This window comes from Equus przewalskii, chromosome 9 (genome assembly GCF_037783145.1).
Source record: "Equus przewalskii isolate Varuska chromosome 9, EquPr2, whole genome shotgun sequence".
Taxonomy (NCBI): Eukaryota; Metazoa; Chordata; class Mammalia; order Perissodactyla; family Equidae; genus Equus; species Equus przewalskii.
This window is the reverse complement of record NC_091839.1, coordinates 16,534,828-16,778,377: the sequence shown is the minus strand read 5'-3', so window position 1 is coordinate 16,778,377 and position 243,550 is coordinate 16,534,828. Positions and strand designations below refer to the sequence as shown.

Genomic DNA, 243,550 nt, shown 5'->3' with positions numbered 1-243,550 from the left:
AATCAAGAAACTGGGTCATGAAATTTTTTTTCCTGAGGAAGATTGGCCCTGAGCTAACATCTGTGCCAACCTTCCTTCACTCTATATGTGAGATGCCGCCACAGCATGGCTGACGAGTGGTGTAGGTCTGTGCCTGGGATCCGAACTCACAAAACCCTGTGAATGTTTTTATTTTATTGAGATATAATTGACATATAGCACTGTATTAGTTTTAGATGTATGCCTGGAAATTTATTTGTTAATTACAGTATGTGACCATTGAGCTTTGAGTCATACAGAATATAAAAATACAGAATATAAAAAATTCAGGATCCTGGGGCCAGCCCCATGGCCGAGTGATTAACTTTGTGTGCTCCGCTTCAGTGGCCCAGGATTCACACATTCAGATCCTGGGTGTGGACCTATACACACTCATCAAGCCGTGCTGTGGCAGCATCCCACATAGAAGAACTAGAATGACCTGCAACTAGGGTATACAACTATGCAGTGGGGCTTTGGGGAGAAGGAAAAAAGAGGAAGATTGGCAACAGATGTTAGCTCACGGCCAATCTTCCTCACCAAAAAAAACAAAAAAAACAAAAAACCAGGATCCTGACCACTAAAGATGCAAGTCAACCCATCCAGAATAAGCACCACTTTACTTAGAATGATTTGAGGCTCTCTTTGAAATGACCATGTGTGGGAAGCATGTGCCTCTTCAAATTTGTAATGTTTCTTCCAAATATTGCTTGGCCCCCTAGGAAATGCCCCTTCCTAGCTGCTTTCCTGACCCCAATCCAGCCTCTAGTCATGACCTTACCCCTTACTGCAGAGGATGAGGTGAGGGTCCAGATGGGTTCAAGTTTAGGGACAGAACGAGTATAACTGACACTATTTGGTAATTTTTAATTTATTTTATGTCAAGATTTTTTTTAAAGATTTTATTTTTTTCCTTTTTCTCCCCAAAGCCCCCCGGTACATAGTTGTATATTCTTCACTGTGGGTCCTTCTAGTTGTGGCATGTGGGACACTGCCTCAGCGTGGTTTGATGAGCAGTGCCATGTCCGCACCCAGGATTCGAACCAACGAAACACTAGGCCGCCTACAGCGGAGTGCACGAGCTTAACCACTCGGCCACGGGGCCAGCCCCAAGATTTTTTTACTTTAACGGTTTTCAAGCCTACAGAAAGAAACAGTCCAATTAATATTCATATAGCCTTTATATAGATTCATTAATTTGAAGTTTTGGCGCATTTAATTCTTTCTCTCACACACACACACACACACACACACACACACACACACATCTTTTTTGGCTAAACCATTTTAGAGTTAGTCATTAGTCCTTAAATCAATACAGGAAAAAGTTTCGAGAACTTTTTTTGAGAACCACATATCTCACCAGGAAACTCAGCAGGCCAGATCCTCTTAAACATCTCCAGCATGTGAAAAAGCCAAATATGCGTAAATTTCTTGAACTGAAACATTAATTCCAGAAGTCTGAGTCACTGGAACATTTCTATATTTAACTCCAAATAGTTCCAGGGTTCGATGATGCCAACTAAGGAAATAATCGTGGCGACAAGCAGATTCACTAAGTTTTGTTTAATATTCTTACTTTTTTTTTTTAAAGCTTGGCATCTGAGCTATCATCTGTTGCCAATCTTCTTCCCCCCCTTTTTTTTTCTTCTTCTTCTTCTCCTCAAATCCCCCCAGTGCATAGTTGTATATTCTAGTTGTAGGTCCTTCTGGCTGCTATGCCGGATGCCGCCTCAGTATTGCCTGATGAGCGGTGCCATGTCGGTGCCCAGGATCCGAACCAGTGAAACGCTGGGCCGCCGAGATGGAACACACGGACTTAATCAATCACTCGGCCACGGGGGCCAGCTCCTCACTAAGTTCTCTTAATCACTGCCTGCCGTGGCCAATTGCATTTTGCAAAGACGGCTACGACAATACCTCCCATCCTACACTCTTCTTGCAACATCCCTTTGACAGTACTCCCATGGATGGGGTGGGGGGATCCATGTTCCCTTCCCGAAACTGGACTGGCTTTGGTGACTGACTGATAGAATGTGGTAGAAGAGACACTGCTTAACTTCTCAGCTAAGTCAGGGCAGGGCAGGCTACTTCCACCCTCTTCGTGGGAAGCCTCAAGTTGGAGCCCCGAGCTACCGGATAAGCTGTCCTACTGCCCTGAGGCCGCCATGATGAGAGGAAGCCCAAGAGCCGATGAGGAGAAACCACGTGCAGAAACTACAGGAAGCCAGAGAGGTGGCTGCCCAGCCCCAGCCCACCAGCCACCCACCATTCCAGTTCTAGCCTTGTGATCTACAACCACACGAGAAGTCCCAGGCCAGGACCAGCCAGCCAAGCCTTCCTGAATTCCTGACCCACAGATACTGTGAAAGATGATAAAATGATTGTTACTGCTCCAAGCTACCAAATTTCAGGGCAGCTTTTTTTTTTAATTGTGGTAAAATACACATAACATAAAATGTACCACCATAGCCATTTCTAAGTGTGTTGTTAATGGTACTGTTAGGTATATTTACATTGTTGTGCAACCAATCTCCAGAACTTTTCATCTTGCAAAACTGAAACTCTATACCCATTAAACAAATCTCCATTCCCTCCCCCCCCCAGCCCCTGGCAACGACTATTCTACTTGTGTTTCTATGAGTTTGACCATTCTAGATACTTCATATAAATGAAATACGGAATTTGGTTTTTTGTGACTGGCTTATTTCACTTAGCATAATGTCTGCAAGGTTCATCCATGTGTAACGTGTGTCAGAATGTCCTTCCTTTTTTTTTTTCTTTTTGAGGAAGATTGGCCCTGAGCTAACATCTGTTGCTAATCTTCCTCTTTTTGCTTGAGGAAGACTGTTGCTGAGCTAACATCTGTACCACACTTCTTCTCTTTTATTTGGGATGCCGCATGGCTTCGTGAGCGGTGCTAGTTCGGTGCCTAGGATCCGAACTTGTGAACCCCTGGCTGCCGAAGCCAAGCATGCGAACTTATCCAATACACCACTGGGTCTGCCCCCAGAATTTCCTTCCTTTTTAAGGCTGAATATATTCCATTGTACGTATACACCACATTTTGTTTATCCATTCATCCATCAATAGACATTTGGGTCACTCCTACCTTTTGACTATTGTGAATAATGCTGCTATGAATACAAGTGTGCAAATGTCTCTTTGAGACCCTGTATTCAGTTTTCTTGGATATATACCCATGGCGCAGCTCGTTTTTCAACAACAACTATTCAGAACAGCTGCCAAAAGTGAGACTTTGTAACATAAAAGGGGTGGAGAGCAGCTATGGAGCAGATCAGGCTCCTGGGTTTAAGGATTCCGTAATTACGGAATTACCAGGCGGCTGCTCACCGTTAACCAGGCAGCCTTTCACTCCCACCTGTACGTTAGAATTATCCTGGGAGCCTTTCAGCAAATCTAAGGCCAGTCCCCGCCTTCAGAGACTCCGATTAATAGGTCCGGGGTGGAGCCGCGACATTGGGATTTGTACAAAACGCTCCCCAGTTGATTCTAAAATGCAGTCAGGGTGGGGAACCACGGAACAGAGATCTGTGTATTGCTTCATTCTAGTCTTAATTTTTCTCCTGTTCTCCCTGTTAGAACCGTGTAACTCTCAGGGCTGTTTAAAGATGTCGGGTTGAGCTCTGGATCTCTCTCCTGGCTCTGGACAACTTTTAATCACACTTTTTATTTTATTTATTTTTTTGAGGAAGATTAGCCCTGAGCTGACATCTGCTGCCAATCCTCCTCTTTTTTGCTGAGGAAGACTGGCCCTGAGCCAACATCCGTGCCCATCTTCCTCTACTTTATACGTGGGACGCCTGCCACAGCATGGCATGCCAAGCGGTGCCATGTCCGCACCCGGGACCTGAACTGGCGAACCCTAGGCCGCCGAGAATCGGAACGTGCGCACTTAACCGCTGTGCCACCGGGCCGGCTCCTATTTCCCCAAATTTTAAGCATTTCCTTGCAATAGGTTAATTCAAAAGCCCATGCACTATGTGAACGATAATGGGAGCCAGGTTGTCTCAGTGTCAGAGGGGGTACAAGTATAGAAAAGGCGAGGGCTGGAATGAGTCCTATGGGATTGGACTGGAGTTACAGGTATCTGTTAGTTTCCCGTGGCCGCCATACCCCAGTTCCACAAGCCACGTGGCTCAAAACAACAGAAAGGTATCGTCTCACAGTCGTGGAGCCTAGAAGTTTGACGTGAACGTCTGAGCTCTCTCTGAAGGCCCGGGGGAACGAACCCTTCCTTGCCTCTTCCGGCTTCTGACAGTTGCCAACTATCCTCGGCATTCCTTGGCTCTTAGATGCATCACTTCTGTCTCCGCCTCTGTTGTCACATGCTGTTTTCCCTGTGTGTCTCTCTCTGTCCCTTCTCGTCTTCTTATAAGGGTACCCATCATATTGGATTAAGGGCCCACCCCACTCCAGTGTGAATTCATCTTAATTTAATTAGTTACAGCTTCAGTGACCCTTCCAAATAAGATCACATCTTGAGGTTCCAGGGGGAACACGAATTCGAGGCGAGGGAAAGACTAACCCAGTACAGGTATGAGTGCATGTTTTTAAATATATAACGACGTACATAGAAATAACTATATATGAATATGTGTGGAGCTAGCTAGCTAGCTAGATCGAATAAGTCTGGGATGTGGTCAAAAATAATCTAGTGGAGTTGGGGGTGGTCAGTGGATGGGAGTCAGGAAGCGAGCTTGGCTCTGAGCTTCTAATCGTTGAAGATGGATGATGGGTAGATGAGGGTTCAGTTTACTCTCCCTTCTGTTTTTGTATATGTTTGAATTTTTCCATAATACAAAGGTTTTTTAAAGCCTCATTTTCAAGTTCTGAATCCACAGCTATCAGACTCCACTGTGCTGCTTCTGGACCTCAGGGAAAGATGCCAATGACAGGATCAAATGACCTCTGCACAGGAAAGACGTTTAGAGGTCACGGAATGGCTGGGCAGCAGAGGGTTATATCAAGTATCTTTTGGACGAACCTTTGGAAATAAACACATGCTGAGTTGCCTTATACTATCGACCTGAAATGTACACGGACCTGAAAAACAAAGGGAGTGGAACTATTTTCTTTTTTTTTAAAGATTTTATTTTTTTATTTTTTCCCCCCAAAGCCCCCCGGTACATAGTTGTATATTCTTCGTTGTGGGTCCTTCTAGTTGTGGCATGTGGGACGCCGCCTCAGCGTGGTTTGATGAGCAGTGCCAGTCCACGCCCAGGATTCGAACCAACGAAACACTGGGCCGCCTGCAGCAGAGCGCGCAAACTTAACCACTCAGCCATGGGGCCAGCCCCAGGAGTGGAACTATTTTGAAGAGCTAAAAGGGAGCCTTAGCATTAAATGATTTCTTAGTTAATATATTGACCTTGAATGTGACCCCTAAGACCCATGGCTTGTAGTCATTTGTAATTGGTTAGGGAGTGACCAGAGCTATTACCTGTGGGTACAGAATAACTCTTGAAAAATGATCACTTTGCGAAAAAACAGCCATGAAAATGAAGCTAAGTGCTCCAGAAATTCTTTTCTTTCTTTCTTTTGAGGAAGATTAGTCCTGAGCTAACATCTGCTGCCAATCTTCCTCTTTTTTGCTGAGGAAGACTGGCCCTGAGCTAACATCCATGTTCATCTTCCTCTACTTTATATGTGGGACGCCTACCACAGCATGGCTTGCCAAGCGGTGCCATGTCCACACCCGGGATCCGAACCAGGGAACCCCGGACCGCCGAAGCGGAACGTGCACACTTAACCGCTGTGCCACTGGGCCAGCCCAACACAAATTATTTTCTCCTGCATTTCTAGACTCAGTAAATGTCTAAAAGGGCCGCTTTTCCCACTACCTCTTTATACTTTTCTAAAGCTTATAGGGAAAATTTAATGTATTTTCCAACGTATATCCTCAAATGTGGGGGAATATGTTTTTAAACTTTTCTTCTTGAAGTGAAATTCACATAACAGAAAATTAAGCACTTGAGAGTGAACAATGCAGTGGCACGCACGCTCACCATGTTGTCCAACCACCACCTCTATCTAGTTCCAAAACCTTTTCATCACCCAAAAAGTGATGATTTATATCTTATAAATCCCCCAGAGTCTACCATGACTTTGCTAGGCACACAGTTCCAAAAGAACTGGAAAAGTTTAGCTTTACAGCTTAATATAACTTAGTATAAACAATTCTTTCCATCATTTAAGAACTATCATAAACTTCGTTCATTAGGTGATCATTCATTACCAACATCACGTTGCAGGACATCCTTTCATTCCTGGTGCCTGTCCTGTGTGCCAGTAATAACTCCCTCATTATTGGGATGCCTAAAAAAGCTCCCACAAATTTCCAAAGCGCCCCTCAAAGGAGCAATACTCTCTCCTTGAGAACCAGTGGACAGCCAAAAAAACTCATTAATTTCCCACAATGATTTCCCACATATCCTCGAGGGGGCGACATCGTCTCCTTGAGAACCAGGTGGACCAATGATCATCTCCTGGCCTGCACTTCACTGTGTCCCATCTCTCCAAGAAATCCAGAGTTGGGTTAGCAAGGAAGAAAGAGGAAACAGCTATTGGGTTGGCGGTCAGCAAGATCCCACACATCATAACGCCTCCCTTTGGCCAATGGTCTCCTCGCTTCTTCCCCAGGTGTTTCCAGAGGCTGGAGCCAGGAGCTGATGGTTCTTTCACACTGTGTAATGTCTTCTCTGGAAAGGCCTCCTCATCCATCGTGCAAAGAACCCGCCCTAGAGCCACCCCAGGAACTAGAGAAATAGAATCCTTTGCTAGAACAATGATGCCCTACGAGAAGAAAGAAACAGGGACCCTGGAAGCATGGGTCGGACTTACGGGCGTTACAGAAAGTTCCATCTCAGAGAAATACACGGACCTGCCAGCTCAAAGACGTTTTAGAGGTCCAGAGGAAGAATTGCGGAATTTGGGGAGTTTCTTTTTTCAGAATAAAAGGGCAAGTTGCTAAGTCTTGAGCCTCCCCCTGGTCCCCACCCCCCCCCCAACACACACACAGAGTAAGAAAAAGCCACAATGTTTGGTGGCTCTCTTGGAATTTTGGACGCAACTTGTATCATGGTTGGGAGATTTGCTCTCACTCATCAGCAAAGAAAGGTCTAAGGCTGCTGGGGCCCTGTGCAAGAGAAAGTTCTCCAGCAGGTCCAAGATGTATTGCCAAGGACTCCGCCAATTGGGTCTTCTAACCTAGCAATCCAGGCATTCTCAAGAGGGGTGAACACACTACAATTCCCTTGTCTGTTCTCCTATTGGTGGGCATTCAGGTGGTTCCCAATTAGAGACCATTTCAAATGGTGCTGCTGTGAATATCCTTGTTCATGCCTTTTGGTATGCACTTGTTGCTCGTATGCTTTTGGGTGGAATTGTTAAGTTGTAGTGCAGGCAAAAGTTCAGCTGAGGGGCTGGCCCCGTGGCCGAGTGGTTAAGTTTGCACACTCTGCTGCAGGCAGCTCAGTGTTTCGTTGGTTCGAATCCTGGGTGCGGACATGGCACTGCTCATCAAACCACGCTGAGGCAGCGTCCCACATGCCACAACTAGAAGGACCCACAACGAAAGAATATACAACTATGTACTGGGGGGCTTTGGGGAGAAAAAGGAAAAAAATAAAATCTTTAAAAAAAAAAAAAGTTCAGCTGAAGTCAATACTGCCAAGCCATTTTCCAAAATGTTCTAAGAGAATTCCTGCGTTTCTCCCGCGCTCTATTATAACTCTCTATACTTGTGTGCTCTGGTCACCAAATGCACGGAGGTTTTCCCACACCAAACAATTCTCCACCTGGGGGACACCAGCTGAGGCCCTACACTTTAGTTCAGTTCTGACACTATCTAGCTGGAATTAGCATGAGATCCCACAGGTTAAGGACTCAGTCCCACAAGACTGCCCACCCCAACTTCAGACTCACATTGCAAGTGCTTCTGGTTGGCTATAAATTGGAGGTTCCCACAATCCCTCTGTTTCCTTTAATTTGCTAGAGGGGCTCACAGAACTTAGGAAAACTGTTTACTTTCTAGATAATCGTTTTATTATAAAGGATACTAAAGGATATGAATGAACAGCTAGATGAAGAGATGCACAGCATGAGGTCCAGAAGGGTCTCAAGCAGAGGAACTTCTGTCCCCGTGGAGTTTGGAGCGGGCCACCCTCCTGGCACATGGATATTTTCTTGTTCATCAACTTGGAGGTTCTTTGAACCCCACAGTCAGGGATCTTTATGGAAGCTTCATTATGCAGGCATGATGGACTAACTCATTGACCATTGGTGATTAAGTTAAGCTCCAGCCACCCCCCCCATCTCCCCCCACACCCTAGAGTTTCCCTCTCCAGAGGTTCAGTTGAAGGTTCCAGCCCTCTGATCACTTAGTTGGTTCCCCTGGCAACCAGCTTCTATCTTCAGTGGCTTTCCAAAAGTCACCTCATTAACATCAACTCTGGAGTCGTTGAAAGGGGCTTGTATGAATAAGAAAATACATCTTTATCTATAGCTCTTACCACTTAGGAAATTCCTAGGGTTTTAGGAGCTCTGTGCCCAATACCGGAATAAAGACCAAATATATATATATTTCTTCATATATATCACAATACAGGGGCCGGCCCAGTGGCGCAGCAGTTAAGTTCGCGCGGTCCGCTTCGGTGGCCCGGGGTTCGCTGGTTCGGATCCCAGGTGTGGACATGGCACCGCAGGGCAAGCCATGCTGTGGCAGGCGTCCCACACATATAGTAGAGGAAGATGGGCACAGATGTTAGCTCAGGGCCAATCTTCCTCAGCAAAAAGAGGAAGATTGGCAGCAGATGTTAGCTCAGCGCTAATCTTCCTTAAAAAAAAAAAATCACAGTACACGTTATACCAATTTATAGTCCCTCCAGCAGTAATAGGAGAGTTCCAGTTGCTTCACCTCATTACAAACACTTGGCTTAGTCACACAATGGAATACTCCACAGACATGACAATGAGTGAACAACCACATGCCACAAATCTAACGCTGAGTGAAAGACGCCAGACACATGAGTACATAGTGCAGATTTCATTTGGACGACAACCTTAAGGCAAATTAAGACAAAATTACTCTACACAGTTAGAAGTCAGCAGGATGATTACCCTGGAGTGGGTGAAGGAGGGTACCTGACGGTTACTGTATATATTCGATCAGAACATAATTACCCTTCCATCTCATTCCCAACACAGGCACAGACGAAAAGCAGTTACTCTGGTTAATTTGCTGGTTTCTTGTCTAACCTGAGCAGTGACTCAAGGGTCACAAGGATTGATAAGCTTGTTGTGCAGAAGAAAAAGAATGCTTTCAAGGAAGATACAACCCCCAGCTGCCACAAGTCTGATTGCCTAAGGGCTGGGCTGGAGTGAAAGAAACTCGGGTTCCGCCTTTGTTTCTCCCCAGACTCCCCTTCTCAAGCCCCTTAGCTCTATAAAACCCCCTGCTTTCTTCTCTTGTTAAGGTGGATTTGAGAGAACCTATCCTCCTGCCTTCTTATGGCCAATTTGAACAACCCTTTCTCCATCTCCAAGCACTGATGTCTCAGCCGTGTGAGCTTATTGCACATCAGGTATATGAACTCAAGATTAAGAGGTTTGGGTCAGGGGTAGTGACTAGATGGGAACAGGAGGGGAACCCCAGATGGTTTCTAATTTTCTCTTTCTTGATCTAGGTGACTACATGCTGTATTCACTTTGTGTAAATGTATCAAGCTAGATACCTATGATTACAAGTTTTTCAGTATGTATGGTATTCTTCAATAAAAAGGAATGAAAGAAAAAAAAGATAGGGCTAGTCCATGGACCTCTGTAAGCCTGGGAGGCATCAACCCTGGGGAATTATAAAAAGTCATTACCGCTTTGATAATTGATTCCTCTTGTTCTGAGAATTAGCCCTTGGCATATTTGTGGGTTCTATGAAGACCAAACGACTGGCCGCAAAGATCTCAGGTAACCGTGCATTATCTGATGCACCAAGTGACGAAGTGGGCAGACCCGGCAACACCTCATCATCACGTGGAAATAGTATGTTGGGGACTGAACTCGAGAGGGTCCTCAAGGCTCAAGTAGTTGTGTGAATAAGGTCTCACGTGTCCAGTGTCCCACTTTCCAGCCACTGTGGGCAGATCGATTACTGTGGATCCTTTCCAATGGGAAGGTGGCCAATTTGCTTTCACTGGAATAATCACTTGCTGGGGAATTAGGGTTATTTCGCGCCGCCCCCCCCTCCCCCCCCCCCCCCCCCCGCTTTGGCCTGTTTCTGCCAACATTACCATCCATGGACTTTACTTTTGTTTTCATAGTGTAATTTTTAAAAATTTAAACACGACCCTCATACAAAACACTGTGAGCGTGTGTCAAAGATGTTATTTAGCTCAATGAGGGAACCAGAGGAAAAATAAAGATGGTTCAAGGAGGACCTGAGAAACTCACACGTGTAGACAGTGGAAAAACGAATGCTGGAATTGGGTTGGAAAATTTGATACAAAACTGGTTAATGTCTTTCAGGGTTCTGTTTTCTTTTTAAAAAAATTTTTTTAATTGTTTATTTTTTTTTTCAGGAAGATTAACCCTGAGTTAATATCTGCCGCCAATCCTCCTCTTTTTGCTGAGGAAGACTGGCCCTGAGTTCACATCTATGCCCACTTCTTCTATTTTATATGTGGGACGCCTGCCACAGCATGGCTTGATAAGCAGTGTGTAGGTCCACACCTGGGATCCGAACCGGTGAACCCCGGGCCACTGAAGTGGAATGTGGGAACTTAAAACCCCTGTGCCACTGGGCCGGCCCCTCAGGGTTGTGTTTTCTACCAGAGGAAAATCATTTTAAACTTGAGAATGTTCCATAACTTTATCGAGTCTGGACCCTAGTTGACAATTAAATGGTAAGTCAGACAGAGTAAAATCTAGAATGCCAGAGGGGTTTGGTAGATAACGTTCCAGTATAACACTGAAAAAGCATGGAGAAATCTTGCCCGATGGGATTCACTGGTCTTTCCATTTTTCTCATGACTTAAAGCAGATGGCCCCCTAGAATTGTGGAACGGCCTGTTGAAGCTTCAGAGATGGTGCCAGCTGGAGACCACAGCTTGAAAGGACAGGGTGCTGTCCTCTAGATGTGGTCTATATTCTCAGCTAGAGTTGTTTCGTCCATAACTAGAACTCATAAGGTTCAGAAATCAAAGCACAGAAGTAGAATGGCATCTTTCACAATTACACATAATGACACACAGTATTTTTCCTTTCCATTCTCACAACCCTGCCCTACTAGCTTTTTTTTTTTTTTGAGGAAGATTAGCCCTGAGCTAACTACTGCCAATCCTCCTCTTTTTGCTGAGGAAGACTGGCCCTGAGCTAACATCCATGCCCATCTTCCTCTCCTTTATATGTGGGACACCTACCACAGCATGGCTTGCCAAGTGGTGCCACATCCGCACCCGGGATCCGAACCGGCAAACCCCAGGCTGCTGAGCAGCAGAATGTGGGCACTTAACTGCTGCGCCACCGGGCCGGCCCCTCTACTAGCTCTTGGTGTGTTAAAGAAACGTTTTTTGAACAACTGAGTTATGAGCACGTGCCAACATTTTATTACAATCACGCCTGCAAGGAATAATGGTCTCTTGTAAGCCAAAGACTTGCTCTTGGTAGGGACATTTTACAGAAAAGAATGGTTAAATAACCATCATTAGACTAGAGACTAGATCCAGAAAGAAAAGATGATCTAGTTCAACATCAGGAGATTCTTGACTAGCAGTTGACTGACAGCTGTCAACTGGCTGGGCCACTAGTTTCCCAGAACGAGTTTCATCCCATCAAAATTCATTAGAAAACGTCTTAAGTATTTTATTAGGAACGCTAATTTCTTCCCCGAAGGACACTGTAAAAGCGTGTGTTCCAGACCAGGTTTGAGACACTTTTTTCTTTTACAGTAGGGTTAATCAATATATCAGGAGGTGATCCGGCGCCTCCGCCTCCAGATTCCTCTCTCACGAGAAAAAACTCACACGGGCTTCTTCTCAGTTCCTGGAATCTAAGTCGTCCTTGCCTTTGTCGGGGCCTGAAATAAGCTATTTCCTCTGCCTGGAACTTTCTCTTCTTCTTCATGTTTTAACTTAAACAACCCTCCCCCCCAATATAACAGGAGCCCCTCTTTCTTCTAATTTCCAGTTTCTTTCCCCTGCGGCATTATCGGTTTTTAAGTTCTATCTAGAAACTACGTTCCGACTGCCCATCACAGGGCTTGGCAACATACAAGGAGCTCATAAAAGCCTGGAACGAAGATCCTCGGACATAGATAGGACTGGATAAATTTTTTGCAGGAGGCAATGGAAGGCCAGCTCTGATTAAAAAAATCTTACGGTGCTCCTTACTGCTAATCCTATGACCTTGACCCAATTAAACCCCGAGATTCAGTCTGCATCCATTAAAAGGGAATAACAGTAGCTCCCCTTAGCATAGCCGTGCGGGTTAAAAGGTTTTACGTTTGTATATTGTTTGAACCAGGTCAACGCTTCCGAGCCGAGCATTTATTGACAGCCTTCCACGGACCACGCTCCAGGTACTCAAAGTGCCCCCAAAGCGCCACCAAGGCCCTCCCCTCTCGCACCGCCCAGGGATGACGTCATCGACCGAGGTCTCTAATGACGTCATCTCCGGACCGCCTTGGCTCCATCCTCCCCTTCTCCGGAAACCTCCGACTCACGGCACCCGGCCTCCGGCTTTCGGTTATTTTTTTTCTCTCCATAGCCCGAATTCCTTCCCTCTCGTTCTCCCACTTACACCTTCCGGCTCTTCCCGCCTTCCTTCAAACTAGCAATTTCCAGCTTTTCCCGCTTGCTCTAGGGTGAATTCCTCAAAGTCTCTTACTCAATTAATCGCCTCCCTAGGCCCGCCCTTCAGCTCCTTCTGTCTAAATCCCGTCACCCCGCCCGGCCTCTTGCCACTGTATCCCCTCCTGCCACCCACCCGACGCCGCCTTCCGTTCTTTCCGGATCATCTCGATCCCTACTTTTTGCCCTCGTCCCGATCCGCTTCGGCTATTTCCGGCTCCCGGGGGCTTCCCACTCTTTCTCTGGCCACACCCCCATTGCCACCTTCGGCTCTTTCCGCCGCTCCCCGTCTCCCGCTCAGCTCCCTTCGGCTCTTTCCGCCTCCCCTCGGCCTCAGTCTCCGCCTTCGGCTCTTTCCGCCGCCCTTCGGGCGCGCGGCCCGGGCCCCCCCTCCTCCACGTGACGCGGCCCCGGCCTCCGCCTCCCGGTTCCCCCTCCCACCTCGCCCTTCCTCCCGCCGCAGCCTCTCGGCTCGTTCAGGCCGGGCCGCCATTTTGTGTGAATTTCTGACTGCGGCGGGGGCCGGGCAGCTGGGGCACCCAGGGCGGCCAGACAGACAGACAGTCGGCCCGTCTCCGCGGCCCGTTTCGTCTCTCCCTCAAATCCTTTTTTTTTGTTTTTTTTTTTTTACCCTCCTCGCTCGCTCTCCTCCTCTCCCCTTCCCCCTCGCTTGCTCCACTGCGCGCGGCCCGCGCTCATTACACCCAACCACCCACCAGTGTCCGTGTCCCCCGGGTCTCCCGCCCCCGGGCCCGCGGGGGGGGGCGGGTGTCGGGGGGCTCTCTCGCCCCGATGAGGGCCCCGCGCCCGTGAGCGTGTGACCCCGGGGGCGGGCTGCGGAGAAAGCAGGCGGCGAGCGGCCCGCCGAGGCCTAGGCCGCGCGCCCTACGCGGAGGTCGGCGCGGAGGTGATTCCGAAACCGATACAAAACAGCCCCCCGCCTGTCAGGGGCCCTCAGAGCCGAAGTGTGCCCCTCCCGCCACGCCCAAGCAGTCCTTTTTCGTGCATTAACATCCCCTCCCCCCCAAGGAACGATGGAGGCCGCGCCCGGGACCCCCCCGCCGCCGCCATCAGCGTCGCCGCCGCCGCCATCGCCTCCGCCGCCATCAGCGCCTTCGCCTCCTCCGTGTTCCCCCGACGCCTGCCCGGCCGCCCCGCACCTCCTCCACCACCGCCTCCCGCTCCCTGACGACAGGTCAGGCCCCCGGCCCGGCCGGGGCAGCGTCCCCGGGGGGAGGAGGAGGAGGAGGAGGAGGAGGAAGGGGGGCGCCGCCATGTTGGGCCGGGCCGCGGCGGCGGCGGAGGAGGAGGAGGAAGGGCGGGGTCGGTGGGTGTCTCTCGCTCGCTCGCTCTTTCTCGCTCGCTTTCTCTCCCGGCCTCATGCGTCTCCCCCCCCTCGCGGCGCTCGCCCGCTCTCCCTCGCTCTCGCTCTGTCTTTTTTGGGCGCCATGCTGAGGGGAAGGTGAGGAGGCGCCCCCCGGACCCCCCGCGCCCGCCCGCCCGCCCTGGGGAGGGGGCGCCGGGGGGCGCTGCGGAGGCCCGCGGGGGTCCTGGTGGCCCCTGCGCCCGGAGCCGGCCGCCACGGGCCCGCCCGCCCGTGTCCTGGCTTCGGGGAAGGGGATGGGGGAGGGGCTCCCGGACCCTTTTGGGGGGATCTCGAGCCACCAGCCGCTCTTAGGGGTTTGGCGTTGGGGGGGTCTCCCAGCCCCCGGCAGTATCCTTTCTCCTGGGGGAGGTGCGCCCTGCCCTACTTGGAGAGGCACCCTGGTTTTCTTAAGCAGAAAGTGGGGGTTCGTCCAGTCCTTTCTCCATCCTTCCCCGGGGAGGGGGGTCCTTAGGGTGGGGGCTCTCGCACTTTTTTTTGGCGGGAGGTGTTTTCTAGTTATTCCCTAGCGGGCAAAATGGGTGGGTGGGGGGATCTTGAGCCCCTGTGATGGAAGCCCCTGCCTGATTTGGGGGGAGAAGACCCTTCCCCATGTTTTTTCCTTAAAGGGAGGGGTCCTCGCTTTTCGTAGGTAGGTGATGCGTTTTTTGGGGGGGGGGCGCGGGGGAGGTTTGGTTTCCCTGCTTTGGAGAGGAGAGGAAGTTGGTCCTGTTTCTCATGGGGTTCCCTCCTCTTTGGGGCTAAAATGGGGCGCCATCCCTTCCGGGCGAGTAAACGAGGTTGTCTCGTGCTTCGGCAGGGACTGAACGGGAGCCCCCCACCCCCACCCCGTATTAAGTGCGGAAGGGGCTCGCCCCACGCCCTTCTCTAGAGGGTGATAAAGGGGCCTGCCCGGCGCGTTTCAGGGCGAGGTCAGGGGCCCCCGCTTCCCCTGCTCCAGCACGAGGCTGGGGTGCTCCGTTCGCCCCCCGATCCTGGTGGGGCAGGGGAAGAGGCGGCTCGAGCGGGGATCTGGACATGGAAGGAGGGTTGCAGCCGGCAGGAAAGCGAGTCTAGGAGGTCGTGGGGGTGGGGAGGGGAAGAGAACGCGCTGGACAGATGGCTGCCGGGTCGCTGCCCGGGCTGGGGAGTCGCTGAGGACCCTCCCGAGACGGGGCTCTGAGCTAGGGCTTCCCCGCCAGGCCGCTCGGCCCCTTCTCCCCGCTCCCACCTCCCCTTTTCCCTTTCTCCTTCACAGACCATACTTTGCCTTTTAAAAGAAATGCCACCCACATTCAGAGACACAAGTGCAGCAGTTTGGTGAGCTTTTACAAAAAAATTTTTTTTTTTTTTGTTTTGTTCTGTTTTGTTCTAATTAAATGTATCGTCCTGGGAATCGCAGCCCATCGCAGCCTGACTCCAGTTCAAGGAAATAAACAGATTAGCAAAGGTCTGTTCGCTCAGCCCACGTTGGGCTTCCGGGCCCCTCTGGGGCAGGTGCATTACTCAGAGGTGCTTACACGCTTTATTCGACCTCTAAGGAGTTCTCTTATGTCAGAAGTGTATGTCTTACAATGGGTTGGGATGGTAAGTAGCCTCTTTTATTGAGTAATTCAATTATCTCCCTCTTTTTGTCCCTTTCCTGCCTGCCTTCCTCGCCTGTAGACCAAAGTGATGCTTGAGACAGTGAATTGATATGTTCGAATCAGGATTCTAACCCTGTTGAGCCCTTTTAGACTTGCACATCCTTTCGATGTTTAATTTTTTTTAATTTGACGTACACAGTTTTCTCAAAAAAAAAAAAAAGTGTGTTACTGTAACATGACAAAAACCTATGTAAAAGGCCCGACTATTTTCAAGCCTCTTTCCATTTCAGTCCATTGTTTTGTCTCCAGCCTTCGTCTTTGAAGAAAGTGGATGCTTCAAGTCCATTTGCAGGAGACAAGGTTACTGAATTTGGTTTATGATACTGGCATTCGAGTTAATGTTCTCCCTCCCCCCCTGCCCCCACTCCCCCCCCAGAAAGGACTGTGGTTCAAGTAGATTGGATTTTCCCATTTGACTCCAATGTCTCGTATGGTGATGGACGTTTAAATTAAGCAAGTCATTTGTAAAGTACTGTTTAAGCACCAAATCTGTAACGTGTCAAGCCCCAGTCTCCTCTCCCTGTCTCCACTGTTCTTTGTTCGAAAGCACATGCCTGACCGTGAAAAGTTGATGCAAACGTGTTACACGCCCAGTCATGGTGGAGGAGCACTCCCTCCAGCCCCCAGCGCCCCCTCCTACACCGACAAGGAGAAAACAGCCACAGAAATGACTTGCAGAACCAAACACTGTACTTCTGATGTGTTTTACAAGCATAAGTGCCGTTTAAAAGACGAAACACGTTGCAGTTCAGTTTTCCCTCTTGCCCACTTTTGGTCCCTGACATACTTTGTTCAGAGAGAACTTTTTAACACACAGCCCTCTTTCCCTCCAAAAGCTCCTGTTTCCTTTTTTTCCACTCTTAAGGGGGGGGAAAAAACGTTCACTCACATTTTGATGAGGATACATGTAAACGGCAGTTCAGTGGGCCACGTTTTGTTCTTCCTCTCGATATGTTCACAACTTAAGTCCGTGAAGTGATCATAGGTGTGTGAAATACAGTTGTGGGAGGAAGAAGTGTCCACGCAGGACAGTATCCTGCAAAAATGTCTGAAGCACCAACTGACACATTATCCAGTGCGCAGGGCCAACCGAAAATGAACTGCATTTATTTGAAGTTTCCCATCCTTTGTGAAATTCCTCCTCCAGGAGCCAAGTGCAAAAACTGAATGCTAACAGATGGCCCTTCCAAGTTTCGAGGGCTCCTAGGTTGCAGAAGGATGGTTATTTAACTTTACTTTTAACATGAGAGGTTGAGGAAATGGGATTTCTCTTGTAGATGAAAATTTTAGCTGTCGCCCCTTGAATTTAAAAATATTTCCCCAAACATTTAAAAAAAGTGCTCAGGCATATCAACACAAGGGTTTATTGTTTTTTGGTTCTCAAAGCAATGTCATCCATGAAATCCAAGAAGCCTCAGTAATTATGTCAAACTGTACTTTAGGAGTCTTTGTTTTTGAAATGTCACAGTACTGCCTTTTTTTTCCCCCCAAACTGATGTACCATTATTAGGTAAAATTGAAATTAATGGATGTTGCAAAAAAAAAAAAAAAAGGGTGTCACTCAGAATCCCTGATTTAACAGCAACTCTCACACACTTGTAATCTTTAAAATTTTTATATTCTCTGGGGAGAGCTTTAATCTGAAAGCAAATAAAAATCTCCCAGTAGACACAGAATCAGATGTGACCAGGAAAACATGGATATTCTGGAAATAAAACCCCTTTATTTTTCACTCCCCTCAAATTTGCTCTTCAAAAGAAAGCACAAAAAATGGTTCCCCGAAAGGGCTTTCTAATTCGTAGTCTGTCCTGCCTCCCAGATAGGGTTTCACTTTGCTCTGAAAGTTTAACTTTTTGCCTCTTGACAAGCTACAGTTTTTTTTAAGTAGAGCTGGCTCTTTTAGAAAGCCACTTCTATGGCTTTTCCTTAGCCAGGAGGGCTGATCCCAAGGGGAAATTGTTCTGCACCTGTGCAAGTGAAGGCTTTCCCGGCTGTTGACTACCTGGCAAGTTAGAGGTGAATAATTGAATTTGTATGTTCCATCCGCTTCAATGTAGACAATTTCATATTAGGCTGATTCAGTCATTTATCATTTAATAATACCTCCACCTCTGCTCGTTTCTCTTAGATCTTTTTGCTTCCCTGGTAGGGGAGAAAGGGATGTCTCAGCATTGCGTTATTTGTTGCTCACTTTTGTTACGTTTTTGTAGCTCGAGTTCCTAGAACCATCTCGTTGTGTAGGCCAGATCCAGTTACAGTAAATACCTGTGGTGGAAATTGCTAGTGAAACCATTTCCATTCCTCCGTGGATAGCTTTAGGTCAAACCATATTCCGGAGAACCTAATTTTGGTCCCCACGGACAATTAATTATCTTCTAGTCGCAGAGCGACTGGTTCTCACTCAGGTTAGCAGCTTGAGTGACAGAAGACAATAATTCAGAACAAATAGACGTGTAATGGCTGAGTTTCTAAATTAGCAAGGCGCTCGCCTCTACCTTGGCAACATGACTACTGACAATAGGAGAAAAAAAGATGGTTTCTGAGATTTCTGGCAGTTGGTATTTAATAAGCTGATTCAAGGAACCGGAGGAGCAGTGTGCTCATTGGTGGAGGGAATCTTGTCAGAATAAACGGTTTGAGGCCGGTTTCATAATTAAAACCTAATGGAAAGAGTAGAAAAGCTGCCCGTTTGGGTGGCATGTAAAGTTCATTGGGGTAAGTTAAAGTCGAACTCATTGTTTGAGGGGAGCCAGACCTGGAGGATTTCACTTTCCAGTCTCTGCTGTAGGCCTCTGCTTTTGGTCGCCCGTGAAGATGCTGTCTTGAAGACATGGTGCGAGGCTTTCTGGGTCAATTTAGTAACGATAGGCGATTACGTGGGCAGTTTGTAAGATTTCTGACCGTTAATCAGTTGATGACAAAAATGAAGACTTGGCCTCTTGGTTGCTGTGGATGTAGTTGCCTCCTGCTGTTAGAATCATTTTTTTTTTAGCAGAACATAGGATATTTGCTCAAAGCATAGTTGGCTTCTCCTGGCCGAATTGCTCTGGCTAGAGGATCTTTCTCGTGTGTATTTTCTTGTCATTTCGTATCTGTGTGAATTGGTGACTCAGCTCCCTGTTTGTGAGGCAAGTGGTGACATCTTTTGAACGTCGGAGGTGGCAACAGGATATGAAGGAACACTGTGGGCTTCGGGGGGCAGATAAGATGGTGCCAGGCCCGGCTGGCCCTCCCCGCCATGTGCAGTGGGCCCTGAGGATAGCTGCCAGTCCTCAGGGTCATTGCGGTCAAAGGGGCATGTGTAGGACTCCCACACAGTGCCCGGCGCTCAGGGAATCTTTGGCATCTGTTGCCCCTGCCAGAGAAAAATTCCAAATAGGACAGACAGTCTGGTGTGTAAACACAAGTAAGAGTGATGACTGTGTTTTTGGAGGAAGTCGATCTATCTTTCATTTTTTAGGTTTCTGGTCAGCCTATTTAATTGCAAGGAGCCAGCTGGGGTTGAAACTAAATGGAAGCCATCTGAAGGCATTTCTTGCTGGCTCGATGTCCTCGTTATAGCTGCTGGAACGGTCCTACAGTCTTGAGCTCAGGCTGCCTGCTTTCCCGTGTTCGTCTTTTGCAGTTGGGATCTGAGTCGGCGCTCCGGTCTTGGTAGGCCTCCCGAGAACTGGGAAAGCAGGGCCTCAGCTCCTCGCCTGCTGCGAACTAGTCACAGCACCTCAGCCAAGTCCTTTACCCTCACTGGAGCCTCTGAGAGGAGTGAGCAAGGTCTGTCCCAGCTCCAGGCTTCGCCCCCGGTCGGAGACTGGGCAAGTCAGTTCAGGCTTTGTTCGTCCAGCCGCCAGGCTTGTCTCGTGCTTTTCTCGGAGCAGAAAGGTTTGCAGGGTGTGCAAGGAGCCCTTCTCTCCTGAGGCCTTTATTTAGAGCCGGGCAAGGGTTGGTCCCCCCTCTCTGGGCCTTGTGTTTCCTGCGGTGCCTCACCCGCCTTCTGCAGCTTCAGGGGGCTGTGGCTGCTGCTGCAGCTCCCGAGACCTGGTTGCAGAGAGGCCTTCAGTGGATTGTAGGGTTAGGCTGAGTGGCTGGAGTGCAGGCAGCTCCATCAGAAACCTTGGCTCCGCAGCCAGCTGGGCACTGGGCCCTGGTCCCACTCGCCCTTGTCGAGTGGTCCCAGAAACCGTGAGCTCCAGAGCCGTCGAGCTGAATATAGCATGGATGCTGCCTGTTGCCTCCACATCGGGCTTGGCCCTCCTCTGGTGGAGCAATGATATCGGCTGGGGACATGGGAGTCAGGCTGACCGGGCGTGACTCAGGAATGATTCGGCTCCTGAGGCAGTCTCCTGGCCTTCCCAAAGGTGTGACAGTGCCTCTTGTGCACTGTCATGTGAAGGTCACAGATGACCTTGGGGGAGGGGTCCTTCAGAGTGATTCTCACACAGTGGCTCACCTCAGCCCTATGTGCTGGGAAACTAAGGCAGGTGAGCTCACTGGTCTGAGGTCAGCTAGTGGGTGTAGAGGCCGAGACAGAACCAGGCAGGCTGTGGCCCCGCCCCAGCTCTCCACCCCTCTGCTGTCCTGGCTCTGGTGCCCTACTTGTCAGCCCGCAGCCTGCAGCCCTTAGTGGGCTGCGAAGTCCATTGATTGATTTGTCTCCTGCATTTGAAAAACCAAGGCATGGAAGAGGATAGAAAAAGCAGAGTACAGCAAAGGTTAAATGTGGCTTCGGGAAACTTCTGTTTGGGAGATATGTAAAGGAGGAGGTATGGGGTCAAGGTCCAGGTTTGAAAGCCACCGCACGTGGGACAGAGGTGGGCAGACTGGCTGTTGGGCCAAAGCCAGCCCCTCCAGCCTGTGTTTCTAAGTAAGCTTTTGTTGGAACATGGCCACACCCATTCGTTTATGTAGTCTGTGGCTACTTTTGTGCTGAAGAGCCAAGTTGAGTAGTTGAGATAGTGACTGTGTGGCTTGCAAAACCTAGAATGTTTATTCTTTGGCCTTTTAAAGAAAAAGTTTGCGGCCCCTGTGCCAGTATGTGCCCAGTGCCTGGTGTGCCTGCCCGGCAGCTGTGGTCTTCTTTGTTGTGTTGGCGGAAGTGGTGGGAGAGAACAGGAGGGCATACAGCAGGGGTGTGCTCCTGCCCCTCACTGAGCGGCGGGGCTCCGTCTTCCCCGTGGTCCTCTCCTTCCAGTGGGTGTAGAGGCCCAAGCCCAGGCTTTGGAACCTTTCAATCAAAGGGATTTTCATTCATTAGTAACCAGAGACTTCTTCAAGCCCAGTGCGGAAGTGGATTGCAGCTAACACGTCCCCGCTATGGCCTGACCCTAGGGAGCCGGGCCCAGGCACGAGTGTCACTTTGGCTAAATGTCCGTTGCAGGTGGCTTGGATTATTGCCCTCCTCATTTTCCTAACAGACACCGGGGCTTAGATTTCCTCGGGATTCCAGGCCCTGCCGTTGCACAGGGCACCAGAACAGTCCTGGGAACCACAGCCTCTTGGCGACAGAGGCGGGCCGCATCCCTGGGGGGGGTGGGCTGGCGCCTTGTCCATCTGCTTGCTGGATGCCCTGATCCCATATGGGCTCTTGTGACTCGCCCTTTGGCCTATCAGGAAGTCCTCAATAAACACTCCCTGAAGGAGTTTTCAGCGAAAGAGAACCCCTCAGTAACCTCGTTAGAGTCTTAAGCGATCTGGGTTACTGCCTGGGAAATGGTCCAATGGCTGTGTTGGTGAAATTGACAGGGAGGGTGTGGGGAGCTGAGATTGATGCTGTGTTTATGTAGAATGCATCCCAAGCACCCATCTGGTCCAGACGGCCCTGTGCTGGGCCCTTGGAAACTCAGGCTCGGCTGCCAGCCTCTTTCCTCTCCACCCTCCGGGAGCCCACATTTGACGGGAAGTTAACAAATGGTCGTAAACAGATAATTGCAGTGCTTCTCAAGGAATTCTGCAGTGGTACATGAGCAAGATCTGAGGGTCCTAGGCTCAGGTCTCTTTTAAGAGGGAAGTATTAATACTTTGTCTTGGTTGAATGTGCATTGAATAGAACCAGATTGATTCCTCTGAAAAAATTATAAACAAAGAAAAGTCTTAGTTCACAAGTTAAGTGATTAGATTCTCTTTCTGGAATAATAGAAATCGGCCCTCCTTGGATGAAAACCAGCATCTTTCCAGCTTTAGGCAATCCAAAGCATCGTTGGCGTGAGAAGGTGGTTAGGAAGCTCTCTGTTGCTGAGAAGCAGATTTCAGAGTTCATCTGACAGGAGAAACTTGGACCAGAGAGGGACCTTTATTAAGAACATGAGCCGTTTTCAGAGCGAGTGGGAGTGGAAGAGTGGCTGCTGGGGTGAAGAAAACGACACTTCTGACTCAGGGAGCTGCTTCTCGCAGGCCAGGTTTTTCTTGGTCGGCTTGTTTGAAGCCCTGTAGAAATGTTCTGCCTGAGAGATTTGCGTGCTTGCACGGGCCGCAGTGTGGACGCTGCGCACGCGGGCTGAGGCAGTCCTTCAGCTGTTAGCTGCCCTGGATTTCCTTCCCTTGGGTTGGCGTTGCTCTCTGCCCATCTTGGGCTAAGTCCTGTTTGGTTTTTCGCTAGGATTCCTTGGACCTTTCTGTGCACCTCCTAATTCCCTTAACCATCCAGACGTCTTTGGTCAGATCTTTGAATGTCCCAATTCCCTTTGGTCGATGTCAGAAGGACCGAACTGGCCTCGTGTCTTTGCACAGCGAAAGCTTTCACTCCTGAGCGTCTGTTCTGGGCCAGGTTGGTGCTAAACACTTGATTGAAATGGTCTCAGGAAATTCTTCCCGTGAGCACTCCGTCCATCCGAGTTCCATCTCTGCCTTCACTTCACAGTTGAAACTGGGGCGCACAGTGTTCAGGGAGCTGGCCCAGTGTCTTAGGACCTCCCTGTGTCGTCTCTCGAAGAACTGTTTCATTTAATCTGTTTTCTGTACGTATGTCTTATTTTTTTCAACTTGATTATAAATTTCAGGGCAGGAGTTGTTTTTATCAGTTGGACTGTTTAGTAAGTTCTTCTTGTTCAGGTAATTTCTCGTTGTTTCGAGGGTAGAGGTTAAGAGCTGGGCCTGGAGTCAGAAAGTCCTGGGCTTGCGTTCTGGTTCTGCTGCTTCCTGCTGTGACCCTACAGGCAGATTTCTTCCCGTTGCTGAGCCTCAGTTTGTCTGTAAAATGGGGCTGCTCATGGGTCACTGCCGCATGGGTTTTGGTGGGGAGCCTAGCAGCCCGGTGCCTGGCATGGAATATTAGTAATGAGTACTTCCTGCCGCTCTCGGACTTGCTGAGACCCTGAGGTACTCAGGCAGGTTTTGCAGTGGAGGAAACCAGGGCTGGAGAGGTGAGGGGTCGGGGAGGGCCCCCGCCTCAGACCCCAGCACTCTGCTGGGGAGATGAACTTCTTGAAGACCTTGACAGCGCGTCCTCACCTTGCTGGGGTGGTCCCCACTTGGGGCATCTTTTTGCTTTTTTACTTTTTAGTATGGGAATTTTCCAACATTCAGGAGAAGAGAAAATAGTATCATGGGCCTCGATATACCCATCACCCGGTTTCAACACTTAGATACATTTTGCCAGTTTTGGTCCATCTCACTACCTCCTCCATCTCCCTTGTGTATTTTATGTATTTATTTTTTGAGGAAGATTAGCCCTGAGCTAACATCCACCACCAATCTTCCTCTTTTTTCCTGAGGAAGATTGGCCGTGGGCTCACATCTGTGCCCATCCTTGTCTATTTTATATGTGGGATGCCTGCCACAGCGTGGCTGGATAAGCCGTGCGTAGGTCAGCACCAGGGATCCGAACTGGTGAACCCCAGGCCACCGCACTTAACTGCTACACCACCAGGCCGCCCCCTCCCTGGTGTATTTTAAAGCAGATCCCAGATCTCATCTCATTTGACCTGTAAATTCTTCCCTGTGAACTTAAAGGTTCTTTTAAACAAAACCACAAAACCATAATCATGCCTAACAAATTTAACAATAATTACTTAGTGTCTCGAGTATCCCGTCCGAGTTTGGGTTTCTCCAGTGTCCTGTGTTGACTTCTGCCGGTGGGGTGTTTGTAGCCGGGTTCCGGCCCCAGGCAGCTGTCCTGCTCGCACTGAAGAGGGTCTGGGGGCGCTGGTGTCAGGCCTGGCTTCTCCCATGGTCGGTTTGTGTTTGCTCTTCCGGCGCCGTCCGTGATGTGGGCACGTTACCGTGGAAGTGTGTGATGTCACAGAGCCGATTGTGACCACCCCTGAGAATGTTGAGGGGAAGGGAGCCACAGAGCCCATTTGCTCTTGATTTCTGGTCGATGAACCTAGGTAGTAAGGACACTGAAAAACACGTGTGAGACCCAGAGGTTTATTTCAAGAATTTCCTGCCTCTGAAAACCTCTCAGTGAGGTCCCCTCCCCTGCCCCCCATGGCTGCTTCCCCCCGTCCTAAGTCGAGGGAAGATGTCGGGGGGCCTTCCTCAGGCGCAGGCCCCGAGCCGATTTTCTAGAGGAAAGGCCCTGGGCCTTAGCTCCCAGTGAACGGCAGTCTGCAGGGTCGGCTTTGGGGATCCTGGACTTCTGCGTTTAGACCTGTCGTTGAACATTTGAAGAGGCTGGGCCTCCTTGTAATTTTTGTAATTTTGTCCCTAGTTAATGGGTCATTCAGAGCCTACCCAGGCCATTTGTTGAGAGTTTGGGCAGTTAATGATCATAACCCTGACCTTCACCTTAACCTAGCCGCCTCTTGTCAAGGGCTCCCATGATCTTCAGGTAATAGCCACTGCTCCCATCAGTTGCCATCTTTTTTGTTATTCTTTTACCTCTTTCTCTCTCTCTTTGTTTTTTTGTATGTGTGACCAGGTATATCCTTAAACCCAGGCCCTTTTCAACTTCCATCCAACTCCCTCGTCTAGAGAATTCCCGTGTTGCCAAGCTTTTCTTTGGTAAGGGGCCTCTGTCCCTTCTTCCCGGGGCTCGGCTCTGCCTGTGCCTGTCCGTCCTGGTCAGCCGCTTGGCAGCTTTCTGTTCCCGTCTAGGTGAGGGCTGAGGAAGGGGAGACGTCGGTGTGTCACTCTCGTCAGCGGCATTTGTTGGCAGAGGACAGCGCGTGCACGGTTGGGCCAAGAGAAGCAGGCGCTGGTGGGCCACAGTTAGCGGTGGCCCCCACGGGAAGGTGGCGGTAGCTGCTCCATAAAGAAATCGCTTCCCAGGGAGCCTTCCAGCCAGTTCAGGGCTTCCACGGAGAGGCGGGCTCATGCCAGCTGGTTCTTAAAACCAGAAACCACTATTCGTCTGGTACTTACTTCCTGCCTGCGCCCCATGTCAGAGGCCTTATCCATCTCTCTCCTTTATCTGTCTCCTCCCAATCCCTCGAGGCAGGTGCTGACAGCCATCCCGCTCTGCAGATGAGAAAACCAAGGCTTCGGGTGCGTCTCCCGAGAGCACTGGCGAGGGCAAGGCGGAGTACTTGGTCTGCAGAAGGAAGCCCGGTGCCCAAGCCTCTAGGCTGGTGGTGGGGCCGGCCGACTTTGAAAGATGGGGTTTCTTGACTAAGTTCTGTTTTTGCCAAGCCCATGGTCTATGGTGAACTCAGTACGCGTCTGTGCCCTGTGGAGTTGGCCTGGTGGGCATTCCTCAGGACGGGCACCTAGATCTGAGAGGAGCTGGCCCTCCCCAGCTCTGCGATTGGATACTTAAGTGCGCTGAAAGCTCCATCCAGGAGGCACAGGGCGGGTCCGAGCCTCTGCAAGATGTTGGCTTCTCCCATTTCCTCCCAGGCGCCAGTTCCGAGCCCGTCTCCCAGCGGGTTGGTTTCCTGTCCCTGATGACTGGCGCAGCCATCTCAGGGCGCTGCCAGGCTGGGCTCTGCGAGGACAGCAGTCTCTGCCCAGGCCGATGTGCACGGCGTCTCCTGCGTGCTTGTCTCAAGAGGCTTTGGCAGGCCTTGATTGAAATGATTAGCGCCGTGGGGCTTCCCCCACTTTTCTTGGGGGATTATGTCACAGTCTATTAGGCGTGCTCCCTCGGTGTTTAATCCCACTCTGACACGGATTTTGCCGGCGGTCTGTGAAGTGGCACCGCTTACCCCTGGTTCCTTTTTGTGGAGAGTGCCTGTGTGCAGGTCGATCTGTGGCCCACAGGATTTCTACCTCTGTCCCCACTGCTTTGATCTTCTTGCTTGTTTTTTCTGTTGAGGAGAGTGTGACGGAAATAGACCCTGTATGCCTGCAGGACCTTTAGCTGCGAGTCGCCAGTGTTAGCAGAGGGGACCCCCTCAGGAGACCGGAGGTTAGCCCAGGGCCCCGAAGGATTTGAGAGCACGTGGCCAGAGGGCACGGGGAGTGCACTGGTCAGTCCAACGTCACTGTCCTATTGTCCCCTCCAGTATCCCATTAGTCACCAGCAGGTTTTTGTTGTTTTTTTTTCCTTTTTCTCCCCAAAGCCCCCAAGTACCTGGTTGTACATTCTTAGCTGTGGGTCCTTCTAGTTGTGGCATGTGGGATGCCGCCTCAGTGTGGTTTGATGAGCAGCCCCATGTCCACGCCCAGGATTTGAACCAATGAAACCCTGGGCCGCCTGCAGCGGAGTGTGCGAACCTAACCACTAGGCCACAGGGCCAGCCCCACCAGCAGGTTTTTTTATCCTGTTTATTTTTCAGCTTTTCCCAACTCTAGGGAAAGAAAGTTTCAAGTATTCGCTCTGTTTTGTTTTGTAAAAAGTCCTACACTAGGTTCTCACTGAGCCAGGTGTGCCTGGGGCTGTGAATAAGGTAATGCAGAGAATGCCTCTTGGGCTAGAAGTCTCTAGAGTGGATTTGAATGCCTTGGATAAGTCCTTTGGAATGAAAACGCTTTCTTCTAGAATCATCCTTGGTAATAGTTAAAGCCCTGGGAGTTTCTCAGATGCTCCTTTGTGCCCCTGCCCCGGGGTATGAGATGTGGAGTGGCCACCTTCGTCCAGGCCTGCGTGTGGCCGCAGGACGGGGATGGAGGGGAGGCCTCAGCTGACCCTGGGCGAGACCTCTGCCTCCTGTGCCATGGCTAATTTGCCCTTTGAGCGGGCGGAGGTGAGGGAGTGTCTGGGGATGCCAGCCGGCTCTGGCTCAGCCACCCAGCCCTGTGTCCCAGGGCTTGTCTTGTGATCTGTATCTTTCTACGAGGACAATGCGGAACAGAAGGTGCTCAGACATGTCTGTGACGTCAAGGAGGCGGTCGATGAGGGGTCGCCCCATCCCTTCCCGTCCCCCCTAGTCAGGAAGAGGGTTGGGCTGAGAGTCAGGGCAAGGAGTCAGCTTCTGGCTTTTTCTCTGTCACCTTCAGCTACTCTCCCTTTAAATTCCTCTTGTCTGAAATGAGAGGGCTCATGTTGCCCACTGTCCCTTTGGCTCTGACAGGCTTCTCCTGGGTCCAGGAGGGTCTGTGGCTATTGGGCTTTGTTCTCTTCCGTCTGGGCCTCTGGGAGCCCAGGCGGTTCTTGTCTCCCCGCCTTCCCTCCCTCCCCGCCTGGACTCCGGGTGCTTTACGCCATGTCCTTCTCAGCTTTTTCCTTTCCAGGCTAAAGTGTGCAGAGTGGTGCTGTTTTTTCTTTTTTCTTTTTTTTTTTTTTTTAAGATTTTATTTTTTCCTTTTTCTCCCCAAAGCCCCCCAATACATAGTTGTATATTCTTCGTTGTGGGTCCTTCTAATTGTAGCATGTGGGACGCTGCCTCAGCGTGGTTTGATGAGCAGTGCCATGTCCGTGCCCAGGATTCGAACCGACGAAACACTGGGCCGCCTGCAGCGGAGTGCACGAACTTAACCACTCGGCCACGGGGCCAGCCCCAGAGTGGTGCTGTTTTTAGCTTTTCTTCATGGAGTACCAGCCTCCACCTCTCCCGTCTGTCTGTGTGCCTTCCCCAGCTCCCTTGTGTCTGTCTGTCTTGTCTGTCTGTGTCTCCTGAGGTGTGGCGGCCTCGCTGCCCACAGTGTTCCCATCAGGGAGGCCCTTGTGTTGATCCAGGAGCCACCCTCCCGGCGTCTCACACGAAGGCAGGCAGCAGCTGAGTGACAGCCCCTCCCTGGGGTTGGCAAGCTCGCCAGAACCAGTTTCCCCAGTCAGGTGGCGCTTTTTCTGTGGGTGAGGCCATCCCTGGGCTGGTTCTGTGGGCCGCACCCAAGCCCCAGGGTGCCCCCCTTGCCAGGAAAGCTGCCGCCTCTGAAGTGTGCTGGGTGTTCCCGTGGCCGGCCTAGGACAGCCTGGCGCTTTACGAGGAAACAGCCCGAGGTGCATGTGGGCCACCTCCGTGTTGTTCCCTTGGAAACGCCACAAAGAGTTTTGTGTCCTGCCTTCTGTGTGTGAGAGCCGCCCTTGACCTCTGCCAGGGTGTCCGCGGGACTGGCCCACTTGGGTTTGAAGCCTGCCTGACCCCTTTGAATCCAGAACGAGAGTTAAGAGAAAGGGTCGTCTGGAACGTCTGCTTGACCTTGGGGAGCAGCCTTGGGGGACAAAGGGAGTGCGAGTGAGCGGGCTGGGCAGCATCCTCGGAGAAGTCATCAGTTTGCTGTTTCCCCACAAAGCCCGGGAGAATCTTCGGGGCTCCAGGCCGGGCGCCTGATGGCTTGTGCCGCGCGACCCCAGGCCCAGCCCAGCCGCCGAGGCCGTTCCCGCGTCAAGCGCTTCCCTCTGCGGTCGCCCCTTTGGGTCCTGGGATCCTTGTGTTGCTCTCCGCATTACCTTCGTTCTGGTTTTGGGTCCTCGTTAATCGAGAAGGAAAGGATTTTTTATGCTCTCACACATACTTTCCCCTGGTCATTCCTGAGGAACTTGGGGAGCTTTTTTAAAGCTTAAAATTTTTATTGATTTTTTAAACCAGCTCCTGTGCTCGTGAGAACTGTGTCTGTGGGTTCGGCTCAAAAACTGGATGCTTTTTCCACCTGCTACCTTCCTAACCCTTTTTATCCCCTCACCCCCACCCCATCCTGTAGATATTTAGCTGTTTAGAATGTCCTCTTGGCAGCATCTGTCACATTTTGCGAGTGCTTTTATTTTTAAAGTACTGGGAACTGTGTGACATGTGGGGGAGTTGACAAGTTCAGGAAATCTGTAGGATGGGGAGCCAGAAGGGCCACCTGGAGGTGAGGGAGTCAGGTGGGAAACAAGGGGTCAGTGGCAGGTGGCGGGGTGACCCCGCCCGTGGGCCCTCTGACAGCCGTCACGTGAGGACCTCAGGAGTGTCTGGGTTGGATCCTGGGGACCGGAGCCTCTTCACAGGTGGTTCTCACAGGGCTTTTGTGAAATACATGCGGCATCCTCGGGCCACAGTCCAGGCCTGCCTGTGAGTCGGGCCCCGGAATCCGCCGGCTGCCCTGGTTTGGAACCACTGCCCTCTCTCCACCGTCCACAGCCACCCCCTCAGCTCACAGGGCACATCCACAGGGCTGGGGCTTAGCGGGTGACCCCAGGCCACTGTGCGCCACCGTGCTCTGGGAGGGATGCTGGTCCGTTCCCTGAGAGAGGAAGCTTCCGGGGTCCTGTACATTTCAGCAATGCTCTCAAGCAGAGCTCTGCAGGCTTCCTGACTCCAACTTCCGGGAACTTCTGTTCCGGCGTCAGGCCTTGTGAATCCCCAGGATGGGGGTTTCCTCAGCGCATCTCACCACAGAGCCTCGTCGCTCTGCTTCTCAGAACTCTAGGCCTGTGGAACACGTGGGAAGTACTGGCTTAGGTTTGGCCCAGTATCTGTGGCGGTGCCTTTAGAATGCCGCCGGGTTAGATGAGAGCAGATGCGGGCCGTCTGCGGGAGGCTGAGGGCTGTCCTCCCAGGGCCTCCCGCAGGGGCTCTGGCTCTCGCCCGCTGCAGTGGGCCCTCTCCTGCCGTCAGCCCCGGGCAGCGCAGAGCTCCAGAGGTGGCCTCTGAACCCTGTGTTGATGCTGGCTGTGGGGTTGGTTTGTAGGGAGGATGGTGAGTTGGAAGAAGGTGAACTGGAAGATGACGGAGCCGAGGAGACCCAGGACACCTCCGGAGGGCCCGAGAGGAGCCGGAAAGAAAAGGGAGACAAGCACCATAGCGATTCCGACGAGGAGAAGTCGCACCGGAGGCTGAAGCGGAAGCGGAAGAAAGAGCGAGAGAAGGAGAAGAGGAGGTCGAAGAAGAGGAGGAAGTCCAAGCACAAGGTAGGGCCGCAAGGGCTCGCTGGCCACAAGGCCTGGCCAGGAGCCTGTCTCCTCAGGCCAGAGGGCACTCTTAGTGTTTCTTCCTCCTCCAAATCGGATAAAGACTTTTCTTTAATGAGTTGTTAGCTCATGCTCCATTGCCACTAAATGCCCCTAGGAGAGGTGTTTCACCGAGAGCACAGAGCCCTTCTGGCACGTTCCGGCAGTCTTTGTCCCTTTGTACTGGGGCTGACTGCCACGGTGGCCTGCCTGCAGCAGAGTCGCTCACTCCACACCCTCTGTCGTTGCAGCGCCACGCTTCCTCCAGCGATGACTTCTCTGACTTCTCCGACGACTCGGACTTCAGCCCCAGTGAGAAAGGGCACCGCAAGTACCGAGAGTACAGCCCCCCATACGCGCCGGTGAGGACCTGCTGTCAGGGCGGGGTGTCCACGGGGCTAGGGACGGGCTGGGCCTGGCACAGCTGCCTGTGTTTACAGAGCACGTGCTCTGTGCTGGGCCCTTCTGCGTGGCACTGTACGTGGATTTCAGTGCTGCACGATTAGGTATCGTTTTTATCCCCATTTGACAGGGGAGGAAACTCAGTCTTTGAAAGCTTAAACCAGCTCTGAAGTGCAGGAGCGGGGGTTCGAACCCAGTTAGTGGTTCATCTCCATAAGCTGTGCTCTTTTTTTTAATTTTTAAACTTTTTTTGCTGAGGAAGATTGGCCCTGAGCTAACATCTGTGTCAGTCTTTCTCTATTCTCTATATGGGATGCCGCCACAGCATGGCTTGATGAATGATGTGTAGGTCCGCACCCAGAATCCGAACCTGCGAACCCTGGGCCACTGAAGCAGAGCACGCGAATTTAACCACTGTGCCCCCAGGCCAGCCCAATAAGCTGTGCTCTTAAGACCTCTTCTCATGTCCTTGGCAGGACTCAGCATGTCTCTTGTCCCCAAGAAAGATGCTGAGTTGTCCCTGTCGTAGCTGACTGTTTTCCACTGTTGAGAAATGACCTTTTGTGGAAAATTGGCAAGAGAATGAAATGGTTAAGGGAGTAACCTATCTCGACATTATCTCAAATGTCATGGAGTTGGAAGTTAAATATTTATCCTATTATGTGGCTGGGCTTAAACATAAATTTAAATTATTTGTTCAGTTGGTATATGGTTTTTTTCCCCAGCAAAACCAATAAGAAGAAAAAATCAACATGTATTTTCGAGTTTGGATTAAAAATGCTTTTAAAACTAGTAGCTCTTAGAGATGTCCCAGGCGTCCTGGACTCAGCATCACCCATCATAACAGATAACTTATTGTAAAATCCTGTGGTTGACATTGATCTGCTAAAGTAGATTCAGGCTTTAAACCCGAGATTGGGAGCTGGGGGTTGAGGCATTTCAAAGTCTGCTAAAGTAGTTGTGTGCATCTGTGTATCTATCTCTGTTTTGTATTTTCTCATTGTTTTAATAATGAGGATTTTTTTAAATTAATTTTATTTTTTAGAGCAGTTTTAGGTTTATAGAAAATGGACCAGGAGTACAGTCCCTACCCAGCTTCCCCCCCGCCCCCCCCCAGTTTCCCTTATTAGTAACATCTTGCGTTCGTGTGGTACATTTGTTGTAATTGATGAGCCAATATCAATACGTTATTATTAACTGCAATCTGTAGTTTACGTTACGGTCCTCCCTTTCTGTTTCATAGTTCTCTGGGTTTTGATAATGTGTAACGTCTTGTAGTCCCCATACTGTATCACAGAATAGTTTCATTTCCCTGAGATCTCCAGCGCTTTGCCGACTCATCTCTCCTTCCCCCTGAGCCCCTTGCAACCACCAGTCTTTTTACTGTCCCTATAGTTTTGCCTTTTCCAGAATGTCATACATTGGACTCATGCAGTATGTGGCTTTTTCACATGGGCTTCTTTCACTGAGCACTATGCATTTGTGGTTACCCCGTGTCTTTTCATAGCTATCGAGCTCATTTCTTTTTTTTTATTTGTTTTTGAGGAAGATTAGCTCTGAGCTATCTGCTGCCAGTCCTCTTCTTTTTGCTGAGGAAGACTGGCCCTGAGCTAACATCCATGCCCATCTTCCTCTACTTTATATGTGGGACGCCTGCCACAGCATGGCTTGCCAGGCGGTGCCAGGTCCGTACCGGGGATCCGAACTGGTGAACCCTGGCCTCTGAAGCGGAACGTGCACACTTAACTGCTGCGCCACCGGGCCGGCCTCATGGAGGTCATTTCTTTAATTACTGAATGGTACTCTGTTGTCTGGCTGTACCACAGTCTGTTTATCCATTCACCTACTGAGGGACATCTTGGTGGCTTCCATTTATATGTATGTTTATTTAACTTCATTCAGTATTCCTTGGCACTAACATACTTTGGAAGGCATCATGTAAAATGGCTTTCTAGTGTGGTTGCTAAGCAGGGCGTTAATTGAATTCCAAGGCCCCAGGGAAATCTTGACCAAGGAGCTGCTGCCTCCCCGGCTGCCTGCCCGCGGGAGACTGCTCTGTATCCCGGGAAGTGGCCCCTTCTCTCCCCTCCCTGGTTCTTTAGAGATCCTGAGCTCTGTGTTTCTCCACTTTCTTTCAAGCCGTGGCCCTTTCTGAAGAATAGAAACATCTGGGCCCTCTGCCTGTGTCTCACTCAGGTGGGAACCAGGCCCAGGGCCTGCAGGGACCCCCAGACAGATGTGTCAGTTTAGGGAGCACTGGGGATTTGGTGGTCTGGACCCAAGGCCGGGCTGGCTCACCCTCCTCCCACCGTCAGTCCCACCAGCAGTACCCTCCGTCGCACACCACGTCGCTGCCCAAGAAGGGCTACTCCAAGATGGACAGCAAAGGCTACGGCATGTACGAAGACTACGAGAACGAGCAGTACGGGGAGTACGAGGGCGACGAGGAGGAGGACCTGGGCAAGGAGGACTACGACGACTTCACCAAAGAGCTGAACCAGTACCGGCGCGCCAAGGAGGGCAGCAGCCGGGCCCGAGGTGAGGCCCGCAGAAGCTCCTCCAGGGCGTCGGAGCCGGGGGCGTGGTGCAGAGCCAGACAGACCTGGTCGGCCACTGCTCACGGGGCCTCAGGTCCGGGAGAAGAGACGGGCCTCCGTTAGGACTAGCTCAGTATGGTGGGGAAGGGCTGGGGAGCGCAGGAGGGCCCCGGGACTGGAGTTAGCCACGTGAGAAGAGGGCGCCGTCTGAGGCCGCGGCTGGGATGGAGGCAGGCTGGCATGAGGCAGGGAGAAGGCCGGCATGGCTGGAGGGTGGTTTCTAAATTCCTGGTCAGCCTGGAGGAGAGAGAAAGGACAGCTTCTCTCCCATCTGGGTCAGGGTAACTGATAGCCGCTGCCCCAGCCCTCGGCAGCCGCCTCCCCCTCCTCCCAGCTCCTGTTACCTGATGGTGTGACCGTGGCCCCTGGGACTGCCACACCTCTGAACCTTGAACCTGTGGCAGTTAGGAGGATGGCGAGGGAGGGCGGAATGCCAGAGACCCGCCTGGCCTCTTAGAACCATGCCCTGCCAGCGAGATTTCCCAGCCCAGGAGGGCGTCCAGAATCTTCCAGCTCAGCAGTTCTTAGCCCTGCCTGAGGCCCACTTCTTGCTTGAGTGGCCGTTCATGTGTTTGTGCTTTCAGCTGTCTGTCTTGGACACCTGCCTGGACAGGCCCTACTCTTTGGGGAGATTCTGGCCTAGGGCTCTCCAGTCAAAATATAACATAAGCCCTCATGTCATTTAGAATGTCGGGTAGTCACAGTTAGAGAGTAGAAGGAAGTAGATGAGATTAAGTTTAACAATATATTTTATCACCCTAATACATTCAAAATCTTATTTCAACATGTGATCAAAATAGACAGATGTGATATTTTATATTCTGTCTCTCTTTTGTTTTTACTAAGTCTCTGAAATCCAGTGTGGGCTTTGCACTCACAGCGTCTTTTAGTTGGTCGGCCATGTCTCAGGTGCTCAGTAGCCACGTGTGGCTGGTGGCCACTGTGTTGGACAGCACGGCCTACAGTGTAGTGAGCGCCATAGAGGGTGTGTTCAGAATTTTGAGGCTCCCCCATCGTGGGGACCGGGGGACCCCAGGTCTGCCTGGGACAGCTGGGAAGGCTCCTTGGAAGAGGAGGAGGATGGAAACTGCTCGGGGCACAGGAGGGCTTCACTTCGTCTTGCTGGTGGGTTCCTCTCCCGCTCGGTGCTCACCGTCCGAATCCCTGTGCAGGCAGCCGAGGCCGCGGCAGGGGCTACCGGGGCCGAGGAAGTCGCGGCGGCTCTCGAGGCCGAGGCATGGGCAGGGGCGGCCGAGGCAGGGGCAGAGGCTCCGTGGGAGGAGACCACCCGGAGGACGAAGACGACTTCTACGAGGAGGAGATGGAAGTAAGGTTTCCTCCCGCCGGGAGAGGGGGCGTGTGGCTGCTGGGCTGCAGGTGCCGTGGGGGGCGGCCTGGAAGACCTAGGTGCACAGAGCGGCAGCTGGCAGCCCTCTGTGTTTGAAAGTGCTCACTTCTTATTTCGGAATAGAGGAAACCTTCCTGTGGTTCAAAATTGAGAGGGTCCCAAAGGTTGAGCTGCGGAAAACATGTTCCTCCCACCGCCGTCCCGATGGCTTAGCTCCCGTGCCTGGAGACGGGTCCTGGGCGCGCTCTAGAAATGCTTTCTACCCTTGCAGTCAGGTGTTTCCGCACCCCTGCACACGCGTGCACGCAGACGGAGGAGAGCTCACACGCTCCCTGTTCTCTCCCTGCCTGAGACCTTTCCATGCCCGTCTTTGTCACAGCCACGCAGCTGCCCATGGTGTACAGAGACGCCCTAATGGATTTGCCCCATGGGCCAGAGTTTTCAGAGTAGAGGCTGCCAGGGAAGGGATTAGGACCACCCACCACTCGGTGCGGCGTGCAGAGGTGGGGCTCAGGGCTGAGACCCTGGGTCGCTCACTCGCCCGTCTGAGTCTCCTGTCCTGATTGGAGGGAAAAGGGGGCAGCGTGTGTGGTTAGGGGCAGCGTCCCTTGTTCCCCGAGTAACACGCGCCCGCTCTCTGTCCCTCTGGGATTCCAGTATGGAGAAGGTGAGGAGCCCATGGGCGACGAGGACTATGACGACTACTCCAAGGAGCTGAACCAGTACCGCCGCTCCAAGGACGGCCGAGGGCGAGGTGGGAAGGGGCCCGGGAGGGCTGAGGCGGCGGGCTCCTCCTGGCGGCTCCTGGCCCCGGGGCCTGGGGACGGGCAGCGGGTGAACACTGTTTCTCTTCTCGGCAGGGTTAAGTCGAGGCCGGGGCCGGGGGTCCCGAGGTCGCGGGAAAGGGATGGGCCGGGGCCGCGGTCGAGGCGGAAGCCGAGGAGGGCTGACCAAGGGCGGCATGAACGACGATGAGGACTTCTACGACGACGACATGGGCGTGAGTCAGCTCTCCGCTCTGATCGGATCCTGTCGCTCAGGGCCCCTTGCTGAGAATTTCCTTTCTGTAATGAGCTGCCCCCTGAGGCTGACCCTGCCCCCTGCTCCCCTTGGCCGCTCCCTGGGGCCGATCAGCGCTAATCGTGTCTCGTGGGGGTGCACTGCTGGTGAGACCCTCTGTTGGTGACACCATGGCTGTGTAGCACCTGCAGTCGCCCGTAACGAGTCTCTGAGGGTCAGAAGGTTCTAGGTGACCCATCCAGTTAGCTCTGGAGAGTTTTGCAGGAAGGCACATGCTGCCTCCCCTGGGAGTGGACGTGTCCCTGCACAGGTGTGTGGTGCTCGAGTCTTCAGCTGCCACAGCTCAGAGTACCGGAAGCTTTCCCATCCAACACTGTGGAGGGTGCACGCTCACACCCACACAGCCTCGGCGTTGCACGTGACCTGCCGGGCAGTGCTCTCATCACACCAAGACACTTCTGTTGAACAAATGCCCGTCTCACCCCACAGACCGTCTCTCATTGCTCTCATCCCTTGGAGCCTGCCTCCTGGTGGCCCACACGGGCCCTCCCCGCCCTTCCTTTTCATTCCACCTTACATTCACACTCTGTGTTCCTAACAGGACAGCGGCGGAAGCTACAGGAGGAGTGACCATGACAAGTTCCACCAGCAGTCTGACAAGAAAGGCAAAGCCATCTGCAAATACTTTGTGGAAGGGCGGTGCACATGGGTAAGGGACCAGTTACAGTACCTGGGAGCCTTGAGCCGGGCAGCAACCCCACAGAAGACACACGGGACTTTGGGAGTGTTCTGGAAGCCACCCTAGGTGGGGACAGTGCCTGGAAGCCTCAGTTCCCTCTGCAGAGTGAGGAGCCAGAACAAGATGACACATCTGGGTTTTTTTGGTTTGGGGGGATTTTTGGCCAAACTTTTCAACTAGTCCGTATGGCCTCAAGCGTATTACTAGGATTGGGGCTAATGCAGAGACGTAGCCTATCCAGTTCAGTTACTGCGCTTGAGTGTTGGAGAGGGCATTACTAAGGCATCCACAGAGAAGAGACGGGGGGACTTGGGCCAGCCGTGAACTGCACAGCGGATGCACTGCCCGAGCAGGGCCACTGCCCACAGAGTTCTGAAGGAAGCGAGTGTAGCCAGCACTGTCAGCCAGCCAGCTCTTTATTCAGATACGAAGGCAGCGGCAGAGCCCGGCGGACACGTGCCCGGGGAACGCTGTGCCTTGTATCTGTCTTAGGAAAAAACATCGCTCTGTTTCAAACAGATGTGTGTGTGCGCATAAAATATTCCTTAGTATAGTCACAGTTCGTATTTTTAGAAACTTGTGAATACATATAAATAACAAAAACAATAAGTAGCCGTTCTTAAGAGTTCGAGGAAACAGGTATGGAGCCGTTTCTGTCTTCAGTTCACCTGAGTGTTGTTTGCTTTGGATTTTATTTGACTGCAGATAATGGAAAACTCGTGAAAATATATGATATTTGTCTCAGAACAAGGAGTCTGGGGCGGGGGGCAGTGGCGCCCTGGGGGCCCTTGCTCCTTCCTGCTTTTTATTCTGCTATCCTTAAGCCTGTGGCTTTTGTCCTCAGGGTTGCTCAGTGACTGCTGTGCCTCCGGGCGTCACATCTAAGGGCTAGGAGGAATAAAAATGGGTAGGGGGATTTTTTTAAAAATTGAAGCAGTGTTGTCCCCCCTGGAGACGTGTGTGTGTGTCTCGTTGTCCAGAACTGCAAGGGAGGCTGGGAAATGGAGTGTTTTTAGCTGGGCACATTCTTCCCCAACAAAATTGGGCTTGTGTTAGGGAGGAAGAAGCCTGGGCCTGGGGACCGGCTGTCCCGCAGCAAACAGTGAGGAACAGTGAGTAGATAAGAGAGAGGAGAGGAGGGAGCCTAGAAAGCAGCTGTGGAAGGCAGTGGAGGGGGCCGCGGGGGAGGGAGGCGGGGGCCCGGGAGAGAGGAGCTCGCTGTGTGGCAAGTGCAAAATGGATGGGAAGGCGTCCTTATGAGCCTGCCCTTTCCCGGGGGAGGGGATTCATTTTGTCGTTGGCCCCCCTGTGCTTGGGTGGCAGAGCAGAACCTCCCTTTGGCGGTGGGAGTCAGGTTAGGGCGCCACCACTGTACCCTGTCGTTCCTTCTCTTCTAGGGGGACCACTGCAATTTCAGCCATGACATCGAGCTACCGAAGAAGCGAGAGCTGTGCAAATTCTACATCACCGGCTTCTGCGCCAGAGCGGAGAACTGCCCCTACATGCACGATATCCTTTGGCGCCCGCGTCTCCCCTGGCTGAGGGTGCACACCTCTTCTCGTGGGTCATGACCGCCGCCCTGCGCTCGCTTGCTCGCCTTCCGTGCAGCGCCGTGCCAAGAGCTGCCTGTGCGTCTCCATCTCCTTCACATCTGCTCTATGACAAGTCTGTTGTTCCCCTTCTACAGATGGGTAAACTGAGGCACACACGCTCTATGTTCTCTTTACATGTACTCTCGAGACTGGGCTATGCCATTGCCTGTTATCTTTCTGAGACTTTTCCAAATGGCTCTGTAACCTTGGGCGAGTCACTGAACATCCCTGCTCCCATTGAGTGAGAATCTGCAGACACAGCCCCAGCAGCAGCATGGTGGGGTGGGGGACACTCTGGAGCACGAGTCTCGAGATCCAGGGTCTCATCTTGGGTCTGCTGCCAACTTGCTGTGTAACCCTGAGCAAGTCATCTCCGTCTCTGGGCTTTAGTTTTCTCATCCCCAAAACAAAGGGTGTTGGACTCTGGCCCCGGGTGGGTTGCACGAGCTGAAGCATTTGCCTTAACCTGCCGTGAACGTGATTTCCCGTGTAAGTTGTACCACACCACCGGGAACTGCATCAACGGCGACGACTGCATGTTCTCCCACGACCCTCTGACCGAGGAGACGAGAGAGCTCTTGGACAAGGTAGTGTCCGTGGCTCGCGGTGGGGCCGTGGCTGCCGGGCACGGGAGCTGCGCCGTCCCGTCTGGCCTCTGTGCAGGACCAGAATTCCCGGTTGCATTGATCTGGAGCTGGGCCATTTTAAGGAGGAAGTGGGGACCATGTTCTTTTCTGCAGGGAGAATCGAGGTGGCCACACATGTGTATTGTTTCCGGCCAGCGCAGTTTTCACTGGGGGGCGGCCACATGAAAGGATTGTTGCCTGCTGTGCGTCCGAACATATATTGTGATTTCTTAGCTGTCCATTTTTTTTTTTTTAAGATTTTGGTTTTTTCCTTTTTCTCCCCAAAGCCCCCCAGTACATAGTTGTATGTTCTTCGTTGTGGGTCCTTCTAGTTGTGGCATGTGGGATGCTGCCTCAGAGTGGTTTGATGAGCAATGCCATGTCCGCGCCCAGGATTCGAACCAATGAAACACTGGGCTGCCTGCTGCGGAGCGCGCGAACTTAACTACTCGGCCACCGGGCCAGCCCCGTCCTTTTTTTTTTTTTTTAACTTTAATTCCAGTTATTCCACTTCTTCTTCTTCTTCTTCTTCTTTTTTATTTTGGTGAAGAAGATTGGCCCTGAGCTAACAGCTGTGGCCAGTCTTCCTCAAGCACAAAGAGGCCCTGAGCTAACATCCATGCCAGTCTTCCTCTATTTTGTATGGGACACTGCCTCAGCATGGCTTGATGCGCAGTGTCTGGGTCTGTGCCTAGAATCTGAACCTGTGACCTCCGGGCTGCCAAAGCAGAGTGCGCAAACTTAACCACTCTGCCACTGGGCCGGCCCCTTAGCTATCCTTTAGAGAGAGCCCATGATATGCAAGGAGAGGACGAGACTTGGGGTGGGTCATCTTTTGCTGGAGATGTTAAATGTTTCCTTCCACATCTTCAGGATCCTGCTATGCAGTAGGAAAAGGACGGGGAAGTGGAGGTTCTTGTGAGGGGAGCCTCCTCGGGTGAGGTGTCAGGGCTTCCTCACCGGCCAGGTGACGCTTGAAACTCCTCTTGGTGTCTGTTCTCCCTGAGGAGTCATGAGCACTCTAGGGGCCCCGGTTCCTGTCCTTGGTCCCCTCACAGCCAAGGGAGTGGGTGCGGGAACAGCTGTCCTCTCAGGGGAGGGCTTTCCTGCCGTCTAGTTCGCAAGAAGTTTGAGGACATGGCAGTGTTTGGAGAATGAAAGGATCCAGTCCGTCAGTGCGTCGGCCAGTTTCAGGAGTCCCTGCGCCAGTGACTGCCCTATTTAAGCAGTGGCCTGGCTACCCAAGGGAGTGGGGAGCCCTCACAAGCCAAGCAGGGAACATCCGCTCTCCTTGGCAGAGTGCGCGTGGACATAGCTCTCTCTCATCGGGCCCTTTGGGGCGCCTGCTGCCCTAGGAACAGAGTTATGTACTCAGTAGATGCCTGGAGTCTGGCTGTCTCACAGGGTCTGCCATGGGAACAGGAAAGGCGGCCTCGGTCCCCTTTGAAGGACTGGACAGTCTCTGGCTCAGGGCTGCCCCCTGCTGGGGGCTCAGAGTTTGCGCCCTGGACCAGCGCCGTCCAGCACAGAGCCAAATAGTTAACTTTTCTGGGAGCCACAGTAGCCAAGCAAAAGAAACAGATGAAATTGATTTTAGCAGTATCTCTTACTTAACCCACTGAATCCATGTCCAAAACATCATTTTGGCAAGTTATATAAATAATGAAAAAAATTGAGATTTTTATTTTCTTGGTGCTATGTCTTTGGAATCTGGTGCTTATTTTCTCCTTCCAGCCCATCTTAATTTGGACTGGCTGCGTTTCAGGTCTCTGTGGCCAGACATGGCCAGGGACTACCATGTGGGACAGCACAGCGTTAGGCGCCCTGATGACAGCCCGGAGCAAAGCAAGGTGGTACATTTCAGCTTCCGGTCGCAGACATTAAAGTCAAGTGTCAGTAGGTTACAGATGAGCGTCGGATCTGGAAAAACTCTTCCAAAATTGAATTTGGGTGGTCGGAAAGTAAAATCTACAGGAGTGCTTGTCCTAGCTGGCAGAGACGCCATGAAGGGACGCACAGGAGGTCTGTGAACAGGCAGGCCCTTTGAGGCGGCACTTGGCCTGGACCGGGAGACACTGGGTGACGAGATGAGCACAGGGCGCTGCTCTGTCCTGAGGTGCAGGCCTCGTCAGGACATTGTGGGGTCCGAGTGAGGCTGCGGGAGGCTGCATCCTGGGGAGGAGGAGGTGTTCTCCGGGCCAGGCTCTGAGCTCAGGCTGCTATCCGGCACCCAGTGGAGGTGGAGGCCCTGACGGGGGCGGGCTGGGAAGCGGCAGCGCCACGTGCAGGAGGGACCTGCGGAGGTGGGGGCTCAGGAGGCGGCGGCCCGCTTCCCGGGACCAGCATGCCCTCCCTGAGGGGCTCCTGTAGGTGAGAGCCTCAGTTCACTCGGTTCCTCGTGAATTTGTCAGGTGCCCGCTGGTCGCTGGCGGCTGGCAGGGATGGGGTCCTGCAGCTCGGTCCCTGAGCCCATGGTCTGGTGGAGGAGGGGCGTTGGCGGGTCCCCATGCGTGCTGAGTGCTGCAGAGATGTGCAGCGTGTCCACAACGGGCAGACCTTGTCGGGGGCCTGGGGGTGGCAGGAAGCTGGTGTCGCAGGAGACCTGAAAGAAGGGCAGGGGTCTGGCGGGGCAGGTGGCGCTGAGAGCAGGGAGCGAGGGGGCACTGTGGGTGGGAGCCTGGGAGGCCGAGGGAGTGTGGCACCTTCCACGGCCGGACCGTGGCTCCTCGTCCATGGGAGGGAAGTTGCGGTCACATTTGTTCCTGTGTAATGAGGTGTGACTTTGTTACATGTGCCTTTGCCTTTTACCTGCGGGCACCGAGTTAGCGCTGAAAGGATCTAGCAGTGCGGGGGCGTGGCCGTCTCTGCTCTGCTGGTGTGCCACTGGTGGTGGCAAGACTAGACAGGTGGCCGGGCAGAGACAGTGGAGGGCAAGGAGGGCCCTTGAGTCGCTCTGCAGGGCCAGGCAGCAGCTCCAGGTCAGCGTTTGGGTGTGGAGATAAGTGAAGGGGGAGTCGGGGTTGACACCCCTCATCCTGGCTTAGGGGTGGGGACAGGGGTGGGTCCCTCGTTCACAGAGCCATGCTTGTGGCCTGTGGAGGAGAAGGTACGTGGAAGGAGGTATGACCAGGTGGAGATGGGGCCTGTGGCTCTGGCCAGAGAGATGAGTGTGGGAGCCCCAGCCCAGGGCTAGCTGTAACCGAAGGTGTGGGGGTGGACAGGGCCTGGGGCTTTGGGGCCCAGAGAAGGGCGAGGTGGTGTCCAGGGGAGACCCACTGGAGAGGAGCACCAAGTGGCACAGTGGGCCAGTCAAAGCCTTACCTCCTTTAGCGCCCATCCCCGCCCCCGCCCCCGCCGTCCTGACGTTAGCCAGCCGTTCCTTAGAGCCTGGGGGTGAAGGGGGAGATGCACCTGTTTGTTTTCCTTGTTCATTTACCCACAAACCTGTGATCGTGCCTCGTTTGTGTCGGATGCTGTCCTGGGTCCTGGGCCACAGTGATAAAGAGGCAGGTCCAGTTATCAGGCAGATCCTGAGTACACGCCCGGATCGGGCACTGAGAGAGCGTGCGGGGAGCCCAGAGGCTCTCCAACAGGCTGACACCCAGGGGGGCTTCAGGGAGGAGGTGACGCTGCGCCGGCCCTTAGGTGAGTGACCAGCAGGAAGTGAAGAGTGAGGGAGGTATGTGCTGGGGAGGGGACACACCCGGAACGGGGCCGGCAGGTGAGCGGACCGTGGGGGCGGTGAAGCAGACGGCCTGTGGGCTGTGGCTGCAGCCTGCCCGCGGCCCGCCTCCCACTGAGAACACTGCTGAAGGACACCAGGTTCTGGGCACCCCCGCTGAGCCCGGCTGGTGTCTGGCAGTGTTTCCCAAAGGGCAGTGGGCACGTGTTAACGTGTAGTTCCCATTCAGCGGGTCCCCTGTGCTGCTGGTCCACACGGAGAACACACCGTGTGTGGCAGGGCTCTCAGGGAGAAATGGTTTCCACTCATCAGTTTCCAAGTTTCCCATTCCCCTCAAAGCCAGAGTCTTCATAGACCCCACTGTCCTGGGTCCAGATCTTGTTACTCATGGTAAGGAGACAGAAAAGCCGAGAACTGCCTGGCACCCGCCAGGAGGTCCTGCTCCCGCCGCCCTGCTGTCCCTGGGCAGAGGAGTTGTCCTGAGCAGTGCTGAGGCCCAGACGCCGGGGACGGGGCCGCTCAGAGCCCACATTAGGATTCACTGAAGCATCCATGCCACGGTCCCCACGGTGACCAGGCCCGGCCTCGACCATTCGCTGGGGGCTCCCAGGAGCAGGCATGTAGTTCCACTCAGGGCCAAGCTTTCACTGCAGTGAGAGGACACAGGGCAGAGTGAGCAGGGGGGCAAAGACGCGGGGTGGAGGCTGGAGAGACCGGGCGCCAGCTTCCAGGAGTCCTCGCCCGTGGAGGCACATGGGACGTGCTGAGCTCCTCCAGTTGTGACAGCACATGCGGAATGTCCTCTCCCAGGGACGTGCGTTAGAGACTCAGTCTGCGCCCAGGGTTGTTACTGGGGGCGGCCTCTGCCTGGCACGTGCCACAGCTCCAGACTCCCAGGAGGAAAGGGTGTCCAGCAGGAAGCACGTTGTTTGTGCAGACAGTTTAGGCCCAGGGAGCCCCACTTTTCAGTCAGGGCATGCGAGGCACTCTCCCGGGATCCAGGGGTCCCGGACACCAGCCAGGGCCAGCGTGCAAGCAGGCCTCCAGGGGAAGCAGTCAGGCCTTCCGCATTACCTTCTCTGCATGCATCCTCACTGGTGAGACCTTCTGCTCAAACCCAGGCTTTGAAGTTGTCCGTGTACCCTGTGTCAGGCCCTAGGCTGGGCCTGGGGGTTCCTTATGGCATGACACTGTCCTGGCCTCATGGACCTGACAGGTGTCGGGTGAGCCAGGAGTAGACAAGGATATGATGAAATACACAATCTTACAAAGCTTGGCTGGGCAGTGCTTTGAAGGGAGCTAATGGTGTTCCAGTAATGACTGTAGGAGACCAGGACAGTCACTCTGAGTTGACCTTTAATAAGAGACCCCAACAGTTGGGGACACGGAGCCACACAGTTGGTAACAGAGGGAAAAGCAGATGTTGGGGAGAAGCCTGGGTCAGGCCAGGCCCTGCAGGAGACAGAGCATGGTTGTCCGCAGACTGCAGTGGGGCTGGGTGCTTCGGGCCAAGGAGTCTGGGGCCCTGTGGAAGGAGATGAAGCCACCAGGTGCCCACAGGCCTCCCCAGACGCCCAGGCTGCTGTCAGGTCCTGTGGGTCACAGGAAGGAGTTCGGTTTGGTTGCAAGTACGAGAGCCCCTTACAATCGAAGCAGGACAGTGGACTGTTAGCTGTAAAGATAGGTGATCCAGGCCACAACAAGGGTGAACCTTGAGAACATCGTGCCTAGCGAAAGAAGCCAGACACAGAAGGCCACATGTTATAGGATTCTGTTTATATGAAATGTGCGGAATAGACAGATACTGTAGAGAGAGGAAGTGGATGAGTGGTTGCCAGGGGCTGGAGGGAGGGGCAGTGGGGAGTGATGCTTAATGGGCATGGGGTCCTCTTTTGGGGTGACTGCAAAGTTCTAGAACTAGATACAGGTTGTATAACATTGTGCACACTTAAAGCCATTGAGTTGTACACTTTAAAATGGTGAAATAGTGCGTTTTATGTGAGATACATTTTGCTGCAACGTAGGAATGGCTCCCCGCTGCCAGCTGGTCACAGAGTGGATATGACTGTGCCGTGAGACAATGATTTTTGTGCCAAAGAATCTTTGTGGTCATTGGCCTTATACTGTGAGGGCTCAGGGGCCTTCTGCTTTAGAGTTTCCCTCAGAAAATTTAGCTTTCAATCCCGGGGGGATCCGTGACAACGTACATCCTGTCCTGCCCTGATCACCACTCCCCTTTGTTCTCGCCCACAGATGTTGGCTGATGATGCGGAAGCGGGCGCTGAGGACGAGAAGGAAGTTGAGGAACTGAAGAAGCAGGGCATCAACCCCCTGCCCAAGCCGCCCCCCGGTGTGGGCCTCCTGCCCACCCCGCCTCGGCCCCCCGGCCCCCCGGCCCCCACCTCTCCAAACGGCAGGCCCATGCAGGGCGGGCCCCCACCCCCACCCCCGCCCCCTCCTCCGCCCCCCGGGCCCCCGCAGATGCCCATGCCGGTGCACGAGCCGCTGTCCCCACAGCAGCTGCAGCAGCAGCAGGACATGTACAACAAGAAGATCCCCTCCTTGTTCGAGATTGTGGTGCGGCCCACAGGACAGCTGGCGGAGAAGCTGGGCGTCAGGTAAGCTCCCTGGACCCCAGAGCCAGGCTCCTCTGAGCCAGCGGCCCATCACTGTGAGCCTGGCCAGGGCAGCGTCCTGCGTCTCTCCAGAGCGCTCGGGATCCCAGTGTGGTGCCTCCATTGCTCGATCGCGTGGAAGCCTCCGTGTCTCCTCAGGGGTGTGGCCGCCCCCCGTCCTCTGCAGCCCTCTCACTGGCCCCATTTCCTCCTCCTAGGTTTCCTGGACCCGGAGGACCCCCAGGGCCAATGGGCCCTGGGCCGAACATGGGCCCCCCAGGGCCAATGGGGGGCCCGATGCACCCTGACATGCACCCTGACATGCACCCAGACATGCACCCCGACATGCACCCGGACATGCACCCCGACATGCCGATGGGCCCTGGCATGAACCCTGGCCCGCCCATGGGACCTGGCGGCCCCCCAATGATGCCCTATGGTCCCGGAGATTCCCCACACTCTGGAATGATGCCCCCCATCCCGCCAGCCCAGAACTTCTATGAAAACTTCTACCAGCAGCAGGAGGGCATGGAAATGGAGCCGGGACTCATCGGGGACACAGGTATACAGGGCTCCGTCTGGGGGCGGCTGGGCCGCTGGGTCTTGCACAGTGGAATCTGGTTGGGAGGTGGTGATTTTTCTTCTTTGGTCCGAGTCTTTGAAAGCATGAATCCACCTCCATCTCTGTCGTGTGAGTGGTCACGCATTTCCAGTGACATGAGATTCACCACCCTGTTCAGTCTGAAAGGGGCTTGTGGTTATTCTCACTGTAGTCAGTTTTCGTGTAGGTTTCGCTTGGCGTCCCTGTAATCAGGAGGCTGGGGAGTTAGAGGGGCAGTGGGAAGGGGTCGGGCTGTGAGGCTGAAGTGCTCTTGCCAGTGTGGCCTCCTTGCAGACAGTTCTTGGCTTGGAGTTGCCGGTGTCAGCCTTGTGACTCTGCTTGTTCTGTCCCCACAGCTGACCATCTTCCTTCTCCTTTCCTTCCTTCCTTATTAAAGCAAGAACGTGTATTGGTAACAACCTGAATCTCGGACACTCGGGGTGTTTAGATGACGACGTTGCAGCCATAGGGGATACTGGGCCACCCTCAGAAAGGATGAGCTGTGCCCACTGCTGCCAAGTGCCGGGCGTGGGGCCAGGCCCGGGGCCAGAGCAAACAAAGCAGCCCCCTACCTTGCCTTAGCTGCCTTTTAGTGGAGGCAGACAGACAGGAAATGTGTAGATAAGTGCGCAAGCTAAGTCCAGCGTTGATCTTTGCTAGAAGTGCAGTGGAGTACCATGGGAGGGTGACAGGGCGGAGGCGGGCTGGGAGGGTCTGTACCGCGGCAGGGACAGTCAGCAGAGAGCTCTCAGGAGCGAGTGTGAGTCGGGATGTGAAGGGGAGGAGGCCCAGGTAGGAGGCACAGCAACTGCGGGAGGCCCCCCGTCTGCTTGTTTGGGAAAAGCACAGGGGGCTGTGTAGGTCGGAAATGGAAAGGGAGGGCAGAACGTCCCAGCACACGAGACTGCCTGCCACCGGGAGGTGGCCTCCTTGGAAGAGCGATGGAGGATGAGCGGAGGAATACATAGGCAGTGGACGTGGGGCCGGGGTGGAGGCGGGGACTCCTGGGCTGCTGTGGAGTTGTCCTGTCCTGGGCAGAGGCCAGCAGGGTGCAGACAGGAGGTGGCAGGCGTGGCAGGGCTGGGGCTCGGTGGTCTGGAGGTGGAGCCATGGGGTCAGTGTGAGGCCTCAGGGGCGGATAGGGGGCGGGCTGAGGGGCGGAGTCTCTCATCCCTGATGGCAGGAGTCCTGCTGGCGAGAGAGAGTTGGGGTGGGGGCAGCACTTCCTCTTGGCCATGTGAAGCGTCAGATGCCCCTTTGACAGCCATGCAGAAACGCTGAGGGTGTCGGGGTGACCAGGCTGGAGGTCAGTGTGAGTCCTTGGCGTGTAGATGGCATTCGAGGCCGTTGAGAGCAGGCGTTTGGGGTGAGGATCAGGGCCTGTGGAAGGATGAGTGGCATGTTCTCGAGTGAGGGAGAGCAGGCTGCGGGAGAGGGCACCTGCCTCCCACGATCCCTCCCCTGGGAAAAGATATATGTGAAATATGCATGGAAAACGGTCTGGGTGGGAAGAAACCCAACAGTCGTTCAAGCTCTTAACAGTAGGTATCTCTAGGGTAATTGGATTTTTTTTTTAATTGAGGCTTAATTCCCCTGTCATGAAATCTGCCGTTTTAAAGGGTGCCGTTCAGGGGTTTGTAGTGTGTTCACAATGCACTGCCATCGAGGAATTCACCCTGATGGTACGTTCCTTGCACGGGGACCGGCACTGTTGCTCTCGGCGTGTCCCCAGCTCTGAGCCATGGTGTGGCATAGAGCAGGCTGGCCCATCACGCTCGCATGTTACGAAGGTCAGGGGCTAGAGGAGGCCACCTTTCACTCTTTGCTTTGTACACTTTGCCTGTGAAGCATTGACAGATGGAGTCATTTTACCCTGTCAGTTTGAGTTACAGGTTCGCTGTCTTGGTGGCATTGGCCGAGTTTCAGTTGCTCAGTAGCCCCGTGAGGGTAGTGGTGGTGGTATTTCTCGGTGCCGACGGGCAACGCTTCATCATCGCAGAATGTTCTCTGGGGCAGCACTCACACACGCGCGCGCGCACACACACACCCCCACACACACACTCGCTCCCACCCCCCTAGGTGCGTCGTCCCACACCACCCACGTGCTCCCGGTCCTTGGCCCTCGCGTGGGTGGAGCTTGTGGAGGCAGGTGGCTGCTGCCGGGCGCGCGCCCGCCCGTCAGGAGTGAAGGCAGACCCTACCTTCAGCCTGTGCTTCCTGTTGCGTGGGGCAGAGACCCCCCGCGACCGCCCCCTGAAAGGCAGCAGGTGCTCATCAACGTGTGAGGAGACAGGGCCCCATGGCGGGGAGGAGGGGTCACCCGTGAGCCTGTGGGCTGACGTGTGGCCATGGCGACATTTTGGTGTGTTTCCTTCTCTTCTCTACTCGTCTGTTCACCCTGGTGGAGCTCGTCTTGTGAGCTCACTACGAGATACAGTGTTTTTCTTTATTGATTGTTACAAAGAAATCGTGAAATTAATGTTCATTGCACAGAATTAAAACAGATCAGGAGCATGTGCAGTAAAAAGGGAAAGATCCCTTGGCCTCTTCCTCCCAAATCTCCTTCCCAGGGGCACTGTTTGTGTCTGTCTCTTCCAAGGCTTCTTGTGTCGTATCAGTATCCATAGTGTCCTGTCGTCATGTCATGAGCCTGCCCATGTCACTCAGCCTTGCTGTGAGCCCCATTCTCAGTGGCCGCATCCTGGGTGGGGGCGCCCCAGTTGGCTGCTGCGTTCCGTCCTGTTGGGCTTTCCGTGGGGTCCCTCTGGGGGGGACAGCAAGGGCGGGCATCCCTTGCCATCGCCATGGGGGGTGGTTTTGCAGTACAGGGCATGGTTGGGGTGGAGTGGTGCCGCGAGGCCCTTGCCCACATGAACCCTCGGTTCTTCCCTGCCGCAGAGGACTACGGGCACTACGAAGAGCTGCCAGGGGAGCCTGGGGAGCACCTCTTCCCCGAGCACCCTCTGGAGCCCGACAGCTTCTCTGAGGGAGGGCCCCCAGGCCGGCCGAAGCCGGGCGCCGGTGTCCCTGACTTCCTGCCCTCGGCCCAGAGGGCCCTGTACCTGAGGATCCAGCAGAAGCAGCAGGAGGAGGAGGAGAGAGCAAGGAGGCTGGCTGAGAGCAGCAAGCAGGACCGGGAGAATGAGGAAGGCACGTGTCCCCCCGGGAGGGGCTTTCCCTGAAGGGCGCAGCCCCAGCCACTGTGCAGGGGAGAGGCGGGGACTGCCTAGGCTGGGTTTCGTGTTGGACAGGAGCCTGTGGCCAGAGAGCATCCCTGCCCAGGGCCGTGAAGCCAGGCTGGGGCTGTTGCATGTCCCTGAGAAAACTGGAAGTCAAGTTGGCCCTTCTGTGTCTTGGGGGTCGGAAGAGACCCTGATCCCATCAAGGAGGGCGGTGGGCTGGTCCCTGAAGGAGATAGCGGCCAGCAGGGTCTCACCCTCTGTGTCCTTACGGAGGAGGCTGTGGGGAGTCGCTCAAGCCCCCTTTCCCCCAGACCGTGTTCTCAGGAAGCCGAGGAGAACTAGTCGTTGACGTAAACCAGCCATACGCACTGCCATGTCGTGTCAGGCCGCGCGGGGGACCTAGTGGCATCTGCCCAGGGTGGGGGGGGGCGGACAGATGGTGTCTAGAACCTGGAGCCAGAGGCCACGGGTGGCCCTGACAGGAGACTGGGAGCAAGTGGGGACAGTGGGACGAGGTGGCAGCCGTCTCCCCTGTGGCTCCAGTTTCACCTGCCAAGAAGGTTGGACTGGAGCCAGTTTCTGAGTCTGCCCACCCGGCCCCGCCTCTTATCAGCCCGTGACTGCTGGGCAATGTCGGGAGGGGCCCCGGGCAGGTGTCCCTGAGCCCCAGGCACAGGGAGGGCTGCGTCTGTGGTCTCCACTCACAGGCACCCAGAGCCAGGCCTGCCCTGGGTGGGGCACGTCAGAGCCCTGGGCTGGGAGTCTGAGCTCAGCGCCGGCTTGGCCTCCAATCTCACCGCCCTGTCCCTGCCTCCGTTTCCCACCCATCAAATGGGCGTGATGATAACACGACCTCCCGGGTGGTGGTGGGCATTAACGAGACAGCGCTTCCAGCAGTGCGCACACGGAGTCGCTCCGTGAAGGTCAGCAGCCACCTGCCAGGCTCGGCGCTGGGTGCCCGAGCTCACTGGCTCTTTGCAGCAGCCCACGGGGGAGGGGTTCCTGAGAGGAGAAACTGAGGTGCAGAGAGGAGAGAGGCGGAGGAGATGTCCCCAGCAGGCTGTGTGAGCCCAGGAGGGCTGGTGGCGGATGTGGTGGCCACTCACCCCTCCCTGCTCCTCTCTGCTCTTTCTCAGGTGACACTGGGAACTGGTACTCGAGTGACGAGGACGAAGGTGGGAGCAGCGTCACCTCCATCCTTAAGACCCTGAGGCAGCAGACGTCTAGCCGCCCCCAGGCGTCGGTGGGAGAGCTGAGCAGCAGCGGGCTGGGGGACCCCCGCCTTCAGAAGGGACACCCCCCAGGAGGCCGGCTGGCTGACCCCCGCCTCAGCCGGGACCCGAGACTCACCCGCCACGCCGAGGCTTCCAGTGGTTCGGGCCCAGGCGACACAGGGCCCTCCGACCCTCGGCTGGCACGCTCCCTGCCCACTTCCAAGCCTGACGGCGGCCTTCATTCCAGCCCTGTAGGCCCCGGCAGCTGCAAGGGGTCTGGACCACCCCCTGCAGAAGAGGAGGAAGGGGAGCGGGCCTTGAGGGAGAAGGCCGTGAACATTCCCCTGGACCCCCTCCCCGGACACCCGCTCCGGGACCCGAGGTCGCAGCTGCAGCAGTTCAGCCACATCAAGAAGGATGTGACCCTGAGCAAGCCGAGCTTCGCCCGCACTGTGCTCTGGAACCCTGAGGACCTCATCCCCCTGCCCATCCCCAAGCAGGACTCGGTGCCCCCCGTCCCCGCCGCCCTGCAGTCCATGCCTGCCCTGGATCCCAGGCTGCACCGTGCCGCCGCCCCGGGACCCCCCAACCCCCGGCAGCGCCCGGGCACCTCCACGGACCCCGGCACATCCGGCTCCAACCTGCCTGACTTTGAGCTCCTCTCTCGAATTCTCAAGACTGTCAATGCCACCGGCCCCTCAGCGGCCCCCTGCCCCAGCGACAAGCCCAGTGACCCCCGGGTGCGGAAGGCCCCCGCCGACCCTCGGCTGCAGAAACCAGCAGACTCTGCTGCCTCCTCCCGGGCTGCCAAGCCTGGTCCCACCGAAGCGCCCTCTCCTTCTGGCAGCCCCAGCGGGGAGTCCTCGCCCCCGGCCACCGCGCCCTATGACCCCCGTGTGCTGGCGGCCGGCGGGCTGGGCCAGGGCAGTGGGAGCGGGCAGAGCAGTGTGCTGAGCGGCATCAGCCTCTACGACCCCAGGACTCCCAACGCGGGGGGCAAAGCCTCGGAGCCGGCCGCCGACTCGGGCGCCCAGCCCAAGGGCACTGAGGGCAATGGCAAGAGCTCGGCCGCCAAGGCCAAGGAGCCGCCGTTCGTCCGCAAGTCGGCCCTGGAACAGCCCGAATTGGGGAAGGCCAGCGCAGACGGGGGGGCAGCCACGGCCACGGACAGATACAACAGCTACAACCGGCCCCGGCCCAAGGCCTCCGCGGCCCCCGCCGCCACGGGCACCCCGCCGCCCGAGGGCGCCCCACCGCAGCCCGGCGTGCACAACCTGCCCGTGCCCACGCTCTTCGGGACCGTGAAGCAGGCGCCCAAGACAGGCTCCGGGAGCCCGTTTGCTGGCAACAGCCCAGCGCGGGAGGGCGAGCAGGATGCAGGGTCCCTGAAAGATGTTTTTAAAGGCTTCGACCCCACTGCCTCGCCCTTCTGCCAGTAGTGTTCAGCGGGAGTCAGCACTCCCGGCACCGCCCTTCCCAGGGGTATAGTAAGGGCAGCCGCAGGAGCTGGGGGCTTGGGGGGAGGGGAGGGGTCTGGGCGTTCTTTCTTTTATTTTTACCTGTTTTTCTTTCTCTCTCTCTCTTTTTTTTTCTTTTTCTTTTTTTTCCCCCCCGAGTAGTCCTTTCGTTGACACATATAAATTGTATATAACCATCCTCGGTTCTGGTCAGTGCGCGGGGCTCCGGGCTGCCGCCAAGATCGCCTCCTCGTGCATGTGAACAGTCGTGAGGCCCTGGGCCTCGGCCCCAGCTGGCACTCTGCCTGGCCGGCCGATTTTCAGGGACTCCCTGAAAGCTGGGGCCCCGGTCTGGCAGCTGGGGGTCTGGTGGGCTTTCTGGGCAAGGCTTGGCCCCTCCTCCTTCCCCCGCCCCCCAAGGACAAAGGGAACCGTTGAGAAAGCCTGCTGAACGCTGCTGGGCCGTGTTGCACGAGTGCGGGGAGATGGAACCAAGACAGTGGGCAGGACCCGCACGGAGCGGGTCCAGACGCTTCTCGAAGCCCATCGCCTGCAGTGCGCAGGCTGTGATGAGCAGCTTCGGGGGCCGGTGGAGGCAGGGAGAGTAGCAGAGAAAGAGGAAGAGAGCCCTGGGGAGCTGCCCGGCTGGAAGACGCAGAGCCCTTTCCCACTGCTGCCTTGTCTGGATTCGCACATGGGCCTCCCGCCTCCTCCGTCCAGAGTTCATGTTGAAACCCACACCCTCCGGCCGCAGCAGAAGGCTCCAGGGCCACACGGACCGGGCGGCGGCCTCCAGACCACGTGTTCTCTGTCAGTATTAGCTCCTGTCCTGTCATGGCCACGCCCTCCTCCCCTAGGGCCGGGGTCTGTCCTGGCCCTCAGACGTCAGGGTGCCCAGTGTGCCGGCCCCGGCCGCTGTGGGGACAGCTCAAGGATCCGCCGTGTGGCCGCTCCGCCAGGCTCCCTCTGTCAGGAGCCCTGGGTGGGTCTTCGCAAAGTGTTTCTGCTCTCTTTGCACCTCCTTGGCCATATCTTTAGGGCCTGTGGTTTTGGTGTGTGGGTTTTTTTCTCACAAGCCGACAGGCGCACGGGTTCAGAGTTGTGTCACAGTGTAGGGGATGTGGACACTTCCAGAAAGAGGGCCTGAGGAAAAGGTGGCGACTAGCTGAGGCAGGGTCGGGGGCTGCTGGGCCCTCTCCAGGAAAGGGACCGGGACCCCCGCTGCAGGTGAGGGGTGCGGAGCTGGAAGTCTGCGTCCTGCTCCCCTTATTCTGCTGAGCTGGGGAGAGAGGAGAGACATCTGGGCTCCCCCCGCCGCCCCCAGGACCCTGTGAGGTCCGGCCTGTCCACAGAGCTCCAGAGGAGGCCCACCCCAAGTGTGTGGCTGCACCAGGCTCCCTGCTGGCCACCGTCTGCCTTTTTCTGGTCCCAGCGCCTTGCTTAAGGCCCCGTCTCTTCCTTGCGGCTCAGCCAAGGGTTCCCCACTCACCTCCTCGGGGTGAGGGCTGAACGAGATTCCTGTTGCAAACACCTCGCCTGGAAAAAAGATAGTTATTGAGTTTGGGGCCGTAGCGGGTGCGGGAGAGGCAGCCCCGCAGCCACAGACAGGCTCCGCGCCCACAATCAGGTGGGTTTGGTTTGTCCTTGCGTCTTTGCATCTTTTTTGTTTCGTTTTTATGAACAATCATTAGCGAGATTTTCCTTCAGCCGCCAGTGTCGGCCTTGAAGCAGGGGCCGCAGCCCTTGGTGTTTGTAAAGTGAGTTAGACGAACACAGTGTGGCTGTGTTTTCCTCCCCCCCCCCCACCCCCTTGAGAATTTTCTTTTGTAAAAGCAAAATTAAATACTTTTTTTAAACCGAAATCTGTGGATGAAATAGAAGCTGGAACCCTCCTCTTGGAATACTCAGCCTAAGAACCTCATGGGACTGTGAACTCACCCGAAATTTTCATTTTGCCATCAGGCCGAGCTTTTAAAGAAAAATTGTTCTCTAACCAGGATTGTAACAAAAGTGTAAATACTATTTCAGAGTTGAAAGTTGACGGTGCAAATATGTATATAACGTATGTATTTTTACAATGATCGTCGCATGACTGTCCCGCCCCCTTTTTGTACTCCATATCTGTCTTCCAGAAACGTCACCTGACCTTTCTCCTGTGGTCTCTTAATCCAATAATTGTATTACTGCCATTAAAGGATGCAGTTATTTTAAAAAGCCTGCAGGTCTCGTCCCTCCGTGCTGACCCCACCACCCCTTGCCCCAGGAATAACAAGGAGGGTCGGAGGTGGCCCGGTGAAGTGGGGGTGATACCTGGATCTGTCCTCTCGGTGGCCGGCCCCAGGGTGACATTCATGACGCCGCTGTGGGACTGCCTGCCCGCAGCCTCAGCCTGCCTTGGCCGTTGGCATCCCCCGGTTCCTGTATCGGCGATGACAGGCTGGCCCACGTGGGCACCGTCCTGCCCCCACACGGCTCAAGGACGAGGCCAGTGACGAACACAGGACGCCTAGGCTGGCTTCTGGGGATGAGAAGGAACGGGGGCCCAGAGAAGCATAGACTGGACGTTCGTGTCCCCTCAGAGTCCATGTGTGGAACCCATTCCCACAGGGCGACAGTGTTAGGAGGTGGGGCCTCTGGGCGGCGATTCAGTCAGGAGGATGGAGCCCTCCTGAATGTGATTAGTGCTATTATAAGGGAGGCCTTCCCCTCAGAGTCCCCCTGCCCCTCCACACGAGAGGACACAGCTGGAAGACGGCAGCCTGTGATCCAGGAGTCAGACCCTCTGCAGCCTCCATCTGCTGCTGCCGCGATCTTGGACTCGTAGCCTCCAGCACTGTGGCCTTTGGTTAGAGCGGCCCAGATGGACGGACTCCGCCGCCGCCCGCTTGTCTTCTCTGAGGAAGCCACACTCGGTGAGGGGGCGAAGGTCGAGCAGGACTTGGCCGGAGTGTAGCCATGTCCCCTGTGGACTTACTTTGCCTTCTGTGTTTCAGCGGGCCTCTATTAGCGTTCCGTGGCCGCCTTATAATGATACCAATTTAATGGCTTAAATTTATCTTGCAGTTCTGGAGGTCCGAAGTGTGACATGGGTCTCCCTGGGCTAAAAGCACGTGTCGCCAGGGCTGCGTTCCTTTCTGGAAGAACAGGAAGATCCTGTTTCCTCTCCTCCTCCAGCTTCTAGAGGCCACCCACATTCGTTGGCTTGTGGCCCCTTCCTCCATCTTCAAAGCCAGCAATGTCACATCTCTCTGGGAAAGACTCTGCCTTAAATGCCAGTGGGATTAGATGGGTCATCCGGGATCACCCCCCCATCTCGAGATCTGCAGTCACATGTGCAGAGTCCCTCTGGCCAGGTAAACTATGCTTTCACAGGTTCTGGGCATTAAAACACGGGCAGCTTTGGGGGGCCACTCTGCTCTTTAATTGGGATCCCCGAATATTTCTCAGAGAAGGCCTCTCAATGCCTGTACGTCGGTAGCTGGCCTCAGCAGGTAAGTTGTAGGTTTATGTCAAAAATGCAAAGTGCGATCTTGGAATTTCTTCGAATTCATCCACGGTGAATAAGAATGATTTCACCTGTAACTCAGAACTCCTGCTCAGCTGGCGTAGGCAGCCAGGAGCCCGTCGTCTGGGGGAAGAATGTCAGCAGGGCAGTAGTCCCAGGGTCGGTAAAGCCGGAGGGAGCTGCAGCCTCGCCCAGGCCCAGGCCGGCTCCACTCTGCCGGTCCAGGCACCTGGGAGCTCCCCTCACCATTGCAAGAGATGGCCAGAGCGGCTTCCAGCCTTCGCCTCCTTGCCCAGCCAAGGGCAGAAGCAGAAGGGGAACTGTTCTGTATCTCCTCATGAGCAAGGAGACACTTCCAGAAGCCCCTCAGCAGACTTCCTTTCAGGTCTCGCCATGTGCCCCTCCCCACCCTGGTCCCCAGCAAGAGGGGAACAGAAGTCTCATGCTTAGTTCTAGGACTAATCAGAGATCCAGCATCCTGGAGCCGATCTCGAGGTCACTTGGAGGGTGAACACGCAAACCCCCGTGGGGCTCGGCCAGGGCAGGAGGCTGCAGGGATGGGTAGCCATGGCAATGGGGCAGCCATCATGCAGGCCGGCGGGCGGGGCAGGCAGCGCATTCTGTGGTTGCCGTCTGGAGCCAGCAGAGATGAGCTGCCGGCTGGGGCGAGGCCTGTTTGGGGAAAGAACACGGCACCTGGAGCTGGGGAGGCTGGCAGGTCCTGGAGAGCCGTGTCACAGATCCAGGCAGGGAAGAGCTTGAAGAGTTTGTGTTCAAGTCGGGGAGTGACCAGGTCATCAGACTGCAGAGCCTTCCCTCTGGAGGGGGGCATGTAGAAGATGGATTGACCAGGGCAAGATGAGGGCAAGGAGCTGGTGAGATGACAAAGCAAGAGGAGCAGATGGATGGGGGCTTAGGGCATAGAGCAGATGGGACCTGGTAACCCGGTTAGATGCCGCCGTGACAGGCGAAGGGTCAGGATGTCTGAGGCAGCGGGGAGGGTAGCTGAGACAGCACATGGGTGCGGGAGATGGGGTCCAGGAAAGGGCTGAGTGCAGCTTTGGACCTGGAGCCCTGGGTGGCAGGCTGAGGGGGACCCCGATAGAGCTGGTCCTTAAAGCTGCGGGAAGGGGTGACGTCACTCAGGAAGCCCATGGAGCCCCGAGGAGCATCACTGTTAGAGGAAGGAATGGAGGCTGAGACAGGACTGCAGTGGCCGGCGGGCAGCAGCGGGTGAGTGAGGCTGAGAGCCGCGTCCAAGATTTCTGGGAGGTTGGCACTGGCCGCCACTGCCGGGTGTTCCTCAGGCGCCTGCCCTGACCCCCCACCTTGTTCTGGGTGTGCACAGCTCACCCTATTGCTTCATCATACCTTCAGCCACCTGCCTATCCTTCTATCCACCCACCCATCATGTTTTTGGATGCATTTCAAAGTAAGTTCCAGACATCGTAACACATCCCCCGAATCCTGCAGCATGTGTATCATTCACCAGAGTTCAGTATTTATTTACATTCCTTTTTTTTTTTTGATGGACCTTCCATATCGTGAAGTGCACAAATCTTACACATACACTCACTGAGTTTTGAGAACCGCGTCCATCTATGTAACCCAAACCCCGGTCAACATAGAGAACAGAAGGTTCCCGGGTGTCCCCCTTCCTGGTCAGTCCCTGCCCTCGCCCACCCCTGGCAACCACTCCTGATCGTTTCCTTCTCAAATGACTTCTGCACGCATGCCGGCGCAGGTACCAGCAGTTCATGCCTCTCACTGCGTGTGGCGCTCCAGCGGCCGGATGAACCACAGACGTCGTTCACATGCCTGCTGAGGGACGTTTGTGCCATCTCCACTTCAGGGTATTATGAATGAAGCTGCTATACATATTTGTGTGTAGGTGGCAGTGTGAACACAGATGTTCTCTGGGGTAAATACCAGGGAGTGAAATTGCTAGATCATAGGGCAGAGGAGTGTTAGCTTATAAGAAACTGCCAGGGCTGGCCCTGTGGTGCAGTGGTTACCTCTGCACGTTCTGCTTTGGTGGCCCAGGGTTCGCCGGTTTGGATCCTGGGTGCGGACATGGTACCCCTTGGCAAGCCATGCTGTGGTAGGCATCCCATGTATAAAGTAGAGGAAGATGGGCATGGATGTTAGCTCAGGGCCAGTCTTCCTCAGCAAAAAAGAGGAAAATTGGCAGCAGTTAGCTCAGGGCTAATCTTCCTCAAAAAGAAAAAAAGAAAAAACAACTGCCAAATGGTCTTCCAAATTGGTTGTATCATTTTACATCCCCTTACATTCCCACCAGCTGTGCCGGAGAGTTCCATTTGCTCTACATCTTTGCCAGCCCTTTATTTTAGCATATCTGTTTAGAATATATTTAATATTAATATATTTAATTGAGGTGAAACTCACATGACATAAAATTAACCATTTTAAAACGAACAGTTCCGTACCATGTAGTCCATTCACAATGTTGTGCAACCATCACCTCTGTCTAGTTCCGAAAGGTTTTCATCACCCCAAAAAGAACCCCAACCCATTCATTATTAAGCATTACAGTTGAAAAGACCCCTTTTCCAAATATGGCCATATTCACAGCTTGGGGGGGTTAGGACGTGCACAAATACATTTGGGGACCACCATTCACCCCCTACCCTGCTCTTTCAGTGGATTCTGGGGATGGGGACAGAGAAGGCTGCGATGACTTCCTCGGAAGGTGGTCCTCGAATGTGTGTGCCACAATTGTTACTAATAAGATATTTCTCACCTAGCAATCGAATCTTCTGGAAGTCTCTTAGAAGTCATTTTCCTGACAATCAGTGGGTCATCCCTTACCCATAAGCGAGCTTCCACGCCAAGCTCAGACACGACCCTTAAATAATACCCCTGGGAACACTTCCCGGATGTTTGCAAAAGACCCACCCAGGGGGCCATGAGCTGCTTTCCCTCAAAACAGCATTCGCCACGCCTTGAGCCTGGCGAGGATCTCTTAGCAATACTATGAAACAGCTAAGATTTGGAGACTGTCAATTGTGTCAGTAAGGATGGGCGAGGTGATGCTGCAGAGAAACACGCTCCCAAATCTCAGTGGCTCGTTCACGGGTCCGCGGGGGGTTCTGCCCATCCGTCACTGAGGGACCCAGGCTGACTGAGGCCCCGTCCCTGGACCGACTTAGCGGCGGTGAGGGCAGGTGGAGAAGAGCCCACTAGCTCTCCTAAATGCTTCCTTCCGAAAGCCACGGACTTCACTTGGGCTGTGTTTGCTTAGCTAAAGCGAGTCACAGGGCCGGCCGAGCTCGAAGGGGTGGGGAGGTGCAATTCTACCGCGTGGCCAGGAGGCGGCGAGCTGGCGCCGCTTGCAGACCAGCGCTAACGTCTCCCCATCGGCCCTCGCCAGCTCTCCCGGGCATCCCTCACTGTTGGAGAGGCCTCGCCGGGGGCCGTGTTGCCAGCTGAGGAAGCCTGGCGGCCTGGAGAGGGTGTCCCTCGTAGACCTCCCACTGCGGGGAGCATCATCCTCCCGAGGCCTCCGCGTCTGCGCCCTGAAATCCACCGCCGGGTGGGCGCGGAGGCCACGCCCCCCAGGCTGCTCCAGCCAATGAGTGAGCACGGCGGGGGGGAGGACCAGGGATGGAGGGGAGAGAGCCACCTGGTGTCTCTTCTGAAAACGCTAATCCTATGGGATCCGGGCCCCACCCTATGACCTCCTTTAATGTTGATTACTTCTTTAAAGGCCCCTCTCTGGATACACTGAGGATTGGGGCTTCGATGTAGGAAACCGGGGGGGACAACTCAGTCATAGCACCCACCCTGCCCCATCCCGCTGGCTCCCCCATAGTCTATTTGAAAAGCAAAAGGCTTCTACACATTCTTTCTTTTTTTTTAGATTTGTTTTTATTGAGGTTGTGATAGTTTACAACCTTGTGAAATTTCAGTTGTACATTATTACTTGTCAGTCCTGTCTAGGTGCACTCCTCCACCCTTTGTGCCCACCCCGGCTTTCCCCTGCTAACCACTAATCTGTTCTCTTTGTCCATGTGTTTAACTTCCACATATGAGTGGAGTCATACAGAGTTTGTCCTTCTCTGTCTGGCTTATTTCACTTAACATGATACCCTCAAGGTCCATCCATGTTGTTGCAAATGGGATGATTTTATCCTTTTTTATGGCTGAGTAGTATTCCATTGCGTATATATACCTCATCTTCTTTATCCATTCATCTGTTGATGGGCACTTGGGTTGCTTCCACGCCTTGGCTGTTGTAAATAATGCTGCGATGAACATAGGGGTGCATGGGACTCTTTGAATTGCTGACTTCAAGCTCTCTGGATAGATACCCAGTAGTGGGATGGCGGGGTCATACAGTATTTCTATTTTTAATATTTTGAGGAATCTCCAAACTGGTTTCCACAGTGGCTGCACCAGTTTGCATTCCCACCAGCAGTAGATGAGGGTTCCCTTTTCTCCACAACCTCTCCAACGTTTGTTATTTTTTTACACATTCTTTCTTATTTCTTCTGGTAGTTACACCATGTCTCTTGAAATATGTCAACTTGAGGTGTTTCTTGTCGGCTCCCTGCTCCCTTCCCTCTCCCTTGCTTTCAGGCTGTTCTTGTGACGTTAAGTTCTGTGACACCTCAGTCTCTGTGTCTTATTCTCTCAACTGGCGCCACCCATTAGAATATTCCAAGCAGCCAGCCAGGTGGCATAGCATTTAAGTTCATGCACTCTGCTTCAGTGGCCCAGGGTCTGCGGGTTTAGATCCTAGATGTGGACCTACACACTGCTCATCAAGCCATGCTGTGGTGGCATCCTGCATACAAAACAGAGGAAGACTGGCACAGATGTTAGCTCAGGGCCAATCTTCCTCACCAAAAAAAAAAAAAGAAAAAGAAAAAGAAAAAGAAATCCTAGCCCTAATGGAGCCTCCTGGGAAGCCACAGGGCTGGCCCCATCTCTAAAATTTCCCATCTGGTCAGGACCAATGGTTCAGGCTTGGGATGTCCTGAGCAGAGAGTGGAGGTGGCCATCCTAGGTCCCTCTGGCCCAGCTTCACTCTGAGGAAGGAAGGCCATTGAAGGGGGGGTGACCAGTCCCCCGGGGGAATCATCCTCGGGCACATGATCCTCTGTGAAGGAAGGAATTTAGCCCTTCCCAAAGGGAGGGCGGCTGTTGCCCCCGGCTCCTGGGACGTAACTGAGCCCGTGGAGCGTCCAGCCTGATAAGAGCGTCTTGGTTCCCCTGGAGGCCTTGGGCCAGCCGGAGAGTAACAATGTGCCTTGGAGTGGGGGCTTTGGGTCACATGACATCCACTGACCTCTGGAAGGGCTGGAGACTGAGGTCACCCACGTAGACAGCCAATCAGGTTGATGTGACTGACCCCCCAGTAAAGACTCTGGGCCCCGGGGCTGGGGGAGCGCCCCTGGTCGGCTGCACTCCATGCATGTTGTCACACATCGTTGCTGGGAGATGTCAGCTCTGCCCACGGCCCCGCAGGGAGAGGACGGCTGGAACCTTGAGGTCTTCAGGGCCCCCGGCGCCCGCCTGAGCACCTCTCGCCTTGCCGGTGGTAATCTGGACCCCGTCCTGGTAACAAGGAGCGACCGGGAGGGCAATGGCTTTGGGCGAATTCCGTAAGTCCTTCTAGCAAATTATCAAAACTCACACTGGGGGCCGGCCCGGTGGCGCAGTGGTTAAGGTCGCACGTTCTGCTTTGGCGGCCCGGGGTTCACTGGTTCGGATCCTGGATGTGGAGAGGGCACCCCTTGGCATGCCATGCTGTGGTAGGCGTCCCACGTATGAAGTAGAGGAAGATGGGCACGGACATCAGCTCAGGGCTAGTCTTCCACAACAAACAAAATAAAAAGAAGAAGAAGAGAGGATGCTTGGCAACAGGTGTTAGCTCAGGGCTAATCTTCCTCACCAAAAAACAAAAAAAAAGAAAAAAGGAATCTCAGAACCAGAGTCACAAGAGGAAGATGGGGTCGCCCAGAGATTGCTGTGCCACTGAAGTAGGAACCAGGCTCCTGAGCAGGACCCCCGGAGCCTGAACTTGGCGACCCTCCCTCAGGGTGCCACCAGAAGCCGGTGGGGAAAGTCGTCTTGCTCCCACTGCCTACCGACTGCCGGAAACTAGGAGGAAACCAGCTGGCGAGGGGACGGAGAAGCGCAGTTTGCAGGCCTCGAGCCCGAGGAGGTCGGGAGGGCGGTGAGGGTGGGCCTGAGACGCCTGGCCTGTGCCTTTCGAGCCCCAGGCGGCTGCTGGCTGCGAGCGGCTCTAGGAAGCTTCTACTCGTGGCTTCTCACACTCGGAGGGGCCCCAGCCCTGCCCCGTGGTGTCCTCAGAGTCACAGCCCGACTGTCAAGGGGCGTCTGCGAGGAGGACGTGGGATGAGCTGGGAGAGGAGAAGGCAGGGGAGCAGACCCCTTCCCGGCAAGCCCTGCCTCTGCCTGGGCACCTCCCACGTCCCCAGGGAGCCCCGGGAATCTGAAGAGCGGGCTCTGAGCCTTTCCCTGGAGGGGGCTCCGAATCCCCCTTTCCTTTCCCACAAACTCGCTTTATCCAGACTGTTGCTTCTCCTGCACCTCAAGGACAATCCGATGTGTCTTCATGAAAGACCATGCTAAGACCAATAGCCAGCTCCAAGCCAGCCGTCATGTAAATGCTAAGCCCACCCACCACATCTTGTGGGAGAGGCACCCAAGAGAGCCTGGAGAGGGGAGTGGATGGATGAGTGTCCAGGAAAGACCCCGCTCTCCGGGCTCCTGCCAGGTGTAGAGGACACAGGGTTGCCCTGTATGGTTGTGCAGGTTTCACACTGCACAAGGACATCACGCCTAAAGGGGTGCCATTCACATCGTAATCATTGCAGCTTTATAGACTGATGATGACGATTTTCTAGCAGGTGGCAGAAAATTGTCTTGTTCTAACCAAATCAGTAGAGTAGGATAATTTTCAGATACGTGGAGAAACTAAAGGATAGTCTTGATCCTTGCGTGGTCTGGGGGCCAGGGAAGAGGGAGGGAAAGGAGGAGACTGTGTGAAGGGACCCCCCAAGAGTCACAGAGGGAGGGAGGGGCTGGCGGCCTGAGGGGGTAGATGTGAGGTCTCAGAAGGGGGAGGTGAGGGGTAGGTGGGGGTCAGAGGGGCAGGGGAAACAGGGCCCCATCTAGAGCCTTTTGCGCCTGTCCATTTCATCTCCTTGTGCCCCTTACTCCACGGCTTGGTCACCAAAAGTGGGCAGAAGGTCTGTAAGTCATAAGATGAAGAAGTTCTGGCATCGAACGCACGGGGACTCGAGTCAACAACACTCTATCATAGACCTGGGAGCTGCTTCCAGAGTGGATCTTAAATGTTTTCACCGCACACACACCAAAAACAGCGACCACGTGAGGCGACGGGTGGTAACCGAGGTTGCCACCGTCATCACGTCACAATATGGACCGACATGGAGTCCCCGCAGTGTCCGTCTCCGTCTCCACCTTCCACAATGTTCTATGTCAAGGACGTCTCAGTAAGGCTGGGGGAAAAAACCCAAATGACATTTCTTTTCTTCCCCCCCAGTTATGAAAGCAATCTTCACGGTAAAATCTCTTGGAAATCTCCCATTCCCTGAAAAAGCAGGAGGCAGAAAATAGTACCCAGCATGCCCCGAGCCAAGATATTCAGATTATTGTCCCAGGAGACCCTGTTCTCATCCATGAGCCCTCCTCTTCCCTGGCTTCTCCCCTTCACTTTCTGGAACGTGTCCTTGAAGTCGTTTCTACAAGGAGAGACTGCGTGGACGTGGGGAGGATGTAAGGCTGACTGGCGCTCAGACGGCTCCTATTCAAGGTTGACGAAATTCCAGAGCCTGGTCCGAGAAGGCCCCGTCTCCAGAAGTAGCACGAAGGATATCGGGACCGGAGGAAGCCACTGCCTCCCTCCTCGCCACAGAGACGGAAGCCGGATGTCCGTGTGGGTCGCAAACTCGTTCCAAGGATCTGATGGGATAAAATGTTCATCTGAGAAGCCTCGTTGAGCTTTCCATCTTGTCTCTTGTGCTGTGTGTAGTCACGTGTCAATAGTCAGAAAAGTTGTCAACTTGTCCTATTTCCTTCCTTTTTTCTTTCTTTCTTTCTTTTTTTTTTTTGCTGAGGAAGATTTGCCCTGAGCTAACATCTGCTGCCAATCTTCCTCTTTTTGTATGCGGGTCGCTGCCACAACATGGCTGCTGACAGATGAGTGGGGTAGGTGTGTGCCTGAGAGCCAAACCCAGGCTGCCGAAGTGGAGCTCACTGAACTTAACCACTAGGCCACCAGGACTGGCCCATTGTCTGGTTTCTTAATAGAACTCTGTCCTTGGAAGCATAATCTGAATGAAGTGGCCTTGTCAAACTCCCAGCATTTTAGGAATTGTTGCCACACCCTTTGAAAATATCCTCCAAAATAAATGTGTAATTTTTCTTTTTTTGGTGAGGAAGATTGGCCCTGAGCCAACATCTGTTGCCAATCTTCCTCTTTTTTTTTCTCCCCAAAGCCCCAGCATATAGTTGTATATCCTAGTTGTAGGTCCTTCTAGTTCTTCTGCGTGGGATGCCGCCACAGCTCGGCTTGATGAACGGTGCTAGATCCACACCCAGAATACAAACTGGCAAACTCCGGGCCGCGAAAGTGGAGTGCGCAAACTTAACCGCTATGCCACGGGGGTGGCCCCTGTCACTTGGATTACCATAACAACCTGGTGCCCCGGGCAGGATGCTGGAATCGGATGAGTTCAGGTGTCTCCATCAAACCCCAAGACGGTGCTGGCCCACAACTCCTCCTCAAGTTCAGCCAAAAAAATAGCAGGCAAGTGTTCGGCTAGATTTACTATTGAACCGACAAATCGAGCATCGTCTCGTTTAATCCAGGACATCCTGCAGCCTCCCCATGTTTAGGGGAATTCCTCGTCTGGGCAGCCTTGGCCCTGAAGGAGACTTGGCTCCCACTTCAAACACTGACAACCACATCTTTACTTTCCCACGCCCCTGGCATGTGAGCTGGGCTTGGCCAATCAGATGCTTCCCTGCGGGAATTTGATGGCAGCGCTGAGAAGCAGGAACAGAGAGAGGGGAGTCTGTCTGGGTGGTGCTGGGTCAGACATACAGCTTAGTGGTGGACTGGTTAGCTCCGGAAAGGGGATTTGAGCTGTGGTCTTCCTTGATTCTCCAGCCTTCCTGCGACTCTGAAGACTTCCCAATATCTTTCCAGTAAGCTAATTTTCTGTTTGAATTAGTCAGCATTAACAGGGATGCCATGTACAGTTGGAAAGGTTGTAGACTGCTCAAAAGCAATCACGTGGGCAAGTGTGGATAGAAATCCGGCTTCTGTTAGGCTCGGCAAGCCCTGTGCCCTCACATGGGGCTGTGTCTACCTGGAGGGACCCTGCTCCTCTGGGTCCTCAGGAAGGTGAGGAAGAATATACTGTGGGCAGGGCCTGGAGAGAATGTGTCGTCTCCTCCTCCCGATGGCTCCTCCTGATGGTCCCACCTTCTCACTGCAGACCCTCCCCAGGGTCAGGCGACCTGTTACAAGAGAAGAAGCCTGGAAACAAACAATAGACTCTAATTCTGGCTCAGAAATTTGAGGGGGAGCCTGGAGAACAAGGTTTAGAAAATGGGCCGGCCCCACGGGGACCAGGGGGCAGGAGCCCTTGTCAGGGGGCCTCAGGGAAGGCCACATCCAGGTTGAGGAGGCGGAGGCGCCCGTCCGACCTGGGTGCCGGGGTGACGGGGTGAGCAGACCTCTGACCTCTGACCCTCCCGCTTCCCACCAGGACTCATGCAGCCGAGTGCAGGCCGGACACAGCCAGCGGCTCAGAACCTGGGCGCCTCCGCAGAGCTCACCCAGGGTGCTCGGGGCGGCCAGCCCTGCCATGGCCCCCGACTCTTTCCCTCTTTCTCTGGCCTCATGGTTCTCACCTCCCAACGACCACGCTTTCTCGCTCCTATAATCCACCCACTTCCAGCCTGGCCTGTCAGAATTGCCTTGGGAATTTTTACCACGTGCCAATGCTGTGCTCGCTTTAGAGTCGATTATCAGGCTGTGCCTTCTTGTTTATGTAGGTGTCAGATCTCAGGACACACACAGAGTGAAAAATGTCTATCCACGTAATTCCCCATATTAATGTACCGAAGGAGTAAAAATACATCACTGTGTTCTGCACCCGGGATTCGAACTGGCAAACCCTGGGCCACGAAAGCGGAACATGCGCACTTAACTGCTGTGCCACCGGGCCAGCTCTGGAAGTTTCTTTCTTTCTTTTTATTTTTGAGGAAGATTAGCCCTGAGCTAACATTTGCTGTTAATCTTCCTCTTTTTGCTGAGGAAGACTGGCCCTGAGCTAACATCCGTGCTCATCTTCCTCTACTTTCTATGTGGGACGCCTGCCACAGCATGGCTTGCCAAGTGGTGCCATGTCTACACCCAGGATGTGAACCGGTGAACCCCGGGCCGCTGAAGCAGAACGTGTGCACTTAACCGCTATGCCACCAGGCCGGCCCTGGAAGTTTCTTCTTTAAAACATAAAATTAGGGGCTGCCGCATGGTGGAGCGGTTAAGTTCGTGTGCTCCACTTCGGTGGCCCAGGGTTTGCAGGTTCAGATCCTGGGCGCAGACATGGCACCGCTCATCAGGCCATGTTGAGGCAGCGTCCCACATGCCACAACTAGAAGGACCCACAACTAAAATATACAACTATGTACTGGGGGGATTTGGGAAGAAAAAGCAAAAAGATAAAAGAAGAAGATTGGCAACAGTTGTTGGCTCAGGTGCCAATCTTTAAATAAATAAATAAAATGGAAAATTTGAAATACGATTATGGCCTGAGGTAGGGGTGGGGGGAACAGGAACATCAGCACAGATGTTAGCAGAGGGTGAATCTTCCTCCCCAAAAAAATTTTAAAAAGTTCTGACACAAAAGCCAATCATTTATTTCTCTGGTTCATTGTTGGGTCTGAAGTTGCTGGAATAGTCAGTGACATCTGGTCAACTCCTGATAAAAATATATTTTTTCAGGGACTGGCCCAGTGGTGTAGTGGTTAAAGTTCACTCTTTCCACTTTGACGGCCTGGGTTTCACTGGTTTGGATCCTGGGCGTGGGTCTACACACTGCTGTGTACAAGCCATGCTGTGGTGGCATCCCACATACAAAATAGAGGAAGATGGGCACAGATATTATTTCAGCAACAATCTTCCTCAGCAAAAAAAAAAAAAAAGAAAAGTACTCAAAAAATTTTTTTGATTGAGATATACTTGACGTATAACATTGTGTAAGTTTAAGGTGTACAGCATGAAGATTTGATACACATTGATATCTATACGTATATGTACACAATTATATATTGCAATATGATTACCACCGAAACACTGGCTGACACCTCCATCACGTCACATTAATTATTGCCTCTTTTTTGTGGTGAATGAAAATACATTGATTGTCAAAGAATGTCAATGCCGGGTTCCTCCCTCCCGTCCCCAGATACTGACTGCACTGGTCTGGGGTGGGGGCTGGAGCATTAACATTTTTTTAAAGCTCCCAGACATTCGTATTAGAGCCCCTGATCTAATCACGTGCAGACACAACCGGTTGGTGTTAAGACCTGCCTCTTTAAGAGGGATTTGTTTTCTCTGCCCTGACCCTTTCTGGCATTCGGGTTCTTTTTCCCTCCTCTCTCAGCAGCCTAAACCATTTGACCAGCCAAGAATGCGAAAAATGTGTCTCGAATGTTTTCAGTTCCCGTTTAATCCCATTTAATGCTCAGCATTCGTTGCCAGCAGGCAGGCTGTCTGGTACGTCCGTCCGAATTCCCTCCCCACGTTTAACCCCCTCCAACCCACCTCCACCTCCCGCTCCACAAAGTCCGAGCTCTTCCCAGCAGGAGATGAAGGAGCGGACGTCAAGGGGGGCCCGGGCCAGGGAAGGGGTTCGGCAGGGGGGCCGTCACTAGACGCTGGTTGACAACATCCTCTGGCTGCTAAGTCCGTTTTCCACCGAGGAGTCAGCACTCAGTCAGACCGTGCTGCTCTCCCACCGGCTCCCATCACACTTACAGTGGGTGTGGGTCCATCACTGCGGCCCACAAGACCCCAAACACGCCCCCGCCTCTCCCCTCCTGGGGGCCTTCCTCTCCTCCCACTCTCCCCATCGCTCGCTCTGCTCCAACCACGCTGGCCTCCTGGTGGTTCCTCCAGCGTGTCAAGCGCACTCCAGTCTCAGGGCCTTTGTACCTGCTATCCTCTCTTCCCGGAGCCCTCCACCCCCCCCCCACGGCTGACTGCCTCTTGTCACTCAGATTGCTATTCACACATTCTCAAAACCTAGCGGCTTAAGACAATAAACACGTGTTATCGCACGTAGTTTCTCTGGGTTAAGAATCCCATGGGAGCAGTTTAGCTGGTGGTTCTGGGTGGTTCTGGCTCGGGATCTCTCCTGAGGTCTGGGCGGGGGCTGCAGTCATCTGAAGACCTGACAGGGGCCGGAGGGCCCACATCCAAGGACCTTCACTCGTGTGGCCCGGAAAGGCGCTGGCTGTTGGCCGGGGGCCTCAGTTCCTCTCCGGGTGGACCTCTCCACAAGGCCGCTTGAGTGTCCTGCCAACGTGGCAGCCGGCTTCCCACAGAGAAGGGGATCCAAGAGACCAAGGCGGAAGTCCTAATGTCCTTATGACCCAGGCTTGGAAGTCACCCTCTGCCACTTCCACAATATTCTATTGGTCACACAGACCAGTCATGACGGGATGTGGGAGGAGCCCTCGCAAAGTGTGAAGACTGCTGGGGTCACCTTAGAGGTTGGCTGCCACACTCTCTTATCCTTCCACCTCATTGCCTTGATTGAATCTCTTCATGGGATTTTATGCTGCCTGAAATTACATTAATTATTCCTTTGTCCCCCTCCTCCAATAGCGTCATGTCCACAGGCACTGGAATACATCATTTTCTTTGTTTTGTTCACTGCTGTATCCTTAGTGTCTCAGAGTTTGGTCCACTGTAGATATTCAATAAATATTTACTGAATTAATAAAGGGAGAACCGATGTTAGGGGGTCAGGAGGCCAATCCGCGGGCTGGTTTCAGCTGTCCCGCTGAAAAGATAACCAGGGTTTGGATTAGGGGAGGAATGGAGAGAAATAGAGAGCTGTTGACGGGGTCACCCATCCTTTTGCAAGTTTCCTGTCTCTCCCTGATATAACCCATCCTCCAGAGGGAGGCAGAGTGACCTTCTTAACAGAGAAGTTGAACATTGCCTACCCCTCATAAACCCTCCATAGCTCCCTAGTGCACAGGATCAACAGTTCAAAGTGACCCAGGGACTAAACACACTGATCCTGGAGAGTCAAGATTATCAGTGCCTGGCTCTGGTTGGGGTTAGAGTGGGCAGAGAGATGCTTTTCTGGATTCAAAAGATCTCTACACACTCTAGGGCATCTCAGAAAATATGATTGTCACAGCTGCTTACAGGTAAGCAAGGAAAGCAGCCCATGACGGTAAATAATTGGCGTTTATTTTATTGTTTATATTCAGTCTCCTACACTCAAGATTTCTTGGGCCCCAGATTCTTTTTGTGGGGCTTTGAACCCTCTTTACCTGACTCACCCCTACTCATAGTTCAGGTTTCATCTCAGACACCCCCTTGCTGACCCCACATCCTGGCTGGGTGAGGTGTCCTCTCTGGGCTCCTCTAGTCCCCTGGACGTTCCCTAGAATTTACTTATTTTGCATATTTCTTGCTTATTTTCTGCCTGTCCCTCTAGAATGTAAGCTCCAAGGGAGCAATGTGTTTTCCAATCCATGAACATGGTATACATTTCCATTTATGGAGATCTTCTTTAATGTGCCTCAGCAGTATTTTGTCATTTTTAGTAAAGAAATCTTGCACGTCTTTTGTAAAATTTATTCCTAAGTATTTTTGTTTTTGATGCTATTGTAAAGGGAATTATTTTAAATCTCATTTCACAATTGTTTCCTCCTAGTATATAACCATAAAATTGGTCTTTGTATATCCATCTGGTATCCTGCCTCCTTGCTAAATTTATTTATTAGTTTTAGTAGTTATTTTGATTGCTTAGAATTTTCTACTGGAACAATCACATTCCATGCAAATATGGACAGTTTTCCTTCTTCTATCTGATCTTAATGACTTTTATTTCTTTTTCTTGCTTTATTGTGCTAGCTAGGACCTCTGAGACAATACTGGTTAGAAGTGGTGAGAGTGGAAATCCTTGCTTTGCTTCCAGTCTTAGGGGGAAAGCGGTCAATACTTCACCACTAAGAATGAGGCTAGCTGGGGCTGGCCCCGTGGCCGAGTGGTTAAGTTCGCGCGCTCTGCTGCAGGCGGCCCAGTGTTTCGTTGGTTCGAATCCTGGGCGCGGACATGGCACTGCTCATCAAACCACGCTGAGGCAGCGTCCCACATGCCACAACTAGAAGAACCCAGCACGAAGAATACACAACTATGTACCGGGGGGCTTTGGGGAGAAAAAGGGGAAAAAAATAAAATCTTTAAAAAAAAAAAAAAAAAGAATGAGGCTAGCTGTAGGTTTTTTGAGGATGCCCTTTATTGAAATGAGGAAGTTCAGGGCAGAGAATTTTGTCTGTTTTCTGTACTGATTTGTACCAAATATGTAGCATAATGCAGTCAGAGAGCAAGCAGTCAGTAAATACTTGAATGAATGAGTTTAAGCTGCATGGCACGGTGGCTAGTAACATGGCATTGGACTTGTCTAATTAGCTCTGTGATTTAGAGGAACTAATTTAACGTCTCTTTTCTTTCTCCTTTGTAAAACTGGGGATAATGATGACACATATCACATAGGGGAATTTTGGATTTAATGACCATCCGTGTAAAGCAAGAGTACAGTGTCTGACCCATGGTTAGGGCTCAATAAACATTAGCTTTTACTGCCTTGATTCTCTGAGCCTCATTTATTTCCTCTATAAAAGAGGGCATATTCTAATCCTCAACTGCTAGGGTTACAACGAGGAATACATGACAGTATGCACATAATATGCCTAGGACAATTCCTGGCACAGAGAAAGCCATCGGTAAATACTATTATTATTTACCAAGTCTTCTGCCTATACTGGGTGTGTGTGTGTGGGTGGGGGGGGACATAGAGATGTGTCAATGAATGACCCAGTCCTTTGGAAGCTGATGGCATGATGGCATAGACAGATAAGCAGAGAGATCATCATGACACAGTGTGGTAAGGGGATGTGTATAAAGCCGTGTGTGGACCCAGAGGCAGAAGCCGGCTACTGAAGTTTGCTAGTGGGATCAGGTCCCACCTGACTCGGACATCAGCTTAGACCCAAAAGGAAACTACAATTGTTTATAGCAGGGAAAATTGGAAACAACCTAGGGGCTGGGATCACTTTCGGGACGTCCTTACTGTGCATCATTATGAGCCGTCAAACTTGACGCTGTGGAACGGGGGACGGGAACTGGCCGGCTGGGGGAAGGGATGGGAATTACTTTTCATTAGACCCTTTTGTATCTGGTACCATGTTCAAAATAAATAAAATAAATAAAAAATTATACTGTGGAAAAATGGTCAATGCCACTGGTCAGTGTCCATGATTTATTGTTATATGAAAAAATTTAGTTTGTCAAACGGCATCTTATTTTATCTGCATAGAAAAATGATGGGACTATAACAAAATACTATCAGTAACGGCTCACTGGTGGGATCAATGGTGAGTTTTTCTTCCTCCTCTGAGCTCTTTGAGATTTTGCAAAGGTTGTATATTAAGCACCCTGAGTTTTGTTTTGGGTTTGATTTTTGATCATTGGAATTAAAGTTATTAAGAAAAACTACGGGGGCCGACTCCATGGCCGAGTGGTTAAGTTCGCGCGCTCCGCTGCGCCGGCCCAGGATTCAGATCTTGGGTGCGGACATGGCACCGCTCGTCAGGCCACATTGAGGCGGTGTCCCACATCCTACAACTAGAAGGACCTGCAACTAAGATATACAACTATGTACAGGGCGGGTTTGGGGAGATAAAGCAGAAAAAAAAAAAAGAAGAAGAAGAAGATTGGCAACAGTTGTTAGCCCAGGTGCCAATCTTTAAAAAAAAAAAAGAAAAGAAAAGAAAAAGAAAAACTACAAGTTCCAGCAGACATCGCGCCTCCAGCTTCTGAAGACCGGCCTTCCCCTGGCGCAATGAGCGCTGGGATTCGTAGTCCAGCGGCAGAAGCAAGGGGAGACGCTCAGTACCGGCACAAATAACAGAGGAGGGAATTACTGTTATTCTGACCAATGGACAGTACGCACTGGGCTTGAGTGGCGCGCACCTAACCAATGGGTGAACCGCTACGCCTGAGTGACGTGTGCTTCAGCCTACGGGCGGCCCGTGGGGCGGGGCGGGGCGCGGCGGCCGTAGTGCGAACCATGGGAGGAGGCTGGTGGTGGGCTCGGGCCGCCCGCCTGGCCCGACTCCGCTTCCGGGGGGCGCTGCTGCCGCCTCCGCGGCCTCGGAGCGGGGGCGCCCGGGGGTCCTTCGCCCCCGGCCACGGCCCCCGTGCAGCGGCCTCGCCGCCCGCCGTGTCCGAGCTGGACCGCGCGGACGCCTGGCTCCTCCGGAAGGCGCACGAGACAGGTCTGGGGCCGGGGCTGGGGTCGGCGCGCGTGGGCGAGGGCCCGGGAGAGCCGAGCTGCCCGCGCCGCGGGGGGCGGGGGTGGGGCTTGTGCTGGCGCAGGGCCCGGGCTCAGGGGGAGAAGGGCTTCCGTGTGAGCGCGGGGAGCGCTGGCTGCAGGAGCGCAGTGCGTCCGCAGAGAAGGGCTTGCGGATGGGACGGGGGGCCGGCTTGGCGGGGCGCAGTGGGGATCGGAGAGGTTGGTCGGGCCGGGACAGGCAGCCTTAGACGGTCGCGTCGCCTGCAGGAGGGAGGCTGCCAAAGAGGGCTCAGGGCCAGGGAGTGGCTTCCAAGGGGGGTCCGCTTTGGTGGGGCCAGTTCGTATTAAAGGGGAGACCACTCTGCATGAGGCGGGAGTGTGGATCCGCACAGAAGAGGGGCAAGTTCCCCATTGGAGGAAGAACAACCAATAGAAGGAAAGCTCGGGGCTGATTGGACGGCGAGGAGATCCAGGCTGCAGGAGGCGGGGGCTCACGTGGGGCGGGTTCTGGATGGGAGAGGACGGGTCTCTAGAGAGAGGATGGGGATGGGGTAGGGGTGGGGGTGGGGGTGGGGGGCTTGTAACCCGCCTAGACCGTTAGCGCCACACCGGGGACTTGAATGGATGTGAATGACATCAAGGAGGGACATACCCAGTAGCAGACGGTGGCGTTTGAGGACACCTGAAGGGGGAGTCTGGAGAGAGGCCTGGGGTAGGGGAACAGTGCTTCCCCGGGTCTGAGGGGAGGTGCGGCGGCGGCCGTGGGGCTACACGCGTAGGGAGGAGCTGAGCATGATGACCTCTTGGGGTCTTAGGTTCTGCAAGTTTGGTCCTAGATTCTCCTCCCCATTCCAGAGAGTCTGGAGTCTTTGCTGTTGCAGAGTTTCGGGAGAGGGCCTCAGAGGTGGAGGCGAGAGAGGGTTTGCGGGCCTAGGGTTATGTGGGGGGCCGCCAGGAAGAGGTGGGGATTTGGGGTGGGATGGGGCGGTGGCAGGAGGAGAAGCCCCCAGTTTCACCGTCTGGGGAGGGGGTTGTGGACAGGGTTTGAGCTGATGCTGACTTCTGCGCCCCCATCTCACCCCCTCTCTCCAGCCTTCCTCTCCTGGTTCCGCAATGGCCTCCTGGCCTCGGGCATTGGGGTCATCTCCTTCATGCAGAGTGACATGGGTCGGGAAGCCGCCTATGGTGAGTGCAGGCCCCCCTCCCTCCCCCACGGGGGAAAGTATGAACCCCCACCCTCACTTGTGTCAACCTTCCACCCCCCACCCCCACCCCTACCTCAGGGGCACTGGCCCCACCTGAGTGGGTGGCCCAGGGCATGGCTGTGGGTCTTCACCCCCTCCAGTCAGACTTCTCAACAAAGATGAGGGTCCTAGTCCCGGCCCCTCATGGTGGCCCACCCCCAGCCGGGCCCTGCCTCTGCTCCTCCAACCGTGTCTGTGCTCTCAGACCCGCCCCCACCCCTCCTCTGATCCTGGACCCCACCTCCAAGTCTAGACACCCCTGATTCCTTCTCATGACTCCCAACCTCGGTTCTGTCCTACCCCTGACTCCGCTGACCCCCCTCGGTCCCTGCGATCTGGCTCCCTGACCCTTTCCCCCACCTCCGCCCCCAGCCTGGGCCCCAGGCCCTCCCGTCCTGTCCCTTCCGGCCCATTGACATGGCCCCTGTCCTCTCCCCCAGGCTTCTTCCTGCTGGGCGGCCTGTGCGTGGTGTGGGGCGGCGCCTCCTACGTGGTGGGCCTGGCGGCGCTCCGGGGGCCCATGCAGCTGTCGCTGGGCGGCGCGGCGGCGGGCGTGGGGGCCGTGCTGGCGGCCGGCCTGCTCTGGGCTTGTGCCGTTGGCCTCTACATGGGCCAGTTGGAGCTGGACGTGGAGCTGGTGCCCGAGGACGACGGGACGGCTGCTGCTGAGGGTCCGGATGAGGCGGGCCGGCCCCCGCCAGAATGAGCAGCTGCAGGGCCCTGGGGACCGGCCCGGCGCTGGGTGGCCTGGGGCCCAGGACCGGGACATTAAAACCTGACCCTTGCCTCACTCCGGATTCCAAGTGGTGGTTCCTGTTGCCTGGGGAAGGCTGGGTCTGGAGGGGGATGGAGCTAGGGAGGAGGGAGGGGACAGACGGCTGGGAGGTGGCAGGCAGGTGGAGTCACCAAGGAGAAAGAAGGAGAGAGGAGCTCCCTAGCCCCCAGAGACCGAGCCACAGACGGGGACCAGATGTTTAATTCTCAGCATCGGCCGCTGGGGCCGAGAGCCCTGTCTCCTGTCCCCTGGAGGCCCCCACCCATCCCCCTGGGGGCCAGCTCTGCAGGTGGCTGTCCAGTCCTCAGTCCCCTTTCCGTTGCACCCTGGTGCCTGGGGGCCCCGGGTAGGGCAGGCCCAGGGAGGGGTAGAAGGCCTCTGGGAAGCCAGGCCCGGGGCCCAGCCTCTGCAGGTGTGGGTACACAAAGCCCAGCTCGGCGGGGCCGTAGCGGATGGTGCCTGGCGTGCACAGGCCGCGGACGACGGGGGGCAGGAAGCCGGCGTGGAGGAGGGCGGCCGGGGGGTCCCCGGGGGACGCCAGGCCCCACGGCCGCACCAGGTCTTGCTTTAGGGCCCCTGCCCGGATGACAGAGGTGAACTCAGGCCGCAGCGGGGCTGGGTGGCTGGCTGGTGCCTCGTCCCCACTGTCCTCCGCATCTTTAGTCTCCCCGGGGCCGGGCTCCACTTTGATGCTCTTGCCCCGGGTCTGGGGAGCCTCTTCATCCTTGTCCAGGGGGTCAGCCTGCTTCCTTCCCACTGGAGGCTCCGGCTCTGGAAGAGAAAGATTGCAAAGGGTGCTGTGTGTGCTCATGCCCAGCCCTCAGTCTTCCCATGTGGGGAGTGGAGCTGTGCTCTGCCATCTGGACCTGTGGGTCTCAGCTGGGGTGGAAATGTTCCATATCTGTGCGGTCTGACACATTAGCCACTGGCCACAGATGGCGACTGAGCCCTTGAAATGTGGTGAGGACGACTGAGGAACTGAGTTTTTTTTTTTTTTTTTCTTGGTGAGGAAGATTGGCTCTGAGCTAATATCTATGCCAGTCTTCCTCTATTTTATGTGGGATGCCACCACAGCGTGGCTTTACGAGTGGTGCTAGGTCTGTGCCCGGCATCCAAACCCACAAACCCCAGGCCGCTAAAGCAGAGCACACAGTCTTAACCGCCACACCACAGGGCCAGCCCCAGAACCGAGTTTTTAATTGTAACGTAAATAGCCACATGTGGCTAGTGGCTTCCAGATGGGACAGTGCAGGCCCCAGAGGCTGCTCGGGGCCCCCCGGGGGTTGGGGTGGGAGGTAGGGCTCACCCGTGGGCTCTGGCTCCGGGCTGGGTGTGTCCTCACAGGCCACACTGGCTGGAAGCTGGAAGGCGTCTAGAGGTGTCTGGCCACCCTCGGCTTGGCTGGGACAGGACAGATGGCGTTGGGAGTTAGGGGTCCCGGGCCACCCAGCCTCTGGTGAGGGTCGACTCCCTCCTGCCCCCAGTCTTGTGGGTGTAGACTTCCCCTCCCCCTCTGTGGGTGTAGACCCCTCCCCTGCCAGTGAATGTAGAGCCCCCACCCTGAGGCCTTAGGCCTGCTCCCTGGACCCCCAAACTGCAAGCTGGCTTCTAGCCCAGCGTGGCCCTCTCTCCCAAGGCCAGGCCTGTGCAGCCTGTGGCCCCCTGGATGTCACCACCTCTGTGTCCCCCTGGGCACCTCCTGCTCATCTGACCTCAGCATCTTCTCCCAGACCTGCTGTCCTCTCAGAGGCTCAGATCCTGGCCCAGCGAAGCCGGAGACCTGGGCGGCTCGCCTCCTCCCCTGTACTGCTGGGCATTCCCAGGACGGGCCCGTCCTCGCTGGTCCCCCAGCCCCTGCCTTGTCCCTTAGATGTCCCTCTTCGTGGCGGCTGGAGGAGGTCTCTCCAAAAAGCAGATCTGACTGTGACTCTTGCAGCCTGAAACCCTCCGTGGCTCCCCGGTGCCCCTGCCATCATCCTCAGCGTCGTCTCTCACTGCTACTGCAGCCTCAGGTGCTCCCTTTACTTCCTCAGACCAGTTGGTGGTTGCTCTGAGCCTTTGCCTAGGCTGTGCCCTCAGCCTGGAATGCCCTTCCCACCTCTAGCTTCTTTCCATCCGTTGCTCTGCTCTGCGGCCCTCCCCTGGTAGGAGCCTGCCATGGCTCCCCAGTGCCCCACATCAAATGCAGCCCCTCAGTGTAGACCTGAGGCCGATTCGGACCTGCCTCCCCAGGAGAGACTGTCACTCCCTCCACGCTCCTCTCTGCCACCTGCAAGCCAGCACGTCCCACCTCCAGGCACTTCCTCTCAGTCCCCCTTTTCCACTTCATGTTTCAAACCCCTCCGGGCTTGTCCTCTTCTAGAAGCCCTCGCTGAAGAGCCCCCACCCTGAGGAGGGGAGAGCCGACAGAATCTTCTGGAGGGGGTTCCGAGTCCGCTGTGGGGTGGGTGGGGCGCAGCCCTCACCTGAGCACGTAGCTGACCCAGAGCACGTGGCGCTCCCCAGGGCTCTTCCCGCTCACAGCCACGGTGGCCACGGACTGCAGCCACACGAAGCCCCCGGCACGCTGCAGCCAACGGTAGTAACCGGTCATCACCTGCCCCTTGTCCAGCACTGCGCCCGGCCCAGGGCCAGGGAGACCGGAGGGACGGGGTGGGGGCGAGATGGTCAGAGAAAGAGAGACAGGTGAATAGAGGAGACAGGCGGGGAGAGGGCGGTGGACAGGGGATGGGCAGAGAGGACGGGCTGACACAGGGAGACAGGTGCAGAGAGACGGGGACACAGGCAGAGAGATGGGGAGACAGGTGCAGAGAGATGGTGACACAGAGATGGGGAGACCGGTGCAGAGATAGGGAGACAGGTGCAGAGAGAGATGGGGAGACAGGTGCAGAGAGAGATGAGGAGACAGGTGCAGAGAGATAGGGAGACAGGTGCAGAGAGAGATGGGGAGACAGGTGCAGAGAGATGGGGACACAGAGATGGGGAGACAGGTGCAGAGAGAGATGGGGAGACAGGTGCAGAGAGACGGGGAGACGGGAACAGACAGGGGAGACCGTGGGGAGAAGAGAGAAAGGCAAAAGGAGGGACAGAGACAGAGGCCGAGTCAGAAAGGCAGAGGTGGGTGGCTCAAGGCCCCTGTGTTTGTGAGGGTGGTCCGGGTCCCGTAAGTCCCCCTGATCCCACCCATATCCCGAGCTGCTGCTTGCTCTCCTCGCTGCCCTTCCTGTGCTGAGTTGAGCCCGGGAGTCGGCAGCAGGAGGGGCTGTGGTCAGCCCCGAAGAAGGACTTCCAGGGAGTGGGGCAGTGGGCGTCCTCAGGTCTGGGGTGAGGGGTTCTCACGGTCCAGGTGGCTTTGGCGGATCCTGGCTGCATCCTGTCCGTGGACGAACTGGTAGCAGCTGCGGCCCACCAGCTCCGAGGGCCCCAGGTCCATGTGGTCACTGACTCTGAGGGCAGGGGGGTGACAGAGAGAGGCGGGGAGGAGGGGTCCGAAACCAGGGGGTCGGGGAGAGAGACAGAGTTGGCTCCAGCAACACCCAGGGTCCAGACCCTTGCCCTGGAGTGCTCTGGGCCTCAGTTTCCCCTCTGTAGCAGGGGCGCTAGAATATTTACAATAAGAGGGTGGCTATGGGCGCTCAAGCACATGGCACTCCTGGGCGTGGGGTGGCCCAGCACCCCGGGGGGGCTCAGAGCGTGGGCACCATCTCACTAGGTAATTTTCCCCACCGCGTGGTGCGGGAGAGAGACGATGAGAGATGGAGACTGGAGAAGCCCAGAGAGCAAGGGGCTCTGCGGAAGGGAGGGCCCGGCCCCTCCTCCATCCCCACAGGCCCCGCCCCCGCCCCCTCTCCCGGTCACCCCCGGTCCTCCGCTGCTCTGCCGCCTCCCATGGCTCCCCAGTGCCCCAGCCCACAGACCGGGGCTCCCCCGTCCGCCCGCCTCGGCCCCCAACCCCGGTACCTGCTCTCACAGGCAAGGATGGTGAGCCCCAGGCTGAGACGGAAGACGATCGTGTGTCCGTGGAGGGGCAGCTCAGCCAGTGGCGCCGGGGGCAGCGTGTGCCCGAGGGCCACCAGCCCCAGCGCGCGGGCCCGGAGGCGGCCGGTCACGTGAATGACCTGCGGGCGGGGGGCGTGGCCAGGGGCCGGAGGACCACGGTCTGGCCGGGCCGGGCTCCGGCTGTCCCCCTCAGGTGCTGGGGCCCCGGGACAGAGCTGGCAGGAATGCAGGACGTTCCTGGGCGGGGAGGGGACGTGGGGGTCCGAGGCCGCGGCCACGAGCTCGCACCCACCTTGTACCCCGAGGCCTTGACGTGCAGCCCCCTCTTGGTGAGGGTTGATTTCATGCGGATGAAGAACGAGCGCTCCTGGATCCCGGAGGAGGGGGACCCCTCGGCGGGGCTGGCCTCTGGGGGGAGAGCGAGGGCGGTTGTGGGGTCCCCAAGAGGGAGCACACAGGCCGCCCTGCCCCCCCGCAGAGCCAGCCAGAAACGGGGTCACGGCCTCAGCTGCTCAGCGACAAACTCACTCACCTTGTCCACTAACCCCCGCTCCCAGCAGCAGCCGGCCAGCCGCGTCTTTCTAAAGCTTGGGCCTGACCTTGTCCCTCCGCTGCTCTGAACCTGCCATGGCTCCCTAGGACTTCTGGGAGAAAGCCTAGCTCCTCAGGGTGGCCTAAAAATTTGGTGTCCTGCAACCTCCAGGTCTCAGGTCAGACGTCCCCTCCTCCAAGAAGCCCTCCTTAACGCCAGGCTGGGTCGGCCGCTCCCGCTGGGGTCTCCCATCCCAGCCCTGCCGCTCTGGGTCGCTAGGGTCTGGGGACGGGTCAGTCTCCGCCACTGGACTGTGAGCCCTGGGGGCGGGGGGCAGCTGGGCTCTTGTCACGACTGTGTCCCCAGCTGGGCACAGATCAAGGGCTCAGGGTATAGCGACAAATAACACTCAAGAATACAGATTAGTCCATAAACCCATGATACCGTCTTAGAAACACGCTCACACGCAGATGACCCTGGGCCTCAAACTTAGGTGCAAACGCAGTCGCCCTCCCTGACAGTCCTGTACGTGTCACAAACATCTCCCAGGCTTGCCAGCACTGCTGATAGCCCAGGTGTTTCTGGAATTTTCCAGGGGAAAGGAGGGTTAGACGCACAGACCCTGGAGCCAGACAGACCTGGGCTGGAGTCCAACTCAACCACTTATAGCTGTGTGGCCTGGGGCAATTAACTTAACCTCTCTGTGCTGTGCCTCAGTTTCCTCCTCTGAAAAATGGAGATAGTAATACTTCCTGGTTTGTGGGGCTGGGGTTAGGATTCATGAAATTATGTATTAAAGGCACAGCACGTGTAAATGCCCTGTAAGCGTTGTTATTGTTCTTTACCAAAGTCTGGTTCCATCTGTCAAGCACAGGCACCCTCCTCTCAGCAGCCAGAGGGGTTTTTCTTTTTCTTTTTTTTTTTTTTTTGAGGAAGATTAGCCCTGAGCTAACATCTGCCGCCAATCCTCCTCTTTTTGCTGAGGAAGACTGGCCCTGAGCTAACATCCGTGCCCATCTTCCTCTACTTTATATGTGGGACGCCTGCCACAGCATGGCTTGATAAGCGGTGCCATGTCCGCCCTCAGGATCCGAACCGGCGAACCCCGGGCAGCCAAAGCGGAATGTGGTACTTAACTGCTGTGCCACCGGGCTGGCCCCCAGAGGGGTCTTTCTAAAGCTCAGATCTTGGGTGGGCAATCTTAGGGAGCTTCGGCAATTGTAGGGAGCCAAATCTTCCTGCCTCAGTTTAGACTTTGACTCATTTTGTGAAAATTCGCTTTGCACAACTCTAACGAGAGCAGTTTTTGTCTAAATGAAACAGCTGGATACAGCGGACCCGGTGTCCCCTCAGACCTCATTCTTTGGGGGCCCCTGGAATTACCGATCTCGGGGGTATCCGCAAGCGAGGAAGACGAGGAGGACGAGGAGGAAGAGGAGGGGACGGAAGGCGGAGTGGGGGGCCCGGGGGTCGGGGCCCGCAGCCCCAGTTGCTCCAGCACCTCGGAGTGGTCCCCCGGATGGATGTAGTCAAAGACGCTGCTGCCCGTCAGCTCCACCTGCCGGCCACCGCGGGGAATGCAAGGGGCGGGTGAGGTGCGCGCGCAGTCACTCGCCCGCCGGTTCCGCCTCAGACTTACTCGCCTACGCGCAGGCGCGCTTCATGCCGGGCTTGTGTTTTTCTTAGGGTTTTTTTTTTTTTTTTCCACCTTTTTCATGGAGGATACAAACTTAGGCTCTTCTCATGCCCTCCCACTTTGAACTCAGTGATTATTAAGTATTTCCTGCCCCTACTCTATTAAGAAGGAGCCGTGCAGGGCTTGGGATGGGGGAGGTCAGAGCCTCCATTCGCCCAACTCCTGCTTACTCGCTCCCACCTCCCTAAAGCAAACAAGCGTGCCCTGAAATGAATCACAGGGCGTCTCAACAGGAATGGCACTCAGGACACAGCAGTGGAATGGTTCTCGAACTCGTTAAAGAGTTAGAACCTTTTAATCAGACAGACTTTTCCATTCAGTTTCACTCCCCAGGTCTCCTGCAGCAGTCCCCTTCTCTCCACGCCTCCCCCAGTCCAGGCCCCCATCTTCTCCCCGCTGCGTTCCCGCCCCAGCATCCTCACTGGTCTTTTGTCTTCAGTCCCTACTCAATATATCTTCACAAGTTACTCATCTGAACACAGCCCTCCTTCCAGATGCTTCCCACGTCTTCACTGCCCCTGGGCTTGGGGTCACAGGCTTCCCTCTATCCCTCACCCTCTGAACTCCTCCCCTCACTAAACCCTTTCCTCTACTCTTCCGCCCTCCCTTCCTCTTGTCCATATGTCCCTTCCTTCAGAGTCTTCCTCCTCCAGGAATCTCTCATGACTCACTGAAAAGCTGCTCACAAAGGCCAAATACCAACACATCAAATTTTCTAAATTTACCATTCGCCAAAATCTTTGTAAAAACGATAAGAACTGACAGCAATTTGCGTTGAATAGATTGGCAAGGCCTAAGATGTCACAGGGAGCCAGGACTCCAGGGATGGGGCTTTTGATCTCTCCCTGCCCTCCTTTTTTTTTTGCTGAGGAAGATTAGCCCTGAGCTAACATCTGCCACCAATCCTCCTCTTTTTGCTGAGGAAGACTGGCCCTGAGCTAACATCCATGCCCATCTTCCTCTACTTTATATGTGGGACGCCTGCTACAGCATGGCTTGCCAAGTGGTGCCATATCCGCACCTGGGATCCGAACCGGTGAACCCTGGGCCACCGAGAAGGGCAACGTGCGAACTTAACCGCTGCGCCACCGGGCCGGCCCCTCCCTGCCCTCCTTTTGTCATTGGGCCACCAGCTGCAGGAGCTGGGGCAGAAACAAAGATAAAACAAAAGCCAGTCAACCAAAATGCCACAGAAAATCTTCCAAAGCTGGCCAAACCCAAGCCCTTCCAATACCAGTTGCTGTAAACCTTTAAAATTGTCAGAAGAATCAAAATTTTGGTGAATGTGGTACATTTGGCAACCATTCCCTGCCACACTGGTCTTTCTGCTCATTCGCTTTCTCCAAATTGACCCGTTACTTTAATAACCCTCCTCTGCCTGTGGGGAGGACCCAGATATTCGGTGCCATGTGGGGTTCCAGGGAACACACTTTGGGAGCCACAGATCTAGTCCGTTTTCATGCTGGGATGGCGAGGTCGGGAGAGAAAGGGCAAACACGGGCCGGCAGGGGAGTTGGTGGCCGAGCCAGTCCGGGCAGCCTGCTGCCGGCCCCTTACCTGTGAGAGACCCAGATAAATGGAGACGGTCTCCGAGATGTAGAGGAACTTCCCTTCCTGGTTCAAGGCAAACACGAAGCCGTCCAGGGACTAGAGCGGGGAGAGACAGGGAGGGAGGGCCTGGCATCCGTCTGTCCAGCCGGCAAGTGGCAAGAGGTTCTGAAACCAGGATCTCCGCCTAGGAGGGATTACTCTGGGGATGGGGGAGGAGGGTCTTTGGTGGTCCTCGGCTGGGCCAGGTAGGAGGGGGAGCCCCAGGATTCGGCCCCCCAGTCCCCGGGCTCCCTATGGGATGGATGCTGGAGAAAAGGGTGCTGTTCCCGGACGCGGCCACCAGGTGGCAGCAAGGAGCAGCAGGCAGCGAGGGGACCCACCCACCTGCAGGATGTGTCCTCCCAGGTGTTGCTCGAAGATTTCGGAGACCAGCGCGGCGGGACCCCTGCGGCCGGGGGCTGCGGGCAGAGGGAGGGGTGGGGTGAGGCGGCCGGTCGGTCTGGCTGACCACCCCCCACACACACACACACTTCTGCGCAGGCCCCCAGGGAGCCAGGCTCCAAATCTCCTTCTTCTCACCCCGGTCCTGCAGCCAGCTTGAGACACTGGGGGCCCTGGGCAGGGAGAGGCCAGGGGTGTGGGGAAGGATGGAAGGGGCAGGCTGGGCCGGACAGACAGACCGACAGACTGAGACACACAGAGACACCAGGAGGTGCAGAAAGGGATTCATTCATTCACTCATCATTCATTCATCCTGCAAACTCTCTCCAAGCACCGACCGTGCGCCAGGCCCTGTGCTGAGTGGTGCTGGGGACAGAGGTGGCCGGGACAGCCAGGTTCTGTCCTCACAGGGCACCCAGGCCAGGGGCAGGTAAACAACAAGCACCGAACAAAGAGAGAATTCTCAGCGGTGGCTGGTGCCGCAGAGAAGTGAGTAGGTGGCGTGAGATAAAGAAGGATGGCCGAAGGCTTGTGGAAGGAGGGAGAGGTTGAGCTCAGACCTGGAGGATGAGAAGCAGACAGACAGGAGACCCAACGGAGAGACAGACAGACAGAGAGGGAGGGAGAGAGACATTGAGAGACCAAGACAGAGACAGACAGATGGACAGAGAGACGCACAGAGAGATATAAAGGACTAGATAAAGAGAGAAGGACGTCACAACTCGACATCAGAAAGCAAAACAACCCAATTCAAAAATGGGCAAAGGACTTGAGTCGACATTTCTCCAAAGAAGACAGACACATGGCCAAGAAGCACCTGAAAAGATGCCCGACGTCACCAGTCATTGGCAAGATGCAAATCCAAACCACGAGAGACCGGTTCACACCCACCAGGAGACCAGGAAAAAGAAATAGAAGAGTGTTGCCGAGGAGGGGGAGAAATGGGAAACCCCACGCGTCAGCGGCGGAAAGGGACAGTGGGGCAGCCGCCCTGGAAAACAGTTTGGTGGCTCCTCAGTAAGTTAAACATAGACTTATCCTATGACTCGGCGATTCCACTCCTAGGTATAGACACAAAGGATTGAAAACAGATGCTCTAACAGGCACGTGAACATGTGTCCACGGCAGCATTATTCCTCTTAGTTGAAAGGTGGAAACAACCCGAATGTCCATCAACTGACAACCGGATAAACAAAATGTGGTCCATCCACACAATGGAATATTATGCAGCCACGAAAAGCAATGAAGCCATGACCCGTGTGATAACATGGATGAACCTTGAAAACGCTGTGCTGAGTGACAAGCCAGACACAAAAGGCCACATGGTGTGTGACACCGTTTATATGAAATGTCCAGAATAGGGAAATCCATGGAGAAAAACACGGATTAGTGGTTGCCAGGGGCTGGGGTAGAGGTAGGGGGTCTGGGGAGTGACTACGAATGGCTCCGAGGTTTTACTGGGGGTGGTGGAAATGTTCTGGAACTAGATAGAAGTGATGCTTGCACAACATTGTGACTGTATGAGATGCCACTGAAGTGAGTGCTTTAAAATGGTGAATTTCATGCCACATAAATTTTACCTCAATAATTTTTTTAAAGAGATAGGGGTGGAGACATACATAGACACAGAGAAACCGAGACGGGGTAGAGAGACAGAAAGAGCCAGAGAGACATAACGAGATGGAGAGACAGAGGAAGAGAGACACACAGAGAGAGATACAGAGAAAGACAGATGGGGAAACTGAGGCAGAGAGCGACCGCCCTCCCCCTCCAGGCCCCCTCAGTTGGGAGCAGAGGGCTCCAGACATTGGAGCTGGAGCTGGGTGGAAGCCCAGGTTGTCCTGGACCCTGTTCCCACCCAGGACCCCCCAAGGGGTCCTGTGCCCAGACCGGGGAGCCAGGGCGAGGTCTCCATGACCTGGAGGGTCCCCAGGTGCCTGGCTCCTGCAGGGCTAAGGGTCCAGGTTTGTTGTGCAGCCCCAGCGCTGTCCCTCCCCAGCTGTGTGCCCTGGGACCAGTCCCTTGGCCTCTCTGTGCCTCAGTTTCCTCCTCTGTCAAGCGGGTTTGCTAAGGGCGCTGACCTCCCGGGCGGGATGAGCGTTCAGGCAGCTTAAGGAACAGAAGAGCGAGGGCCACCTGGCACCCAGCAGGCGCTGCTGGGATCAGTATTAATAGCGTGATGACTATTGTTATTTCCGGGCCATCAAAACACCGGGCGGGCGGCGAACCCCCGGCCCCGCCCCCTGTGGTCCAGGCCCCGCCTCCTCCTCTCCGGAGCCACCCGCCCCCCACATCCTCCCGGCTGTGCGCACCCTTTTTCCACCCCCGCCGGAGCTCCAGGAACAATAACCCGCGGTGTGGGGTGGGGGGGTGGATGGGGACCCTCCCCCGAGATGCAGCGCGAACCAGCCGGGTGACAGTCGGGAACAATGCCGCCCGCTAATTGTCGCAATTTTCCCCTGTCATTTTTGCTAATTCCTTCATTTTCCCTCCCGCAGGATCAGCCCAGGTCAGGCTGAACAGGCTGCAATTAACGGCGCTAATGGGCACGTCGGGTGGGGGCGCAGGGGAGGCTCAGCCCTGCTGGTCCCCCTCCGCGGGGGCCCGGGTGCGTCCCCACCCCTGACTGATGCCCCTTCTTACTCCAGCCTCCCACCTCCTCTGGCCCCCAAATCCAGCCGATGGCTCTTCACGGCTCCCCGATCTGCCCCCTCCTCACGTCCAGACCCCAACCCTCGCTCACTCATTCAACAAACACTGGCTGAGTTTCTTATCCAGCCCGACTCCGCTGGAGAAGAGAAGCTGTCCCAGTGTCACCGTCCCTTACACACGGCGGGGGCCGAGAGGCAGAGGGGCGAACCCGAGCCTCTCCCGGGCCTCAGGGGGCTCCTCTTCTCCTCTCCTTCTCCATGGCCCCGAGCCACATGCTGACGGGCATCGTGGGGATGAAGGGCTGGGACTCTGTCACCCTTCGGGAGTCTGAGAGGGGACTGGCCACTGTGATGGGAGTGCCTCGCTCCCGGGGAGCAGGTCTGCGGGCCGCAGGGGGCATTTCGGCCTCCACTTTCCTGAGCCTCATCCGTACAATGGGTCTAGCGACAGAGCAGACCGGGTTCCCCCGTAAGTGGCACACAGTAGGTCCCTGATTCCTGAGTCCTCACTCTCTGCTTACCGGTGTTCTGTGGGCGACCTCGGAGCGCCTCTACCCTTCCAGATAGCTCCCTGCTGTCCCCCTGGGCCCCGCTCTTTCTCTGCACCCACGTCCATTTTCCTGAGTCCCATGGGCTCTGCCCTCCCTGCATCGCCAGACTCCAGCCACCTCTCACCCCACGGCTGGTCCCCACCCGGGTCTAGCTGCCTCCTCACTGGGCTCCCTGCTTCCACCCCCACCCCCAGCCCCTCCGTTCCCGTTTTTCTTGGGGTGACAGCCAAGGCCTCACCATGGCCGGTGAGGCCCTGCAGGACCAGCCCCGGCGACCACTGCCCGCCTCACTTACTCCTCTGCAGACCCCTGGCCTCGAGCCTGTGTCCTGCTCCCAGCAAGCTGATTCCTGCCTGCCTCAGGGCCTTTGTGCTTGCTGTTCCCTCTGCCTGTACGGCTCTTCCAGCTTTTCTCAGAGCTGGCTCCCTACTTCCTTCCAGTCTTGGCTCCAAGGTCGCTTCCTCAGAGAGCCCGTGCCTGACCTGTGAATTAAGATGTCACCCCCCCCCACCACACTCCATTCCAGTCACTCAGCTGGCGAACTGAGTCCTCACTGTGCCCAGGCAGGATTCTAGGCTCAGGGACAAGGTGCTGAGGGAGACACACAATAAACAAGAGAGAGAAGAATTATATAGTGTCTGGTGTCCGATGCTGGTCAGTGCTATGGAAAGATGGTGGGAAAGGAAGACAGGAGGTGCTGCGGGGTGGGGGGGGGGGCGTTGTCATTTTTCACAGAGTGGTCAGGGAAGGCCTCACTGGAGAGCTGACATTCAGAAGGAAGGGAGTTCCTGGCAGAGGCACAGCACGTGCAAAGGCCCTGGGGTAGAGAACGCACACGTTTCTCTGGGGAAATGCAAGGTGGCTAGCATGTGTGGGTGGTTGGAAGAGGTGAGAGGTGGAACAGATGACAGCAGGGAGGTGGGGGCAGGGGACCTGCCATGCAGGGTTTGTAGGCCCACCCTCGAGGGCAGGGCTTTGCGCTGTTCCCTGCTCTGTCCCCAGGACAGCGCCTGGCACAGGGAAGGTGTTCAATGGGCGTTTGTTGAATGAATAACCAACGCTGATATGAGACCAAGGCTGTCTCCTCCCCTGACTCAGAGGCCCAGGGCTAGCCTCTCACACCTGTTGTGCTGTTTTACAGATGGCAGACTGAGGCCCCGAGAGAGGCCCAGACCTGCCAGGTAGGACCCATCCCTGGAGACCTATGAACGTGCCAGGTATGATCGTTGAGAAGGTAGACCCTGGAGCCAGGCCGCCTGAGTTGAAAGCTCAGCGGGCCCCTTCCTGGCCTTGTGATCTTGGGCAAACAGCTTCACCTCTCTGGGTCTCAGTTTTCCACTTCAATAAAATGGGAATCCTAACGTTGCCTCCCTCCGAAGAGTTTTGAGCGGATTAAGTGAGTCAGTTTGTCTACAGGGCTCAGCCGTGGCTGCCATGCATGTTATCGAGGAGGACATGGGGCTCCCTCCTCTGCTATCTGACTTCAGGGAGCCGCTGTCCTCAGTTTCTCCATCTGAACTACGGAATCAGGCTCTGGGCCTCTTGTTGGGGGTCCTGTAGAGCAGCAGAACCCCACGATTTCATAATCGGGCAGGGGCGGGCGGGCGTCCACACAGGACCTGCCCCTGAGTCCGGGGCGCGGGCAGGGGGTCCATGAAGTCGGTGGCCGTGGCCTCAGCGCTGGGCCTTGAGCCTCTGCCCCCCAGTTACCCATCCAGGCAATGGGGGGGCTCCCCGGGGCTCTCCCACACCCTCCCCCGGCTCAGGGACAATAGACAAGCTGTTTGTCCCCCCGCCGGCACACATGTTGTTCGCGGTAATGACAGTAATCAGCGACTAATGCCGCATTCTCTCGGCGCCAGTCAATTCGCCTAATTACCGCCTGGGAAGCCGGATTATTTAAATTTAAATGGTGATTTATTGCGAGCTTAATCAATGCTATTTTCTCTCCCTCTCCCCTCTGGGACCGGGGCAGAGGGAATTGGAGCCCCTCCAACCCCACCCTAAGGACACCCCTTCTTCTGGGGGGTGGCGGGGAGTGGCCTGGGGTACCTGGTCCCTGTCACCTGCGACCTCAGCTTAACACTATTCACTGTCTTCTAGAAATAAGAACGAAGCAGTAATACATGAACTCGACTGACAATATCACACTTGCATGTATCTATCAATAAGAACGTCTGAATAATAATAAAAGGGGAAGTCTCTATATATATCTGTGTTTTACATATTCTATAGTTTTTATGGATGACAAATTGTATTTCTTTGTTTATTTCGTTGCTGTGTCTTGGGCCCTAGGATGGCGGCCTGTCCGGGGCCGGCACATTCCTCTAGTTCGCTTCCTGCCGGGGCCCCAGGGCTCAGCACGGACGCCGGCACAGAGCAGATGCCCATAAACCGCAGCCCCACGACTCCACAAGGTGACCATCGATCCCCGGGGTCCCGCACATCCATCGCCTGCCCTGCACCAGGCACGTCCAGGGGCTTTACGCCCATCACCCGGGGGAGCCGCTTCTCAGCCCCCGGAGCGGAGCTTTCGTCACCATTCCCATGTCACAAATGAGCCCCAGAGAAGGGAGGCGTCCTGCCCGGGGTCACCACTCGGCCTCTGACCCCGGCTTTCCCGAACGAACGGTGCGCGCAGACTCGAGTCCTTGGGTTCCCTCTGCGCCCCTCCGGGCTGAGTGCGCGGGAGGCCTCGGCCGGTCCCCTCCGGCCCGCCCAGGGCGCTGCGGGGCTCCTTTGGGATAATAATAATTCATCTCCTCTGATAAAAATAAGAGTATTTCCTAGTGGCGGGATCTCGGCCGTGGCCAGGCCCTCGCTCAGGCCAGAATTCCTGGAATCTTCCCTACTCTGTGCACCCGTTTTGCAGATGGATAAACTGAAGCTTGGAGACTAGAAGCGACCCGATAGGGACCCGCGAAAGGTCTGACTCGCTCGAAACCCGGTGGTCCCCCTGGATCAAGGAGCTGAGCGAGGGATGGCGCGGGGAGCCCCCCGCCCCGCCTCCCCCGCGCGCGCACGCGCACTCACCCAGGCCGGCCGGCGGCCCCGCGGCCCGCAGCCCCCAGGGCGGCGCCCCGAGCGCAGCGAAGCGGCGCAGGCGGAGGTAGGTGACGCTGAGACGCACGATGGACGCCTTGTCCAGTTGGCTCGAGATGGCCCCGGGCAGCGGGAGCAGCTTGGCCAGCTCGAAGAACTCCAGGTTCTCCTTCCCGCGCCGCGAGCGCGCCGCGTTCCGGGACTTCTCCTTGCGCTGCGCCTGCAGGCTGGGCGGGCGGCGCGGAGGGGGCGTCAGCCGGGCACGGGATGGGGGGTCCGGGTCCTGGGGGCGAGCCCCGCCTCCTGGGGCCTCGGGGACGGGACGGGACGTTGGCAGTGGATTCAATACTCTGGAGGTGGGGGCAGAAGCTGAGTGGGGACTCTACACCGGGCCGTGGAGACAGAACCTTGGGTGTCAATTCTGGGGCACAGGAGGCAGAGGGGGAGATTGAGTGTTGGGTGTGAATTCCCAGGAAGGGGGGGTTACAGGACATCGGGTGAGAACTCAGGGTAAGAAATTCCAGCCCCTGGGGACGGGGACAGAAAGGGGTGTAGTCTCCGGAGGGGCGGGGCAGAAAGTGAGTGGGAATTCTCCCAGGACACCTCCTGGGGGGCGAGGCCAAGATCGAGGGGCGGGGCCATGACCCAGGGGCGGGGCTTTGCTCACCAGGGTCCCGGGGGTGCCTTGACCATGAGCCCCGGCAGAAAGTCCCAGGCGATGCTGCCGCCACGACCTCCCCCGCATTTGACCTCCCCGCCGCCGCCCCTGCCGCCGTAGGGCGCCGCCATCGCCGCGGGGACCGCTCAGACGGGCCCGGAGCAGCCTGCGGGCCTCGAGATCCGCGTCTCCTGCAGCGGGAAGGAGCCAGACGCGCTCATGGCCCGAGGGGGCCTCCGGGAGACCTGTGGGGAAACTGAGGCCCGTGCGCAGCTCAGGGTAGCAGCAAGGAGCTGGGGGTGGGGGGGGGGCTGGAGAGTGCCTCAGTTTCCCCTCCCTGCAGGCCCGGGTCCAGAGCCTGCAGCTCACTCCAGCTGGGCCTCGGGCGCAGCGCGGGGCGAGGACGTGCCCCGCCGCCGCCTCCCCCGCGCCGCCCGCCAGCGCGCCCGCCTCACGCCCGCGCCGGGCCGGCTCCCGCATACCAATAGGCGCACGCGGCGCGCATACGGATCCGGGCGGCCCGCGCGCTGCGTGCCAAGCATGCCCAAGCCGGGCGGGGGGCGGGCGCCTCGCTGGGCCCGGGCGCGCCCCGCGCCAGCCCGCAGAGCCCTCTGCCCCGGGGGTCCGCCCCGCAAGCCCATCCTGAGAGCCCGGGGCCCCGCATCTGCGGTGCGCCTATTTTCCAGGCTGGGCGAGGGAGGAGGTCGGAGGGCAGAGGGCAGGGACCCCACCCCAGGCTCTGCCCAAGGGCCAACCCCAGCTCCTCGGGGGTGGCGCCACGTGTCCCGGCCGCCAAATCTCCGCAACCACAACTTCCACCATGAAGACCCGGGCGTGGGAGCCACAGCCCCGACGCAGCGGCCACAGCCTCCGCCCGAGGACGCCCCCAGATGGACCCGACACTCCGGACCCAGGTGTCCTGGTGTCCAGATGCCCCAGAACCAGGAACGTGTTCAGTTAGGCTTCATTTCTCCAGGCCTGGGCATTCAGGACGCCCTCTCCCCCACCCACCGCCCCCAGGATCCAGGCTGCCCCCAAGCCTCCCCAACCAGGTGTTCAGATGCCCTAGACCTTGGCGTCCAAGTGCCCTGCCCTCTATTTCTCCAGGATCCCCCAAACCTCCGAGTACCCCATCCTCCGGCCTCGGGATGCAGGCGTTCTGATATCCTGGCCCCCAGGACGCTGGAGTTCCAGCCCCTGCTGCTGTAGGACCCAGGAGTTCCCCGTCCCCTCCTGCCAGCCTCCAGGCAGCGCCCCCCACCGCGGGACCCTCAGCCTCGTTACCTGGTCGCGGGGCGGGCTCCGGGCGCGGCGTGGGGCCAGCCAGGCGGCGCAGAGGGGCGGCCCCATAGACTCCGGGGCCGGCGGGGCTCGGCGGGGCGCGCGGGCCGTGGCGCTCCGGTCCCCGCGCGCACGGCGGCCTCGCGGACTTGGAGACGCGCGGACAGCGCGGGCAGGGGCGTGGCCTGCGGGAGCCCCGCCCCCGAGCCTCCGCCCCCTCGGCCCCGCCCCGCCCACCGAGCCTCCGCCCCGCCCGCCTGGTCTGGGGGTTCCCGGCCCGGGAGTCCCCAGCTGCCTGGGGTCCGAGTCCCGTAAACCCCCGGCAGCATCGGGGGCCCAGCCCCCTCCCCCCAGGAAGAGAACCTCGGAGTCGGAGCCTGCCCACCCCGAGAGGGTGACCCGGCGTCCGGGCACTAACTGCACCCCATCGGGAGGAACGGGCGCCCCAGCTGCCCCAAGGGAAGCCGGTGACCCCGCGGGGGCCAGGCAGGCATCCACCCCGAGCGCCCCCCAGGGGCGGAGGCCCAGACGGCAGTGCCCCATGCAGGACGCGAGTCCAGGAGTGCGAGACCCTCCTCTAACTTCGGGGTGTCAGTACGCCCCCCCGCCCTGCCCCGGGCAAGGAGGGGACCCCGCACCCAAGCCCACCCTCCTGTACAAGGCCAGGATTTGGCATCCGGGCCTCTCAGGGACCGGGACACAGACATGCGAGGAGGAACTGCAGAGATCAGGGTCCTGGGGTCGTATCTTCAACCCCTCTCACCGCCCCCTACACACACCGCAGGGACCGGAAGCCTGACATCCGAGCTCCGCATTAACTCATCAATAGGAACTCGGGGGTTGGAGCGCCTCCCACCCAGAAAGGGGACCCAGGCGTCCGAGCCAGGCCCTCCCCACTCTGATGGGAGGTCCCCCATCCCCCTCCCAAGCCCCTTCAGCCCTGGCCTGGGGGTCTCCAAGCGCTTAAACGCCCCCGGGAGACCCCATTGCAACGGATGTCTTCAGAGAGGCGGGTAGGCGGGGGCTCCGCCTCGGGTTGCACAGATGGAGAAACTGAGGCATACACCTCTGAACAGCCGTGTGCCCCAGCTGATAGGAACACGCTTAACCCCGCGCCCGATAACCGCGCTTCACAAGTAGGGATCGCTGTGTTCCGTGAATCCTCTCTGGCTCTGAGCTGGCCTCCATTACTAAACCTATTTTACAGTTAGGGAAACTGAGGCACGCAGCGACTAGATAGCTGGGTCATGATGGTCTCTTGGCCAATAATATTTCCCTCTTTATCCCCAGAGAGACTTGGGAAGGCGTCAGAGTAGGGATTCAAGCTCAGACCACACTGATGTGTCCTGACACTGCTTCCTGGCTGTGTGGCCCAGGCAGGCGCCAGGCTGGGCCTTGAGATGTGCACTCATCCTGTGCAATTTCTTTAGGATTGCACACACTCTGATCTTGTCCAGGTTAAGAGCCTGATTGCTGGGGTTCAAATTGCAGCTCTGCCACTCACTGCTGTGTGACTCTGGGCAAGTGACTTCACCTCTCTGGGCCTCAGGTTTCTCTCTGGTAACGTGAGGATAATTTGATCCCAGCACACACCTCATAGCACTGTTGTCAGCGCTGAGTAAGGGCAGCCAGCAGTTCTCAAAGTGCGACCCTGAGACCCTCTCAGGGGTCTGCTAGGTCAAATTTCCATACCGAAATGTTTTCTGCTTTTTTCCTTTCATTCACCCGTGACTGCCCAGCGGAGCTTTCCAGAGGCTGCACGGCATTCGATGTCGCAACACGCTGCACACATAAGCAGCCAGGGCATCCAGCTGGCTTCCGTCGCGCCGGACTTTCCGGAGATGTGCCAAAGTGTAAAGTAATGGCCCTCTTCTCACTCGGATGTTTTGTGTTGGAAAATATATTTTTCATAAATTACATTATTTATGTTAACCTGTACTGGGTTTATTATTGCTACTTAAAAATAACATTATCTTAAAAAATTCTCAGTTTTAGTTTCTGATGTGGCTTATAAAACCAGAATCAAAGTTCTTCAGTCTTCCCTGGGAATGGAAAGAAGTCGTGAGACCAAAAAGCTCAAAAACCGCTGAGTTACGCCATCTCAAGCTGAGAGCGAGCCTGGCATTAAATATGCTGGATACGATCGTCAACATCCTGGATGCAGACACCCTCCTGGACCCGGACGCACATGCTCTGACCACCACTCGTGGAGTCGCTGAGACTCACCCAGACACTGTTTGGGGGTCTTAGTTTCCCATCTGTGAAATGGGTGGGCTGCCCTGGATGTCCGCACCCCCAGAGGAGGGAGCTGGGGTGCTGCAGTGGGTAACCGAGGAGCGTTTGGTAAAGGCTTTTAACAAAGGTTTGGGGGGACCCACGAGGGTGGGTGCAGCACCCCAGGTCAGGCAAAGCAGGGAGCAGTTGCCATTTGGGGCCGGAAGCGGGAGGGGAGGGAGCCGGTAGGGGATCCTGGGGCTGTGGATGCTGAGACCTTTGTGGTCAAATCTCCCATCCCCCCTGCCTGGCCTGGCCACCTCTCAGCTGCATCCGGCTCTCCTTGGCCTTCCTCTGCTCTGAAGAGGCTCCCCAGTCAAAGCCCTGAGGCCCCAGTGCTCCCAGAGCAGCCTGGGTGGAAGAGATGAAGAACAGTGTGTGCTTTTTGGAGGTGGTGAGCTCCCTGTCGCTAGGGGAAATCAAGGAGAGGGGTAAGATTTTGGTGGGTTCTGAGAGCATGGGGGTGGTACGTGTAAGAGTGTGTGTGTTTGGGGGGATCTAAACATTTTCATTCTTCTCTCTTGGCAGGTGGAGGGCATGTGATGCAAGGGCTCAAGTTCTAAATCTGGCTCCACTTGTGTGAGCTTGGGCCGCTTCCTTCATCTCCCAGTGCCTCGCCATCCCTGTGTGTAAAATGGGGGTATTCCAAGAGTACTCCCCAAATAAATGAACCCCTGCTCCCCCCATCTACAGGAATCTCAAAAATAGAATATTGGTGAAAGAAAGAAACACTGGAAGAATTCCTCCAGAATGAGTTCATTTTGATAAGGTCCAAACGCAGGCACCATCAAGGATTTCTTCCTTAGGGATGTGCCCCTGGGTGCTAGAAGAATAATGGATAGTAAACCAAAAGAATGAGTAATGGGGGAGTTTGCAGCATGCCTGAGTCCGGGTTAAGGGGAGGAGGATGCGGTGGGGGAGGGGGGGCAGAGGCGGGGGCCGTAGCAGGGGTCTTGAGGGGCCGGTGGGGCCCCAGATGGCCATTTAGTTATTATTATTACTTAATCCAGGCGGATGTATTTGTGCAATCTTTCGCCGGCACGACCTAGTTCGCAATGACAATAGGAAATGGGGAAGGGAGGGGTTTGGGGTTGAACTGCATCCCCCCACAAGGATATGTTGCAATCTAACCCCTGGTACATCAGAACGTGACCTTATTTGGAGACGGGGTCTTTACAGAGATAATTTAGTTAAAGCAAGGTCAGTGGGGTGGGCCCTGATCCCATAAATATGACTGATGTCCTTCTAGAAAGGGGCCATCTGGACACAGACGCACGGGGAGAACGCCGTGTGAAGATGGAAGCAGAGACAGGGGTGACATTTCCCAAAGATGCCGGCAAACCAGCAGAAGCTGGAGAGAGGCCGGGAACAGAGTGTCCCCCGCCAGCCTCAGAGGGAACCAGCCCGGCCGACACCGTGATCTTGACGCCTTCTGGCCCCCAGGACGGAGACAATCAAGGTCTGTGGTGTCCATCCCCCGGTTGGTGGCCCTTTGTGATGGCGGCTCCAGAAGGAAGGCGGGGGGCGGGGAGTCACTGCTCATGGGCAGCGGGCTTCTTTTTGGGAGATGAAAATATTCTAAAGTTGACCGTGGTGATGGGTCTGCAACTCTGGATACCCTAACGACCGCTTTAAAAGAGTACAATGTATGGTGTGTGAAACAGCTCGATAAAGCTGCTATTAAAAAACGAATAGGAAAAAAACAAGAGGACATTCCTTCTAGAGTTGCTGCCGTCATTCAATAACTAATTCAACAAATGTTTATTGTGCTGAGCTCTGTGAAGCAGACAGACAGAAATCTTAGACCTCCCGGGGCTGACTTGTATGCGTGTGACAAGCTCAGCGCTGCGTCTGGCATGTGACAAGCGAGTGATACATTTTAGCGTTCATTGCTGAGTGGGGCTGGTCCATCCTTCTTTCCTGAGGTGGCAGAAAGGGGATTCTGTCAATCTTGGCATTCTCCATCCTCATTTCTCCAAAGGCACTCAGTCACTTACTCATTCAACAAACACGTCTGAAACAAACATGTATAAAAAACATGTGCGAAGGGCTGGCCCCGTGGCCGAGTGGTTGGGTTTGCGCGCTCCGCTGCAGGCGGCCGGTGCTTCGTTGGTTCGAGTCCTGGGCGCGGACATGGCACTGCTCATCGAACCACGCTGAGGCGGCGTCCCACGTGCCACAACTAGAAGGATCCACAACTAAAATATACAACTATGTACCGGGGGGCTTTGGGGGAAAAAAAAGAAAAAATAAAATCTTTAAAAAAAAAAAAAACATGTGCGAAAAAAGGCAAAATAAACAACCCTTGACTGCCAAAGAGACTGTAAACAACGTGAAAAGATTAGCACCAGGATGGAAAAAACATACACAAACTATATAAGAGACAAGGGATTAGTATACATCATAAATAAAGAACTCCTATCAATCAATAAGAAAAAGGGCAGACAACCCAATACAGTGAACTCCATGGGAAAAATGGTCAGTCCACACAGAGCCAATCGCAGAAGCAGTGTCATTGACAAATAAACCAATGAGAAGGGGCTAGACCATAACAGTAATCAGGGAACTTGAAATCAATAAGGCCACAAGTCATCTTTGGACCATAAAGTCCATATAGATGGACTTTATTTTTATTTATTTATTTTTGATTAAAGATTGGCCCTGAGATAACATCTGTTGCCAATCTTCTTTTTTTAAATTCTTCTCCCCAAAGCCCCCCAGTACGTAGCTGCATATTCTAGTTGTGGGTCCTTCTAGTTGTGGCATGTAGGACGCTGCCTCAGCGTGGCCTGATGAGTGGTGCCATGTCCACACCCAGGATCCGAACCAGTGAAACCCTGGGCTGCTGAAGAGGAGTGAGTGAACTTAATCATTCGGCCATGGGGCCAGCCTCAGACAAGGTGTTTATGTGTGTATGGGAGCAAACACAAACAAACAAATGAACAAATAAGAGGATTTTGGTTAACACAGAGTGCCAAGAAGGAGATAAAACAGGGGAAGGTGAGGGAATGACTGGAGGTGGTGACGGAGGCAGGGAAGGCTTCCCAGGGGAGGTGACATTTGCTGGGGAACTTGAGGTATGAGAAGAATCCATGCACCAGGCAGGAGGAATGGCAGGTGCAAAGGCCCTGAGGCAGGATGGAGGAACTAGGGGGCGGAGGGAGGATGCCTGCGTGTGTCCGGCAGGGAGAGAGCACAGAAGAGAGTGGAAGGAGGCAGGTGGGGATGTGCGGGGAGGGGTTTGGCTTTGGCTGGACCAAGACAAGACCGGAGGGTGCTAGGTTGGGAGGGGCCTTATCTGATTCCTGATTCTAAAGACAACTTTGGCTGCTGGGCCAAGAAAGGACGAAGAGGTGACAGTTGAAGCCGGGAGCCCCTTTGAGGAGGTGACTGGAGGAGTCCAGACAGGAGCTGAGTCTCCTTCCCCTCGGGACCTCCTGGGACATTCCTGCAGCCCCCGAGTCCCCAGCAGACCCCAGCCTTTCACTTCCCGGGAAGTCCTACCTCGTGTCTGATCCTCATCCCTGCTGCTTTCGCTCAGGGACTTTGTAAACCTGAACTGAGCATGCCTGGAGCCAGGCCTTGCTCAAGGCCAAGGTTCGGGTGCCGGGTTGCCAAGGAGAACCGAGAGGGAGACGTTTCCATTTAAAGCACAGTCAATGGATGACGAGGGCTCGTTTGAGACTGGGCGGCCTGGTTTGGCCCCAGAGTTGCCCTGCTTTTGTTTTTGCTCCAGCAAACATTTATTGAGCACCTACTGTGTGCCAGATGCTGAGCACCTACTGTGTGCCAGATGCTCTAGGGATCCAGCAGGGAAGAGATTCCTGTCACTAGAGCTCACAGCCTGGTGGGGCGTCAGACAACAGACAAACCAAGAAAAAATATAAGGCAGATGGAGTAAGTGCTGGAAAAATGAAGCGTGTGCATGTGCGTGTGCGCATGCGTGCATTTTTGGTCGGCTGGTCAAGCACGGATAGCTACTGGGAAGATACACAGGAGTCGGGAAATGAGAGAAAAACACCACTGACCAACTCAGCAAATGGCCCCACAGCTAAGCGTCACTCGGCCTGACACTGGGTGTCGTCCCCGTGCCTGCGTCTGCCTTACCTCTGCTTCCTGCCCACGGGGCCTCCCAACTCTGGGCCCCAGTCTTGTCCCCTTCAGGCCACCCGAGGTGTCAGTGGAGAACTCCAACCTCATAGAGGACGGCAGGGGCTAACCTGTCACCTGTCCACAGGTGTCCAAGAAGACAATGAGCCTCAGGAGAACAGAGGGTCGTGTTAGCGTCAGCACAGCGCACAGCAGGAGCGGCAGCATCGTTGGGCTGCTGCCCTGGCCCCAGGGGACGCGGGGCGAGGCCGAGCGAGCGAGCGGGCGGATCCCAGGTGGATGCCGCAGCGCTGATTTCGGCAGCCAGCCGTAAAGAAGCCAGTTTGTCCCGGGGGAGCGAGCAGCGCCTGGTGGTCCACTCTGTCGTCGCCTCGATCTGCTCGCCTAGGGGACCGGGTACAGACTCAGCTCGGGGTCTGGGGACAGTCCGGCCTCGTGGTCCTGCACACTCAGGAGAGACAGGCAGGGACACTTGGGGCACTGGGCCTACTGCCTCTCCCAACCAAGGGCCGCTCCCCCAGAGAGACAGGGCCTCTCTCTCTCCAGGACCCTGTGGAGTGCCCCCCGGAGAAGGGATGAGACTGAGCGCTAGCTGGCAGGCAGCAGAGGAGGCAGAAGAATGATGCGACGCGCTCTGCATCTATTAAGCACCTACTCCTTGCTGTCCCTCCCTTCCGGACGGCCCTCTCCAGGCTGCAGACTTTCCCTCCTTGGGCATCTCTCATGTCCTTCCAGCCCCGAGCTGCCCCTCAAGGTAACAGCACCAAGGACAGCGATGCTCCTGATAGCAGCAGGGGAAGAGTTGTAGGGCCCCCAGGAGATATGTCCTGGGCCCAACCCTGGGACGTGGGAATGTGGCCTTATTTGGCAAAAGCATCTTTGCAGATGTATTGCAATGAAGGACCTCGAGATGAGGTCATCCTGGATGATCGGGGTGGGCCCCAGCTCCAGCGACAAGTGTCTTTCTAAGAGACAGAAGAGGAGCAATACCCCAGGAGAAAGGAGAAGGCCGTGTGAAGACAGAGGCCGAGACTGGAGAGACGTGGCCCCAAGCCAAGGAGCGCCTGGGGCCACTCGAGGCCGGAAAAGGCGAGGAAGAATCCTCTAGAGCCTTCAGAGGGAGCGCCGCCCTGCCCACTCGTTGGTTTTGGGCTTCTGGCCTCCACGTCCAGGAGAGACTGCACTGGTGTTGTTGAAGGCCAGCCAGCGGTGGGCACGTGTAACGGCAGCCGCAGGAAGGGCCGTGCGCTCTGGAGGCAGATGAGCAGGGTTCGAATCCTGGCCCCCACGTCCCAGCTTGTGATGTTGGACAAATCACTTGGCCTTTTTGTGCCTCAGTTTCCTGATCTGGAAAATGGAGACAATGAGAAGCCCTTCATCACAGAGTTTGTGTGAAAATTATGTGAGTTGATACATGAAAAATGATTAAAACAGGGCCTGATACTTCTCACGTGTCCATCAATTGCTAGCTTTGATTCATATCACTTGTCTGGCTAGCATTTATGTCAACTGCATGCTCTGCGATCCCCACCTGGGAGGCAGGGTTCCCTGGAGCCTGTACCTGTCCATCCCCACTTTCTTCTCCCTCCTCTCCACTTCTGCAAGTCTGACCCAGTCTCTCCCCTGCTCAAACGGCGTCCATGGCTCCCACGTGCACTCAGGACAAACTCTGAGCTTATCATCTGGCCCTACGAGGCCCTGTGTGGCCTGGTTCCTGACCTCCTTTGACTGGATAACTGAATAATGGATGGAGGCATGGATGGATGGACAGATGCATGGATGGATGGATGCACGGATGGATAGATGCATGAATGCATGGATGGATGAATGGATACATGGATGCATGGATGGGTGGATGCATGGATGGAGGGATGGATAGATGCATGGATGGTTGGATGGATACATGGAGGCATGGATGGATGGATGCATGGATACATGGATGCATGGATGGGTGGATGCATGGATGGAGGGATGAATAGACGCATGGATGGATGGATGGATGCATACATGGACGGATGGACGGAGGCATAGATGGATGAAATGACAGGAACACTAGCTTGTCCTCTTGCTTCTGGGACACTTCCCACCCCTCCTTCCTAGTCCCCACCGCTCCCTCTAATCTTGCTTTCCTGGCCCCCTCCCTTAAAACACCACGAATCGCGCCTCCAATGCTCCCCAGGCGCCACCAGGGCCAGGCAGGGTGGCGCTCTGCTGACCCCTGGTGGCCACGTGGAGTGACACACCACATTCTCCACTCCTTGGCAGTGGGCCTGGAGCTCGGGAGCGCATGGGGTCCCTGCCAGGTGCCGGCTGCAGCTTGGGGAACACAGCTCCTGCCCCGTGGGTCCCACAGGGTGGTGGGGGAGCTGGACGGCAATCAGATACACCCCTGTGTCACCCTGGAGTCATCCCACCTCCTCTCACAGGCTCGTGCCATCTTGAGCAAATTCTGTGGCCTCGACCCTGCAGACGTCCCCACTCCCACCTCCCCTCTCCCCTTTCACTGGCCCGCTCCAGTCTCACCCGCCATCGCAGCCCTCCCCCGATTCCTGGCTTCGTCTGACCCATTTCTCCTTTGCCTCAGGCTTCAATATGGCTCAGCACTGTTACTGAGTCTGTTTTTACCTAAAATTTTGATCTTTTTTTTGGCACTCATTTTGATTTTTAAAACACGGATTGCGATGAAACATTTTTATCCGGATCACTGAGGCTTTTTTGTGTCCCCTTAAAATTTGTACCCAGGGTGAGTGGGCCCCCGTTCTGCTGCAATGTCACCAGCTCCCTGACCAGGCTAACCCCCAGACCCACCCCCTCCTCATCTCCTCATCTGTGCCTGACGAGAGGGCCTCTGTCCATTTCTTTGCCTGCTACTCTGTCTGTCCCAGCTGTGTCCAGGGCACACTCCTTCCATAGCAAAGGAGTCCCTCTGGGTCTGGGGTAGGGTGGGAGGGTTTTGAGAGGAGGAACTGAAATCTGAAGGTTAAGGAGGGAGCGAGCGAGGAGGGGTGGGTTGGGGAGAGGACAGTGCCCAGGGGGGCAAGGCAGGTGTAACAGTGCAGACGGCCTGAGGCAGGCGGGCGGGCCCTGGGGAGTCGGAAGGCCGGCACGCAGGGTGCGATGGGAGGCTCCCCGGGAGGTCCTCACAGGGTCTGCTGAAGAGCCTGGGCTTTTCTCTAAGGGCGCTGGGGAGCTCTGGAAGGTGTTAAGGGAGGGGTGACACGCCAGGTCCATTTTGAAAAGCTCCCTCTGGCTGCCACAGGGAGATGGAAGGGAGGGGTGAGACTGGACCCCGGGAGGCTGGGGCACATGTCTGGGTGAAGTTCACCAGGATGGTGGCAGGGCACGGGGAAGAGAGTGGTGGCGTTGGATGGCTATGTGGAAGATGAAATCGGAAATTGGAGGAGGGTCGGGTTGATGGCAAAGGGAGGGGGACCCCCCCGAAGGCCTCCAGGGTCTCTGTTTGCGGGGGACCGTGGGGTGTGAACAGGTGTGGAGAAAGGGGTCAGGAGTTTGGCCATGGGTGTGTCACACTGGTGCCACCAGGTGGAGTGTCACAGGCAGGTGGACATGAGTGTGGCACTTGGACTGGCGGCCTGGCCTGGAGAGTCACATGGGAGAGGTCAGTTACAAACGGAGACTCAACCAGGGCAAGGTCGAGAGCATCACGTTCTGCAAACCGAGGGACGCCTCGTCCAAGGCATCCTGGGAGGACAGATCGGGGAGCCGCAGGCCCTGCCCCCCAAAAGCCCCGGACTTGGGTGGATGGTGCCTGAAAGGTACAAGTATACAAGTACACACAACTTGAACAGCAAGAACTAGAGACAAAGACTGGTTTATGTCAGCACACACACAGTGCCAACTGTATACTGTAGAGATGTTTTTAAAAGTGACCAAAGCTGAAACATTCATGGGGCATCACATAAACTCCCAGCGCAGGCGAATAGCGGACTCTGGGTGAATCGACGTGTGGAAGGGTCAGGGGAGAACCTCCAGGGAAGACCAGCCTTGAAGGACAGGCAAGGGTCTGAGGGGCGGAGCTGAGCTCGGGGGCGTGTGGATCACAGGAATCCCAGGCAGAGGGAACGTTCAAGCAGCACGAAGCAATCGAGAGCATTCACAGAATGAGAATCCAACTGTGACCGACGCTGAACATCTGGAGCAGCACGAGGGGGCAGGTTGGACCCAGAGGGAGCCGTTTCTGCATGGATCAGAGCCTGGGCCACAGTGGGCGCCCATTCGAGTGACTGCCCAGCGAGAAGCCAGCTCGTCGGTCAGCAGTGGTGGCCTGGAGGTGTGTGCAGGCCCGAGCACTGCGGGAATGTCCTCATCGATGAGTCACGTCTGCCACGGGAAAGAGGGGAGAGGCACCTTGAACGTTGTCTGGTTCCCATCCCCGCCCTAGGTAACAAGAAGGCAGGTCTTCCTTCTGGAGTAACTTTGGGGTATGAAGATGGACCGGAAGGGGCAAGACCGAGGGCAGGGAGGACAGTGAGGGTGCGGGTGTCCCCCAGAGGCCAGTGAACTGGAGTTAGGGCCTGTGCCTGAAGGGAGGCGGTGGGAAGAGGAACGGCCCGGCTGCCAGTGCACCTGGGGCCCTGGGAGGAGCCGGGAGGAGGGGCAGGGATGGGGCAGATCGAGGCTTCTCTGGGGGGCCGCCAACCTCCCCGCCAGGCCATGGCCTCAGTGAAGGCGCAGCGAGGCTGGGTCTCCAGGGCGGACTCCCAGCACCACTGGTGTGGCCTCAGACAACGGGGGTGTGTGTGTAAGAGAGAAAGGGAAGGACAGGGGCTGCCACTTTCAGTGTCCCCCGGGCCCGCTGGGTCCCTCCAGCCGTGGGTGTGCAGGATGCTTTGGGAACGAGCTCAAGTAGCCTTGAACGCAGGGACACCGTCCTTCTTGGGAAAGAGGCCGCTCTGCTGGAGGAGGGGAGAGACGGCGTGTGGAGGGCGAGGGGGCGACTGGCCAGCCTGGGCCAGCGGTGGAAGGTGCCAGCAGCTCCCCAGACCAGCTCAGCCGGGGCCGCCTCCTGGGCTCTCTGGGCCCAGCCCCGTGGCCAGAGAACCAACTCCTCCTGCTTGATGGTCACTGGCCACTGCCTCTGAGGATGAGCCGGCGGCCCCCCCAGCCGAGGGGCAGGAGCCCAGCCTGGTGGCCACGCCCACAGGTGCTGGGGCCCAGGTGGAGGGGCCGCCTTCATTTCTCTCAGGTGTGGTTTTTTACAAGATTGATTTATTAACTATGATACATATCACATAAGGCCTTTTCAGTTTTTTACACCATTCCCATTGAGACAAGTACAATACTCTGTAGCAAATACATGATTTTAAAAAACAAAACCAAACAAAAACACCTCTGTCAGAGATGCCTCAGCCTTCGATGGCGGCTGACCATGCACTAATCAGGTTCGAGGCTCGAAAACCCACGACGTGTTCAAAGAAAAGTCTGGAAATTAAGCAAACATTCCTAACACCAACTAGAGGATGTCCTGGTTAAAGCCCCTAAGATACAAAGGAATAGCTGTTAGACTTTCTTTACAGACAGTTCTCCACTTTTGCTGCGAAACAGAACTGGGGCACACAGCCGGACTAACACATCTCAATACCATTAATATGCTTTTGTTTTTCTCAGGAAACTCAAAATATTTGTTAATTCAACATATATAAAGATCATTTAACATGTGAAAATACAAGTACCAGAAAAATAAGCTGGCAGCAGCACTATTCCAAATTTTCAAACAGGTTTTATTCCCATACAATTCAAAGACATCTTCTTCAATGTACACAGGGCACAGGACTCCTTCTGCCAACAATAACTTAGGCCCTGTCTAGACGGCACCGAAGTGTGACGCCACTGCCGGGGAGCTGCCCCTCCGGGAGCCAGGGCAGGCAGCCAGCTGAGGGTTCCCAGGGGAGGGGTCCCCCCGGGACAGCGACGGCAGCCCCGACCCTGTGAGCCCGGCCTTGAGCCCCGGGGCCTCGGGAGCCAAGCAGCCTTTCCCCTCACACCTCCCCCTCAGCTGTGATCCCCGGCAGTCCTGGGTGTGACTTAGGTTTCCGGCATACGCGACTCAGTCTGTCCCTTCACCTAAGCACACACGAGCGGCTTGAACCTGCCAAGCGATAGGAGTGACGGCAACTCCTCCGTGCACTGTCTGCGGACTCAGCCGTGTTTGGGAGCAGGCGCCGGGACCGTCCCCAGCAGATGTCAGAGGCTCTGGCCTCTGGGCCCATTCCCGCGCTCCACGGCCTGCCACGCCCCCAGCAGGGGGACTGTGGAGCGAGGGCACCTGCTCCCCCAGCACCCACCCAAGTCCCCAGAGCCACCTCCTTCTTGGAAAAGCAGCGCTGACTGAGCAGAGCCCTCCGCAGCAGGGGCGCCAGCTCCTGGCCACTGTCCAGGACTCTCTGCAGACCCTGCCGAAGCAGCGTGGCTCCCCTCCCAGGAGGCGGGGGGGGGGGGGGGGGGCGGGCACAGGTGGAGGTGACTTGTTTTTATGAATGTTGCAGCTTGTTTCCAAGTTTCAGGGCTGAGCTAGATGCCCCACGGCCGCAAGGCCCGCAGACCTCCAGGCCTCCAACCAGTGCCCAGAAACGGGGGTGAGGGACCCCTTCCAGCTGCTCCTGTGATGTCACCCAACGTCCACCCTGGCAAAGGCAAAGAGTATGCCAGAGGAATCTCACCCGGTGGCAGGCTTCCTGCCTTAGGCAGGACACATCGAGGTGACCGAGGTGTGGAACGGCAGTCCACCTCACGCCGCCAAGGGCAGGGAGGAACACATCGAGGAACGCAGGGAGAAGAGAGCCCCGTGGGACACTCAAGAGGGGACAGCCCAGAACCAGGGCCACTCACTAGCCACGCCTCCTGACCTGGCAGCCTCCCTCCGTGGAAGGCACTGGTGTCACAAACCCAGAGCCAGCCCCCACCAACAACCGTGTCTGCACTGGCGGACGTAGAGACCGCGCAGGGAGGGCGGGGCCGGGCACACCACACTTCGCCGTGGCCTGGAGCAGCCCCACGCCCGTGGCCTGCTCTGAGAACTGCGGTGCGGCTCCCGGAGACCCAGCTGTGAAAGCGCTTGCCAGAGCGTAACCACAGGACGAACGTGCGGGCAGGCAGCCTGTCCTGAGACTCGCCCAGGCTCTCCCATTTGGTCCGAATGCTGACCCCCCACGTGGAAGCTGAAGCCCAGGGCCACCACCAGTGGCACAGCCAACTCAGAAGAGCGGAGAGCTGCCCTCCAGCCTGAGTCAGCCTGGAGAAGAGAAGAAGCTGCAGAGCTGGCAGAGAAAGGAGAAACAAGAGGGTCCCGGGCTCTGGCCACTGCAGCTCCTTCGGGGCATGAGCCAGCGACCCCGCCTGCACCCCTTTACGCCCTGGCAGGACTGCAGCTGCCCACGAGGGCTGGCGCAGGCACTGCTGGGCCAGAGGCCACCTGGGGAAGCCTGGTTTCCGATACTTCCGCACATGCAAGAGCGCCAAGCACAGGGGTCCCCTCTCCCTTCCAACACAGCCAGCAAAGCCACCCACCCTCCACTCTCATCTGTGTCGTCTCAGGGCTGGGGGCTCGGGAGGATCCTGGTGCAGAGCTGAGGTTGCAAGCGGCAGCGTGGGGGGCGTGGCCTGGGGAGCCAGTGGGAGGGAACCGGGCCACCTCAAATGAAGGACAGTGGTCCCAGGCCACCCCCACCATCTTGAAGAGCTGACTGGGAGCGAGTGACTGTGTCCTTGAGAAAGGCTGAGATTACGTCAATGGAGGACTTTCCTCTGAGGCTCGGACTCAGAGCTGGGGAGAGGGAGCGCCAGAGAACCAGGGCTGTGACCGCAGGCAAGATGGCCCAAGCATCATCTTCCAGCCCAGGCTGCCACGGGCAGCAGGCCCGAGCCAGCAGGCGAGAAAACAGCGCCTCATGAGACAGTGACACGCCCTCCTGTACCTTGGCTCCATCTCTGACGTGCATTCTTACAAAAGGGGTAAGACGGGCGGGGACGGAGGATTTCGTTTCCCAAGCACCTGATTCTGCAATAGGACAGGAAGGCAGCCGCCCACCCAGGGGAGGGCAGGGCTGGCCGGCAGGAAGGGTTTGGGGGGCAGGGATGGTTTCGAGGCGCCTCCCACATTGTCAGGCCCCTGGCTGAAGTGCCCCGGGCCTCCTCAGACATAGCATGGGGGCTGCTTCTTAAAGTGCAAAGAGACCTGCGGGGCTGAGCGGCGTGCGGGGCCTCCAGCCCGTGCCCCGACGCCAGGTACCTTAGTGTTAGGCTGCTCGGTGCAGAGGCCGGGCTGGCAACCAGCGCGGGGGCGACCACCATCTGCAGCAGCCTCAGCAGGGTCGCTGTGTTTAGGGGCAGGGGTGGGGCACGAGAAGGGTTCTCCCAGGGGCCAGTGCAAAGGCCAAGAAGCTCCGGGGAAGGCCACTGCCCAGGGAAGGGTGGCAGGGAGGCCACGGAGGGGCAAAGGGCGCAGCGCCCTCCTCGTGACTCTGACAGTCATTAGCTCCTGATGGGCACCAGCAGACAGCAGACTTCAGTTTCCCCCACACTGCCCACTTCCCAACAGCCCTGCTAGCGGCATTTGACAGCGCAGGAGGCAAACGATTCCATGTCAACACTGACCCCGAGTGTAGGCCAGCGCCCTCCAGCTGCCCCTCCCTCCCGGGCGAGCCCCTCCATGCACACGCATGCACGCAGTAGTGTTTCCACAGCACTGTAGTGTGTTCCAGGGCAGACCAGGGTCCGGGCTGGTCTGGCGGTCTCCCAGCCTTTCCCACCGAAGGCTCAAAGCAGCTCATTGGGGAAAGGGGTGTCTGGTGATGGGACATAAGTGGGACCCCCAGCTCTCAGGCACCCACCCCCACATCCCTGTTCTGCTGCCACAAAGACAAAGACCACCTTCCACCTGTTTGCCTCTCAGAGAGGGAGGAGAACCGAGTCTTGAGGTCTGTAGTGTCTTCCTTTTTCTTCTTTAGCTCAGCGGAGGGTTCTCTCCTTTTTCTTCCAGTGTTCCTTTGTTTAAAGGGAAGGCCTCCCCGAAGCCTGTGTGTGTGTGTGGGGGTGTCGAGGGGAAGCTGCACCCGCTCTCTTGGTCCAGGCACAAGGCGACCCTCCCTCTGTTCTGATCTGCCAGGCAAACGCCCTCAGCATTGTACCCTGGGGTGGCAGAGCCTCGGCTGACGTGTTCCCAAGGAGGGTGCTACACAGGCTGCAGCCCGCAGCTGGGAGGAGGGTGCAGACACGGAAGGCGGGGAGACAGACGAGCCAGGCGGGCAGTGTTCTCCTCAGGGGCTGCAGCCCTGCCCTGGGGTGGCCCGAACCTCGGCCCCTCCGCCTCCCTCTGTGGAGGCTGTGCCGTTTCAGCAGCGGGCAGCCACCCTGAGGCTGGTGTGTGCAGACAGGCGGGCAGGTGGGGAGGTGGTCCAGAGAGCAGTGAGCATGTGGACGGCCACTGGGGCCGCTGCCTGGCCAGTTCAGTCCCCAGAGGGGTCCTAGTCAAAGGGCAGGGCCCCCTGGCCACTGCCTGTGGCCAGCCCCGGGCTCAGGGCCCTGACAGGCCAGCCGATGGTGGACTGCTGGCTGGTGCTACCGCTGAGGTCTTCAGGAGGCGACAGGGGAGAGGGGACCCCTCCCTGCCCCTGCCCCTGCCCCACGGAACCTCGTTTTGTTCAAGGCCAAATGCCACCCCATCAAAGAGAGAAGACGGAGCCCCCGGCAGCCCCAGGCCTCGGCGGCTCACAGCGTGTGTTCGGCTTGAAGCTGGGAGGGGAGCAGCGGCTGCATCGGGGACTGGGGGGTGGGTGGAGGGGACTGGGGCGGCGACGGCTGGCCGGCGACAGGTGTGGAAGTGAGGAGCGGCCCGGTGGGAGCCCCGGCGGAGGGGGAGCTGGGCGCGGCGCCGGGCGGCTCGGCGATGGGCCGGTTGTGGAAGAAGAAGGGGCACTGCTGGATGAAGAGCTCGATGATGGTCTGGTAGGTGCGCGTGGCCGTGAGCGCGTCCATGGTGCTGAAGTCGGGCCGCATCAGGGTGGGCCAGAAGCAGATAGACAGGTTCTCACTGGTCATGAGATTCACCTTGTTGTTGTGGCTGACCCTGCAGGCGACAGCAAACGCGTGCTCAGAGCCCTGATGCGGCGGGCCCGGCCGAGGCCCCATGCCAGCCGGGCCCCTGCACCGCCCCACACGCGCACGCAGCCACTGTCACCCCAGCTGCTCTTCCTGCCTGCTGCCCCACAGCCTGCAAACAGAAAAGGCGCAGGCGCAGCTCGCTGTGGCCCCGGCCCCGCCCTCTGCTGCAGCCTCTCCACCCAGCAGAGCCCGAGGAGCGGCTCTGAGACCCGGGCTCACGGGAGGCCCCCGGCCCCAGGGGAGGATGGACCGCCTCAGGGCCTCTCACCCAGACCACAGAGGAGTGGCTATGCTCTGGCTGTGCAGAGAGAGGCAGCGTGCATGTCCCCAGCCACAGCTCCTTCAGACACCACTTTGCCAAGAGAGGAATCGGTTTACCTGAAAACACACCTCTTCTGTGTGTGACTAAGTCTGGGAGATGTCAGTTCACAGGCCTCCTGCCCACCGCCCTGCACACACTTGCCTGGTCGCTGCTCTGCTCCACAGGCCCTGCCTGGGCCCCGTGTGCTGTCACACCCCAGTCGGGAGACGTGAACACTGGAGAGAGGACTCAGGGCACACCTGGGGCCATGGAGGCCCCTCAGACAGAACGAGGACGGAAACCTGAGGACGCCCCTCGGCGAGCCAGACGCACCCGCAGCGACGGGGTGGACCAGCACCCTGGCAGGCCAGGGCCCACCCCGTGGCTGGGCTGAGCCAGCGGCCTCGTCCTACTGCTACCTGGCCCTGGCTGGCGCCTTCTGCAGGAGAGAAGACCACGGCCAAGGCCTGCAGCGTACCTGTTGAGGTGCGAGATGACGTACTTGAAGACTTCGTGGTTCTCCTTCGGAAACTTCTTGAGCACCTCCTTGAGGGCATGCAGCTTCTGCTCCCGGTCGTTGATTTCTGAGGAGAGGGAAACCAAAGACTTTCACGGCCACTGCCGGCGGGTGTTCTGGGCCTCAGAGCAGATCCTGGTCCGGGGCAGAGGGTCACAGCAGGGGTCTGGCGGCCCCTGGAGGGCGCGCTCTGTGCTGGACCTTCTCTGAGGGCAGCCCTGGGCTCTTGGACAGGGCCATCCTCCTTCCTTCCCCCAAGTCTGTGCCCAAGGCCGGCACCTGGCAGTGGCACAGGCCCAGGGGCCAGGCGTACCTCTGGGTCCCAGGCCCCTGCTGAAGGGGAGCACTGTGCGCCTGGGCTTCCTGGCCCCCACCCTCAAGACTCCACGCTGCAGAGGGACTCCACCATAAAGAACACCATTCTTTGCTCATTGGGTTGCCCCTGGAGACAGGCGCCCCAGTGCAGAAAGCCTGCCTGCTTCCTGACCAGACGCGAGAGCGCCGCCACTCACCCATGCCAACAGACTGTCTAGGGAGGAGTTTGTCACAAGACCAGGGCTCTGTCCTTTTCCTAGAGTCCCAGGGACCCTCCCCACATCTCCCTCTCGGAGGGGCTGACGGAAACAGTGGGGGAATTCTTATGCAGTCCACCAAAGGGACTACGCACCCCTTCCCCGACTACTGCCCACACTTTGCCCATCAGGGAATCCTAACGTCCCGGGAGAGCGAAAACAAGCGAACCCAAAAGACACGCTCCATCCAGGCCAGGCCTGGTTCAGCTGGTCCTCAGCATCCCACGAGGCAGGGGCCGTTACTGCCCCATTTCAAGGACAGGACTCTGAGGCCCAGTGAGGCTGCAGAGCTGGGAATCACACTCCGTCCGACTGGCCATGGGCTCTGAGCAAGGCCAGCTGTGCTCCCTGGGGTCCTGGCTCCCCTTGGCCGGGAGAGGGGGCCCGGGCTAGGGAGGCAGAAATGGTCGAGAGCCCACCTGGAACCAGCTGGCCAAGACAGCTTTCTCTGAGCATGGGGTTTTCCCCACGGCTACTTGTCGGAACGGAAGGCCATCTCTAGGACTCCAGGGCTCAGAAACCCACAGGAGGGCCCCATGACGAGACGGCAGCTATGCCACTGATGGCTGTGGGTGGACAGGTCCCTAACTGGTTTGGTGGTGTGGGCTCCTTGGGGATGGATGAGAGCGCTGGGCCCTCTGCCCACAGACAGACTGTGCACACATCTGCTGACGGCTCCTGGAGGCTCAGACTCCCCAAGCCCATGTGTTCTAGGAAGCCTGTGCCCTCCGAGTTAAGAGCCTCTGCGGTAGGTGACCATGTGTCTAGAAAGTCAGGCCGGGAAGTGCGTGAGGAGCCCGGCTTGAGCTGGACTTGGAAGGACAGACGAGCGCAGATGGCTGGGGAGGGGTGGGGAGGTCCGGCGAGGGCTTGGCTGGGAGGAAGCGTTGTGTGGTCGTCCAGAACCCAAAGCCGACCCACACAGTCCTGGGTACGAATCCTGTCTGTGACACCAGTCAGCCAAGTGACACACCTGAGCGTCAGTCTCCTTGCCTGCGAAAGGGGCTGATGACAGTGCCTCCCCCTCCCTCCCTTGGTGACTCCACACGGTGAGATGAAGCGCTCACCCAGACACACAACAAGAGCCCGGGAGGCAGTCTGACTCGCAGGGAACTGGTGGAAGGGAGGCTGCGAAGACGGGTGGGGACAGAGCTATCGAGAGCTTGTGCTGGAAGGTTAATGAGCTGACACTGGTTGACTTTTTTGACTTGAAAAAAACAGTGTTTGGTAACATGTGTCTATTAGAAAATGACTAAAAAGCCCACAGGAACTAATTACATGGGGCCATTATCAGCTTCATTTCTCTGAACCCAAGATTTATTTTAAGGGCTCAACCTCAAGGGCACACTTTCTCTCTGGCCTTGAATTTGAGAACCCTTTACTGTTAAGTTTCAATGAAAAGTTCACCTAAAAACAGCAGCGCGCGCCCGGGCAGAGGCGCTGGTCCCAAGACAGCGGAGCATGTGCCCAGAGGCTCACTCCAGCTCAGGCCTCCCAGCACCCACACGGCGCATCCGCAGCGGCCTGTGCCCTCCTCGGGCTCTCAACCGCAGCCGCCCGGCTGGCCGCCCGGTGGAGGCAGGAAGAGGGCTGGTGAGGCCGCAGCCGCCCGGGATGCCCTCTCCTTCCTGTCCGCTGAGCAGCAAGGAGGGCTGCTTCCTCTGCCTCTTCCACGGTGGGCGGGGGGGCGCGGAGGGAGATCGGCCCGGTGTGACGGTCACCCAGGGACCCTCCTCGGGACGCCAGCCTCCCGCCCATGGAGCACGTGGACGCAGTGCCTAACAAGGACGGAGACGTCTACCGCCTGGTGCTCTCCCCCTTTCTCCCGCCAGCTGTGTGGTGCAGGGGCTCCTGCGCCCCGAGGAGCATCCGGAGTTTGGCGAGAGGAGGAGGTATGCCACGGAGAGCAGCAGAAAGCCTCCCCGTGCAGAGCGGGCCCAGCGTCTGTCCCCATCTTGTGAGCGTCCTTCTGAGACTCGTTCACCTCCTCCTTTGTGCAAGCAGAGCCCCGCCTGCCCGGAGGGACCTTCCCCGGGCTCAGGCTGGCAGCCTCTGCGCAGTGGCCGTGACTGCAACACTGGCGACACACCCTCACAGTCGCTCTCTGTGCAGCCCTTGCTACACAGCTGAGAGCAGGTAGGGCCAGGCTCACCCCACATGCTGGCTGAGAAAACCTGCTCACGGCAACCCCAAGGACACGAGCTGGGGAGGGGACAGAGGCTGGGCACCAGGCTGTCCCCCAGCTCCACACGCCGCCCAGGATCGCTGGCCTTCCACCACACTGCAGAGCCGGCTCCAACCTCACCGACCCTGTCTGAAAGGCGGAGGGCACCAGGGCTCGGGCCTCCCCCATGGACACACCATCCCTTTTTTTTTTTTTGAGGAAGATTAGCCCTGAGCTAACTACTGCCAATCCTCCTCTTTTTGCTGAGGAAGACTGGCCCTGAGCTAACATCCATGCCCATCTTCCTCTACTTTATATGTGGGATGCCTACCACAGCATGGCTTGCCAAGCGGTGCCATGTCCGCACCAGGGATCCGAAACGGCGAACCCTGGGCCGCTGAAGCGGAACGTGTGCACTTAACCACTGCGCCACCAGGCCGGCCCAAACATACCATACTTTTCAAATTAGATGTCACTCAGCTGAGACAGCAAAACAGGTTCAGGAGAGGCATTCTGCGGCCAGCCGAACCAAGATGCAGTCTGGACACAGACCAGGCAGTTTAGACCTGAGGCCTCAAGAACTTAGAGGGAAGAGGAGAGAGCTAGAGGCCACCGGGGACATAGAGGCTGGCTCGCCACACCCGTTATGGTCTACAGATAAACCAAGGCTCAAAGAAGTCAGAATACCGGTCCAAGGTCACAAAAATTGGTGTCAGGGAGCCTGACCCAAACCCTATTCTTGCCCTGGCTGTGCCACTCTGCGACCATCTTTAGCACCCAGGCTGTGAGCCAGGCTCCAGGCTGGGACCTGCTGCCGCCCAACTCAGGGCCCAGGGGAAAACCCCCATGGCCTTTGACCACCTCGCACACCTGCACCGCCAGGAAGGGAAACACCCGGCTCGGGGTCACAGCCCTCAGTGGTGTGTGCAGGCCCCACCTCTCCCTCGGGGGGGGGATGCCTCCCAGGCTGTCACTCTGCTGGACCCAGAACGGAGGACCTCAGGTGCCTCCTGGAGGCGTGACATTGCAGTAACCTGCTCAATGTCTCCTACCCCACCAGACCGAGGCAGGGACTGCCCCCATGTCTGTCCCTGTCCCACACAGGGCCCGGCATGTGGTGGGAGGTGAGGAATAGCCCTGGGCCCTTAAGCAGCTATCTGGCAGAAAAGAGGCAGCAGGATCCCTGAGCAGCAAAGCCGGCGACCTTGCAGGGCCGGCACTGATGCTCTCCAGCCCCGAGTTGGCTCGTGTGTGAGGGCAAGGGTGAGATGGTGAGCTGGCCTCCGGAACCACTCCGGGCCACACATCCCCTTGACAATCTGAGGAGAGCTCTGGCCCTCTCCACAGGCTAAAACGCACACACACAACCTTATACGCAGTAACGGGGGCTGACGGGGCCCTGGAACCAAAGGTCCTTAGGCTCAGAAGCTCCGGATGTGACAGAGCCAGCTCTAGGAGGCCTTCCAGCACAAAGACAGGGGACAGGGCCTGGCTGCAGCGGAGGGAATTGAGAGAGGAGGCGGTGGGGTCGGGGGGTGTCGTGAGGGGAAAAGATGCGGGGAATAACTGACGGTACTTCTGGAAGGCCGGGGCGAGGCACGAGGACGAGCCGAGACGGAAGGTTCACAGCCTTCCCCTCTGCTTCCTGAGATGCCGGTCCTACCTGAGGCCACCCCTGCAGGCAGGACCTGAGGGTCGGGTGCCACCCCTTCCACGAAGCCCTCCCCCTCAGTCCCTGCTCCCTGCGTGTTCCGCGCTGCCCGCTCCGCCTGCAGGTACCAGCACCAGGGAGGCCAGGGACAAGGGCTCAGCACAGGAGGCCGCGCCCCAGCTGGCCGCACCCCAGCAGCGAGGCTACGGCTGCTGCTCTGTCCACTTCCGAGTCTCCCTCACGTCACCGTGAATGTGGCAGGAAGATAACGGGTGAACAATCACAAAAATTTTCCTTTGTGGGCGCATTTTCAGTAATGTTCAATGTTGTGAAATCTGGAGCTAACAAAACAATTTGATAGCGACCTTGATATTTGCTGTGATGGACCCGAAACCATTTCCAAGGCCTGAACACACGCACACACAACAGCTCTTAGGTATTAAGTGGAAAGAGCTGGGCAAGTTGACGTTGCCATGGAAACCCTGCCAGGCTGGGAACAGCTACTGGGGGCTGGAGGACCTTCCTTGCATAACGACCCTCAACACTAACTTTTGCACTGCTAGGCTGGGGCCTGCTCAGTGAAACGCACCCCGTGATACACATGGCCCCACTCGTCACTCAAACGCCTTGGCCGTGAGGGGTGCTCTGCCAGCGAGGTACACTCCCCCTGCCGCCAGGTTCAAGCCGCGGAGCCCTAGCTGAGCAGCCTGGGGCACAGGAAGCACACAATGGGAAGAGGAAGTGGAAAGTGCCCGCCCTCTTCCAGGCTGCAGGGGCAGCCGGCAGCTCCCTTCCTCAGCAGCGGAGGCTGGGGAGCTGCTGTGGAAGGTGGGGAGCTGATCCCCACCAATGACACCTCCCTCTCCCCACTCCTCCAGGAAACAAGGAGATGCTATGTCAGCAGTTCCCGCAGAAACAATGGGACGCCGTGGGGTGCCGGGCCGCCACCAGCCTCTAGATGGCGCCAAGTCAAGACAAATGCTGACAGGAAGGCTCGGGCCTCCAGCAGGTGGGCCAGCCCACACCTTCTCTTCTACCTTGCGTCCGAGGCACGCTAGGAGGAAAGCAAGCCCGCTCCAGACGGAGGTCTGCTCTGTGTTTCACATCTGGGCCGGCCTGGAGCCTGCTGGAGAAGGGACCGCAGGGAGGGCCTCTCTCTCTGGACGGAGGATCAGAGCAGGAGCCGGCACCTTTCCCCACCCCAACTCATCTGGGGAACTCTGACTCCTGTCTCCAGAAGGCAGATGGGAAAGAAGGCCAGGCAACCCAGTGACAGTCCTAGAACTCCGTGCTTCCCCCATCCCTGGAGGTCTTCGGTAAGGTTAGGAGCCGTGCACAATTTCAACCCACCGAGTGCGTGGGTAACACGAGGCATAGGGGTCCTCCCGGTGGTGGAAACACACCCCATGCAGAGGTGGCCAGGAGGCCCCGCAGCCCGCAGCAGCCAGGCTCTGACGAGCACCTCCACAGTTCAGGGACGGCCTGCTAGCAGCACCTCCATCTCGTGAACCCACTAAGAGCCCGTGACCCAGGACTCACAGCCCCGTGGACTCGTGACCTCCCCCGTCTCTGCCCACCCTGTCAGCTTTGTGAGTGAACCGTGTTGCTTCAATCTCCCTCTTTTGAGTTGGACAGTGACAACATGAGACCAAAGTCCCGTGGCCCATGGCACACAGCTCCCTTTCCTCTGCCCCACCGCCCTGGCCGCTGGCAGACACCCCCTCTTGCAGCTGCATAGCAGCGGCTGCTTCCGGGGGTCTTCGCCCACCAGCGGTGCAAATCGGGAAGGCTGCCTTTGGCTGACAAGGGAGAAAGTGCTAGACGGTGGGAAGCGCCCAAGTCAGGCCCGCTGCAGCAGTACACAAAGTGCAGGAAAGACTGCCCAGTGGGAAGGCTCCCAACTGGGTGGACAAATGCCTCTTGAGAGAGGTGGGCCAGGGTGGAAACAGCTGTCATGGAAGGCGAGATGGCACACAAAGGTGGCCATGGCAAGCAGAGGTGCTAACTTGCTGCAGCCCAAGTGATCCTATGTCCAGGGCCCCTGGAGCTGTCCTTCTGCCTCCAGAGGCTGCCTGGCCCCAGACCCCGTGCCGACTTCCTTACAAGAGAGAGGAGAAAAGAGGGGCAAGAGGGGAGAGGAAAGTGGCCCGAAACGCTCAAGAGGGGTTCCAGCCTTGCCTCCAGGCCGCTCCTATCCACATCCCGCACACAGCAGGACGGGTAGTATCTGGAGGAAACGAGGGGTTGGGGAAGGTTCCACTGGCCAAGCTTACACCATCAACAGCCAAGAAGCAGGGACTTGACCCAAGTCTGACCCCCAAATCAGGCTCTTCACTCCTGGAGTTCGGGAGGAACCCGCCACTCTCTTGATGGAGCCCTCAGGGAAGCACTGTGGCCGCGAAGCAGGGGCCTAGTATGCAAAGTCCTTTGGCGTTTACCTGTTGGTTCTCTTTCCTTACATCCTTTGAGCCTCAGCTCCAAGAGCCATGGAGCCTGCCGGCTGGGGGCAGGACCCATTCCCCTGGGGCTGCACCCCTCTCCCTCAGTGCGCCCAACAGAGTCCGTGCACGCTGCCACGGCCTGAGAGCCAGGCGGCAGCCAGTACTCACTGTGCGCCTCCACCAGATCAATCTGCATGTTGTACGGGACCAGGGGGTCTGGCAGCTCTGAGAAAAAGCTCTTCATGGCACCCGCCACCGTGTTCACTGTGAAGTCCTTCTCCGCCAAGTCCAGGTTGTGGTCTGAAAGGAAGTTGGGAGAGTGAGGCCAGACCAATCAGAGCTGGGCAGAAGCAAAGGGAAAACTCAGTGCCCGGGGGAAGGCAGAGAAACCTCGAGGCGCCTGGGAGGCCGCCCAGGGCTGGCCTGGCGCCTGGGCAGAGACTCGGGTTATGACAGACTGCACGGGAGGGGGCACCCCCCGGCGCTGCTGAGAAAAGTTCTGAGATCCAGACAGAGGCTGCCACGCGCCGTCCCCGTCCAAGGCCACCCTCCGTGCAGAGGAGCTGCACTCCTTCCCTCCCAGTCCCCGGGCCTGGCGTGGATGTGCTTTTCCTCACACCCTCTCCACCACGGAAAAAAGGAGGGCGTGTTCCTAAAAGGCCGGCTCACTGTCCACAGCGGGTTATAAAAATGGTACCATCGTGGAAGGAGGGCAAGCAGACTCGCTGTTCTCCCTCAGGCCCCTCCCAGCTACGACACCACTGACTTCGGTCTCCAACTTTTCCTTCGTACTTTATTGTGTTCCTGATTTGTAAGAACCATCCACTGACAGGGAAGAGCTGTCACGGGTGGGGGGTATAAACTGGGTTACAGACTCTTGCGTATATGCAAGCGCGTGGTCAAGTGCATGGCGATAACCTCGCTGTGACCTCCTGAATCCTCTCCCGTGAGATTAACAGGTGTTTCCCTCCTCTCGTGCGTCACCCGCTCCCAGGGCGGGCTAGCAGAGACTGACCGTGGTGTCGCAGAGCGCTCTGGCCCTGGGGCCTGGGCGGGCGTCTGCTTCCTGCAGCTGCACACTGGAAGCCGCCCTGTCCCGCGGGCCTGCACAGGCTGCCTGGCTTCTGGGCCAGGCTTGGTCCCCTCAGGCCCAGCTACAGGTGTGGCGGACCCTACCTCAGGCGACCTTCCTCTCTGGCCACTGACATCTGGGAACTGTTACTGCTTTGGTCATCTGCTTCTGGCACGGGCGGGGGTGACTTCTCCTCCACACCATGCTCAGTTCTAAGAGGCAGGGGCCTGGCCGCTGGGTTAGGGTGAAGCAGATCCGGCTGCTGACTCCAGGCCTCTCAAAGCCGAGCTGGCTAGGAGACGGGAGTCCCCGCCGAGAGCTGGGCTAACTCACCGGAGCTCAGCTGTGGGAGTCTGGGTCCCAAGGCTCAGCTAATCACAAACGTCCCCTCGCTGTGTTTCTCTTGTGCAGGGACTTTGTGAGGAAGGTAGTCATGGTTGCGGGTACTCCGGGGGCCCCAGCAAAAGAGAACTGTCACCTGACTTTGATACCACGCATCTGCAGTCATGCCTGCATGGCCCAGGCCCCGGGAAGCAAAGCTCTTGCGTGGAGAATGCGGCACACGCCAGTGTGACCTGGGACAGTGCTGTGGGCTGCTTGGCGGGGATGATGCTCCGTGTGCTGACAGGCCCGCCCCCTCCTCTGTGGGGGTGTGACCATGGAGGCAAGGCTAACCGGGTCAGACGCTTGCTCTTCCTCAGTCCCCAAGCCAGCACCTCTTGGCCTGGGGGGCGTGGGGCAGGAGCAGCCCCGAGGCCCCCAGTGCGCAAGTGCAGCTCCCGCCCTGACCGGCTCCAGCCTCCGACGCTGGCAGGGCTGCGGCCTTACCTTGGTCGAACTGCCTCTGCAGACTCTCCATCTCGGACTTGTTCCCGCTCACCCGGTAGATGCCTTCGGTGCTCAGTCCTGGGGAGACACAAGCAGGCTCTTGGGCGCAGGAAGCGGAGAGCAGAGGGCGGGAGGCCCGGCCCCGAGGAAGGTGACCGCTTCCAGAGGCACCCACCGTGCGACGGGGCTGTGCGCCCTGCTTTTCCTCGATGCTTCAAGCCACTTTCCCCCATTTTCTTCTTCAGTTAAAAATTTTAAAATACTTGTTTTTTGTAAAAGTTACAATAATATAGAAGAACATCAGCCAAAGATAACTTTTGTCTATATTTTGATGTACACTCTTAAATTTTAATTTTTTAAACAAAATGGAGATAATACTTTTAACCCACTCTTTTTACTTACAAAGTACGTTGTAAATTCACTTTCATCATTAAATAGTCTTATTCTTTACAACATGATTTTAAAGACATCAAAGTATATAATAACTTTAAAAATAGTCCCACTGTTAATCATTTAGGTTTTTCCAAGTTTTCACTGTTAGAAATAACCTATATTATGTTTTTGGATTGCTAGTAAGTTTACCAGATTTGGGCAGTGTGCATTTCTTTGTGAATTTTCTATTCACGCTCTTGTTCATGTTCCTATAGGAGCGGTTTTTCTCATTTTATACTCTTCCTATTCCTACATCAGATATCCTTTATTTCTTCCTTATTTTTTAATATTTTTTTTTTTTTAGATTTAACTTTGTGATTCTTCTGGAACTTGCTTGGAGGACAAGTGTTAGGTAGGGAAAAAAAAAACTAAAATTCAATCAAATAATACAGAAGAATGGGGCTGGCTCCATAGCCGAGTGGTTAAGTTTGCGTGCTCCTCTTCAGTGGCCCAGAAGTTCACCCATTCAGATCCTGGGCATGGGCATGGCACCGCTCACCAAGCCATGCTGTGGCAGTGTCCCACACAGAAGAGCTAAAATGACCTATAACTAGGATATAAAACTATGTACTGGGGCTTGCGGAGGGAAAAAAAAGGAGCAAGATTGGCAACAAATGTTAGCCCAGGGCCAATCTTCCTTACAAAAAAGCATACTTAAAAAAAAATAAATAAATAAATAAATAAATATATATATATATATATATATATATATATATATATATACAGGGGCTGGCCTGTGGCCGAGTAGTTAAGTTCACAAGCTCCGCTTCGGCAGCCCAGGGTTTCGCCGGTTCGGATCATGGGCATGGACATGGCACCACTCGTCAGGCCACACTGAGGCGGTGTCCCATATGGCACAACTAGAAGGACCCACAACTAAAGAATATACAACTACATACTGGGGCGATTTGGGGAGAAAAAGCAGGAGGACCTAAAAAAATATATATATATATATATACATAAGAATATAAAGTATCAAGCGAGAGACTGACACCCTGCACCCTCCACTCCCGCCCTCGGCAGAGTGTGCTGTTCAGCCTGGAGTGGATTCCAAGCGCTGCTGGCCGACCCCGTCTCTTCTCTTGGGAAAGGAAAGCCCACTGTTGCACCCCCTGGATCACAGTCTAAAGGACAGTGAAGTCATCGTGAAAACCAAGACAGGATCTCATGGCCAAACCAACGCTGGGTCCCTTCTGAAGACTGTGGCTCTGGGCAGCTCGGGTTAGCCAAAGGGGCACTGAGGCGGTGCCCGGAGCTACCACTGAGCACCAGAAGGCGGTGTGGGCAGCGCAGAGAGGACCAGGCCCTGACGTCCATTAGCAGGCTCCTGAGCGCCAAGCGTCTCAAAGTCAGTTATCACTGTCACTGCTGCCTCTGGAGAGGCACTCATCAGGTGAGACGAGAGCAGTCAGCCTGTTTCCGGGGCCTCGGATTGGTGGCAGGTGAACTTTGAAAACCATCCCAGCAAATCATCAATTCCCTGGCTTAAACACTGTTAACTGCACACGCCTTTCACCCCAGAGCAAAGGGGTTAACGGATCACCTGGACACCCTACCGTGCGATGCCCAGTCACAGAGGAGCCGCCATCACTGCACTACCCAAGAAGTGTAGACCCTTCCCAAGCCGGGGCCCCGGGTGCACCCTGGCTCAGCGGTGCCCTTCCTGCTGCCCTCCCTTTGGGGGTGGCCATTTCCTGAGCGGTCACTATGCTGTGCACTGGGCTAGGTGCTTTCTTGCATCCATTCACCACTCACTCATTTTTTAAATGAATGATGATGCCATCGAATCCTCAGCCCCGTATGGCAGGAGCTACCGGATAGAGAGAGAATACAGATGAAAAGCAAGGTTCAGAGAGGTGAAGTCCTTGCCCCAAATTGCACAGCTGATAAAAGGCAGAGTGGCCTACGCCCACAGTCAGAGGTCAGGACTGGAGCCCGCTCAGCACCTCTACTCAGTAATTCTACAACGGTCTCTTTGCTCAGTGACTTTTCTAAACGGTTCTCAGACATGTTTAAACTTTCTATCTAGTTCGCATTTCGGGTAACACATGTCGCACACTTCCACATGAACTCATCCACATTTGGCAAGCCCTGAGCATGTGTCAGCAGGCTCCAGCCTTCACCCAGGTTGAAAAAATGACTATTTCCTGTATGCTCTTCCCTTTACCTGATATCAGCCTTCTCTGAGACAAAAAGAAAACAATGCTACAAGTGAAGTGGCAGGAGCTTAGAAAGCCCTTGATAAAGCAGCAGGGCCCAGTTCCTGAGCGCCGGCGCAGGAGGCGCGCTCTGACTGCCCCAGCCTCACGCCGTCCGTCACCTTCTGGCAACCCTGACCCTCAGCGTGGACGGCGGGGTCCTCTGCACTGTCTCCTGATGACCGCCTGCCCCGGCATCCCCGGGTGGAAGACAAAGGGCAGATGAGCTCCCTGGGACTGATCAGAGGTGTGGGCTTGCTGACACCTCACCAGATGACGATCACAAAAATGCAAGCACGTGAAAGCGCAAGGCCAGCTCCAGAGCACCAATTCATCATCAACTTAGTATTTCCTGTAATCTGGATGCATGTTTATTTTACGAAATCCCGCCTCAAAATAGCAATTCTGCCGCTGCCCTGCACAACACCACAGCATAATTTAGGAAAGGTGTCATTTGCTTGGCCAGTACAATTTTTTCACAACTACTAATTAGACATCAATTAAATGAAAACAAAACCTTAGAGCAGACTGCAAACCCTACGACGGCTGCTAGTGAAACAGGGCGAGCACCGCAGGTGAGAACCAGGCCGCCTGACGCACGTGCAGCTTGCCAAGGAGCCGAGCCCAGCGCAGGGGGAGGGCTGGGGGCCTGCAGCAGGCCGCCGGGCAGAGACGCTGGACTCTCAGGGGTGTGCGTCCTGAGACCCACGGCCCTACACAGAAGCAGTCCGGGGCGACCCTGGCTCACACCTGCCAACAGAAAGCCAAGTCCTTACCGACAGTAACCGCAAACCACACTCTCTACCCCACGCCCACGAGCCCAGCTGAGAAAGCTCTGACCGTAAACTCTGAGGCCTCTCTAGCCATCAGAACTCTCCCAAGATCCACTGCCAAAGCAGGGGCCTGGCTACAGCTCTTTTCTCTTCCTTTTTTAAAAAAGCCCTGCTGGTTTCAAAATCTTCTCTGTTTCAGTTACTTTGGGAATGGAACAAGAGAAAGTTCAGAACGGCCAAGGTCACTATCTTCAAAGATCTGGTCAAGCGCCACGGAGGACAATCTTGTTTCAACAGCTCGAGGACAGAGGCACGACTAAGAATGGGAATTCAGGAGGGCAACATTCTCTCAATGTGTAAGATGACTACGAAGAGCGGCGGCGTCATTCGGCAGAACGGCCAGAGCTGGTGACCTCGCTCCTCCCCGGATAGCCCTCTGGGAGCTGTCTGGCAAGATTAATACCTGGTGCAGGAAGACAGCTAACAACAACAACAAACCCTTTACTGTATGCTTACTGTGTGTGCGGCACACGAGAAGCGCTCACAAAGCATTCTGACGTGAGTTCTCACAGCCCCTTCAGAGAGGCTGTCACTAACCCCATTTTACACGCGGCAACGCAGAGGCTAAGAGGTTAAGGAACAAGGTCAGAGAGCTAGTGAGTTGCCATCTGAACCCCACCTGACTCTAGGACCTGCATTTTTCCTACTATGTCCTCAATCGCCAGCTCTCAAAATTGGGCAGGCATCAGAATGCCCTGGAGGGCTTGTTATAATACACGTTCCAGGGCTGGCCCCGGGGCCGAGCGGTTAAGTTCGCGCGCTCTGCTGTGGCAGCCTGGGGTTTCGCTGGTTTGGATCCTGGGCGCGGACATGGCACCACTCATCAGGCCACACTGAGGCGGTGTCCCACATGCCACAACTAGAAGGACCCACAACTAAAAATATATATGTACAACTATGTACTTAGGGGGCTTTGGGGAGAACAAGGAAAAATAAAATCTTAACAAAAAGAAAAGAATACAGGTTCCAGGGCCCTGCCCGTTGAGTCTGAGGCTGCTGGTTTGGGGTGGGGCCCAAGAACCTGCATTCCCACATGCCCCGGGGTGATCCTGATGCTGCTGGTCAGGGCAGCATGCTTGGAGAACTGCCACTCGAGAAGACAGCCCAGGCCTGAGGTGTCTCTGACTCCTGAATTCTATGACTCAGTAAAATCGGGGGCAATACACAAGGAAAAATAGGTGGCAGATACTTTAAACAAAGCCTTCCCCAAAAGTATTAAAATTGTTGCTTTTTCTATGTAAGCAAGAACTTCTGCATTATTTACATTTTGACCATGGCCATGTATGACTTTCACAAAAACATTAGAAACAGTGAAGAGAAAAGTAGAGACTTACTCTTTCTTTCAGTAAATACGTACTGAGCGCCCGCAAGGCAGACAGGCTCCTTTACAGAGCTCTCAGGCGTCGTCTTCCTCAGCACTATTCTGGTGGGATAAGAAGGCTGGATGGCCCACAGTGCCAGCCACGAGGCGGTCCCCATGGCTGAGAACTGACATATTTCACCCCGACTTCCAGTCGGAGCGGCTGCCGCTGACCCTGACTCCCGAGAGATGCCTGCTGCACTTGGCAGGAGGGCACTAGGAAAATGGACGGGTGCCCCGCGGGAGCCCGGACAGCACGGGGAGAATCCCCCCCTGCCGTGGTGTGTCTGACTTCTGAAATGCCCGAACAAGTTTCCACTCCTGGATCCCGAGCCCCGCTCCCCAGCGCCAGCGGCCCTGGCGGCCGTCTGCCCGCAGCCTGCCGGGTCAGGCTTCGCCTCAGCTCATCGCACCAGGACCCAGTTCCTTCTAAGTTTCCTTTCTAGCAACAAATCAATACTTCCTCCAAGACAAATTCTGACTTGTTTATTTATTTTATTTTATTTTTTTTAAATTTTTTTATTTTTTCCTTTTTCTCCCCAAAGCCCCCCGGTACATAGTTGTATATTCTTCGTTGTGGGTCCTTCTAGTTGTGGCATGTGGGACGCTGCCTCAGCGTGGTTTGATGAGCAGTGCCATGTCCGCACCCAGGATTCGAACCAACGAAACACTGGGCCGCCTGCAGCGGAGTGCGCGAACTTAACCACTCGGCCACGGGGCCAGCCCCCTGACTTGTTTATTTTTTACTTTCTATATTTAGATACGAAAACTCAGCACTTTAGTCCTTTAAAAAAATTTTAATTGGTGCTGCCAAGTGCTCCAAATATCCCCACACCAGACAGGTCTCAGCTACTAAACAGTTTTTGCCGACTTTCCTGGAGGCTGGAAATACATCTAGTGGGCCATTCCCCTTCTCGTTCATCTGTCCCCGAGCTGCGTCGCAGGCAGGCTAAGTTTCAGGCCAGCGCGATGCCGGGCACTCAGGGAGAGAAGGAGACCCGCGTAGGCAAGAAATCCAAATTGTCTTGAAGAGGGCTGGCCTCTGGGGAACCGCAGGAAGCTGTCCCGGCGGGTCCAATGCCAACGGTACATCCAGGGCCTTCTTTCGGGGATGGCAGGGCAGCACCCGCCTCGACGGAAGACCAAAAGGCTAGGGGGCAGCAGAGCGCCGAGGGGAGAGGCAGGAGCAACTCGATGGCTGGAAGGCTGGGCCGGGGCTCCACGTCCTCCCAGTACAACAGAGAAGCGTGCCCCGCCCCGGAGGGCGCATTTAAGATCTTAGCACAGGCTAAGGGGGCAGCCGGTACCCTAACGAGGGCAGTGGAAAGCAAGCTGGCAGGTGGAGGAGCACCGAACTGTGCTGTCAGGGAGCCCGGGGTTCGAGCCCTGCCTTCTTAGGCTGCTGCGGGAACGATGGGGAGCCCCCAGGCAAAGCCCCAGCAGAGCACCGGCCTCCTGTGCCTCCCCCCTGCCCTCTCAACAAGCCTCGACAGCAGCGCCCGCCTTAGGCAGGGCCGTTTCTCAGGGCTTAGCCAAAACACGCCGGTCCGCAGAAAAATACTTACAAACACGCATGGGCTCTGACACTAGAGTGACCTCAGGCTCTGTCTTAGAGCCTGCTGGGGGACAGGACAAGTCACTCCAGAGTCTTGGGTCCCTCATCAAAAATGGGGGTGTTGATTAATGACGCTGTTGAGACGTGGTGAATACTGAGATTACTTCTATGAAAGTAAATGATACAAATGGCTGGCACACTGAAATAATAAAGGCAATAAAATAATAATTTTGCTGAGGGCTTACTATATACCAGGCACTTTTCTAAGCTCTTCACTAGAATTATCAGTGAATCTGCCCAATAATTCCTTGAGGTAAATATTATTTTTATTCCCACTCTACAGACAGCAAATGAAGGCTCAGGGAGGCTAAGTCAGCTGCCCAAGGCTACAGAGCTGAGTAAACAAAGGGGACAGGATCTGAACGGGCTCACTCAGGTCTCTGTCTTAGATGATTGTGCTTCTAAATGTTATGCTCCTAAGTCCGACATTCACCCCTGTTCCCTTCTCCCTTAAACATTCTACGGAAGACACATCCTACAAACGCCAGATTCCTTCTGGGTTATACGGATTCCGATCGCCCTGTGTTTAGTCACCGGCACTCATCTCTTCACTCACACCCACTCAGTGTTCGTCTGTCCACTGGAGAGGGAGTGGGTAGAGCTGGAGACGAGGGCCGGTCCGGTGGCACAGCGGTCAAGTGGGTTCCCCGGTTCGGATCCCGGGTGCGGACATGGCACCACTTGGTAAAAGGCATGCCGTGGCAGGCGTCCCACGTATAAAATAGAGGGAAGATGGGCACAGATGTTAGCTCAGGGCTGATCTTCCTCAAAAAAAAGAGCTGCAGACGAGGGGTCGTCAGCCCCCCCAACCCCCTCGGCAGAAGGCAGCCAATGGGAGTGCCCTGCTCTCCCCCTGCGATGAAGGCCCGCCCCTGAGCACATCAGAGTCCCCATCCCTGTGGCTCCCTGTGCTGGAAGGGTTTTCTGACTCTTCTGCTACTTGAACGCTAGTGTCGCTCTCGCCCCTCCAGAGCCCCTTTGTGAGCTGTCTTCCCTGGTAATTCCCCCGTCACTCAAGATCTGTTTCTGGCAATGCCAGACGCCCGTTCTCCCCACGACAGAGTGCCACTAACACTCTATTATGACTGCTTGACCAGTGCCAGCCCCACAACTAGGCGTGGTGGCTTTACAAATTTCTAGCATCACCATCCGTACACACAGCCACGCCATAAATCTCTAGGCTGAGGGGGAGGGAAAGGAGAGATCTGGGGGGAAGAGAGGAAAATATCACACCAGCTCTGGGGCATCATATGGCTCCAGCATCTGGCTGATCCTTGCTCAGCTACCCATGTATTTACTGTCATTAACTGTGAAAGAGGGCTTCTGGGCCCTGCTCGGAGCCAAACAAGGGGCTGGTTTTTTCCTGACTTTCAAGGAAATGCAAACCCCAATAGAGGTGCTTAAGAAAGCACACTGGCAAAGTGACCTCCAGGCCAGCCTAGAGTTGATGCAGCCCGGTACGGGCAGCCGGGACGGGAGGGCAGAGGAGTGTGACCCCTGATTGAGGGGAGCAGACTGCACTCTGCAGAGCGGCAGTGCGTGTTCAAAGCGAGGAGCAGCTGGGAGACCCTCCTGCCAACAACACGCGCGTCCTTTGGGCTCCGAGTGTGACTTCGCCAGCACACCCACGCAAGCCCCATGGCACAAGGGTGATGGCAGGTTGGCTCTGAAGAGAGGTGCTGCCACCATAGCGAGGGGTCTCCCTAGCTAAACAAAGAGCTCCCAACAAAGCAAGCACCCCTGCCAGCACACACAGGTACAGTCACCCACTACCGCAGCTCCCCGCACACGATGCCCAGTTCACACGCACGGCTGCCCCAGGGGAAAAGGCCCTGAGGTCACAGGCAGATTCCTCCCCAGAGATAATGAAGGCAGAGGTTGACTTCCTTCAGGTTCCTGATTCCCAACGAACCACGACAGCAACACAGATGTCACCAATCACAGCCTAGTGTCCTCCCGCTCCTAGTCTCTCTTCTTCACTAAGGAAGAGCACTTTCCACAGGTGAGAAGCCCAGAATCCTCTGGCAGAGAAGCTGACTGTGGCCCCCACTGGCCTACAATCCTTCCATTCTGCATCTAGAATAAAATACCAGCTTCCCCACACATGGCCTGGGGGCCTGCTGCCACCCCCCACCCCATTCACTCCAATCCCGCTGGCCTTCCAGGGCCTCAGAGCACGGGCCCCTTCCTGCCCCAGGGCCTTTCCACATGTTGATTCTTCTACTTATGCCTCCATTTTTGGCCGGCTAACCACTGCTCCCTCAGAGAGGACTCCCAGACCGAAATTAAGTTTTATGATAACAATAATCCCTGACATTTACTCAGTGCTTATCCTGAGGGCCAGGCACAAGGAGAAGCATTTTCCACGCATTATCTCAGCAACCCCTCATGACAAGTCTATGAGTTGGGTACGACCATTATTATTCCCATTTCACCACGGAAGAAACTGAGCCACATGGCAAACCCACAGCAGGGCTGCGATTCGAACCCAGGCACCCGGAGCCTCCTTAGTTTAATCCTCACACTCCACGGCCTCCATACTTCTCCTCCATAGCACTGGGCAAAATCTGAAAGTCACCGTACACTTGTGATTATTTGCTGAGTGCTGGTCCCCCCAGGAGCCCATGAGAGCAGGCAGGGTTTTCTGATTACCCTTCTGTGAACCTGGACCCTATCCGGAAACGGCATTCAGTATGCATTCATGGAAAGGAGGGAAGGAGGGATGAATGCTGGAAAATGAACGTGCGGGGCTTCTGTAGTCAAAGAGAGGGAGGAAGTGGACTCAAGCAGCTTGTTCTCCACCAGCCTGGTGCGTCAAGGCACACCGGCGGGCCTTCCCAGCCCACGTAATGAGGGAAAGAGAAAGCCTCAGGCTGGCCAGCATCCAGCAGGTGTCTCATAAACAAGCGCACACCCCCACCTGCCGCCATGGACTGGCTGAAGGCCTCCTCCTCTCCTCCCCCTCTAGTGAGGTCACAGGACTCAGGACGCCCAGGATCTCACCAGAGTCGCTCATCTGCTGTTCTGTGTGTTCTCCCGATTTGGGCTGCTCACTCTTAGAGGGCAGAACCACAGTGTGGCTCCGGTTGGGATCTCTTACAAGAGGGCTGTGACACCCCTTTCCATAAGCTGGACAGAAACACACACACACACACACACAAGGGGAGAGACAGTGAGGGCCAAAGGGGCTCCCCAGGTAACAAGCGGACGGCAGCACCAGGCCAGCTCCACGAGGCCCAGAGGAGGCCCTGCAGCCGAGAGCGGTGGCTGTTCCCTGGGCCGCTCCGCCTGCTGTCCGGCCTGTCGGGGCAGACACAGTCTCCTCTCCTCTCAGCCTGCTAAGGGCAGGGCAGCCTGTCCGTCCAGGCCCCTGGCTGCAGAGGGAAAGTGCAACAGAACAGCCAGGCCCGGCAGGCCTGTCGGAGCTGTCTCTGGGATGTGGGCTTCCACCCAGACTATTTGTGTCTTGGATGGAAGGGCAGCATGACTCTGTGAAACGAGTCCTACTTCTCTTTGGCTGCTGGGCTCTCCAGGCAGCCTGCCAGGGCATGCTGCTCTGCGATCAGGGCATTGGGTCCTGAGGAAATCCGCTAGCAACGCTGAGCCACAAGCCACACGAACTCCTCCTATCTGGAAGAGGCAGAGTGGAGCCGGCTGCTGCTTTTGTGGTTCGGGGGCTTCTGGAATGCAAGTGACTCGTGTTTAACTCACAAGCAAGCAGAAAATGGGAGGGTGGTGAGAAACGTGCACAGGGGAGGTAGTCAAAAAAAGTGGAGAAAGCTTTGTTTTAAAACTATTTGGATCCTGGGAAAGTGACTCGCTAACGAACCTAGAATTACGGGGCGAGGGCGAGATTGAGTAAGAGAACACCCACCAATGCCACGGCTACGAAACCGCACACCCGTCTCAGCACTTTACCATCAACTCACGGCAGCAGAAATACGGCAATTACTCACATAAAGCCTGCTGGTACACTCAGACTGCAACTGCGCCTATTAAACAGTTACCGTGAGGGGTGGGAGGACCCACACCGAAACGAGCGGCCTTCTCTGAAAAACAGAATTACAGAGGTCCAGGCTGACTGCGGGAAATCGCTGACTGGATCTAAAGCTCAGTCCCGCCGAACTCCTCCACGACAGCCCTAGAAGGGGGCGGTGATGAATGTGGGTGGGACTCCGGAGCCTTTTTATGGTAGCTGCTTCTCAAGTGAGAAGGAACTTGGTAAAATTCCGAGTCCGTTCACTCACGCGATGAAGCTCACAGTTTCACCAGCCTGAAGCCCCGAAGAAAGGGCTGGAATGCTGGCCCTTTCCGTTCTGACGGGCGGGAGGGGTGTCGGTTTCCTCTCTTAGAAAGAGAGATCAGTGCCACTTTGAGATTAAGACCATCTCCAAGTCACGGGAAATGAGCTAACGCAGCATGTAGGAGCCTCGGGAAGCAGACGTCCCGCGTGAGCCCAGCTTCTCCGGGGCTGCTGCTGCCACAGGCAGGCTGGCCCAGCGCGCGGCTCTTCCCGTCCAGGGCACAGGGCCTGCTCAGCCCTCGGGGCGCTCAGAGGGGCAGAGGAAGCCCACTGGCAAGGTCTCACATTTGGGAACTTTGTGGGGAGGGCAGGAGCATAATAGGTAATATGTATTTGGTCTTTGTCCCTAGTTCCTGGCACAGAGCTCCTAAAACCCTTGGAATTTCCTGAGGGATAGAAGCAACCTCTGTTATTCACAACAAGCGCCTTCCAACCACATCTGAGTTTCCGACAACGAGGGGGCTCCTGGGAGCCTCCAGACAGCTTCTGGACGGGGACTGCTCACCAGAAAGACCCAGCCTCCATGAAAGGGTGAGTAGTTCCAGCCCCTGCCCCGCGGAAGGCTGGAGACGGAGCTGGATCAATCCTGCCGCCGCAATGGAAGCTCCCTAGAGCCCTGAACGCAGGGACAGGAGTGCTCCCGGCTGGCAGACACGCAGAAGTGCCGAGAGGGTGGCGTCTCGGGGGGCGGGGGTGTGGGGGTGGGCAGCAGGGAGCTCTGTGCTCTTTAGCACAGACCTCGTTCTCCACGTCTCTTGCAGTCCTTTGTTCTGGAGGTGTGCCTTTTATAATAAACTCTAACAGTAACAGTAACTAGCATTTTCCTGAGTTCTGTGAGTGGTTCTAGCAAATTCCTGAAGCTATGGGGAGGGTGCGGGAACCCCTGCCTCTGTGGCCATGCAGACATAAACGTGGGCAAAGGCCCCGATACTTCCAACTGGTGCCTGAGTGAAGGCACTCGTGTGGGACTGAGCCCTTACACCTGTAGAGTCTGATGCCAACTCTGAGGAGCTGGTGTCAGAACTGAATCCTAGGACACCAGGCTGGCGTCAGAGAGATGGAGAAGCGGTGTTGGAGAAGACCCCATGTATTTAGTGTCAGAAGGAAAAAAAAAAAAAGAAGCTGTGAGGCATGAGAGAGAAAGAAGGCTGGTCTGATGCAGGGTCAGCACGTAGTAAGCAGAGCCCAGGATGCGCTGGCCCGAGTCCCCTGCTCCAGGAGTTGTCAGGGCCCACCTGATCTGTCCTCTTTGGGCTTCAAATTTCCCCAGTGAAGGGAGGCAACACGGCCCAGGAGGCAGCGGCTCTGGGTTAGAAGCCCAGCTCCGATCTGTATCGTTCTGATCTCATTTTCCTCATTGCAACACTGGAAGTTACACCTACCTCAGAGGACTGCCATGAGAACGAAGTCAGATGCACGGAAACACGGAGCACAGGACCTGGTAATGTGAGCTCCAAACGGGCACCTGGTGCATATCCTCTCCCTTAACACGCACGACTACCCTGCAAGGAAGCTATTTTTATCCTCATTTTACAGCCAAGGAAACCGAGACTCAGAGATGCTGAGGAACTTGCTCAGGGTCACACCTGCCACGCTGCTCAGCCACCGCTCGGGCACCCTGGACGGCTCTGTGCCGCATGCTAGGGCTAAATAAAGAGCGCTTCCCAGTCGATTACGCAATCTGGGAGTTCACCACCAGCTGTAGGAAATCAGCTCAAGTAATAGCTTGGCCTTTTGTCCCACTGTCTCCCAGCAGGGCAACGTTCTAATTCGCTCTCAGTTAGCTGTGAGGCTGAAATCTAGGCATGTGACTTCTTCCAAACCCTCAGCAGCCATCTCCATTTACAGTGTGGCGGGGTTGGGGAGGGCAGTTCCAGGAAGCACGGGGCTGGTGGCTGCTGAAGAACCGCGTACCACCCGTCCAAGCGCTCCCTGACGCCGGGCGTCTGCTTCCCGTGATCACTGTGAAAACACGTCTCTCTGTGGGGAGGACAAAGCGAGAGTCACTGGACTCGGGCACCCCAGACGGCTGTCTATTTTCAATCTCTACTGTGGAGATGAGATAGTGGAAGAAAGCCAGGAGCTAACATTGCCACATTCAAACGGCTTTACTATTGCTGTTACTGCCGTGTGTCCTGAGTGCAGGTGACGAGTGACTCTCCACTCTGGAGAGGAGCCGAGGGGCGGCGTGGGGCACACCGTGGGGCCGGCATGGACGGTGAGCACTGTGGGCTGCAGGGCCACGGCGTCTGTGGGAGTCAGAAGGGCTCCTGCCTGGGGAGCTGTGAGGACAGGACTCTTTGATCCAGACTCAATCATGTCAGCCCTCCTCGTCCTCGAAGTCCCAACAACCCCACCTCCCTGCCCTCAAGGATCTCTTTCGCAAGCTTCAAGTGCCTGAGGGCCAAACCTCTGCCCTCTCCTGGGCCATGAGCCCCTGGAGGGCGGAGTCATGGCATGTGGGGGCTGCGCTGCTCAGCTCTCCAACCTTCGGGAGCAGGCGGCCCTCTCACCCTGACAGCCTAACAGGGGCTGCAGGCTCTGCTCCAGCCACGGCGCACACAATCTCTGCGCTGATTTTTAGGCCTTCACAGACCTCCAAAGGCCTACCACACACCCTGGGTTAAGTAGCTCTAAGTAAAAAGCACCCCTTTTGCACAATGCTTCAAGTCATGGATTCTAGGGGTCTGAGAATCTGCTTTCCCCCAAGTTACCTGCTCTGACTGCACTAGGTCCCTCACACAACAAATATTTAAGCCAGCTCCACAGACGGCCCTTGTGGCAGCGGCACCTGCAGCCTTCAAAGGTGAAGCTGACTTGTATGCTATACGCCGCTGATGGAAGCAGTCTGAGCCCGGGAAAGGAAACAGAAAGGCCGAAGTGGAGACAGACTCCCGCCAGCAAGAGATCTGAGTGACCACCCTCCAGAATTCCTCTGCCTCTAGGGATGTTATTTCCTTACCCGCCCTAATCTAAAGTACGGAGGAAGAACCACTCACTCGTTCCGCCCATAAATGCCTGAGTGCCTATTATGCGTCAGCTGCTGTGCCAGGTGATGGTCCCTGCCCTCGAGTCCCTTACAGTGTCACAGAGCGGCAGGAAATAAGCACAGTGGCAGAGACAGCGCAGAGAGGTGGCACTCCCCCAGGGCTGCGCACCCGCGATCGATCGAGAGCCTACTGGTTCTTCCAGCAGCGACCCCAGACCTTGCCGTGGGCAGGCGGGAGGGGGGTATTCAAGGAAGGATTCCTGAAAATGGAGCAGACAGACAGAAAAACAGACAGAAAAACAGAGACGGAGAGAACTCAGAGGCTGACTCCCACCCAGGAGTCCCTGGGAGCAGAGAGCTCTAACACTGGTGTGTGGAGCTCCCCTCCAGGGGGCCAGCAGAGGAAACCGGCCGCTCCTCTGAGGCCAAGGACACCCACAGACCATTCACTCCGCGGTCATTTAGGACGGGACGGTCAAGCTCTCGGTCTTCAAACCCTCGACGCTAAGAAGAGAGTGTCCTCTAACAGTCTGCCCTGCCGACGGCTGCTCAGACCGGCCCGGATGCCAATGTTCACTTTTGTGAGTGCCTGCGGCTCTGACACCATCTCTGCCCAGCCCCTGCTAGCAGTCCCAGGGGGCGTGAGGGAGACGAGAGGAATCAGCAGGCAGTGAGGAACCCTGGTGAGAGCAGGGCTCCTCTCTAAGGCTCCACTCGGAATTAACACAGGCTGCTGTGGACCCTGGAAACTCCGAAGTACCAGACCCGGAGTAAACATCTGCCCGTCCATCCACCACTTACTGCTCTGACTGCTATTTCACGACAGCTTCATTAACATATAATTCACATACAGCTCGCCCACTGCAAGCGCACATTTCAGTGGTTTTTCTTAGTAAATCTACAGAGTTGTGTAACCATCACCACGATCAATTTTAGAACATTTTCATCAACCCAAAAAGAAACTCCGAGCCCCTGAGCAGCCACTCTGAATGCCTCCCTCCCTAAAGCTCCTGGCAACCACTAATCTACCTTCTGTCTGTACATATTTGGTTATTCTGGACATCTCATATACACGGAATCCTACAAGACGTGGTCTTTCGTGACTGGCTTCTTTCACTCGGCTCACTGTTTTCGAGATCTATCCACGTGTAGCGCGTATCGGTACTTCATTACTTTTTGTGGTTGAATAGTATTCCATTGTATGGCTGGGCCGCATTACGCTTATCTCAGCTGGGCATTTGGGTTCTCACCACTTTTTGCCTACTGTGAACAATGCCGCCTCTCCATACTATTTGGAACCCTAAATTCTAAAGTGCTCTACAGACACTTCCCCCCAAACTGGGGAAGGATGCGTTTGGATCTCCACAGCCAGCCCCCTCAGGACAGCCCCCTCGGTCCCAGCAGCCTGTCGCTCCCTGTTCCTCTGCTCCGCTGACTCGCAGCTCCTTTCCTTCCAAGCCCGTCTATTTAAACGTCTCAGCTCAAAAGTTTCACACACATCCCCTGGACCGGTAGCGACACGCCCTCCACCCCGTGCAGCAAGAACACAGGGAAATTTGTTCCCGCTAAGGCTACAGCCTTGCTCAAGCCCTTACTATCGCGTGCATCTCTTTACGTCTCCTCTTCTCGGTGCACAAGTCCACATTCCCGCTGAATGGAACTTTTGAGGGAAGAGGTCTTCTGAATGTCTCTACACCATTCGGCCATTCACAATCAGTTAGAGGAGCCCTGTGTCCCTGGTTTGGAGGACACAATGAGGAAGACCCAGTCCCTTCCCTCAAGCAACTTAGGGCCCATTGAGGAAGGAAGATAATCGGAGTCCAGTGTCAGTGTTCACTGAGGACTGCACAGAGCGCCACCGAGCACAGGGTGGGGGCCCTGGCTTAGGGTCGGTCAGAGGAGGACTCCAGGAGGGAACCCGTGAAATGGAACCGCAAGCAAAAATGCTGTGGTCAGAACTATCACGAAAGCTTAAGCACTGTCTGTCGTTCTCATGTGTGCGGCTGCAGGTGATCATCTTGGATGAAGGAAAGGGCCAGAAGTGAGGCCAGACGATGGGCAGGGCAGGGTCCTCCCGGCAACAGCACTGAAATTTACCCGGCGGCGACGGAGAGCCACTGAAGGATTTTAAACAGGGCAAGTGACGTGATCTCATCTATTTTAGAAAGATACTGGCGGCAGTGAGGAAAAGGGACTCAATGGACGTGAGACCACAAGCAGAAAGACCAATCACCAAGAGGCTCTCACCAGAAACCGGGAAGAGGAGACTTCACGCAGGGGCAGCTCGAGAGCCAGCGGCGCTCAGAGCAGGCTGCGGACTCGGCTGACCGCCGCGGGGAGGCACCGAGGGACAGGGCTCCGAGCGCTCCACGCTGAACAGCTCAGCAACTCTCTCGGACGAAACCTTCAAACCCCACCTTCCCAGTGACGACAGCAACGCTGACGAGCTTTCTTCGGGGTGACAAAAGCCTTTTTCCAAATGAAATCTTAAACTGACCCTTAAGGGTGAGGGACCCACAGTCCTGGTGGCCTCCTTCCCTCTCCCTCAGCAGAAGCACTTCCTTACAACCTAGGGATCCAAGAGCTGGCGGTTTGGAGCCTGAGAAGCCCTAGCCAGGCCCCAGTGCTGGAGCCTGACAGTCAAAGGACGCTGGGACAACACAGCTCTGTGGCCACAGCACCTCTCACCTCCCCACCTCACTCGTTCGGCCCACGGTCCCTGCCGAGAAGACTCTTCCCCATCCTCTGTTACAGAATCCAACTTATTTTCAGGCCAACCCCCCACCCTAGGTCTTTACCGAGCCAGCTCACGGGATGTCCTCCTCCTCTGACGTCCACCTAACACCTCGGCCTCGTGGACCCCAGGCAAACTCACTACCGCGAACTACTAACTAGCAATTTTCTCTTCTGTGCAGCTGTCTCTCCAGTGGGACCTGGCCTCAGGCTCCCTCAGGATCTCCTCAGCACTGCAAGCGCCTCGTGCTTTACAGGGCCAGAAATATTTATAGACTGCCAAACATCTTTATTGCACTCCCCAACCCCACTCACCCTAGAAAAGCACAAACACACAACTGCACTGATTAAATGTGAGAAAAACGAGGGAAAAAAAGGTAGAGAGATACTGCGATCTTGGATTGCAAAACCATACATTACAAAGATGGTCAACTTCATTTTAAACATACACCAAATAAAAATCCCAATAGAATGGTTAAAATGCATCAAATGAAATAATTCCAAAAATTGCACAGATATTTTGCAAAAAAAGAAACAAAATAGTAAAACTATTTTAAAAGATCCAAAAGAAAACATCACACCAGGGCAGGTTGGAGGGCTGCCCAGGGCCCCCGGGGGCTGCGGCGTGTAGAAATGAAGCTGGGCACGCGTGCTGGAGGAAGAGGGAAGGGCAGGTTTGCAACCAACGACTCCCTTCCCTGACTTGGTCTTCTGGCCGGGGAGCCCTTCCCGGGCAAGCTGAGTGTCCTGTGCCTCTCTCCATCTCCAGCGCCTGAAGGAACTGGCACGTAGCAGGTCCTTAATTATTCTTTGAGGATGGTAAAAAGTAAACATTGCGAGGCTACAGAATATTCTGGTCAAGAAAACCATTGAGGGGTGGGAAGTAGAACTGAAAAAGATGAATTCTACTATCTATTAGAACATATCATAAAACAATTTAGGAAACATAATTTTGGTATAAAAACAAGAAAGTGAAATCTGTAACAATAAAAATCTTACAAAAGACCCAATTTTTAGGATTTAATAGCTGATAAAGTAACTGTCACAAAATATAAGGGAAGGCTATAAAAGGTGGTCTTCTGATAACTGATGAAGAGACGGAGGGGAAAGGATCCTTTAGACCCATGCTTTATATGTGGACAGGCCATCAAAGACGGGCTAGGACTGCTCATTCTGTAAATTTCTGAGACCTGTGGCCTCACGTTAGGTCCATGTGGCTTTGTGCCCGTTCTTTCTTCTCAAAGAATTCACATACTGGCCTTAGGACCCAGGTGAAATCCTCTTCCACTAAGCCCCACGAGCCAGGGCAGCCCTGCGCTGAGCTGACACGGCTGGTCAGGCAAACACTACCCCAAATTCAGAGGGTCCGCTGAGTCAGCTGGAACTTAAAAACTATTTGTCACAGTTTTTTAACGGAATTTGGCCTATGCTATAAAGGAAAACTTAAAGAAAGACGCCACCTGCTCAAGTTCACAAAATAAATTAGGAATTGGATTTTCAATTTATGATAATCTCCTCTCTGAGGATACGGTATGACCTACAGTGGCATTTGGGCACCCAGGTATCACCACAACAAACCAGTGCTGAAAGCGCACTACCTGGGTCACGCTACACTAAATCCCATACATCTGTGGATGCAGAAATGAACAGCACTGCCGTCTCCTTTCAGGGGGTGATAACTTAGGGAGACAAGATAAAGATGTGAAAAGTGAAATCACACAAAGATAGTAAAAGATAAGCCACAGACAGGGCATGGTGACTGCTAAGCAGAGCACAGAGACAAGGACTGGCACAGAAGCCCAGAGGAGGGGCGGCGAGGTGAATTCCACTGAGAATGGTCGTCAGCGGAAGGCATGAGTCGAGCAGGGTCTCTGATAACAGAGGGATTTGCTGAGGCCAGAGTGGAGGGGCGAAGGCAAGTCAAAGAAGAAAGCGGCGGGGTGGGCTAGGGGCTCGGAGTGAGGTCCCACGTGGGAACCCTCTAGTGAGAGAGTGTCCAACCCAGCTATTCAAAATAAGGACTCAACCAATTTGCTGTTTCTTCAATATCACACCTGGCCTGTTTCCCCCCAGTGCTGTACCCACCTACCAGCGCCGCTTTAGAACAGATCAACAGCCTTCTCTAACATTTCCTCCACGTGTCAGGGACGTTTACGATCTAAGAGGAGGCCAGCCTGGACTTTACACACTTACCTGAAGCTTATGCAAATCTCTTGGTCTTGTAAGGACAGGGAACAGACCATCTAGCGAGGGTGTCATATTAAGAGGGCTGGCTCCTGGAAATCAGCCATTACTCTAACTCAGGACCAAACAGGGCAGTTCACACAGATGGGCTACCGGCACTAGCAAAGGCGACAGCGTGTGCATGCCAGCAAGAACACAGCAGAATACCTCTTCATCTCTACTCAGCGGCAACAATTTTTGACCACGGGTAATGCTCGAAGACCCAGCTATGCTTTGATGCACAGAAACTTCCAGAGAGAATCTGCAGAGCAAAATGAAGGGTCCTGGAGGCTGGCAGCTCCCGTCTCCGAGTCACACAGCACGTGGACGGTTCCTCGGAATCCACTCCACCCCCTCCCAAAGCAGGCCAGGGAGGGTACAACAGAAAGGAACCTGTTTCTTTTTATTTTCAGCAAATAATTGTACTGAAAAGATACATTCTCGGAAACAGGCACTGGCCTGAAGAGGACTAAGCAGCAGGGGAGCGTAGAGACTAGGACGCAGGGAAAAGGCTCGAGCACAAGACATCCCGAGTGAGAGGCCGGCTGGCATGGCGGGGCGCCGGACTGGTCCTCAGCAGCAACCTTCTGGAGCTCGCCTACGGACTGGGTGCGAGGCCTTGTGTGGGGTTCCCCCACACACAGCAGGGTGAGCTATCAAACCAGAAATCCATTTGACACAGCAGCGGGCTCTCAGACATACCATGCTTCTCCCAGGGCCTCAAGGCGAGAGACACCGCCACACACTCACAGCCCTCCCGAGTGCCAACAGCGTTGCTAGCTCCACCGCGCAGACAGGCGAGGGCTCCAGCACAAGGCCCTCAGGACATCTCAGCTGCAGACGGCGGGGAGGGAGGAAACCCTTCAACTCTTGGGGTTTCATCTGTAATGTGAAAGCGCTGGGCTAGATGCTTAAAAGAACTTTTATTGAAGTGTGACACACATTTATGAGTTTATGGAGAAGCGTACCATGATGCATTTTAACACAGTGAACACACCCATGTAAACAGATCAGGAGTCAGGACATACTCAGCATTCCAGAAGCCCCCTTCCAGTCTCTACTCCCCACCAAGGATAACCACTATCTTGACTTCTAACAGCACAGGAAAATACGTCCACTTTATAGAAACAGAATCATACAGTATATATTCTTTTGTTTCTGACTTCTTTTGTTCAACATGTTCGTGACATTTACTCATATTGTAGAGAGTGGAACCAGATGATTTTTAAGGCACCTTCCAATTCTAACATATCACTGTTTAGAGAAAACTCCATGCTACCATAAGACACTGTTGATGGGAGTGGTACATAGACAGTATTTTGGCAATATTCATCAAAATATAAAATGTATATACCCTTTGCCCATTCTGAGGTATTTATCCTACAGATATATTTGCACACACACATTTGTGCATATGTGTATTTACACTCCTACAGACAGATGTCCATTGCAGTACTGTTTATAATAAAAGACTGGAAAAAATGTCCCCCAACAGGATACATTATGATATATCCAGACGAAGAAACATTATGCAGCAAACAAAGAGGAGGAAGGGGAGGAGGAAGAGGAACATTTAGAAAGTAGGAAGACAAAGAGGGAGAGGAAGAGGAGGAGGAAGGGGGGAGGAAGGGGGGAGGAAGGGGGGAGGAAGGGGGAGGAAGAGGAGGAGGAAGGGGGGAGGAAGGGGGGAGGAAGTGGGGAGGAAGGGGGGGAGGAAGGGGGGAGGAAGACAGGGAGGAAGGGGGGAGGAAGGGGGGAGGAAGAGGGGGAGGAAGGGGGAGGAAGACAGGGAGGAAGGGGGGAGGAAGGGGGAGGAAGACAGGGAGGAAGAGGGGGAGGAAGGGGGAGGAAGACAGGGAGGAAGACGGGGAGGAAGAGGGGGAGGAAGGGGGGAGGAAGAGGGGGAGGAAGAGGAGGAGGTGGGAGCACAGCAACAGTTTATCTGTATCTACTGATACGGGGAAACGCCCACAATACATTTTTAGGTGGAAAAAGAGAAAGTCAGAGAACAGTGTGTTTGGTGCTGCCACATTTGCGTGACAAGTCGCCCTTGTTACACATTATGTGTATGTATGTGCAGAGAAAGCAAGTCTCCGCAAGGGGCCAATCCAAACTCCTCATAGCGCGTCACTCTGAGGCAGGGAAGCGGCCTGACTTTTTTACTTCAAACAATTCTACACCGTTCAATTTTTTTACAAAATTACATACATTGTTAAATTTATTTTCATATAATATAGCGACTATATATAAATAGTAAAAGCCCTATTTTTTACCACTACCCCTATTGAAATCTCCCTCCCCTCACAGAGCCGCTGGGGAGACACTCCTGAAATCTTTTCTACTTCTAGACCTTTCCCCATCAAGTCATGAGCATAAACACACAGGTTTTTCTACCTTATAAATGGGATCATGCTACACACATTACTTTGCTTTTCTTATTTTACAATAAATCGTGGATATAGTCTCATATTGGTACATAAACCTAACCTTTTAACACCCGCCCAGTACTCCAGAGTACGGATGCACGGTTCTCCTGTTAATACACACCCCTGCACAGACCTTTGTGGACACATGCAAACATTTCTACAGGACAAATGCCCAGAAGGGCCAGTGGCTAGGACCAAGGACATATGAGTTCAAACTTTTTAAAAGACACCGCCAAATTGTTTTTCTTTTTTCTTTTTAAAGATTGGCACCTGAGCTAACATCTGTTGCCAATCTTTTTTTTCTTCTTCTCCCCAAGGCCCCCCAGTACGTAGTTGTATACTCTAGTTGTAGGTCATTCTAGTTGTGGCATGTGGGACGCCGCCTCAGCATGATGAGCGGTGCCACGTCTGCGCCCAGGATCCGAACCTGCAAACCCTGGCCCACCGAAGTGGAGCACGCGAACTTAAACACTCGGCCATGGGGCCAGCCCCCCAAATTGTCTTTTTTTTTCTTTTCCAAATTGTCTTTTTAAACAGCCATATCTATTTGTATTCCCACAACAGTACACGAGTGCACCAATTTCTAAACACCCTGCCTTTGATTATTTTTAACAAGGAGTATCTATTTTACAACAAAAATAACAAAAGCTTTAAAAAGGAGATTGAAACCTAAAGACCTGGCAAAGAATCCAGTCTTAAGTTTAACCTATTTTAAAAGCTGGTCTCCCAACTGCCAGATTTACGTAGAAGGCCAGAGAAAGCACGTGACGTATTGTTGTACATATATCCCCCACCTACAAAGAACGCCGGCTCTGGACATTTCCATCAAACGCAGCAAGCCACCACGACTGCTGGCTGCCAAGGTTCACACTACAATCGGGCAAGAAAGGAATAGCCGGTGCCACCAAGAATCACGTTTCTCTGCCCTGTCGAGAGTTCCTCTTTAAAATCATTCCGCTGCAGGCTGTTTCCGTTCGCAGGCCAAATCCGCAGGGCAGCGTTTCAAAGCATGGTCACCCAGGGCTGCTGTGCTGGGTCTGGCAAGGCGGACAGACCTCCACCTCAGTGAGGCCCTGGGAGATGAGCTAGTCCAACAAGCCGCTCATTTCAAAGTTGCGGACACTCAGGCCTCACGATATAAATAAAATAAATACGATTAAGAGTTTGAGCTTTGGAATTAGATCAACATTTGAGCTGAGTCTGCTACTTATTAGTTAAGCCGCTTTTGGGCAAATGATTTCATTTTCCTCAATACCAGCTCATCATTAAACTAGGAAAACAGTAGTCTCTACCTCACAGGACTGTACGGGGATTAAGTAGGATCATGCAGAAAAGGGGAAAGAGATTAGCGCAGAACATTCTTCCTCCAAAAGATCACCCAGGAAGTTCTCTGCACAACTAAGGGCACAGGCGTTCCACTCTGCTGGTGTGCTAAGAGGAAAATGTACAAACACAGACACCAGAAACTCTAAACGGAGCTCAAACAATGACAGGCGGCTGTGTCGTCGTCACGGCTTCTCCCACTGTCCCACTCTCCTCTCCCAGGACCAAGGGAGCGAACTCCCTTGCCCACTGTGGTCAGGCGAGGTCACATGACCAGTTCTGACCAACGACTTGTGAGCAGAAGCTAAGGGAGGCCGAGGCATGAACCGCTGGCATGGGACCCTCCTGAAGTCTCTCCCTCTGCCAAGAGCAGCATTCAGGAGGGTGGCTGCTCCACTGCCGGGTCCCTGAGTGATGACAACACCCAGCGGAGGCCCCCGGACAAACACTGTGGGTGAGAAAGACACCTTTGCTCTTTTAAGCCAGTGAAATTTTAACCTGGCCTAACCTGACTGAAATACTGTGGTCAGCAGAGGAGAAAAATTTAGCTAAAGAAATAACAGTGATAATTAAGACTGGGATGAAGAAGGAAATCTGTTCTCTGTATGTAGACTACAGAGTGCAAACCTGTACAACCCTCCACACCGCATGGGGGCCGCGGGTCTGGCCCCCACAAGCTCACCAAGAGCTTCCTGGGCTGGGCATTATGCTGGTCTGCTTTCCGCTCCCAGCACACTCTGCCTGGGCACAGGGGACACTCGTTTCCTCCAGGGACTGGAGCAGAGGAATATAAATCCACACACACACGCACAAGAAGACGGGGGCCCGCGGACAAAGGTCTAACTGAAAGGTAGTAAAATCAGAGGCAGACGGAAACAGCCAGGCTAACGGAGAGAAGGCAGGGCAGGGTCTAAACACCCGCGGTCTCGGTACACCCTGCAGCCACTCCCTCAACAAGAGCAGGTGACCTTGAAATGACACAAAAGCAGCAATTTCCCAACCAAAGGTAGCGAGGAAGTTCTCAGCAGTAGGCAAAAAATAAGGACCCTAAAAATGAGTTTCTGAGAACGCTCAATCTATTTAAGGGAGAAGACTGCACTCAGTTTCCAAGGGGCAGAATACAGAAGACTACGCCGTCTCCTCTAGAGCAGCACACAGAAGCAACCAGCGGGATGAGAAACAGAAACACCACGTCTTTGACAAAACTAGAGGCATGTGCGACCCCAAAGCCCAGTATGAGAGTAAGAACCGCCGAATGCTGCAGAGGTCAGCTGAGGGTGTGGGAACGCGATGAAAGAGGACGCCTGCTGTTCCAGATGTCGGACAAAGCGCGCATTCCATCTCTGCAAAGTGAACGCCTCACTCCTCGGCGGCAACACCAGCAGCCCATTGTTTCTGACAGTGGGAACTGGCCCCGGGCCTGGTGCCCGAGCCTGCCTCCGACCAGCTGGCACGAGGAGTCAGACCCACGAGGAAACCTGCAGGAAGCAGCCTATCAGGAGGGAGGGCACAGAGAGACCGCCTGGGGCCTGACAAGCGCCAATTCCAGATGTCCCAGGGCAAGAAAGGCTACCAGTCCCCTTCACAGAGAGAATATGTAAGGAAAACTCCTGCTGGGCTAGCCCCTCCTCGAAAGAATTTTCTAGAGATTGCTAGACTAGGAAGGAATCACCTTGTTCAGACATGAATGACAGTTTTACAGGGATTCAGCACATACTGAACTGCACACTTAAAAATGGTGAATATGGTAAATTTTGTTATATTTTACCACAATTTAAAAAAAGGTGGTGGGGGGGGCGGCTCCATGGCCCAGTGGTTAAATTTGGTGCACTCTGCTTCCGCAGCCCAGTTTCAGGTCCCAGGCGCAGATCTACACTACTCATCATCAGCTACGCTGTGGCAGCAACCCACACAAAATAGAGGAAGAAGACCAGCATAGATGTTAGCTCAGGACAAATCTTCCCCAGGAAAAAGAAAAGGAAAAAAGGAACCAGCACAAGATCTCCAGAAAGACCACCAGCAAAAAGGGAAGATGGTTAGATTTGTGCACTCCAATTCGGCAGCCCAGGGTTTGCAGGTTTGGATCGTGGACACAGACCTACACACTGCTCATCAAGCCACACTGTGGAGGTGTCCCACATACAAAATGGAAGAAGACTGGCACAGATGTTAGCTCAGTGACAATCTTCCTCAAGCAAAAAGAGGAAGATTGGCAACAGATGTTAGATCGGGGACAATCGTCCTCACCAGAAAAAAAAAGGGGAGGGGGAAGATACAAGAAAACTAACTGCAAAGAACCTTCATCAAAAATGTTGCCATCAGGCCAGCCCCGTGGCCGACTGGTTAAGTTCGTGCGCTCTGCTTCGGTGGCCCAGGGTTTCGCTGGTTTGGATCCTGGGCAGAGACACAGCACCGCTCATCAGGCCACGCTGAGGCGGCATCCCTTACGCCACAACTAGAAGGAGCCACAACTAAAAATATACAGCCGTGTGCCGGGGGGTTTTGGGGAGAAAAAGGAAAAATAAAGTTGCCACGTACAAAATAAAAATATATTCCCATGAATTAAAAAAAAAGGACAATGCAATCCCTCTGTGGACAGCGTTTCAAGCACAGACACAGCACTTGGAAAAGACAGGAGACAACAAAAGTAGATAAAACACTCAGGCGCAGAGCTCAGAGAAGCAGAAGAGGAAATTAACGTTCTTCCATTAGAGAAATAAAACACAGGGAAAAGACAAGACACTGGGACACGCAGAGCACCTGATAAACGACACGCAGACTGAAGTTACCAGGACTCAAATCTACAGATGAAAAGGGCTCACTACTTTTCCAAGAAAAATTGACTTTGTCAATTAACAAGACATGTCCTAGTAAACTTACTGAATTAAAACAAAAGAGAAAAGGATCTTTGGGGGCAGTCAAGCAAACCACAGCTGGCCTCACCTCTCCAACGCACAGCCCGCGCTAGAAGACAGGAGAGACAGGCATCTGACGTCCTCAAGGGGAGATGGGCTAACCCGGTAATTTTATATCCAGCAAAACTGCCATTTGAATATAAAGACAATACACATTTCTGGGCATTCAAGAGGAAAAATATTTCTACAGCGTGACCGTGTTTATGAATACTAATGCGCAACTATCAGCAAACACCATTCAGCAGCACATGTGAAGAAAATATTCCATGAGCAAGCGACCTGTTTTCACTCACAGCACTTCTGACGCCAACTGTTGAGTGGGATTTTTCCTCACACCAACCAATTCTCCAGCTCTCTGGACACCAGCTGGGTGCCCAACAAGTCAATTCAACTCTGACATAACTGCCTGGAGGGAGCGCAGAGCCTGAGCTAAGGGCAGGCCCACCAGACCGTCCCCACTTCAGATGCCAACTGCAAGCCCTAGGCCTTGCGTCCTTCCGACAGACAGGCCATAAGTCCGAGGTTCCCACACCTCCTCCTCAGCTCTGACAATTCGCCAGAACAGCCCACAGAGCCCAGGGACAAACGTTTCACTTACTGTCACCGGTTCATAAGAAAGGACACCACTGAGGAACAGTTAGACGGAAGAGACACAGAGGGCAAGGTGTGGGGGACGAGTGTGGAGCTCCCATGCCCTCCCTGAGCATGCTGCCCCGCCAGCACCCCAACCGGGAGGCTCTGAGAGCCTCCCCACCGAGGGTTCATGAAGGGCTCACTACACAGGCAGGACTGGCTGGTCCCGGGAGACTGAACGCCATCTCCAGCCTCCTCACCTCTCTGGACATTGGGGGCTGGGTCCAAAAGTTCCAACTTTGTCCTTGCTTGGCAGAACAAAAAGCTGGCCACCCTCTGTTACCCCTAAAATGCCGAGGGGAACCGTACTGGTCCACTAAACCAAAAAGTCTAGGAGCCGCTGCAGTGCAGGCCATGATTAAATTGACAACCTCTTACCAGCCAAGAAACACACGAAATCAGACCAAAGCTGTGATGACCCAGCTCCCCGCCTGGGAAGGCACCAGCAGAAGGCTGCCATCACCCCTAAGGGTTTGGGCATCAGCCGAAGGCCAGCCTCACGGGGCTGCTGGGAGAGGAGCCGGGACAGCGCACCCGGCACCAACCCAGCCAAGAGCAGCCGGAGGCCCGGCTTCTGCTTTCCAACGATGAGACCCACACGCCTCAGGACAAGAAGAGCCGCAAAGGGTTACAATTTACCAACACTGCTGTGGGTCTCGATCTTCAATAGCACCCATCACGCAGCACAGGTAAGGCAGATCCTATCTCCACTCTCCGTTGGAGAAATTCAGGACGAGAGAGATGAAATGACTCCAGCTTCCGCTCTGGGTGCTCAGCCTTTTGAACACAGGCACAGCCTTCCTCCTACACCAAGCGCCTCACTCTCGTCTCCTAGTCCTAAGGGCAGGGACCGTGTCCTGCCCATTGTCTACTAAAGACACTCACTCAACATCCTCACTGCCTGACTGAACGACAGATGCACAACTCAAAGTGCCACGTTCTGACGCCGCATCAGTCGCCCTGCCGCCAGACCAAAATGGTTACTGTGCCCAACCTCACAAATCTGAAGCAACTGAGAAAGCCTATTTGAAGGAATAAATCATCTAAACTACACACTTAATAGATTAAATCAGACTGAGAAGAAAGGATGAAGGATGGCCCCACCTGAATGCGGCGTTAGAAGGCCCGCTCTAGGAGCAGCTAAGAGCCGCTTGTAATTAGTATGTTGAGAGCCACGGACGAGCGCGTCTCAAACGCTTAGAAACAGTAGGTAAATCCAGGAAGATATATGAATATATAAAAATACTCTTTTTATCATCATCCCCATTCAACAGATGAGCAAACTGAGGCTGAGACAGGTAAGTAACTTGTCCCAAATCACAGAGCCGAGGAGGTGGCAACCAGGCCTGGCATCCGAGCGGACGGCCTGCAGTGGGCGGCTCTTAACCACTCTGCCGTAATCTCGCTCTTGTTAAATGATGGTTATAACTGGGTGGCAGCATTAAGGCTCATTTCTACTTGCTTCTTCATATTTTTCAAGAAGAAAAGCATGAGGACAATCCAGCAGTTTCCATTTTGTAAAACACGACCATTTCTTTCAAATGGTCTAAGGGGTCCCCTGTCATCTTGCTTCTATTATTTAAATGCTGGGTAAGCCCTTCCCTTTAAAGATCACTCTAAAGATAAAACTTCCTTACCCCAAACACAGGAAATCTGAAGCAGTGCTGTTCAGATTAGGAAGATCCCGTCGGCTTTACATAAATTGCTGCTGAGAAGGCTGCTGAACGGTTAGCTGTGTGTGGGCAAGGGCGACTCCTCTGGGACTCTACCCCTCGCGGTGAGGAGGGAACGAAATAATGCTCATGAACAGCTGAGAACCGGGCCCCTAAACCTTAACTATCCTCCTCATCACTGTTGTTGAAACTGCCACCACCACACCCCTTCCATCTGAGGATGTACGTCTCAGCCCACTTTAATGTTTTCCAAACCAGGCTAACATACGTTAATACCCATCCTTCCTGTACCGCCCACAACCTTTCCCCCAATAGCTGGTATCGCACGGATGGGGGCAGCTTAGAATCTAGAGGCTTCTTAGAATTAAGAATCGCTTCATTTAGCTCAGTTCAGGCTAAGTGTTTTCACCTTACTTTTCCTCCTCTAGTCTCAGTGACATTAAACAGCAACAACAACAAATACATAATCTACATTTTTCAAGGCTTGGAAGAATTCTGAATTTACCCAGCCTTGAGGTCCTCCTCTCCCTTCAGAGAGGAGAGCGCCCAGCCCAGGAAGGCAAACAGCTCAGAGATTAAGTTTCTACAAAGACTCTCGCGCTGCCACAGCTCAAATGCTGGCTCCTGACCACCACGACAGAAGAAAGAGTTTTCTGTTGCGGCTTTTGAAACACACCAAAAAGATCACAAAACAGAAACACTGATTGTCGTTCCGGTTATCAGGAGCTCTGGACTACATACTAGAAAGGTCTTGTTTCAACCAAATTGCAGCTTACGTGAAAAGATAAACGGTATGAGTTTGTTTTTTTAAACTGTTGGGAAGCCAGCAAATTTAAAAAGCCAAAGGATTCCAGCCAAGAGTAAAAGAATGCAAACTGGGGTGAAATCACAAGGCCTTGCACCATCTCTGTTTGAAAAAGTAGGATTCAATTGTCTGATACCCAAGTCATCTTACATTTCAAACAAATAAACCACTCGGGAGCCAGGTGCTACACAAAGGGCGAGCTTATCTTTCTAGACCAGGAGTCTCGAGCGGCATTCTTCCACGTCTTCTGCCATCAGTCTCAGTCCTCCTGACTTTCTGTTGCCTCAGTTCCCACTTCTGCTGACCCAGTTGCTCTGTTCTGGTCATGTGAACACAAAGATCTCTGCCAGAGGTCTCTGGGGCGCCAGGCCCCATGGGGATGCAGCAATGAAGAAAGGACCAGCTGTAGCTTAAGGACCTCAGGAGTTCTGATGCCTGCAGTCACCTTGCCACCTGTTTCACCTGCTCGGAGGACGGTGACAAAATACCACAGACCGGGGGGCTTAAACAACAGAGATATCTTCTCAAAGTTCTGACGTCCAGGAAGTCCACGATCAAGGAGCTGGCCGATCTGGTGTCTGGTGAGCACTCTGTCGTGTCTCTCCGTATAAGGACACTAATCCTACGGGATCAGGGCCCCTTCCTTATGACCTCATTTAACCCAAATACAGGGGAAAATGTGCTACAATAGAAGCATGTGTAGAGTGGGAAGGCTTTAGAAAGAGCGGCGATTTGTCAGGTGGGAGGAGAAGCAACATGTGAGGCAGTAAGAACAGCGATGAGCAAACACGTGGAGGCACGAAACCGAGGAGTGAGAAGGGGAGGCTGGAGAGGCCAGCCAGGGCGGGGAGCAGGCCCAGCTGCTCCCTCTTTCTTGCACTCTCCCAGTTCGGGCTCTAACCCAGGCGGCCCCCAGGCTGTTATACACCCTCCACAGCTTCAGGTCTAAACTAAGGGCCCAGGTGAAGCCGTGCCAGCTCTGTGGAGGCCTGGGCACGCACTCAGAGAAGGAAGGGCAGAACGGGGGAGGATCTGCAGACAGGCAGCTGGGTCGCGAGCATTCAAGCCCTTGCGCGTCAGAGCTGCTCTCCACACAGCGGGTAGTTATTTTATTAAACAAATGCCAAATAGCGCCCCCCCCAACCGAACCCTCCAGTGGCTTCTCACCTCCTCAGAGTCAAAGCCAAGGTCCCCACCACCAATGGTCCAGTCTCAGGAACTTTATACGCGCTCTTCTCTCCGTCTCAAAGGTTCTTCCCCAGGTAACAGCACAGCCCCCTCCCTCATTTCCTTCGGGTTCTCATCAAATGCCACTCTCCCCCAGCCCTCCATATTTAAAATGCTAACGCTCACCCCAGACACCGCACAGCCCACTGTCCTGCTTCACTTTTATCCTCTCGAGCACTAGTCACTAAGATTCTTTCTATTTTACTTATCGTCTGTCTCCCTCTAGAGTGCACTGTACGCCACCTGAGGGCAAGGAGTTTAGCTGTTCTGTCCAACACTGCATCAGCAGCATCCTGAAGCGTGCTGGCACACGGTCCATCAGGTGCTCAGCACCCACGCGCTGAATGAAGGAAGAAAGGGCAGAATCCTCCCGGCTCGAGGCCCTCCAGGCCCCTGGCACTCTGAAACCAGGCGGAGAACCAACACACAGAGGGCTGCTGATCTAAAGAGTGCGCGCAAACGGGGTGAAGAGGGCTCTGTGGACAAGCCTCCCCTGTAACCACAGAGAGGACCTAGACGGACAGGAAACAAGATCTCCACCCGTGAGGACTGAAGCTCTGAGCAGGGACTCCAAACTAACCCACGGAATAATCAGATGAGCAAGCAGCTGGCCCTGAAAATTGCACCACAAATCACAACAGCTCCCCCTTCTGAGTGTCCACCACGCGCGCCAGGCCAAGGAGCTTGTGTGCATGAGCTCTTCAATCCTCACAGCCCTAATAAGGTGGGTGTTGTCACAGCCGCATTTGACGGAGGAAGCACACGGCTCGGAGCTGTGGAGCAGCTGAGCTAAGAAAAGCAGCAGAGCTGGGATTTTCAACTAAGAGCCACTGGTTCCAAAGTCCATGCTTGACCCACCCGGCTACAGGGCCTCAGGAACTCAGACAGGGCAGCGAGGCACTGGGCTGCTCTTCCTGGAGGAGAAGCCTGGGCTGGACCTTGAAGGCGAGGGGCCTCTGCACAGGGGGAGGGGAACAGACCCAGGGGAAGCAGGGCTTGGCGAATGAGGGCTCCAGCAAGCTGAGGGGCCCGGCGCGAGTGGAAGATGCAACTTGGACAGTGTCGGTGACAGCAGCAGCAAACACTACCTGAGCGCTTACAGCCTGCCAGGTACTGTCATGAGGTCTTTAACATACTGAATCATCTCAGAGGCAAGTACTATCTTTATCCCCATTTTACAGTCAAGGAAACTGTCACAGAGAGGTTAAACATTTGTTCATAAGCAGCAGAGCAGAGATTTGAATCCAGGCAGTTAGTCTGGCTCCAGGTTCATCCTGTACAGATTACTCAGTAGCAAGAAAACAAGGGGAAAAAGGCAGCCGAAACATACCTAACATGTATGTGCACATGCGCACGGTCCCCACGGGGACAGGGCAAAAGTCCTCCCTCGGCTTCTCGGGGGGCCATCCCCCAGGTACTAATGACAGCTGCACTATGTCCCCAACCCATCTCCACCCCCGGCCTGCAGCTGCCCTGATGCGTTTGTTGCCAGGCTGTCTCCCAAAGGCCTCTGATCTAATGGCAAGCGATTCTCCCTAAAGATGCTCCCCTCAATTAGCGGTGAAATTTAAATCTGCCACGCAGAGGCACTCTGCTCATGCACCCAGGCAGCTGAGCTAAACCGGGAGGGAGGTCACGGCTAAGTGTTCTGTCAAAGGCCGTTCTTACAGACGGCTTCCACTCTGACCTGCAAACAAGCAGACAGGCTGATCTACAGCCTCGGCCGCAAGCCAGGGCCACAGGGCTGGCGCGCGCCCTCTGCGACACGGGGTAGGAGCCTTGCTTGCTTCCGGACTCTTCCCCGCCCTTCCTCGCCTCACAAACTGCCCGCAGTGCCGAATCTTTCCTTCTGGAGCCTCGCTGGTAGGGGTCAATAAGAACATCTACTTATCTATGTTACAAACAGCCAAAATTTCATCAGAGAGCAGTGCCCTACAAGTAAAAGATGGCCTGGCGAGGAAAACCACAGGGTTATCAGGATCTGTGCTAACCACAGTCTCAACTGGAAACCACAGGGAGAGCCCCAGCAAAGCAAAGAGCTACACCACAAGGTATTGGAAGAATGCAAGACTGTTCCAGCTAGGCACACTCTGCAGACGGGAAGGATGCAGCTGCTAAAAGACTGTGTGAGACAGCTCTGTGCACCCATGTATACCCCTGCCACGACCCCCATGTCCCTCAGCAGATACGGAACACAAAGTCGTAAACAGGCAGCAGAGAGCCCCCCACCACTTCAGCCCCCAGCCTCATGGATTATGCCCCTTCAGGGCTGGGATGGGCTTCAGGACATCTTTTAAACCACATGTTCAACACGCTCCAATTAATTATTAAAAACTGCCTCCCTCCTGGGTATATACTCGAAGCACGTGAGTACACACATATGCAACAAAATCCTTGTACACGAATGTTCACGGCAGCCCTATTCACAATAGCCCCAAACTGGAGGGTGCCCAAATGTCCACGAAGGGTAGAATGAATGAGCAAATTGGGGGTTATTCACATGACCGAACAGTCTACAGCAATGCGAGCGAATGATCTACAGTCAAACACAACCATGGCTGAACTTATGGATTCACTGCACATGAATCTCACAGACATAACAGCAAGCGCAAGAAGCCAGACCAAAACTGTGCGTTTGATAGGAGTCAATTTTTAAAGTACAAAAGCAGACAAAACTATTCTCTGATTGCTAGAAACCAGGATAGCGGTTTTCCCCACTAAGAGGTACGGGGTCGGCGAGAGGGGGCTGGTCACCTTCTGTTTCTCGGTCTGGGTACCGGTCACACAGACGTCTTCCCTTTGTGGCTATTCACTGAGCTGTGCTTAGGATGGGTGCGCTTTCTTAACGGATGCTATACTTCACGGAGAAGTCTTAAAAAACTGCCTACAGACATTGTGCAATCTCACCCTTCCTGTTCTGGGGAAATGTCCTGCCTGGATTTCCACAACCATAGCAAATCAGTGACAAGAGCCAGCAAAATAATGGCTAACGTCAACTGGGCGACTACTAAGAGCTAGGGATTTCATCCAATTCTCACCAATTCCCTTCTCGGGAGCTATTACTGTTGTGCTGGATCTGAAGGAACAGGAACACGCGGTTGAGAGCGCCCGTGCCTGCCTCGAGTGGGCCAGCTACTGCACAGGACAGTCAGGACTCCAAAGCTCACCGACACCCCCGGCCATCTGGACGGAAAGGGGTCGTGCCGTAAGTGTGGAAGCTGTAGTAGGCCCCTAAAAGCTTTTCTGTTTCATGGTACTTTTTTATAAAAGTCCAGGCTAGTTATCTTGTAAAATGTAACACATTCTAGAGTTGTCTGATTGTTTCCTCATGATACGATTCCGATTAAATATTTCTGGCAAGGAGGCACACGTTAGGTTCAACCGCTAGTGGGGGCGCCAGGTCTGATCACTTTAAGGTGGTACCCCCCAGAATTCTCACCATTAGGTACACTTCCCCTTTGTAATTAGTAATTAATGTGCTGGGTGATATTTTGAGACCATGTAAATACCAAGTTCCCTCAAACCCTTTCCGCAATGACTTTTTTTCATTCTTAAAAAGCAACTTACTGAGCATAATTCACATACAATAAACTGCATCCATTTGAAGAGTATAATTTGATAATTTTGAAACACGTATACATGAGTGAAATCATCTCTGCAGGCAAGACATGGAACATTCCCACCACCCCAAAAGTCTTCCCAGGCCCGTCGCAACCAATTCCTCTCGCCGCTCCCAGCTGCAGGCAACCGCGGATCCGCCTGCTGTCACAACAGACGGGCGTGCGTCTTCCAGAGCTGGAGATAAATGGATCAGGATGTCGGTCTCCGGGGCCGCTTCCCACGCTCAGCAGACAGTGACTGTGGGCTTTCACAGCGCGGCCGCGTGGAGTGGGTAGTCGGCCCCGGGGCCCAAGCGGCATTCCAGTGGGCGGATGGGCCAGTTTGCTCATCCACCTGTTCATGGACATCGGGTGGTCTCCAGTCTGGGGCTCTCATGAACAAAGCTGCTAGAAACAGCTGAGTACAAACCTTTGTGTGAACATGTTTTCATTTCCCTAGGGCAAATACCTACGAGTGGAATGGTAAGTATATTTAACTTTTTAATTAACTGCCAAAGAGTTTTTCCAAAGTGAGTCTATCCTTTTTCTTTTTTTTTGAGGAAGACTGTTGCTGAGCTAACATCTGTGCCCATCTTCCTCTATTTCGTGTGGGACGCCTCCACAGCACGGCTTGTCGAGAGGTGGTAGGTCTGCGCCTGTGACCCGAACCTGTGAACCCTGGGCAGCTAAAGCAGAGGGCATGAACCTGACCCCCACGTCACTGGGCTGGCCCCTAACTCTTTAATAAACTGCCAAAGAGTTTCCCAAAGACAGTCTCCCCTGTATGTCCCGGCAGCAGCATGTGAGGTTCCAACCGCTCCAGGTCTTCACTGGGTCTCGTCTGCCGTTTTACTCCCCAGGGACTTTACATCCAGTCATGTTCTTCACCTGAGTTCATTACGCTTTTGTGTGACTGTCTGTCTCACCCAGCCCTGGACATCACGGGGAGACTTCAGTTCAACACAGTTCCTGACAGATAGGAGGTGCTTAGTTAACATAAATATTCACTAAATATCTGGTGAACGAATGAAATCTGCCACACAAACACCCCCCAAAAAGAGAGTAAGCTAACTATTTTTAGACCTGTTAACAACTTATCAGGAAGTTTCTGTCCTTCGACAGCCAGCTGGTGCTGTCTCTGCATTTCCCCACACCCAGAGACGAGAGGTCCCACTTGGCCTGACTCTGCTGCCCATCAAGGAACCATGTCCCTGGAAGGCAAATAAAAAAGGCCCCTCCTGCACGACAGCCTGCAAAGTGCGGGCACTGAAAGCCCAAGGCAGGCTGTGTGGCTGCTCCAGGCCCTCTAGCAAAGGGCTCTGAAATCACCGTGACTTCCAGGGGCAGTCCTGTGCCCAGGGAGGCAGAGCCTGGGGCCTGCTACCAGGTTTTGTGCTGGATTCCTGCGGAGGGAGAGGGCAAGAGAATGTAAACGCTGCCGCCTTCTCGCAAGCCAGGCTAACTGTGGGCTGGATCAACACCGAGATCCACCGTGCAGTGATCGAAGACTGCGACGCGCGCGGGCCCCTCGTGGGACCGGCTCCCCGAACACCTGGACTCTGAGCAGTGCGATCACACAGCCCAGGGCCCAGCAATGCCTGCATCATAGCAAGCACTCAGTACACGGGTCAGGAATAGAAAGCGGCGAGAGGTAACTCGTGGCAAACCATCTTTGGCATTATTATTTTCAACAGCTGCCAGGGTTCCTTGACTACAGGGCGTTTTTCACTCTACGGGCACTCACGGAAACTAAGACGCACTCACAAAACCGTGGCCCACCAGTCCTTTACAGGGGATGGTCTGAATACATTATCATTCACGAGGCCCAAAGGAAACTGCTTCTCCCTGGGAACAGCTCGTTTTCTCCGCCCTCTGCGGCACCTGCTACAGGTGCTGGGGGCCGAGCACCTCTCAGTAAGCAAAGCAATTAAGAAAAGGACTGCTGGATGGGAGATGGTTTCTGCTACTGTCACCCTGCCCCCTCCCACTGCCGAGAGCAAAAGGTTAAAAGTCACAGAGAGAGGGAAGCAGGAGGTTTGGTCTCACTCATTATTCAAAGAAGTCATCCCCAGAGAATGCTCTTTTGAGTTAGGGGGCGGACAAGGGAGGCTGCGGGCCTGGGGAACACGCAATGCAGCAGAGCCCAGCTGAGCAGGGCCCTTGGCATCCAGCCCTGGGACGCTGGGCTTCCGGGAGGCGGCGGGCTGGCCCGTGGAAGCTCCCTCGGGCGTTTCTATGCCATAAGGATACCTCCCCCAGCTGTGGGAGCGAAGCCTTCACTCAAAACGGGCCGAGAAGCCGGACTGAAATCCTTAGTTTTGTGAGCACACTGCGGTGTAAGGGCCGTGCACTCATCCCGGAAAATTATCAGGAGGACTGAGCAGGCTCCGCCAGGGAGCCCTCACCCTGACTCCAGCCAGACACTCTGGACAGAGCGGACTATTCCGAGCCCTGCCACGCGTCGGACAGCACAAATTACTCGGCCGCCGTCTCGGTCACGCAGGACTCCACTGCTGTCCAAGGGAGGCAGTGACTCCACCGCCACGACCCCTTTTCTACATGAAGGAAAACTGGAAGCAAAAGACGTCCTGGCCAGAAATGCAAGTCAGTCCAAAGCCCAGCGCCCCCTCCTTGGCGACCCCAGAGCAGCTGTGGGAGGGACCGGGGCTGGAAGAGCGGGAAGCTGACCCCCTCTAGCCAGCGAGCAGAGGTCGCTCCGGCCGGCCTGGGCTGAGGGCGCCTGCATGGCCATGCGAAGGCGCAGGGAGAGACAGGTGGGACTGAACCAATCTCACCCACGACGCCGGGAGCGGAACCAAGACCGTGGGCGGGCAGCGCCGGCAGTCCTGGCGACCCAGAGCAGAAGCAGGGAAGTTTGAGGCGAGAAGGCACGGTCCTCTCCCCGTGACCTGTGTTTAGGAGGAGCTGGCGAGTCGCTCTCGAACTACGGGGAGGGATGCAGCAGGCCCCTCCGGAAGGTGGAGCGGGCTGCAGACAAAGCCCCTCTCCCTGTGCCCCCAGAGCCTCTCCTCGGACGCACTCTTGCCACCCTCTCAGGTCAACGGGTACAATGCAGTTAGCCTGCAGATGGAATTCAAAACACGATGCCCAAGGTATATAGAGCGTTAGATTAAAACAAACAGAAACCAAGCTGCCGAACAGCGTGCACACGCTCCCACGCTGTCTAACATCCCAGGGGTAGTATCAGCAGACACCACAGTCACAGCCCACCTACTAAGCAGACGATGGGGGATGGGGTCATGAGGGACTGTCACGTTCTGCGCTGTATCTTCATAACACCTATCTGTACTTATAATGACTACATTTTTCTACAGTGAGCAAGTATATTACTCTTGTAATTAGAAAAAATATTTGCAAGGTCACGAGATGGTTCAAGTTGTCCCAGTTCCTAACGGTCACGCCAGCCCCTCTCCACTGCGCAGTTTTGGGTTGGTTGGTTAGTTTTCTACACTGCCGCTGGCTGTGACACTGGCTGCCAAGTGGCAGGTGGGGCGTGAAAGGAGAGGGGTGCTGGGTTTCTTTCCCATCACGGCTGGCAGGAGAGTGAACTCCCAACTCTGCCCTTGAAAGTGATGACGCACTATTTTACGTACCTGCCAGGACAAGCAAGTGCTGAGGTGTATGAGACAGACACCAACACAGGGCCACAATGACCTTTGACTCTGAACTGCTTGGGGCAGGGCTGGCACACATTTCATTTGGAGTATCACCTCCAACTGGCTAGATGTGACTGCCTGGACCACCACGTGGAAACTGGGGCCATGTGGCAATTTCTGCCACGAGCAAGAGACAGGAGATGGGATGGGGGTCAGGTGGGGCTTTCCTTAAGAACAGTGCAAGTTCAGTAAGAGTTAGTCAGACCTGGAAAAAACCCTAATCCATAATTCCTCCAATCACTGAATCAAGTCTTAGCCCCTACGCCCGATGCACAGCCGTGCTCTGTCCAGGGACGGAGGCAGCAATCCCGCCACCCTGTCCACCATGTCACAGTCCCAACCTCTGCTCAGACAGGAGCCATAGGATGAGGCAGCCACGGGCGGTGTCAGGAGTGGGCTGAGGATGACGGACCGGGACAGAAGCAGACCACACAGGGGACATTCTACAAGACAACCGTCTAGACTTCAAAAAAGGTCATCATTAAAATAATTTTTTAAAAAAGGCAGAGCGCTCTGTTCTGGACTGAAGGGGCTGACGGAGGCAATACCCAAACGCACTGTGAATACTGATGGGGTCCGGGAAGAAAAACTCAGCTGCGAGAGGCTCAGTTTTAAGTCAACTGAGTAAATTTAAACATAGGCGGTATGTGAAATACTACTGGATTAATGCTAATGTTCCGAAAAGTGATAATGTTACTGCAGTTATGGCGTAGAAAGTCCTTAGGGATATATGCTGAGATTTTCCGGCGCGAAGTGACACGGCGTCTGCATTCAAAGGCTTTAACAATAATAAAAATTAGGGGAAGAAAGGGCAAATGTGGCAAAATGTCAATCACTGGTGCATACGGGGTGATCACTGCACTACGCTTTCAACTTTTCAATGGGTTTTACCATTTACAAATTTAAAACATGGGGAGAAAAGAAAAAGTCCCAGATATTTACTGAACGGTCAAGCCCAACCAGCCAGAGGGAGGAGAAGGAACGCGGGAGGAGCGAGGCCTCAGCGGCCCTGAGCTCAGAGTGCACGGCGCCGCGCTCAGGGCCTTCCTCGCGAGGCTCCCAGGCCCCCCGAGCAGCCCTAGCACGACATCCCGTCATCACCCTCGGTCTACAGATGAGCCAACGACAGAAGGAAGACTCCACCCCGGTCCATGCGCAGACCTGAAGCTGTCATCACCACACTCAAGCGCCTCTCCGAGCTCATCTGCTCCCTAAGCATAGGAGGAAAGAACAGCTCAATACCCTGATACAGCCGTCCAATGGAACAGCATGCAGCAACTGAACGTCACCTTTTCACAGAGCGTTTGATGACAGGGGAACAGGCTCACAAAACAATCTCTGCTTTAAAAAGTAGTGGTTCTCAGGGCTGGCCCGGTGGCGCAGCGGTTAAGTTTGCATGTTGCAGTTTGGCGGCCTGGGGTTCGCCGGTTTGGATCTCGGGTGCGGACATGGCACCGATTGGCAAGCCATGCTGTGGTAAGCATCCCACATAGAAAGTAGAGGAAGATGGGCACGGATGTTAGCTCAGGGCCAGTCTTCCTCAGCAAAAAGAGGAGGATTGGCAGCAGTTAGCTCAGGGCTAATCTTCCTCAAAAAAAAAAAAGTAGTGTTTCTCAAAAACTAGCCCTCCAACATAACTTTTGGTTACTGAATTCTTTTTTTGAAGGAAAACGAGAGTAGGTAAGCTGGTGAACTCAGGGCTCTTTTGCGTCATCTAAGTGAGTTATGCTCAAAAAGTTTTGAGAACTATCATACCACACAGTCTGAATTACGTAAAAGTAAAAACCTATACACATACGCAGAGAAATAGTCTCAAACCAAAAACAGTGGTTTTCACTAAGTGGAAGATCAATGAGTTTTTAAATTCTTTTTCAGTTTTTGCCTTTTGCTGAATTTTTACAGTGGACATGCTTTCATTTTATAAAGAGGAAAAAAAGTCCTCTTAGGAAACAGATCACACAAAGACATCCCCAGCACACACACTAAGCTCACGGATACCAGAGTTAATTGTTTTCCTGAAATTCTATACAAGTACAAACTAATGCCAACTAAGGGAAGTAGATGACCAAAATTTAAAAGCACAAAGAAGCAGCAGCAAACAATGGCAGTGAGGTACTCCAGGCTGAAAACCACTCGTCCACTCGACAGTTACCGTCCACTGTGGCCAGGCTCCCGGGCACCAGGAAAACAGAGACTCATGTCTCAGGAAGTTGAAATGTGCTGAGAAGAACTGCCACAGAGACCACATGAAAAGTGCTCCCGGGGGCGGGGAGGTCCTGAGGAATGAGGACAAGTTCCGGAGGCAAGGAGGAATGTGGGACACATTTCAAATCACACGAAGGGCACACGCAAAGCAGAGGAATATAAAGAAATGCTGCTGGGTCCATGTCCTTCTAACACACTGTTTGTATTCTTGTCAAACAGTTGTAAAATTAATGCCTGCAGAAGCGGGGAGAAAAGGAAGGATGAAGGAGGGAGGGAAAGGCGCAGGCGCGGAGGGAGGCAGGCAGACAGGCACAGCGTCACAGCGCTGCGTGCGGGAGGAGGAGTCAAGTGTGTGGCCGCATCTGGCAGGCACTGAGGAAGCAAGCAGAGGTTTTTAGTAGAGGAGCTGCCACCAGTCAGGATGGCCTGAGGCGGGCGACAGTGGGGCAGCAGAGAGGCGGTGGAGGGCACAGAGCCAAGAGACGACGTCAAAGAGCCAGATATGGGAACTGATGAGAAGAGTGGAGAGGACACTGACACTCCGACCATTTTGGTGGCAGCGTGGACAGTGGCGGTCTAACAGGGCTTTAAGACAAAGAGGGCTTGGGAGTGGCTAGTGGTGGACTAGGGGCGGGGCTGAAGAGGTCTTCACACTAGAAGGATGCATGAGTAAAAGGCAAAGAGAGGTACAACTGTGTCACTGGCTGTAAAAAAAGCTAATACGTCCACAGTGTAAGAAGCAAGGTGGGTGGGGTAGGTCAAGGCCACTGCCATGCTCAGCTAGAGGGAGGGCGGCTGACATTCAAGCGCCTGGTGCTACACAGGCAAGTCTCTTGAGGCGGCCGTTCACAAAGGCTCCCCCTGGGAAGAGAAAGCTCGCCCTGACAGGGGAACCCCAACTAAGAAACGCTGAAGGAAGGAGAGTTAGAAAAACTCCTTGCCATTGTCTCACGCAAGAATCATGAATGGATGCTGAGTCTAGGGGCGAAGCACGAGGAGAAACCAGCTACTTACAGCCTCAAAGCATCTCCCCACAGAACAGGTGCTTCCCCGAAGGGGAAAGAGCAGCTTCTGGGGGAGAAGCAGGGCAGCACCGAGACCTTAGCCAAGGGATCGAAGCTGACATCTCCAGCGATGGACAAACCGACATCACGTGCCACCTGGTGTGAGGCACCGAGCGGGACACAGCATCACGTCCTCCCTGTTTCTGCCAAAAGTGCAAATAGGAATTGAATCATGAGGAAACATCAAAAAAACCTCACATTGAAGAATATCCTACAAAATAACCGATCTCTATCCTTTCAAACTATCAAGGCCATGAAAACCAGACTGAAATGTTCGAGATTAAAGGAGACTAAAGAGACTCGACAACTAATGCAGCAAGTGGTCCAAGCTTAGCTTCTGCCCAAAAAACGTTTGTCTTTTGCTATAAAGCATGTTAACGACAAGTGATGAAATGACGACGTCTACGGATGCGACAGGTCAGCACGGGGCCCACGTGAAGGCCCTAGCTTCGATGAGCGCGTGGTGGCTCCGTAAGAGCGCGTCTCTAGGAAATACCCACTGAGTATTTACAAGTAAAGGTGCATCACATCTGCAACTTTCAAACCTTTCAGAAAAAAGACACAAACGGACAGAAAGAACCATACAGGGAATGCGGGTAAAATGTTAACATTTAGGAAACCTGGGAATTTTTGTAACTTTCAGTTGGTTACAACTTATAATCTCTGTAACTTTTCTATAAATCTGAAATAATTTCAAAATAAAAAGTTCAGGAAAAAAGTGTTCCCCCCTCCCCCCAAATGACACAGCCTCTCTGAAGTGCTGGGCAGACAAGGAGGACAGGCTGCCATCACTCACGGTGAGTCTCTGAGCGGACGCTCTCCTCGCCCAAAGGAGAGGTGCCAGGAAGACACGGACAGAAAGCCAGGGTCCAAAAGATGGGCTCTGGGGCCACTGGACCAAACAAGGCTGCAGAAGCGCTATGACGACGCAAAGCGCTCGCTGTGGTTCAGCCCGGTGTGCTGCAGAGAAACCCCGGCAATAACGGCAGCCTCGGTGGGCTTCCCCAGAACCCTAGCTCCCGTGCTCTGGCGCCTCCTCAGTAAGCATTAACGCCTTCCCTCAGCACAGCGCGATGCTGCGGAACTCATCAGCAGGGCCTGTCCACACCGCACGACACTTCTCATCATCACAGACGACTCTGGATCAGGAAGAACATGCAGGAAAGCTAGAGTCCCGACCTCGGCTACCTCAGTTTCAAATTAGCCTAAGCCTATATTCTTCCATATTCTTGAGCTCAGCCACTAATGCTCAAGACTCCACAGAACCATGCGCCCGCTGCACCATCTTCTCCTCAAAACCCGTCAGCCTTCACAGCATCCAGGAGAAAATCAAGGGAAACGACGGCATGAAACTGGAAGCTCCAGGAGTTTCCACAGAGAGGCCCAAGAGACACGTCATGGGAACTCTAAATGAATGAAATAAATGTTTTTAACATAAGTAAAAATTTTGTCACTTCCAGAAAACTGTGGAAAATTTTGAGACAGCTGGCCTTTGTGATCCCACCATGTTGTCAGAGGAGCTGAAGTGCAGCTGCTTGACCAGAAGACATCCAAGCATCCTAGCTGGTTTTTTACCTCAGGAAAAATTCTATCAACACATAAATCTCAGGCACCTGATCACTGGCCAGGGGCTCTAACAGTCACAATTACTCATTCATTTCACTAAACCAAAACGTATCAGCATTTGTGTCCAGTACAGTGCTAAGGACCCGATGATAAATGAAACCCGTTCCCTGGCCTCCAGGAGCTGACAGATCTGTAGGGGACACAGACAAACAGGCTGCATGCTGTGACAGAGAGCTGAGGGGCACAGAGAAGGTACTAGACCAGCCCCAAGGGCAGTCCTGAGAACAGGATTGCTCCCGCACTCTGAAAGCTCTGATAATCCCACACGACAGCCTCAGACCACGTGAAGATGGAGGATCCAGGAGCCTGGCAGCTGTTGGGACTGCTCAGCTCCTTCTCAGAGCGCGTCTCACACCAAATGAGAGCTGATTCCAGAATCTCCAGACGGCTTAGCCCTCTAGAAAGCGTCCTGGAGACAGCGAAAGCTGTGATGGGCTCTCAGGGAGCACTCTTACCTGTGGCTTCAATGTACTCAATGCATCTCTCAATAAACACAGGGATCGGCTTCTCCGGAGTCACGACGGTTGTTAAGGGCACCCCAAAATAGTTACTCTCCCAGGTTGCCTTTGTGATGGATGGCTGGGGTTTGGGCTTTGGTTTCTGTCCAGGAAGAGAAAAGAAAGCACAAAAACAAAGTGAGTCTCAACACGCACTTAAACATCCCTCCGTAAGGCTTCCAGAGGAGAACTCACAATGGTGTGGAAACTACTGGGAAGATTCCAAGCAGGATAAGGGGACTCACTTGCTCATCTCACTAATTTTGTATTTTCTAGCCTCCAAATATCACACAAGATGCTGGCCAGCCGCCATACAGTCACACCTTGAGTGTGAGGCTGCATTATCAGAACAAAGGTGCTTATCCAAAGCGGGCCATGTTTACTTCCTAACAATGAGGTGGCGACCCACATCCTTTATCAGGGCACTGGAGGCAACAGGAAGTTTTCCAAGCATCCCATACGAACAATAGATGTCATACACTCAAAGATGGCTCAATCTTAAACAAGATAAAAGATGGAATTGACAACTAATAATTTCCACTTTGCAGAAAAGAGATAGGGCATGCGTTCTGCCCGGGGTAAAAGCCCCAAGTGAGGAGTCCCTTTGACACATTAGCCTGGGGTTAATTCCCAATGGCTTCCGCATTAGGAAAGAGTAAAACCAGGTCCTCACCCGCCGACAACTACGATGTCTCTTCTATCTCCTCTTTCCCAGCAGTCCCCTTCCTCATGTGGTAGGAGCAGCAGCAGCAACTGCTTGAGAGCGTACTATGCACCACGCAAGTCCCAAATATTCTTTCCTTTAAACCTCACGACATTCCATTTTACCAAGGCAAAATGGCTCACATGCCGAAATGACACAACTAGTAAGCGACAGTGGCAGGACTGAAGCCCAGGAGGGCCTGAGGTCTGCAAAGCCCGTGCTCATAAATATTATTGAGATATCCAAAGCTATTCAATCCTCTTATTTTGAAGCTCACATGAGGAAAAAATGCTCTAAACAAATGTTAAATTTCCTAAAGCCACAGAAATGCACTGAAATTTTGCCCTTTTGTTAAAAAATCTTCTAAAGGGGCTGACCCCGTGGCTGAGTGGTTAAGTTCGCGCACTCCACTGCAGGCGGCCCAGCATTTCATTGGTTCGAATCCTGGGCGCGGACATGGCACTGCTCATCAAGCCACGCTGAGGCGGCGTCCCACATGCCACAACTAGAAGGACCGACAACAAAGAATATACAACTATGTACCGGGGCGCTTTGGGGAGAAAAAGGAAAAAAATAAAATCTAAAAAAAAAAAAAACTTCTGAAGAGGAGGATAACCAAATAGGATCAAGGTAAATGGAGCCAGGTGTACCTCCAGCAATCCGGTTTCATTTCCAAGTTAACAGACCAAGTCAGAACGGCAGGTTTACTTACAAACGTACACAACCTATACACTTAAAAGTGCTTAGAGATCCTTGCACAAAATCCACTGAAGGGGACAACTAACTAACTTCTAAGTCAGGGTCAACCATCCCCTCTCCTGATCCTGTCCATGCTCATTCCTTTCGGTACCCTGTTTATGTGGGAACAAATCACTTCCTGTTTAGTCTGAGATTCTGAGGACTTCCTGTGCAAACAAGTGGCAAAAAAAAGGACAGCTGAGAATCAAGCGCACATGAAAGAAGGACGAAGCCCACTTCGGGGCTGCTGGCTCACGTTACCTGAAATGACAACCCAAAGGCAAAGACAATGCAGTCTCCGTGCAGCCTGCCACCTGATTCAGCGTGGAGGCCTGTAACCCAAGGTGACTGGACCCAGAGCAGCCCCAGGCACGCCCCCGAACCCGCCCCGCCCCTCGGCGACATGCCTCTCCTCCTCAGTAAGCCGGTGACACAGCCTCGCAGCCTCTGAGGCTGCAGGGGCAGCTGCCGCTATCTCCCCTTACGGGCTGCCCGAGTGAGGCAGACAGATCTGACTTCAGACTTCTTACCAAAGGAGTAAGGAAAAGCAAATGGGTGACTTATGATGCATCTTTACACGAAATAATGTAACCAATCTAGGCTCTCTCCCTACCGCCTTCTACTTACATGAAGTACAACAAAGAATTTAAGCTTTGAAATCTAAGACGTGGGTTTGAATCCTGACGGACAAGCTCTGTGGCTCTGGCCAAGTGACTTCACGGCCTGGGGACAGCACCCTCCTCCTAAGGTGGCTGTGAGGGTGCAATGATACGGCGTACGGGAAGGAGCTCAGTGCCCAGCATACAGCAGTCGCCCTTACTAATGCGAGCTCTTCCTATGGAAACGTGGACAGAGAGGGCCTGGGTGCGCCTCCTGCACACACTGTCGCCAAGCAGACAATGAGTCAGGGACTGCCCTCCCTTAACAAGGCCACACCATTTAAACTGAAGATCCAAAGAGGACCCAGATTTAGGAGACATTCTTATCAATCTCAATCCTGCAGAATTTGCCTGTCAGAACTAACACAGGTGAGGCTTCCAAATAAACTGTTGCTGAGGAATAAAAAACGGAACTTTAAGAGAAGCTGCAGGAAGCAATTTCTAATCACCATATAGCCTCTAACCAGACTTCTAGTAAACAGATAGTAACTTTTAATCCCACACTTCCTCCACCCTCTCAATGCTGGAACAAGACGATGCGCTGTGTTCTAACGATCTAAGCCAGCCAGAGAGTTCAGCCTGCATCAACTGAACACCCACCACGTACCACACCCTTGCTTAAGTTCTTTACACGCGTTATCTCATTCTAGATTCACAACAGATCCGTGGGCATTAAGAACGCCATTTTACAGAAGCAGCAGCTGAGTCCTAGAAAAATTTAGTTCCTTGCCCAAGTCGGTTTCGTGTGACCGCAAAGCCCATGCTCTTAGCCATTTCGGTGCACGGCCTTCTCCTATCGTGGGGCAGCAGAAGACACGGATGATACAATATACCACTAAGGGGAAGCTGATGATCTGGAGAACTTCTAAAGGTGACAAAGACCCACTCACATAACAGACCAAGGAGCTTCAAGCAGGAAAAGGGAGGAATGGGGCACTGTGACAGCAACTCTCAAAGAGCTGTAGGACTCGCTCATGGAAAGAGGGCGGGCTGTTCTGTGAGGCTGCAGAGCATCATATTGGGGGAGAGAGGAGGAAGACACAGAGGCAATTTTGGCCAATATAAAGAGAAATTTTAAAAACACCACTCCTCCTGCCGCCCCACCCCCCCCCCCCGCCCCGGAGCTGTTTAAAGAGGAAGGGACTGCTCTGCATCTATTCAAAGCAGAGCTTGCAACCACCCTGCCGTCCTCACTGTCCTGGAGCCTCTGCCATCAGCTGGAAGGTGCAAATGGACAGCTGCCCTTCCCCCCACCTCAAAGAGACCCCGATCTAGTTCCTCCCTCGCTCGAGGTTACAAAGGCGAGAATGGAGTCAGCTTTGGCAAGAGCATCAACTCGCCTTGCTGAACGACATGGATTCATCCTCGCTCTCTAAGATTTACACAAACTCTGGTTTACACGATGTTAAAATACTTCTTCCAATAACTGAAGGCTCTCTAGGGTGTTACAAAATTAGGCAGAGAGTTCCCGCGTGACTGATTCTAACCCTCCCTCGTAAGGAAATCCAAGAGCTGGGCCAGACCACTGAGACGGCCAGCAACACGTCAGGCACCTGAAGGGCTCCCGGGCGCACGTCACACAGAAAGGCTATTCTGCTCGGTGGTCTGCCAGGTGTCTCGTCCCCGGCCAGACACGCATCACTCACGAGGAGCCCCTGGAGCAGCGTCAGCAGCAAGTCCTCGGAGGTGAGAGAGTCACACCCATCCCAACAGCCACCTTCTTTCGGGGGCACTCACTTAGCAAACCAAACTGCAAAAAGCACCCGGCCAGAGGAAGCCGAGCCCGGAGGACAGTCCACACATGTGCGCCTCTAAGTTTAGAGACGGACTGGGTCAAAAATGGAAACTAATAGTCATTAACTGCAAGACACTGTGCCAGGTGCTCTGCACAACCATCTAAAACCTCACAGCCACCCTGCACAGTAAGGATTATCAGTCCTGTTTCACAGATGAGAAAACAGAGGCTCGGAGAGATTCACACGCAGCACTGAGAGTGAGGATTCAGAGGCCCATGATCTATGAAGGCCAAGGCCCCACGTTCTTTCTCAAACTTCAGGAACTACCTCTGTGATGAAACACCACTGACACATACAAAGGACTGAGTCAGCTTCACCTTGTCCTTTTGGATAGTATTTTCCCCCTGAGGAAGATCTGCCCTGAGCTCACATCTGTGCCAGTCTTCCTCTATTCTGTATGTGGGTCACTGCCTCAGCGTGGCCACTCACAAGTGGTGTAGGTCTGCACCTGGGAACCGAGCCTGGGCCACTGAAGTGAAGCACTCCAAACTTAACCACTAGGCCACAGGGGTGACTCCCGGACAGATAATTTTTTAATAAATAACATACTCCATTGTTCTTTACTTCACAGTTTTCTAAAAAACATGCCTGATTCTTAGCCCTCATCCTAACCGCGTGGCAAAGGAGACAAAGAAATGAACCACAAGTTTATGCCAGTGCGGCACGCGGGAGAAACAGTGAGCACAATGTGCCTCTGGCCTCTTGGCTTTTCCGAAACAAGAAAAGAGCATCAAGGAAATTCCCAGCCTTGACAGAGGAGGAAGGGCCCCCTCTGTCAGCTGGAAGATGACGGGGCTCCAGAGCCTGAGGTGCAGGAGGCGCTCAGTCCATTTGCTGAACAAACACGGTCTCCAGTAACGCACAGGGCCACTGTCCCCCTACCCTGCTTCAAGTGTCGCTGAGATGCGGACTGCCTCTGCGGGTCCAGAGGCTTTTCCTGCTCCTGACCTCGTGCTGCTCTCACTAGATGTGAGGAATGAGGCTCAGAAGGTCTTGTTCACACTGAGTACTAGATCACAGATGCCCTTTTAAAAACAGATGAGGGAATCAACCCCCTGTATCATTGTGTGGGCACTGATCAAGGGACGGTCATTTATGTACACAGACAACCGTCCTCCTACTGGGTTACATGCCTAGAACGCAAGAATCTTGGCACCTTTTTTTAACAAATTATCCCTGAGGTCACACAGTAAACTAGCAGCAGAGCTAACACTAGGACCAAAAGCATCTTTTGCCCTCAACGCACTTACAATCTGGTTGGTAGGAGAGACACAGATGCACAGGAAGCAAAGCTGATCGAGATATCAGACACGTGCTCACCAACTGAGCCACAGAGGGAAAGTCTCCCACGGCGAGGATGGCGCGGTCAGCCACCCTTTCTGGATGAAGAACATTCCACCTCCCGTGGGAACAGCAGGTACAGCTATTCAGTGATCCTAAACTGTCAACATCACACATTCTCCCCTGGTCTCCATAAACACCCTTGCACACGGCTAATTACTTATCTAGATTTTAGGGTCAGAAAGTATGGTTGCTAGAGTTGTACCACCTAGCACAGCCTTTTAAATGCCTGGTAATGTATCTGATAAGGGAAATAAAAAACAGAACGCAGGTGGTTGGATTCTCCATTCTGTTTTGGTTTTTTTTAAAGGAGGAATCCCATAGACGGAATGTAGTCTGGAATAGGGACAGCGTCCTCTGAATGGGGACAGTTCTCGCTCTCAAGAGAGCAATAGACACAAGCGAAGCCCTGGAAGGTCACATACATGGTTTGCGATGTTGTGTCGTAGCACGCCCCGGACTGAGTGGAGCCCGTGGGAGCTCAGGACCGAAGGATCCATAAAGCCCGTCAGTACAGGTCCCCAGAGCACTCCCCTGCATTCTGTCTTCAACATCACAGCTTTCCGATGGGCCACGACTCTCTCGTGTTTCCAACACAGCTTCCAAAGGACCTTTTCAATTAAGTCAGTCGCTCACGCCCAAATGTATTCTCGGTTAGCTGGTGCTCCCGCTTCCAGCTCTGAAAAGAATCGAAGCCCAAATTTCAGAGAACACCCGAGGGTGGACTTGCTCTTACCGGCGAAGTCTATCATGAAAGCGCGAGTGCTCAGACCTGGTCTTCAAGCTGGTACCACGTTACACGGCACAGTGAGTACTACGACCTGGTCACTCACCATCCCGGAGCATCTTCGGCTGGGGATGGAACAGGAAGTAGCACGACGTCTCAGCCTTCCTAGCGTCCTTAATCCTCTCACATGATGGGAAAAGAAGGAAAGGCATGTCATCCCCTCACAGGCCCCAAACGAACTGAGATCATAGCCTTTTGCTCCATAAAGGCATGAAGTCTGGCAGATCTGGGTCAAGCCCTGTTGCTCTCTCAGACGGAATGGCCAGTGCGAGAGGGGGCTAAGCGGGGAGAAGGGTCCGCCCGTTCCAGGAAAGCTTTTACAAACATTCCTGCCTGAGCCAACACTCACTGAATGTGGACTTCGCAGAGCTGTGGCTCAGTTTCTACCTGCTTGCCTCCTCTCCAGTACTGGATAAAGGACATTCAGAAGCCCTTTCTCTGTGGAAGGAGAGGTAATTCTTTACTTAAGCTGAAATAATTGGGTCCCTACAAAGACATTTCAGTATCACTCGGTGAAGGAAGAGAACACGTTGGCTCAGCGAAGATCAGAGCAATTCTCTATCCTTTGAAAAGTAGATATGGGCTGCCTATTGTAATTTTTTTTAAAGAACAGGTGTGCTGTGAGCTAAGGCAGATAGTTAAAGATAGTCTATTTTTGTCACCAAAAACACACTTCAGCAGTTCTTCGGGCTTAAAATAAACTGAGAAATGAGTGACAGCAGTTCACAACAATTTCTCAAAGTTCCAGTTGCTATTTCAGCGTCTCCATGCCTTTTTTGTCCTCTGTTCAACTCAACCCTGAAGCTGGGAACAAACAGCACCACGCTGTTCTTAGAGGGCAGTGGGGGAAGCGGATTTTCTTAGATAATAATCCAAGTCCTTTGTCTGAAATGAACAAATTGACTGGACTGATTGAGTGGCCCGAATGTGCGCCTGGCTATCGAAGACTACTCTCTCGGAGACTGCGTTCTAAAAACCCCCTGGAAGCGGAAGTCAGAAGACTGGGGGTCAGGAATCTCGGCTCCCCCACCTAGGAACACGCTAACTCAGGCAAGGTGTTTTCTCTCTCTCAGCCTCGGTTTCCCCATCTCTAAAACAAGGATTTTGAAAGCTATTTCCTTAAGACTGATAAGAGAAATGGGTGACGAACTGATGTGAAAATGCCTGCTACTGTGCCTGGCACACAGCAGGTGTTCAGCGAAGTGGGAAAGCACAGACTCTTTCACACGCCCCCTGAGGCCCTCTGCTGTTCGGCCTGGTTCCCCCTTACTCTCTGCAGTAGCTGCTCCAGGTTTCTCTCAACTCTTTGGACCCGCCAAGTTTTGCAGCTCCAAGTTCCATACTGCTTTCTCAGCAGCTCTCTCCACGAGCCCCCAGCTTCGCTGACTTTGCCTGCCCCCTTTAAGCCGCAGCTTTAGACACTATTTCCCTGCGGAGCTTTCCTGGACGCCCTAGTTGAGGTTAAAACTCCTAACTCCTCAGTACCCCGTCCTCCCCTCTAGTAACCTTCAAAATTGGTCTAAGTGCACATTTAAAGTCCGGCACCCCCGTGTCTGTAAACTGAGCCCAACACAGCTGCCACACGTACAGCACTTAGCACAGCGCCAGGTACACAGCAAGTGCTCACTAAATGCCCATGCCTTGAATGTTTCCCGTCTAAAAGAATGAACGAGCATGTGCTTCGGAGCAGAAGTACTTCTTTTAAAAAATAAAATTCTTTCCAGAATCAGAAAACCCAAGGTCAAGTTGGCACCCTCACCCCATTCTGAAGACCCAGGTGTTTAGGTGGCCTCAGGCTCACCGAGGAGGACGAGCCTTTTCGGAAGCACACACTGAGAGTCCTTCCTGAGCAGGTTACAAAGAGCTCATATTTCATACCATTCAGCCTGTCTGTCAAAATGCAACAGCCCTCCCTGGGGAGCGAGCGGTCCAGTTCCCCAGCTGGTTTTTATTCACACTGGAAACTTTAACTCCGTTCTCGGCCTCACAAAGTGAGAGCTGTGTCCACACAAAGCCACAACAACCAGCCAATTCACTGAATCCAGTGAAATAAGCCAATTCACTGGGGGGGACACAAACTGTCAAACTGGTTACTTGGTGCCTTATAGACCAAACAATGCGTGATTGAATTGGTTTGCGTTTCAATAGGTTGTCTTGTCATGTGGTAGCTACAGTGTGTGAAAGATTTTCTTTATCATTCTGTGTTGTGTCTTTTTTTTTTTACACAAAAATAAGAGCATATCAGATAGAAGAGTAAACAGCCAATAATGTCCTCTCTTTAAATCCGTGGTCAGACGCACTACACTCGGCAATTCGAGCTTGCCCGAGAGGCGCATTTTGTAGAGCAAGGCACCCAGCCTGTTTTTTGGCTTTAAAATAAGACCCTGTCGGTCCTGATCTCATCTTTGCAAACGCATGGCACTGGGAGACAGAGACCATGCGCAACAACTCCTTACAGACAAAGCGCCTATTCACGGGCCCGCTGAAGTGCAATCGTAGATTTCCAGCCTCATTCAGCGGAGCGCGGCAGGCTCCCACCATGAGGGTGGGCTGCTAACGGCTCAGCGGGGAAACGACCCAGAGGAGAGCGAGCTGTACAGCCCGCACTTCCACCCGCAGAACGAGAGCAAGCCCCCCACACCCACTCCCATTTACAGTAAGGAGCTAATCCAGCAAATGAGCCGAGGGTGCCCAGCAATCCCTCTTTCTCCACATCACACCGGCATCCAGAGCACAGCTTTGTCGTCGTTAGGGCTGTTGCTAGGGTAAGTGCTGAGAAAGCAGCTCAGTACCACACCGGGTTAACACTCACACAAAAGGGAGGGACAATGTTGGTCCCTCAACCTCTTGCTAGACCAGACCAGTTTTCTGCTTTCCTCGACTACGACGTGCATGTTTTCTCACTTTCGAGCCTTTCCTCACCTCAGACCACTTCTCCAGTTCTACTGAGCCCTCAAGGTCTAGTTAAATAATAATAATGATAGCTAACACTTATCCAGCATGCAGTAAGCTCAGTGTTTTACATGCAAAATCTTAACTCCATTTCTCACAATTGAATGAGGAAGGCATGAGGACAGGGCTACTACAGTCTCCCTCTGGCCAAAGGGACACGGAGAGGTGAACTGCGGGCCCAAAGTCCCAGGCAGGAGGTGGCAGGGCTGGGACTTGACTTTGGGTCCCTAATTCCCAGAGCCTGACCCCCTCCTTAACTGCCCCCAACGTGGGATTTCTGCTCTGCCCTACACAGCCCCCTGGGCAGACACTTATTGTCAGGAGCTGTGCAGGGCTGGCGAGAAGCGTCTGTGCCGCCTCCCCAGTGGTGTGTGGCATGCAGCAGGCACTAAGTGCGCTTTCCATTACCAACTGGCTCCCCCCGCACTTCAAATAAACACTGTATTGCTTTGTCATGCCAATAAAAATCAAAAGCCAAATTCCCCACATAGGGGCTGGTTTGGCATTCCCTGCTGCATGGCATCTCGCTCTTCCAGTAAAACAAGTGTCAGTCCGTGTTCTCAGGGCAGCAGTTTAACAGAGGTCTGCCCCAGCCGGGAGGCGAACGAAGGCTGTGCTCATCTTTGCAGCATGAGGATGACAAAGCAGCTACCTCAACTCAAAGCCCCATCTTGCAGGGCAGGAAAAGACAACCCCACCTTTACGCACTCCTCTCAAAGGGCACTCCCGAGCTGACTTCTGGCACGCTACTGCTCTTGGGCCAGAGGTATCACCTTTGTTTGACTTGCAGGGTGTGGCCCCGTAACTGGGACAGACGGAAGCCGAGCCCTCCCTGCGTGCTGACCTGGTGGCCTTGGGTAAGGAGGCTCCGGGTTAGCGAGTGCCATGACCAGCAGGGCCAGCGCTCTCCCAGGCTCACGGCAACCAGCTCTTTTCTGCCGAGCCCACAACGTGTGTTCTGTAAAGCATGGCTTGTTTGAGAATGTGTTTTAAAAGCACTATTTTCAACAAGTATTAAAATGCAGCTGGAAGTCAGAAAAATTGTTATAATTCACAGTGTGCTTACTGTGCCGCCCTCTCAATTCCCAGGTGTGCAAACACCCCAAATCAGAAGACTGCCAGCATTCAGGGAAGCTCTGAGGCAGCCGTCTGCTTGGGGAGCGGAGGACGGAGAAAGAAAGTCACAGCGTTCAAAGCGTTGGATGTCGGGATCGCGCCACAGGAGAGCCTCGGGGAACACTGGGAGGGGGGCGAGGCTCCTGTCTGGCTTCCTGAACAGAACTGGGCCTGCCTACTCCAACCGTCAGAGAACGAGACACCAAAGGCAGATGAAGAAATCCAAGTGGAAAAGCAAACTGAGGGGAAACCAAGCCGGAGAAGATGCCCATGATATTTATTAACATTCAGCTCAGAGGGGAGGGGAAAACGATACCGTCCTGCCCTTTCCAAAACTGCATGGCTAAGAACATTCTGGAAGCTCCAGTGGATGGTGACCGGGGATCACGCTATGCTATCAGGGCACCAACGTGAATACATTTTCTTTGTGAGGGCCACGGCACCATGTTCCTCCGTCTCCAAGGGCCCTCTTAGCTACTAAGAGCCGCAGCACTGGCATCAAGGTGCTATCTGACAACAGATGTCAGCTCCCCAAACAGCCTGAGCTCCAGATCCTTTTGATTGGGTCCGTCTCGCAATAACACAAGCTTTTGGCAACCTCTCTTCCAAAGTCCCCTGAAATACTTTCAGACAAGCAACTTTACTTTCTGCCATTTCATGGTAGGCAGAGGAGCGAAAGAACTCAGCACAGAGAAATTACTCTGTGTATCACAACGCTGACCAGGGGCTGGCATGTGACACAGCTCCATGGTGGCATCTCACCGCCGTGTCTTTCTCTGAAAAACAAATAGCATTTCCCCCCACTCTAAAGGGGGGAAAAAGAAAAAGTCGGGAAATCTCTTCTCTCTCTCAAAGCCTAGGCCCGAGGGGACAGGGTGCTCTGCCCTGCACGCTGCAATCCTCAGAAGACAGAGAGACTTCCTCTGCTGCTGCACGCGGGACTGCGGCCTCGACAGCTGACAGCAGGCCTGACACTCATGATCCATCCGGTCAGCTTTTTTCCTCCTCTCCCGCTCCCTGCCCCAACCGCGGTCCCTAAGCTAATCTGAGGCTCTCACGGATATGGCAGCGACTCACTTCCAGCACAGAGCTGGAGGGCGCTCCAACTTTACAAACATGACACAGATTCCTAACTCACAGTGGCAAGCTTCTTTCTCATTTACGTACCTGAAGACCCTTCACTGATTCGTGTGTACAAATGAAATCATCACCCGATCTTTCCTAACCCAAGATGCAGCAGCCCGTCTGGCTCAGCAAAGGGCAGAGGGAGCAATGAGGAGGTGTATGGATGAGATGTGTGTCCAGCAGGTAGTGACGGGGGCAGGCAATTTTGGATTCTGGTGTTTCAGTGAAGGAAGAGGCAGCATAACGTCACCAGCTTGGCTACCTGTCAGGTCGCTGACAGCTTCTACCCTCATTTTGGTAATTACCTAACTATTGCTTTGGACAAAGACAACTCAGGCCATCTGTCCAAGGTCCTTACTACTTCAGAGCCGCCAGTAGTAGCTGTCTGAGACCCTGTTTATCTTTCTAAGCTAAGTCAGACAAGGAGTAAACATACACACACACATGGCAGTTTTTCTACCAGAATAAGTTATCCTTGAACACCACCGTCCTCATCAGTCAGCTCTCGCCGAGACACTGTGCACGCCACTCCTATGACTCACTCCTAACCCGGCCTCTTACCTTAGTGTTCCTTCTCAAACTGCGGAGAATATTCCTCCTCCTCGGGTCCTCGTCTGTTTCATAGGGAATGACGGCATTGTCCCCTTTATAACCTTGGGATGCCTGATCCTCCTCCTTCTTCCGGATGGGCCCCAGCTCATCATTGCTCCCGACGCTGAAGCTGGTTCGGTAACTGGCGAACCTCCCCAGCCGGCTGCATCTCGTCCTGTACAGCACGGGCTTGCTCACGATGGACACCTTGCGGCCTCGCTCCAGGGAGCTGGTGTCCATTTCACTGTCGGAACCATTCCCGCTGCCGTTGGACTGGGCTTTGTTGATATTCCGAATGGTGATGATTTTGCCTTGGGTGCTGTCATGGGGCACTGAGTATATGTTCTCTTCTTCGTTCCTTGGCTTGACCACAGCATCCATGGGTTCGGCGTAATCAGAAGGATCAAACCCATCCGGAGGTAGCCAGGTGCTAGAAGACACAGACTTCCTCTGTCCATCTCGGTGGCCCTGGTCTAAGTAGGCCAGATCCCCCTTTGTAATTTCAAAGTGGACGGGAGGCTTTGGTTTGACGGGTGGAGGTACTTTGTTGTTCAGTTTGCTCTCGAAGTTGCTCATGATGAAAGACAGCCCGTCGTTGCCCTCCAGTTCCATGGAGAGCTTAGAGTGGTCTTTGGACAGAGAGGGCAGCGATGCGTCTTCCCGAAACAGGCTGTAAGAAGGGGGCTCGATGTCCTCTTCGGAATCCTGCAGGTTGGAGTTGCAGAGCGGCGAGCCCGCCCGCGGGGAGTTGAACACCTCTTCCGTGGTGCTGCAGGCCTCGGCAGCGTTATCATACATGTGAGTGGCTTCGATGATGTTCTTTTTGTCCACCACATCTTTAAAGAACGGGTGGAAGATGTCGAGCTTATGCTGGGGTTGGCTGCAGGGGATGCTTGTGAACCTTCCGTCAATTTCTTGAGCAATCTCCTCCCCCTCGGTCAGCTGTTCCCGACTTAAGTCATTATCCAGGACATCGATAGCGCCGTCAGTGAGTGCGACCAGCTGAATGGGGATAATATCCTGCACTTCACAGAGAAAGGCACGTAACATAGCCAAGGAGGCCTTACGTTTGGCTGAATAAAAAACAATGTACCCATGGACCAACCGGCTCTTTCTGATGCTAAACGAGGAATGGTACGAAAGAAGAGACAGTTCGATGCGCTTCTTGTGTGGTCCGATTGGCAGTTCAAGTAAAACAGAATTGCTGCTTCCACAATGGGAAGACTTGCAGGTTTGGGACTGAAGGACAGGAAGGAGCATGTCATCTGCACTAAAAGGATCTCCACACATCAGACACATGACAATCCGCAGGTCGGCGTCAGCCAGGTCTTTGATGCTGGCGGTAGAAGTGACCAGGTTTAAGTTGCGCTTGGAGTCCAGGAGTCCTTTGAGAACTTGACTGATTTGCTTTTCGTTAATGTTGCGCCCATAACCGATGCCGGCAGCAGCAGGGTCGACAAAGACACACTGCAGTTTGCTGGCAATCTGCTGGCCTTGCTGTATTAAGCTGTGCAGGGTCTCTCCGCTGGTGTCTCCTCTCTTGTTAACCAAAATTAACGTCAGGGGGAGATGGACTAAATGATTATCTCGCCTGCCAAGAGTGGACTCTCTACTCTTCTCTATACTCTCCACCACGTAGGAGAGGGACTCCTTTGAATTGTAAAGGCAGAGACAGCCATGGGGCTGAAACGTTGGCGTCTGGAAAGAGTTCACAGGCAGCCTGACATTCCCCTCTATGGGCCTCAGGGAAAGCTCATACATTTTACCGTCTATCACATACTTGTCATCATTTGTACAAAGAGCTCGAATCTCATTGGCCAACTCGCGCGCGAGGCCGTCTTTGCCCAAGATAACCAAGTTGATCCTATCAATGTTGGGGTCAGAGAGCGAGTTCTTCTGATTCCGGTCAGACGGTCGGATAAAGCGAGAAGTGACCAAGTGCTCAATCTTCGCGTCCACACACGCGGGGCAGCTGGGGCACGTCTCCTTCGTGGGGTGGTACACGAAATGGATGTGCTTCAGAATAAGGGCGTCGCGCTCCGCCTGGAGCTTCTGCAGCGCTTTAAATCGCTGTTCCTCCCCCAGAACATCCTGAATGACACCCATCTTCTCCTTGCTGGGCTTCGCATCCAGCTCCAGCTCATAAAACAATTCCGAATACTCCAAAAGCAGCTCCTGAAACTCTTCCTTCGCTTTCTCTATAATTTGCTTTTGGTGTTTGCTGTAAATCTCCATGTACACAGGTTCTTCCAGCCACTGGTAGAAATCTTCATTCATTATAAAGCTCCGGGCCTCTTCCCAAGGCTTCCCAGGAGTTATGAAAGGAGAGGTCTCCAGGTTTTCTTTAAACGCCCTCCTCATCTCAGCCCTCTTCCTCTCGTTCCGTAGCTTCTCTAAGTGGGCTTCGTACAGCTGCTCAGCAGGGACGGTATCCATTAAGTCAAAGGGGATCCGCTCGTTCTCCATGTTGTCAATGTGGCTGGTGGCATCCCACGGCGTCTCTTCAAGCACGACGAACCACTTCAAGAACTCCGGCTTGGTCTCCAAGAGCTTTTTGGCTTTTATGCAGCTCAGGTGGTCTATCTCCTCTAGATTGGGTATGAGAGCTTCAAAAGCAAGCGGCAGGGCTGCCAGGTACAGCTTTCTCCGGCGCTCTATATGCTCGTGCTTGAGGCGGTGGATGTGCTGGAGAAAGAGCTTCTTGGCTTTCTGAGTCCCTTCCAGGTAGACATAGTCCTGGTACTCGGGCGAGGCCTGCATCTTTCGGCTGACACTGAGCCAGTTCTCATTGTGGTTCTTCACGATGCGACTCACCAGCCACTCATACTTGTCTTTTGCAGTGGCTATCTGCTGGCTCTGCTGCTTGAGAGCTTCAAAGTAAGGGATGATTTTTGTCTTTCCCCGACTTTTATCAATGAGTTGCACTAAGGTGCTAAAAGCCAAGTCCACGTTCACGTTGGATCTTGCTGAGGTCTCCACAACCTGGAGGTTCTTCTTGCTTAAGGCAAAAGTATGTGCATCTCTAATGTACCGCTCAACACCCTCATCACACTTGGTCAGGACCACCACTATGGGCTTTTTCGTTTTTGCAAGCTGATTGTAGAGATTGGAGACAAACTTGAGCTGATCATCAAAGTTCCTATTCATGCCCCTGCTAACGTCAATACCCAGAAGAAAACCATCAATCAGCAGCTTTCCATCCGGCATTTGCTTCTGCTCGAAGTCCTGCTCCAGCCCCAGCTGATCAGTGCAGAAGTACATGAGCTTCTCCGCTGAGGCGAGCTTGGTCGCAGCAGCTCTCTTGATATAGGGCTGCAGGGCCGTGCTTCGATGAGGTTGAAAAGTCTGATCATCGATGAACTCCGTCTGCTCCACAATGTGCATCTTACATTCCACACAATCCTCCAGGGAACGGCTAACTTCTCCCCAGTAGAGAAAGTGGTCATTATTGACCACTCGCCCGCCGAAGTCGCTGGTGCTGAGCACCGAGGTGTGGTCCAAGTGAAACTCGTCGGCGCTCGGGCGCACGAAGCGGTTGCACAGACAAGACTTCCCAACGCCACACTGGCCCTTCTCCTTCTCGGTCCCGGACAATCCCACCACACTGATGTTGTAGGTGGGAATGCGGACATCTTGCTTTCTTGCCATCATCATCGTCGACACATCCTGCCACTATCAGCCACTTCCAAGATCAGATTAGTGTTTTCCAGTGGACCCAATGGCTTCCCAACATTATCAGTGGGGGCCGGCTGCCCATGCAGCAAAATTGTGAGGTCCCGTAGTGCCTGTATACCAGGACGAGGTCAGTTTTTACCACTTCTCATCGCCAAATAGCCAACATTTCTTCCTAGATGGGAGGGAAAAAAGAAAACCCATCAGCATCATAATTTTGGAACCCAATATTAATCACTGAACTATAGCAAAAGTCAATTTTCTTATTCAATAAAAACTGAGAGTCAACATCGAATGTGAAAGGCCTTATGCTGAGTGAAGTTCTAAGAGCGCATAAGACCGACAGCTCTGTACCCCCAGAGGCACAACATCTAACGGAGGAAGACACATGAGGAAGCACACTGCAGTGTGCTAAGTGCGAAAACAAGGGTTTGAGGGCTCCCTGGGAAAATGGCTGATTCCAGGACTAGCGCAGGGATGGTACGAGATGAGCCTGGAACATCTTGTTTTGCAAGAAAGGAAGGAAGTGTTCGGAAAAATGACAGGACATCTCATCTCCCAAGGACACAGGAGCCAGCCTGCAGGGGCTCCCACTGGTCAGATCCGGGACACCTGAAGCACCACAATGATTAAGGACAGTCATGAATTCTAAGTCACTGCCAAAGAACCGGAGTTCATGCTACTGGATCAGACAAGAAGCATCACTTGATGCTAAATGCAGGGGAAATTTTGATCAGGAGCAGGATATGTGCCTGGAATCGAGGTGTCTCCTGATAGAGCTTATTAGTTGCAAAGGGAAGGGATGCCCTCTCCCCAACTAATTCTACAGTGGAGAAATCGGGCAACACTCTGCCTGGGCGATGAAACTCATCACCACCGGAGGGCCAGAAAGACCTCCCGGGCCTCCAGATGGGAGCCCCCGGAAGCACACAACAGCACTATGCAGCGTGACAGCCTAGAACGCAGGGCCTCAACCTAGCACAAGGAAACAGCAGACAGACACAAAACGAGCACGAGTCTATTAAGAAGGGGGCTTGGGGGACTCCGTACTTTAAAAAAAAAAATCACTGTCATAATAGACAAAGAATGGCTATGTAAATATTCCAGACTAAAGGAGGCTAAAGAGACGTCATAACTAAATGCAATTATCTGAGCCTAGACTGAATTCTGTGCCAGAGCGGGGGGGGGGGGGGGGGGCAGGAGGGGGCCTAAACGGGACATTATCACATCAATTAACACCACTGGACTATGAACAGAATACCAGATCAAAGTATTTTGTTAATGTGAATTTATGAAGTTGATACCTATCACGTGAGAGAATAGCCCTAGTCTTAGGAAATACACACTGAAGTATTTTGAGGAAGATCATAATGTACACGACTAGTCCAGAAAAAAAAATTATACATATTGGGAAATAATAAGAATGCAAATGAGGCAAAATGTTAACAATAGGTGAATCTAGGTCAAGTGCACAGACTATTCCTTTGTCCTATTTTAATTTTTGTGACTTTCTATAAGTTTGTAATTATTTCCCAATAAAAAGTTTTTTTAAAGGGTGCGAATATGGAGTGGTTTCCCTGACAGGAACACAGGCTCTGTCTGTGAGGGTAAGGCCCACCCTGTCTGGTTCTCTTCTGTGTCCTCAAGCCTAGGACACAGGGCTTCACACAAATCTTTCCTGACGGGGTGAATAAATGGATGACTCTTAGAGCACATTAAAGAGTCCCCAAACCCAGCCTTTTAGATTTAGGAAAGCCTTTCTGAAGGAACTGCCGTCTCAGGTGAGACCTGCAGTGGAGACAGTGAAACGTGCAGACCCCTCTCTCCCCAGGGAAAGCACGGCCCCCGGGGAACCAGCTGGAGGAAAGTGCGCACGGGGAGGAGAGGGGCAAGAGGCGTCAGCACGCGGGCAGGGCCCTGCTTAACCACGTTCAGCGCTGGGACTCCTTCCCTCCTGAAGGCTGTGGGAAACCACAGAAGGTGGCTGCCGAGTGGCACTTTAAAGGACCTAAAGTTTGAATCGCTGAAGCAATGAAACGTTACGACGTCTTACAAAGTCTTCGGCAACTTTCCAGCTGAAATAAGGAAAGTATGGAGTCTTTGCCTCTACATAAATGGTCTTCTGGCTACCGTTGTTTACACGGCACTGCCGTCTGCGCGCGCGTACACACGACTGCACAACTGCTGAGCCTGGGGCCAAAGGAACAGTCTCCTGAAATACTCCCGAAGAGGAGAATCTAAAATACGTGAACGGAGCAATTTTGCTCTGATTTCACTTATGCCTGGTAGGAACCGGCATTTCCACAACCTTAATATGTCATCGTGGCCCGTCTCACAAGAAACGCCACAGGAAGTCAGCCCACCACCCGTTACGCTGACTGAGATGAGGGCAGAACGCAGAGGGAAGCACAGCTCTCCCCTATGATAACCTCAGAAGGTCACAGGCCTTTCCCAAACATCCATATCTTCCTTTGATAACCCAGAAAGCCAAACCCTCTACGGAAACAAAGACTGGTATGCAAAAATTGTTTGACCATTTTCAAAAGAGAAATCGGGATGATTGTCAGCAACGACTCCAGACAACCTAAGGGCTCACGGCCAGGGAGGGAGCTCGGCCTCCAGCTTACCCAGGGGACACAGGGGGACTGCTCCCCAAGCAAAACCGTAAGATGCTTCTGAATATCTAAAGCGTGTTTACACACGTAAGAGGTGAGATACCTGCAAAGGGAAGCTCTGTACCAAAGCCAAGTGCTCTTGCACGCTGCTCTGTAGCACACGTCTACGATGGTGTGTCCGTCCCTGAGGAGGCCAGAGTTGAACAGAGCCGCAGGGAGGAGGGGTGAGGAAGTCGAGGTGCTCCCAGGACAGAGCCCTCCCTAGCCATCCTCATCCCGGAGCCTGGCAGGACTCAAAGCCACCACTCAACCAATCGTGAAATGCAATTTGGCAATGTGACGCCTACTTCAAGTGACCGCTGCCTGCGCCGGCCATCACCCCACTTCTCTGTACGGTGGGTCCAACGATCTCTCTCCACAGAGATCGCAGGAAGCCAAAACACTAACCTGCTCTTAACCCTCGAGAACTAAAGACTGCCACTCCATTCTGAACTAAACTCAAATGTACTCCCCATTCGACAGCTCGCTGCAGTGCGGTTTGTAAATGGCGTGGCATCCTATTCAGTCCACTCACGTCAGAGTCTCGGTCACCTGAAGGACGCTAAGGAGAGAAAGCAACACTCAGCTCTCAAGAACACAGCAACGGGGGCTGGCCCGGTGGCCGAGTGGTTAAGTTTGCCCACTCCGCTGCAGGCGGCCCAGTGTTTCGTTGGTTCGAATCCTGGGCGCAGACATGGCACCGCTCATCAAACCACGCTGAGGCGGCGTCCCACATGCCACAACTAGAAGGACCCACAACGAAGAATATACAACTATGTACCGGGGGGCTTTGGGGAGAAAAAGGAAAAAATAAAATCTTTAAAAAAAAAAAAAGAACACAACAACAGACATTCAAAGCCAATGCCTCGAACCGACTAAATTAAACAGCTAGGAAGACGAGCACTGGCAGGCACGGGAGGGGCTGATTCTCGGACACCTGGAGACCTCCATTGCTAGAAACCTAACAGGCTCCCTGGAATAAGCACGCTCGCTTACACGTCTGTCTCTGATGTCTGGATAATACAGTTCTGCTAGTTCCTCAACTGGACTGAATTACACGGTAAACAAAGACTGTTCGAAATCTAAAAACGTCTCCAACACTTGCTTTAAAGGAAATAAGCTTAAGTGCTTGATCACAAACACGTTGGACTTTTCTAAGAGGTGGGTAAAAAAAACTAGCTGAGTCACTAAATTGAATGATCTGAAGGCCACAAAGAACCAGAAAGTAGAAGACAGGGCATGTCCAAGACTTTGCAATATCTTTAGTTCAAATCTGATGGAACCAGCACTCTGAGTGGGCAACTCAGCTAATCACACAGCAAAATCTGAATTTCCATTCTAAGAATTGGCCAATACTACTCCTTTGAAAACAGAAAAGTTAGAGAAAAGAGGGGAAAAAGTATTCCTTAAAATAGTCAACTCCTTTTATCCTTGAGCTTTACAGAGCTACCTGTATTAAAAAAGAAAAACACAGAACCTAACATTTAGTTAGTTGTGCAGAGTAAGTCAACTACTTCAGAAAGGCAAACCCTTCAGGAGTATTTTCAATGCTCTGCCTGAAACATATGGTGTACCAAAACACAACGCAAACACCTGAGCGCTTGTTTGGAACCTGTCACCAGGCTTCCGGAGTTGTTTGCGTGACCTGTTTACCAAGACACCAGCTCCCCACAGGAGCGCCACAACTGGAAGGCAGGAGGAGGGCGTTTTCTGTTTAACAGCTCCACGGGACACCCAGGGCAAGAAGTGGTGACGTGCCCAAGATGGTGCACATTTCACAGGACACAGAAACGCCCCTGTGACCCAGCATTACTATGACTGCTCGAGTTCAGGGTCAACAGCTTCGCCCTCCCATCCCGCAGCCTCGAGCCACGCCCCCAGCAGGAAATGGCTCTGGACTGTGGGATCTGGAATGCCCTGTAGACACAAATGTCACCATTATCATAACCAAAACTACCATCTCTACCTATGAGAATAGCCAAGCAATTCTGAAAATGCATTTAGTTTCAAACAACCATATACAGAACACCACCCAACCAATAATATTATATCATATAATCATAGAACAAGAAAATAATTTCATAGGGAGCTGCTAGCAAAGGAAGTAAAATACTTGCTAACATAATTTGTCTTAACCTCAGTAGGAGAAAGGAATGGCAATAAGCACGGTAACTGACGGAACGCACAGAGCATTTTCTAAGCCTCCTTGATACTGCGTACTTCTCCCCACCTTGCGTTTCTGAACGGGTTTTCAAAGCTATGACACACACGAGCAGCTGGTGGGAATGCCGCGCTCTCAGGAGGCACACGATCAGACTCACAGCTGCAGGGGGAAAGGACGGGCACAGGCCGGGAGGGAACTGGGAACATTCTCCCTGTAAGAGAGACTCCCACAGGAGAATTCCCTAGAGGAATTCACTTTCTAAATGAGCCAGGAAAGATGGGATAAAACAGCCCCAGTAAGAAGAGGACGCTTCTCTGTGGTCTACTGAACCACTGAATTTAAACGAAATATTCTTTAAAAATCCAACGTTTCCATTTTCATATTAATAAATGTTAAAGTATATGTTCTTAAGGTGTTTGTTTTTCCTTTAAAAACTTTAGACAAATCAGAGAAGAAAAGTTGGAAGTGAAGTCCAAGGTCCTTATCCGTCCAATTCATTCACCTGGGAAATCCCGATGACTTTACAGAACCTTAGTCACGTGCACACAGGACACGCCGGGCACTTGGCTGTGGGAGGAACTGATGCAGGATGAGTCCTCACTTCCTCTGCGCGATTCTGGTGGAATGTGCAGCAATACGGCCCTGATTCTGCTCATCTCTACCGCACGAGAAGAGTCTGAGGAAACGAGCGTGTCAAACTCAGCAAGCACAACACAGCGCTTCTCGCGCCAGAGAGAGAGAGAGGCAGGGACCTGATGGCCCAGCCACAGAGCAACGGACCTCTCTCCTTCCTTCATAGCCTCTCAGAGGAGCTAGCCATTTTGGCACTACTCTAGTCTCTAATCTTTACAACTGAGAACTGACCTGTCCATCAACCAAATCAAATATGTATTTATAGAGCTAAGACAACGTAATGAAACAGGAAAAAATAGGGCTCTGTCCTTGCTGATGACAATCTTAATTTATTTGAGACAATATTTTTACTTAAAAAATAACTAAGCCACAGGACAATAAATGGCATAGACCATTACCCGGGATCGAGAGAAAGGAAGAGGAGACCATTTAGATCTGGGGAGGCTGGGGAAGGGGTAGAGCGGAATTAAATTCAAATTGGTTCATAAAAGACCGGCAGGGTTTGGAGAGATGGCCCAGGCATTCCAAAGACGTGAAAGGGTATGAACAATGGAGACCAAAATGGAAAAGCACCAGCTGCGTGTGGGGACGGACTGACTGGACCAGAATTCCCACGCATGCGAGGTGGAATACAAGAAGGGCAGCTGGGCCCAGACTATGAATACAGGGCATTCTTACCTGTGAGGATCTCAGAGGAACGGAATCTCTTATCCCACCATCGTTATTCACTGGTTATAACACTGCCGCTTCAACTCCTTAGCCACCAAACTGACTAAGGAGTTGATCATTTTACACAAAAGAAAGCTCTATTTGATTGTGGCAATTATATTTCTACCTATCAGTCCAATGCAAATTCAAATAATAAATGGGGAAGGGGGCAGAAAACCGTGCATTTACAAAGGAAGCAAAGAGCAAACATTTGTCCAGGACGTTCCCGCTGGTTGCTCCCACTAGTACAGGCTCCACACACCTCCTCCTGTTCAGTGTAGGAGGGAGGAGTCCCTCAGATCACGGAATATCACTATGTCCCCAGGCTCGGGGGACAGGAAATCTCTGAAATGGGTCATCTGGATCTTTGGAAAGACTGAGGTAAGTGTTTAACCATCTGGTCTTGAAACATGTTCTCTCCTGCAACAGGCAGGCTATTCTTGGACCCCGGCTCTGCGTCTGCACTCAGCTTTCACCGTGCCCTCTGCAAACTCCATGGGCGGCGCTCTCCAGAGCCCAGTGAGGACAACAGGGGCATCAAAGACAGTGTGTGAGGGCTGATACCTCAGATGTCTGATTTGAAAATAACCTGGCCTCAAGTTAATTTTTAAAAGAGCAGTTATGAAAGATTCTGTGCCGTCCCATCTATAATTTTCGCAAATGTCCCTTCCTGTTCCTCTCGACTCCTTTTTTCCCCAAGCCCTGGTGAAGGGACCTCTGAATTCCCGGGTAGGAAAGACAGAACTATGCTGCTGTTCCACCATCCTAGGTGGCCCATCTGTCACCCTGACAAGTTCTCGCACTTTGAGGAGGGCAGAACTCCACAAGCCAGTCCCACAGAAACCAAATTTCTAAGCCGAGTTATCCACAGGATGAGATCGAATTCCCCGTGATGGATGAAGGGGCCGCTTCCAGCAGAGGCACTGCCTTAAACTCCTCCTCAGCCGCTTTCCGCCAGGCAGCTCTGGACTTCTGACCAAGCCAGCGGATCACAACAACTCGAGACCAAGCAGACCAAGGGCTGAGCACTCTTCTCACTGACGCAGCCCCATTCCCTGGGTTACCTATCCAAAGAAAGCGACGACAAAACAGGATTTCTGATAAGCTATAAAAATACTCAGTGCCAAAGGAGAGACACAAACACGCCCGAGTCTCACCTGTCAATCTCCTGGTTCAGACCAGTTTTACAGTGATTTCTGAAATGGTAAAGAAAACCCACACAATGATTCAAGCAGTTGCTTCTGAGCACTTAGGATCTATTCAGATTTTTTTTAACTTCTCAGTAGAAAAGAGGTTATTTTTGAAAGAGCGTTCTCCATCAAATTTCTCTGAATATGGAGGAAGAGTGGAGGTACCATCCAGGCAAAAGTGCCGCGCAAACAGACACCAGTGCTGAAGAAACAGGCATATCTGTCAATTGGGAAAAACAGGTGAGCTTATTTCCAAGTCCAACAGTAAGCCTTGCCATTCTATTCCCCTGATGGCATCTGAGGCGACAGGAGAATTTCAGCCCGTCACTTCTAATTGTTCCTCACTACTCGTTTGCATTCTTCTATAAATTGCCAGTTCTAAAACAGGCTACCGCAAGTAATAAAAGCCATCCCACATGCACAAACTTTTAAGAACAGAACGGCTGGCTTTATCTTATTTAAAGCACCTGTACTGAAGATAAGACCAGTGGTCACACGGAAACAGAATAAACAGAGCCAACTTCTAAATCCAGCAAATTTTAGTAGGGAACAATCTGTATCCATAGATTAAAGAACTAATTTAGGACTCACACGAGCAAAATCAATACTCATACTCCTCTCTTCCCTTTTCTGGCCTCCACAATTACTCACATACTTGTCTTGTTTCAAATGAAGTTACAAACTGAGGTCTGAGAGCGATGAAACAGTGACAGAAGACAGAACCCGGGCAGGGGCCCGAAATCCCCAAAATTGTGCTCTAGGCTCAATTAACCATATTTGAAAATCTTTTAAATCGAGGAGTTTATCTCTGTCTTCTTCAAGAGATGAATATATGAGTTAATATGTTTAAAACTGGATTTTTCTGAATGAAAAAATGATATATGCATGCACTATTAAAAGTTGATATGAAAAATACTATTTCTTATTCAAATATTTATCACCTCAGTGTTTGAAAGGCACATTTCAGGTTCCTACTCTGAGGCCAGGAGAGGAGACATGATAGAAAAGGACACAGTCCTCTATTCCTTGATGGGTTGGTTACACAGGTATTCGCTTCTCAACTGTTCATACGTACATGTTTTATACTCTTTTCTCTATAGTTGTTTAAAAGGGGACAATTCAGAGAAATGAGGAAACGCAAGTTCACAGAGCTAGCAAGTCGAGCTGGGCCGTGAGCCTGGCCTCTCTCAAGCACTGCGGTCCGTGTCCCCTTCTACTCTAGGCCTCTGCTGGGGTCCTGGCGAACAGGTGACCCTTATCCCCGAGGCAGCAAGCAAGAGGAAATGCTGAGGGGCAGGAACCTGGAGGGCCCGGGTGGCAACGACGGTTCCTCAGGGCCACGGGGAAGGCTGAACAGGTGGCACATGAGACCTTCCAGCCTTAAAACAGAGCAACTCAATTTGACCTGTTTTATATGGTGGGAGCCCACAGAAAAAGAAATTTTCTTAAGTTCTATCGTTTTTTTAAAAAGCTCAAAAAACTTCACAGTTCGAAAAGCCATTTAACAATCAGACATTTGGCGGTCTCAATTCCAAGATTTTGCCCAGAGCTAAGAGTTAAAAAGAGCCCCCAATCGGGGCTGGCCCCGTGGCCGAGTGGTTAAGTTCGTGCACTCCGCAGCAGGCGGCCCAGTGTTTCGTTGGTTCGAATCCTGGGCGCGGACATGGCACTGCTCATCAGACCACGCTGAGGCAGCGTCCCACATGCCACAACTAGAAGAACCCACAACGAAGAATATGCAACTATGTACTGGGGGGCTTTGGGGAGAAAAAGGAAAAAATAAACTCTTTAAAAAAAAAAAAAAGAGCCCCCAATCTGTCCCCACCCCCATCTTCCCCCCTTTCATTCGGGAAAGGGCCCGGATGAGGGACTACTGAGACAGAGGGAAAGAGCTCCGCTCACGAAGAGCCGGGGCGGGAACCCAGCGGGCCCTCGGCCCAGCCACGCTGGGAGCCGCCCGCATCCTCCGAGGGCCCCAGGCGGCCGGGCAGGAAGCAGGAGCGCGCGGCCGGTCGGGCTGGCGAGGACTCCGAAAGCACCTGCACGCTGGCCCTCCGGAGCCGCTTCCCTGGAAGGCCACCGCAGCCTGCGCGTAAGAAGCACGGGGAAAGCACGTGCTCCCAGGGAAAGGCCGCCACAGAGGTGGGGGGAGCCGCCCAGGGAGGGCCCTGCCAGGGCCGCCTTTGTCACTGAGCGGGCGCACAGGAAGCACCTTCCGACTGTGCTCGGGGCCGTCATTTCCTCCCCAGACTGAAACCCAGGACCCTGCATCTCACTGTCAAGGGAGCCTGCCAAGGGGAAAGGGCAGACAAATAAGCAGCAAAATCTGAAGAAAACTGGCTGATCTGAGAAAATTCCTAAAATTCTTCTTGGGATTAACAACTAAAAGGACTTCCGATGAACTGCTCTGTGTCTCTAAATCAAAGTCCCTTGAAGGCAGGAGCGGGGAGAGCCGTGGAGCCCGGAGGAGCAGGGGAGCCAGCCACAGCAGCAGCTGTCACACCCGCGCCGGGGCACACCTCTCTGCCAGCCCACTCCCACCCGGGCTGGGTCTGCGCACCGCTCTCTGCCGCGCATGCGTGTGTGGAGACAAGAAGACTGACCGAGACCTTAGAATCAAAATGACCAGGAAGGGACGAGAAAGAGGGACAGGGACAGTCGGCCAGTACCATCTATCACCAATGCAACCTCCACGTCTCCTCACACGTGTACTTTCACGAACTTCCGCTGTATGTTCTATATAGCACCTATCGATCACCTACTACTTCAAGACAAATTTCAAACTAGCACAATAACACACCCTGGAAAGGGAACAGGTTAGTGGGGAAGAACCAGAGGGAAGGGGGAGGGGGTGGGCGAATGGGGTAAAGGGCACATAATATACATGGTGACGGATAAAAACGAGACTATCAGTGGTGAGCATGATGCAGTCTATACCGAAGCTGATATGTAATAATGTACACTGGAAATTACACAATGTTATAAACCAATATGACCTCAATAAAAAACAAAAACAAACATGTCCTGTTGGGAAGTCCAAAAATAACTAAGCAAACACTTGTGATCATATAAGGAATTTAAAAAGTGAGATTTTCTATAAAACGCTAGCTTCATGATTTTCCCTTAGATAACAGACCAGAATAGTAACCAGTTCCTCCTTATCAACCACAATTCCTTGGAAGTCCTTGGCCAGTAATTTTCACGAAGATCACTGAGTCACCTTTTATCACTACTTCAGCCCTCAGACTTAAGAAGGAAAACAGGTCCAGCCTACTCTTCCGTGACAGCTGTCCTATCTACCAGAGGAAACCACCTTGACCTCATGTATTTGGCTGCTATTCACAAAACCATGTCTCTGAGTTCAAATGATCAAAAATATACTCACACTAGGTGATAACATACCTTTCTCAGTTACATATGCACAGAATGCCCGCACTGTTTCATCCCAACATAAACCCACTGAGTGTTCCCTTCTGGTGACCTCACTCCTCACTCCCCAGGTGACACATGGCCCTGGGAACACATCGCAGCTACTTTCTTTTGAAAAGTCTTAAAATCAATGTACAACAAATAGCTCCTGCTGATTTCTAACTCACTTTAGAGAGAATGAAACAGAAAAATATACCACCATTAGGGGCTGGCCCCGTGGCCGAGTGGTTAAGTTCGCGCGCTCCACTGCAGGCGTCCCAGTATTTCGTTGGTTCGAATCCTGGGCGTGGACAGGGCACTGCTCGTCAGACCACGCTGAGGCAGCGTCCCACATACCACAACTAGAAGAACCCACAACGAGAAATATACAACTATGTACTGAGGGGCTTTGGGGAGAAAAAGGAAAAAATAAAATCTTTAAAAAATATATATATATATACCACCATTATAAAACCTTATCAGCAGACTGACTGTGGCCACCCACAGCATCGACTACGTTAAAACCTTAAATGAACCTTAAATGAACACTTTTACCAGGTGGCTAACGTGACGACCAGTCTGCAAAAGGAACAGAGGATCTGGTGATGAACAGAGGTGACTCCACCCAGCCCCTTCACCTCTGCACAGACCCGCCCACCTCCTCAGACCACTCACCCACTCCTGCATCTGTCTGTTCTTGCGACTTTCTGCTCAGAAACCCCACGTGTAAGACAGCCTGTCAGGGTCTCAATTTTGCTGTCCACAACAAGACGATCCTTCTGGCTACCAGCGCCCCTTAAGAGCACAGGGGTCAGCACGGTAACTTGCTTGTACACAAACAGCCATCAAAGGCACCGACCCTTTTCTTGATTAAGTATGGCCTGGGTCACACCTGGGCCAAGAGATGATACGTTCCTGAGCCCTTCCAGCCCAATGAAGAATCGTACACAGTAGAATAATGTGGGGTTTCTCTGGGTTTTTCTTGGGGGGGGGTAGTTATATTGTAATAACTTGTCAGTCCGTGAATTCATATATCCTTCAACTGTCTTATTTAAAACATTAGAGTGGGCCATTTCAAAGATGACGATTAAAATCTATGTATCATGGCTTGTCAAATTTTGTAATTACGTGAGTTCAAAAAGCTCAGGCTACCGAACTCCGTTCTCCATACTGACTATGTAACAGGAAGCTCAGCTCAACCAGCTGAGTCACGAGAGCTCAAAGCCCAGTCAGGGCAAATCCAAAGCAATCAAGAGCAACCAGGAGCGTGAAAGCCGTATGTCCACATTCCACACTGCTCAGGCGGCAGTGAGCAGATGGCAGGACGGGGCCAGAATGTTCCATACAGCTTCTCACACCTCTGCTCCATTCCCCTCCAAAACCCGCCTTCCTGCAGGCGCAAACCTCACTCCATAACCTCATACAGTAAGGCCAGTGTTGTCTGGAGTCACAAAGTTTTATATGTGCTTGCTTCTAATTAAAGACCATTCGATTTTAAGAACTTAATAAAAAGGCCGTAAACCTGTATCATTCCACAAGAACGCCAAGAATGCTAAGTAGCCAACTAATATTCTTCCAAAGTGACCTCTAGTAAGGGCCACCTCTACTACTTTGCCAACTAACATGTCAGGAGGCGGAAACATTCCGACCTGTCACAGGCTCCTCCACCCAATCTTAAAAAGCAAAGGCAAGTGAAAAGGCCTTCTTCCAGGGACCAAAGCAACCCAAATTCCTACAGGGGAAAGAGCTAGTACAAACAGTCGCAAAAGTGGCAAAACCAAAGTTTAAAAAGCGACTTACAGTGCCAGCAAACGATTCAGAAGGATTCTGAGAGGTAATACAGACATTTTAGTGGCGGAACACTTGGAGAGGAGCCGGGCAGCCTGGACTTTCTCCCTCAGCAGGCCATTAAACCCTGCAGCGGGGAGGGGAGGCGCACGCACAAACTAGGAACCGGCAGCTCACAGCCAGCCTATCTTGACAGCTGCCAGCCGTCAGCAGGATACCGGACAAGGATGTTCTTCACCGAGACAGGGAGGGCGCTCCGGGCTAATGATAACCCAAGTGCACGCAATTATAATCAGACTGATAATATCGATCCCTACCCTTGGAGCAGACACAGATCCAACCGCCGAGGAAGAGGCCCTGTGTGCTGGAGGGAAGCTAGCTTACCCAGACGCCCACAGCCTCACGTGTCCCTTCCCACACTTACTCTCGCTCTCTACGATCCACACTGTGTGGAGCAGCAAATTATGTCCTTGAAGGACAGACCCGATCCTGTCAAGCCCTGAGTACAAGCCCTCAGAGCTTCCCTCTGCCCTCCCAACGGCACTCGTACATGCCCCCTGTGAGCTCACCTCCACCATTCTGCTGTTTCCTCACTAGACTCTGGCCACCGTGGCCTTCCCTCCTGCAGCTCCTGGCTGACCCCGCTCATTCATTCTCACTCACTCATTCACCAGAAAATGACTGGGACCATGTAAATCACCCACTGCTGCATGAGGCATGGCACCGGGCGCTGCAGACACAGCAGTGAGCAAAGAGACAAGCCCCGCCCCAGGGGCTCCCACGCCAGCAGGGAGGGACAGGCGACTGCAAAACGAAAAGCGCGAGGGAGTGAATCACGGGGGAAACTGGGCCAGCCCGGGCCGAGCGGTTAAGCTCACACACTCCGCTTCGGCGGCCCAGGGTCTTGCTGGTTCGGATCCTGGGCGCGGACATGGCGCTGCTCATCAGGCCACGCTGAGGCGGCGTCCCACATGCCACAACTAGAAGGACCCACAACTAAAATATACAACTATGTACGGGGCGGGCTTTGGGGAGAAAAAGGAAAAATAAAATCTTTAAAAAATAATAATAATGTGGGAAGCTGGGAGGAGAGTGTTCCACACAGAGTAAGCGGCAATGCAAAGGCTCTAAGGCCCAGTAATATTTCTCCTTTAATGTGTTTCCTGTTAAATTGTTAACTCCAAGAAGATGGGGACCTAGTGTCTTATCTATTCTGCTCCCCATCCAACCTCAGCACTAAACATAGTACCTGGCTCCAAATTACCTGCTAAACGTGATAAGTGAATTAGTGTCTACAGGAAAAGCTAAAAAAGCACCCCAAAGTAACAAAAGTGTCCCCTCAACTTATCAAGGCGCCTGCAGAGGTCACACGGGTTCCACATTTACTTACACGGTTTATGATCGAAGTGAATTCAGTGCCACTTCGAGAGAAATCCTAGCAGTATGGTGATGCGTTTCCTCACCAAGGCATCATCCCGGAGAGAGGTAAGAGCAGAGTAGAGAACAAAGAGCCTCAAAGCCCATACAGTAATCAATACATCAATTTACATGGGAAACTAACCAAGTCCGAATACAGTCATTGTCCCCATGGCTGCCCCAGCCCACTGACAGCTACGCCAGCTCCCCGTGGACGGGCTGTTCCTCTCCAACGCCACCGTCACGGCCTGGGTTGTGCCCTTTCTTGATTCCAAAGCTTGGATCATGTGAGCGTTTCCTCACTGGTCTCTCCCAGGCCAAATCATCGTGTACCAAGGCTCTGTGTTAATTTTAAAAGTTTTTGTCACAACACTTCCACCGGAGTTTGCCTCCAACCTAGCTTTCCAACTACCCTTCAACAAGAGCTCCCGGCCCCAGCTAACCTGTGCCCCGAACATGCCTGGTGCACGCACGCCTCCACACCCCCACACAGGTGATCCCTCACCTGGAATGCCATTATAGTTCTTCTCCACCCTTCTGAACGTCACCAGCTCAAAATAATGCCTTCTCGGCCCAGCCCAGTGTGACAAACGCATCACCCCCAAGCAATGACCGCATTCATCTGGCCACACCTGTACTTCCTATACTCTTCTCTGTGTCACCAGAGCTGGAAATCTGCAAACCACATTTCCCAGCCTCCTTTGCCAGCTGGTTCTGCCAAAGGCTGGAGACTCTGGCAGGAAGAGCGATACGACACTTTTTTCTGCTATTGGTCTGTGCGCAGCAGCAGCAGCGAGCAACCGTGAAGGACTGCAGGCGCTGCGCGCGCACACTCTCGCAGCATCTGCGCTCCTGCTGAATCGCGGCAGTGCGGCTCCAACAGCAGCAGCCAGTCAGCAGCTCACGGCAGCCGACTCGCGGGCTCCAGCCCAAAGGTGGCTTCCTGATCTTGGGGTAACAACTCCCTTCTCCCTCTCACACCTCCACACACACCCTCCTCTCCTTCTTTTGCTCCTCCAGCCCTCCCAACATCTCCCTAACAAACCCCTTGCATTTAAATACTTCTCTGCCTGAAGTATCTAGAGTGGTGCCCACTTTCCTGATTGGACAATAACACAGAAAAGTAGATGATGTGGAAATGAAAACAGCAATATCAACTGAGATGGAAAATGAGATATAAAATGGCAAAAGAATGAAGACTGCCAATTTCTTTTTAAAATACCATACGATGAAATCCTGGAAAACGTCTCCCTAGGTATATTACAATGTAAGTTTGCAGTTCTAAAGATTAAGATGCCAGTTTAGCTATATCCTTAGCTGCACACTTTTCTAAAAGGAAGGAAGAATCACACCTCTCCACGGCCGAGTTTCTATGGACTAGGGAGAATCGAAAGAGTCCTTCTTTTTTCCCCAGAACCTCAGACATGGGAGGTCCTTCTTAGGTTTCTGGTGTCTGACTGATAACTCATATAAAGCTTCAGAATTCACAGAAACTGGGGGTGGAGGCCAAGTAAACAGTCACTCTCGTTCTAAAAAGCAACTTGAAAACCAGTCTCAACCACAGCACTCGGCAAAGGGTTCCGGAGCTCCTGCAGCCCTGAAACGCAGCCCCTGAGGGCAGGCGGCGGAGTGCGACTGGCACACGGGGCAGGCGTTTCTGCCTCGTCCTCGCTGAAGCCACCACTGACCCTGGAAAGGCCACTGTCTACACTTCTGATGAGGGCCTCTATTTTCTGGTTAAGATCACACCTGAAAATCCCATTACAAAAAACTGCCCAGAACGTGGTTCAATCACCTTTCTTAGGATGAAGAACTGAGTTCATCTCGAGCAGAATCAAAGCTCTGGCTCCTGAAAGTCTGTGGCTTCCCACCTGCTCAGAGATCACTCAGATGTCGCCAAGTCTTATCTTAAATTCATCTTCAGCTATTATATTCAACCAAGATAAGGGAATGAAGTGTTGGACGGCATAATTTTTTTAAAAGGCTAAATAAAAGCGGCTAACTTCGGAGGTTAACAACGATTCAAACCACACCTATGGCCCGTCATCACATCATCTGCTGACCCAGTTTTCCATTAACAAAAAATCTTTCATGAAATGGAAACCTTGGGGAAGACGTAAACCCCAGCGAGAGCCCAAAGAAGCCGGACTCTCGCCGACTGCCAGGCTGACTGGGGAAACTGGGCCATCAGCTGTCGTCATTTTCATACTGCATTTGCCAACACGCCTAACAGATAAACACTTGAACATTTTTAGCTGGTCCATCATTTCTCTAACCTCCTTACCCCAGGAAACTATGTCCTGCAACCCCATATAAGCATTTTCCAAGTATTCGGCACAATAAACTCCTTTCAGAGACTGGTAAATGAAGAGTTCTGGTAAAATGGGATTCAGTGAATGCCTCATAGGTAATCAACTCTCAACAAGATGGAACACACAAAACCCATCCAGCAATTACACAACCCTATCTTTCTCTGATAACGGGGTCAGTGCTTCACGGGGAGGGCTCCAGGCTCGGCCCTCGTTTAACACCTACTGAGCCTTCCTGGGGCCTGGTGAGAACCGGGAGGACCATGAGAGCAGGAGTGCCACAGCCATGTGCCGTCTCCTCACTGCACAGTGAGTGGGGTAAGGGAAGGAACAGCCGCGGGCCTAGAGCCGGCTCTACAGACACACGCGCACACCACTTGTTTTCCCACTTAATTATCTCTCTCTCTCTTTTTTTCTCTTTCAAAGATTGGCACCTGAGCTAACGTCTGTTGCCAATCTTTTTTTTCCTCTTCTTCTCCGCAAAGCCCCCCAAGTGCATAGCAGTATATTCTAGTTGTAGGTCCTCTGGTTGTGGCATGTGGGACGCCGCCTCAGCGTGGCCTGATGAGCAGTGCGAGGTCCGCGCCCAGGATCCAAGCCGGTGAAACCCAGGGCCACCGAAGCAGAGCGCGTGAACTCAACCACTCGGCCACGGGGCCAGCCCCTAGTTACCTCTCATTTATGTAAGTAATAACAGCAAATATTCACAAGCCAGGCACAGTAGCAAGTGAACAATACGCATATGTGATTTCATTTCATTTTTCACAATAACTCAACAGGCAGGTACTACTATAATCCCCATTTTATAGATGAGAAAACAGGCTCAGAGAGGCCAGGTGACTCGTTCTAGATGACCCAGCCTCCTGTGGCCCTAGCTGCCTGCCTCTGAAGCCTATGCGCCTGGCTGAACCCCACACTGCACTGCTGCAAAGACAGAATGGGCAAAAACAGCTGTGCAGCCGGAGTTTTCCCGAGAAAACAGAAGTGGCTAGTGCTGTAATCCACTTTCTCTCTAGCAGCGCTCTCCACCGAGAGGGGACAGTCTCTCACCTACCCACAGGCAAACCTTAGTAACACACTGCCCCAACGACGTCTGTGTGCCTAGGCCGCTCACAGTACTATTCTGAACCTTGCCCTCCAGCTTCTTACCTCCACCCAGGAAGGGTAGGTGTTCTCTTCATTCCATAAATAAGAAAACTGAGACGTGGAAATTCACCGGCTCCCCCAGGTCAGAAGGATTCACTATGCTGTCTCCTCAATGGGAACACTGATGTCACCCAAGACTCACGGAAGAAACAGAAAGTCTACCATAGTTTTAATCACAAAGACCATTTCCAAAATGAGACTTGATGGAAAATAGTTGTCTGTAAACTTCAGTAATTTGCAATTAAGGATTAATATAACTTTAGTTGCCTGAGCATTTAATTGCGAGAAAACATTAACTTGCAACTTTCTTCATTTCTCAAACCATGGAAGGGAGAAAATGCTATAGGACTTAACCTCATTTTTTTTTCATCCCATTGAAAAATTTCATTTCTACTCACACAGAAAGTACACCTGAAAAATCACCAAAAAAAGTAATTATGTGACTTCACTGTTCTGGAAATACTCTTTCAAGGTTCCAGAAAAAGCATCTTTCTTATCAACTGGACAACAGTGTTCATATGAATCTTGAGGGGCTCGGCCCCCTCATAAGGACGATCATAAAATTAAATACCATGGGAAGAAAATCAGTCTCAAATTTAAAGGAATTAAAGTAGCGATGCTAAAACCCAGTGGGGAGGTGGAAATCCATCCCTCTGCTCTCAATCTCAAGAACTCACAAAACAGCAGACTAAGAGGACACAGGAGACAGCAGGGAAAGACCCACGTGGTTCCTCTCAGCAAAAGTGAAAAACACCAGGATACAGTGTAAACAGTGAATTCCACTTACAGTTTCAAAGAAAAAAACAAAACCAGTGCAAAGAATGAATCCGAAGCAACATTTTATTCAGAAGTCAAAACTACCTTAGAAATTTCACATCACTACCTCACACTCAAAAACTCTAACTTCAAAGGAAGAGTCTCGCCTTAGTAGGTCATTTTCGACAAATCCTCCAGATCCAAAAGGAAGCTTTGACTTTGCCCGTGAGTTTCCAAGTTGTGTGGAAAATAATCTTCCTTGAAGTCCACAGGCAATGGATTGCATCCTAATTGCATCATTTGCTCTTTGTTTTGAGGCTACTGGGGACAATTTGAAGGGCAAGGGAGTTGTGCTTGAAAATCCTCAGGCTAATCACAAAACGGAAGCAAGTGGAGAACAATGCATCCTGAATTTAAGGTCAAGAAAGCCCCAAATCGGGCCCAGCCCCATGGCTGAGTGGTTCAAGTTCTGCATGCTCTGCTTCGGCGGCCTGGGTTCACATACTCGGATCCCAGGCACAGACTACACCACTCACCAGCCATGCTGTGGAGGTGTCCCACAGACAAGAAAATAGAGGAGGACTGGCACAGATGTTAGCTCAGGACTAACCGTCCTCAAACAAAAAAAGAGGAGGACTGGCAGTGGATATTAGCTCAGGGCAAATCTTCCTCAGCAAAAAAGAAAAAAAAAAAGCCCCAAATCAGTAGAGGAGTTTGGTTTTCCCCAACATGCAGCCTTCACCAATGTGAAACTGTATTTAAGAAGTTAAGAGCTGTCAGTCTGACATCTTTAAAAAAAAAAAAGATGGGGAGAATTCAAAAGAAAGGCAGAAACAAACCTAATGTAGACACACTTTAAAAATATTTGTAAGTCAATGTACTTTCTCCTCAAATACATTTTTAGTTGGTGAAGATGGTATTACAAATCTACATCCCAATCCTGTTAAGGGATCCCCTTATAATGGAAAGAATTAAGTCCCTGAATCTACCTAAACCCTGGGATCATGACTTCACACTCCTGCTGTGCAAAAAGCTTCTATCCAATCTTCCTGTGCTAATTTGCTTACAGCATGGTGCGAAACCTCACTGGGGACTGGCTAGTGTAAAAATGCTGGCAGTGACCTTGGCACACATTTCAAACATTTTTAATCTGTTTAAGTTCTAGGTCAAAGGTGGAGAGAGGGCAGTACTCACAATAAACAAGAGAAGCGCGCTTTATAATCTTCAAAATGCTTTCTCACTTAATTCTCACACCACCACCAAGCAGAGGCTGGTGTGCATTCTCCAGATCACAGAATTTGTGTGTGTGTGTGTGTGTGTGTGTGTGTGTGTGAGGAAGACTGGCCCTGAGCTAACATCTATGCTGATCTTCCTCTACTTTATGTGGGACGCTGCCACAGCATGGCTTGATGAGTAGTCCTAGGTCCCTGCCTGGGATCTGAACCTGCAACCCGAGGCCGCTGAAGCGGAGCACGCCAACTTAACCACTACGCCACCAGGCCGGCCCTGGATCACAGAATTTTAAGGCTGGTGAAGGGACTAACATCCACCCAATACATTCCACTGGAACAGAGGCAGAGGGTCTTGTCTGGTGGCTCCCTACTGTATTCTCAGCACCTAGAAGAGTACCTGGTACACAGTACTGCGCATCAACGTCAACTTTACCACACTTTCAACAAGTCCAGTCCACGTTCCGCAGAAGAGAACCCCAGTCCAGCAGTGCCACGACCTGCCCACGGCCATGGCGCTGGCTGCGTGTTCCCCACTCTCCCGCTTCCCAGTTCGCGGTGGGTTCCTCCCCCTACTCAGGCTGTCCCTGAGGCTAGAAAGGGTTCCCCAAACTCTCGCCCAGAACTCAAAACTCACACTGGCATCCGGTCATTTTTCACGTTTTCACTAATTGTAACCTACACCCTTTTCCTCCCTCACGCAGGTACCTGGTTTCTTCCTACGCATCACTCTTCCCTCTAGCTCCACGGTCCTTTATTTAGCGCCTAAGTCTATACAAAGGACCACGCCTATGGAGGATAAGAGACAAATGAGAGTCAGTGCTCTCAAGGGACTTCCAAGCCGACGACAAGAAAGGCAGCACCAGGAAGGAGCTCTGCAGCACAGAGAACTGGACCTGCAAATTATGGGGGACGGCAGAGGGACCAACGTGAGCAGATAAAACCTGAACACGTGTCCAGGGGACAGCAAGTGGTCCGGGAGGACTGGCAGACTGGCAGCTCCGGCGCACGGGGAGGCGCTGAGGGGCACCCCGGAGGCCACCCGCGGAAAGAACCGACTAGGAGGGCAAGCAGCCGGCACTGAACTCTTCAGGCAGTTTCTGACTCCCTCCTGATACCTCTCCTTCTTTCCTACTTGCCCCACTTCCTCTCTGCCAAAAAAAAGCACAGAAAAGCTTTTGAGTATTCACTCTGTAACTGCATTATCTTAAAAGTTCTCTTACTAACATCTTATTAAGATGGGCAACTTCAGGATCAAGGGTACCACGTGCGGCTCCACATCCCTCCAATCAGCCACCCATTCTTAATCTCTTGGCAGTGCAGGATCCCTCTGACAATCTGATGAAGATCTGGACCCTCTCTCTCGGCAAAACGAACTTACACAAAAATTCAGGAACCCCAAATTAAAACTTGCCCCAGCAGAAATTATGGAACAAACAGGCCAAAAGAAAAAAAAAAGACTTAGCCACTGTTTCTAATACTAATCAGGAGCACCCAATTCCCTCATTCACATAAGTAGAATATTCTTTCTTCTGAGTGACAGAGTAATTATCCTTAGTGAATAAATAAAATGAGGGAATGTCTCCAAGCTTTATAATCCTTCCCCACTAGGAACGATACAGCTTCCTTTATCGGGCCCCACGCTGTGACAGGCCCACTGAAAAGCAGCTGACAGGCAGCACATAACGCCGAAGTCCTATATGGCGGGTGACAGCTACAGCCCTGTTTACACACGAGGAAACCGAAGCTCAGAGGGGTCAACGGACCCGACTCAAGGCTGCCCAGCTGGAAAATGGCAGAGCTGCCTCTGGAACGCTGGCGTGTTGACTTCCAAAGCCCATCCAGACTGCCTCCCAGCAGAGGAGACCTTGTCACCATATTGATTACGGGGAGAGACCAAAAGCTACTGCCATCTCCTAGTAAGTAAACAGTCCAGTCCAAGGGTCCAGTCCAGAATCACACACCCTCTAGGTGTCCAATAAATACCTGCTGAGTGACTAAGGCAAAGAGAACCTCGTCCACAGGACGGGGAAAAGGTGTCAACAGTTTTTAAAAGAGTTCCGTGTGAACGCGTGTGTCACAGCCTGGGCCTCAGTCACTGTGATTCCGACTAGGCCTCTGCAGCTTGGCAGGGGCCCTGAGCACCTAACCTGTTAGGACGCTCGCCTGCAAGGTCTGCAACATCTCAATTAGGGAATGAGCAAAACCAACAGTGACATTTCAGTGAAACACACAGTCTAGGCCACCCTTCGCCCGCGTTCCTATCCTCCCTGTGCATCCTCCAAGACTGCAGCTATGACGCTACAAGACAGCGGCTCCCACGAGACGACGAGCTCCCATTTCTGAGCAGTCACGTCGTGCATCACTGGAAGCCTATGTAGGGCCAGGACCTAGTCATTATCCTCATTATACGACCACTGCTCAGCGAATATAAAGACATTTTTACCAAACAATGAGAGAACAGATGAAGGCTAAGAGCCATAATCCTAGGCTTCCCAAAAAGGGCAGTTTCTACAGTCCTCCCTTAGCCGTTCGACAGCAGAGCTCCTCGCACCTAGGACTCCTCACACAAGTATGGGGGCAAGACAGAAGGCAGCGCCCGACCTAGAGTGCAGAAAGAAAGGGAGACCGACGTCCGAGGCCACAGGTCCCAGAGGACTCTAACCCAGCAGGACTAACCTTTTTTGGGTCATGGATTCCTTTGAGAATTTAAGGGAAGCTACAGATCCTCTCTCCACAGAAAAGAGACCGACCCCAACTGCAGCATCGTGGACACTGCCCTGTCCCAACCACTTATGGGGCCACACACCCTCGGGTTCACAACCTTTGCTTAGAATCTGCATTTCTAACTAGAGGCAATCCAAAAGCAGCGACCACGGTGCCGTCAGAGGACGCGAAGGGAAACTGAAGACAGAGGCCTTAGCCCCGGCAGCGCCTCACTGCCCACCAGGGCCCCGACTCCTCCTGCTGCTCCAGGTCCTTAAGGCAGGGTAACAAACCGGGGGGAAGGATGCTCCAGCTCCCACGAGAACGGAAGAAGGCCAAAGGCAGGGGCCACATCCGACAGTAGCTTGCATTCCAACCAGGGCTGGACACAATCTACATATTCCTAACTGTGGACTGCTTTACTAAATAACACATCTAAAATACTCTACACGTTATACCTTATCTCTTAGAGAGTGAAATGACATATAAATTCATGTAGTACAGGAAAAGACAACGATACATAACTAGCAGATTCTGAAATAAAATATTTTCCTAAATTGGACCCCTGGGAGCTTCAAATATAAGAAAAAGCCTATAAATGATGTGCTTTCTGGGGCTGGCCCCGTGGCCGAGTGGTTAAGTTCACACGCTCCGCTGCAGGCAGCCCAGTGTTTCATTGGTTCGAACCCTGTGCGTGGACATGGCACTGCTCATCAAACCACAGTGAGGTGGCATCGCACATGCCACAACTAGAAGGACCCACAACGAAGAATATACAACTATGTTCTGGGGGGCCTTGGGGAGGAAAAGGAAAAATAAAAAAATCTAAATTAAGGGAAAAAAAAAAGACGTGCTTTCTCATCTCTCTAGTCCTGATTTCTCTCTCTCTGGCGGGGACTTGCAACATCGATGACACCTACATTGGTATCCAGTGAACTGCGGCCACCATTCCCTAAGGGCCTGCGGGAAACGGCCGGGGGCCCGAGAGGTGTGACCAGGAATCCTGCTTCTTCCCGTGGAGGTATTTATCCAAGAAACATTTCCTGAACATGAGCGTCCCAGATTCCTGGGTTATGTGCTTAGAGAGAAAAAGATGAAAAGCACAGCCTTTGCCTTCAAGGAGCTTAAGGTACAGCTGGAGAAAGAGAAAAGAAAAGAGGCAATGGGAACAGAGCAGGAAGCGCCAGTCGGGGGTAAACCCAAGAGGCAAACGTCCACGGGGGGCTGACCAGTGAGGTCAGGGGAGGCCTTCTGAGAGCTAAATCGAAGCCTGCCCTGGAGAATTAACAGGAATTAGGTAAGCTTGTCTTTGGTTTTCAGAGGTTCTTTGTTTCTTGCGGTTTTTGCTTTGGTCCAGCTGTGGGCAGGGAATGGCAGGAGAACAGACAATAAACACGGAACAGCATGTGAAAAGGCCCAGAAGCAAGGGTCTCTGGGAGAGCACAGTCATCCAACTCGGCAGGGACACCCGTGCAGGGAGGGAGGGCACAGAGACAGGCGGCGCTCCTGGAGGGCCCTCAAATCCCATTTTATGCACACCCCCCCTGGTGGAGTCACAGCCTTGAATGCTCTCGCTTTTCCCGGCTTTTTCTTCTTTTTTAACTTATTTTGGAGTAATTTTAGATTTACAGAAGAGCTGCAGAGATTAGAGGGTTCCCGTGTGCCCTTCACACACTTCCACAATGTTAAGAGAACCAGTGTACACGTGTTCAAAGCAAAGAAATTATCTTTGGTACAAAAACGAAACTACAGGCTTTATTTGGATTTCACCAGTTTTTCCATTAATTCTATTTTCTGTTCCAGGATCCAATCCAAGACCCCACATTCCACTTAATTCAGAGACTTTTTAAAATTCCTTCCTTCACTTCTAAGCACCGGAGTCTCACTGTTTACCACTGCTCCCTCCACCTACGCCTGCCCACCCCAAGGTCACCAGCCCGCTCAGAAGGAAACGCATCATCTCAGAGCAGAATGGAAGTTACCAAAACAGATGACGCAGAGGAGGCAGAACTACTGAGGATTCAAGGAAATTTAACAAAAAGTGAAACCAGTGACATCTTTACACAGGAAAGATGTGCGTGTGCACACACACCCCCCACATCATTTACAAAAAGAACTTGGCCTAAGGTGCTGCTTCCACTATGGAAGAGCAAAGAAATTTAAGCAGACGCATTTCTGTTTCTTGAGTCTCACCAGCAAGTAAGAAATCCCCTTCAATTTCTCTCTCTTCGAATACCCCAACCACCCCAAGAAGGAGTCAAGCCAAAGTTACTTGAACATTCAACTCATCCTCAAAAGAAATGTGGTAAAATCACCTGGGCTACAGAAGAGGAGCGCAGGCTGACTCACCCTCCTTTCCCAAACTCGCACTAAGGGAAGGGCTCCAACCGCTAGGGCAGACCATCGTCACAACAATCTTCACGAAAGCGCTTGACCAATACTAGCCACGCTTCTTTCTGCTATGCTTACGAGCTGCATTCTAAGCCTCCATCTCCTAAACTCCTAAACCTACAACAGTCTTGATCAACGTCGATTTCTAGAATCAAGGATAAATCCTTACAGGAAGCACTGCAACGTCAATAAAAACTGTCAATTTTTTCTACAAATTAAAACACAATTGTTGGGTGGTGAACATGATGTAACCTACACAGAAACTGAAATATAATGATGTACACTTGAAATTTATATAATGTTATAAACCAACGTTACTGCAATAAAAAAATAAATAAATAAGAAATTTTTAAAAACACAGTTGTTAACAATGGTTATTCTTGGGAGGTAGAATTTCAGGAATATTTTAACTTTCCTTACAGATTTCAGCCACTGAAGGCTATTTAGCAAACGTCCATCACACACATAAGGAGCACGGTCCTAAGCCAGAGTCAGGGGAAAGAGGAGAAAGAAAACCCGTCTCTCGTGAAGCATTCAGTCTACATCTGCGCTCTCTAATACTCTGGCTCTTTAAATTTCAATTGAAATTAAATAAAATTGAAAATTCAGTTTCTCAGTCCCACTAGCTACATTTCAAGGAGAAATGTGGCTGGTGGCTACTGTAAAGGATGGTGCAGAAAGTTCCACCCACTGGGGCAGATCTCAAAAGCTCTGATGCTCACTCAGACGCTGGAAACAGAGAAGGTGATGTGGGGAGGGCTTCTGGGAAGATGTGCGTTTGGAATGGGTATTAAAGCCAGCATTACAGGCTGGGTGACGACAGACAATGCAGGTCACTGGCCCTTCCCTTCAGCCTCACGCAATACCAGAATTTCCAGGGCTATTCCCCAAAACCAAAAGCAAAATACTTCAAGGGAGCATCATAGAAATGAACTGGCTTTGACTGTATTTTGCTAAGATAAGCTGAGATGCAAATACCCTAAAATGAAAAAACTAAATTCTAAAGTCCAATTAGGATCTCAGTAAAAAGGAGGAAGGGAAAACGGAACTGGAATTAACTGCGAGATCATTCTGGAAATCTTTAACGAGTAAGCTAAACTAGGGATCAAGGGGACAAACCAAAGAATGCACTATGCTCATGCAAATACCTTTCAGTCAGTAGGAGAAACATTTCCCAGTAATCAAGGTCACTACGTGAAATCACAGGCGATTAACCCCAGAGAGAGAGAGAGAGAGGAGACAGCACATGCACAAAGCCAGCCCGGCAGAGTTCTGTAACAACTTCGTACTTTCCAAGGGGCGGGGTCAAATTTCCCTTCTCTGAACCCACCCACATTACCTAACCTGTGCCTCAGTTTCCTCGTCTGTAAAATGAATACAAAGATAATACCTATTTCTGAGGGCTGTTGGTCGAAAGTAAAAGGGCCTCCCTAGGGGTGAGCCCACAGAGGAGAGGGATGTTGCAATGACTGTCATATTAGGAGGGGGGTCTTGAAAAGTGCCCTCTGTCCTAAGCTATATAGACTCCTTCCACCAATGGCCCCTGGGCTAATATAATGCCCAAAGCCACAGGCGCACAGCTGCCAGCACCTGGGCAGGCCTTAGGGTTTAGCTGTGATCCAGGATATCAGTGTTCAATTTTTTTCAAACATCTGTCTTGTCTGCCCAGCTCTTCTACTCTATTCTTCATTCAGGCGTTCAATAGGAACCCATGACAAGTTAGCACTTTACTAGGCAAAGTGGAAAACAAAAAACCAAAACTCTAGCTTCAAGAAGTACAAGACTACTCCACTTCTAGGAATTTCTCCTACAGGTATAATCTCACACGTGCAAAATGATATATATTCAAGTTTTCCCTGCAGCACTGAACACGAGAGCAAAGAACTGGAAACAAATTAAATGCCCATCAACAGGAGATCGGCTAATTACAGTCAATTTGTATAACGGAATCCCACGAGGCTGTAAAAAAGAAGGAAGAAGGTTTCTTTATGCTAACACAGAACAATCTCCCAAAATCCTAAGTGAAGAAAAGGCAGGCGCAGAACAGTAATTACAGCACGCTCCTGTTTATGCAGAGGGGTGGGGAGGTCATCCATATTTATATTTACTTGTTGTATGCGCGTAAAGTATCCCCGGAAGAAAAAACCTCCCTAGTAAAAGACGATGTCTCTGAAGGGGACAGGGGTGGCTGGGGGACAGGGATAAGGAAACAGGAGGGGCGTAGCGCGATCACTGACGCTGAACCACACAAACATATCACTACACAAAACTGAGTGATACGCGGAACACCACCAGCAAGGTGCAAATGGAACACCGCTGAGGACAACCCCAGGCAGAAAGGGCTGGGAACAGCACCACTGAGGGGACGCGGATGATGTAGGGAAGTCACCTACCAGGGAAGGCTGGTGAGGGCGCTCTCCAGAGGAACCGGCCTCCTCAAGGACAGAGGCCGGGGAGAACACAGCACGTCCTGGAGAAGCAGGGGGCGGGACGGCGGGCCGCACGACCCTCTAGACTTTGCCTTGTAGCAAGCAAAAAGCACTGGAGGTTTCTAGGTAGGGGTGCAACAGCCAGCCTCTTGTATAATGACTCCAGTGACTTGGAGAGAGAGTAGATGACGGAGGAAAGGATGGAGAGAAGGACACCTCCAAGGAGACTTCCGCAGCCAAGGGCGGCCCCCGCCTTCCTGGAATTCCCAGCGGTACACAGCACAGCGGATTCCACTTACCTGGCACCCAGTGAACCCTTACCTTCCCACTGGAAAATAACGATCCCCATCCACCGAGCACTTGATAGGCCGACACTTCCCATACATCCCCTCCGTTTCTCACAACAGCCCTGTAAGGTAGTGTCTTTGTTTTACACCAAAGAAAACCAAGCCCAGAGAAGTCAAATAGCTTGTTTAAGGTGACAGAAAAAACAGAGGAACTGGGACATTAGTCTGTCTATCTAAACACCTGTCCACAATTATCAGTGTTGGCCTGTGGCAAAGTTTCCCCCAGTCTATGTAAAAATGAGAATTAGACCCACAAACATACACGTCGTCATAAGGTTGCCAACTTCCTTGAGAAGGGCTAGCTTTTACTCTAATATTGGATCCAATTTTTTAAATAAAACAATGATTTTTCTTTTTTTTAATGCCGTCCTTGTCAAAACTAGAAACTAGTGAGTCTGTATTTGCTCTCCCACCCCATATTCTTCAACTGGTCTGTAAGAGCCCAGGCCAGGCACTGTCACACTGGCAATGACCCCGATGGAGCACTCACCGTGACCCAGGCATTACTTTGAGCTTCTTAAACACACTCTCCGTTTTAATTCGCACAGAGACCCTGTGGGTAGACATTACCCTATCCCCCTTTTATAGATGAGCTGCCTACAGCACCAAAAGTCTAAATGTCCTGTGAGGGTGCAGAGGCGGCAAGGGGCGGGACGGGGACCCAAACCGAGGCCGCGTATCGTGATGAGAGAGAGTAACGGTATTCGGCAATACCAAACAGACCCCAATTGCTATGCGGCCCGTGACGCAGGTTCCCATGTGTGAGACACGTCCCGAAAGACCCTAAAGCTGACTGCTACCTGGGCCAAGTGCAGAGCTGACAGACGGCCAGGCCACGCTGCTCTGAGGACCCAAACCCGCGGCCGCCCGCGCCTGGCAGCGCTCTAACAGGCAGGCCACCTCGAGGGCTGAGGCCCCGCGCCGCTCCTCCATTCTCCGGAGACCCAAAGGCGGGCCACCTTCCCGGACGCGCCACGGTCGCTCGTCACATTCAGCTCTCAAAAAATCTGCAGTTACAACGCAGAAAGCCGGCCCATGGCCGAGTGGTTAAGTTCGTGCGCTCCGCTTCGGCGGCCCAGGGTTTCGCCGGATCAAATCCTGGGCGCGGACACGGCACCGCTCATCAGGCCACGCTGAGGCGGCGTCCCACATGCCACAACCAGAAGGACCCACAACTAGAATATACAACTACGTACCAGGGGGTTTTGGGGAGAAAAAGGAAAAAAATAATAACAAAAAAATATTTTTTAAAAAAAGAGGAATTTAATAAAAATAAAATTTAAAAAAAAGAAAGAAAGAAAGCCTTTGGGGCAGGCAGAGTAGGTATTTAGGGCCATTTTACAGATGAGAACTCAAATTAAAATGACTTGTCCAAGGTGACAAAGTTGGTAAGAAACGGCAGAAAGGTTTCTTTGCATCACTTGAGGAATCTAAGAATCTAAGGACTGAAAAGCCCCAGAGACCTTACTTTTTCCTGGTTCTCTCAAAAATTCATAACTTTAACTGAAGAAGTATTGTACTCCTATTGATGTGTTCTGGGATAAAGGTGATGGGTTCAAGAGTAAATGGCAGAACCAGAACAAAACAGAAAAGAATCCGGCGGCAGTTCCTTTCCCCCTGACGTCTGCCTTGAAGCCCCTCGCGCTGCAAGCGGGCAGTGGGTCTTCCTGACTCCTCCCTGGAAAAGCAAACACGACCGTGTGTGTGCAAAGGTACTGCTAAACGACAACAATAAAAACACACGAACTTTCTAGAGCTCCAAATTATTCCTCAATCAAGATAAAAAACGAACTTGGACCACTTTCTTCACCAGTTCTTTCTCAGCGTAAGACGAAGTTTATCTTCCTAGCTGCATCCTTGTGTTGAAATGTTTAGTCACACTTAATTCTTTAAGATAAGATCAGGGAAGAAATCAGGCCACTGGCTTTCTAAATTTTTCACTTTCTGGTACAGAAACAGGGTGCTCCTTCTGTTACCTGTAAGGGAACAAACTGCTTTTGTTTTCTAAACAGAGTATCAGCTCTCTGCGAGAGGTGGCACAGTTTGTATAACTGGTGCTCGAAACAGTGTGGACACCCAAACGCTGGCGGAATGGGGAGGAAAAGGGAAGAACAGAACTTCTCTCCCTATGTCTCTACCCTCTGGACCTACAAAGAATTAGTTTCTCTTTTCTGTTTAATAGCTCTTCGTTATTTAAGTTATTTAAATAAAAAGTAATTAAATATATTAAATAAATAAAATTACTTAAATCTTGCTTAAAGATTTCTGGCCTGTAAAAGGGAAGATATAACTAATTTCATGGCCATTCCTGATTTTCTTTTTTTTTTTAAAGATTAGCACCTGAGCTAACAACTGTTGCCAATCTTTTTTTTTTCCTGCTTTTTTCTCCCCAGATCCCCCCAGTATATAGTTGTATATTTTAGTTGTGGGTCCTTCTAGTTGTGGCATGTGGGACGCCGCCTCAGCGTGGCCTGATGAGCGGCGCCATGTCCGCGCCCAGGATCCCAACTGGTGAAACCCTGGGCCGCTGAAGCGGAGCGCACGAACTTAACCACTCGGTCGTGGGGCCGGCCCCCCCATTCCTGATTTTGACCAAGAAAAGGAAAAGACAATATACTAACTGCTCCTTTCTCTTAAAACACGCACAGCTGGGGCCTGGCTGAAGCGAACTGAGGGCCGAGCCGCAGCTACCCCTGTGAAGGAGAGCTGAGTGCGCCCCCTCTGGGGTACGATCAGCTCTGTAAAGCATAAAGCACACCAGAGAGGGTGGCAGAGAGCGGGGCTCACAGTAAAGGCTCTGGACCAGACCGCCTCGGGGCCCTAGGGCCCTGTGACCCTGGGAGAGCCCCTCTGGAAGCCTCAGTTCCCCAGCTGGGAAATGAAAAGCCCCCACCTCAGAGGGTTATTGTGAGAAGGGCATGAGGGACCCCTGAGCAGGCTCCTGGGACTCAGTAAGCATTGCTGTTATTAACCGGTAATGCTGCTAATATTAATTCAGTTATCGTCCTAAGGAAGGTGCCAGCCTCGCCTCCAAAGGTAGACTGGAGTCCAAAGGATCCCACTATGACGGATGTCTCGCTTTCCAGCTGCATTTTCCTTTCATATTTTCCTTCCTTTTTTATATACATCACTATAGTTAACATCTTTGCACTACAGTCGTGGTGCTCATCTCTATTTCTTGGTCCCTATAGAGTCTTATAAGTACACCAAGGATTGTATGTCTCTTAAAACATTGCCAAACTGCTTTCCGGAAAGTTCACACCAGTTTGCATGCCCGACAGTCCCATTATGATATCAACAGCAGTGACCACCACCTATTTCCTTTTAATTCCCAGCACAGAGAGACCAAAAAATCTGGAATTACAACATCAGCAGGGAAGATCTGTTATTAAAAGAATGCTTTCAACACTTGTGGTAATCTGTAAGAGATCACTATTCTTATCATTCTTGTATCTTTATTCTGATCATTCTTTATCATCTATGTGACCTTGAACAAACTTGGTAAAGTTATAAATATCCTCCTACTCATTCACATTCGTATATTAAAGTCATGACTTAAGTGCCCTACATATACTCTCAAATAATTTCCAACTTATTAAAAAGAACCGAGTAGGGGCCAGCCCTGTGGCATAGTGGTTAAGTTTGGAGTGCTCCACTTCAGGGCCCAGGTTCATGGGTTGGGATCCCAGGTGTGGACCTACACCACTCAACAGCCATGCTGTGGAGGTGACCCACACAGAAAGTGGAGGAAGACTGGCACAGATGTTAGCTCAGGGCTAATCTTCCTCAAGCAAAAAGAGGAGGATTGGCAACAGATGTTAGCTCAGGGCTAATCTTCCTCAGTAAGGAAAAAAAAAAAAAGGAACTGAGTGGAAAAGAAATTATGCCCCATCATATTAAAAAGGCATCTGTACAACATGTAGAAGATTCAGAAATGTACACTTAAGATTTATACACTTTTCTAAATGCAATTTGTACCTTAACTTTCTTAAGGAAAATATAAAATTTACAAAGGGGATCTCTCCACAAGAAAATACATGTATTCCTTGTGTCCACACACATTAAATCACGCCTACTTCAGCTAACGCTGCCATTTTTCAGCGTGTGTGGCTGCTGACTAATACTGGGCATATGCCAACAGCTGAGACCCACGCCCACCGCAGTCAGGGGCCTTTTCCCCTTTTTCCTCATTCATCAAAGGTTTTATCTGCATTCCTCAACTGAGTGACCAATCAGAGGAGAGATTTCCTACAGGTCGGCAGCATTAAAAAAAGTATTCAATGACTTCAGGCCGCTGAAGATATCACAGACGCAGCATCCACCAGCTCTCCACCTGCGACCTCACCAAGCATATTGAGAAGTAAAGACCCGGTGACCCTTTCGTCCCCAAGCACGCAGGTACACTATTCTCAGTGAACGCATTCCCCTGAAGTGAAAGCCACTCGAGCTGAAGACACAGCCGGCAAGAATCTAATCATCTCGTATTAGTGCACGGCTGACTTTCATTGGTACACAATCAATTTGTTACTGAACAAAGAATCCTTTTTAATTGCCCGTGGCAATTAACAGTAATCATTTTCCTTTGTCTTAGCCTAAGTGGCGCAGGCTGCAACAGATGACACCGTGGGTCTGACCTTTCTTTTAAACGGAGATGGGAGAAATATAATGCAACAATATATTCTTTAATTTTTCTACACTTCAGGAGGCTACTAGCTGTAGCTGGCCAACACACTTTCACCCCAACGTTATTTAATAACTTTCTGAATTGCAGTTTTTAAAGAAAGTATTATAGTGAGCTCCACACAAATAAGTCAAGGGGCAAAGTGTATTTTTATTTATACATTTCCAGTTGCCTAGAGAGTTTTCTTAGGAAAAAAATCTCTCAATTAGGAGCTATTCAGATACTTTTGTATTTGTCAAAGAAAATATAAATTTAAGGAGTCATTACGTGACCAAACATTTCTATCTTCTTTCTGTCAGACAAATTTATCTGCACATAGTTCTGTTATACTTGCATTTGAAGCCAGGTCAGAAATAAATGCCCAACTTTTTCAATATGCTGACTAGAAAAACAAGCTGGTACTTGTGGCTGTAGATTCTTTCCAAAATACTGTGATACAGAACCTACTGTGTGCTCAGCCTCTGAATATGAAAATCTTTAATATGGGACTGCTGGGGCTGGCCTGGTGGCTTAGTGGTTAAGTTCGCACGCTCCACTTTGACGGCCTGGGATTTGTGGGTTCGGACCCCGGGCACAGACCTACACATGGCTCATCATGCCATGCTGTGGAGGCATTCATGCCATGCTGTGGAGGCATCCTATATACAACAAAGAAGAAGACTGGCATGGATGTTAGCTCAGGGACAACCTTCCTCAAGCAAAAAGAAGACTGGCAACAGATGATAGCTTAAGGCCAATCTTCTTCACCAAAAAACAAAACAAAACAAAAACAAAAACAAAATACACACACACACACACACACATATATATATAGGGGACTGTCTCCCAAGGACCCAGAAATTAACCAGAATAGTCTATCCAACATTTACTTCCTTCACCCCACCCTGTATGATACAGTTAATTGTTTATAACTGGCTATAAATTCCTCAAGGGGATGAACAGTAGCTTAATCTTATATCCCAGAGAGGCAAGGCAGCCTAATAAAACAAACACAGATTTTGAAACCAGACAGACATGGATGGACTCATCCTACCACATATCAGCTGTGTAGCCCTGGTCAAGCCCCTTAAGATGTATGTATATATACACGTACGAGGAGTAAATGCCAACCAGAGGACATGCCCTCTAAGAGTTTAAAACCTAAAAATGGCCATTATGGTTGGTACAAGGAAGATGAAGGACTTAGGCAAGTCTGGCTACTTTCAACCAAAAGAAATTCCCTGTGACGCTGCCTCAGGGCTGGAATACCTGGGTCCCTGCTAATCTAGCAACTTACCGGAGCTCCTTAATGTCACAGAAGCAAATAAATGAAAATCAGACCGACAGATGCCAAAAGTTATTTTCAAGAATTCTTCACAGATGAAGCCTGATAAAGCATTGCATCAAAAATTAAACAGAAATAAACTTTCGGGAAGATGAACATGAGTGATTTGTTTGCACTTCTTAATACAAGCAATTCGAGTGCTATTCAGACCCATCGCCATTTGAGAGCTGGGTCAACAATGACTCAGCTTGAAAAACTCCATATTGTTTTTAAAAGCAATGTATGGTTTTAGTTATGCAGTTAATACAATCTGGATGCCCCTTTCCCCCCAAATTATAAACTAATTTTCATGCAAGTGGCTGAAAAAGCAGCGTTTATCTTATATTTGAAAAAGTATACATCGAAGGTAATCCAATTCATCTGACCACATCCCCAGGGAAGGGCCCCCGCCCAGCACTCTGGGTTACAGGACTTGAGGCGGGCGCGCTAGCTAAGCCAGTCCCAGTCCCCTGGTATGTGGTCCGCGACAAGAATCTGCAGTCCGAGCTGGATGGCATCCTGGACTTCAGACTAGGAATGTGAAGTCCAGAGAGGTGAAGAGGTTTCTCCAAGGCTCCAACTAGTTAGGTCAAGGCCTAGCCAAGGTCTCCAGTACTCTTTCAGCTAGGACAGGAAGCCTGTCACCATGCCCCTTGCAAGCCTTCCATTTCCCCATCTGTAGATGAGGAGCCTAGACTAGGCATGATCTTCAAACTGGGTTGTTGCAAACCCAAGGGATTTCTGCTGGTCACCTTCCCTCCTCAAGCAGAGAACCTCTGAGTTTATCTATCTCACAAGGTGTGAAAGAAAAATTTTAAACAACTAGACCAGATGATCAATAAACTGTCACACTGACCAGGTAAATGAACACAGCGTTTAGGCTGCCAGGTGGTGAATGACAACAGTCACAGGAGATCACAGGAAGGCCCCACAAGAGGGCTAACACCTCTCAGAACACCACAGCACACCCAAGATGGGGAGGCCGACCAGACCACAGAGACAGACAACCACTCTCCCTTTTCAGTCTCCAACTGTGGCGCTCTGACGTGTCTCCCCACCACATACGGACGGATGAAATGCCTATGAGGCGGCAGTCTACAGCAGCCTCTGTGCAACCCTCACTCCTCCCAGACTGTCCTCTGCCAGAAGCCACCACCAGGCCCACGGGTCTGCACAGGGGACAACTTCTTCCATGTGTCCTCTATCAAAAGGAATGACTATTTTCTGATTCTGTATTGTCCTACACACATGCTCTGGCCTCCAACAAAAAAGGGGAGATGGGTAAGGGAGGAAGGGCAGAGCCAAAACGAAAGGTTAAAAAAAAAAAGGGAGAGGAGCTTTGAGCAGGCCAGTATTACAAAGATTCCACAGGCAGGGAGAGCCCTTCAAGACGTGTTACTAGGGGCAAACACTCGTCCACCGCCATCTCCCGCTCCACACCCCACCCCCAACTGGCACACCAACTGTTCCAGAAGGCCAAGGCTACCACCTCAGATCTCTGTAGCACCCAATGCCGCGATGGAAGCAAACGCGACAGTGGGGAGGCAGCCTCTGCGACCAGCGGAGAAATCTGACAGTCTCTGGAACATCAGTTACCAGTTTAGGAAGAAAAATCAGCTCTTTGTTCTTCGTCTCCTCTCTTCCTATTATGTAAACTCGGGCTGTGGGCATGCAGAAACTTTCTGGGCTGCCAGCGACGTTACAGCTCTGGAACACAAACTGAAGCTGTCCTGCACACACAGTTGTTTTTATTCTTAATTAGCTGTCACTTCCACATTAAGAATAAAAAACAAAACGCTATTTATACCGACATGGGGAGCATAAACTCTAAAATAAATTCAGAGAATTAATCATGATTCACAAGGTCAAAATTCAGAAATGAAGAGACACCAACAGAAATGAACTAAAATTCTTTAAGTCAATAATGGCAAAGACACATGCCACAGATAATTAGAATGACCAGACTCTGCCTGTCGGAAAACTGAGAAGTTAGAAGATAAAGGCACCATATAGACCCACTACCGAACCCCGCCTCCCGCCCCGGTCTCCTATACCAAACGCCCTAATATTGGATGAGTCAACGGGCCAACTCTGTAGATGACAAGGAATGTTTTTTCTCAAATATGTTCACAGAGAAGTATTTCTAAATAAGTGCTGAAGTAAACAAAGTCTGATCAGAGCTCAGTTAGGAAATAAAGTCCTTCCAGTAAACGCTCCTTCACAGCTGGACGGCCGTTTTAATACGCAAGTGCCGCAGGGGAAAAGAAATCAGGCTTTTGATTTACTTAAGAAATAAAATAAATAAACCGAGAACATGCAAAAGGTTCTCTCCCAAGTTAAGGAAGGAAGACGGATGGCCGGCGTTTCTGTAAAAAGCACCTCTTCCCCGGCATAAATCTCCAAACCTGGAGCCCGACCTAAGGGCGTGGAAGAAAACAGCCCAAGGAAAGGGGCTGAGGCACACGTCCCAGCAATAAGCCCCAAGCCCCAATCCTGTCCGCCAGTTCCTGGCGCCCTTTCTCACTCTGCCAAATCAGGTGGCTCAGAAGACTTGGGGCGCGGCAGGGCTCCCTCGGAGACTTCCTGAACACCAGTGAGTCCCCCCATCCAGCACGGATCTGCCGGCTGGGAGCGCCTGCAACACCAGAGGGCAGAAACCCGAGTGACACTTGGCACTCTCTCTTTCAACAAACAACTGCAGAGCTTTGCAAACCCAGGCCCTCACTGTGCTGAAGACCAGGAACGCGGAGCCTCCCCGGGGCAGAGGTGAACGAGAAAGAAGCCCACCCGCCCCACCCTCCCCAGAGGTCACCCTGCACACCAGAGGCCCTTAGGGAGGGCAAGACGGCAGCTCCTGCGGCCCCAGAGCAGTAAATACCAAGCGTGGCCACAAGCTCCCGATGGGACTGAGGGGAACTTGAGAGCTGGCATTTCCTCAGCCAGGGGTAAAACAAAAATACGACTTGTCAGCTCGAAAAATCCAGAAAAGCACACTCCTAAGTGCTCCCAAGGGGTGCTGTCCTGGAGGTGGAGGGGGGAGAGGGTACAACTGCCTCTTGACAATGGCTCAGAGGCGGGAGGGAAAGTGAGAAGGAGAAGAAAGACCTGTGAGCAGCTGCACTCTCCTTTTCCGAAGGACACAAAGCTGCAGAGCCCAGGGAGCTGAAGGGGCTGGGGCGCAAAATGGAGCGAGGAAGAATATGGGGCAACGGAAAGAGATCTAGCCCCCGCGCCCCACTAACCTTGGTAGAAGTGGGGGGAAAGGGGGAGACACTCCCAGGCTCCAGAGAGCAGCAACCCATCCCCCCCCCACAATTTCTCCGGATCTCCCAGGATCCCTGGGGATAAAACCCTGAGGGTCAGGGCACTGGAGCAATCTGCAGTCTACATCAGAGCCCAGAGAACCCCGGGCCCAAGCCAGCCCCTTCCCCTCCAAAGCCGAGGGATGGAGCCCAGAGAGGGGCCTGCCTGGAGGGGGGAAGCCCTCCGGGGGAATGGAGGGTCCAGGCTGCGGAGCTGGGAGAAGCAAGCCTGACAGGAACTCAAGGGGAAGAGAAGGAGCCTGGCAGGGCACAAGGGGGAAGAAAAGGTGCAGGAGGAAACAAGTCCATCAAAGAGAGAACTGCGAGAGGGGAATCAAAAGGGAGGGAGAATCTACCCAAGAACTGGGGGGGGGGGGGGGGGGGCGGATAGTGATAGGAAGGAATGTTTGAGAAGACGTTTCTAATACTGGGCAGAATCGAAGGAAGGAGAACTCAAAAAGGAGGGAACAGGGATGGCAAAGAAGGAAGGACGAATACGAGCAAGCAGAGGGTGGAGGTTGAGAGCTGAATCAAAATGGTGGGGGGAGAGAAGGCCAGGTGGAACAGCAAAAACTGAAAGGCAACAGAGGTGGGAGGCAAGTACAAGAGGACCAGGGTTCAAGAGGCCCACTCCAGCAGAGGCCGGCGGTAGGCAAGCGAAAGTGGGTCACAAAAATAGGTGGGCAAGTGGACAGCTCCGAAAGGGGCAGAGCTGGGAGGAAAACACGAAATAAAGAGGAAGGGGCAGAAGTGAACAAATGAGAGAGCAGGTGCAAAAAGGATCTGGGGAGGCCTGTGAGATGCAGAATGGGGAGGGAGGGGGGCCGGGTCAGAGGAAACTTACCAAAGGTTGAGTTAAGTAAAGGGCAAGTCTGAGGAGGGTCAAAATGGAGAGGAGAGGACTTGGGAGCAAAGAGGAGGCGGGAAGCAAGTCTTCAGCAGAGAAGGGAAGGGGAGTCAAAGAAAGGGGGAGTAAATGAATGGACGAGCTCGAGAGTGCCAATGAGGAGAAGGGGAGAGAGGAAAGCGAAAGAACCCAGGGGCAGAGCGGGGGCCTGCACAGCAGCACTGGGGCTGCGGAGAGGGGGGGTGAGGGAGAGGAGGCAGGCAAGCGAAGGGCCGGAGGAGAGCTGCAGGGTCGCAGAAGGGGGAGGAGGCTGCTTCGTGGAAGGCAGAGAAGGAAAGCAAGCAGGGTAGGGGGCACAGCAAGATCCGAGTGTGGGCAAGGGGCAGAAAGGTCTGGAAGAAAGGAAAGGGTGTGAATGGCAAACGGGAGCCAGGGCTGAGAAGGGCAGGAGGCAGGCGCGATGCATCCGAGTCCCAGAGTGGGGAAGGGGACAGAAGTGAGGCACTGAAGGGGCAGAGCGCCGGGGGGCATCCCGGGAGGGGCAGCAGGTTCCGTGAGCGGGCCCGAGGGTCCAAGAGGGAGATGAAATTAGGTCCAAAGAGAAGACCTGGGGGCAGCAGCGCCAAGGCCAACAGGGTCTCAGATGGATCTCCAAAGAGGGGGAACCAACCGCAGTTCCTAAGGGGACAGCTCCTGGGGGTGCGAGAGGAGGGGTCACAGCAGATGGGTCAAAGAAGGGGACAGCCCCGAAGGGTGGGGAGAGCGGAATCGGAGACGCGGCAAAGGGTCACGAATCCCAAAGTGGGGGTACAGAACGCAGGGATGCAGAAGGGTCCCCGAGGAGGTGGGTCCGGGATCACTGCAGAGTCCAGGAGGGGCGAGGGGCATCACGGAGCTGCCTGGGGTGGGGTGGGGGGGCGCAGAACTGGGAGGAGAGAGGCCGATCTGGGGGGGGCGAAGGCAGACCCCGAGATCCGCACGGGTCGGCGCGGGGCAGCGGCGGGGCCAGCGGGCCGGGGCAGGGCCCGAGGGCGGGCCGGGCCGCAGCGCGAGGCGGCGGGGCGGCCGGGGCCCGGGGGGCTGGGGGCCGCTCGCGCCCCTCCCCCTCCGGCTCCTCCATTGTTCGCGGGCTCCGGGCCCCGCCGTCCCCGCCTCCCCCTGGACCCCGCAGCGGGGCGGCGCCCGGCCTCGCCGCCGGGGCCCGCGGGCTCGCGCACTCACCAGCCGGGCGCTCAGCGCGGCGCCGGCCTCCGGGATCCCGGCAGCGGCCCCGGCGGCCCCGGCGCCATGTTCTGCTGCTCCTCGTCCAGCGGCGGCTGAGGCGGCGGAGGCGGCGGCGGCGGCGGCGGCGGCGGGGGGCCGGGCGGACCCTCCCTCGCGGGCTCCCTCCTCCGCCTCCTCCACCTCCTCCTCCCGCCGCGCCGCGGCTCTCCCTCGGGGCGGGGGGCGGGGAGGGGAAGGGGGGAGGGGCGGGAACCAGGGGGAGGGCGGACCAGCCTCGCTTGCTCCCTCCCTCCCTCCCTCCTTCGCAATGGCGGCGGCGGCGGCGGCGCCTCCTTCCTGCGGCCGCCGCTCCCGCGAGCGCGCCCCTCGCTACTGCGCGTGCGTGGCGCGAGGACCGTTGCAGGGGGATAACGGCCCCTGGGCGCGCGCCGCAAGGGGATGACCGGCGCGGGGCAGGGGAGAAGCGAGAGCGCGTGCGCGCCCCAGGGGCTCCTTGCCGCCGCCGCCGCCGCGGCCTAGGGCTGAGAATGGGCGCCGAGGACGCAGTGCGCGTGCGCCCCAAGAAAATGCCGCTAATGCGGTGGCTGCGGCGCGAGGAGACCCGCGACCCGGCAGAGGGAGTGCGGGGGGCGAGTGCGCGTGCGCTGGAAGGGCTGCCAGCCGCCGCAGCCCCTGGCGGGAGGCGGAGGGAGTGGCCCGCGGGAGGCGCGCGCACCCTTGCGCGCCCCAGAAGCAGCCAATGCCCCCCGCCCCACCGTCGCGCTGGTTCTTGCAGAAAGCGGGAGGGAGAGGCATGGCCGGGCTTTGGGGGCGGGGGCGAAGGACGCGATCCCGCTCGCGCGGGACCTGACCAGCCAATGGGAGGCGAGGGGAGGTGGTTTTGCCGCGCGAGCCGCAGCCCCCGGGATAACGGAGGAGGACAGAGGGGGCGACGTAACGTGGGGCGGTGGGGTGGGGCTGAGGAGGAGGTAGCGCACCCAGCGGAGGAGCTGATTGGGGGACGTGAGGAGGCGTGGCCCGCCGCAGCCCAATCCCAGCGTCTCATTTCGTCGTCCCGGAAGAAGGGGCGGGGCCGGGGAGCGCGTGCTCTTTCCCTGACCGTGAAGGAAATCTGCGGGCAACGCGCGCGGTAATGCAACTTGCTCTTCAGTCGGCGACCTTCTGATCCCCGGGAGAGGGGCCAGGGCCCGGCCCTGCGCGCAGCCCTGGCCTCCGAGTCAGCCGTGTAGAAATGACTGCAAATCAAATGTCAGTTGTGATGCCTGGAGCGGAAATAGTAGTGATGGGAGGGGGCGACGCTGTAACCCTTGAGTTCCTCTGATCTGAGGAGGGGTTCCTCTGGGACCCCTCCGGAAGTACGGATCGTGGAAGATGAACATTCTGGGCGCCGAGTCAATATTTATGGAATGCATGAAGAAAGGCTGTGCTTCCTATTGCGTTCTGTGTTTCTTTTCTCAGTCTTTTCATCTATAAAATGGAATGATAATCTTACCTCCCTCATAGGGTTGCTGTGAGAATTAAATGAATTATATTTGTAAAGTGCTGAAAATCGTGCCTTGCGTTATGCGTTGAGAAATAAAATTACATGCGCTCAAGTTTTAAAACATCCCAGTAAATAAAGCTTTTCTGATTACTGATCAGGGTCGTTTCCACTGACTTTTTAAAAAATTTATCACTTTCAATACATGAAATTTTATTTTCAGTTGTTCGTGACTTTTTTTTTTTAAGTTGTTTTAAGCACTGTGGGCTAGATTTTCTCTACGCTGCCACTGCAACCCCTGGTTTGTAAGCTATTTTGAGGTCATTTGAGGGAACACTGGAAAGACTAGGGGGAGGGGACACTCGATTCCCCTACCTCAAATTAATATACGTTAATAACTCCAATGCAGTGTTCTAGGTCCTTCCAATCTTGGAAAGTTTCTGACCTGGCAGCACCTGGAGGAGAGAGAAGACTGGTTTTACTCTGGACCTAGATGGCCCCTTCCCCTCTTTTGGAGCCTGTCAACTCCGCCTTATCCTTCAAGTCTAGCTCGAAGTCACTTCCTCAACGTGGCCTCCCACATTTGGCCTGACCCCTCATTCTTTGATAAAAGTGGGCACCTTATGCCAGACAACATTCTAAAGCACTTTAAACATATTACCTCAACCCTCACAACACTTTATAAGAAGGTTATAGTCATTATTCCAGTAAACTAAGGCACAGAGAGGTTACACAGCTAGTAAGTGGCAGCTTTGACATTCAAACCCAGACAGCTGGGGTCAGATAACCGCACACCTAGCACTTTTTCACAGCATTCCATTGGGGTTGAAGTTCTGTATCGGTATCATCATTTTATGGGTGAGCCCTTTGAAGGCAGAGACTCTCTCCGACTAGTTCCTTGGTTTGGCAAGTGGCCCACGATAAATACTTGTTAATGGATAAATGAATAAATCCAATGTTAAGCACGGGAGCGATGGCTGGCACTGGGGCATGGTAGCCAAAAAGACACAGTCCTTGTCCAATGGCTAACTCCTACCCCCTTTTCAGATGCTAGCTCAAATATCCTCTCTTCCAGAAGGCCCCTGCCAGGCTGCATCAGGCATCCCCTTTAGGCTCCCACAGCCCCTCTGGGTCTCCATCCAAGCCCCCTCTGGGTGGTCCCTATCTAGTGACATAGGTCTTTCTCTCCCACCGGACTGTGAGACCTGTGAGAGCAGGGCTGGAGCTGTCTTAGTCATCATTGATGTCCCCAGCATAGGTCCAGACACAAAGCAGGGGCTCAGGTAGAGTTTCCCTAGATGCAGGAACAGAACTACCAAGGAGCGCCTCCCCAGCTCTGCAATTCTTTCCAGTGCGCAAGAGGGCGGATGATCGCTGAGCAAGCCAACCACAGGAAGCAGGCTTCCCTGGGGGCAGCCGCCCCCGCGCACCCGGCCAGCCTCCACTCCAGGATAAATAAACAACCGAGTAAACAATTAGCTGACTTAGAGAAGTGCCGACTGCCGGCCTGGGCCGCTGTCAAGATTTCTCAAGCATCGCCCTAGGGGCCCAGATGGCCGGCACTGGAGGTCACATCAACCGGAGGGCCGGGGTAGGTACAAGGCGGGGCCCGCATTAGAGAGATACACAAGCAGAAAAATCCACAGAAGAGTTTTTGCAAAGAGGGTGGAGGTGGTGCGGCATATTCTCTCTCCATTCCTCAGTGTCAGAAAGAATCAGAGGGTGGGGACCAGGGCTGCGCTTGACCAAAGAGTCGGCGAGCTCACAGCGCCCCCAACAAACCGAACAGAGGAAGCTGTGGCTCGCTGGTGCAGCCGGGGATGTCAGAGAGCAGTGAACTCTTCCGCCATTGGCTGGAAGGGCAGCCAATCACAAGAAAGGACCGGGAGGCGGAGATGCTCGGATTCACTGCACGATCCCGGCGCCGGGCCAGGGCTTGACACGCAGTGGGCACGCACTAAACATCTGATAGAAGGGTGGGTGAGGACCCTCTCAACTTCTATAAACTTGAAAAATGGAAATAGAGGGCCAGCCCCAGTGGCCTGGTGGTTAAGTTCAGCTCGCTTCCCTTCCGGGGGCCAGGGATCGGTTCCGGGCGCAGACCTACCTCTCTCTGTTAGCGGCCATGCTGCTCTGGCGGCCCATATACTAAAAAATAGAGGACGATTGGCGTGGATGTTGGCTCAAGGCGAATCTTCCTCAGCAAAAAAAAAAAAAAAGGAAATATAACATGCATACCAAGAAGTTCACAAATCACAAACATACAGCTGGATGAATATTCACAAAGAGAACACATCCTTGTAACCAGCATCCAGATTAAGAAACAGAATATGACCTATGTTTCAGAAGCACACCCTGCCATGTCCCCTTCCAGTCACTCCCCTCCCCCCACAAGGAGAACCTCTATCTTGACTTCTATGACTGTGGATTGCTTTTCCCTGTTTTTATGCTTTATATAAATGGAATATGGTAAGTGACTTCTTCTCTTTTCTTTTCTTTTCTTTTTTTGAGGAAAATTAGCCCTGAGCTAAGATCTGCTGCCAATCCTCCTCTTTTTTTTTTTTTTTTTTTTTTGCTGAGGAAGATTGGCCCTGAGCTAACATCCATGCCCATCTTCCTCTACTGTATATGTGGGATACCTGCCACAGCATGGCTTGCCAAGCAGTGCCACATTCGCACCCAGGATCCAAAGTGATGAACCCCATGCCACTGAAGTGGAACATTCTAACTTACACCACTGCACCACCAGGCCAGCGGGTAACTGGCTTCTTTTGATCAACATTGGTAGATTCATCCACATTACTGTGTGTAGAAGTAGATCCTTCATTCTCAGGGCTGTCTAGTATTCCACGGTGTGAATGAACCACGATGTATTTATCCATTCTGCTGGTAGTGAGCATCAAGGTAGTTGCCACTTTTTAGATATTACGAATAGTGCTGCTATGAACAAGTTAGGACATGTCTTTTGGGAAACATGTACTTCTTTCTGGTAGGTGTGTACCTAAGAGTAAAATTCCTGGGTGTGGTCGTGTTCACCTTCCCCAACCAGTTTCCCACAATGGATGTACCAATTTTCAATCACCTTCTTAAGGATTTCAGCTGCTCCACCTTTTCCCAAACACTTGATATTGTCTGTCCTTTTAATTTTGGCTATTCTAATGTCTGGGTAGTGGTATCCCATTGTTGGGTTTTTTATTTTTTCTTTTTTGAGGAAGATTAGCCCTGAGCTAACATCTGCTGCCAATCCTCCTCATTTTGCTGAGGAAGCCTGGCCCTGAGCTAACATCTGTGCCCATCTTCCTCTACTTTATATGTGGGACACCTGCCACAGCATGGCTTGCCAAGTGGTGCCATGTCCGCACCCAGGATCTGAACCGGGGAACCCTGGGCCACCGAAGTGGAACATGCGCACTTAACCACTGTGCCACCAGGCCGGCCCCTACTTTTATTTTTGATTACACAATAATACATGAATTTCTTGTCCTTGAAAAAATTTAAAATACTCCAGAGAAGAGGCAGTCTCCTTGGACAACACAAAGCCATCCCACTTGCCTCTCCAGAAACATGTTTTCCGCCAGACCTCTCTATACATGTACGTGAATGCAGCATATAGTGTCTAGAGGCATTGACTCTGGAGACAGAATGCCTGGACTAGCATCTCAGCTCCACCATTTACAAGCTGTGTGACCTTGGGCAAGTTACTCAACTTCTCTGTACCTCCATTTCCTCATCTACAAAATGGGACTGATAATATTAGTACCTACCTCACAGAGTTGTTTTAAGGTTTCAATACATGAATTGCTTAGAAAAATGCCTAGAACATGGCAAGCGTTATGTTGGTGATATTTACTACTGAGTTGTGAAGTTTTTTTTTAACATAAATCGTGTAACATTTTTTATTGTGGTAAAATATAAGTAACACAAAATTTACCATTTTAAGCACTTTTAGGTGTACAATTCAGTGGCATTAAGTACATTCATAGTGTTGTGCAGCCATCAGCTCTATCCATTTTTAGAACTTTTTCATTATTCCAAACAGAAAGTCTGTATTCATTATACGATACCTCCTCATTCTGCCTCCCTCCCACACCCCAGCCCCTGGTAACCTCTCTTCTACTTCCTGTCTTTATAAATTGCCTGCGCAGAGGTTAAGTGCGCACATTCTGCTTCAGCGGCCCGGGGTTCCCTTGTTCGGATCCCGGTGTGGACATGGCACCACTTGGTGCCGTGCTGTGGCAGGCGTCCCACATATAAAGTAGAGGAAGATGGGCACGGATGTTAGCTCAGGGCCAGTCTTCCTCAACAAAAAGGGGAGGATTGGCAGCAGAGGTTAGCTCAGGGCTAATCTTCCCCCCCCCAAAAATTGCCTATTCTAGGCACCTCATATAAATGGAATCATACGATATTTATCCTTTTGTGTCTGGCTTCTTTCACTTAGTCTAACGTTTTCAAGGTTCATCCACGTTGTAGCATGGGTCAGAACTGCCTTCCTCTTTCAGGCTGAATAATATTCTCTTGTGTGTATATACTACCTTCTGTTTATCCATTCATTTGTTGATGGACATCTGGATTTTTGCCTATTGTGAATAATGCTGCCGTGAACGTTGGCGTACAAGTATCTGTTTGAGTCCCTGTTTTTAATTCTTTGGGGATATATACCTAGAAATAAAATAGCCAGATTAGGGCCAGCCCTGGTGGCCTAGTAGTTAAATTCGGCATCCTCTGCTTCAGCAGCCTGGGTTTGGTTCCCAGGCTCGGACCTACGCCATTCCTCTGTCAGTGGCCATGCTGTGGTGGTGGCTCACGTACAAAGAAGAAGAAGATTGGCAGTGATGTGACATGGATCAGGGCTGTCCCAGGGAGGGAAGCCCAAGGCGTCCTGGCCTACACGCTGATCTATATGACCCAATTCATAGCTAACATTATACGACCACCCAATAACCAGACCCCACCTGCACTGATACCATTTTAATGACTTTTACATCCTCTTTCCTTTGTTTGGTAAAAATAAGTCACATACCCGCGCCTTATAAATTTAGCCCTGACCCTCAACACATTGCAGCTCTTCACTGCCCACGGGTCCCTGTGCTATTCTCTGAATAAAGGAGCACTACTGCCAGACCTTGAGGGTCCAAGAAATCTTTCTTTTGGGGCTGGCCCCGTGGCCGAGTGGTTAAGTTCATGCGCTCCACTGCAGGTGGCCCAGGGTTTCGTTGGTTCGAATCCTGGGCACGGACATGGCACTGCTCATTAGGCCACGCTGAGGCGGCATCCCACATGCCACAACCAGAAGGACCCACAATGAAGAATATACAACTATGTACTGGGGGGCTTTGGGGAGAAAAAGGAAAAAAAATAAAATCTTTAAAAAAACACAAAAAAGAAATCTTTCTTTTGACTCTTTGAGTCTCTGAGCCCACATCAGATGTTAGCTTAGGGTGACTCTTCCTCAGGAAGAAAAAAAATTGCTAGATCATATGGTAATTCTATGTTTAACTTTTTTGAGGAACCACCAAATTATTTTCCACAAATGGCTACACCATTTTATATTCCTACCCACAATGTACGAGGGTTCGCATTTCTCCATATCCTTGTCAAGACTTGTTATTTCCTGTTTGTTTTTTTGGTTTGGTTGGGGTTTTTTTTTTTAAAGATTTTATTTTTCCTTTTTCTCCCCAAAGCTCCCCGGTACACAGTTGTGTATTTTTAGTTGTGGATCCTTCTAGCTGTGGGATGTGGGACGCCGCCTCAGCATGGCCTGATGAGTGGTGCCATGTCCTCACCCAGGATCTGAACTGGCGAAACCCTGGGCCGCCGAAGTGGAGCACGTGAACTCAACCACTCGGCCAAGGGTGGTTTCTTGATAGCGTCCTTTGATGCACAAATTTTTTTTTTTTTTTGAGGAAGATGAGCCCTGAGCTAACATCTGCTGCCAATCTTCTTCTTTTTGCTGAGGAAGACTGGCTCTGAGCTAACATCCGTGCCCATCTTCCTCTACTTTCTATGTGGGACAGCTGCCACAGCATGGCTTGCCAAGCTGTGCCATGTCCGCACCCAGGATCCGAACTGGCGAACCCTTGGCCGCCAAAGCGGAACGTGTGCACTTAACCACTGTGCCACCGGGCTGGCCCCATGCACAAATTTTAAATTGTGATGGAGTTCAATTTATTTTTTCTTTTGTTGCCTACACTTTTGGTATCATACAAGTCATATAACTTTTAAAAAGAAAACTGTGGCAGAGATTACCTTAGCCAACTGGTCAGACTTAACATCAGCAAGGCGGAGACAAACCACATCACATGCCCCAGGTGGGATGCTCCGAGAAGGACACAGAATCCCTTCTGAGACATTCCTGCCCCTAAAACTTCAACCTGGATCTGCTCATGAGAAAACATCACACAAACCCAAATTAAGGGACATTTTGCAAAATAATTGATGTAGATTGTTCAAAAATGCCAATGTCTTGAAATACTGACCAGGCCAGGGGACCATTCCAGAAGAAAGGAAATGAAAGGAACATGACAACTAAATGCAACCTATGATCCTGGATTGGATTCTGGAACAGAAAAAAAATCTATGACGAATATTCTTGGGAAGATCAGAGTTATTTTTAATATGGACCTATATTAGATAACAGTGTAGTTTTAATGTTAAATCTGCTGAATGTGATCATTAGATTGTGGTTATGGGGAAGATGTCCTTGTTCTTTCTTTTTCTTTCTTTCTTTTTTTTTTTTTTGGTGAGGAAGATTGGCCCTGAGCTAACATCTGTGTCGACCTTCCTCTACTTAGTATGTGGGATGCCACCACAGCATGGCTTGATGCACGGTGTGTAGGTCCATCCAAACATGTGAACGCCAGGCCACCAAAGCAGAGCATGCAAACTTAACCACTACGCCACCTGCCGGCCCAGAGATGTCCTTGTTCTTTTTTGGTTTTTTTTTTAAAGATTGGCACCTGAGCTAACAACTGTTGCCAATCTTTTTTATTTTTTCTGCTTTTTCTTCCTAAATCCCCCCAGTACATAGTTGCAGATTTTAGTTGTGGGTCCTCCTACTTGTGGCATGTGGGATGCTGCCTCAGTGTGGCCTGACGAGTGGTGCCATATCCGCGTCCAGGATTTGAATCTGCAAAACCCTGGGCCGCCGAGGCGGAGCGTGCAAACTTAACCACTTGGCCACGGGGCCAGGCCCTGTCCCTTATTCTTAAGAGGACCACACCGAAGCGTCACAAAGCCTTTTGGGATAAGTGGCCCAATGTCTGCAACCAACTTAAAAATGGTTCAAATAAATATGTAAAGAGTAAATGTGGTGTCGGCAATTAGTTCATCTCATATATAACATATATTAGATGAATGAATAATGTATCGGAGGTCATTGTACTGCTATTACTACTTTTTAGCAGATATGAAAATCTTCTATGTAAAACGTTGGAGAGATAATAAAAAAAGTCAAATGATACAAGGTGTGGGTACCACTCTGTGGCTTCCTTTATTTCTCCATCACATCTTAGGGCCGCTCCAGGTCAATACAGAGAGATCTCTCCCGTTCATCTTAACTACTGCATAATATTTTGCTATGTGACTGCATATGGACCGATTGACTGTCCCCCCGTCCAAGCATAGTTTGTCTCTTTCTGATTTTTCCCTATGGCGAGCACGCTGTAAGGACATTGCAAGGGAGAGCATCTTTCCAGAGTCCATACTGAAGTGGATGTGCTAGGACTGGTCCTTTCTGTCTGTACCTGCGGGATGTCATCTCAGACTCTAAACCATGCAGGTCGTGAGATTTCTGAGAGCAGAGACAAAGTCTGTTTCCGGCTTGGGCACTCTATCCTCCCCGCCCATATTAATCATTGCTTGCTTAATTTCCTCTTGTCCTTCTGATCTCAGCTCAAATGCCACGCCCGCTGGGGAGCTGTCCCTAACTCTTCCGCCACAGGTAATTGTGGTGGCCAGCCCCCAAGATGGACCTCGATGATTCCCACCTGGGATTCAGGTCCCCTCCTACCTAGGGTACGGTGGATCTGTGTACCAATGGGATATTGTGGAAATGACAGGGCTTGACTTCCGAGGCAAGATCATAAAAGACATTGCAGCTTCCGCCTTGCCCTTGCTGGGATCATTCAGTCTAGGGGAAAACAGCTGCCACACGAGGACACACATGTGCTTGTGCAGAGGTCCACCCATCAGTTGCTGAGGAACAGAGGCCTCCTGACAGCGAGCGTTCTTCAGCCGACCCTGTGAGTGAGCCTCCCGGAGCCCCGCAGATCCCTCAGCCCCAGTCAAGCCCTCAGGTGACTGCACCCCCAGCTGACATCCAACTTCGCCCTCAGGAGAGACTCCAAGCCAGAACCACCCAGCAGGGCTGCTTCCTTCCTGATCCATGGAAACTATGAGTGATAAGAAATGTTTAGTGTTGTTTGCTGTCTTTTTTTTTTTTTTTTTGGTGAGGAAGATTGGCCCGGAGCTAGCATCTGTTGCCAATCTTCCTCTTTTTTTTTTTCATTTTTCTCCCCAAAGCCATACATAGTTGTATATCCTGGTTGTAGGTCATTCTAGTTCTTCTATGTGGGACGCCGCCTCAGCATGGCTTGGTGAGCAGTGTGTAGGTCCACGCCTGGGATCCAAATCCATGAACCCCGGGCCGCCGAAGTGGAGCAAGCGCGCAAACTTAACCACTCAGCCATGGGGCTGGCCCTCTAAGTCGTTTTTAATTTATCTGTGTAGTGTCATCTAAATGTATTTCCCCTGCTAGACCATGAATGCTGTCAGGGTGGGGACAGTGTCTGTTTTCTTGCTGCCTGTTCATTTATTCATTCATTCATTCATTCAGCAGATGTCTCTTGAATACCAGCCTTGTGCCAGGCATGAAGCTGAGCCCTGGAGAGCAGGGCTGGGACTAAGGTGGGACAAGTGAGCTGCCCAGGGAACAGATTTAAAGAGGGGCTCACTGTCAGGCTCATGCAAGGGCTGGCTCAGCACCTAACGGTGACCGCCTTTTTAAATTTTGTACTCTGGGCACCTTGCTTTCCTGATCCTGGTCCCAGTCCTGTTGGAGATAGAGCGGTGTGTAAGACAGAAATGAGCTCTGACCTCTTTTTGCCTTTACAATTATTCCATAGCTATGTATTAGTTTTTCTGCCATTACTACACTTTTAATTAACATTGTTCTATGATGTGCTTTGTTTTTATTAGGGCAAGTCTCCCCTTTACTTTAATAAATGTAGTAATACCTTTATTGAGTGCTTACTACATGCCACCGTGTTCTAGGCGATGTAGATAGTTAATAGACAGGGTCTACCATCATCAGCTTACCACCTAATGGGGGATCTAGATAATGCGTGCACACACACACATCCCCAAAGAAAATCATTAGAAGTTGTAATAAAGACTATAAAAAATAAAACATTGTGGATCTAGAGAATTCTGGAGGCAGGAGAGGGGGACCTTTGTGTGTAGGGTCCTCTATATGGGTCTGTGGAGGTGGTGTTTAAGATAAAGGAAGAGGGGAGACCAGCCAAAGGATGAATAAGGGGAGGCGGGAAAGACTTCTTGCATTTGAGCAACCCTACTGGGGTGACCCCTTGATCGCCCCTATTTTACAGATGAAGAAATTGAGTTAAGAGGTGAAGTTGATGGGCTGGCCCCGTGGCCGAGTGGTTAAGTTCACGCGCTCCGCTGAAGGCAGCCCAGGGTTTCGTTGGTTCGAATCCTGGGCTCAGACATGGCACTGTTGATCAAACCAGGCTGAGGCGGCGTCCCACATGCCACAACTAGAAGGACCCACAACAAAGAATATACAACTGCGTACCGGGGGGGCTTTGGGGATTAAAAAGGGAAAAAAATAAAATCTTTACCAAGAAAAAAAAAAAAAGGAGGTGAAGTTGGGGCTGGCCCCATGGTGGAGTGGTTAAGTTCATGCGCTCCTCTTCAGTGATCCAGGGTTCACCAGGTAGGATCCTGGGGACAGACTTACACACGCCCTCGTCAAGCCATGCTACGGCAGCATCCTACATAGAAGAACGAGAAGGACTTACAACTAGGATACACAACTATGTACTGGGGCTTTGGGGAGAAAAAACAAAAAGAGGAAGGTTGGCAAGAGATGTTAGCTCAGGGCCAATCTTTCTCAAAAAAAAAGGGGGTGAAGTTGCCGGTCCAAAGTCACAGTTAGGAAATGCAAGACGGAGAATGTGCACACAATTCTGACTCTCAAATTCATCTTAAACCAGTGTCTCCCACACTCAGTGTATTTTAAACGCACTGGGTGATCACGGTAAGACAGTTAAATTTCCAGCTCCCTAAGCCAGTTTCTTATTTAAATCTACTATTCCAAGACTATACTTTCAGTGATCATTTCTACAGTTCGTAAATCTACTATTCCCAGCACGCCTTTCTCGCTTTGGCGGGTAAGTGGAGGGAGAGTTACCAGAACTACATTTCCCAGAATGCAACTTCCGCCGTACTGGCTGTCAAGCATTTCGGGAATTGCAGTCCTCCGAAAAGACATTCACTCGAGGCTCCCAGCATGCATTTGGAGTCTGAACCTTAATGGCAAAAAGACAGTCGCGCAGCATGTTGGGAAGCGGGACCCGCCCTCTCCCCGCCTCGTTTACTGCCCCGACGAGGGAATTCATTCTTGGGACTACAATTCCCAGCAGGCTGTGTGCGAGAGGGAGGGGCCGGTTCTTCTACCGGAAGTCTACTCTAGCCCTGGGTCCCCCCCTCTGCTGCCAGAGCCGGAGTCGCCCAGGAGCCGCGGGACCCGGGCCGCTGGGGTCCGGACGGGGGTCGCCATGGTAACGGGGGCGCGCCCACGCTGGGGACGGGAGGAGGGTGGGCCCACGTGCTGGTCCCCGAGACTCGGTCGCGTACTGACAAGCCCCCCCAGCCGCGGTGCGATGGTCTGGGCCGGGCGCGGGCTCTCGGGATTGGGGCCGATCCAAGGCCGGGGAGGGGGGAACCGGGCGGGGACTGTGGGCGCCGGAGTGCACCGGGGGTCTCGGGGCCAGGGAGCATTGGGGACCAGGTGCCAAGGGGAGCGGGCTGTGCAGGAGGGAGACACTGGAGACGACGGGGGGTTGAAACAGGGAGGCAGCTCTCGGGGCTGATCTGGGAGGTGGGGAGGGGTCGTCCCGAGAGGAGGGCTCCCTGGGGGTGCGGCAGGATAGCTGGAGAAGAATGGGAGACACTGGGAAGGGACAGAAGGGGTCTCTAGAGGCAGGGAGCTGGCATGGCTGGCGGAGAGAAGGCGTTGAAACGAGCGGGATACTGCTGATGAGAGAGGATCTCGAGGGGAAGAGACTGGGCGCTGGAGGCGGGCAGGAGGCAGCTGTGGGGACCGGGGCTTTAGAGTCGGGGAAAGTCCTGCAAAGGGGAGAAGGCTTGGAGGGAGGGCGTGGGCGCTAGGAATGAATGGGGAGCAGTGGAAGACGCCTTTCCAAGAGGAGGGGTCTTGGCGGGTAGGGAGGCGGCCTGGAAGTCTGAGCGATGGGGGCGAGGACTTGGATCTGGCCCCCCTCCTCCGGGGTGGGGCTTTGGACCATAAGGAAGGATTCTTTGGGCGGGGAGCTGGGAAAAGAGAATGGGGATGGGTGTCAGAACAGAGGAGGAGTCTCCTCAAGGAACGGGGTCCTTGGAGGCGAGAGGTAACTTGTGGAACAGGGGAGGAGGCCCTGGAGTCAGAGAAGGGATGTCCCTCCATAAAAGGCCTAGGGAGGCCTGAGAGAGTGGATTGAAATGGAGAAAGTGGAGATCAAAAGGGAACATCTCCAGGGGAGGGGGCTTGGAGACAGGGAAGGAAGGGGGGCATCCACAGGGGACATCGGAGGAGAGAGGATCCAGGAGAGAAGGGACTTCTCAAGGTGGACTCCTGGGAGGGGAAACGGGAAGAGGTGGATGAGGGAATTTGGGAGTAAGAGGTGGCGTTCTCCCTCAGCTCTGTAGGCTTGCTGCTTGCTCTCCTTCCTATACGGCACACGGCTCTGGCTCAGCCCCCAGGCCGTGGCTGCCCCGTGTGGGTTCCCCACCCACCCCCTTTCCCCTCCCGCCCAGGACCCCTGCCCTGCTAGGAAGTGCTTTTCCCTGGCTCAGCAGAAGGGGTTCTTAGAAGGAGAGTGTAATATCCTGTTCCCATCCGGCCTGACTGGTTGGGGGAGGGGGATGGAGTGTGTGGGGAATGACGCTTAGGAAAGAGAGGGGACTCCCCTGGAAGGGTGGAGGCCGCCACAAGTCAGCATAAGGGGGTCCCGGGCAAAGCTTTGGGACCCCCCCAGCTCTGCCTCCTGGTTGTGAGACTTCTTTTTTCGGAGCCTCAGTTTCTTGATCTCTAAAACGGGCACAATCATGCCTGTCTCAGGCAGAACTGGGCCCAAAGGCAGGCTTCCTAGCTGGGTGACCCTGGGCCCTGGTTTTCTCCCAGTCAAATGGTGATGTTATGATTCCTCTAGGAACTAATGCTTATACAACACCAGTACGTGCTGGTCACTGTGCGACACCCCTTGTGTTTATTGACCTGTGCAGCAGTCTTCTGAGAGAGGTATTCTTATGATGTCCAGTATACAGAAGGGCAAACTGAGGTCCAGAGAGGTTAAGTGACTTCCCCATGGACACACAGCCAGCAGTGCCAGAATTCATTCAGACTCTAGAGTCTACGTTCTTAGCCACTTGGTCAAATGCCTCTCAGTCATACAATAGCTAACTTGATGAAGTGCTCAGTATGTAATAAGCACGGTGCTAAGTACTTTAGGCATTAACTCTTCAAAATTTCCATAGTAGCCCTGTGGCAGTTGACCTGGCATTTCAGAATCATCAAACATATTTCCTGGCCGTCACCGGGGGTTACATAGCTGACACAGAGCGCATGGTCTGAGCCGGGCTCTGTTCCGGGTACTCCTCATATATTGTTTACTCCTCATCACATCCTTACGTGGCCTTATTTTCTAGGTGGATAAACTGAGGTGCCAAGCATTGTCACCTAAGAAGTGGCAGGTGCTCTGGAAAACAGCTTAGGAGTCCCCGAAAATGTTAGCCGTGGTGTCCCCCTAGGACCTGGCACTTCCACTCCTAGGTGTGTACCCAAGAGAGACGAAAACATACGTCCACGTCAAAACTGGCACACCCATGTTCATAGCACCATTCTTCCTAATCGCTAAAAAGTGGGACTAATCCCCACGTCCATCAGCTGATGCATGGATCAGCCACGTGAGGCACGTCCGTGCTGTGGAATATCATTCAGCCATGAAAAGGAATGAAGTTCTGATCCAGGCTACAACACGGTCGAACCTTGAAAACACGCTGAGTGAAAGAAGCCAGACACAGAAGGCCATGTACGGTGTGATTCTGTTTATAGGAAACCTCCAGAATAGGCAGATCTCTAGAGGCAGAAAGACTGGTTGTCGCAAGACCCTCCGGGGCAGGCAGCAGGGACTTATCTCCCTGGTGGCCGTGGGTGGGGCCGGGGCCGGAGGGCTGCCAGGCCTGCCTCCCCGCCTCTCTCACTTCCTCCTCCTCCTGCCCCCAGATCCGCTTCATCCTCATCCAGAACCGGGCGGGCAAGACACGCCTGGCCAAGTGGTACATGCAGTTTGATGACGATGAGAAACAGAAGCTGATCGAGGAGGTGCATGCCGTGGTCACCGTGCGAGACGCCAAGCACACCAACTTTGTGGAGGTGACAGCCCCGCCCCCACCCCGTGCCTCCCTCCCTCCCTCGCTTCCTTTTGACCCCTCCCTCCCAGCCGCCTGCCTGACCCCGCAGACCCTCCCTCCTTCCCAGCTTGCTCTCTTCCTTCCTTTTTGGGTGCTTTTCATTGTGAAAATTTTCAAACCTACCAAGGAGTATGATGAGAGAGAAGTAGATTAAAGACTCATATTAAAGACTCATACGCCCCCCTAACCCAGATCTCATCAGGATTAATTTTGAGGAAGATGAGCCCTGAGCTAACTACTGCCAATCCTCCTCTTTTTGCTGAGGAAGACTGGCCCTGAGCTAACATCCGTGCCCATCTTCCTCCACTTTATACATGGGACGCCTGCCACAGCATGGCTTGCCAAGTGGTGCCATGTCCACACCCGGGAGCCGAACCGGCAAACCCTGGGCCGCCAAAGCGGAACGTGCGAACTTAACCCCTGCGCCACCGGGCCGGCTCTCGTTTGCTGTCTTTTAATTAAGAAGGCTCCTCCTTTAATCCCCACGGCCTTAGTCTGTTCAGGAGGCCAGGTGGACTGTCCTGTAGAATTCAACAAATATTTACCCAGGGCCGCTGTTCAAGGCGCTGGGGACAGCAGGGAGCATAGCAGACCCGAGTCCCTGTCCTCGGAGAGCCGATAGTGAAGACATAGTGTGTGAGGGGGTGCAGGTACCAGGGAGGAAGCAGCAGGAGTGGTGGTGGTGGAGGTGCTGGAGCGTGTCCACCGGGGGTGGCATGCGGCTTCCAGTGGCTTGCTCAGGAAGTCTTCATTGAAAAGGTGACATTTGAGCCAAGACCTGAAGGGGCTGCAGGAGTCACAGGAGATGCTATCTGAGAGAGGAACATTCCAAGCCTGGGGGCCCAGCAAGTGCAAAGGCCCTGAGGCGGGAACGTTCTAGAATATTTCTGGAATAGCAAGAAGGCCAGCGTGTCTGAGGTGGAGTAAGCCAGGGAGGAGGGTGGGAGGAGATGAGGTCAGAGATAACGAGCAGATGTGCAGGGCCTGGTGGGCCGCGGGTTCCCGCTCCGAGTGAGGCGGGGGGAGTTCTGAGCAGAGGAGGGACGTGGGCCAACTTAGGGATGCCTTAGTAGAGGACAAGAGCAGAAGCGGGGGACCGCTCGGGAGGGCACCGCTGTGGCCCCGGTGAGATGCTGATACCTGGAGCTGACCCGGAAGCAGTCGGGGAGGCAAAGAGCGTTCTGGAAGTTTAGCCAACGGCAGGGCCGAGGGTTGGGCGTGGAATGAGAGAAAGCGGAGCCACTGCTAGGATGACACTGTCATTTTCTAAGGTGGGGCGGCCCTCAGGAAGAGCAGGCGGAGGGTCAGGAGCAGGAGTGAGGGAGTGACAAGTCAGAGTTCAGGGAGAGGGCTGGGCAGGAGATGGCCATATGGAAGGTGCTGCCCCTCGAGGGTAACGGAAGCCAGGGGAGTGAGCACGGACGGGGGAAGAGCAGAGAAGAGAAGAGGGGCCGCACCCGGAGGGCGGAGAGCAGGCGGTGGAGGAAACCAGGAGATGTGGGCATCCCAGCGGCCACGGGGAAAGTGTTCCCAGGAGGAGGGCAGGACTGGCCCCTGGAGGCGGCCACAGGTGTCGCTGGTGGCCTTGCCAAGAGCAGTGTGGTGTGGCGGTGGGGCAGGGGCCGAGCGAGCAGGTCCAGGAAGGGACAAGAGGAGAGAAGAGGGACATCGGGGATGCCTCTCTGGTGGGGCCTCCTGCTGCCAGCACAGCACAGAGAGTGACCATGTCTGAGGGGCCGGGGGGAGTCAAGGAGGCCCGAACAGACAGGAGAAGTCAGAAAGGCCAGCTGGTCGGAGTGTCACAAGAGGGCCTGACCCTCAGGCCTTAGGTTCCTCTGGATCCAGGCCCACGTGTCCGTTCGTGTGTTTATTTAGCAACCAGCCCCTGTGTGCCTCAGGGGCCAGCCCTGTGCTCAGTTCACAGTGGGGACTGAGACAGCCCGGTGAGGGCCACAGACCTGTCCCCAGACCGTGAGAACCCTGAGAGTGTGGGGCTGGGATGGAACAGCCTGGTGGGAGGCGGGCACCTGCCCCAGCCTGGGAGTCAAGGAGGGCTTCCCGGAGGAGGAGAATTGTCAGGGAAGCAAAGGGATGAGTCACCAGCCTGAAGGCCCGCCATCTGAACTCTTGCTCTCGTTTATTTACTCACGCACGTTCCTTAGCACCTGCGTTCGTTTCCTGTGGCTGCTGGAACAAGTTACCAGAAGCCTCGTGGCTTAAAACGGCACAAGTTTGTCTTACAGTTCTTGAGGTCCATAGGGCTGCGTTCCTTCCAGAGGCTCCAGGGGAGAACTTCCTTGCCTTTCTTGGCTTCTGGAGCCGCCTGCAGTCCTCGGCTCGTGGCCCCTTCCTCCGTCTTCAGAGCCGGTAGCAGAGCGTCTTGACATCTCTGATCCACGCTCCTGCCTTCCCCTTTCCCTTGGAAGGACTCTCGTGTTTGCACGGGGCCCACCCGGGTAATCCGGGGTCGTCTCCCCGTCTCCGGATCCTTAACTTAGTCACAGCTGCCAAGTCCCTTTTGGCGTGTCGGGTCCCGGATTCACAGGTGGCAAGGATTAGGCCGTGGACACCTTGGGGGACGTCGTTCAGTCTACCGCGGCACCTCCTCAGTGTGCAGCCCTCCGCAGGGCAGCGCTGGGGACGCGGGTGACAGCCCCCGCCTCCCTCCCGGGGCTCACAGTCCGATGGGGAGACAGACCTGTCCCTGCACTGTGACCCTGGCGTGATCCGGCCTGGGACGGGCGTGTTCAGAAATTAAACGGGATGAGCTGGGGAAAAAAGAATAAAAATGCAGGACGAGTGTTGGCCTTCGCAGTTGCCAGCAGGTGGCGCCACACGCACACGCTCCCCAGGCCTAGAGCTGGGATTTTTCAGATTTTGGCCACAGATGTCGTGTGTTGCAAGCCGGTGTGCCTGTCTGTATCTGAGTGCACCTATCTCTCTATCTGCTTACACGCGCTCGTAAAACCAGCGTCTGTGTCCCCAGCCCACGCGGATTTATTCCTGGGTCGTGCGTATGTTTCTGCGCTGGTGTTTGTATGTGTGTTATAGTTCAGTTAAGGGCAAGGCTGGGATCATCTTGGTCACCAGTGATGACTGTTGCCCAGCACAGAGCCTGCACACAGTAGGTACTCAGATATGTTTGCGGGATGATTGAATGAATTAGTTCCAGGCTGAGGAATTTGTCTCCAGAGGCAACAGGGAGCCCCGGAAAGGTGGGACGGGTGCCGTGGGACACTCTAGCCTCCTTCTCGGTTCTGAGCTTTTGCACCAGCTGTTCCCTCCGCCTGGGGCCCTCCAGCCCGTTCCTCATCTTCCAGATCTCAGTTCAGATGCCCCCTCCTCCAGGAAGCCCTCCCGGACCCCAGGCTGACTTAGCCGCCCCCTCTGGGCTCCCGCAGCCCAGCCCTGCCCACTCTGGGGAAGTCTGAGGATGAGTCTCGCTCCACCGGACTGTGAGCCCCAGGAGGGAAGGGTCCCCACTGTGTCCCGTCTGCCGGGCGCCCTGTGCTCACAGCCTCTCTGCCCGCAGTTCCGGAACTTCAAGATCATTTACCGCCGCTACGCCGGCCTCTACTTCTGCATCTGCGTGGACGTCAACGACAACAACCTGGCCTACCTGGAGGCCATCCACAACTTCGTGGAGGTGCGCGGCGGGCGGCGGGCGGGCTGGGGCCCCAGGCGGCCCTCGACTCCTGGGACCCAGCCCCGGTGTCCTATCTCGGGACGCACAGACCCTCCGTGCCCTCCCCTCGGCGTCGGGGGTCGGGGTCTCTGTCGTCCTCGACCCTCCTCGCTGTTTCTTTCTGTCTGTGTCTCGTTGCATCTCTGTCCTCTCCGCTCGAGCGTGTCTGCCTCTCTCCCTCCCTCTGCCTCAGTCAGTCTCTTTGCCGTCTTTCTCTGTTCTCGTCTGATGCTCTTCCTTGTTTCTCTCCCTCACTGTCTTTCTCACCATCTCGGCCTCTTTATCCCTCTTTCTCCCTCCGCACTGTCTCTCCCTGCACCCCTGGGTGTCTCTCCCTTCCCTCCCCCTACTTGGTGTCTCTTTTGCCCCCTTTCTTTTTTTTTTTCTTGAGGAAGATTAGCCCTGAGCTAACATCTGCTGCCAATCCTCCTCTTTTTTTGCTGAGGAAGACTGGCCCTGAGCTAACATCCGTGCCCATCTTCCTCCACTTTATATGTGGGATGCCTACCACAGCATGGCTTGCCAAGCGGTGCCATGTCTGCACCCGGGATCCGAACTGGTGAACCCCGGGCCGCTGAAGCGGAATGTGCGCACTTAACTGCTGGGCCACCGGGCTGGGCCCTTTTGCCCCCTTTCTGCTGACCTCTCTTGTGTCTCTGTGTCCCTCTCTCCCCACCCGATTCTTACCGTCCGTGTCTCCGTCCCCCAGGTCTTAAACGAGTATTTCCACAACGTCTGTGAGCTGGACCTGGTGTTCAATTTCTACAAGGTGGGCTCCTGGTGCGGACGAGGACGAGGGGGCCGGCGGCGGGGAGGCGGGTGGGCCGGGCCCCTCTGCCGCGCTGAGGCCTCCGCTGACGTCTGTTTCCTGGCTCTCGGGCGTCAGCTCCTGAGGTTCAGACCAGCCCCCGGGCCCTGCTCTCACCGGGGGTCTCCCCTCGCTCAGGTTTACACGGTCGTGGACGAGATGTTCCTGGCGGGCGAGATCCGTGAGACCAGCCAGACGAAGGTGCTGAAGCAGTTGCTGATGCTCCAGTCGCTGGAGTGAGGGCGGCCGGCCCCTCCTGCCCCGGCCTCCCCGGCCCGGCCCCCCAGACTCGCCTGCTCGCTTCCCCTTCCTGGCCTGGGCCCCCCCAGCAGCCCCCTCCTTCCGCTGCCCAGGAGGGAGGGACCTGGGTGGGGCGGGGCCATACAGGAGGAGACTGCGCCCCACTGCCTCTGGGCCCCAGCTGTGGGCGGAGGCCACCTTGTGTGTGCCGAGTAACCGTGCACTGTCATGTGATGACGTGAGTGTGCGTACGTGGAGCCCCCAATAAACCTGTGGTCCCCGCCTGGCCTTGTGTCTTGGAGTCCTTGCCTGTCTTCCCTGGGAGCCATGGGCCATCAGTGAGTGAGTGAGTCAGTCAGTCAGTCAACAAACCCTCCTCATTGTGCTGTGCAAGCCGGGGGACCCATTTGCATTCCCACCTTCTCCTGCCCACAGAGGGCCCCCAACACTGGAAGGGGTGACAGATTTAGATGCCAAGCACTCGCTGCTGAAACCAGAATACAGCTGATGGCACCGAGCGTGTCCTGGGCATCCTTCTAAGCGTTGACATGTGACCTTAGTGCATCCTCACCAGGGGATGAGGAAGGTGCTGTTAGTGTCCCCATTTTCCAGGTGAGATCACTGAGCCCGGGACGGTTAAAAGACTCGCTCGAGGTCCCAGAGCTGGTCAGTGGCCGGGCCAGGTTGGTTTGGGGCTAGTTCTGAGCCCAGAGAGGCGGCTCCAGCGTCCTCGTTTCTAACACCAGGCCTGAGGGGGTTGCCATGCAGGTGCCCGGCCTCGTGTTTGGCAGCCCTTGGGGTGGGACAAGTCCTCATGGTGAGAGACTGCCCCAGGGTGGCCGGGCTGTCGGCCTCCAGCTGCCAAATGCCAGCAGTGGCCCTCTGGCCATCATGACAACGGAAAATGCCCTGCGTGTTTCAGTGCCCTGTGGGGTGGCCGTGCCCCACCCCGTGCCCACTGAGAGCAGAGAGTGATGGCTGCTGGCTGCACTCGTGACCTGCGCCCTTGGCATGCTGAGGACACGGTGGCACGGCTGCCAGCTCTTGTGCATGTTACCTGGCCTCGCTTCAGCCTCCCGGCTCAGCTGCACACACACTGGGTGACCCTTGGGTAAGTCACTTAACCTCTCTTGCCTCCGTTTTTTTTTTTTTTTTTCCCGAGGAAGATTAGCCCTGAGCTAACATCTGCCGCCAATCCTCCTCTTTTTGCTGAGGAAGACTGGCCCTGAGCTAACATCCATGCCCGTCTTCCTCCACTTTATATGCGGGACGCCTGCCACAGCATAAGGCTTGCCAAGCGGTGCCGTGTCCGCACCTGGGATCCGAACTAGTGAACCCTGGGGCCACCAAAGCGCAACATGTGTAATTAACCACTGTGCCACCAGGCTGACCCCATTGCCTCCGTTTCTTCATCTGGAAAATGGGCTGACGATAGTTTTCCCCCCCAGCGTGTGCTGAGATTAGATGAGTTACTCATGCAAAGTTCAGGATGGTGCCTGGCATTGGTCCCCAGCATTCACTCTGTAGGCTAAGTGCCTGCTGTGTGCAGGGCCCTGTCGAGCCGTGGGAGGTGTCCCCAGCAGTGGACAGTGGGCGCTGGCCGTCATGGTCATCGTTTTACGTGGAAACAGGCTTGGCGGGCTGAATTCCTCTTTCTTGTTCTATCGAAGTCATATTGGTTTACAACCTCGTGTAATTTCAGGTGGGCGTTCTTCTGTGTCAGTGTCTGTGTAGACTGCGTCGTCCTCACCCCCAGTAGTCTAGCTGTTATCTGTCACCACATGTGTGTGCCCCTTGGCCCCTTTCTTGGGGAGGTGAATTCCTTCATAATCGTTACAACAGTGTGTTCGCTTCTGATCACTGCTGTAACAAATCGCCACAAACTCAGAGCCTTAAAACAACAGGGCTTTGAGCCTGACCTCTGCAGAGGAGGAGGCATCAGGGCGATGGGGCGGGAGGTCAGGTCATCCTGGGATGGGCCCCGGGCAAGAACAGCGTTGAGGATAGGTCGAGGTGCTTAGGACACGGAGAGAGTATTGGTTTCCTGTGGTGGCCAGAACAAATCTCCACACACTGACTGGCTTAAAAGGAAAGAAACGGATTGCTTCCCAGGTCTGGAGGCCAGAATTCTGAAATCAAGGTGTGGGCAGGGCTGTGCTCCCTCCCAAAGCCCCAGGGGAGTATGCTTCCCTGCTTCCTCCAGCTTCTTGGGGCTCCTGACATTCCTTGGCTCATGGCTGCATCACTCTAGTCTCTGCCTCCATCTTTTTTTTTTTTTTTTTTTTGCTGAAGAAGATTGGCCCTGAGCTAACATCTGTGCCAATCTTCCTCTGTTTTGTATGTGGGATGCTGCCACAGCATGACTGCTGAGCTGTGCTGAGGACTTTGGTTTTATTCTGTGTGAGATGAGAGCCAGTGAAGGATTTTTGTTTGGAGGGTTCGAGGGGGGCGGTGGGTAACAGCTTTATTGAGATATAACTCACCATACAATTCACCCATTTAAAGTGTACAGTTCAGGGGCCGGCTCCGTGGCGGAGTGGTTAACTTCGTGTGCTCTGCTGCGGCGGCCCAGGGTTTGGATCCTGGGCGTGGACATGGCACCGCTCTTCAGGCCACGTTGAGGCAGCGTCCCACATCCCACAACTAGAAGGACCTGCAACTAGGATATACAACTGTGTACTGGGGGGTTTGAGAAATAAAGCAGAAAAAGAAAATAAATAAATAAAGTGTACAGTTCAGGGAGAGGGTGGAGGGACAAAAGGATGACAGGGCACATGTGTGTGGTGACAGATGCCAGGTAGACTTTGGGTGGTGAACATGATGTAATCTACACAGAAATCAAAATATAGTGATATACATAATACTATCAACCGATGTGACCTCAATAAGAAAAATTATGCTACAGGAATTATATGCAGGCATTGGAGATAATGAGTATGTTTATTAATCTAGAAAAAATGATTTATTTAGTACAAAAGCTCATTAAAAACTAAAAAAAAAGAAAAGAAAGTGTACAATTCCATTTTTAGTATATTCACAGAATTGTGTTCCCGTCATCGCACTCAACTTTAGAACATTTTCATCCCCCCAAAAAGAAACCCGTACTCAGAGCTATCACCCCTCCATTCTTCCAGCCCTCCCCGTAGCCCTCGGTAATCTGCTAACCCACCCGTCTGCTTTCCGTCTCCGTGGATTTGCCTATTCTGGACATCTCATAGAAATGGAATCGTACCATCTGTGGGGCCAGGAATGTTGTGAGCTGAGGAGGGACAATGATTTGTCAAATCTGATAGGAGGAAGTCAGGAGAGGGAACAGAGGCCGGCGAGGAGCTGACGCTGGCTTGGGCCAAGATGGGGGCGAGGCGATGGAAGGAGAGAGAGGTGGTCAGACGCTGGACACATTTGAAGGTGGGATTTGCTGACGATTCGATGTCGGGCAGGAGAGAAGTCAAGGATCACTCTCGACTTCACAGCCTGAGTGTCTGGAAGTCTGGCATCTCCTTTTCCAGAAGCGAGAAGATGGTGGGAGGAACGTGTCAAGTTGGAGCTCTCGGGCCTTCGAGAGGAGAGGCTGCGGAGGCAGAGGCTGTGTGGGTCTGGAGCTCAGGAGCGAGGTCCAGGCCAGAGATGGACATTGGGAAACCTCCGGAACACTGGTGGTATTTACCTCCACGAGGTCGGCTGAGATCACCACGGGAGTCAGAGGGAAGACAGAGAAGAGATGCGCAGACTGAGATCCTGGAAAAGAGCGGAAATGAGAAAAAGAGACAGAGAAGGACCAGCCACCGAGAAAAAGGAGAACCACCCAGTGCAGCATCCTTGACTCGAGCAAGGAGAGTGCTCGGGAGGGCGGAGCATCATGCGTTCCATGCTGCCGCGATCACAACGCTGTCCGAGCGGCTCAGTGACAACCGCCCAGTGCCAGCAGGATGCCAGCGCCTGGAACTCGCTCCTGCGTTGCTGGTGGGAAGGCCAAAGGGTGCGGCTTCTCCGGAAAACTCCTCTCTGGCAGGTTCTTACAAAGTTAAACATTACCCTCCCCTCATGACTCAGCCATCCTCCCCTCCTTCTTGACCCAAGAGAAAGGAAAACGTATTCATGTAAATATTTGGCAGTGAAAACGTTCATAGCAGCATTATCCACATAGACAAAAGGTGGGGACAGCCCAGATGCCCATCAACAGATGAATGGGTGAGCAAGATAAGCTCTGTCCACACCATGGAATATTATGCAGCCATAAAAAGGAATGGAGCACTGACACGTGCTACGACATGGATGAAGCTTGAAACATATGCCAACTGAAAGAAGCCGGTCACAAAAGGCTGCATAGCGTGCGATTCCATTTATGTGAAATGTTGGGAAGAAGCCAACACATATTGACAGAAAGCAGACTAGTGGTCTCCTAGGGTTGAAGGGATGGAATTTGGGGCTTGATAGTGAAAGGACGCAGGGCTTCTTTTAGAGGCGACGAAAATGTTCTGGAGTTGATGGTGGTGACGGTTGCACGCTCTGTGGACATACTCAAAATCATTGCATTGTACGCTTCAAATGGATGTATTGAATGGTAGGCAAGTTGCATGTCAATAAAGCTGTTAGAAAATAAAGGAACAAATGAAATCTACCTTGCAGTTGCAAACAGAAAGAAAAAACAATCCCGGCGTGTGACTGTTTATAGTGGCTTTATTCAAAATCACCCCAAACTGGATACACCCAAAGGTCCTTCTACAGGTGATGGATAAACCGTGGTCCCTCCAGACAGCGGGATGCTCCTCAGCACGGAAAAGGAACAGCCCTGAAACACAGGCAGCCACGGGGAGGCCTCGCAGAGCCTGACGCCCAGTGGAAGAATCCAGACCCCGAGCCTGCGCGCTGAGATTCCATCTCGGTAAAGCGACGGGGACAGACCCGTGGTTGCCGGGGCTGGGGGTGAGCGCGGCTGCAGAGGGCACGAGGGGGTTTTTGAGAAGTGATGGCATTCTTCTACATGTCGATTGTGATGATGGTCACCCAGCCACACACCATTGTCAAAGCTCACAGAACTGTCCCCACTGAAAAGGGTAAATTTGAGTGTGTGCAAATTATACCTCAAGAATCTGACTTTTAAAAACGCTTCCGAAGCCCAAATGTTGATCCAGTCATGACTGGATGGATACACAAGATATGGTGGATGCAGACGATGGAATATTATTCGGCTGTAGAAAGGAATGATGTTCTGACACACGCTACAACATGGAGGAACCTTGAAAACAATCCGAGGGGCCAGCCTGGTGGCGGAGCGGTCAAGTTCGTGTGCTCCGCTTCGGCTCCTGGGGTTGGTGGATTTGGATCCCGGGTGTGGACCTACACACCGCTCATCAAGCCATGCTGTGATGGCATCCCACATACAAAATAGAGAAAGATTGGCACAGATGTTAGCTCAGGGCCAATCTTCCTCACCAAAAAAGGAAAACAATCTGAGTGAAAGAAGCAGATGCAAAAGGCCACATAGTCCGTGAGTCCATTTATATGAAATCTCCAGACTAGGCCAATTCATAGAAACGGAAAGTAGATTAGAGGCTGCCAGGGGCCGCGTTGAGGGGGGAGAAAAGGGAGTCACTGTTTAACATATATTGGGGTTTCCTTTTTGGGGTACTAAGAATGTTCTGGAGCTAGATAGTGATGATGGTCGCACAATCTAGTGAGTGTGGGAAAAACGACTGAATCACGCACTTTAAAACGGTGAATTTTATGGGATACGAATATATCTTAATTTAAAAAAGAAAAAACAAAAGCTTCTGAGTGGTCCCATACGAGAAGCGCTGGGGACTGGCCACTGGATGTGGTAAGGTGGGGTCAGCGGCGGGTGGAGTGGGCTGGCAGAGGGGTGATGGCTGGCTCCCGGAGATGATGGGGGGGATGTGGCACAGTGCCGATAAACCCCTTGGAGGAAGAGTTGTTTTAAAAGACCAGGAAATGTGGGGCCGGCCGGGTGGCACAGCAGTTAAGTTCCCACTTTGGTGGCCCCAGGGTTCACCGGTTCGGATCCCAGGTGCGGACATGGCACCGCTTGGCACGCCACACTGTGGCAGGCATCCCACATATAAAGTAGAGGAAGATAGGCACAGATGTTAGCTCAGGGCCAGTCTTCCTCAGCCAAAAAAAAAAAGAGGAGGATTAGTAGCAGATGTTAGCTCAGGGCTAATCTTCCTCAAAAAAAGAAAAAAAGAGAGAGAGAAATGGGGCAGTAGCTGGAGAAGGCTGTGGGATCAAGGAGATGGGGATTATTTTTAGAATGGACAACATCGCAGCGAGGTTTATGTGTTTGGGGGGGCGACGGTGCAATGGACAAGGGGGAACCTGAAGATGCAGGAAAGTAGGGGGGAGGCTGGAGGGGGGTCCGGCAGACCAGGAGGGGTGGGCTCACCCCTGGGAGCGGTTGGGGAGGCAGGGTGGGGGGCACCGAGGGAGGCGGGGGGAGGCTCACGCAGTTCGTCGGCTTCCAACTTCTCGGTGACAGGGAAGCAAGGCCATCGGCTGAGGGCGAGGCTGCCCCGGGGGCGGGGGCGGCGCCCGGAGGCCGCGGGGGGCGGAGCATGCGCGGGGGAGCCCGTCTGCACCTCCTGCTCCAGCACCCTGTGAAAACGTGGGCCCAGTCCGGCCAGATCTGATTCTTCAAGAGACATTGAGAACCTAGAGTTTTTTGAATGTGAAGTCTAATCATTTTTTAATGCTTGTTTTGAAAAAAATTTTTAACCCTCAGAGAGGTCAAAGAAAAAATGTGCAGCGGCCAGATGGAGCCCTCGGGCCACATGTCTGCAACCCCCGGGTGGACTGAAGCACAGGGCAGAGGCGGTTCCAGGGTTTTCAGGAAGTCCAGTGTCAAAGGTGGGGACGGAGAGGGACCCGAGACAGCGAGCACACAGGAGGCTTCTGAAATGTTTTTAGAGTGCCAGCTCGAGGCCCGGCCCGTTCTAAGGTTTTTAAAGGCATAATCCCACTTAATCTTCATAATGATGCCACGGAGCAGCTACTGGCATCGCCATCGCCAGCGCAAGTAGATTCCCTCTTTGTGGATAAGGAAACGTGAGTTCAGAGAGGGAAGGCTGTTTACCCAAGGACGCACAGTGAGCCGCTGAGACTGGACCATAGGTTTCTAGAATGCTGGAGCCAGAATGTTCCTGTTCACTTTAAGGGGATAGATGTTTGAGAGGGGTCCCTCCAAAGGGTGAGAAAGGAAGCCGGGGAGAACGTCAGAGACGGAGTGAGATTTATCTTATGTTTAACGCAATTCCACTCAATACCCACCCTACCCCACCCCGTAAAACAGTTCTTTCCAAACAGAAACAAGCTGATTCTCAAGTTGATGTGGCATCACGGGTTGAATTGTGTCCCCCCCCACCCACCCACCCTGAAGGAGCCCTAACCCCCAGTCCCTCAGAAGGTGACCTCATTTGGAGGGTGGGTCTTCACGAGCCGATCAAGTTGAGGTCATTAGGGTGGGCCCAAATCCCATAGGACTGGTGTCCTTTAAGAAGGGGAAATTAGGACATAGGGACAGACAAGCTCAGAGGAAAGACAAGCGGAGAGACACAGGGGCAAGATGGCCGTGTACAAGCCGAGGGAAGGGCCTGGAATGATCCCCTGACACCCTCAGAAGGAATCGACCCTGGGGCACCTTGATCTCGGACTTCTGGCCTCCAGAACCTCGAGCTGATACGTTTCTATTGGTTAAGCCACCTGGGTTGTGGGACTTTCTTAAAGCAGCCCTAGGAAACGAACACATGCGGGACAACAAAGCTACAAGGGGAGGCGAGATAAGATGGAGGCGGAATATGAAAGGGCCGAACCACAAGCCACGTTGCCGTTATTCAGCCTTCACGACCAAGAGACCAGGTATTTGCGTAAGATTAGCCGAGCAGATTAACAAGAAAGCACAGAGAGCCCAGAAGCAGACGCAGGCGTCCATGCAGATTGGATCCGAGACAGAAGCCACCTTCCAGATGCCGGGGGAAGGGTGTGGGTTGTCCACATTGTGGGGATCAGATCCCTGCCTCACACCATACGCAGAAGACGTCCGCAGGGGGATCAGAGCCCTAATGTCGCAAAACAAAACACTTAGAAGAAAAATGCAGGAGAATGGTTTTATGACCTTGGGGTCAAGAAGGATTGTCACATTAAAAAAAATCTTAGTTCAGTTTTGAAAGAATACATGCCTACATTCCAAAATTCAATAGGCACAAAAGTGGATAGAGTGAGGAAAGTTGTGCCCCTCCATCTTTCTCCCCTAGCCACCTAGTTCCCCTCCCTGGAGTCAACAGGTAGAACCGATTTCTTGTAATCTTTCCAGAGATATATTATACATAGAGGAGCAATATGAACACACACGGACACACACACACAATCTCCCCCTCTCCCACTGTTTTCATTCAAACGGTGGCATATTGATCACACAATTTCTTCACCTTGGAGATGGTTCCAAAGGAGTCCGTAAAGAACTCCCTTATTCCTTCTTATGGCAGTATTGTAGAGAAAGGTTTCTTAGGGTCCAAAAAGTACTAAGCATACAAGAAAAGACTGCCTCGAAAGTAAAACCTCTGGGCATCAAAAGACACTATCCACAAAATGACGAGACGAGCCACAAGTTGTGCAAAGGTATTTGTAACACATGTAACTGACAGAGGGAGTCATAGCCACAATATGTAAAGAACTCCTACAAACCAACAAGAAAAAAACAACCAAGTAAGAAAATGGGCAAGAGAGGGAGGGCAAACAGCTTCAGAAGTCCTGGCGGATGGGGAAAGGAGGCAGGTTACGCACATGGGCTGGCAAATTGGATCTCCACCCTGCACCACACGCAGAACAGCTGAGGTGGAGGCTGTCAGCGGTTATCAGCAACCTGAGCAGAGACAGGCCTGGCAGAAGGGCGTGGGAGCCTCGTTACCCTCCCTGTTGGAGAGAATTCAAGGTGGAGGTGGGAGAGATTATTTTTTTCCTGACCTGAGGAAGGGAGAGGCTGGCCCAGCCCAGCGGGGGAATGTGAGGTGGAAGACAGGGCTGGCTCGGTGCCCAACACCTGCCTGGGTCTTGTCGACGTTAGTCAGCGGGGTCAGCCTGGCCTTCCTGCCCTGTGATGCAATCCTGCGCCGAGCTGACAACATCCTCCTGAAGTGACACGGCGCGGGGCAGGCACTTCTGCATGCGGCCACACGCCAGGCACCTTGAGTGGCCTATTTGCTCCAGTGGCGTGGAAACCGCGACCTTCCAGCCACTCAGGCTGGAAACTTCGAAGGGGTTTGGGACTCTTCTCGGTGCCTGACGCCCCGCATCCCAGCCTGCAGGAAATCCTGTTGGCTGGACCTTCACAAAGTATCCAAAGTTGTCCCCCCAACAGCACCCACCGTGGTCCAGCTGCCATCATCTCCCGCCTGGACTCCTGCTGTTGCCCCGACAGAGGTTCCCCACGTGGCAGCACAAGCCTTTTACAGGAAGTGAATGCTATCACTTCCCTCTTCAGTTACCTCCTGTGGCTCCCGCCTCACTCAGCAGGACGCCCAGGGTCCTCATCCCCTCTCTAACCTCATCTCCCACCTTCTCCCCCTCGCACACTCTATTCCATACACACTGGCCTCTTTGCTGTTCCTTGACCTGACCAGGCACAGTCCTGCCTCAGGGCCTTTGCACTGCTGTTCCGTCTACCCTCTTCTCCCAGCCATCTGGTGGCTCACTCCCTCACCTCCTTCAGGTCTCTGCTTACATGTCACCTCTCTGACAGCACCCTTCTCTCCATACGCCCCGTCACTGTGTTTCTCATAACCTATTTATTTCTTGATTTCTTCCCGGTGCCTTTATCACCACTTGACATGTTGTATAGATGTGTGTGTCTCTATGGCCTCGTCACTGGGATGTCAGCGCCGTAGGGTGGCTGTCTTGTCCTCTGCTGTGCTCCCGTGCCTACAAGACGAGATGCTCATTAACTGTGCTTAGTAGCTGCTCGATAAATAGTAAGTAAATGAATGAATAAATGAGTCCTCTCAAAAACCCTAAAAGGGAGGTACTGAGACCATCCCATTTCGCAGATGAGGAGACTGAGGCACACAGAGGCGACGTCACCTGCCCGAGGCCATCCCACTTGTTGAGTTCTTGCTGCAGGTCAGGCCCCCCCTCAGCCCTGGGTGTGCAGGCTCTCAAACGAGGTCAGGATTGTCTCCCACACTGGGCAGGTGGGCCTGAGGATCAGAGAGGTGAAGTCACTTAGCTGGGGCCACAAAGCTGGGAAGCGGCAGGTAGATCCAGGACTGAAGCAAGTCTGCCTGTGGCCAGGGCCATCCTGTCACCTTTAGTTACTGGAGTCTCAGTGCAAAAGCCGTTGTCAAAAGATTGAGTGTCCTCATTTCATTTCTTGTTGTATTTTTTTTTTTTTTTTTTTTTTTTGCTGAGGAAGATTGGCCCTGAGCTAACATCTGTGCCCATCTTCCTCTATTTTGTATGTGGGATGCCACCACAGTGTGGCCTGATGAGTGGTGTGTAGGTCTACACCTGGGATCCAAACCCACAAAACCTGGGCCGCTGAAGTGGAGCACGCCAACTTAACCAGTACGCCACTGGGCCAGCCCTTCATTTGTTGTTGTTTTGAGCATCTGTTTGTTAGTTTATTTTTCCTTGTCAACTCATTGGCTGGGCCTGCTCTACACCACCCAGTGCCCACCTCTGTGTTTATTCTGAAGCAGATCCAGGCGTCATATCATTTGTCCACACATCCACTGATGTCCGGCCAGCCTTAGAGTCGTGAATCTTCAAACGTCAGACTCATGAAATTACAGACTTGTCAGCTGCTGGGGGTGATGCTGTGACCTCCGTGATGCTGACTCTCTTTGTGGAATTTATTAGAGTTGCGACTGACAGTGAGGCCACCGAAGCCAGATGGCCAGGGGCCAGATCCGCATCCCCATTCACTGGCTGGGTGGCCTCAGTGCTCCCACCTGTCAAGGGGGGGCAGTAAAACCAGTCCCTGCTTCGCTGGGCTGCTGGGAGGCTGAAATGAGTCACTGTGCGACAAGCACTTAGCAGCTGCCCTTAACAAGAGTCAGCGAGTACTTGTCTTTGAGATTTCACATCCGCGTCTCTTTGAGCTATAGAACTCCAAGCGGCCACCCAGGACAAACGGCAGAGCACAACCAGCAATGGTGCCATCAGCGAAGATGACTAAACCGGTATCTTGGCACACATTTTGAAAAGTGCCAAAAAGGCATTATTAATACAAATATTTGATTATAGTTTGAGAAAAAAGGAAGATGGCGTTTGATTTCCACCTTCTCTGCTTTGTTTCAGACCTTAAGAGTCAAGCCTGATCTATTAACTGCTGAATGGATAAAGACAATGTGGTATATCCATTCAGTGGAATATTACTCAGCCTTAAAAAAGGAACGAA

At 53.4% G+C, this 243,550-nt stretch overlaps 5 protein-coding genes across 16 annotated transcripts; 3 read left to right on the top strand and 2 right to left on the bottom strand.

The window, feature by feature from the left end:
- Positions 1 to 13,786: 13,786 nt before the first annotated feature.
- Positions 13,787 to 53,364, top strand: ZC3H4 (zinc finger CCCH-type containing 4). Of its 8 annotated transcripts, none has more exons than XM_070633067.1 (15): positions 13,990 to 14,076; positions 15,503 to 15,564; positions 29,817 to 30,036; positions 30,327 to 30,437; positions 32,793 to 33,015; positions 34,247 to 34,401; positions 35,080 to 35,176; positions 35,283 to 35,422; positions 36,044 to 36,151; positions 37,579 to 37,679; positions 38,240 to 38,360; positions 44,335 to 44,699; positions 44,915 to 45,258; positions 48,196 to 48,447; positions 49,616 to 53,364. In XM_070633067.1, exons 2-15 carry the CDS (start codon positions 15,527 to 15,529, stop codon positions 51,130 to 51,132), a joined length of 3,792 nt encoding a protein of 1,263 aa, XP_070489168.1. In that variant the 5' UTR covers positions 13,990 to 14,076; positions 15,503 to 15,526; the 3' UTR covers positions 51,133 to 53,364. The 8 variants fall into 8 exon arrangements, with proteins under 8 accessions (XP_070489166.1, XP_070489172.1, XP_070489168.1 ...); XM_070633068.1 differs by lacking the exon at positions 13,990 to 14,076 and adding an exon at positions 14,235 to 14,343 and having other exon boundaries at positions 37,579 to 37,690; positions 38,251 to 38,360; XM_070633065.1 differs by lacking the exon at positions 15,503 to 15,564 and having other exon boundaries at positions 13,787 to 14,076; positions 37,579 to 37,690; positions 38,251 to 38,360.
- Positions 53,365 to 71,021: 17,657 nt separating this feature from the next.
- Positions 71,022 to 73,317, top strand: TMEM160 (transmembrane protein 160). The gene is made up of 3 exons (XM_070633063.1): positions 71,022 to 71,266; positions 72,376 to 72,468; positions 72,968 to 73,317. The coding sequence occupies exons 1-3, from the start codon at positions 71,059 to 71,061 to the stop codon at positions 73,231 to 73,233; spliced, it is 567 nt and encodes a 188-aa protein (XP_070489164.1). The 5' UTR covers positions 71,022 to 71,058; the 3' UTR covers positions 73,234 to 73,317.
- A 168-nt stretch (positions 73,318 to 73,485) lies between these two features.
- On the bottom strand, positions 73,486 to 89,841 carry NPAS1 (neuronal PAS domain protein 1). Of its 3 annotated transcripts, XM_070633061.1 has the most exons (12): positions 89,708 to 89,841; positions 88,433 to 88,614; positions 87,757 to 87,992; positions 81,465 to 81,538; positions 81,087 to 81,176; positions 79,217 to 79,391; positions 77,594 to 77,709; positions 77,263 to 77,420; positions 76,642 to 76,748; positions 75,768 to 75,915; positions 74,609 to 74,703; positions 73,486 to 74,073 (listed from the first exon to the last, which is right to left on the bottom strand). In XM_070633061.1, exons 2-12 carry the CDS (start codon positions 88,552 to 88,554, stop codon positions 73,607 to 73,609), a joined length of 1,788 nt encoding a protein of 595 aa, XP_070489162.1. In that variant the 5' UTR covers positions 88,555 to 88,614; positions 89,708 to 89,841; the 3' UTR covers positions 73,486 to 73,606. The 3 variants fall into 3 exon arrangements, with proteins under 3 accessions (XP_070489162.1, XP_070489161.1, XP_070489163.1); XM_070633060.1 differs by lacking the exon at positions 89,708 to 89,841 and having other exon boundaries at positions 88,433 to 88,676; XM_070633062.1 differs by lacking the exon at positions 89,708 to 89,841 and having other exon boundaries at positions 75,768 to 75,868; positions 88,433 to 88,676.
- Positions 89,842 to 101,297: 11,456 nt separating this feature from the next.
- Positions 101,298 to 212,356, bottom strand: ARHGAP35 (Rho GTPase activating protein 35). 3 transcript variants are annotated; one of them, XM_070633056.1, is made up of 7 exons: positions 212,218 to 212,356; positions 169,888 to 173,764; positions 158,068 to 158,212; positions 115,754 to 115,831; positions 114,022 to 114,153; positions 106,987 to 107,092; positions 101,298 to 106,172 (listed from the first exon to the last, which is right to left on the bottom strand). In XM_070633056.1, exons 2-7 carry the CDS (start codon positions 173,569 to 173,571, stop codon positions 105,815 to 105,817), a joined length of 4,503 nt encoding a protein of 1,500 aa, XP_070489157.1. In that variant the 5' UTR covers positions 173,572 to 173,764; positions 212,218 to 212,356; the 3' UTR covers positions 101,298 to 105,814. The 3 variants fall into 3 exon arrangements, with proteins under 3 accessions (XP_070489157.1, XP_070489158.1, XP_070489159.1); XM_070633057.1 differs by lacking the exon at positions 212,218 to 212,356 and adding an exon at positions 209,372 to 209,462; XM_070633058.1 differs by lacking the exon at positions 212,218 to 212,356 and adding an exon at positions 186,147 to 186,350.
- An 11,910-nt stretch (positions 212,357 to 224,266) lies between these two features.
- Positions 224,267 to 232,431, top strand: AP2S1 (adaptor related protein complex 2 subunit sigma 1). Its single transcript, XM_008544606.2, has 5 exons — positions 224,267 to 224,499; positions 227,223 to 227,372; positions 230,943 to 231,056; positions 231,805 to 231,864; positions 232,042 to 232,431. Exons 1-5 carry the CDS (start codon positions 224,497 to 224,499, stop codon positions 232,141 to 232,143), a joined length of 429 nt encoding a protein of 142 aa, XP_008542828.1. The 5' UTR covers positions 224,267 to 224,496; the 3' UTR covers positions 232,144 to 232,431.
- The last annotated feature ends 11,119 nt before the right edge of the window (positions 232,432 to 243,550 follow it).

Coding starts and splice junctions, on each gene's coding strand:
- ZC3H4 (XM_070633065.1), top strand. CDS start 13,916: ATGGAGGCCGCGCCCGGGACCCCCCCGCCGCCGCCATCAGCGTCGCCG. Junction 30,037..30,326: donor GGAGGAAGTCCAAGCACAAG/GTAGGGCCGCAA, acceptor CTGTCGTTGCAG/CGCCACGCTTCCTCCAGCGA. Junction 37,691..38,250: donor GAACTGCCCCTACATGCACG/ATATCCTTTGGC, acceptor CCTGCCGTGAAC/GTGATTTCCCGTGTAAGTTG.
- TMEM160 (XM_070633063.1), top strand. CDS start 71,059: ATGGGAGGAGGCTGGTGGTGGGCTCGGGCCGCCCGCCTGGCCCGACTC. Junction 71,267..72,375: donor CCGGAAGGCGCACGAGACAG/GTCTGGGGCCGG, acceptor CCCTCTCTCCAG/CCTTCCTCTCCTGGTTCCGC. Junction 72,469..72,967: donor GGGTCGGGAAGCCGCCTATG/GTGAGTGCAGGC, acceptor CCTCTCCCCCAG/GCTTCTTCCTGCTGGGCGGC.
- NPAS1 (XM_070633061.1), bottom strand. CDS start 88,554: ATGGCGGCGCCCTACGGCGGCAGGGGCGGCGGCGGGGAGGTCAAATGC. Junction 81,539..87,756: donor GGGGCCGCCGGCCGGCCTGG/GTGAGTGCGCGT, acceptor CTCTGCCCGCAG/CCCCCGGCCGCAGGGGTCCC. Junction 77,710..79,216: donor TGCGGATACCCCCGAGATCG/GTAATTCCAGGG, acceptor CTCTCCCCCCAG/AGGCCAGCCCCGCCGAGGGG.
- ARHGAP35 (XM_070633056.1), bottom strand. CDS start 173,571: ATGATGATGGCAAGAAAGCAAGATGTCCGCATTCCCACCTACAACATC. Junction 158,213..169,887: donor GTTTGAGAAGGAACACTAAG/GTAAGAGGCCGG, acceptor CTTCCTGGACAG/AAACCAAAGCCCAAACCCCA. Junction 107,093..114,021: donor TGATCTGGTGGAGGCGCACA/GTGAGTACTGGC, acceptor CCCTCTCCTCAG/AAATCAACGACCGGGAGCAG.
- AP2S1 (XM_008544606.2), top strand. Junction 231,057..231,804: donor CCATCCACAACTTCGTGGAG/GTGCGCGGCGGG, acceptor TCCGTCCCCCAG/GTCTTAAACGAGTATTTCCA. Junction 231,865..232,041: donor TGGTGTTCAATTTCTACAAG/GTGGGCTCCTGG, acceptor CCCCTCGCTCAG/GTTTACACGGTCGTGGACGA.